Source organism: Pezoporus flaviventris, unplaced genomic scaffold, assembly GCF_033815535.1.
Source record: "Pezoporus flaviventris isolate CSIRO_AGI_PZ_B2104156 unplaced genomic scaffold, CSIRO_AGI_Pfla_v1 ptg000002l, whole genome shotgun sequence".
NCBI classification, from domain to species: domain Eukaryota; kingdom Metazoa; phylum Chordata; class Aves; order Psittaciformes; family Psittacidae; genus Pezoporus; species Pezoporus flaviventris.
Window position 1 is genome coordinate 84,654,452 of NW_026892550.1, and position 215,557 is coordinate 84,870,008.

Here is a 215,557-nt window from a genome sequence, read left to right on the forward strand (position 1 = left end):
ACAAAACCATGGAACCTGTCGTGGCTCTGAGAGAAATAATAGGTCTTAATGGTCCTGATCATATGTGAGACGTCCACCCACAACCCTGATCATAAGCTCAGGAACTCCATTTAATATTAGGCCGGGGCTTCAGTCCCTGTCTGAGTGATGTTCAAGCTTTACCTGTTTCTAGCTCTGTTGCATACCTGTGTGCAGGAAATTGCCCAGTGATCCAGACCCTGACGCATAGACAATCTTTTTGCCTGCACTCAGATTATGTTATTACTATGAAGCTGCTTGTCAATTGTGACTATGTCTAACCTTGGTTACCATCACTGGATCTGATCCTGGTGTGCAGATTGACTTCCTGGCTTCACATTGTCCCTCCTTCATCACTACAAGCTTGTCTGGTGATCTGGACTCTGTCTTGAAGCTGGTTGCCATCCCTTTTGTACTTGCCTTGCTTGCATGCTGTGGGGTTGAGGCTTTGGCTGGTGAGGTCCGTGCTTTGCCAGTTGTGGTGTCTACCTTAGCTTCTGGCCCCTAGCCCTTAGGGAGCCGTGACAGGTACAGAACTGTAGGATGTGGGTGTGCAACATCCTATCCTGTTAGTGTCTGTCTTCTTCCTCTTCCAGAAGTCTTTCTGTGTCAGCAGGAAGAGCTACCGCTTCTATCGCTTCTGCCTTTTTCCTCCAAGAAGGTTCCTGGTAAGTGTGAAAAGGTAAATGTTGTTTGCCACTCATTTTCAAAGACAAGGTGTTGTCCCATGGGACTACAAGAGACTGGTCAGGCAGCCGGACCCCTTTTTTTGGGAAGATTGTATAACAATCCTTGAAGCCATGACTAACCAAGCACAGTAAGAATAAGGTAATTTGGGACGCTCAGTGAGGTTTTATGAAGGGTGAATCACACCTGGCCAACCTGATGGCCTTTTATGATGAGATGACAGATTCTGTGGACAAGGGGACTGTAAAAACTGTTATTTACCTTTAACAAGGCTTTGGACATCTTTTCCTGTAGTATTGTTGTAGCCAGATTGGAGAGAGATGGTTTGCATAAGTGACTTACACTGTGAATGGATAATTAGCTGACCAGCTGGGCTTGGAGGGATGCCATCTGTGAGCAGTGGTACAAAGTCCAGCTGGCATCTGATTACTGTTGCCTTCTTCAGCGATTCATTCAGGGGCTGTCACTGTTCACCATCTTCGTTAATGAACTGGAGAATGGGATGTAGTGAACCTTTGCAGATTTGCATGGAGAAGTGGGGTCCTCAGAAAACCCAGAAGTAGCTTTCTGTGGAAGTTCAGGAAAGGCACACAGAGTGTCTCCCAAAAATGCTTTCTTTTGCTCACTTTCAACAGGTGAAAATAGAGATCGTCACAAGAGCTGGTTTCTAATGGTGTGATGAGGCCATGGCCCCAAAAGATAGCCTGTCCAGCAGATGTTTGTCTTTGGCTTCAGGCAGCAATGCCTGTGTGGAAACAGCTCACATCTCCAGGACCTGATAAGGAGCCCCTGCCATAAACATCTAGTGAAGTGATGTTCAAGATAGTCAGTAGAATGGAAGTCTGTAACAGCAAGATAACAAATTTGACATCGTTAACCACTTGTTGCTTCCTTTGACCAGATATGAACACACAAGCCATAAAGTCAGTGGCCATTTACTTAACATAATTGTCATGACATGTATATCATACCTACTCTCTTACCATGTGTCCAGTCATACAGGGATGGAGTCCTTGAAAACTGAGAATAGAGCCAGTAGTCAAGGAAAAAAGCATGCAGGAAAACATGTGTTATAAGGTGCTGGGAACTTCAAAAACATTACCGCCACATTTGGTGTTGCCACTACTTTCTTTTCCAGGTGTCACAAGTCATCTTTTTTCTTACTGCTGCCCCATTAGCTGAGCCCTAGACAGGTGTGTGGCCTGCTTCCAATCAGAAGTGATTTTCTTGGTGGCAGACAGGTGAGTTATAATCTAGACTAGAGCCTTTATTCTAGAAACTTGGTCTTCCAGGTTTCTAGAATAGAGTCTTCCTTTAAACTTTGATGTAGTGGCTACACTTAACTACTTCTCTGTCTCAGTCCTTGTCTCTCTGCCTTCCCAGATGTACTTTGCCCTTCCTGTTGGAAACCTTGCCTTCCTCCTCACTTTTTTATTCCTCCTGGGACTTTTTGTTGAATTTGCAAGGTTGCCACTGCAGCCTTGTCTTTTAAGATCTTTTTCTCTTCTCATCTTCCTGGGCTCCATCTTGTCTCCCTCTGCTTGCAGGCCCCCAGAATGTTTTCATCCAAGCAAAGCTCACTGTCTTGAAACTTTTCCTGGACTCTAGCTCCAGTGCTACCAGCTCAACCATGAGAAGCCTACCTCATGTTTACTTTTCTGCATGTAAGACAGGGAGCTTTTTATTTTTACTTCATTTACTGTCTGTTCATCATTAGTATTAAGACTACAGGGGGAAAATGTTCTGTGCTTCCAGCTCTTGTGCTCATAACTGTAACATCTTCTAGTTGCTAAGAAAAGCAACTGAGAATCTTTGCTTCCTCCCTGCAGGCTTGGGCTGAAGCATGCCCAAGTGGGAGCTTTGGAGTACTTAGCTCTGAATCTCAGCAAGTTTCTTTAAGCACATGCAAACAGATTATCTAGGCTAGGGTGCTCTGATTTTGTTTGCTTGCCCCCTTTTTTTCGGGGGGGGGGGGGGGGCATGGGGTGGTGGTAGTGGTTGTTCTAGGGGAGATCAAAAGGCACAGACCCACACTAGAAACCCATGGTCCAGGTTTTCAGCTCTTCACTGCCAATAGAAAGTTGCTGAAATTTCCCAGGGAATGAGCACAGTTTTTCTAGCATTTTCTTAAGTTTCCGAAGTAACTTTAAAAATAACCTAGAGCTAAGTTCTTTTCATATGGCATTTCAGGTAAGGCGGTTAAAGTTTGGTAATCTGTGGTGGGTTGTCCCAGCTAAAGTGCATCAGCCGCTTGTTTGCTCCACACCTCGCTCCTGGTGGGATGGGGGAGAGAATAGAAGGATCAAAAGCAAGAAAAGTCATGAACTGAGACAGAGACAGCTTAGTAAGTGAAGAAGAGGAGAAAAAAAAACTTGAACCAAGAAGTGATGCAAAGACACTCACTCACCTCCTTCCACCAGCAGACCAATGACTGGTCCAAAGGTATGACACTTGTCATGGGAAAATGAAGTTCCATGTGGTTCTCTGCAAGCACCTCAGTTCCAGTGCTAAGACTCTGTGAGGAGGGCACTTTCTTATCATTAAGGCTGTGATGATAGAAACTGGTGTCTGTTGAAGTTTCAAATGAATGCAAGCCTTGTAGTCTTCAATGTCAAAGGTAAAATTCACCTCAGTGTTTTCATTTAATGAGCAGTAGGAAGAGAAAGATTTCTACATTTACAGTTATATCATGACACAAAGTGAAAGACATTCATACAGGGTGATGATGGACATTGCCAAGGTATGTTTTCTGTAATGTTGCTACAGGCATACATGTTTTGCAGTACTGATTAGTTCAAATCACTCCTTGTGTTTCTCCAGTGGTGCTCACTGAGGAGCATTGTTTGTATGATCTTATAAAGCTGGCTTAGATGATTCATAAAATTATTTTAGTCTTAAAATGTAATATTTGACACCTTTGTGTAAAATGACCAAGGTTTCCTCATTCTGTTTCAGTTTACATTGCTATGGCACTAACAATTCAAGTGCATGCGAAACAAACCCATGTCTGAAAGTGTGTTAGGACTGTAAACTGAAGCCTGCACCGTCACTTATCTCAAGCCCTCTCATGTCCCTGGGGGACTATCCTCTTTTTTCCAGTCATGATTGCTATTACTAAAGTCATAAATAGCATTCTTCTTAAAAATAAAATTAAAAATAAAGTCATAAATAGCATTCTTCTTTAAAATTAAAAATAAAGTCCCTCTGCCATATCAACACTTGTTCAATAGACTACAAACTGAAAACCAGAAACTATAATCCTTGCAACAAAATAATCCCATAGGAAATCACCACTGGAGATGGTCTTTAGATCAAAATGTGGAGGTACAGTTAATAAGAAGTAAAAAAATACTCTGTATGTCAATTGGCCCATAGTGCCTTTCCTTTACGTCCCACTAGATATTCTTCAGAATGAAATTAGCCTGTCACTGTGCTCCTACCTGGTAACTTTGGACTCTGTTGACCAGTATCAGGCAAAACCCATAGGAGATAACATTGATGGCTGGTTTGAGATAAGAAAAATGATGAGTCCTTCCTTCCACCAACACTGTGGTAAAGGCAAGGAGAACTCAGATCTCAGGTTAGCCCACAAATCAGCATAGATGTGGTTCCCAGTTAGCCACAAGAGATGCTGACTTCTAAGCTACCAGGAAATTATGTGGTATGAGGTTAGGATGCTGCATTTGTGCCACGGAATATATGGGTCAGGGAACACTGTAGAGAGGTTGCTGATTGAAGCATTGGGGAAACATGTCTTTGGAGACGTTGGATGCACTTTGTTAATCTCACTGCTTACAGTACTTTTCTGCCTGTCTGATTCTTTAATGATTTTATTACACTGACTAAAAACTGTATGTCTCTTGTGCTTTAGGGACTGTCCTGAATCTTGGGCACTGCAGGAAAAAGATGAAGTGTTGCTGGAAAAAATATAAAAGGCTAGGCAAGGAAAATTTATTACAGGATTCACCTTTAAACTGAGCTAAAATTAAGTTTGGCATAGAGAGGTGCTTGTTCATACTCGAAGATGAGGAATTAGAAAGAGCAGTACCAATACAAACCTGAAAGTTCTTGTTTAGTCCATAGCGCTCTCTCAGGAGGACTTCAAGGAACAGATAGAACAATATAGATAGGAAATAACAGGCTATAAATACAATGGATATGGATGAAAACTACAATGAATACTCTCCCAGCAGGAGATAGATTGCGGCCCAAATACAGCAAATGAATCTTCTAGGATATTTAATTAGAACCAAAAAGATGTCAAAATATTTGATGTGCATAGCAGACACACTCTGTAGGTGGATGGAAGTTTTCCTAATACAAACTAGCAGGACCATGACAACAGCTCATCAGCTGCTGGAACAGGCATTTTACTTTGAAGAGTTGTCTTCAGAATCCTAACTGGATCTGGCATATCTTTGCAGGAAACTAATGCAAAACTCTCCATAAATACAATGTGTAAGAGATTCATGTTCCTTGCTGCACAAGTTCTTAGTGTAGGAGGAAAAGACAAATGGAACAATCATATCAGTAATAGGAATGCCTGTGTCAGCAAACCAGCAAAGATCATCTCTTTCCAAATATGAACAAATACCAACACACTAAGACAGCAGCAAGACAGCAAAAATCATACAGATAGAAAAAAATGCAGGTGTTTTCGTTATCACAACTGGCTTTCTGTGGCCTATTAACAAAAGGAAAATTGCCTGATTTTATCGACATGGAATAATTAGTTCAGTGGCAGTTATCCTTGAGATATGTCTATTATACATAAGTAGCTTGTCAAGCTCCATAAACAAATGTACTTTAATGTAATTTGCAGTTTGGGTTCAATGCTGCCATATTCAGCAGGTTGCTGTTATTTTAAACCACTCTATGCAGTTTCAGTGTATTAACTTCATAGTGATTTTGCCAACATTGGAATTTCTTTGATAAATTGCTGTGACTGATAAATTGGCCACTGTCCATTCAGACAGCTGCTCAGAGGAAAATACCTGCAAGGAACAGTATTGTGGCTACAAGGAGTACCTACCAGGAGCAGCAGAGAAATCCCGAAGACCATCTGCTCCATAGAATAAGCAGTCTGGATGAGTGTACAAATATTGCATGTTAACACCAAACCTCTTACCGTGGTCATGCTGGCTTGGCACAGATCTGCATAGTAAAGGACCAAACATAACCGCTACTGTCTGCTACACCTGTGGGCATCTCCAGCAACTACAATATGAATGGGCAGCTTGGCAGCCAAGCCAACAAGGAAAGCTTTCCATAGGGAAGGCTGGTGTTGCTCCTCGGCATTTCTGCTCTGCATCTCATACAGCTAACTATGGTTGAACCCGTTCTGATGTACAAGTATATCCAAAGCAAGTTTCTTCTCTCATCAGATCTTAAATATCTACAGGCACGACTTAAACACGCATGAGTCCCTAACCATAAATTTTAAGGTGTTATGACAAAAAGATACTCCTTATAGAAAGAGTATGGAAAGACAGCTCAATTAAAGCACAAAAATAGGATAAGCTTTAATACTTGGAGGTGACTATAAATATTGTCACCCAAAGTCAGGAGAATAAAACTCCTTAATGCCAATGTCGCATTAAGAAGCAGGCATTGTTTATTATGGCACTGGGTGCATGGGGGATAGCTTCTCCTCATGCTGATTCTCACAGGTTTCTTGCTTATAAGCATCCATCTCATACATATAATTCCCAGAAATTTTATGCATATTGTAATTTCTTCCCTTTCTTCCCAGAACTAATTAACACAGTTACTACCCACTAGAGCACGTGCAGTTTATTTGGGGTGAGGGTCCCAAGGGTCTTTGGGACCCTGGTGGTCATATCTTTGTTGACCTTTGGTTGAACTTCTCTTGTTATCTTTGTTTTATGGTCTTAGGTTGGCCTCTCTTCTGACTTTGTGAGGAATGTTTCCCAGTTCACTGAGCTGGAGAGGCACCTTGTGAACAATGGTTCCTAGTTCAATGAGCTAGATAGGTAAAGAATGTTGTTTACCCATTGTCTTGTTCCTTCTTGACATATGTATGGTATTGTTTAGTTAAAGTTCAACTTGGTGGTTTGCTTCAGCTAACGATGAGTAAAACGAGTCTTCTCTTATCGATATGGCTAAGGTTAGTTCTGAGGATTTAATGGCTCTATAATCTTTGTTGATTTTGTGTTACTAATGGTGAAAGACATCTTTATACTCTGCTATGTGTATTCTGGGTATATATATGATACATGAGTGTATCTATGATATATATATATATATATATACTGAGTCACTGCTGTGTCTCACATAGACATATTTTGAAAGAGCTTTACCCCAATATAATGAGAAACATGAAAGACCTTTTTAGTAATGACTGTATCCTCAGGATACTTGTACTAGGTTTATTTGTGAGCACTAGTCCCAGAATGCTTTTGACATGTATTAATTTGGCACTGAGATTATAGGTTTCCGCACACAATGTAAAGAAAGGCTCCCAGGGAGAAAAAACAGAGTAAGGTGAGAAGTCCCACCGCTGTCTGGTGGAGATGCACTCTGTGCTGGGTTAGTGCAAGTGGCCTTTAGCTCTTCTGTGCACCTGGGATGTTTTGTTGCAAGAGAGATAAGCAACTGCAGAGAGTTGTTCTGCAGTGGTTTGATGAGAGCTCTATTGGCCTGTGTATTAGGAACAGGAGAAGGGACAAATGTATAGTCAATGATGACTAGAAGTATGGATGCTATAGATGCAAGTGCTGTTTCCTATATGGAGCTCCCCAGAGGTCTGCCTGGGTTTTCAGCAGAAATCCCTGCTGTCTTTCTGTTAGCCCCGTCTCCTTTGTAACTCTTTCTTGGTTGTTATACACATTCATGATTAATTGTGATGTGGATACAACTCACGGACAGCACAAAGTGGATTGAAAATGTGCCAGTTTACTTCTTGCAGCTTCTCTTTTGAAAGATCAGTGACTGAGAAGTCAACTTCTTGATGAGTAAACTTGAAATTAGCAAGTAGGTATGTTTTTGGAGGGCTCCTTGATTTAGTCAGGCTGAGACGTCCCTTTGGTTCTGACTCTAGGCCATGTCAGTGAGAGAGAGAGTCTGGGAAGAAGGAGGGTAAACCACTGTAATAGCATACTAGTGGTTTCTTATTTGATTAATAAGATGCACATGTGATTTTTGTTTTTGCAAAGGGTCATTAAAATGGTTATTAAACTGGAGATTTTTATTAAAAATAATCTCAGAATGCACTCATACAAGAGGTTTTCAATAGAGCCTCTGATGTGAATGCAGAAGCACAGAGAAGAGCTGGTTTGGACTATTAGCATGTGGTTTGCGAACTGTTAGACTAAACAGTGTTTAAAATCTTCCTCCCCCTTCCTGTTGCATGTCAATGGCCTCAGGTTGTTCCTTTACGACTTCTGACAAGTCATTTTCCCTTCACTCTCAGTTTTTGTGAGAAAACCTGGAGAGAGTGCAGGGGTCACAGACCCTTGCTACAGAAAACAGACTCTTAAGCTGAGATGGGGCAGTGACATTTCAAAACGAGAGACTGGCCAAATCACTGACTTAGTGTAACTGTAAAGCTGCAATAGAATTGCTGACCGGGAATTAATATATTTAGCTAATTGCCGATTTAACATCTGGTAGACCATAGAGTTGATGTAAAATCACTGTGGTTAAAACAGCTACAGAGTGAGGATGATCAGTTATCTCTGGGTGAGCCTGGGGAGCTGACTCCTCAGGAATGCAGCTGCGGAATGCAGGCGGAATGATGGGTTACCTTTGCGATGGATTCAGAGCTGACTCTACAGGAATGAAGAACAATCCAGCTGTATAAATGAGGAATTACAGAGGTCACAGGTCACTGAAGCTGAGAAGATAAAAGGCAAGATCGAAGACCAAGAGAGAGGCTCAGCAGAACAGGATCAGCACTGAAGATTCCACTGTCTGGGAATCCACAGCTAGAAAAGCAAACATCTTCTCCAGGCCACTTTGGCACATAAAGTGGGACACCCCTTATGAGTGTGGACCCTAAGGACCAACAGCTGCCTCTTGCAGACCACCTTGAACTGGGAGAATTCAGGATTTTGGGAGTGCTTGTCATGTTAATAACGCCACTTCGCTAATATTTGTCATACTTGCATACTGAGTTTATCACAGTGACATACTTGTTAGGTTTAGGCAAACATAACTGGCATAGTTGTATGTCACAATCTCCCTACTTCTGTAGTACTTCAATTTATTTGGCAATTTCTCAGAGTAGGAGCCTGCAAACAGTAGGGGGGTGGAGGCTGGACAGGCAGAGACACCATGTGAAGAAACAGACAGACACACAGTGTGCTTGGCCTATGGAGCAGTCTGAAGCCTGGAGAGGTATCAGAAGGCACTTACACCACCTATAGTAAATCTGTGTTTCACAGACAATAAACTTATTTCTACCTTACTGTAAAGAAAAGAGATACTTTCCTAAAAGAAAGGAGAAGACATTCTGCGGTCACTGGCTGGCAGTGGGGAACTAGCCTGCCTGGGAATTACAGTAAACCAAAGGAAAAGGGATTAAAATTAAGAGAATACAGTTATTGTAAAAAGGGGATTCATAAAGGAGCAATCTTAAGAGAACTGGGTGAGAAAAGGCAGAAATTGCACGGGAAAAGAAAAAGAAGCGCTTAAGCTGCAGTATATCCAGTGAAATTACAGTGAAGTATTAAACCGAGCTCTCTCTGGATATCACTGCTAAATCCACTAGATGACAGTGTGGAGACTGCGATCAGTCCAACAGCAACTTCTGCCTGTTCTTTACAGGCTTGTTGGCATTGTCTCACTGCTCTCTGCTATAAAATTGAAGTCTGAGGTGTGCTCTGCTCTTACCCAGGGGCTTCGTGTGTGTCTGTGGAGAGAAGGTGGTCTTGGTTAGTACTAAAAAATAAACACCAGTATGAAAGAATTGACTGTTGCTTCTCCAGCGCTGGCTGTTTTTTTCTAAGTCTAGAGGTCTGAAGGCTTGGATTGAATTGGGGAGTGATTATGGAAAGTGAGCTGAAGGATGAAGGGACAGCCACCATCTCTGCCTTGTCTTGCAGCCAGTCATGCAGGGGGACAGACTTTTTAGTAGGGCCTGTTGAGATAGGACAAGGGGCAATAGGTTTAAATTTAAAGAGGGCAGATATAAGGAAGATTTTTTTCATGATGAAAGTGGTGAAACACTGGAACAGCTACCCCAGAGAAGTGGTAGATGTCCCATCCCTAGAAACATTCAGGGACAGGTTGGACAGGGCTCTGAACAGCCCGGTCTGTTTGAAGATGCTCCTCCCCATGGCAGGGAGGTTGGGCTACATGACCTTTAAAGATCCCTTCCAACCCAAACTATTCTATGATTCTGTTTGCACACCATGAGCTATACCTATCAGTGCCTTGGTGCATTTCCACAGCATGTGGTTCCTGGCCCATCTGTTGCCCAGGGACCACTGACAGAGCAAACGAAAAGTTGGAAGGAAGAAACCAGAAGACTGCAAGCTGACAAACATCAAATGCACAGAATGGTTTTGGCTTCTGTGCAAGGTAAGAGCACCTGGGGAATGCAGCCAGTGTCCCTTGATAGCTATGGTTTCTCCACACAGCTTCTTTCCACCTATGATATGGTGTGACCCAGTACACAGCTGTAGTATGAAAGACCGCATTCAGTCATAACTTTGATTATGACTGAATATTTAATGCCCAACTGGGTTTTACACTACAAGAAAAAGAAAATTGAAGCAAAGACTGTACCTTAATAAAAATCAGTGCAAACTAAGTTAATGTAAAAAAAGTGCTGTACATATGTAATGTAATGTAGTTTTTATGTCAACATTGTCTGTTTTGAAAACGTGCCATCAGTGCAGGGGCAAGATACAGGTTAATGAGTGTGCAAACCTTCATTGCTGTAATTAGCTTTGCTTCAAGGTGATAGATGTGATCTGTATTGCTTTGTCCTCTCAAACACCACATATTTTCATCCCAATATTGTCTACATTTCACATCAGTTCCATGGGTTGCTCTGTCACTTTCTTGCACTCCTGCAGTCCAGCCCAGAGGGGTTACAGTGGTGTCTTCTCATGTTGGCCTTGTGGTAGGCTATGGAGCTGAGGTGATCAGCCCCTTCCCTTCTGCTCCATCTCTCCCATATTAAAAAGTGCCTTAGTCTGGGAGACATGAAATATTAACCTGTTGTGCCATTTATTGTAGCGCAGCTTACTATACACTGGAATCCCAAAGCACCCTGGATTTTGTCTTAGCCTTGAAACTGGCACTTGGCAGTTGTCCTGGTGATTTTGTAACACCCAGGGTTTTAGGATTTTTGATCCATGTGCTGCAGAAGCTTGTCGTTATATGGGATAGCATAAAATTCCATGAGTGAGAACGGAGGGATTTTCTTTTGCTTGCTTTTTCTTTCCACCTAGGGTAGGATTTGTCAGTCTCGTTTTCCTTACTGCCCTTTCTGTAGGGCACTGTAAGTGACCTCACTTAATAACCACCGATCCATGAGTCTTTCATAGCCTTTGGATCAGGCAGCTGTGCAGAGGATTTAAAATCAGGATGTCTGTGGATTTTCCTTTTCGTCTATATTGATGGTATATAGCAATTTCGTAAACAATTATTTCAGTGTCATGACTTCTCAAACATGGTATTATTTATCATTAACGGCTTCTTTGAACATAAAACTATTGGGATGTCCTTTATTAGAGTAGTTTACTGCAGTTCTCTTTCTAAAGACTTTTTTACTTTATGACTTGCCGGCTGGGTTTGGACTCCTATTTTAAATCACACAACTGATTCAGTGTTCAGTCAGTCTATCAGACTGTAGCTTCGTGAAATTGCCTGCCAGCAATGAAAAATTAGTATTGTTACTTTTATAAATTGTCCAATGTTTGGGGTCTGCTTCTGCAGCCCTTAAACTGTGGAAGGGAAGCGAGCTTCTGAAAAGCATGCAATCCTCTGGAGTGAAACCACATCCCTCTGGAAGGGGCAAGGAACAGCCTGAGACTGCAGTAGCTTTCCCGATAGGTTCATCACATGGCAGGCTTCCTCTTCCTATTTTGTCAGTGAGATCTCTGCACATGTTTACACTGTAAATTCGTCTTGTCAGCGGAGTGTACAGGGAACGTGGTAGTCCCAAGGAAAGCCATCATTTGTGCTATGAACAATCACAGAATAGTTGGAGTTGGAAGGAACCTCGGAGAACGATGCATGGTGAGTTGCCATGCTTGTCTTATTAAACTGTAGCAGTAAAAGGCGGTTGTGAGAGACAGGAGCTGAAATCAGACTCCACCATCCATTGCCTCAAAGATTGGTGTGAGAAGCTGAGGTCCATTATCTCGAAGCTGAGATAAGACTCCTCCTTCCATTATCTCAGGGATTGGTGTGAGGAATTTCTGCCCATTATCTCAAGGATTGCAGTTGAAGACCTGTGCAATTGAAGATCTGGCTGCAAGACCAGTGAAACTGGATGCATGTGATCCACCAGGAATGTACAGTACATGACCTTAAGAACAGAGATACTTCCCCCTAATGTATTATAAAAGGGGAAAAAAGTAATTGTCACTGAGGGCCACCCACCACTGAGGAATACTACAGAACCTCGGGATGCTGCTAGATCCACAGTGGTGACTGCTTCTGCACACTGAATACTTGCTTAATTTCTGTCTTTTTTCTGATCTGTCCTAGCACTATCTTTTTAATAATAAATTTTTTTTATAATAACCATCTTTTCTTTAATAATTATCTTTTTAAAATAAACAAACTGACCGATTGCGGTACTTGACCTCATCTGGTCTTAATTTCACTCTGGGGATCACGAACCAATTATTTTTGACACTGAGTTTTATCCAGTTGGACCCTGACAACAGTTTACAAGATAGCAGTTGAAATGATGAGAGACTTACTATCGTCTGAGAGGATAAGGTTATGATAGACATTTAGGAGAAAACGTTTGTCTTCCCTTAACTAGCCTGGTCTTACCCATGGTAAGGTACACATCTAGGGACACTGGGAGGGGGACATTTAAAAGTGTGCTGAATGTAAAGAGGGGGGTGGCCTGTATGTGGAATATCTGCATCTTACAGCCAAGGGTAAAAGCTCACCTGCCTCTGGATTAGGCAATCTAGGGTCTCATCACCTAAATCAAGTTTATCTGTTTTTTTGTTTTTCAGTGTACCAGTTCCAGCAGCTCAGCTGGGCCAAGCCTGGTTTCATGCACACGTCAGCGGTTTGTATGCAGGAATTAGACCCTTTAGCAAAATAAAATGCTGTGATGTAAGATTTGTTGGTCTTCTGGATTAAGAAGTATCATGGTAAGTACCTCCTGTATGTGCACGTGCTTAATTTTGGGTACCTTGACATTGCGAGGAAAGCCTCATTGTACTGTGCTGCAGTATAAGCTTACAAATTGATCATATGATGTTGCCAGAAGAATTTTTAATCTGCCATCAGGAACAAGAGTTAAGTAAATATTCAGAAAATCCTGGTTTTTTTTAAGAAATATTTCATTTTATGTTGCCTTCTGAGAGAAAAATTACTCGTGTTAAATATGCGTCAGATCTTTATGCAATTTTTAGTCACTTCTTATTGATTTTCTTTTTGTTCTTTTAGAAATATATTGAGGTTTGTTTAAAAAAACTGTTTGTATTTCAGTTCCTTGGTGCTGAAATAAAAACCACTGGATTGCTATTTATGAAAATAGCTTTATTTGTAAGCCACAGTGGAAAGAATAATGACTCAAGTGCAGTAAGAAAAGCAGCACTGTAACACAGTTCTAGAAATGCTAAAAATTTGCATCAAAACAAAGCAGCTTGACATTCCTGAAAGTGAAATACATTTTGCTGTAACTTCTTCTGAAAGTACAGAGACCAAATTCTGGGTTTAGATAAGGTAGTGCAACCCTACAAGTCAATTTGATGTGATTGATAACAGAACTTGGCTTTACAACAAATGAGCATTGCTGTGCTGTATAATAACCATGGGAATAACTTCAGGACCAAGGCATATTACCTGAAAAATAGTTCTTGATTTTAAAAATGCTTTTCTTGGAGTAATTTGTCACATACAGCTTTTCCAATATTGTGCCTTGCATCTTGGATGTTGCTTTTGAGCAACCTGATGCTCATTATATTGCAGAATTTCCTGCTCAAATACATTTTCCAGAATCCTGTGGCTCCCACACTGCATCACCCATGTTGTATAAACAAAGAACACACTGAATTATGTCAGGGAAACAAAAACATTAAGAAAAAAATGGAGGTTGGCATTCTAGTTTGTCTCATACAATGCACTGCAATCAACAGTTGCAGGTTATTGTAGAAGTGCTTCAGAACAAAACATTTTGGATCACTTGGAAGACTATTGGACTTTAGTTCAACTTAAGCATATTCTGCCTTGGGACCAATGAAGATAATATTTCATTTCAGTGCTTCTAATTGTAAGCTGAATTTTTCCTGGTGGCAAATTTTAATTCTACAAAAGCTACTTTTATATCAGGAAATGAGCTATCTGTTTAATGCCCAAACCACTTTGCAATTGACTGTTCCTGTTAGCAGTAGAGCCCATACTGCAGAATATATGACCTGTTGATCTTATTTGGGTTTCATCAGAAAGAAGGAAACACGTGGTCAAAACCACTCTGAACTGTAATTAAACTTTGTCCTCCTGTTGACCCAGTTATCAAAAGCTACTTCCCCATGTGAACTGGAAAAATCAAAGTAAGGTTGATATGACCCAAGTGATGCAGCTGGGTTCAGAAACTAGCATGTAGTAACTATGCTATTCTAACAGGCCAAAAAAAATTAAATCAGAAATACAGTACTTGTCAATTCGATGGTGCTTGATGAAAAATGTGTACCAGCCAAGAGTTGTAATGAATTGCTTTCAACTAAAATTGTAGATCTTTGGGTGTTGCGTTAATATTTTCTTAAGAGTAAATAAATGAAAAGCTAGTTAAAGTAATTAGAATAATTTTGGTTCCTATCTGAGGAACTTACCCAATTATCTAAGCTTGTAACAAGCCTTGCATTACCTGGCAAGACATGCAAGTCCTTGAGGAAAGCCATCTGGTAGCATAAACCAGGGAATTTTTAAAAAGGAATTCTTTGATCATCCATGTCTAGAGAGAGTTAGAAGGCAGATATCTGGCCTGGAATCAGGTATAACAAAGCAGAAGGTGGTTGTCTGGAAGGGTGAGGACTGGAGGGATAGAATGCTGAAAAAAGCTGAGGAAAGGAATTGCATCCAGGTCTTGCTGTTTTTCGTTAGCTTTCTATAATTTCTTGATCAGTCTTTAGAGTAAAGCTTGTGTTTAGATGTTCTTCTGAAGGCTCTAAGAGTAACTTGCTCTGTCACATCACCCATGAACAGGGAAAGCAGGCCACAGCCTGGGTTCACAGCCTGGGGTGCTCTCGGGCTCTGCAGAAGATGCAGGTAAGGTATGAATGAGTCAGTACTTGTATTTTAGGTTAGGCAGCTGAACTGCATCAAGTTGTTGGCTATAGATTTCCTATTTGGCATAGCAACTAAGAGCCCTGCATGTGGCAGCCATGATGCTGAGGAACAGCCAGCCCTATTTGCACAAGATATAGGAAAATCAAAGTTTGGGTCAGCATTGTAGTTTCTGTGGGTGAAGCTTATGCAGGGCTTTACCAGCTGGATTAAAATTTATTCATTCTGGTAAGAAATTGGGAGTAGATGATAAACAGAAGAGATAGGAGATGGCAAAGAATTATTAACATCTGCAAATCATTATATGGGTACCTGTTCTGGTTTTAAATGTGTTAATGTAAATTAATTATGAACTTGCAATCAAAGTGAAAAGATGGAGTATTTATGGAAGGGGTACAAAGTGATATCTAAAAATAACGTAGTTTGGGCTGAATCAGAGGAAAAATGGGGCCAGAAACTTCCAGTGATCTATCTGCGGCTTCCCTATTTTGATGATAATTTGACTGTGTTTGTTTTCCAGTGCTGCAGAATATTACGAGATCAAAAAGGCTGACCCATATGGAAATTTCTGTTGGAAAACAAACCATGATCCTGCTGACACCAAGGAGGTTTGATAACAATTCAAATCACAGAAGCACAAAAAATGCAGCTGAAGAAAACTATTTGAGGAGAAAGTCTTCGTGTTCCAACATATCTTTCAAATATACATACACCTCTTCTGCCTGGGTAGTGACACCAGGGTTACACGTCTATGGGGGCAGGAAAATCCCATGAAAAGAGGCAAATGGAATCTATTAGGATTCCCTTTAAAAATCTATAAATGACCCTTCTCCTAACGAAACATGATGAAACTTCGCAGTTGAACTATGCTGACAGAAACCCAAATAAAAAAAATCTGCTACCTACTCTTAAGTTTAGACTCTGAAGAAATACAGACATTAAATGGAAGCAAAACTTTCCTTTGTATCTGGGCCAATTAAGTGGACATTGCATTGTATCAGAATATTACTTAGATCTTCATACATGGTAATGTGATCCAAGTTTCAGTAATACACATAACAAAAATGATAAATACTAACCTTCTTTAAAGAGCAACTTTGTAAAGTTGCCAGGCTTAGTGAGGATATAACGAAGTATGTACCTGAATAATTTGAAATAGTTTTTAGTTAAAATAATTAACCCTAGGTGTCCCGTGAATGGAAATAAATGTTAAAATCTTTCCCAGGCCTGTACTATTTGAAGAATATTTTTTCTAAATCTGTTACAAGGACACTGAGATAAGCCAGTTTATTATTTTGGCTGAGGAAACAGATTTATCTTCTTGTAATACTTATTTCTTACAGTACCTATCTGTCAAGACGGTCCTAGTAATTATGATTCCTTATCATAATGGAAATCAGATCTCTCATTGATCTATTTCCTAATACATCTTTGGCATTGGCTGGGATAAGAACTGGGAGGTAAGTTAAATACTGATGCATAAGGTAGTGCTTTGGTTTATGTCTGTCTTACATTTCTTGGCACCACCTTTACAAACAACGTGAAGAAAATCACTGGGTGTACATGTGAGCTCCAGTCTTTAATTCAGTTTATAATTTCTGAGCATTTCCTCAGTTTATTCTGAGTTCAGTCAGTTTTGAAAAGTTAAAAAAAAAAATTATATATATATATATTTTCTTCCTACTGTTAGTTAACAAGGGAAACAACATGCCTGATATTGTCATCGTTTTGCCACAGTGACTCCTCACAAAATATAATTCTCAACATAAAATCCTAGTCTTGCTGCAAAAATGGGTAAACTTATGATTTCATTGGAGTGCTGATTTCAACCTCACAGAAGAGATCTACTTCTTTGTGTCCTTCCCCCTCTCTCCCGTTTGTACAGACTTCTATTGTTTTCATGTCTCCACTTCTTCAACTTTAAGATTTTTAACTTTTTTTATTACTCAAAATATGTAGATTTTATTTCAGGGAGAAGTAGTGTTGCTTCCCGCATGTTCAGTGGTCAAATTGAAACAATCACCATAAATTATCCTAGTATGATTTCCCATTTCTGACTGTATAGCATTTGTAAATAGTCATTCTGACTACACTGCAGACGAATAGCTGTACTATATCAGAACAAAGACCATATACCTTATCTGATATATTGTATCTCTGCTATAGCCAGTGGTAGCTAATAAAGAAAAAGCCATAAAACCAGGCAATCTTGGATTCAGATTTTTTCCAAGATACTCCTCCAGTTACCAGCAATTTCTGATACAGAAACATTCTGCTCTAGAGATTGTATCTACATCACATTGTGCAGCTGCCCTTGACAGACCATTCTTGTATGAGCCTATCTATTAGCTTTTAGAATTTATTTATACTTGGGCATCCAAATGAAACAGGATGTTATGTCCTGCAATGCAATTAGGCACTGCATGCTAAAGTGCCTACTGCATGTGAAAGTGCTTGCTTTCATTTGTCTTTGACCTGCTGCTTGATAATTTCATTTAGTGCCCTGTAGCTGTTGTCTCATGAAAAATAATGACTAATCATTCCCTCACCACCTGCTCCCCATGATTTATGTTTTTCTAGACCTCTATCACCTCCTTAGTAATCTCTTCCAAGATGAGGAAAATCAAAACTCTTCACTTTTTCTTCCACAGTGAAAATTGTTCCTATTTCTGATCAATCTGACCTTTCTTACCTGTATATATCCTAGTTATGAAAATCTCATTTTTGAAACGACAAGAGCTTCACACAAGATTAGGTACACCATAGATTTCTTGAGTATCAAATGATAATTCTTATTCCCTTCCTGGTCTATTTGATGGTTGGCAAGTAGGAAGCTTCCTCCTCCAAAGTACTATCTGTAATGATGTAGGAGAATAGCTGATGATAAAAGCTGACAGGAAAACTTGGTACTGTGAACATAGAATTAGGGTCACTTCACGACGTGCACTGCTTTGCATTCATCAGTGCTGCATTTCTTCTGCCACTTTGTTAGCCACGCATTACTGGGGATATCTTTCTGTAACTCCTGGCTAGCAAGTTCAATTCTGTCACTCTGAAGCACTAACCCTTACGGAAAAAATACCCCAAAATGGCAAACCTCAAAACTGATAGAGGTTTTTATGCCACATCTCATAGAAGTTTTTTCTTTCTTGTGTTTCTTCCAGTTGTCAAGCAGCTTAGAGTAAAAGAAACAAAAAAATGAATACAGGAATTATTATTTTTTCAACTTACTTTGCCTCCCGAATTTTCAGGCAGGCGATTTCCTTCAGTTATAAACCAAAGGCAGAGGCTACAGATAGACTCCCCAGCTGTGGAGTCTCCATGAACAAATTTCCAGGAACAGGCCAGACAGACAGCTATAGGGAATGGCAGAATAACTGCTGTTGTGGGAGGAGATGTATGAGGGGTCTGTCTGAGATCTCCTCTGATGCTGTGACTAGAATAGCCTTCGACGTCGATCGATACATTCACAGTAACTCTTTGCAGTCTTTGGCAGATTTCATTATACTGAGTGAAAAATAATTGGTCTCCTTGGTATATATGTCTATTATATGTGTTTTTAAGGATGGAGATACATCACTTGTATATTTTAGCAATGATGTCCTGTCAGTACATAGCAGCTCAACCTAGCAGTGATGGCAGTATTATTTAAATTGGAGTTTATATATAGAAATGCTGTGAATTTTCACTTTATTAACAGCTTTGCAGGAGACAGGCTTCTTGTCTTTTATGCAATATGAATATGAAACTAAATAATCTAAAGTGTAGTTTTTGTAGACAATTTAGTATTGTCAATGGTACGGCAGCAGGAGAAGCCTGAGGAAAGCAGGGAGTTTAAAGGGGAACGGAAAGAGGATGAAAAGAAAAGGAATATGCAGAACAGAGTGCACATAGTGTCAAAAAGGGATCTAAGAAAAACAAAGCTGCTCAAAACCAAAACAAGCAGATTTTTTTTTCTCTCAGGGAACCAAATTAAATTGTTTAGGCACCACCAACATACAAACCCACAAGGAAGAACAGAGAGCAGAAATGTAAAGCATTGATGCCCATGGTAAATAATTCTTGCATTAGGCATGAACTGTTCCCATTTGCTGCTGCTACCTGTTGTTCAGAAATGTCTACAAATGATGCAGTGGGAAGTGCAAAACATATCTGGAATTTACCACAGAAACTTACCTTCATCATTTGAAATGTCAAACACTCACCCTGGGCATTGTGCAATTCTGCTGTCCCTGTGTGTCAGCATGGAGATGCTTTAGTGGTTAAGATGACAAGATGTCCTGTGGTCTGTGGAACACTTAAATGTGACCTTTCACATGTTTTGGCAGGTCTACAACATTCAGCATGAATTATTGTTTAGAGAAGTACTGATTTATTTCAGGCATAATTCCTAACTTGGGGAATAGACACCATTAATACAGAGCCACCCAGTGAAAACATCAGATCCGTGTGATGTGGAGAAAATGAAAAAAAAAAAAAAAAAAGTGGCAAAGACCTTTATCTTTAAAAGCTTTTTTAAAATTCACACCTCACGCTCCAAAGATGTAAGTATTTGGTTGCAGAGGTTAACTGCAGTCAGAGGAAGCAGTTTAGCCATGCTAGACTAATCCTGTATTGGAGCAGCCCATCAGGTTTGGGTGGGAGGGTGTTTGGGGAACGATGCCTCTGCCAGTGCCTGCTCCCACAGTCCCAGTATCCTGATCCTCCCTGATCCAGCCTGCCACCTTGTGATGCTGTCCACTGAACAGGGTCAGGGAAGAGATCCACTGGGATATTTTGGTCACCTCGAATATTTTTTGTTTTGTTTTTTCTTTAAGCAGATAATTGTTTAAAAAGAAAATTTGGCATCTCAGAGCAGCTAATGTAACCTCTACCTACATTTATTGCATCTAATAATTTCAACCACAGCTGATTAATAGCAATAGTTTAAAAGAGACTTTGCTTAATAGTGAGGAGGTTTCTTTCCCCCTTAGGCTGCCAGCAGCTTTCCCGTATATAATCTTATTCTTCAACATTAATTTTCATCTACCAGGCTAGCTATAGTAGGCCTTTCACTTTTTATTTTATAGTGCTTAGTCACTTAAATAAGTTTTCTCTAGATATTTTTATTTAAGCCTCTTTATCAAGATGGTAGAAGCACATGAAGCCCCAGACTGAAGGGAGAGCCATCCACTGGGGCAGACAGCTGGCTCATCTTCTCAAGCAGCTCCTTTCCTGACATCTATTTCCTATGAGCATGGGAGCAGCAGTGTACTACTGGTTGTATGTCCTGAAGGGCCAGGAAGGGAGGACCCATTTCACTTTCAGGTCATATCCCCAGACACTGCTGACAAGGATCAGATGGTAGGTTGCCATCCTAAAGGTTGCACTGGGTGGACACCCTCGGTTCCGTCTCTGATTCACCGACAATTCCCTTCTCAGCCAGTCACTAAAGTCTCACACGTTTCACATCCATTTTCTGATTTCATTTTCTTCCTATTGTGATATTGCCACAATAATCCTTCCATCCCTCTTTCTCATTTTTTCTTTATTTTCCTAGCTCCTGTGTGTCACAGGTGGAAAAGAAGCACCAATGTGATACTGCCATGCTCAGCTGACTCAGTCCACCAGGTGACAGACAGGTTGTATCAGGAAAAGCCACACATGTGGGCATGCACATATACAGAATTAAGAGACGTTCACTGTGCACACTGAGTTGGCACAGTCAAGCCCAGGGGAATGTGACACTTGCTCTGTCCAAACTCTGGGCAGCAGCTCAGTGCAAATATGTGAACTATCATTCCTCCTTCAACTATCTGCTTTCATGAGGTGTTGAATATCTTCAGAGCAATGCTTCCCCCCAGTCTCTAGTACCCTCTAGTGGTGGGGGACTTACAGCCAGATGTCAACACAAGCCACAAGCCAAATCTGTCTACAACAATACCATTCTCCCAGCAGTTTCAGATATTTTCTTCATTGCTAGTTGATCCATAGCCTGTCCCAAGGCTCATCACACTCGGTCATTTGCATTATCCTATCAACCATAGCTCATTATGCTCAGTAATTCAACCCCTGATCAAGGCAAAGTCATGATGCTTCTGTAATATCATTATTTACAAACAAATATATAAATAAACGTGTGCCTGTCGGTGTTTAAGTCTAGTTTTGTATTTGCTTAACACCAAATCTCAACTGCTTGTTGTTAAAGATAATGCAAAAATATACTCTGCTTGCCCTTTTCTTTAGATAACCTTGGAGTGTATACATGAGTGTGTGTCTGTTCGTCTGTTCCAGCTTTCCATGGATTGAAGTCAAAGGATGCCAGCGAACAGCCAGAGACTTGTCTCCCCTGACCATTCCTATGAGGATTCCCTTGTTCAAACAAAGCCCCTCATCCTGCTAATTCATTTTCAAAACATGTTTCTGCTCTGACAGATCCCTTGCAGACAGAATCTGTGACAAGTTTGTAAATCAACCTTCCCTTCTGCACCTTATATCAGTAAATTGCCAAATCTCTTAGAATATAGCAGCTGCCATTTTCTTACAATATTAAGGAGAGGGAAAGCTCTTAAAGAAAAGAAGAGAGCAGGGTTAGCATTCGGTTTTCTCTATTTAGCTGTGCACTTGTCTTCTCCATGGTGGTGAATTTTCTTAATGAAGGATGTTTCCTATTTATTCAGGTGCCTGTCAACAACAGCTTTGAGTGATTGGCAGCAGACATTAGAGCAGCTGGAAGTCAGGCAGAAGCAGGATAATCAGGTGCCCACATTTATTTTCCCATGGTTGTAATGAATGCTCCAAAGTGCCATCTTTTAGATAATAAATGACTCTGCGTTTGTAGAGATTGTTCCATTCGTACAATACAGGTAAATGTAGGGATAATAGCTGCCTGAGTTTTCAGACAGCCCAAAACTCAGAAAGATTCATGAACTTATTTACCTTAAAATGGATAATAAATAGTAATAATCATGCCTCAATGTTAAACAATATCAAGATGTATTACATCTTTGCTCATCAAAGCAGGCAGGAATGAGAGGTGTGGTCAGAGATGATGTCAGTATCAGAACTGTGATGTTCTGCAGAAGTGTAGAGACTGGTGCACAGCTATAGTATGATCTTTGCATGAACTTAGCTTGTAATTAGGTTTTAAGATGTTATCACTCACATGTATTAAACATGGGGCATCAGGGAGCAGTTACTTTGCATGTTGTCCTATATAGCTTGTTGCAGCTTTTCACAAGCCTATTTTGGAACTTACCGAGGGTCTGAGCAGAAGTACAGCTCCTCTTGTCATATCTCCTTCCACAAGCAGAATTACGCTCTCTTCCATCTTCTCCTGGACAACCCACATTCACATTTGCCATTCACAGGCTGTCTCTGAAGCTTTTCCACACAGTATCTCCAACAGCTCAGTAGCAGATGGGTTCCTTGTATCAAAGGAATTGCCATCTGTTATTTCTCTTCCCAATTTTGTACAGTACTGGCAAGAATTTGATTGTTCCTCTATTCTCCCTTGATCCTTTGCTGCCCTGTTGGGGCAAGCAAGATAGGAAATAGCAGCATCCCTCTTGCCTTTTCCCCTGGTTATACCAGGAACTCCTATAAGCGACAGTAACATTCAGCACACTAAGGTGGTTATACCCCCATTTCACAGACTGCCCATGACAGGCTCCATCTGCTGCACTTTTAGAAACTCCCAATCATCCAAGAAAGAATGAGAAAAGCCTCAGGAGACAACCTCACAGAAGCTCCCAATTAACTTTATCCTCTTCCTAAACAGTAGTACATAACAGGAAAGGCTCTGGCACTGTGGGATTGGTTTACTCTACTCTTACACCATATTATCGTGTCCCAGCTAGATACATTTGGACAGCTATTGTTAAAATACAACACAGTACCTTTCTACATATCCTCATTGGCAAGACTTTCTTTTGAAAGAAAGATGCTTCACCCTGAAATCTTGCCATGTTTCCCACTAGGGGAGTTCTAGGAATTCTGTCATATTCTCTGTAAGGTCAGGGTTGGCAGCTGCTGCATTCTCATTAAGTCTTGCTGATTTGCAGGCATAGTTACAGTCCACGTCTCCTGGACATCAAAAATTCATTCAATAATCAGTTAGGGCTTTTTTTTAATTATTATTACTATTTCCTAAAAAATAAAGCTCTTGCTTGTAAGGAAAAGCTGGAACCAGCTCCCAACCAGTTTGACCTGGCTCAGAAAGCACATAGCAAATGAAAATTGCCCCAAATATTGTGGCAAAACAAACCACATAGAAAATAACCTTAGAATTTTTTAATGGGTTTCATTTTTCTTTTTTAAGGGTCAGATTTGACAACACAAGATTTACAGGAAATAATTGTATGCAGCACTTATTTCAGCTATTCCCACCCTTGTCTATGTGTTGAATAATGTGATTATTATAAGAAGCATTGATAGTATTAATGCAATTACTGAAAAAAGTTCTACAGAGGTTTGTAAGTAGTTAAGCTTGTGATAGTCTGCTTTATGATAGACCAATCATTTCATCCAAGACATATAGAGCATGAGTGAGAATATTTGCACCAAAGTCAATCTCCTGTACAAGATCTTCATCTCCTAATTGTGATTTGACTCTTCTCATACCTGAGGAAAATAATTATAGCTTTGATCCGGGTGCCTTCTTTGTAAGCCTTAATTTCAGCTTTTTGAATGCATACTGCCTTTTCTGTATTAGGTATTTTGACAAGAATTTAATAAACCCCAAGTTTGTAGGATAACGTCATAAATCTGGCACCTTCCTCAAATGCCAACCACATTCAATAGAAACATAATGTAATTTTCTGTGTTGTTATGTATTTATTATAATGTATGTTTCGCTGCTGCATTTAAGAGAAGGCCACAACCAACCCATTCTTGAGTGCTGAAATATTAGGTTATAGTTATTAAAAAAACTAGCTAGATCATATACTTTTTTTAGTATCTGATTCAAATTTTCCTAATATTATCAACACAGCATTATAATTAGATTCCCCATAAAAGTCTCAGTTTCTCTCTCAGCCATCATTGTCTGTGAATGTTTTTACAGACAATGACGCATGGTAAGGAAAGTAAGGTAAATTCTAACTTTAGCAGAAATAAGTGCTTTTTGAAGCTATATTTAGTGGGTGCACTGCAGATCCTAGGCTTTCAATCTCAAGACAAGTCACAGAGTAAAAACCAAATTTGTCCTCCCATGCACTAATCTCTTCTGAGGAGAAAATCAGCCAAAACAGGACCACAGGATGCAGTTTCATTCTTATTTCATAGTTAGTTCCCATTTCAAACATGTGATCTACCTCTGAATCTGATCTTCCCAGCTGCTTTTGCCCATGCTGTGGTGGTAGGAGGTAGCCAAGATACCTGGCACCTCTGTACATTCGCTCACTCCAAAGACTTTGGCAGGGACTTGATGTAATAAAAGGAAGGACACCAGAAGAATAAGGTATAGCCTCATTTCACTTCCCAGAAAGACACTACAGATGATTGAGCAATTGATTTGCCAAAGTCTGGAAAATAATAGAGTTTAAAAAGTGCCAGGGTAGATATTGCCAAGACAAGAGGGCATCAGACCTGCCGCTTTCTGCTTTAAGGAGAGCAGCTGGCCAGGCATGTCTGAGGCAGTGGGAGGCTTGGGTCACTGCTGCTGGAGCAAAAAGCCACTGTTGGATTCTCTGGACAGCAAAGCCCCTTGTTCATCTCCACAGGTACTTACTTACCTGTCGGGGGGTTGTTACTGGTGGCTTGAAAGCAGTGCTGCGGAGCAGTATGCGAGCTGCCTGGCAGCCACTGGGAGGACCCCCATGGACCCAGGGCACTGGCAGAGCCCCCATCCTGGTGCTGGACTGGTGCAGACTGTGGGCAGCTGCAGCAGGAGGGAGGTGGCCATTCCCAAGCAGAGAGAGCTAGGGGCTGTGGCCACTGGGCAGGCTCTAAGGAGTTTGAATTACATGCAGGTCTGGAAGCATATCTGCTTAAAAATCCCTCAGCTATCATGATGACAAACAAATAACATGCTGTTATATCGGATTTGAGTGAAATGTGGCAAACTCAACTGTGTGTAGTGAAGAAATGCCCTGACCTGATCCTTCTCTGTGGGAAGGAAGAATTTTTTAAACAAAGAGCAGTTAATCACATATTTGTGTGACTTTGTTGATGCCTCTGGGCAAGAAAAAATCATAGGTCTTTTGGAGGAGGATATTAAAAATGATCTTGACATACTGTGTAAGTGATCCAGAATCAACAAGATGAACCTCAGCAGAGATAAATGCACAGATGTAAGTGGCTGGGAAAGCAGCAGGGCACAACGGATCCTGAAGCTATGGCAGACCACAAAGTACATACTAATTAACAGTGTGCTGTGGTTTCTTAAAACATAGGATGGAGTACTAGGAGAGGGACACTGGCAATGTGGGAGATATTTGGCCCATGTTATTCAGCAGTGGGGAAGCCTTCACTTGGAGGGACTATGATCAGCCTAGAAAAGCAAGAAATAAGACAATTCAAGAAAAAGCCATCCAGAGATGCTGATGGGATTAGAAGGGATGATTTACAAGAACAGACTGAGGGGTCTGAAGGAAAGCTGGAAATTTGCTTAATGAAGGAAATATAAAACTGGACAGTCTTCAGACATTAAAGAAACTGATGAAAAGGGCATGGTGTTTACTGGAGGATAGGAATAGATCATCTTGATATGTAATGGCAAAAGTTTAAACTCTACCTTAGAAAAGTTTCCATTTGTGATGGTGGTGAAATATTGGAAAAGACTTTGTAGGCATATTGTTGTGTCTGTCACTGAGGGTTTTAAGAACATATTAGATGACCTCACCATGAATGGTCTAGACGCATTTGATCCCACCAACATGTGGGGTTGGACTCGACAGCCCTCTAAGATGCCTTCTAGCCTTCCATGTCTCTAATGTAGAGACAGAGAGGTTTGGGACCTCTCAGGAGTAAGTGGCAGGCAAAGATGGTGGAGGAGACCATATGAATGGGGAGAAGGCACAAAGTGCGGCTCACAAGTAGTGGAGGCATTGTCCCACTGCTCTTCTGAAGCTCAGAGGGGAGAAGTGGAGCTGAATTTGTCACTGCTGGAAGGGTCTGGTCTCCCAGTTACAAGCTGCCTTGCCTCTCTCCATCACTTGCCTCTCAGTGGGTGCAGCAGTGGGTCCCTGCCTTTATGAGGCTCTGGCAAAAGTAAAAAGGTGTTTCAGGATATAGTTATTTTGCCCTCACATCTCATAAAATTTTGCTGCCCTAGGCAGCTGACTTCTCTGCAGTTTGCCCAAGTCCTGATTGGAGTGCTTCTCTAGGGAATGGATGCTTCTGATCATCTGAAATTAACTACGTTCTCCCTCTTTCTCCTGCTTTTAAATCTCTCTGGTAAAGTTTGCACTGTGACACTGATTTACCTAGGCTAAATTGATGAGAAGCTGCTTGGACAAAGCCTTGTAAGTGGACGAATCTTCCCTGTGTCACAGGAAAATGTCTAGTAGTTTAAATAGGCATAATAATCCTTTCTGTGTAGGCATACTAATCCATTTAGTGCTTCTTTCAACCATTTTTTATATTCTTTTTTCTTTTTTCTTCTTTTGACTGTAAGTCTCTGCAATAGAGTGGAAGAGCTGTGTCCTGGGTCTTGAGCCTGGGGGCAATGCTGTCAACTAAAAGACTCAGCTGACGCCTGGGGAGCCGAATCAAGACCCATGTGCCACACTCGCTCAAAGCAACACCCTTTCAGGCTGAGGTGGTATTATTCAGAATAATAATTCACATTCTTTGCTATAGTCTGTAGTTTTTCTATGCTGCAGATATCAGTTTGCTGCTTACATCTTGCTGACTGTGTTTTCTAAATGTCCTTACACTTCTATTTGTTTTCAGTAGTTTTCTTGTAAAGCTCATTTTTGGTTCTCTAGCCCCTGCTCATTACACGCAAAACTTCCTGCCAACCATTTTTGTACAGTCCTTTTTGTGTTTTCCTCATGGAGTGTTCTCTTTTAACTCATTCTTCCTTTCAAATTTTGTATGTTCTACATCAGTGCTTTTCAACCTTTTCAGGTTTTTAGGGCCCCAAATGATTCTGGTGGGGATATGGGATCCTGTGCAACACATTTAAGCCCACTTGATAATAGGCTTTTAAAAAAAAATATTTATTCCCCTTTGGAGATCCTTTAAAGGTAGTTCATAGAGGATTCACATAAGGACATGACTGTTTGAAAGCCTTTCTTCTCAATACTGACACTCATGTTAATCAGCATAACATCATTACTTTTCATTATATACATTATTGTTTATTAGCTCCTGTGTTTAGTTTCTCTTAACATTCTCTATAAACTGATTTTCTTCAAACCTATTACCATTTCTCTTGCACTAGGATCTTGAAATATCTTTTTAAATTCGATTTTCTTCTCAGGTCTTCCCTTTTATCTCTAGGCTGGTCATTCATTACAAATGTGGTGCTTATATTCAGTGCTTGAGAAAGATGATGCTTTGGCAGTATACCAGCCACTTGTTTATTTCCAAACCAGACCCTGCACAGTTACTGTAGTGCCTTCCCTCACTGCTTTCACCCTTCTTTTGCTTTCAGAAAACCAATCCCATGCTTAATAACAATGACAGATTGGTCCTCATACCTTTTTTGTTTTTTTTCCCTTTGGCCACTCAGGCAGGCCTGCCAAATGTGACTAATTAGCAGTTGTTAGATCTGGGCTCTGGTCCTCTGAGATGATCCATATAAATGCACTCTAAGCCATTTCTGTATTAGCTGTGGGCGCAGGGATTCAGCCATCTGCAATACAGCACAGGTGACTTTTATAGCTGTATTTCCACTAAGATGTAGAACCAGTTGTTCATTTCATGTGGGTCATTAAATGCTTCTTAAATTATTTGAAATTTGGATAATATTCTCTTGAGTGAGGTTTGAACTATATTATTTTGCCTGTCCTCAACTATTCAATTGCATTAAAACATGTAGCAAGTAGAATTGCAACCCTGGACTTTAGCAGGGCAAACTTTGGCCTTTCAAGCAATTGCTAGGGGAAATCCCATGGGCAAGGCTGTTTGAAGGTAAAGGGGCCCAAGATAGCTGGTTGGCATTTAAGGATTGCTTTTTCCGAGCTCAAGATCAGAGCATCCCGACACATCGGAAGCCAAGGAAGAGGGCCAGGAGACCTGCGTGGCTAAATAGGGAATTGCTGGGTATGCTCAAGTGGAAGAGGAGAGTTTACAGGTCATGGAAGGAGGGGCTGGCCACTTGGGAGGAATATAAGGCTGCTGCTAGAGGATGTAAGAAGGCAGCTAGGATGACTAAGGCCTCCTTAGAATTAAACCTGGCGAGAAGGGTCAAGGACAGCAAAAAGAGCTTTTTCAAATACATGGCAGATAAAACTAACACCAGAGGCAATGTAGGCCCACTGATGAACAGGATGGGTGCCCTGGTGACAGAAGATACAGAGATGGCAGAGTTACTGAATGCCTTCTTTGTCGCTGTCTACTCTGCTGCAGGCAGTCCTGAAGAGCCCTGTACCCCTGAGACCTCAGATGAAGTCAGGTCAACAGAGGGGTTTGCCTTAGTCAATGAGGAATGGGTTAGAGACTTAGAGACCAGTTGAGCAATCTGGACATCCATAAATCCATGGGTCCAGATGGGATGCACCCGCGGGTGCTGAGGGAACTGGCGGAAGTCATTGCTAGACCACTCTCCATCATCTTTACCAAGTCTTGGGAAACGGGAGAGGTGCCTGAGGACTGGAGGAAAGCAAATGTCACTCCAGTCTTCAAAAAGGGCAAGAAGGAGGACGCGGGTAACTATAGACCGGTCAGCCTCACCTCCATCCCTGGGAAAGTGATGGAACACCTTATCCTTGGTGCCATCTTAAGGCATATCAAGGATAAGAGGGTTATGAGGGGCAGTCAACATGGCTTCACCAAGGGGAAATCATGTTTGACCAATCTCTTAACCTTTTATGAGGAAATAACACGGTGGATGGATGATGGCAGAGCGGTGGATGTGGTCTACCTTGACTTCAGCAAAGCATTTGACACAGTCTCCCACAGCATCCTCACAGCTAAATTGAGGAAGTGTGGACTGGATGATCAGGTAGTGAGGTGGACTGCGAACTGGCTGAAGGAGAGAAGCCAGAGAGTTGTAGTCTATGGGGCTGAGTCTAGTTGGAGGCCTGTAACTAGTGAAGTGCTTCAAGGGTCAGTACTGGGACCAGTATTATTTAATATATTCATCAACGATTTAGATGAGGGAATTGAGTGTACTATCAGCAAGTTTGCTGATGACACTAAGCTGGGAGGAGTGGCTGACACGCCAGAAGGCTGTGCTGCCATCCAGCGAGACCTGGACAGGCTGGAGAGTTGGGCAGGGAATAACTTGATGAAATATAACAAGGGAAAGTGTAGAGTCCTGCATCTGGGCAGGAACAACCCCAGGTTCCAGTATAGGTTGGGGAACGACCTGTTAGAGAGCAGTGTAGGGGAGAGGGACCTGGGGGTCCTAGTGGACGACAGGATGACCATGAGCCAACACTGTGCCCTTGTGGCTAAGAAGGCCAATGGCATCCTGGGGTGTATTAGAAGGGGGGGTGGTTAGTAGGTCGAGAGAGGTCCTCCTTCCCCTCTACTCTGCCCTGGTGAGACCGCATCTGGAATATTGTGTCCAGTTCTGGGCCCCTCAGTTCAAGAAGGACAGGGACCTGCTGGAGAGAGTCCAGCGCAGGGCAACTAAGATGATTAAGGGAGTGGAGCATCTCCCTTATAAGGAAAGACTGAGGGAGCTGGGTCTCTGTAGTTTGGAGGAGACTGAGGGGTGACCTTATTAGTGTATATAAATATATAAAGGAGGAGTGTCACAAGGATGGAGCCAGGCTCTACTCAGTGGCAAACAATGATAGGACAAGGGGTAATGGCTACAAACTGGAACACAAGAGGTTCCACTTAAACTTGAGAAGAAACTTCTTCTCAGTGAGGGTGACGGAACACTGGAACAGGCTGCCCAGCGAGGTTGTGGAGTCTCCTTCCCTGGAGACATTCAAAACCCGCCTGGACACATTCCTGTGTAACCTTATCTAGGTGTTCCTGCTCCGGCAGGGGGATTGGACTAGATGATCTTTTGAGGTCTCTTCCAATCTCTAGCATACTGTGACACTGTGATGTGTAATCAGAACAGCATTTTTTCATACTGGAACCTACTATCCTTAGTCTAAGAGTCCACTAGTATCACTTGCCAGGAATTCAAAGGGCAATTTCTGCCCATGAAATGGATGCAATCAGAAAGAGGCTCATTTTATGAGGGCATGTTGTATGTCACTCAATGACTGTAAACTGGTTTGAAATATTCATGTAAAAGTGGTGCAGTAGAGCAAAGCAAAGCAGAAATAACAATGCAGGGTGACATGCCAGCCTTTATCAGAGGATGAGCTGTGGAGAGGCAGAAAATAAATGAGTGTTGTGGCGGGACTTAAACCAATGTGAGGTAATGCATACCTGGGCAGTGGAATTATTCGAAATACCCATTTCATTGTTTAGGGCTATCTGCATAGACAAGTTGGCTCCTAAAGGTACCAGACCCATGACTGACACCAGCACTTTGCTGACACCACCATACAGTCACTCGAATCCACAGATTATTACAGGCACGCCAGAAAGCAAGAAATCTCCATCAAAGGAGGGCCTGTTGCTTCAGTTATGAGATTCTCACTAGAGAATGATCACCTCTGGGTCATACTGCAACACCTCCTTCTTTAATGATGTCTATTCCTGTAACTGAGATGTTATTTATAGGATTATCCATCTTTTCTCATGTTCACAAGAGTCAGGAATGAAGTAAACCAGAGCTCCTAATACTGGGGAAAGGAGCTTGAACATTTTTCAGGTTCACCAGCAACCTTAATAGTGTATTATAAATATAGACTGAGGAGTCTTGTCAGTAGAACGTAGCTGTTAATTTTAAGGCCTAAGAAAAGATATAAATGAGAAAGGTGGGCTTAATTTAATTAAATGTATATGTTTGAATGTATACATTTGTCTGTGCTGGCCACACCAGGTCCTCTGTAGGCCATAGAGAGAACCCTGAGAGAACACTGGGGATTTTTTAAAAGAAGTCTTTTTAAAGAAGTAGAATTCTAAACCAAAGACAAATATCACCAAAGGAGCCAGATTTCATATTGCGTATGTTTAGGAGGCAAGTTGCAGGATAAATGGTTACTAACCATAGGAAATAATGGGCATGCTGGGTGTTTTCAGTTTAGGGTAGCTGCCGGACATACAGTTCACTGTGAACTTCTGCACAGTGCATGATGGCTGGACTTCACTCCTCACTTTCTCATGAGGTATTGCAGAAAACTTGACACATTTTAATACGGCATATCTTTGGGTGCAGATATTCAGACATGTGGTGAGGCTGCCCTTGGGTTTTGAGTGAAATTATCAACTAAATGATGCTAAGTGGATTTATACCTAGACTGGCTAAAGGCATCCAGTTGCTTCAGCTTTCATCCTTGTTTAAGAAAATGTTGTTGAGGTTTGGTGTACAGCTGGAGTTACAGTGGGAGTACTGGTGTTTTCCTCTCTGTTTTGGTGCTCAGCTATCGATGAGAGCCACTCACTCCCTTTACCTGTTAATATTCACACTTGCTTCTTTCTTGTTAATATTCACAGTTGCCTCCACAGTAGAACTGATTAAAAATGTGCATTTTTGGAAGCTGCTTTCAAGCCACAAAATTGGCAGAACATCTATTACTTTGTTTGCTTCCTCCATTTATGATCTCTAGGCAACGAGAAGTGTTTATGCAGGCTAGATTTCAATGTATTAGTTATGTACGCATGCAGATATATTTATAAAATACATATACGTTATATCCTGTATGAATATATTGTGTAACTAGTGTTTGTGCTTCCGTTTGCAGATCTCAAAGCACTCTACTGAGGCATCTATCCATATTTACCTCTTTCTTAGACATGGGGAAGCTGAGGTAGAAAGGGGATGTGGATTGTTTAAAACCACATTAACAGGTCAGCAAGAAAGGGAATCCAGGTCTTTGATTTCCAATACAGTGCTGCACTGGTGGGCAGCGATATTCATCTAGTGCATGTGACTTCTTTCTTTTTGTTTTTAAAACACCTTCCTTTCCCTGGAAATTCTAACTCAATTGTTAAAGACAGAATTTTGTTGGTATTTTAGGAAGAGAAGATGTTTGTAAAGTGTGAAAACCAGATCCTGCTAGAACTTACGAGCAAAACTTGGTCAAAATCAATAGGATCAGGTCTCTGTTTGCAGGCCATAGTTTGAAGAAAAAGTAAATTTTGGTTTAAGACTCCTAGTACCAAGCAAAAAAGGCTGTGAAACGGGACGTTATGTCACTGATCCAGGATGAACTCACTCTTCCACTTCAAATGTGCAAAATGCCCCTGATCCAGTGTGTTAACTTTTTAGTGGCAGGCTTTGTACAGGATCAGTTACTGTCTGTCTGCCTGCATCCCCCTAATTTTATGCGGGACGAGTAGCATCTGTCTTTCTGCAGCCAGCATAAAACTGACCTAATCTATGCATCAGGTCCTCGGGTGAATTTGACAGAAAAACAATGGTGTGGCCGCATCCGAGCTGGATCAGTTGTGTCCTGCTGTCTAATCAGTGGTGCAGAGAACTTGCACTCTTACGGAAGTGTGGCCTTAGCTCTATGACCCCATCCCACTGCTGTTTCACACCCAGGTTTCCTTGCTCATTCCCATGTGCATCCACGGGGAACGGGGAAGGGAGCAGGCACTCTTCCTTCCCAGTTTCCCGAAACGGCAGGGAAATACTTGAGGCTGTCCTCCTGCAGTTCACCGCCCTGCATCTCCCCTTCTATTTTTACCAGCGCCGCCGCTACCGTGGCCACCGCTGCAACAACACGCTGAGAAAAACCGAGAGGCGCTAAAACCGCAGCGGGACTACCAGCCCTGCTCCGCTACTCGGGGCTCAGGATAAGGGGATCCAGGCCATGACACCCCGGTGAGAGGCACGCCGCCTGCACCCACTGCTCCGGGTGCCTCTGCCCGCACCCCAGTACTGTTTTCCCTCTCCCCTGGTGGGGAATGCCAACCTAAGGACGCTGTCGTCTTAAAGAGCGCAGGGGAGGGAGGGACTGTGTGGAAGGGAGGCGGGCGCCAGCACCAGCATCTCCCCGCCACCCGCCGCACGAAGGCGCGCTCCCGGCCTCCCGCACTCGCCGCCCCGGCCTCCAGCGCGCCGCCGCCTCCCCGGGCAGCGGGGACTCTCCCGCCCGGCCGGCCCAGGCACCACCGGGGCTGCCGTAGGGCCGGGGGGAGGCGAGTGAGGCCTCGCCGCCTCCGGGGCGGTGGAGGGGGGGGCGCGGCTGCGGCGGGGCGGCCCTTCCCCGCTCTCGGCGGCGGCTGCCGCAGGCGGCCCGGCCCCCATCTCCATCCTCATCTCCTCCATCCCAGGCCGACCGGTGCCGGTGCCGCCCCTCAGCCGCGCCCGCCCCCCGGCTGGCTTCGGCAGCGCGGCAGTGCCGGCGGGGCTATGGCTGCGGAGGAGGTGCTGCAGGGCGCGGACCATTACAAGAGCGAGATCGAGCGGCTGACCCGGGAACTCTCCGAGACGACCCATGAGAAGATCCAGGCGGCGGAGTATGGGCTGGTGGTGCTGGAGGAGAAGCTCACCCTCAAGCAGCAGTACGACGAGCTGGAGGCGGAGTATGACGGCCTGAAGCAGGAGCTGGAACAGCTGAAGGAGGTGAGAGAACCCGGGCTTTTGTCTCTCCCGGCTGCCCGAGCCTTGCCACCGAGTGCGGGGAGGTGCGGGAGCGCCCCACGCGTGTCCGTGCCCGCAGCCCTGTGAAGGTGGGCGAGCAACGGCGCTCGGGCCCTGGAGAGGCTGCGGGATGCCTGGGGCTGGGGAGGAGGGTTTTCCCGGGCTGGGGATCAGCAGGGACCGTAAGGACGGGTTACACAAGACTGCAGCCCCTTGCCCTGGGAAATTTCCTGCGGAGCCGTCCCAACTTCTGATGACAGGGGGTTGCAGCAGAGGAGGGGGCCTTCAGTCATACCTGCATCGTCCAAGGCTTTTCTGTTTAGGAAGAGGAAATTAAACAGCCCGTAGGATGAGAGCTGAGCAAACCTAGAATGTAAGGACTCGGGCTGTATGTAAACAGTTGTCTGCAGTGTGTGGGGAGAGAGACAATTCATTCTGAAGTTATTTATAGACCTGCTTTATTCTGCCAGTGAGGGGAATTGCTGCCATTGAGAGGAGGGGAAGTAGCCGTACAATAGTCCCGAGGTCACCCCCCATCAATGGAAATTAAACTTCTGCGTCATGCTGAAAGGGTAAAATATTTATTGGAAACGCGTTTCTGGTTTATCTGTCAAATGTGTTTTTGTAACAGCCAGTGTACAGAGTAAGTGAGTACTACACCTTACCTTTCAGCTTCACTAAATGCTACTGAAAAATCATCACTGTTCCGATGTTCATCACTGAGGGAAGTAACTTGAGATCGCTACATTTTATGGTGTTTTAATACTCTCTTCGAATGTAACCAATTGCATACTTTGTACAGAGAAGATTAAGTATTGAACGTATATTATCCCAAATTTAAAAGGTATCTTTTTGTTCTACAAATACACATTCCTATCTGTAAAGTGCAGAAATTCTGTTCAGTTAGAAGTCATGAACATACTACATACTGAGGGAAGCCACTTAATAAACCTAGATTATACATGAACGTCTTCTTTAGAATACTAACCAATGCACTTTGAGAAATATTTTTAATAAAATTAAGGTTTCATTTTACTTGCAGGTAAATGAGTTATGCCACAGACTTAGCTCAGTGTCCAGAGGAGTTGAAAAAAAAAATAAACCTATATTCAATAAGAAAAATAAAGCTGTTTTTCAGAAAAAAATCTATTGATCTCCTTAAACTTGATCTCTGCCTCCCCATCCCCCCCAGACTATGCAGTAGGCTCGGGGCTTTGAGACCAGTAGTCACAGGTTGAGGGATAGAGATACATAACTTGCACTGACAGGAAGGCAGTGCTATTTGAAATGACCTGGCAGTAATAAAGGAACAGAATTAAGGGGAAATGTGCAATGGCTGTTTCCCCATCATATAATGTACAAAAGCTGACTTCTTCTGAAGATCAGAAACCAGGATGACACGTGAGTGCAAATGGCCCCAGGTAGAAGGGATATAGCAAGGGATTGAACTGACATTATGAAACTAGAGAGATCAGTCAACACGATTAACTGAAATCAAAGATGGACACAAATTCTCTTTCTGTTTACCTCCTGTGGAAGTCAATGGGATTGCATGGTCTGCAGCCCAGAATGTCTCCTGTGGGGCTGTGCCTTCATGCTGTGCCAACCACAGCATGGACACTGAGGATATCCACGGAGAGAGGAAGAAGAGAAATCCTGTAGCTTGCCTGATGCCAAGCAAGAGTGGAGCCTTTCCAGTTTCCAATCCAGGCCTGGGGCTCTCAATTCCAGTGCTTTCCTTAGCTGCAGGTAGAATGTTTCCATCCCCCGCCTAGCTGCAAGAGATTTTTTCCTTGCTTCTAACCTCTGTAGGAGAAACCACATTGATTCTTACTGCACATGCAACCCTGCAAAGGAGAATCTGCTCATATCCCTTCCAGTTGTAGTCTTCTATCTTCTCTTGTTACCTGTTTGCATTATGACTGTTCCCTGAGTACAGATCAGACTCACTGCGAGACATAAGCAAATGGTACCTCTGACAACACTAGCGACACAGAATTCAGGTGGTTTGGGCAGTGTTGGGGAGACTTGAGGGCGTAGCTTCTGGGGCTGTAGAGTTCTGTCTGAAAGCACACCAAGTGGCAGAAGTCCAAAGACAGCTTCTTTTTATGAAGGCTCTGTCCAGGATGCATGGAGGAGTGTCTTTGTGCACCTTTTCCAGCAGGCCCTGCAGAGGATGTGCTGGGCAATGGCCTGGGTGAGGTATGCATGGTGAGACATCAAAATGCCATGACTGATTAATGGGAGCCAGTAAGACTCCCAGTATGTCAGTGGGGATGCATGCTTCTGCTCTTACCTCACTTCATCTGCACCCTCTCTGAAGTCATAGATTGCAACACAGACCCTTGGCTATACAATAATTTCCATTGCTGGATAGTGCAATGGGAAAGTAAGGCCATCATAGGACGTTGAAGTAAAAGCCAATTGCAATACATTACATTAAATATTAATACTTGTATACAGGATATATGCTATCCACCTTGCAATATGAATTGTTTTAGTAATCTCCGATGTTTCTTGTGCTGTATTCAGAGGTCTGCTTTAGCCCAAGACTTTGATGTTTTGGGCCATGAGATTGATTTACATTACAAAAAGTTTGAAGTTCTGATCAGTGACCTAAGAAGGACTATTTCTTCCAAATTAGAGCAGTTATTACACATGTAAGCTGTCCAGGAAAGATGCAATACATCTATCAGCTACCAACCTTATGTTTTCAAAAATGAACTGAATGGTAGGAATGTGACAAGGTAAACTCTGTTGTGTTGACTTTAACAGCACTCAGTGTTATGAGATGGAGTGCTTGTGGTCCTCATGCTAGACAAGACTGTAGTGTTACAAAACGTTGTTATTTTAAAAGCCTTATTAATATTCTTTTAATATTTTTTTAATTATTTTCAGCCTGTAAATGATGTGTCTGTGTTTTGTTTAACTACATCTCAAAGTAGTGGAATTTTGGGCTGTTAGGAAAACCACTATAGTTTTGGGGCCCTTGTTCAGAAAGTTACTTTAGCAGATATGCCTTTTAACCTGCAGTTAATAATGATGCAGAAAATAAGACTCATTGCTGCTGGTCATGGGAGTAAAGGCTGGCTATTTTCACTGTCTTGCCAAGCTGGGAGTTTAGTTACCAGCATATTTTATGAAAAATGTTTTTCAGTGGTTTTAGTATCTGGCCTTACATGGTCACATTGCTGTATGGATAATGTTTGTTGTTTTCATTCTTTTAATGAATTGTGAAATGGCTTGATACTGATCTTGCCTGGGCTATCTGTTATAGCTGTCCCTGCTTTAGCAGGGGAATGGACAAGATGATCTCAAGAGTTCTCTTCCAGCCTCAGCCATTCTGTGACTAATTCCTGTGCACTGGTGGCCTGTAATATTTTTAAAGTGGAGTAATATCAGTCACCTCTAGTCATGATAAAATGGGGATGGAAGGCAGCTTAGGTAGTCAACTCCATCAGACATCTGAGAAATCCTAAGCAGGTAGTTCTCTTTAAGAATCAAACCTCGAACATTAGCAGCCAAGCAGATCCTCAAGTCCCTGTCTTTGACTCCCTCTCTAACTGACTAATGTCAGCAATATCCCACTTGGCTTCTTGGCTTTTATGTATTTCATTCTGTGGAGACAACCTGTTCTCCTGAAATGCACATTGAAATTGCTGTCTATCTGATACCTAGGTTGAAGATGCAATTTGGCGTTTCCTTTAGTTTGAACGAAGTTATCTTTGGTGAATTGTTGGCAGCCAGGCTACTGGTGAGCAGCTCAGTCGTTGGCAGGTCAAAATTTCCTGTGTTCTTTATCTCACAAAGATGTATCAATGATTATGAAGTACTTAGTTTATTAATAGGGCTTTCACAGACACGGAGCTGAAGGTCTCTCTGGCAGCTTCTTTTATGTTCTGCTCTTCTCTGCACTACTTTAGCACAGGTGACTCAAGCTCCATCTCCCCACTCTTCTGCCATGTTGCTACACCCCCAGGTTCCCCACTGTTCTCCAAAGCCTCTTGCACATCTGCTGCTGGAGGCACCTCTGCCTCTCCCACCTTTGACATGTACAGTTGGCGGGACTTCTCTGGATGCAAAAAGGACGGAAGAGGGGGAGACTCCCTATGCCATTACAGCCTTGTGAAATGGGAATTGCTCTACACACCTGTCTGCATCACAGGATGCTTAGAAAAGCTCATGAATCCCAATGAGATGTTCTGAATTTTCACCAAAGCTGAATGTGTCCCAAATACATAACTTGTGAACTGCAAACTGATGTCATCTCAGTATATCTTTACAACTCCCTTCGAGTGACAGTGTCTGTGGGCTTGTGCCAGATGAGGCTGAACATTTTCAGATTGGCCTGATCTCAACAGTTTGTCCATGGTGTCTGTTCATGTTGTGTCACTCAGAAAGGCCCTGCTGCCTAGCACCCAGCTCAAAGATGAGGAAAGGGCAAGGGTGAGTAAGTTGCAGACCTGGAAGGGACAGTACTCAGCTGCTCTTTGCAGCATTGTCTTCTCCAGAGCCCATCCAACACTACCTCTGTCTCTAAGTTGTACACTTCTCATGGAAGAGAAGTTTATTTTGGGGGGGCTCTTATAAGGAATGCCTTGACAAAAGCAAGCAGCATCTTGCAAAACTTTCGTTCAATTATTACAGGCTGGGGACTGGCTGACTGGGGATCAGGTCTATGGCAATAGACCTGGGGATCCTGGAGGGATAGCAAGCTGAGCATGGGCCAGCAGTATGCTCTGACACTGAGAAGGCTAACAGCATCCTGTTTTTAGCAGAAGCAAAGCTTGTAGGTTGATAGAAATTATTATAACTTTCAAATTGATACTTGTTGGATTCCATCTAGAAAACAGCATCCAGTTTTGGGCTCCCCTAATGCAAGAAATACATAAATAAACTGGGTTGAGTTCAGCAAACGGCCACCAAAATGGTCAAGAGCTGAAGCACCAGTGCTGTGACAAGAGGCTAAGGGGGCTGAGCCTGTTCAGCCTAGGAAAAAAAGCTGTGGGGGACCAAGCAGCAGCCTGCTCGTACATACAGGGAGGTTATTGAGAAGACAGGCTCTTTACAATGGTGAATGGTGGTAAGATGAGAGACAACTGACATAAATTGAAACTAGACTGGATTTCAGGTAGACCTGTTTCCCCCTGAGCACAAGCAGTGCCACAGGTTCCTACAGAGGCTGTGCAGTCTCCTTCCATGGGGGTTTTCAAGACCCAGCTGGATACAGCCCTAAGGAAGTGGTCTGAGCTGTAGGTAGGAGTTTGGACTCGAGAAGAAAGGAGGAAGACAGCAAGGGACCTTGAACAATGCAAGGTCTCCGAGGGTGCCCACTTGCCTAGTGAAATTTCAGTAGCAGCTTGCTGTGAGTTACCCAATGCATAACAGCATGCTGCCTGGAAACAATGACCATTAGCTGAGCCATAGCATCACTTCATGCTTGAATTTCATTTTTTCATCCTTGTCATTAAGCCTGCATTGACCTGAGGTTACTAAGGGTATAGTTTGATGTGCTCATCTCTCAGCAAGACAATTCTGCAACTCTCTTTGTCATTCTGCTCCTGTTCTGGCTCTCAGCTGTGCAACTGTTCCTACTGCCACACCAGGGTAGAAAAATTACCTCAGTTAAAAATAACTGAGGAGGGGGTGTATGCTATCTGTAACCCAGATTGAGCCAGATCAGGTAACCACGTGTACCTGTATTGCCAAAAAGTCAGCATGAGGGTAGGAATGGATGCTGAGGAAAGAGGGGGATGGGATGGGCTGCTTAAAGAATTACCTATGTTAGGAGATGCTCATCAAATTACAGCAGGATTGCTTCCTCTAAGAGGAAATGAATCCTGTGCATTAGCCTACAGAAAACATAAGCAGCTGAAATCATCTTAGGGGAAATTAGAGCTATTGCTGGAGCTTTGGCAGCATGCAAAGAAATATGTAGATGAACCTTCCAGTAATTGCATTGTATCCTTATGAGCCAGTACAAATAAATATGTGATTTTAGTCCTCCTACAGCAGCCAACCCTAAAACAATGATAGTCAGCTTTAAACACTGGGGGCTCATGTATTCCTAAAATAAATCTAAATAAAGTTCAATTTGTTTTCTCCCAATAGATAAATTATTTCCTTATTTCACTCTTTCATCGAAGAAATCCCTCTCTAATCTGAGGGATTCTGATTGAATCAGTCATCTGGGTTGAACTCCTCAGAGCTAACTGGAAGTTGCAACTGGATTTTATGTCATGAAAAAGTTATTTTTCCATAGGCTTTCTAGAAAATACTGGATTAGTACCAATCTAAAATAACTGATTGAGGTGTTAATGTGTGAGACAGGCATTATTACTGTGAACTACTTCCTATCTAAGAGTCGAGAATGTAAAATTAAGGTTCACTGAAGAAATTTTAATCTAAAGGTCCACATCTGTTTAGAACTAGGCCTTTTGGAATGGATTAAAAAATACTTTGCTATCATCTCTTCACCTTTCTTTAAGTGAAATATTTTTCCTTTCCTTCTGTATTGCATTGTGTATTTTAGGGGTGTGTGTGCAGTCTGTATGCACAACAGCAATCAGATTGAACACCTGGCTTTATTGAAACTGCAACTAGGGGCAAAACAATGGTGGAGAAAATAAAATTTGGCATAAAACAGTAATTTGTGAACATTCATCATGGTATAATGAGAAGCATTCTCAAAGTCAGATGCACAATGTAAATTTGCACCTGGGCAACTTTTGTATACCTTATGGGATTGGAGGAAAATACATGCAAGATCATACATTTTTCTGGCTGTATTGAGGGTTTCTAGAAAAAGAGCTTTCTTTTTGAACAACCTTTCAGTTTTTCAAATGAGCTCAAATATGTTTGTTCCTCAGCACCTCATTTGCTCCAATGTTTTTGCATTGGTGTTGCATTTAGCATATGGACAATGGGAATAAAATGTGATTCGTCACTTGGTCCTGCATCCCTCATGGCTCTGCTACATTGAAGGGCTTTGCTGCACAGTTGCCTTTGCTGTGGATTTCCCTTCCATATTTGTCTGGTACCTGAGGGGGTAATGTTTAATTTAATACAATTCTGTACTGTACATTTTTTGTCATTGGGATGATTTTAATTTATAATGGCAGAGACTGAAAAGCATGCATTCATTTCTGCTGAACTGTCTTACATTTGTGGCGTGACTTTCATAGCCCTCTTCTTTCCTCATTTCCTTGTGAACTCAACAACACTCTATTTATGGGGAAAGCTATTTTCCTAATTTGAAGGAATTGATATGGCATGTAGAGACATGAATGTGCACTTTGTCACTTTACCCACTTGCATCACTAACAGCAGATGACTGTGAGGAGAAACCACCAATTTTTCATACTATACTGTGAAAGCGTTCAGTGAGTACAGAGCAGCTACAGATGGAAGTAGTTAGGGCTAGTTAGAAGGTGAAAAATGCATCTCAGCAAGGGTAGGTGCCTAAAGATGAAGCAAGCAGGTAGAAAATAAGATAGATTGCAGATTAGTCTTTCAGAGGGGACTCTACTTCTCTGCAGAGGGTAACGTTAAAAATAATTTTGGGATTATAATATTTGTGTTTCTTAATTTCTTTCACTATCAAAATTTAATTAACTTAATAGCTGAAAGAAAAGCAGGCCACTGTCCTAAATCTATGGTTTTGGGACAGACCTGTGAAAACTATTAACACCCAAAGGCTTTCACCAAGACTGAAATTGGTCCACTCACGTTTTTTGCATCTCTCTTGTGGTTCCTTCTCTGTCTGCAGCCCATCGTTTTCTGCCTCTCATTCTTGCACAGCATTTGACTCCTGTCTGTGATTTGCGTACTTTTAAGTCTTTTTTTTTTTTTTTTCAGTCTTTGCCCTACATCTTAATTAGTGTTGATTTGCTGCTCTATAAGACATGGAGCTGAATTTTTTATATTAAAGACCCATTTTGTCATTGTGTGAATGCAAGAAATCTGGCCATTTGTAGCAGACTGTGCCTCCTTTCCATGCTCATATATTGCTCATATATTGCAATGACATGAGGAAATCCTAAAAATACTTAGAAATGTTGTTTTAGCATAGGCTGAAAATGAAAGAACAGAGGATTTGTCATCTCTGCTTTGTAGCAGCCTCACCATTAAAATAATCCTTGAAAAGATCATTTTTTCAGGCAGCTTTGACATTGGGTTGGCTGTGTGTGTGCACAGGAAGAAGATACCTTTTCATAAGGTTTTGTAAAAAAATCAACCTTTTAAAAATTATTTTTATTGTATAGTTTCTGGGGTTGTTTATTTATTTAACCCCAGACAGGAAAATTGATGCCCAGTGAGGTTAGATAATGCACTGAGCCATTATGATCAATGCCAGGAGTGTGGCCCATTGCCCATTACAGCCCTGCCATACTTTATCCATCGCTCTTGCTCCCCTGAATCACACCTAATTTGCCTCTACACTGTACAGATGTGTTAAAGCCATCTATACAGCAGCAAGTTTTCCAGTGCTAGTAGTAGCATATGCAGTACTATTCTTAACCAAGAAGCATAAATGATGTCCTCAGTCACCAGTTAGTTACCATTCACTTCAGTCAATCAATTCTGGGGACATTTCAACTAAATTATATATTTTTCCTTGCTGTTGTTTTTTCACTTGTGTTTGTTTAGTTTTGTGATCTCTTGGAGTGTGCAGCAGATGCATGGCTAGGAGGGGTTAGCAGGGACAACGTCATGAGTTAGGTTAGGTATGCACTCTGGGAAGTTTATCCACAGCAAACAGCCTTTCCTTGGTTCCCCTAGTTACTGTGAATGGATTTAAAAGTTGGTGTACTGCAAATAAACTGTGAAGTGCTGCTTTTCATTGCTGACTGATGGCTACATCCATGGAGGGAAGCTGGAAGTTGTTAACAGCTGCAATTTTGACTTCTGGTCTGGATACTTAGAGGAGGATAACCAGCTCCTTGTCCATCTTTGTAAAGCTCAGATAGGAAGAGGGAAGAGGATCAGTGAGCCTTTAAGGATAACAATAAGAATTTGGGACCAGCTCCTTGTCCATCTTTGTAAAGCTCAGATAGGAAGAGGGAAGAGGATCAGTGAGCCTTTAAGGATAACAATAAGAATTTGGGTCAGGCAAAGGGAACAGGTGGCTTGGTGAAATAATTCATTTATAAAAGCTTGGCTGTTGGCCAAACATGAACACAGCATGATTTGGATTTAATCTTGCTTAGGACTGGAGTCTTGTCTACTCAGATCCACATGGCAGGATGCAGGATGCCAAAGTGCACTGAATCCTGGCCCCATATTATCAGCAAGACAGAGCTCTCAACTTTTTTTGGATTTGAGTCTTAAGAGAACTAGAGCATTTGGTATGGGGGGGACATGGAGAGTTCACAACTGGGTTAAACCATCTGTGTAGGCATAACCTCTAGTTCTCAATTTGATGGCTAGTCCAGGATTTAACTGTTGCCCAACTTGAATCTGCTTCCTCTTATTAAACATGTGCTCTAATAGCTTGTAACTTGTACATTTCATAAGATTAATAAAGACAAATTGGTTTGTTCCTTTTTTTTTTTTTTACGTGGGTAGGAGTTTTTCTCATATCCTGAATTCCTCACAGAGTTTTTACAAAACATTAGAAAGTTGCATTGGTCTAAATAATTCCAGGTGTTTGCACAGCAATGGCAAACATGCAGAGTTCATCCAAGTTTACTTGAGGGGAACATTTGCATTCAGTCCTTTCTTTCTGTGATAACTGCATGTGATTCCCACCTACAAACAGTTAGGAAAGGTTTCATTTAAGTAACTCATGTGAAGAGTGCTATTTCTCAGGATCATTTACAGCAGGTATGACCTGAAGACCAGTGTTGAAGTCCTGGATACATGGGTAAGTAAAAGATAAAGCAGAGCAATGATTTAATCGCTGAGTCTGTGCCCAACACCTGTTGGCAAACAGCACTGTCATCAAGATGTAAGTGATAAAATCTGTTATAAATTGAAAATTCGGATTTCTTCCCACCAAAAAATGGAGAACTGGCATAACTGTAATTACTGGATCCCAAATATGAGCTTATTCTTGCAGGCTGATGAATTTTCATAACTCTGCTGAGCTTCAGTAACTGATCATATGCATGCATTTGGCTAGCCCCAAATATGGAAGGGCAAGGTAAAAAAAAACAACAAAACCAGAACAACAAACATAAAACCCAGCAGAAACCTGGAGGAATGAATTTTCAGCTGACATGTGTCTTCCATCTGCAGTGAGCTAAAAATGTGCACTAGATCAATTACTAATCCATAAAATCTCAGTCATAAGTCTGGGTCCTTGGTGACAAATTTTTAAGTAAAATGTAAGGATATGGTAACAAGGACTCCTCTGTAAAAGAAAGTGTATGATATATAGCTATATATAAGAGAAACAGTGGTTAGATGAAATATAATTGTCTATGTATACAAGTATGGGAGATGGAGGCACATGACATGTGTTAGGAGTGCATTACTTTGGGCATTAGGTAATTCTATTTCTTCGGTATTAGGTAAGTTGTTATTTTTTCTGCCAGCCAAGGGCTGATGGTTGCCATTTGATAATAACAAGACTTTCTCTTAAGATGCTGTAAGCTCAGCTGTATAAAAATTGTAGCAAATCAGAAACAACATAGTTGAGTGATAACATTTTTTCCATATATGCTGAATTTTAAGTTACAGTGACACTATGTTTGCTTAGATGTTTATTATTCCTAAAATGCAATCCATATTAAAATGATATTTGGACCCTAAAGTCTGTATTTTAGTTATTGTGGAAAATGTTGGGTTTGCTTTATTAAGGAGGCTGAGCAACCTTGTGTTGAAACCAGTATGACTTCTTTTTGTGCACAGACTTTGACATTACAAATCACACTTGTCTGGGTGACTATATGTAGATTTTGGGATACACATTTAGGCTTCTGACTTTAAAAAATTTTGCTGTAATCTATTTAATGCTGTTACATGATTTGTGATTTCAAATGTTTTCTGCCTTCTTGCTTGTGGAGAGGTATTTGTTCAAGGATAGAAAAGGCATGATGCCTTAAATACAGCTTTAGCACTTGGTGGTTGTAAAGTACTTTGCTCAGTGCTCCTTGGGCTGACATTAGGGACATTTGGAGTCATGCCTATGTCTTACGGCTGTTGAATTTGCTTTTGTAGCACATTAGACTGATGAGAAGACAAATCTAAAATGAGCATATAAGCCTTCTTTGGGTATAACTAACCCTTTCCCTGAGTATAACACAAAGAGTTGCAGTTAAAGACCATACTGTGCACATATTTTATTCTGTGAAGAGCTCTTATTTGTAAGATTCTTCTTGAAATGTGGCTTCTGGTTTCTTTACCTGTGAGAACTTGAGTTAGGCATCAACAGCTGACACTAAGCTGGGTACGGAGAGTTGCTGTTTACTTGCTGTTGCCTATGGATCTGCTTGTTGATTATTCCACCCTGAAGAAGTGGGTCTGGAAAAGGGGATGCTGAATTCTGCCCCAAAACCCTGTTGCAGAGACTCTTCTCCTGTCAGGTTCCTCAGCTCAGTTGTTTCTTTAGGGAAGCAATCTGGTTAAAAGTGAGAGGCCTCTATTTCAAGTCTTTTATCACTTATTTTTTTTAGCAGAAAGTAACCTACTGCTTGAAAAGGAGTCCAAAATCTGATAAGCAACATTTTTAGGAGCTTGAATTGCAATGCTTTTTGCTGTCTGTGGAGAAAGGAATTGTAGCTCTGCAAGTGACAGTGTTATGAATAGTCAAGCACTTATCAGAACGCTGGCACTGTATGGATGCGCGGGAAAAGCCAGAGGGAGTGAGTCAGCATGACCTTGGCTGCAGCCAGAGGGATGGGTACTGCATCCAGCCTCAACAGCCATTGACACTGGTTGGGGTCTTTAGCGGGAAGAGCCTCCGGTGAAATAAAATTCACTAGAGTAACCACTGCTGGCATGTGTCCGACAGGTGTCACCTGTATATAGCAGTAATGAGAGCAGCAGCATGAAACAATTTGTAGTTATTAAAAAGTAATTTCGTTAGTAAACAGGCCTAGTTCTTTGTTACACTGTGAAAGAACAGACCGCACTCAGTTAAAGCAAAAACAGTCTGAAAAATCGAAATGCTGCTTGTTTCATGAGCTGCTGTTTTGCCTACTAGAGATCAGCAGGGTGGGATAAATTGTCATTTATTGCATGACAGCAGCACCTGGGGACTCTGTGATGCCTGGCACAATGAGTTTCAGGCATGTAAGTAGAAGATTTCTAATAGTCTATTTTACAGTGGAAATAGACAAACTTGTCAGGGATTTGATGTTAAGGAATAACAAGGGAAATTTACAGATGAGTAATAGGGGCACAGAAGCTGTGGAGAGATTGGCTGTTCAGCCATAATTTCACAGGAAATTTGTAGTTAAATCACAAAGAAAACAGATTTTTCCCTAGTCCAATCATTTATCTTCCAAAGATCCTTCCATTTTAAAAAGCTGGTCAACCAGAAAGTCAATGCAATCAACTGCCCTGGAGTCAGTGACCAGTATGTGCACTGGCAGTATCTCCCACTAGTGCCAGTGTGAACAGGAAGGCCATTTAGGAATGGTGTTGCTGGTAGGTTTTCGATTGTAACACAGTCAAAACTTAAGGAAAAATGAGGATGAAAACTTACAGAAACCTCTTTTGTTTCTTAATTCATTATTTGGCAGCATGTCAGTGGCAATGCACTTGTCACTAGAGACCATCAATTTCTCTTCACCTGCATCCTGACTGCTGTGCAGCTGCACCCTTCAACCTACCATCTTTTTGTGATCCCTATCCCACATACTTTGGTGATCCCAGAACACATGGAAAGTACCTGGGATCCCAGAGCACACTGGCATCTCTCACCCTCAGCTGGCTCTTTCTGCTCTGCCCTCTCTCCCTTTGGAAGCTGCCATTCCAGTCTTCCTCCTCCTTCTCACTTATTCCTTTCCCAACCATGACTCTTCTCTGCCATGACTGAGATTTTCACATCAGCATTTACTAACCCCTGCAGCTGGTTGAAATGTTTCATTTCTCTTTGCTCTTTCTCTGTATCTGGTCGGTCATTGCGGGGGTAGACGGAATTCCAGACGCCTCTCCATGCAAAGAATGCATCTCACTTCTCCGTGCCTGCTGCCTCTGGGTAGCCTCACCCCACAAAGTACCCCTTGTTGCAGCATGGGGAAAAGTTAAATGATGCACTTTGCTGTACTGAGCTCCAGCGTGTGGGATGCCCTTTATAGTGAGAATATGTGGAAATCTTCATTTAAATTTGTGAGGTGTGAATTTTGCAGTTCTTTGGGAACTTGGGCTGTCTGAAATCTCAGAGGGGTGTTGAGCACTCAATCAGGCTTCTTGCAGAGGTGGCAATGGTTAATGTGGAGCTTGGACTGGGAGTTTGTAGAGGACAAGTTCTGCACGGCAAGGCCAGCCCTTGCCCTCCTGTTTGTATTGAATGAACACATTGAGTCTCTATTCTTGGCTGGGACAATTAGGTTCTATGGCAATATGAGTAATTAATAATAATAATGGGGCCTCTTCTGTGGATGGGCTGTTAGAAATAATTTCCTCCTGCCAGTTGCATCTCTAGAATGTGGTTTTGAACTTTGAGATCCTGAAAGAAATAATTGAAACACAAGCAGCTGTCACAAAACTTTAGCTTTGTTTATGTAGGCAGGGATGGAAATTCCCCAAACTAAATCACTGGATGGCTCACTGGTTTGTGCAACTTTTGTTGCGGCATCGAACTTTTTTGCAGTGGACCCTTGTTTGATTAAAGACCCTTCTCACTAAAAGTGGGTTTCAACTGTCACTATTTTTAATAAGGGGAAAAAAATCAAAATCATGCAAAGCAAACTGCTGATCCCCTGTTGCTCAGAACCTGATTCACTTGTGGAGCATACAGAATTAGCTCTGTTCTGCACTGCCAATGCATTGCTGTCATAGTGATCCAGCTGCTGCAGCTGCAACAGCTAGGCTTTTGTTTCCAGATGTTGGTTCTGAGATGATGATGACTCTGAATCCTGCCTTCACCTGTGTGCCAGCTGAGGTCTAAAGGCAGGATAGAGTGTTTGGTTGCTTTGGCATGTCACAGTGCTTCAGCAGCTGTTCTTCATCCCCTTTGCAGGAGAGCCACATAGTGAGTGATGGTAGTACAATGTAAGGAACAATGTCACATGAATCTTCCTGTCAGCATGGTTTGTCAGGGTCTGAAGGATTCTTCTGTCCATCTTCTTCCCCATATGTAAGGGAAGCTGAACTGCAGAGGCCTTCAGAGACCTCTTCTACAACGTTCTTTGTAGCCTTTGTCAGAACTCTGCCAAAAAAGGCATTAACAACACCAAAGATTAAAGTTAGGTATCCAATAGGTACTTCATACCTCCAAATTTTTTACTACTAATAAAAACCTATTCCTTCAATGAATGCAAGCAAGACTTTTTCAGGAAGCTCACAGATGGTGAGAGGATGGTGAAGATGAGTATGATTGAGAATGTCCCATTGTAATTCAAGGTTTTAGAGTACTGGGCTCTGAGTACCAGTAAGCAATGCAAGAATGCAAGTGTCCTTGGTAGATTTTTGCTAGTGAGGAGGACAGTAATTTCTAAAGTATATATTTTTTTTCAGTCCCTGTTATATTTCTAGTATGGTAACCGTAGTAATCACACTACAGTTTAGTGGTTTTAACCTATCTATGACCAAAATCTCTTCTGGTGACCTGTTTGTTATTATAAAGACCATTGAAGGCACTGTTACTAATACAGAATGTTGTTTTTATCTGTTCTCATGAGGTATGCAGAGCCAGTCACAGCAAGTATTTTTTCATCTTTTTTTTGAACTAAAAATATTGGGCTCCATGACCACACTGTGAATCATGTTCTGAATTCCCTGCTGCCGTACCTCTCATGAAATCAGCAGAATTATGCTAGCAAAGAATTTGGTCATTCCTAGTGTTAAGTCACATAACTCTAACAGAGAATGCCATGATGACGCTCCCAGAACTATAAGGTGTTTTGATGGGAGGACTTGGCAGCAGGCTGGGAGAGCTGGTGACTCAGTGGGCAGTGCTCTGTCTTCTGAGTCAGAAGCAGTGCCCCAGCAGTGCATTTTGTAGTTTGTTGCTTCTGCTGTTCTTATGAGATGTAAGCCCATCTGCTTACTACTTTTTCAAAAGGAAAATTTATATTCTTGCTGCCTTTTGGTAAATTTAATATCAAGAAGTCTACACCAGCTGCCTTTTTTTTTTTGTTTGTTTGTTTTGCAGAGCTGGTAGGAGAGATTAATCACACTTGCAGTCTTTATGGTCATAATATAGAATACCTTTATGGTCATAATTAGTCAACAGATTCCAAGTTATTAGAAAAGGTGAGCCATTAAGAGCCCATAGGAAAAAGGCTAAAACTTGCTGCTTGTTGTATGCCCTGGAGTTAGGTCTAAATTGGTGTTACTAAACTTTGGTTACTTTCCGTGCTAAAATGTATCTTACCGATGTCTAAAGCCCAATTTCTTTCTTATTTTCAGGTTTAGTATCTATTTGCAGAAAGGTGGTTTTCTTCTATGGTGGCTGTGAGAAGCCTTTTGCCCCAGTGCAGCGTAGCGTGAAAATGGCCACAGTGCAAGTTTCAGCTTTTACAAACCAGGCAGCATCTTACACAGGGACAGATGAGTGCAGAACCTGGTCTTCATGGCTTATCTAGAAGTTGTGCCTTTTTGCAAATGTTAGCTGAAACCATTAGCTAATATATTTTAAAACTCCCTCCAAGTGAACAAATGGTTTGTCAACCAAATTCCTAACTCTGACATAAGAAGGAAGTGTAGGCACATCAGTCCCCAAGTTAATCCCCTGTTAGTATGTCTCGGTACATCTTTCAGAATCTGTTCAACATAAATTGAACAAAGGGTACGCAAGAAACACTGTATAGCTACTCTTTTTCTCTAATACCTATGTAGAGAGTTATTATGAAACTACTTTTCATATTTTCAAGTCTAATTCTACAATTGTAATTTTCAGTTCTAATCCTACGATTTCTAATTTTCAGTTGTGCAAACTGGGGTTAAAAAACTAAGGACCTTCTATGTTATGTAGTTCATGAGAGATTATTTTACAGGGATAAAATGTGCGCTTCAGAGATCCGCTATACCCCAAAAAGTCTCAAGTAGATAAGGTTCCTTTAAGATGCTTATAGAAGCAGGGCCTTTTAAAGCAACATTAATTTAGCTAAGAAGTGTATGGTCTTGGGCAAAGAGCTCTAAGTGGCCGTACTTGAGCAGGGGGTTGGACCAGATCATAGAAGCCTAGAATAGTTTGGGTTGAAAGGGACCTTAAATATCATGTCGTTCTAACCCCCTGCCATGGGCAGGGACACCTTCCACTAGACCAGGTTGCTCAAAACCCTGTGCAGCCTGGCCTCAAACACTGCCAGGGATGGGGCACCTGCATCTTCTCTGGACAGACTGTTCCAGAGCCTCACCACCCTCACAGTAGAGAATTTCTTCCTAGTATCTAATCTAAATCTACCTTCTTTAGGTTTAAAGCTGTCCGCCTTGTCCTGTTGCTACCTGTCCTTGTAAAAGATCACCTCCAGAGGTCCCTTACCCCTCAACCATTCTGTGAGTCTAAATAAAGGAGTTCTTAAAACTGGCTTCAAAATTCTAGGTGTACATGTGAAATCCATGGAGGATCTTTGCTTCTCCATTTGAATTCCCTCCTCACTTTCATAAAGATGAAACAAAGGAAAATAAAGCAAGAGATCAGACATATAAAAGTAGCGTTTCACTAGAGAAGGCTGCACACTGCGTTGTCCCCAGCAGAATTAGCTATAAAAACTTGAGGAAGACCTCCTGAACTATATCCCAGCCGGAACTGGGTTATAGGCATTAGATGAGCACACATTCATTTGGACTTGTTTGTATGATCTCATTGCTAAAGATTTATTTAACCATATATTTGATGAAGTATGCTGGGCTTGTTATTTTTCCTCTTAACTTTATCCAGTAATACGTGTAATCTAGATATAAAACTTCTAGGTATGCAGGTCTCTGATCCCACAGGAACAAACATCATTAAGAGGGTAGATAGAAATTCACAGAATAGCAAGACCTGTAAAATCTGTATCCTCTCCACCAAGCTGCTCAGTGTTGTATATGCCATGTCTGAAAACTGAGATCTTCTGTGGGGTCTGTGAACCACAACTGCCAGGAGCAAAGGGAGCAAAAATGGAGAAAGTTGTTTCTCTTTCCCTCAAAAGCAAACAACAACAAATAAACAGCAACTCCCTGTCCTCTCTCGATGTACAGTGATCTATGTAAGTTTATAAATGTCGACAAGAACTGGAATCAAAGAGATGTAAAAATCTTACTGTTTGCCACAATTATTGCTATATTTGTGATGACAGTAATTTTGGCTGTAATGCAGAAGTTAAGCTGGCATATGTAATTGGCTGAAATGAAACAATGTCTAAATTAAGCTTAAAACAATTTAAAGTGAATTGCAGTATTTCCTTTCAATTCCAGAGGAAGCCTTTTCGATTTCCCAGGCTTTCTCAATTTTGTCCGCATATCTATGTCGTTCACAATACGTAGGTTTTTATCTTCTTTGTAACAGAGGTACAAGGTAGTTTGAGAAAGCATGGGGAGGAAACTTTGCAGTAATTGTTCATTTCAAATTGAAATATGATTTGTATCTTCTGCAGTAGATTGGTTTGACCATAATTTCCTGATTTTGGCCATAATAACATAATTACACCCACCCCCCTCCTTTTTCCTGTCTGTAAATATTTGTAGTGACTTGTGAATGAAAGTGAACTGCATTGCAAGGTTTTATTTGTTATGGTAGTCTTCATAAGATGTGGAGGTAGTCATGCACTATAATGTATGCAACCGAGGACAAGAAAGCAGCAGAAAAATAGTTACAATTTACAGTTGGTAAATTGGACTGCCTCTGTCAGCATCAAAAAAAGCTGTGTTGCTTCATATCTGCTAAAGTTCTCATCCAAAGCAACCTAATCAGTTACTGTAGGATTTATAATATTGACATTTTAGTAAGGCATTTCTATGTAAATATTACATTTCTGCATAGTGCTGTAAACCTGTGGCAATTACCCTGCCTGAAAGAAACCTCCTTCATAATTTATGAATGACACAGACGTTCCCACAAGTTCTGAATGTTGAAGTCTTATTATATGTATACACACACAGTCATGAAGAAGCTCATTTTAAATTCATATGGATTCAGTATTGCATACAGTGATAGTTTGTAGTGCCAAACATGCAATGAGATGATCAGGGGAATATGCCTACATCCATACATGAAATTGGGTGGACTGCTGCATCGCTGAATGTCTTACTGGGGGTAGTTTGTGTGCTGTTAGGGCTGGGTCCCCCATCTTCTGGTTGAAGCAGTATCTAAAGAGCCATTGAATTTTGACAGCATTTTTTCTAGAGAGAGCACCTCAGCATAAGAGGGTGGTTTGATGCATTTGAAGAAAACCAGGCTGACCCAGTTTTTCTGCACGATTGGGATTTACAGGAATGAATTTCCGGCAGTCTAAATAGACCAGGTGTACTCATTCTCCCTGAAATCCCACCATGACAGCACAGGGATAATTAAGCCTGCAGTCAAACGCATTATTCCGGCTGTTGTTTTACTGGAATAAGGAATTACTGCCTTTATCTATTAATTTTCCCTTCCTCATTCCTCACTGCCTGCTACTGGTTGCCTGATTGCTCCTTAATTCAGTTCTGGAGCAAGCCCGTGGAAGGGAAAGTCTAGAGCCCTTAACCACAGGGTTTTAGTAATATTATTTGGAAAAGATAAAAGTAGGGGATTTCTTATTTCATGCGCTTGGCATAGCAACAGGATCAGGTGAGAAACAGGCTACAAAGGATAAGGGAAAGGAAATAGTCTAGGGGGTGGAAATGTGGTAACAGAAGAGAAACCATGTAGATACTGATTAAAAACCTATAGGATTATCCTAATCAGTATTCAGGAAACTATTTCCCTGCCTTAGTTTCCACACCAGAGATGATAACTAATGCTTTGATCTGTATGTTTCCAGTGCTATGCAAAGTAAAGAGCAGCTGTTTTGAAAGCTTTAGGCAGCCTAACTGGCTCAGCTGTGTGTCCCTGAAGCTGGGCCAGCTCAATAGGGGCCAGCTGACAGCACAGGAGCTATGATTGTGAGTATGCATTGGCTCAGGGCCTGTTATGTTTATTCTGGAGGGTTTTGGTGCTTTAGGGAGGTTTAAACAAATAAATAAACAATCCTGCCATGTCTGCAGTACAGAAATGAGTTAAGACTAATTCACAGCTGTCTGCTCTGCTCCTCTGCTGGTCTTTAACCTCCTGTGCTGAAATGGTGCTGCAATGGCAGGTAGCAGTGCTACAGTGCATTGGCTCCTATTACAGGTGAAAATGGTTTACACTAATGCAGTGGGTTGTAGATTTTGCTCTCTCTTGCAGGGGAGGTTGGTTGTAGCTGCCTGCTTCTTAATGCTGGGGCTTTTAAGAAAGTTGTGTTGTTTTATTAGTACTGGAACTATAAAGACTCACTTTCCTGTAAGAGGAGAGTGGTGGGTTTAGATTTGGCTTGCAGCTGGGTATGTGGCAGAGCTGTAGGGATTAACTGGGTGGGATGCCTTGTGACTAGCCTGGGAAGTCTTTAGGGCCATGTCTCATGGTTATCTTGGGAGAATTTTTTTGCATTCTTATTTGTATATGTTTATCTGGTTTTGCATCACTTTCCATGTGGTTGGAAATACTCCTCTTGCAGGATGGTGGGATCTGGCTAGTCATGAACAGTACTTGTCTTTGTCTTGGCTGTATAAACTGTGCTGCTTTGGCTGATGCATCCTGGAAGACATCAGAATCTTTTCAGCTATGGTTGGGTAAATAAGATCTTCAGTAATGCTTTTTCTTTAGTTATAGAGTTTTAGTAGCTCAACTGTGGAAATATAACTGAGGTGGTAACTGAGCTTCTGGAATCATTTTTTCTGAGGGTGTAGGAAGTGGTGAATTCGGTGTGACTTTCATATCTATTGGCATGGAGTTGGGAGTGACATTTAGAAGTTTGTTTTTTTTCTTTTGAACTAGTAGCTCTACCATAAAATTTCAAACACAGAATCTAAAATGTCATGCGTTTTGTCCTCTTTTCTGAGGGGAGAGAATTGGCAGTGGAAGAGAAGACTTGGCATTCAGCCCAAAACTGCACCTTTATTTTGGCTGCAGTCTTGATCCCACGGGCTACCCAAGTGTCAGACATGCGGTACAGCCGAGAGACTGACTTGCCTCTTCGTTAGCTGATAATTTAGTGACATTTCTGTGTCAGACAGTGCGTTAATTTGAACATTCATAGCCCATTCCATGATTAATGTATGAAACAATTTGATGGATAAATATCTTGATGGATTGGTATTTCCTTTTTGTTTTCCCTTCTGTATTTTCCTGCCTTTATCTGGCAGAGGAGGCTTCTGTATTCTGATGCTGGGCAAACTTGAACACTTCCAGAAATGGGGCACCCATAACCTCTGGGCAGCCTCACCACCATCATAGTAAAGAATTTCTTCCTAATACCTAACCTAAATCTCCCCTCTGTCAATTTAAAGCCATCACCCCTTGTCCTATCACTATATGCCCTTGTAAAAAGTCCTTCAGAATTCTCATCCTGTTTTGATTTCTATTACAGCAGGTTTTGCTAAACACCATTTAGACAGCAGTTGTTCTAATTTCAGGCTTGTTAGTATGTCGTCATTGTTTACTGCATTGTCTGAATTTTTTGTGCCTCTTAAAAGTGAGAGTTTGCCTGCTCAATTTCCACTTGTCATTTTAACTTGAAACAACTCCAAGTAAAAGAATGTGGTGGGGTGCTTTTTTTTTGTCATTTTGGGCTCAGGAGATAGAATTAAAGGAGCTCTTCCTGAATAGATGCAGAAATGTGCCCTCCAGAAACGTTTTCCAGACATGCGATGACTGTTAACAGAACTGGGATTGAAGCAAAACAATAGTTTTGAGGTTTTTAGACCTTGCTTCACTTAATTTCCACTGACCAAAGAGAGACATCTAGCGTGTCCTTTTCCATACTCATTAGCCTTGTATCTGTCCTTTAAATTATCTCTGATGATCACATAAGGCATGCTTCTTGCCTGTGATTTAAACCCAAATAACTTGTTGATGCATGTGTGTTATTAACCCACCCCCCCCTCCCTTTTTTTTTCTGCTGTGTCACTTTAGCCTCTTAATTACGTATTCTTTAGTGTCTCTTTCCTCTTGTTCCCATTATTAGGCTTTTCTCTCTAAGCGTTTGGAGTAAATTTCTGGAAAACTGCATCATGCACAGCTGTTGGACTTTCCAAAATATTTTTTGGCTGGTGTTCAGACACTACTTCAGTGGCAAATAAATTTATGGGATTATTTTGGAAGAGAAAACATTCACTAGCTATTTTTACATATGTAAGTGGCGATTTTAAATTTTCTATTTAGCTTTCTGATTTCTTATAGAAATGAGTTCTTTAAGGCAAGAAACAGCAAGGGGGGAAATCGTATGGTTTCTCTTGTTGGATTTTTCTTTCATTTTTGGAGGGGGAGTAGTTAAAATGTCTTATCTAGCAGTTAAGCTGGAAATCTGTGCTGCAGTGATAGGCCATCAGAAAATGAGCTGTCATCTATAGGTTACTGCTGTGAATTTTCTTAGCAATGAAGCACTTCAGATCAGCTGTGCTCCGCTACCTGTTAAAAATTGAAATCTGTCATTGAAAAAGAAACTCAAATTACATGATGGTGAAATATTTCTGCTTTAACGGGTAATGCCTTGTAAGATCAATTCACCTCACACATTTGGGAGAGATGTTCTGTACACCTCTATGGGGAATCTCATGTCTTCCCTTCGGGTCTTTTCGTAGAGTGTTTCTTTGGGAACGCCCTCTGAAGAGCATTTATTTTGGGTAATGCTGGTACAGTTTAATGAATGCTCCATCTAACACATTAGCATTCAGTTCTGACAAATACTGTTTGGTTGTTTCCCTTTGCTCCCCAATGTCCCTACAGATCTCTCTGCTAGTTCCTGTTTTAAACTCCCAACCCCCTGGAGCAGAGGTCTGTCTGCCTTTCCACTCCAAGGAACACCCAGCCCTATTGAATCCCAGGCATTGACTAAAAAACTACTAGGTGCAACTGTCATATAAGTAATTCATAATAGGGACAAAAGTCCTAGGGTCACTGAAGTCAGAGGCAAAACTCTCCTTGACTTAAGCCAGGCTGAGATTTTATTCCCAGTGTTTGAGTAACCAGTTTGTGCTTTTGTCTTTAATAGCATAACATACTGTCAGGAAAATTTGGATTCATCTTGTTGACCTTTTGCCACCCAGATATTAAGTGTGTAGCCTTTGAGGATCCCTCCTTACCTGATGGAGGTAAAGGGATGGACAAGTATTTAGGCAACAAGAGGTCACTTCTGGAAGTGCTTCTGCTGTGAGGCTTGTTTAGCATGGGCAACAAAGTTTTAGATGACTTGATGATGGGGAAGATAAATCACATTCAAAGTACTTACAGTTATACGGCTCAGGTTTGCTCCTGGCTGGATGAATAAATCTATTGAATTTAAGGGTAAACAAGTGCTTCTGGTTTGGAATGAAATCTAACTCTCCTGCTAGCTGCTGTGCTGAACCATGTGGTTTGCATTTATCTTGTGGCCATCTTCTGAGAAGGCATCTGGTCTGGGTGTGAAGACATTAAAAGGCAGACTCTGATTCCTTAGCAATTAATTTTAGTAACTATTTCACTCTCTGATTAAAAAATAGAATAAAAATTAAAATTAATAAAAAATATATCTCATCTCAGATTTCAATGTGTTTGATTTTAAATTCTGTGTGGAAGCTCCTTTTTAAGCTGTTCTCTGCTTGAATAAAAAGCCCCAAGGACATTGCAGTTTCTGCCTGAGGTGATTCTTCTTTTTCAATTTTTAGGTGTCATAGGTTACTCAGCCATCGCCTTTCATCTGCTAAACAGAGTGGGCTCCTCTACCTTCAGTGCTGAGTTTTCTTATAGCCTTGAGACCGTATTGTAATTCTTGATATTATCTCAAAATTTTTTGTGTCCTTTAGAAGAAATAAGTTACTGGAACTCTCAGTTAATCCTGCATCCATGTAGCTAATACCTTACCTGGGGGGAAAGTTGCATTCTTGCTTCCTAATTCCATTATATACATCTGAGGATTAGGTTTGCTCTCTTCTGACACACAATTGTATTGAGATTTGCGCTGAATTGCTCATCCTCTGCTACGTCTCATTTCTCCTCAGAGCTGTTGTAGCTGCCAGCATTATTCATAAAAATATTGAGGAGCACCAGACCTGGACTTTGTTAATTAGAAATGGTCTCAGCAGTCTCTGCTCTTCAGTGGAAAATGGTGGTTGAAGTTTAATGGGAAAGCATATTTGACCCTGTATTTTATCTTTTGTATATCATATCTGCCTGCAGTTATGTAACATTGTCTGGATAATACTGCAAAATTAAGGAAATATGAAGATTTTGTCAGCGTATTTCAAGGATCTTTAAACTGTTCTTCAAAAGAATGAATTATGAAAAAATTAAGTGCATCGTATATTTGAGATATAAGGGGATGAGTCTGGTAGTAAAAATTTCAAACACCAGGATGAAACATACCGAGTCATATCTCCATTATTCCTTATTGCATAGCTGCAGATCATGATTTTTATTTTTTGAGGTTTTCAAAAATACTGTATGTTGTAGAGAATTCCAAGGCTGCAGAGTTTAATTTATAAAGGTATACAATGAATTTAAAGCAAATAAAGCCCCCAGAACAGCACATGTCTTACGAGAAATGGTTGAGGTGGTTTAGGCTGGAGAAAAGAAAGCTCAGGGGGAGCTTATCCCTCTCTACAACTGCCTGCAAGGATGATGGAGAAAGGAGGTGGCTCATCTCCTCTCCCAAGTAACAAGTGATAGGGTAAGAGATAAGGGTCTTAAGCTGTGCCGGGGAGAATTAGACTGAATAGCAGAAAAAAGTTCTTCACCAAAGGGGTTGTCAAGCATAGTACAGGCTGCCCATGGAAGTTGTGAAATCATTGTCCTTGGAAGTGTTCAAAAACAATGTAGATGAGGCGCTCAGTGACATGGTTTAGTGGTGGTCATGGTCTGGGGTAGGGGTTGGACTTGATGATCTTGAAGGTCTTTTCTAACCTAGTCAATTTATTATTCTATGATTTATCTTCACAATCACGTAACCGGAAGTACAGTACTTTAAGTTGCTTAACTAAGCTAAGAAGGAAACAGCTTTTTGTGTACTAATGTACTTAAGCAAATCTGGTCTAAGATGGGAGTGGTTGTGTGTGTATGTAAGTCTATGTGTCTATGAAACATAGTTGAATATCAGTCCAAAATATTGAGCAAGAGTTAACTAGGGTTGTTTGGAACGAATTTCTGTTTGTGAATGTTGTAGCTTAAATCAGAACAAATTCAAGTTTTCTGAGCAATTATGTTGGGGGGGGGGGGGGAGAGGAAGGGAAGAGGAGTGTCAAATATGCTAATAGTGCAATGGTTGCATCTCTTCTAGTGTGTAGTCAAGTACTTCAAAATGAAGCAAAGTGCCAGCCTGAACAAAGGTCTCCACAGACTATGTGAGTGGTTTGGCTGGGTAACTATGTCAGGGTGGGCCCTCTGCTACTTTCTTTTTCGGTTCAAAATAATTGAGGAGGAGAGGAGAGAGGGTGAAGGTCCAAGCCAGACTGACAGCTCATTAATGAGAAAGTTTGTTCACAGCAAAAGTTCATCAGTGCTTATAGGAGGCAAAATGTTTTCTTTTATTGGAACTGTATCTGCTTCAGGTCTGTCAGACTTGAAAATTGTGGTAATTGAATGTACAGTTTTTTATGCAGCCAGTTTCTGTTCTGAGGAGAAATGAATGGGAGCAAGACTTGTACATTTGCACTGAAATCCTTTAGCATGAAGCTACAGCATTTGGCTGTTAGTATCTTAGGGAGGTGCAGAACAGCCTTTGCTCTTCCTTAAAGACCTCAGTCTGACCAACCTGTGTGGGGTACTTCACATTAACAGTTTAGGGTAACTAAGGTGATCAACACATACCAGATATGAGTGGAGGGCACTTGTAGATGTTATTGCTAGGCAAGAGCCTGCACCTATACCTTTACCAAATCTGTACTGGAGTAAAACCTCAGAGCCTTTTCTACTGTTAGGTATTGCTTGATGAAACCAGAAAATGTGGTAGTAAACAGGTGGGGGAAATAAACCCTTTTTCTAGTGAAGACATGGCCTGGGAATGGCACCTCACACAGAAGCAGACACTTCTGAAGCTCTTCTTGCCAGCTGATGGGTGTCCAACATGGCGTTGGCTCCCAGTGATGTAATACCATTTGAGTGGTGTGAGTTGGCTGCTGAGTGATGTGATCAGCACTTGCTTCCCCACAGCTAAATGTATTTGTCAGACCACCGTGGAGAGGGTGATGAAGCTCTGCAGACCGCTGCATTAGCTGAGAGCTTGTGAGCCCCATGTGGTAACTCACGCTGCTTTTCTGAGGCTGAACGCATCACTGCTCTAGTGTTGGATCATCACCTCATGAAAGAGATGCCATTGCTGTTCTGGAGTTTGCCTGAGATGCACGAGCAGGGTGTCATCACCATGACAGGGGTATTTCGCTGTTCTCTTCATAGAGGTTATCTAGTGGAGTTAAGGGTTGTGTGAGTAAGAGGCTGCCAGCTTCCTCTGTAGGCTAGCATATCTCCTTATTTCACACCTACTGTTTTCTGCTTGGGAAGCCATAGCTACCACTACTGCATATTATATGTGTTGCTATGGCCCGGGTGATTCTTGACAGCACCTTGCTGATCTAAACAGTGTGCAAGGCACAGAACCAGGGGATGACTTATGTCCCTGAAATCTTGCAGCTCCTCAGGGTATGAACTAATGGTGAAATCTGTTGATGTAACTAGACTCAGGGGTTTTGTATGAAAACATTTCGCTTTTGTTGAAATACTTTTGCAATATTAGAAATACTCAGCTGAGAAAAACCTCATTTAAAAAATGCTTTTGATTTCAAAACATTCAGATATGCCTTTGGCTTTAACAAAATAAACATGGTTCTACAGGCAAGCATGCAGATTTTAAGATTTGTTGATAAAGCTTCCAAATATCACTGAAAAGATATTTTAGTTAAAAACTTACTAATTACCCTTCACCATCATCATTTAATTCTAATCACACCATTTGCTCCTGAGAAGTGAGTGGAGGGCTGTAGGAGAAACATTTCCTTACAAGCCATTAGAAAGAAGTTTTTTTTCTTGTTATCAAGCAACTTCATCAAATTGTCTGTCCTATTTGAAGAAGGTTTGTATGGAGAGGGGTATGATGAATTTGTTACCTACTTTGAAAGAGAGAGAAAAAACTCTTCAGGATAAAAAATGTCATGCAATCTGATGCAACATGAAGAAAGATGGGGGAAATCTCCCAGAAGTTCAGAAGACAGTTGCTGTAGGGTAAAAAGCTTGTCACCATCACTAGCCAAGGCATAAGTGTATTTGGAGAAGCGGACGACAAAGTGGCTCAGGCTTCAGGGAATTCTCATTGGGTATGCTGAAGGCATAACAATCCTTTGTGCTTTCTCTCAAGAGACTGCACAGTGTTAAGGAGGAAGAGTTAATAGTACAAAGTCTGCCATTTGGCTCAAGGGTCTTGGGATGGAACAATTAATAGGAAAATGCTAAGAGTCCTTTGTGCAAATTTTTCCTAAATGACTGTTTGCATGAGGGCAATTGCTTCCCTGATGGAGGTGCAGAATGGAGTGGAAGCAAAATAAATATGTATGGTTTATGAACCTATAATTGTTATTTGAGTACTAGTAATTAGATACTGGTATAGCTCAGGGTAGGAGCCTGGCTGGCAGCTGGGTAAGTGTTGCCACATTGAATCTTTTATTTGTAGGAGAATGTGCTAAATGTAATGGACTGTGGTGTCCTACCAGTCCAGTGGGAATTACAGTCTACTGAATGCAAGTGCTGTTGCTGTGCCTCTGGGTGTTGCTACCACTGTGCATCATTCAGCGAATGGTAAGATGCACATTGTCTCCAAAGCTCAGCCACTCTTTATCAAGCATGTTGGCCTGGGCTCTGTTCTAACCTTGCAGTTAGAACAACATATTCAATTCAAGTATCTCTTTTTCTTAATGTTTTCTTTTTGACACAAACTCATTACAGATGATGTTGCCCGTGGGATTTATATGAGGGTGCCATTTAGCCTCTGAGTCTAAAGATAACTGTGTGATTTGTTAACATACGGTGTGGAAACCCTACTATTTTTGAGCTCTTTAGCTAATAAGCTTTTCAGTCAGACCATAGTTTAAATTGCTTAAAAATGATGCCTTGTGGATATTGTGTTTGGTGGGGGATTTTTGTTTGTTTTTAAGATCTAGCATTCAAATCTGGCACTGAATTAAACATGAGACATTAATGACAGTGCTCTTTGCATAGCCTGTTAATGGTTGCTTCTGCTAAAACAAGATAAAATATTGCAATTGCTTTGCTTCAGAAAGGATGTAAACAGTTTAATTGAAAACTAATTATTATTAGTTTCTGGTGTCATGTGCTGTTGATCAGTTAAATCTAAGTGCAGCTGTTTCTCTGTATTTCGGTCCTCTATAGATGCCCTGAAGGTTAGGGGTAGATGATGCCTTTTTGCACCAGTAATTCTGTGTGCATCTGCTGTTTTGGAAATATCTGTTACAGATTACTGCTTTGTGCATTTAATGATATTTTTAAACAATGTTAATGTTGAATGGAAAAGCAGTTTTTCCTCTGTGCATTTTTGTGAAGCAGCTTTATGTGTAACAAAGCTTCAAACGGCTTTACTGGCAACACAAACAGGGAGACATTGATATGTAACTCCTCTGTTGTGACAAACAGAAGGTGCATGAATTTCATAAATCAGAGTTATTTGAAGTGGAAGTAGCACATTGCTGCTTCTGGTTTGGTTCAGCTGCAGCAAAAGGGGTTTTCACCTTCAATGAGTCAAAACTTCAGAATATTCTGATTTGGTTTTGATTTTGGGAGATGTAAATTTTTCTCCAATGCTACCAAGAAGCTGTCTATAGTGCTCTTAAAATACTATTTCAATGATTAATAGTGTTGCGTGGTGTATTAGAGCAGTAAGACTTCACTGCAGCTTTATGGTTTTTGTCTGGAATTTGTTTTTTGTTCAAGTGATACTTTTGTTGCTTACAACTTGATTTTGTTGGGTATAATTTTTTTTCTGGCAAAAATGTTTCATAAAAGTCACTGAGTGTAAATGCAGGATTAAGCTGGGTCTGATCTGTGTAAATGTTCACTATGTTTCACCTATATCACGTAGTGATTGACTGTGCAGGTGAGATGCACATCAACTTGGATTCATGCAGAACAGCTGTTTGTTTGATTTAAAAAAAAAACTAAGCACAAAAACAAAACCCAAAGTAACTGTTTTCAGTAGTTGAGTAAACTCAGGATGTTCAGTCTCTGTAGTCCAGAAGACCAGCAGAGAGGAGGGAATATATGTTACCCAGGAAAAAACTCAAGAGTGCATGTTTAGAGATGCTGAGGTGGAAGGAGCTTGTATGAGCTTTTTGTAATGGCTTTTCTCTGAGTGCAAACTGCTTCTCCAGTGACCAGGCAGGAGCAAATTGGACTACTATCTTGAAGGCATAATGCTGCTCAATGCCATGGCTGCTACTGGAAGACTCAGCTGTGCAAGGTGCAGTGCCTCTTCTGAATTTGGCTTGTTTTGACTACAGTGACAGCTCATCTGTGGTATGGTCCATGTGGTGCTCCTGGAAAGTGTCATTATCAGTTGTGTGGCCTGCATTTTTTCTTCTTGGAAGTGTTATCTGTAAAGATATATTCTTAATTTCAGTGGTATTGGCAGCTTCCTCTCTGGTGCAGTTTAAGCTTCCTATTCATGAGAAACAAAACCAGCAAAACACTTCTATTTTGAATAGGTGGGAGGCTCCTTGGGTAAGATCATAGCTGCCAGTCCATCCCCTCTACCTTGCTCTGTGGGTTGCGCCTTTTAGGCTGCACTATGTTAAGGTCTGACTAGAACTGGAGGATGAAGAAGCCAAAAAGAGTTGGCTTTAATATACCTTCTGTCTAGGATTTTGTTTCCAGTAAAAATTAGTAGGTAGAGAAGTCAGGGCCCAGCAGGACTTGAGGAATGAACATCAAACAGTCCATGCTGTGCTGCGATGTTTGGATGACCAACAGCAAAGGGGAAGTAGGCACCTGAAGATACGGATATAGGCATTTTTGTGACAGAAATATTCTTCTCCAGTTTTGTTCTTTTTGTTTTTTCCTATAGGATGTGCTTGGTTATGTTTTGCAAGCATAGTGTTAATAATGTCATTCATATTTTGGTTATTGCCTCAGAAACAACAGTCCTGCAGCCAGGATTGTAAGAGGTTGTTTATGACTTGGGAAGAGTGGTTGACTGAATCTTTATACCTGAGTTTCTAGATCATTAGTGCAGTTCAGGGAAAAGGATATCTGAAGTGTACCACTTTTACAAGCAGTAATTAATTCCTTTTCAGCAGTTCTTGGATACTTGTTTATTCCATACAATGTGCATTCATTGATTGTTCTGCATTTACTGTCCCATCAGTTTAAAGATTGAAGTCAGGGAGAGACAGGTGACAATGAAAAATATTACTTAAAAAATCAAGTCTAATTATTTTTTTTCTTGTATGGAAATGTATTTTGCCCACTAAATGAGCAGATAATCAAATTCTGTACTTAATAGAATATTTTGCCAGGTTTTCATCATCATAGCTGATGTTAGTAATACTTGTTAAGCAAAATTACTCTGAGCTTATTCGTGCTATCCTGCTGTGACAAAATGTATTCAGTAGCATTGCCAAAATGTCTGCATAGAAGTGCAAGTGGTAGGTTCTGTTGGGACTATTTATCTGCTTAAAGGTAGGCTTTTATTTAAATCAGTGATTAAAATACTTGAGGCAGAATATAAACAGCTATGGAAATGAAGTATTAAAGCAACTCCATGCAAAAGTGTATACTGTAAATTATTAAACAGAGACTGCAGAGCAAATGGAGAGTTTCCTACTGTGCAGTGATGAATTGCAGAAGGAATCATACATAGGTATAGTGGTGGTGGTATTTGTATTAGCAGGTTTGGACACGGCTCCAGACCTTCCTCCCTCATGCTTTGGTCAAAACCTTTTCAGTCCATGAGGGCTGTGAAATATGAGCTCACTCCTCTAATCGTGATAACAGGGTTTTATTGAGGGACAAAGTCAATAAAGCAAAAGCAACAGCGCTGGGTGAGCGACTGTAGCCAGGGGCGCATCGATTAGCATTTGTTACAGGTTTTTATACTTTCTCTATTGCATTAGTGACATACATATTCATAATTCCCACATATAGGTGGGGAATATTGTAACTAGCTCCAGGAACTTATTATCATAAGTCTCCTCCTCTTGGCATCTGCTCACTGCTCTGCGGTGATTGTGGGCAGGGGTCCTGAGGATGAAATAAGCAGTCTTCCTCATGTGGGCAGGGGTCTTCAAGATGCAGTAAGCAGTCTTCCTTATGGTATACTTTTCACTTTTGGCACAGTTGGATACCCCAGTAATCACAAAACTAGTTGAAACCAGCCATATCTGTAACTTTTCTGATAGCTGGCAAAGATTTATAACAGTGTGACCTTCCCGTAAAATTTATTGCAGGATGGGCAGACAAGGAATATCCAAAGCTAGCAGATGTTTGGGAGGCGCCGTCTCTAACTGATAAATAGAAGGAAGGTGTGAAATAATTCATCCCTGTTTAGTGGGGCCACTAAATCCTGTTATCTCACCATAGATTTACAACACAAAACATTGTTCTTTATCTTGGATCTGAGTTAAGCTAAAGGTACTTTAGAAGGATGGTGTGAAAATAATTCACTCATGTTTAGTGGGGCCACTAAATTCCACAGACCTACAACACAATAATAAGAATAAGAATAAGTTGCTCTTTATCTTCTATCTAAGTTAAGCTAGAAGTACTTTAACTCTATGTTTTCCAGGCACTAGCTTTTCTCATATCAAGTCCGCCCCCCCCCCCCTTCTTTTACCTTTACAAATTCGTTTGCTATGTGACTCCATTTTGCTCAAGAGTTCTGGCCATTTACAACTTGTTGTCTAATCTTGTGTCTTTAGAGCTTTGTTTCTGTTATTGTGAACTCATATCCACATCGCAACACCTGTGATCTGTGAAAGCCAATACATTTATGTGTTTATCACAAGGACTGTGTGCTGTTGTAATAGTCATTTAAATATGAGTCTTTGTCACTGCTGGAAGAATGCTCCGTGAGGTTGGACAGTGACTTTTTTGAATGGTTGTGTGAATCAAATCAAAATTGAAAGATAACAGGACTGGGTGATATTTTTGGTGATATTGTATCGTTTCCTCCAAGTCTTCATGCATCTGTGCAGAACAAATAGTTTATAAGGTAACCATCTCTAGTCAGACACTGGCTTAATGGGACATAGTCTGAAGCACTCAGATTCCCATTTGTTGTGGAAAAGGCAGAATCTCTAAAAGCTGTTCTTGAAAATAGAACTTCCTCTTCCACCAAGGTAAGAAAGAGATAAGGAAAACAGCATGTGGAACTACAAGCCCTGCCAGTTAAATCTGACCTCTTCATGTAGTTTGAGCACCTTTTGAAAGCTAAGGTGAACAGGACAATTTGTCTTTGATCAGACAGCGCGGTTTTAGTTAACTGATGAGGGGTTAATTACTCTGCCTGCAGAAATCCTCTCCTGAGTGGTGAAAGTGACACCCTCCACGGTCCTGGTCCTGGATGAGGGCAGAGGGATTTGATCTCTTCTTTCAGATGAATAGTTCTTCATTCCACTGTGCTTCCAGTGCAAGAGCGCAGGTTGTTTTAACTGTTTGCATGGCTGTACTTTAAGGTAGGGTCTACACAAAGATCTGTTTTCACAGGTGCTTCTTAGGAAGGTATTTTCTCTGAGTTGGGTTAAGAGACGGCTCTTTTAACAGGTGAAGCAATTCCTGTAATGGTACAGAGAAGGGTGAGAAGGACATAACTGCAGCCTACTCTCCACTTTACAATTGGCTTCTTGAGTCTGTTCCTCACTTCCACTTGAGCAGGAGGAGCCCTGCCTGCCTGGGTGGACTCCACACAGGCTCCATCTCGTCTGTGGAAATTTACCCATTTCTGTCTGTGGCTGCGCAAATGATACTGGAGGGATAAATTGGAAGCAAAGTCTGAATTCATGAGATGGAAACAAATCTGCTTACAGGTCTCTTAATGAAGCTGCAGATGTTTCTGCTGATGCCTTACGTAGTGGTTTTGCGTATCCACATGGGGCTACAGAAATGGAGGAAAGCAAAGCAATCATGGCAGCCTACCCTGTCTGTAGGTTTTCTATTTGTGTATTTCCTGGATCATTACCGAGCCCTGCCTGCATCTCTTTGCCCATCATCCAGATAGCTGATTTCCTGAAAATGGTGCCTATTTGATTCCAGCCACCTCCAGCTCTCTTGTTTAGATGTATCTGCAGAGGAGCCTTACCCTCAGCAAGCACTTAAGGATTAACGAAAGTGGTGGTGGCAGCTTCCTGCCTGTGCTGGAGTCCTGAGTGGTGCCTCCTTGCTTACCAAGGTTTGCTTATGTATCCCAGACAAAGGGCCAGCACCGTAACAGTGCAAATGAGATCCAGGTGTTTAGTCTGAGATAGTGCAGTTACTTAAGTCCTGGTATGCCAGTTTGAGTGGTCACAGATTGCATGCAGAAATAAGGCAGCTTCTGTTCCATAGCAACAGCTTGTTACATGGAGTGTGTGCTTCCCTTTTTTTTTTAAGACTGGCTTTATGGGAAGGAGGAGAATTCAGCAATAACCTCCTTGTTTCTAGTGTTAATGGAAATTATTCATATATCCAGTTATTTAAGCTATTTAGGAACATTCTGGTGAGTGAACTGTTTAAAGGAGGGTGATTAACATATGCAAACCACATTGTTCAGCTGAAATCTGTTTACCACACTAAAATGTCAATACTATTATCTGCTATTCTCTTGAAGTGTTAGTATTTCCATCTTCAGACAATGCAGCATTGCTGGAATACCAATTAGGCAGATGCAGTGAGGAGGCAGAGGACTTCTGAAGCTTGTAACAACTCTTTATGTAAATCTGTAAGATCTTCTTCATACCAGTTATTTTGGGAAATAACATGAATTTTTGGTGTATGTTTCTCAAAATATGGAATTTTTCTCTCCACTATTTCAAATGGTCTTTATCCATGTAAGTAGGAATTAAAAACCCTATGTGATACAGGGTTAACCAGTGTACAAGGGGGTTAGAGGAATTTGCTTGCTTAAACAAAAGTATTGTCTGTTGTAAATACCTATCATGCCTACTAAGCAGAACAAAGGCACTAACTATTGATAAGGAAAAGCAGACACCTGGTTCTGTTGATAAGGAAAAGCAGACACCTGATCTGTTGACAAGGAAAAGCAGACTGATTCTACTGATAAGCAGCTATTGATAAGGAAAAGCAGATGCCTGATTCTGCTGATAAGGGGGAGAAGCAGATGGTTTATGGCTGGGGCACCGACCAAACCCTAAGGCCATATGTGAAGACTAAAAGATGAAAAGTTTAAGAAGGGGAAGAGTCATTTACTTAATCTTAACCCACAGGAAGAAGACTCATTTACTTCATCTTGAGACCCTTGCCCATGACCAGAGGGGGGCACTGTGCAGGCACAAAGGACCTTCTAACTCATTATAATACGAAGCGGGGATAGGTATTAAATATGTATAGGCGTATCGAGTAATCTAATGCATATGTATACCTTAAGAGAATAACTATAGAGGGAAAAACGATCCTGGGTGTGCATACTTTGGAGGAGCTATCCCCATGCACCTCAGCACTGAATAAAAGCATACCTACTTTACAACTTTAATGAGTTGTGGAGTCAATCCGTGTATCAATGGAACTTTTAGCTGTGCATTTGACTATTCCAAATGAGCTACCTTATGAGTTACAAGTTTAACAAACCTTTCTACTGCAGAATTTTCCCTACATCTTCCCTGTTGTCTTGCAAATGCAGACTAGTATAGGGTAATTTTGTGCCAGTAGTGAAGGGCTTTGTTTAAACTACTTAAGGTCTAATGGTTTTCATTCAATGCAACTGTATGTCATAAACCCAGACACTTGTTTGGTGACTGTGTGTTAATTTGCAGCATATGATGTGGTCTGTTTGTGAATACCTTCAATTACTTAAGAATTTTAATAAGCTGAATAAAACTTTATAAAATTCCTCTAATTTTCAGGAAGCGTTGCCAAGAAATTGCTAGTATGAAACTAAAAATCATAAGCAGCCTTTAAAAACCAAACAAACCCCATAAAAAGTCATGCTCCTGGGTTTAGCCAGGTGTGCAGGTGCTATATCCTAACCACATCAGTATTATTGGATTTGGAAGCAGCAGAAAATTGCTTATAACTTCCAGTAGGTTTTCAAAGAAGGCCATCACAGTTACAGGATCATTAGTAAGGCTATAACAAGTGAGGCTGGGAAGGAAATGTGATTAGCTCTTATTAGAGCAAATGGAAAAGTGGTGAAAAACAAACAAGCTTTTCAAGACCCCAGCCTTTACTCAAGTCTGAAATTGATGCCTTAACTTCAAGCAAGCTACTGACTGTGAACAGTTCTCTGTGTTCGACTATCCTCTTAGCACTCAGTCATGCTGCAGTGGGAGTACTGGGGGATGTGCTATGGATGAACAAGGGAGATATTTGTAGTACCTTGCAATATTTCTTATTGGTCTGACAAAACAAGGAGCTGTGCTGTTTTCTGTATTGCCTTCATGTGTTATTGAATTTGTTGACAGTGTTGGCTGAACACCCATCTAACTTCTTTAAATAATATGTAAGTGCATTTGTAAGAAAATAGTGAAAATATACCTGGGATGTTTTCGCTAGAGTTCATTTTGACTTCTGTTACGTTTTTTATGATGTCTGTCAATGAAGTGGATAATCTGCGGTAGGCTTTGACACATCGTTAAGTGGAGAACCCCGAGATTTGTCTTAATAGAGACTTTTTAAATACGAGATTTTCGGATAGGACATAAAACCTCCTTGCTTACAAGTATGTGATAAATCATGGGCAAGCTGTAGGCCATTTTCTGGTGTGTTTTTTTGTTTGGTTGTGTTGGGTTGTTGTTTTTTTTTTTTTCTTTTGTAGAGATGACAGAAAGACAGATTTTTAAATTCCAGTGTTTCAGTTCTTTGCCACAAATTACGTAAGTTCTGAAATAGAAAATTTGCCAAGAAGAGCATTCCTAGGCTTTCCAAGCTGTATCACAGCAATCTGGGGTGGAGAGAGAAAGACTTCAGAAAAAATGGGTTTAGGTCAACAGTGGAACATCTTACCAAGACTCTCTTCATGTCCTGGTAATATGGTCTATTGGATTTATTAAAAAAACAGAAAAAATGTCTGGGTACTATGCCTGCAACTTCTTCATCTGCAGAGAAGCTTAGTTGCAACCATACTATGATTGTTTCACAGGTGCAGACCATGCTTGTGTTTTAGTAGGTTGAGCAGAAACCCCTTGGAAAACGTGGTTCTGTCCTTTTATAGCCTTTTTGTTTAACACATCATGTTAAACGTATTTGTCACTGTCCATATGGCAGTGATAAATGGCTTATTGCACCAAGGCTATGGGATAAATCAATAAAGAAACTTCTCCTTCAGGTATCTGCCTTTACCTGGAGGGATATTATTGAGTATCGGAGATGAAGGAAAGAACTGTCTAACAACTGGCAAACTGCTGTTTCTTTCAGATAGGCAGACAAGAGTTTTGCTGGAATTAAAAATCAGTTCTAAGCAATGTAGATGTGAAGTAGATCAGTAATCACTTCATGTAATATCTATCAAAAACTAAGACCTCTTGCACATCTCTAAAAGCAGAAGTTTGGGGTAGCTAGTGGAGACTGGAAAGCTTCTCATCCAAGCAATTACCCTGTGTCAGCACCTTTTCCTGCACTGAGTAATATGAATAATTTAGTTCTTAGGTAACATCAGTAAGAACTGAAGAACTGTTTTTAAAGCTTCCTTTATGTTTCTAGTCTTCATATAAGGGCTTCCCCTCTGCACCCCAAAATTACATATGCAGAGCTGAAATCCTTCCCTACTAACAGCACTACTGCAGTGCAGGAGTTAGAGATAAGAGTGCAGTGGTGGTGAAATGAAGTCCAGCTCCCATGCTTATTCCTCAATGTGCTGATGCTAGTGGCAGGCCTATGGTTTCTCTCATAGCAGCTTTGTTTTTTCTGTGCATTGCTACTCTGTGGAAGATGTGTTGCTGTATATTTTTAAGGCAGTTTTATGTTGCTCACAGTGATGGAATGCCATTATAATTTTTGTGAAACATGCAGTATAGGATGTCGTTAGGGATTTAAGGAGTATCAGCTGCCAGGCAAAAGCAGAGATACTTAATCTCTTTCATACTTCTGCTTTTCAGCTTCACTGAAACAGTGAGGTATCTTCCCTGGGTAGACTTATCTGGGTAAAATGCTGTCACTAAAATCGTGTCTTGGTGCAGGAAATGGAGAGGAGGAGAGGGATGATGGAAAAGCAGCTTTGTATTAAGGAACAGGAATCTTGCTCAAATTTGAGTTGGTGAATATTGCACTGCTGTGCTCTCTGTAAGTCCTCTTTTGTCCCTTTGCAGCAATTAGGTAGGAAATAGAAGGGGGGACGAGTAGAACCAAAATGGGTGCTATTTAAATACGCACAGAGAAAATTAAAACCAAAACATGGTATATGTATTTCTGCGCTAAACCAGAAACCTAAGTAATAAAATGCAGAACTAAGTGCTTGTCTTTAAAAGAGGCTATTGACAAAATATGCATCTTAAATGTGCTAGGAGGATGACAAGTGCTTGGATAATGCAGAATCGAAGTACAGAGAATGACAGAGTAGGCTGAGCTGATGGAAGAACTGCGGTATGCTAAAGCTTAAAGTCAAGTCAGATCAGCTGCCTGCCATAAGTAATATAAAATCCCAGCAAGTTTAGGCATAGAAAATAAAAATATGGCAGGAGGACTATACTATTGCCACCAGTGTGGTTACACCAGCAGTGCTACAGAGGAAAATGGGAGAGACCATAGAGGGATGAAGTGCAACCAGCTTTGTTGTACCTTATCCCGGGTACCTTTAATGTCTGTCTGATTGGGTACCTGCCATATTGGGATGGGATACTTTAAACTAAGCTTTAGACACTGTCAGTGGCAGCTTCCTGGGCCATCTAGTCAGGGAATTCCTGAGGGAGCATCTGTCTCCTGAGCATGCAAAGCAGTTTCAGAATGTCACAGTGGAAAAGCTGTCCTGTGGTAGTAGGTACAGCGTGCATAAATTCAGCATCTGTGCAGAGGAAGCAAACACCAGAAGCCTGCCTTCCAGAAGCTAAGGACAACACACTTGTGAGAGCAAAAAGGAGGGTGTTTGCTTGCTGCCGGTTTGTTTGGCTTTGTGGTGTTTGTCAAACCTTTAAACCACCACAAAGACATTGTATTGGAGACTTCAGGGAAAAGAGTATGTTCTGTTAGGAAATACAGAAGTGAAAACAGTGTGATCATATAGCAAGGGAAAAGAAGGTATTGTAAGAAAACACCCCAAACAAAACACCCAAACCAAAACAAAAATCCCAACAAAACAACACTAATCCCAAAGGCTCCCTTGAAAAGTGAAAGTTGGATCCAAATGGGAAATGGAAGGAATAGCAGAAATTTGGCAGGTCAGACTAGAAACTTGTAAAAAGTATAAATAAATACAAAGTATTTCCTTTGCAAATACATTAGAAGTAGGAATACTGTCACTGATTCTGCTGCCTTCTCTCTGCCACAGCCAACAGACCACTGTAGTAGGGGCTGTGTTCGTTCTTTTTTAAAAGCATTCAGAGAAGATGTTTACATTAGTAAAATCAAATTATTTTTCACTTTTCAAGTGGAGAATGCTGGAGATTTACATGCCACAATCCTCCCCTGTAAGGGAGTGGGCTACTAAAGGCTTTGTCTTGGTGTCTGTAGAAGTGACTGGAGGAACAAATAAGTAAAATAGGTAATAACAGGGTAATAACTATGATATGGTATGCACTGAAGAATGGAAAAGATACCTGTGATAAGTAACTGCTCACTTTAATATGATTTTGCACCAGAAGACTGAAAGGATGGTGGGGGCAGGGGGGAGACAGTTTCTGGGGAAGACCAAAAAGCCAGTTTGTTACATGGGGTGGTTAATTGAAGTTACTTGCAATAATAGAATTAACCTTTGACTAAACATGATGCATAGCAGAATAGTCAGAATGGGTTTTGCAACAACTTTTGCCCCATTATTTGTTGGAATTCTTTGAAGCACACGATGAATATGTGAACAAAGAAGAGACTCGGGTGATGTGGTGTACTCAGATTTTCCATAGGTATCTGGCAAAATCCCTCACTGCTCTTTAATTAAAAAAAAAAAAGACCCCCCCAAAATAAAAACCCCAACCAAAAAACACCAAAAAAGAACCAAACAACCCCCAAAACCAGTAAAAATACCACTCAAACAAGAAACCCAACTACAAACAAACAAAACCCCCAAAGAAACACACCCACCCCCCTCCACTGCAGTGGACCATAAAGGTGGGTCTTCATATGACCTAATAATGGATGAAAAATTACAAAGTGCAAGTTGTCAGTAAAATGAGCAAATCTCACAGTGAAGGAAAGCAGCAGTAAACTATTTCAGAGACATCTGCTGGAGGCTGTGCTGCTCGATATATTGATGAATAACGTGGAAAAGGCAGTAAACAGTGAAGTGACCAAGTTGCTGATGATACTTAGGTGTTCAGTGTAGTCAAACTGAGACCTAACTGAAGAATTGCAGACAGGCTTTATGAGTTTGAGCAACTGGGCAATAGAAGGGCAAATGAGAATCAGTATATTGATTTGAGCTGCCACTTTCCCTTCAGAAGTAATGTCTTAAGGTTATAAAAGACATTCTTACAAAACCAGCCTCTCAGTAGTGGTCAAAATCCACCCCCCCCCCCCACAAACCAAACCAATCAAATGGCAAGAGTTAGGGAAGTAATGGAGAACCAGCAGAAAACTTCACGGTGGCCCTATGTAGGGCAATGGTGCACCTGCGTCTTGAATACTACGGGCAGTTCTGCCTCCCTTGTGCTCTACCATTTCTAACTAAAGTAGATATGGACAAGAACAATGAGGGTGATTAAAGACCTAATTTCTGAAAGCGCAATGATGAACTACAATAGAATTCTTCAAGCTGGAAAGCGGCTACAGTTGCAGTGATATGAAGAACATCTATGTGTTTGTGACTGTCAGGGGAGATAACTAGGGAATGACTCTTCACTGTGTCCTCCAGCAGAAGAGCTAGCAGCATCAAGCAGAACTGGTAGGCTATGAGTTCAAAGTACATGAAAGAAATTTTTTCTGCATAGTATAGTTAGACTGTGGAGCTTGTCATGTGGCACCTTGCATTGTTTCACAAAATGATTGCACAGGTTTCAGAAATAACCTGTTGAAGGCTTTTAACTAGGAAGATAGTATTTCTGGCTTGGGAAGTCTCAGATGTGCAAGCTAGCATGTATTCTGAGGATGTCTTGGTTCATGCTTTACGTGTTTCTGAGCACTTTCCCTAGGGCTCTGCTATTGCTGGCTCTTGAAGAGCATAGGTGGGCTTTGTACGGCCTTTCATACCTTGCTGTAAATACAAAACAAGTTTATATATGGACAAATACCTATCAATTACACTAATATTTTTTAGGCTTCTCAGGTAGTCTCTCACATTCTTTCACTGAGAATGTGACCCAGCAATTCTTTGAAGAACTGGATGCTTTAAATGATTTCTGTTTTGGGTGTTTTCAGGGTGGAACAGAATAATAAGGCTGGTACCCGGAAATAAAGAAAAAGACAGGCCATGCACTTCATACAAAATAGGTCAATGTTCCCCACTGCCTGGGGTAAGCCCTTGGTTCTCCAGAATCTGCATGTGTTGCAGATGGGATGGGCAATGGAAACTGCACTGCCCTGTTGGCTGAAGGAGTGAAGTGACTGAGAAACGGAGAGGCTTGTCTGAGGATGAGTAGCAGATGATGGAAGTTCACTGGCTAGCTCCAACTTACGTGATTTGCTGAACCTTATACTGGTGAAAGAAAGTCTGTGCTGAGTTAATACACTTAGCAGTATGAAAAACAGCTTTAAATAATGCAAATATGGAGAGCGGCTAATTAGGAATGGCCATCTATGAAGCCGTAGTTCTTACAGTGTTTTCTATTACAGCCTTAAAAAGCATGTTATCTTTCCTTAAGCATGTGGTAAAAGTTTTTTCCTGTTAGTGTTCCTCTTTCTTTTCTGACTTCCACAGATGCCTTAGAAGTTTTCTACTCTCGTTGTGTGGCACATGGGAGTTGGTGTTTGTGGTTCCTAAGGATTTAGGGTACAGGAAACTGGCCTGCACAATGTATGTATGTGCAAAATGGATAACTTAAAATCCTGGTTTTTGAGGAAACCTAATCACTGCAATATATGTATCTTTTTTTAAAGGAGAAGAATTTAAAACAGTATGTGCTTCTTCAGAAAGCAAATTTTTTTAAGTATTGTAAAAAATGCTAGCAGCTTTTATTTAAAAGTGCTATAATGAAGACCTGCAGAACGAAATATTAATTGTCCATGTTTCAGATAGTTATTATGGTCATTCATAACATTGATAGTGGCTAATGCTTAATATATAATCAGCTTTTCAGCAGTTTTTCACTAAGTCTCCTAGTCTAATTTTGTGTATATTTAACTGAGCTAGCATGGCTAATTCAGTTTCTTTTATCAACTCTACCCATGGCAAAGGTCTGTGAAGCTATTTACATCATTAAGCTGCAATGTGAGGGAGACCCTTCTTTCTCCATAAACTGATCAGTTCCCTTAACACTGCAAGGTGCCCTGAAACCCATTACTTGTGCCGCAAAGTGCATCTTGATTGAATTGTGGTACTTACATTTCTGCCTATGCAAGCTCTTTTGTTCCTTTTCAGTTGTCCTACAAAACTACTAGAAATGTTTTCAGGTTTTGCTTGTTGTTTCCACTTCAATTTGTGATTTTTAGATTTATTTTTTTCCCCTTTTATGTGCAACCAGGATTTAAAAAAACGATAAAAAAGTAAGGATTGTGTGGCATGAAGCTGCCTGATTCCTGCTAAGCTCCTTCACATCCTGGATGGAACTCCTTCATCAATCAGTCCTGTGCATGACCACAGTATGGTGAAGCTCATAGCTTAAACTATTACCATAGTGTGATAATTTGAGGGAATACTCTTGTCAGGAGGAGGACCCTGCATGCCTGTTGGGAGCTGAAGCAGCTTGAGAAACTGGCCATATAGCGCATGGGTGTTAGCACTGAAATCCTTGCCCTTGGGACTCTGTTCTCTGGGCTTTAGAGAATATTTCCTGCTGCCTGCTTAGCTTCTGTAAGCATTGTTACTGCTCATGGAGCAGATGAGAGGAACTTATTTGTTTTCCTATGTATTGTAAGTTTGAAAGGTGCCAGGAAGGTTGGAAATTATGAAAGCTCTGAGGAATTAAAAAGCAAAAGTGAAGGCTGAACTGCACTACGTGGATTTTCTATTTTAATTATGTTTCAACTTCCTTCACCGTAGAAGTGCTATGACTCAGCTTCATAAATCGTGAAGGTTTGAAACTGTTTAGAGAATCTTTCTGCAAAAAGGTTCTTGGTTTATGAAGAATGAATTAATTTCCCTGTAGGTGTTCTGGCTCTGTGATGACCCAGACAAACATTTATACAAAATATTTCAGTTATTCTTCTTTTGCTGTGCTCTCTTCAGTGAAAAAGGAAAGGGCTGTTTGAGACATTTGAGTTGTGATACAAAATGGGGACAAATCTGACTCATCTAACTAAAATGAAGAGGCAGAGTGCACCTGAGGATTCCCTGCTAGCATCTCCTAGACAGGCATAAAAAAACCCAACCCAAACCAAAGCACTAAACCATCTTAAGATCACCTCAGATTTTTAAGTACTTGGAAGCAGAGATGGTACTTTGCAAATTTTAATGTGTGGTTTAAATGTGAGTTGTCATACATGAGATTGTAGATCGTATGCTTGGAGCATATACTTTTTCGTATGAATTTTCTCTATGATTTCTTCAATGATACCATAGGTATTTGGATAGTATTTAAACAGCAAAGTAGATTTTTTTTTTCAGTCCATTTTCTTGATTGTACTATCAATATTTCCTTGAGTGTATCAATATTATTATGTTTACAATGGAAATTCGTGGAATCAATGAAGATCTGATGTCCACAAAGCTTCCTTTGCTTGAGAACATTTACCACCTTAAAGAAAAAAAAAGCCAACAAACAAATACCCCCCCCAACCTTCCTTGTAATAAACAAAATTCATGTCCTAGATGTGAATATATATTAAAGCTTGACTGTACTTGACTATTAATCTTAAGAACTATTTTTCTGCATGAATACTTCTGAAGAAAATAGGCCATCTTATGAAGGGTGCAGGTTTTTATGTATATATAATTTCTAGTAGAACTACGCTTGCAGGGTTAACTTCCCTCAGAGGTGAAATGTGTTTAACCCACAGTATCCTTCATTCTGGCCATTTGGCAGAGGTCCCTTTACTGACAAATAATGATTACTTTTTGTTTTTCCGCCCAGACTTTTACCTGTTTGCAGATGGATAAAGTGTAAACAAGACAAAACAAAACAACCCTTATTTGTAGTGGGCCATCATCCCAAAATAGAGCATTCTAAGCCAGAGAACAGGGCAGGTTACTATTTTAGAGAAGATACAGATTCAGCAGGAGGGGTTTATCTAAAGGAAAGTTCTATGGTTTCTATATAAAGTTCCCGGCTTTGTGAATCTGACAGATGGGGGTGTCAATTTTCAGGATTATGACTCATCTTGTATATTCTTAGTTATTACTTTGAGGCATTTCATAATTTATTCACTGACAGGAGTTTTCACAGCTGTCTGCAGGATAAAGATTTTTCTCAGTGTTTCAGCAATGGGGTGAATACTTTAAGTGGGATTCTGCTCAGGGGCCAGATCTAGATTTCAAACAAAAGGCTAAATGGATCAAAGGTGCGTTGTTATAGCTTTTCTCATTGTGCTACCTTTCCAAACCTGCCAAGGTCCCTGATGTTTGCAGAGGAAGTCATTGAGAGAGGTAGCATGTATCAATATGGGAGAGGAAAAGGGGAATAGCCTCAAATACACGATGCTGAGGTGTATGAGATTATTCATCATGTCCTGCTTAATGAGCTCATCTGTCTGCAGTTATAGTATAAAAGACAAAGACGATGAGTAACCATAAATGATGCAGTTTTCAAAACCTGGACAAAAGATTGTTCTTTTTTTAGACACCTAGTAGGGTTGCACCCCCCAAAAATAAGGATTCTTGTTACTTGTCTTTATCAGAAACATGTTTCTATTAATCATGATGATACAAGAAGGTGTGAAATAGCAGGCGAGAGCTGGCTGTGTTTCAAGGGTGGGAAGGAATGGGACCGGAGTTTGCCATGTCCTACAGGGGTTGGAGAAGAAGAGAGCGAATTGCGAGGTTAGATGAAGGAGTCTAGTAGCAGAACGTTTTGCCACCAGAATTTTCCTGATCACCTCAATCATTTCTGATTTTCCTGTGTCTGCAGCTTGGCAACAGAAGTGATACAGCTCTCCTGAAAATCCGTGGGAAATGGTGAACGTTCAGCATATGATTTAAAGTAGGCAATCTTGACACTTGTATGCAGTGCGCATACTGTTAGGCATTTAGGGGGACAGGAATTGTATTTGATTTGCGTAGTGAGAAAAGATGGAAAAAAGAATGAAACCTCTGACCACATGAGTCTTTGAAATGAGCACTGAAATGCTGATTACAGCGCCATGTGCTCTAACTCCCATAGTTCTGCAAGCCTTGTCTGTTTGCTTAGGATACGTCTGCTACATTGAGGTGTCTTCTCCTTAGGTGATTTAAGATCGAATGACTAGAATTAGGCATGACTGATTTTCCTCTTAGTGCTAATAATGCTTTTAAACTAAAAGAGGGGAGATTCAGGCTGGACACGAGGAAGAAATTTTTCACAGTGAGGTTGGTAAAAGGCTGGCACAGGTTGCCCAGAGAGGTGGTGGATGCACCATCCCTGGAGACATTCAGTGCCAGGCTGGATGTGGTTCTGAGCAACCTGGTCTAGTTGGAGCTGGCCCTGCTTATTGCAGAGGGGCTGGACTAGATGACCTTTGAAGGTCTCTTCAACCCAAACTATTCTATGATTCTAATAATGGTAATGACTACTTTTAAATGCAGAACTTTATGCGCCTTATGTTGCTTGAAAAAAACACAACAAAACAAAACCCCCTTCATAATGATATTTATCTACTGTACTGCATGACCCTGAGTGTAGTTTACCATAAAACAAAGAAGTATTTTGCTTGCAGATGACAGCATGGAGGAGCATTAGCAGAATCAATAACATTAAAGATTCAGGCTCCATTAGGTTGATATGACAGATTATTTTCTCTGAGTGCTGACATCATGCTTGGTTACATCCATTCCTGGATCTTCGTGAGTAGGGCTGACTCAGCCCTACTGAGAACTTCAGTCTCTCAGGAGATCTTCCCTTGTGCCTCCTCCCACGGTACTGTGCCTACTGGTGTGGTTGCCCAGTTAGCTTTACGGAGGCTGCAGACAGTGCTGTAGCCGTCAGGATGTCCTAGCACTGTGGTCTGCCTTTGGCTTGGTGCTGCCTGGGATGCTCAAGGCAGTCCTTGCAGGCCTTGCCAGATGGTTGAGTTATCCAAAAGGGGAAGGTAGGTTGGAAGTGGTTTGTGGAAAAGCCACTAAAGGAAGGATAATACTGGGGAGGTCAACAGGAGAGTGGCTTTCTTCATTGTCGTTTCCTTAATGATTTGCATGATATAGTGTGCTGCAATACCAGGGTATTGGAGTGGGACTAAAGAGCCACAGCTTTGCTCCTTAGTTATGTCTCTGTCTCACTCTGTGGCCTTGAGTAAATTGTTTTCAACTTTCCCTATCAAATAAAATCAAGAAAATAATTCTTATGTATCTTTCTATAATACTTTGAAATACCCAATGGAAAGGTAGTGTTATTCATAGACTTGCTTTTTTTTTTCCTTTTTATATTTTTGTACATGAAATATTTTCATCTCTTACTCTTGGAATATTAGTTTCTTACTTAACAATATTATTTCATGCTTGCCAAATTATTGCTTTAATGACAATAATGCCAGTGTGGTGGTGGAGAAGCTACATCAAAGGAAAATGATAAAATGATTTGATTTTTTGGGCACAATGTTTACTGCATTGTGCACAGTGGCTGGTAAGAGGGAACTTTTATGATTAAGTATTCAGTTGTGTTTCTAAGAAACTGTTTGTCTCCATTAACACAGTTTCTTTAAAAGGCCCAGGAGTAAAATTTTGCAATGTCATTTATGCAATTACGGAGTTTTCATAATTGCATTAGCAGGTATTGTAAAGCTTTATCAAATAAGGTAGGTAAAGTGACAGTTTGTAAAAGCAGCTGCACAACTTCTTCATCCACAGGAAAGATAGATCAGAGATTTAAGTTCCTAACTATAGATTTAGATAGTTTATACTCTTGGTATTTAATTTTGGGTATGTCATTAGGAAACTTCACTTTATAATGTGATTTTTAAAATGTGTAATCAGCTATTCTTTCTTCAGTTCGATTCTCCATCAATGCAGAATTCCATCTTCCCCTTGCTAATGAAGTAAATAAATCGATACAAATGACTTGCAGTCATAAACTCTGCTGAGTTATAAGCTTATGCAACACCACAAAGTCCACAAATGCATCATTTTAGTGCCTCAGCTCTGGTTTACGAAGCAGCAAGTTGGTAGGGGAGGTAAGAAGGCTGGTGGTACAGTTAAGAAGACAAAATTGCCCTTCTGGAATGGTCCATTTTGGACTCTTTCATGCTGTTCTCCTTGGAACATGCTCTATGGGCATCCCAGCTGTTCCCATCCTTCTCCGCCAGGAAGTGTCTGCGCCAAGGCTCTGAGGTCTGGTGGGCAGTATTGATGTGGACTACCCAGTGCCCTGTGCTTCAGGCCTCTGCTTCTGCTGCCTATGCCTTGAGACACTGGCGCTGCTGGGAAGTGGGATCATCAGCATCATTTTTTCTCTCCTCTTCTTTTGAATTTTTCCATCACTTTCTACTTCTGGTACCCTCGGTGCTTTTCCTTTTGCAAAAAGGACTGCTGCTTTATAGAGAAATGGATTTAACTATCAGGAGGAAGCAGGTGACCAGCCACTATTATATGCTATATAAATATATGAAGTATATGTGTATGTATATTTCTATGAGTTAGAATATTATAAAATTATAGATTATAGATGTGTAAAACTTGTATGGGGCGTATATATACATTATGCATATATACATATGTATGTGTATATATGTATTTACCTGTCATATATATGTATGTAAATAAATAAAGGCTTAAATCCTGTACAAAAGAGGTTTAAAAGCTGCTTAAAGATATGTTCTGAATCTAATTTGTCATTTGATTGTTACTGATGCATTTATTTTCTGTTGGAGCCTGGAGGCTCTATGCAAGATTATGGCACTGTATAAGGTACGTAATAATTTTGTCAAGACAAAAGCTGAATAAACAATGTGAACTGAAGATATAGGACAAGCAGACATGGAAGAGACACCTGGACTCTGCTGGCCCCTGTTTTTACCTACACATTTCTGTAGGTAAAAGCATTAGCTTCCAAAAATCAGGATATAACATAATTATATGTCATTGTGAGATACAGGTGATGTTATGAGCTAATAATTGGTGATCTTTAGTGGACTGAGTTTTGTTTTGTTTTTTTTTTTAGGTTTATTGAAATTGTTTACTAAATTCTTTTGTCACAGTGAAAACAAATTTTTTAATTGCCTGTCATAAAAGGAAAAGCTAATGCCATGGAGAGCAATGTGCTACTTTATTGATATTTCTGGCTTTAAATTTAAATCAGTGGGAATTGTACAGTGCTCTAGGGACTTTATCGCTAGCGGATTTAAATCCTTCCCAAGCAGTTGCACACCTGTGTAAGGAGGTGGTGCAGTGCTGGATGGAGGTGGAGTGCAGCAGCATGGCTGGGGCAGTGCACTCTTGATCCGTTGATTGGTCATGGTCTGATGGATTTCAATTTATATCTAGATTGGATCAGTGGCAGAGCTGAGAAGGAAGCTGAATTTTCAGTCTCCTTCACTTCGGAAGCTTCAGCCTGATGAATACTAGACATAGCTTGTCTCAAGATGTGATTTGAAAATTCTAGACTTGTCTGTAGTTAATTTCTCATTGCTTTTAGTATCATGTGTGCCTAGCAGATCTTGTGCTGTGACTACTGAACTGCAGCAGCCTTACTCAGTCTGTCTGCTGATGTCTGTTGCCTCCTTTAACTTCAATTACAGATTTCATTTCCTAAAATGGATGTTCCCTGACTTCCTAGGGCATGGCTCTATTTTTGAAGGCATTGGTAAGATATGCTCGTGCTTGACTGCACTTTGAGTTTCTACTACAGTGCAACCCAGTTCATGATATAGGCAGTAATTTCCATGTCCTTTTATACCCTGACACAAGAACCAACCAACCAACCAAAGAGAATTCAGAAAGAAACTGGTTTACTGAGCCCTGGTCAGGAAGAGGAAAGCAAACGTGATGCCAAGGCAGTCATTTGCCACCTCCCACCAAAAGATCAATGTAGGACAGTGGCTACCTTGGACAGACTGTCCTTCAGTTTTATCTGCAGAACCTAACATTGTGGTAGCGAATATCCTTGTGGCTAGTTGGGGTCTTCTCTCAGCCTCCTGCCCACCCCATTCACTGGGGGGTGACAGAGGCCTTGACACTGTGCAAGCACTGCTCAGCAATTGCTAAAACATGGTGAGCTGTCAACGCTGGTTTAGCCACACATCTAAAGCCTAGCACTATATGGGCTGCTGTGAAGAAAGCTACCTCCTTCCAGCTGCACCCAGTATGCTGTAATATGATTAACTTGAAGATATAAATTGCATCAGCGTCTGTGAACTAACATTTAACTGGGGACAATTTTTAACATTATTGAACTTCCATTTAACTTATTCTTAATTGTGGGTACTAGGTAGAAAATAAATACTTGATTTCTTTTCTGTTGCTCTTCGAAACAGAGAACTGGGGCAAATGAAATGTAAGGAGTAGAAAGAAGAAATGGTTCCTTTTACTAACGGCAATCTTTATACTTTTCTTTTGCCATGCATGCATCTTTTATAGCTGGAATATTTTTCCGTTTATGTTATCTTAGGTACAGACAAACTGTTCATTGCCGCAACTGAAATGTCCATATGCTGCATATCTTAACAGACAAATTTGGGTTAGATGGCTCTGTAAATGAATTTTATGTGGAAAGGTACAGATGAAGGAGTCCCATAAAGATTATATTAATTCACTAGGATGTGAGTTTGCCCCATGTAGGCACATATAAAATAAAATTCTTGAGGTACCCTCCATTTATAATAACACCTAATATATTGTGATCTAGTGACAGCTTTAGCAGGATCCTGTTTCCACTCTTCAGTTCTCTTGTGATTGTGGATATTACAGCTCTCTGCATGCTTTATCTGAGAAGTTACATTGCTGTGGTCTTGGTCTGCTTCACTGGTTAGATATTGAATAAATGTTAAATTGGAGTTTATTGATGCAGAGGATATAGTGCTGTGTTCAGCAGCTGGATAACCATCTATTCGGAGAATTGATGCCTATATCTTTTTCTCCCTTTTGTTGCCCTCACTTCTGTCACAATAGAAAAGAGAATTTGTGTAAGATTTCAAAAACGTAATGGTGGTTGAGGATTTATAAGGTGAGATTGGATAGGAGAGTTACTGACTTGCAGATTTAACCTTGTTTTCAACCTGTCTTTCTGTAGATGGACATAAATGCAGCAAGGAAACATATGACATTATTTGGTCCTTCTGTTATTTATGCACTTTTTTTTTTGTTTCTGTTTAGCCATGTCCTTTTAGGTTGCACTAAGGTGAATGGATTATTTGAGGGGGAAAAAATGGTTTTATTTAGGCTCTTTAAAAGAAGACTGTTACCTGAAGAAGCAAGAAGAGGTAGTTGAAAGGGAGGAGAAGGTGTGTTTAACCTTCCTCCCCTGTCTAATCAGGGGTGTAGAGCAGGCTGATGCTCTGCAGATGTGAGAACCTGGTTTCCACATCTGTTCCTGCCTCATTCTTTCCTGTGTTATTCCCCTTCCATGGATTCCTATGCAGTCTTCTCAGGTCTCCATATCGTCTTGGAAAGACCAGGAGAGCATATAATGTATATCATGGGTACTGCACAGTCCTCAAGGACAGTTTGTGGGCATGTCAATATAAATTTTGACAGAACTGTACCTAACTGGCTAGCCCTACAAGTTGACCAACGCAGAGTATCTATAGTTTAGTAGTTTACCATTTAGCAGACTTCCTACCGCTTCTTCTGTTGAAATAGTACAGAATAGAAGTTATGTAGGAAATAGAATGTTGATCTAATGATTCTGTTGTTGATTTTTTTTATCAGCAAAAAAGGAATGATAATGTGGCACGATGTGGAGAAAAAGATGTGGGGCTGTTAGATATCTGCATACGATTCTAATGTCTTGGGAATGTGCCCTGCGAATGTTTGTGTTCTTCTAGATGGCACTGCAAATTACTTAAGAAAAAATGGTCAGGTTTTTTTAGTACTATGTTTGAACTGGTTCAGTATAATGATGCAAGAGATCCCTTGAAATAGGGGCTGGTTGTGCATCTACTAAAGCAAACGTAGAATGAATCTCATAAGCTAAATCTTCACTTACTTGCACCTTCTTGACTGTTATTGATAGCTGATTTTGACAAGCATATGAAAGAATCAAGTCACGATGAAATCAGTATCTTGGCATAGTGTCAGAAACTGTTCATGGTACATCATGGTTTCTTAAATTAGTATTTTGAGTCCTGTGGAAAGATGAGAAGGTATTGTCACACAATTAATGTGTGATGTGGAATGAGAAATTTAACCTGGATAAGTATCTATACTTACGTATAAGTCTCACTGGTGAGATGCAATTTCTTGTTTCTCTGTCATCTGCATATAATTACTATGCTTTAACATGTGGTTGGAGAAGGTCTGGTTTTTATTTTAAATTCATGAAGACATTCCATTGCTACTTCAAGTCTGGTATCCTCAGTTAAACATGAACTGTTCTTTCTGCAGTTCCAAGCATTACAATGCTAACCTTCATGTTTTTATCTTCTTTCCTCTGTGGTCAAGTTTATTGCCATCATTCATGGCAATTAACTGTTGTATTAGTAAGCTCAATGCATGCCCTTGATTCCCTTCTAAACAGAAACAATCCTGGATTTACAGCTGCTATGGCAAATAATAAAATCAATAGGAAGTCATTTTTTCTAAATGAAGATGTATGGTAGACTTGCTTGGATTTGCATCAAGTGTGGAATGACATCTTTTGAGGCAGCCAGTAGCAATGCTTTTTGATGCCTTCAAGTAAGGGAACACAAAGGAAAGTCCTGCTTGTCTTCCTTTCTTGACTGTAAAGCTATGGGAATGCCAGGCTGAAATTGAGTAACCCACCATCTTCCCATTGGCTGCGCCTCTGAAGAGAGATTCAGATGGCATGATTGAGATAAAGCCTGCTTTCTCTCTTTAGTGGTTTGACAGTTATTTTAGGCTTAAAATGCAAATTTGACTTTTAAATTTTCTTTTTCCTTATGTATATGTGACAATGTTCTCAGGCTGAAAAGACATAATCAAGCCAGTCTTTGATCTGAGATATTGTTAAAACAGATGGAAATTATTCTTTCAGAGGAAGCTGTAAATTACAGGAGACTGTAGCTGTAAGTGAATATACATTTTGCAGGTGGTAATTCTTTAAACATAATAAATTCCACCGGAGAGATCCATTTTCAGTGTGTTCTGAGTAGATTTTTTTAGGGTTTTTTCCCCCAAATCCGTCATCTGATATCCAGAACTCTGCATTGCATGCTCATCTGCGGACAGGGGCCAGCAAGCAAGGGTAACACTGAAGCCTGAATCAAGATCCTCTGAAGTCAATCAAGGAGCTCTTCCAGGCATCCACAATCTTTCTTAATCAGGGTACATGCGGGCAGTGATAATATATGATGGCTTCAGAAAGCACTGTGAAATCAGTTTTTTCAGTGACATTTTGGAGTTTACTTTATTCTGTATAGCTGAAGTTTGTTTTTCTGTGTGTACACATACAGTGTGTACACAGATATTATTGCATGTCTCAATACATCTAAACTGAACAATCTGTGACTGGTAAGAGATGTTTTTAAGTTGAATGGGCAAGTGCCATAGCTCAGCCTCTACTTCCAGTTTTAGTAGTGTTTTCCAAATGGTGAAAAGAAAATGGAAACGTTTTCATTACCATGTCCTTGAAGGAAAATAAAATAAAATTAAATCTCTTAATCTAAGAGAAGCAAACAGATTACCATCAAAATCCCAGTGTCGCGCTGAAGCTGATTTGAGTGAGCACGGAGAGCTGATTTTCATATCTTCTTTTTCTTTTAATCAAAAAAATCACAGATGCTTCTACAAAGGGAAGGTCAAAGTGTTATGGTTGAGGCTACCGGGGGGAGCAATAGCAGGAAACAGCAGAAGCATTTGAGGTGCCCATGGGATGAGAGAAGTCCTGAGGCTTGGTAAGCTTGCAGGGCACTGTTCAAACCGCGGCATGAGCTAAATGCAGACTTGAAAACAGTGCAAACAAGAAATATTTGCAGCTCTAGGAAAGGGTGGAGGCGAGGAAAGCCCTGAGTAGCATATGACCATAAAGACCCAAGGGATGTTTGTGTCATCCTATCCAGGGATGCTTGGAGCAGCAAAACTGTCGTTTCCTAGGGCTGCCAGCTCACATCTGACGTCTTGAAAGCATACCATACCTGTATTACTTTGTCAGAAGTCATCTCTGCAGAGCCTTAGGAACTCAAATTGGCGTTTTGTCTTTAGTGATATCACAGGATTGCATTTGTTATGAATGCGAGGATGTCTGGTATTTTAGTTATAGAGAATGGTGCAGAGGGCTATTGCTCAAAAAAATCAAAAGAAAACACTCTCTAAATAATGAAATAGCTGAATCTTAGACTGGGCTTCAAGATTGTTTTCCACGATAGTGTTAGTAACTAATTAACCTTGTTAGCTGAGGGTTCAGTGAAGAGCCAGGTGGAACCCTGCCCGTGTCATTGAACAGTCTTTGGAAAGTCATTTTGCCTTTCATAGTCTAACTTCTATATGCTGTTGAAGGAAGGATTGCCAGTACAGTAAGAATTTGGGAGAAGGAAAAAGTGACTTGGAAAAAAAAGAAAACTCCCTCTAAGTGCCAAGTCTGTCATCTGCTTTATTAGTATGTCATTTGCTGTGTTTACTGAAAACTCCAGTCATGCTGGGAGTTATCCATCCGATACGATGTGTGTGCTGTGACTGTTTCTCCTAAGTCTGATTTTTGCCAGTTCTGTTTACAGTATGGAAAATCAAGCAACTTATGTTAATGGCTTTACTTTGAGACAATGTCACAGTTAAGTATGCACTTGAAATACCAGTTCTGAGGAGATTTCAAGGATGTAAAGGAAATGTGAATTTTATCCTCTGAGAGGAAAACTAAGTTATCAGAGCTGCAGCTAGCATAAATTAGTGCATTTCTGTCAGCTAGATTAACAGTGAGAGATAAAACAGAAGAGGACAGCAGTAAGAGAAATGGCTCCATCTTCAACAGGCTGGAAACACATTAATACTGCAGTGAAAAGGATCAGTTTAAGAAAGCAACAGAATAGGCATAACTTCAGGTATAGTCCATTGCCATGAGACCCTGAAGCTTGTAGCAGAAGAGGTGAGAATGAAATACCCATCTCATAGTCCACGAATTTACTAAGATAAAAGAGCAACTGAAGAAGGATGTTTGTGGAAGAAAGTCTTAGCATTATGTTTTAGTTTTTTCATCTACATTATTCCAATCTTAAGTATTCAAGGGCTGTCTTTCAAGACAAATTAGGTTGCAACCTATTTAAGGCAGAAGTTTATTCAAGGTGATATATGTGAGATTAGTCCATCAGTGCTGTAATTAGAGAAGTGAATCCCCTATTGCTCAGCCATTCCACCAGCCACTGCACATCTGTCCCCTGGACAGAGACTGCAGGGCTTTTTCCTTGTGTGCTGTTTTCTGCTAGTTCAGGGTAACCCAAAGATCTTCAGATGTACCATATAACCCTTACTGTGCTGCTTCCCTCATTTGGTATGTGTGGGTTTGTTGGATGTGTTTGTTTGTTATATGATGAGGGAATAACCATAACAATCTAACAATCAAAACCTAGGTAACAGGAAAACTTGATATTCAGTATCTTACCCTTTTCTTCCAGACAGAAGCATTGCCTATGAGTTCCTTATTTCATGTTTGTGTACTTTTCCTGATGGCTTCTTAAATCTTCAATTTACAGCAATTAAATGAAGGTTTATTCGTACATCTGGTAACAGGGCTTTGGATCTGGTAATAACATTTTTCTTTGTGAGAGTGAATTGTATTTTTGTCTAGTGCTCAGATTTGTCACAGCAAAAAGCTGATAGGCAGAGGGCACTTTGCTGTTGTTTATGGCTGTAATTAAATTCTGCCATTATGAAGTAATTGTGATGAAAAGGATTTTCTGTTCCTTGTGATCAATTGGGGCTATACTGAGTATATCTCATGCACAATATTTTCATGAATAAAATGTTATTGCTGGTTTTTGGTTTTGTTTGTTTTTTTTTAATAATCTCGTCTTATTTGAAAGTTTAACTTTTGTATAAGTTTCTTTTGCTTCTTAAACTGACTGTCAATACAGACAGTGTAGAAGATTTGTAGAAGATGTATAAATAGTACAGAAGATTTTTTAGTTACATAAAAATGTTTAACGCATCTGAATTAATAAAATTAGCCTTCTTAACTTTGAAGTTTAATTTGTATCCCACCTCTGTTTACTGGCTAAAGGTAAGATCCCAGTTGCTTGTGTGTTATCTCAAGACTGATCAAAACTAAAAGCTGTAGAATGACAGTCAGCCTTGGGGCCAACCTGATGCCTTTGGTGGAGCTGACTGACTGTGACCTTAGGTCAGAATTCAAAAAATGGGTTAAAAGTAATCTTAGAATAGATTTTTTTCTTTTTTTATTCCTTTCCACAGCAATAGCAACAATACTACATGAATAATTATGTTAATAATAGTTGAATAAAACATTTGTAACAAATTAATCTGATTTCTGTGAATTGGTGAAGCATACAGGAATGTTTGAAATCTCATAGGATGCTCTTGGAGAGTATGTTGCTTCTAATTGGTGGAATACTGAATAGTTAACAACTGCAACTCTCCTGTTACTTGCTTTAGATTCCTGAATTAAAGATGCAAAGTAATCTGCACATGCCTCCTTGGAAATGTTAAGGGACAGTGATTCAGTAAGTGGTTTCTGAGGATGAGGCTTTTCAGATTAGGCCACTGTCAAATGCATTAGTTCTTCCCTGAAGGAATTTGTCAGAATTGGCTTTCAATTGTATATTTTGTTGCTTTTTTTTTTTTCTCTTATGAAAGTGGGAGATGGGGAAATGCAGACATGTGCCAAAAGTATGCAAATTGGTTGAGACATTCTGCCGACTGAACAAAGGCTTGCTCTGATCCTGCTGAATGTGTATTAGTAAAATCAATGCAAATATTTCCCATGCAATTCTATCTTTTAGCCTCAAGTTTTGTAATTTAGCTAGCTCTAACACCAGAGAAACTGCAGTGAATAAATCAACTTGGAAAAAGTCTCTCATCACAGTTAGGTGTTAGATAACTGAGGGGTGCAGTTCCTTGGATGGTGATCTCCAGGCAGTGGCTGTCTTTTATCATCTTCTCTGCACTGTTAATACCCTTACTAATTCATTGGGCTATTACATTTTCCACATTGCTCACCTTGAATCTACTTTAGTTAGGCCTGTATAAGGAACTCTACCAAAACAAGGAGCTTGATACTCTTCTGTATCTTATTACAGAAAAATTTAAATTGTCATTTAGGATGTGTACAGAAAATGGGAAGTTTCACTGAGGTAAACAAGCTTGTATTCCATTAGGAAAATAAAATATTCTTCAGCCACGCTGAGATGTTTTTTATTCTAGAGGTTTATTCTGGATCCACTCAGTAAAGACATAATACACATATTAAGAATTTTTTGAAGCCAATACAGTTGCAGTTGTTTCTGTCAAATATAATGCTTCAAAACACTTTTGCTTTATTAATCTTCCTTATGATAATATTTTTTTTGCTTGTTGTTATCACTGGAAGAAGCCAAAGAGGAACTCTCATGCTGTTCTTTCAACTACTGACAAAAAAATATAGAGGTTAAAATAACCTTTTGTGCATTTGAAGAGGCAAGCTCTTCTAGACTGGTTAAAACCCAGCTCCCTTCAGGGAGAAGTTGCTCCTTGAGTTTATTTTCCTGGACCAGCAGTTAAAGATGGAAAGGGGATGACAGCTTGGAATTGGGTATCTTGGACCCAAGCAATGCACAGTCATGACTTACACTGAGTTACTTCCTCACAGTTACACTGTGAGGAAAGTGTGGGGACCACCACAGTCTGCCAGTTCCTGACTTGGGCTGCTTTTGCTGGCAGGGCTGTAACCAGCCTGCCCAAAAGTGTCTGAATGCAGCATGTTGGGTAAAAGGGATGCTCTGTTGTGGGTATCAGTCTGTTCCACTCTTACTTCCATCTTACTTACCTACTCTTGGGTAGTCTGTGGAAGAGAACTGCATGAGGACAGTTATTCACAAGACTGAGGAACCCCGGAAATAGTACGTGGCTTTAGCTGTTGATGGCACCATAGGATGAAGTAGAAACTTAAGTGCATGTTTTGCTTAGGATTATATGTCTCCTAAATTTGTTGCTGTTGCTGAAGCAAAATGAGTTGATCTGTTTTGAATTTTTATGTTTATATGACTTCAGCTTTTTCTTTCAATTGAGCTGGACTAAATTACGCTTTTGATACTATTACAGATGGCAAATAAAGTTCAGTTTGCCAAAAAAAGATACTGTAATCTTATGATATCATCTAGCACTTCAGTGATGTTGTTAATCTTGATTCTAATGAGCACTACAGTGGCAGAACCTCAAAAACATCTAAGGTTATCTGGCAAGTGTGTACTGCTGAATATGTTGCTGTGTGATGCCAGAGATTCAGTGCATCTCTAGAGCGGGGTGTGCTGCTGGTAGGAAAGGAGTGTGAAAAAATCATCAGCCTTTGCAATGGTTATGTGGCTGGGATAGCTTCTAGTGTTCATGAGAAATAACTTTGCGGAGCAGGGGTAGATTGTGATTTAGATGCTCACCTTAACTGGCAGGGCTGTCCACTCAGAAGGGCGTGTACTTTCCTTGGTTTACTAATAGCATAGTTCTGTTAAAAAGCAGGTGTGCATTAATCTCTCTGTATGAAACTGAACACTAAGCCTCACTGGGGAAAACAGACCAAGAGCCCATTTCTTCTGTGGAATATTCCTTATGGTATATTACTGTCTCTAAAAGATAGTCGGAAGATTGGCCATTTTAAAAGAAGTTAAACAAATCTCTGATCCTTCCTAAATACAATCAAGGGGAGACTAAATATAATACCCAGATTGTGTTAATCACCTTTTATTTAATGACTTAAAAAAAGGTCATTTATACATGATACTGTATTGCTTACATTGCATATTCAGAGTTTATGAAAATTTCTCTGGAAATTGAATAGCAGAGAAATTTTCAGGTTTAGGATTGTGAAATGCACCCATGATAGTATGTTGGTCAGTATATCTCATGGGTCGATTTTTCAGGTAATTGTAAATCCGTCTGTGAATATCCTAGAACTTATTCAGCCTGAAATAATTACCTGAGTAGCTGCAAGGAGAGAATCGGGAGTTCTGTCCTAATCCAATGAAACATCTTCTTTGTTATCAGTGCCATGGAAACCTGGAGGCCTATTTACATGCTAAGGTTATCATGTGCTTAAGAGTAATACCTCGTTTGCATCTTTATTGAAAATCCACTTAAAAAACAACTAGATCAATCTTGCTGCCATTTTGGCTCCTAAAACAGTGTTTTCAGGGCTGCTGTTTTTCCTCTACTGAGTCTTTTTTGCACTGCTATTATTCTTCGTGACATAAAGTGATCCCACCTTCTTGTTTTGCACCCTTTTTAGGGTGAAATGCTGTCCTTACATTTAAAGGACAATGATACTGATGACAGCATCAACTTGGGGACTTCGGTAACTCTTCTCTTTTATTTTTATCTTTATATTTACCTTGCATGCTGAATAAAAATTAAATCACAATCAATTCATATGATCGTTAAACTTTTATATTTTGTAAGTTAGGAGAACAAATTCACATCTTAGAACATCTGCAGAGATATCTCAAGCTTCCATTTGAGTTTGGTAAAGCTTAAACTGCTAAAATCCATTTTAATCCCAAGTACGAGGTGCTTCAGTGTAGTTGACATTCTTCAGGTCCAGATTAAGATAAAAATGTTTGACAGAAGCATTATCTATATTTGGGGGTGACGGGAAAGGGTAAGCAGATGAAAAGGAAGAATGAGCAAGTTTTGTAACATGCAAAACAGTATCCTGAAGAAGCAAGATTAATGTGTACATACTGATTCTTACATCTTGAGACACAAAGGACTTGAGCAGCTGTTTCACTATGGAAACTCAAAGTGTAAGAAGAGTTACTAGTCAAGAATTCTGAAAGCGTGTATGACTTTGCCTGTGATTAATGCTAGGCTTAAGCCAGTGGGATCAATCCAGCTCCTCCTAAAGACTTCGATCAATGTGTTTGTTTAAGTGAGTGTAGTAATTTCTACACCTGGTTTGTTTTTTGAAATGAGATATCTCTGTCCACAAAAGTTGTTTTCTACATGTCATGTCTACATAGTGGGGAGGAGTAGCTGTTTCTGTAATTGAAAAGGAACACCTTTAATGGAAAGTTAATCTGATGGGAGGGAGTCTTTTGTGGTTGGGATTTTTTTGGGGGGCAGGGTGGTGTTCCCCCCACTGGTAGACCACATCTCTGGAAAAGAATTAATCATAACTTAAATTGTGTCATCTGATCTTATCAATTATTTATAGTTGAACTTTATTTCATGACCTAAAAGAAAACATAGAAAATTAAAATCTGTGGAACCCAGTACCTTTTCAAAGTTTGCACGATGTTTCATGTTATCTAGTTGCCTAAATAAGTGTTTGAGTGGTTTTCAGTCCATGATCTAGTGATGCCTAGCAGCTCTGAAATGACTTCTCATAAGGGGTGAATGGGTAACTTTTTAAGTAGACTTAATGTCAGTAGACTTCTGATTCACTCTACAGCAAAGTTCTTACAGGGATCTGGAAGAACATAAGGGCAGGAAGTCACTTACCAAATTGATTCTCAGGCATCTCCAAACCCTATGGGTAAATCTCCTATTCCAAGACAACAGTATATAGGGGATAGTAAAAATAATTTTGAATAAGCAATCAAGATATTTAAAACATACTTTCTTGTGTTTTTATAATCCATTTTTTTGGCAGGGATATCTTCCTTGCCAGAAAATTATTATATTGCCTGGCTTAATTCTCACCCGTCTTGCCTTTCTGCAGCTAGTTGGGAAAGGTTTGTTTGAAACACCATTAGAAATTCTCTTTCCTTGCCACTACATTCAGCTGCTCTGTAGTATCCATTATTACCAATGGACAAATGCATTTACTTTTCTCAAGTTAGACATCTCACAGTCTGTATATCCCTTACCCTGAGCACTGTAGAGGTGTTTGGGCTGTAGGTGGCAAAACTTGCACAATTCATCAGTCACTTAAGCTATTTTACCCAAGAACCTGGAATCATTTGTGAGTATGACGGGAACAATATACCAACCAAAGCTGAAAGTAGGTTATACTCCTGATTTTTTTTCTTTTTTAGTAGGATAAATGAAGAAGGCTTCTGGGGTTACTGATCTTCAGTGACTGATGGCTGTCCCTTGCCAAAACTGGTGTGTTCACTGGCTTTTTCAGGGCAACCTGCTTTGCTTAAAAAGGTCCAAATAACTGGATTTAGCAAAGGTCTGGATTTTTTTCTAACTGCTTTCCTTGAGGTTGTCCACTGGTAGAACCTGGATCACTTGTACATCAGCCTTTCTGAATCCACATCAGCTCTCTGGGAGACTATTCTGTGACAAATGCTCATGTAAGGATTTAAGATGGTGACTGCAACAGCATAAGGGAAATGGCTGCCTGCATAAGCAGACTGTCTTTATGGCATATGTTATATCCTAGACTTTTAAGTACACAGATGATGGATATGCTTTTGAACATCCTTGCAGGTAACTTCTTTTCCCACATTACTTGGAAGGCATTGTTCCTGAGGAACTGTAGGTACATCTGCACAACAAAGTGGCATGTAGAGATAACTACACTGACTGAAAGAACATTGTGGATCCTAGAAGTAGTGTAACACACTAATATGGCACTCCACCAGGCAGCTAATTCATAGTGAGCTCTGAGCTGTGACTGGCTCAAGCTGTGCACCATCCCAGTGTGCTCACACTCATTCTAATGCCTGATCTAGTTCATGCTTATTCATGGCTAACTGGGTGCATCTCTATGGCACCAGACAGTGTTTTATTCTTGCTTTGCTGTGTGCTATCAGAGTAATGTTTCTGTGGACCCCATCCTGCTGGTGGGGCTGATATAAGTACATTCCGTTGCTCTGAACTATAAAAAAACCTTTCGTGACAGTCAAGCGTGCCTGTTGAGGATCTTTTATCTTTTGGGCAATCAAAAAAAATACATCCCCCAAACCTCCCAGACAAAAAACTCAAACCAAAACAGAAAAACAAGCCTTCTTTGCCCAGACTTCGTAATGGAGAGCTATACGTTGAGCTGAGCCAGTACTCTTGTTATCTGTGTGCTACTTAGTTTATATATGGTTAATGCACCAGCTGGGAACCGATAGATAGAACAAGCTGACTTTCCCTGGCAGAGGTAAGGCTGTGCCCTATCTTCTTTTACCAGGGCTAACTGCACGAAGACAAGTAAAGTAGTTACTTGTAGCCTGTTTGATTTCTGAAGTCATGGGAATAAATTTATTGAGCTACTTCATTCACTGAAGGATCAGGTTGTCTTTGTCATTTTATTCCCATAGCTTTTATCAGTAAATAAAATACTTTTTTAATCTTTTCCTGTAATTTGGCAGGAAGGGCATTCAGTTAGGTTTGGTGTCGATGGCAGCCACAATTCACAGTTTCTTCCTGCTCTCCCCTTTCCCTCCGAGCCTCCCCTTTTGTTTTCCTTTAGCTGGTCTGTGTTACTGAACAGAAGACTGGTAATTCCCTGGTGAGTTTCCATGACTGCTGAATGAATAAATTGTGTAGGGGAGTGAGTGGGAGGGGAAATACTTCTTCTGTGTTAGCTTTTTTTAATTATTATTATTAATGAAAGATGTATTCTCTAAAATACTGAAGCAAATCAACTATAGAAGTGGCTAGCGCTGACTAAAAAATTAGCCTGAAATGTGCAGGGTGTAATTTCTGAGTGTGGTTGTTCTGTAGATAAGCCATAGTGTTTTTTTCTGTTTTTCAAAAGAAGTTAAAAGCAATCCATCCTTAACATATACATAAAAAATAATCTTTGGTGTTTTGTTAGGCTACTTTGTATCACAGGCTGTCAACTTGGACAAAATCCAAGCATGGAGGGGGGTTTTTATAAGATAAGCAGGCCTTCCCCCCCTTACCCTTCCCCTAGCTCAACAGTTACAAGATCTAGCTATCTAAATGTATTTCCATGATCTCAGTGCAGTAAATATCCCTGTTCTTTATAATTACTACATATATATATCTATTCACATATATTAGTATCTAGAAATATTGGAAAGTATTCCTAACCACTGTAATAAAGCAACTACTTATGCTGCTACAGCTTGGTTTTTCTAGGATGATGCTGATCATCCTAGATAAAAAAAAAAGCAAACCCTAAACTGTAGAACTTGATGTTGTCAGTTTGATGTTATGAAAATACAGGCTCTTCAGGCATGAAATTTCCATGGAACAAGAGGACAGACCTTCTGAAGTAATACATAGAAAAGAATAGGTGATGAAAACCAGCTTGTTCAGTCAGGAATGAATTTCGTCTTAGAAAGATGAATTTAGTCCTAGACCTTTATATTGTGAGTAAAACCAGAGGGTACCTGCAAAAAGTTTTCTGGCTGATAAAGCAAGTGGAGTTAATTTGGTGTGAAAGAATAATTGAAGCACTTCTAACTGTCTCCTAGAAAGGAAAGAAAAAGGGACAGGAAATGGAAAACAAAATAACTGGAAGATCTTTTTTTAGTATTATTATTGTTTTTTTAGTGTTACAAGACAGATTGCAGGCTCACTTGCCCACCGTGCTGATGCTGTGGGCATATGTTCTATGTGCTGATTTCTCACCTGACCCAGATATCAGATGAAATTTGATGTACGGGAATGATCATTTTGTAGGAGCTTTTCACTTACCTAGTGTGCCGTGAGATTCCAGTTAGGCTCCACCTAAAGTGCATGACATGCAGGGAGTTAGTAGCATTTCATAGCCGAAAGCAGAAAATTAATCTGCAATTGTTAGAAATGCATTTAGAATTACTGAGTGTTTTTCTGCTTATTTTTCCTCTCATATGTCTTCAGAACTGTGGTTTTTCAGTTCCTTTCAATAGGCTGAAAGGGAATTCAAAACCTAACAAGCCTTGAAAATGGATTTCCTTTTACTTATCTGTGTCAGTCTCTCAGATGCTTTATGAGAAGCTGTCTAGTTCACCAAAGTTCTGAATAGGTGAGGATGCTTTTGTGGATGAGGAAATGTGACTTTAAATGTTTGAGCTTCATTCCATATTCTGCTTCAAAAATGATGAAGTGTATGCAAGAGAGGGTTCTGACATACTCAGTGTTGGTTGAACTTCTTTAAAAGAAGCAATTCAGGATGTTTCTTATCATGTTGGAGTGGGTGGCAGCTTTGTTCAATAAAATTGATCAAGGTGTTAAGATGTATAAATACGCTTTTGTCTCTGTCATGACAGTAGATGAATTGCTGTTGCAGTGTAACAGTGGGTTCTGGGTAAGCAGTTCTCACAAAATGGATGTTAGATACACAGTGAGAAAACGAGGAAGGCAAATACATAGCCTTTGTAAACTCAATGAACCTTTTCTTCTGAAGTCAAAGCTTCTTTGGGGTTCTTACAGCATCATGTAGAAACATAGAATCATAATGAACTAGGTTGGAAGAAACCTTTATGATCATGAAGTCCAACCTTTACTCCAGGACTGCCAAGTCCACCACTAAAACATGTCACATGGCCAATTAAGACTAGTCGTTCTGAGAGCAGCTGTCACAGCAGTGGGGATGATAAGGATCTGGAAGGATCTCTGTCTTGCAGTACTGAAGTTCTTTGTTTTTTCTCTTCCTTCCTGTTTCCCATATAATTTCCTGCTTGTTTCTCTTCATTCCTGCTGTCTGATACTACAGTTGATGCAGCTAGAGCATTTCCATGGGATCACGAGAACCGGGTTCTCTTGTCGTGGACAGACAACTTGGGAAGAAATACGGGCCAATGTTACTAATCCTTGGCTACAAAAAGAGAGAAACCAACAGTCAAAATACTTAGACAAGTTGCCTATTTTTAAAAGAAATCATTTATCTAAAATAAATGACTTCTCTTCAGTCCTAGTGAAAAAAAGTGGGGGAAGTCTATAGCTGGCACCCCTGGAACTTCTTCCTGCTAATGGGTTTAAGGGTTTGGTGCTAACCTCCTTTTGGCCTTAGTTTCTGCATCTATAAATGTACTTATATACATGTGTGTATATAATAGTAGAATCATCTAGTTTTTAAACCAGTGAGATATTTTTTTTTCGGCTCTAATTTGTGACTAATGAACGTATGGCAAAGGCTTGTGATATAATATTCAAGTATAAAATGTATCTTGTTTTTCCCCATTCCATTTTCCTCATGGCTACTGCCTGTCTCCTTCTGAGTGAACCACTTGAAATGAAAATATAGGAAGCCTAATCCTAAAAAAACTTAGTGGAAGAAAAGTCTGTATGTTACTTTACAGAATAATGCCCAAAGGCCAGTGATGAAAGCTCCACTAACTGGTAAGTGAAGAACTGCCCTAAAAAGAATCAATAATAAAAAAAAAGCCCTACATGGAGCATGAAGGTGACTTGGTCTTCCTTGTGTAATTTCTCTGTTAAAGACCTACCTGCGAATAATAGTTGTTTAAAAGCAGGTGGAACCACACTGAAAAAGCAGAAATACCATCATTTTTTTTCTGGCTCATTGCAAGATCACGCTTGTTTTGGATTTCTATTTTTTGCACAGTTACGGATCATGCTTGAACATATTTTTATGTAAGTTATGTAAGAAGCTTTGGGAAGCCTTTTAACTTCAACATTGTCCTTCACAATAAACCCCAGCTTGAATGTCACCTATGCCGGCTTTTAGTGCGCCATCATTTGCTGATCTTTCATTGGCCATTGTAAAGTACTTTCAGATTGCACTAATGCGTGCTCCTTATTACAGGTAGTGTCTTATCTTAAAACGCTTCTAGTAATGTACTGTTATTAACATAAGTGTTTCTTTCTGGTTCAGCAGAAATAATAGGGCAAGCAGCCAGGCCATCACTCACTGTCAGTGTTTTGATAGCTCAAAATCTAATTAGTTTATCTCAAAACTGCTCCCCATAATAGGGATTTGCCAATTGAAATTCTGGGTACAGAAATACACTAACCCGCATGGTTTGAGGAATAGTCACAGTTGACATCCGCAGTACTCTGAGCAAGAAAATGTGGATATTTACTGCAAATTGGGAGGCTATTTCAGCAGCATTAAAATTGACTGTGCAATTTTACTTTTATGACATTGACTACTTGGACCGCAATTTTTTCTATAGAGAATTGTGGTGGCATTTCTGTTCTCCTTGTTTTGTGATTTATTTTAAAATACTTCTGTGGATTTTCTAAAGCATTCTGACAAGTCAGTAAAAATACACAATTGCAACATCAACTGAGAATTTGTATACACACAAACTACTTATGAAGTAGAATTTATTATGTTTTTTTTTCCTGTAATGGAGAGAAGGAATGTAAAGTTCGTCTTATTTTAAGCTAAATGTTTTCTGTCATCTCGCTTATAAAGAGCATGTAAGTGTTCTTTTAAAGTGTAAGCGTTTGTAATTTCCTGCCATTGCCATTAATGGTGTTTATAATATGTATCTCCTTAAAAACAGACTAAAACCTTTTGTTTCAAGATTGCCCTAAAAAGAAGTTCCATAGAAAATTAAAGCAACCAGGTTGAAAACAGTAACACTGTCAAATCTAATTTGATTATTTAAACGACAAAAGCAAAGTATGATTAAATAGTATCCCCTATTTTAAGAAGTAAGAAAATGTTTACACAGCTGTGGATTGTCAAGATGAGCATAGGGAAGGGATTTTGATTTTTTTTGCTGTATCGGGTCCCAGACTCCTTGCTCTTCAAACTGAAAAGTTAGTATGGTTTTCACATTTAAAACTGTGAAGTGTCCTAGATCTAGTGAAGGCTTTCTGCTCCATTTTTGAGGGGAAATACTAACTAGAATGGACCTTTCCAGGGAGCTTCCAAAATAATAACAGTAATAAATTACTTATGAGTGCCAATATAGGTTACAAGGGAGTTGCTATTTAGAAAACACTGACCTCCTGCTTTTTAAGATTCAAGGGCCTTTGAGGTATATTTTATATAGATTCTTGATACTCTCTGGAAAACATAATGTCGCCGTTTTGGTATTGAAAAACATTATCAAAATGATGTAATCATGTTTAAAGCCATAATCATTGTGGTAGCTACTTAGTGTATAAAATGAATATTAGTCTGTCTCCACCATCCTCTTGACCAAATACTGTATTTCTGTCACTATACTATTATTTATTCATATTGAATATTGAAGTGGTATTGACAAGTTCCAGCTATCTAGGAGGAAAAATAATATATTTTTAGTTATCAGACAATTGATGTAGTCAAGTAGTGGAGAGGTGGGCTGATGCACATAGAGGTAATGTGGAATGAGTGTGGTTATATAGGAAGTTTTACTGAGTTTACAATATAGTCTCTTGGTTTGGGGTTCTTTTTCGCAACCTGTAACTCCTGTTTAACTCTTTTCTGTGAAACCCATTGATGATATCCGATTTCTATTCAGGAAGTATTCTTTGCTTATGAGTTATGTTAATATCTCAGCTAACAGATACGTTTTTGAGGACAGTGACAGTGTCAGTATAATTCTGTTATTAAGCTGCTGCTTTCAGTTAACTGGAATCAACTCAGTAGTTACAAGTGTAGGGTCTTCAGTGTAAAATTTATGAGAAGAGAAAGGATAATGAACTTCTTTCAGATGTGTTTTTAAAAGGCCAAGACTATTCAGAGAAGAATAAATCAGAAGGCCAGAAGAGACTATTATATTAACTATCTTAATTTGCTATTAAATACAGTCTATAAAAGTTCATGGTAATTTTTCTGTTGGGCCCAAGAGCTTATGTTTGACTAGCGCAGTTATTGCATCCAGGCTTTACCAGCAGTCTTCAAAGGCCAGGTGGACAGACTGACCGGGCAAAAATAGCCCAATACTAGAGATACATATCCCTTCAATGCTGCCTACTGCAGCACTAGCCAGCCTGGAGAGCTCTTGTGTACTGTGAAGCTACTTGGTGATCTAAACTATTCCTAATAAGCTGCAGTCCTTCTTCAGCTTCTGTTAGATATCTGGACTGGCTCTATGGGGATAGGGCTGTACCAGTAATAAATGTTTTGACTTGTACATTCCTATGTTTGTTTTTCATTTGGTGTGCTATTTTCATTTGGGTGCTATTACTACCTCATATGGGTGAACCATGAAAATACAGTTCTTGTTAACCTCATGCATAAGCATCTGTTAGCTAAATTGGCACTGAATTATTGTCCCTTAAAAACAAGCTGCTGAGTATGGCTTGTGCTCCTTTGAGTCTGTCTTCATTTGAATACACAATGGTCCTTTACCTTGGAAATTATCTTCTCCACCTCCCCACCACCCTTCCCCCCCCCCCCCCCCCCCCCCCATTAGCAGCTGTAACACCAGGTCCTTCATGTGTGCTCATAATTTGCTTGTGAACTACATCTCCTGTCTGTGTAGTCCCTCTGATTCACTTTGGTACTCAAGACTGTTAAATACTATTTATTCAGTTAACATACAGGGGTAGTTCTGGTTGGGATTTATCTATAGTTTTCCTGCCCTCCTGAAATAACAATTGCTGCTATCCTGATCTGACTGTAAAGGGGGTTTTGCTGTGGCTTTGATCTTGGGCACTTCATATCCCTCAAAGTTTTCAGTAAGCCTCCTCACTAAAGCACTGGTTTTGTATCTCTGCTGTATCTTCTCCCTATCCCTGTAATTACTGTCAGATGATATGAGGAAGAAGTTCTTTACTGAAAGAGTGATGAGGCGCTGGAGTGAGTTACCCAAGGAAGTTGTGAATGCTCCATCCCTGGTGGTGTTCCAAGTCCAGGTTGGACAGAGCCTTGGGTGACATGGTTTAGTGTGAGGTGTCCCAGCCCATGGCAAGGAGGTTGAAACTAGATGATCTTAAGGTCCTTCCCAACCCTAACTGTTCTGTGATTCTATGTTACCCAGTGTATCTGATGTCTGTTAACGATATGGTCAGTCTTTTAATGGAGGTTGTAAGATGCCTACATCCTTTTATTTTTTGGGTTCCTCTTCATCCATAAGTTCTGGTTGACTTTCTATTCTAAAGAAAGCTTAGATTACAATTTAAATACTCTCTTCATCATCCCTACTAGTAAAGTATGCAAAAGTTAATTTCTCAGTCTTCCTGTAAAATGTTTCAATCTTTCGGAAATTATCTACAAGTTCACCCGAGCTGGCTGCTGCTGTCTGGTGGAGCAGTAATCACCTTTAAGAGGTGGCTTCATCCTTTAGATACTGTTAGTTTGATTATAATTATGTTCCCTCTTGTTCTTGAGCACAGATGCAGCTGCGCCTCCCAGTAGTTGTTTCTTTGCAAAGAGCAAGAAGAAAATGTTGTAAAGGGTTGTAAAACATTAAGGCAATCTTAATAAAGCCTTGGAAGCACTGCAAGACTCATCAGGTCCATCTTATTAGCTAATTTTTAGTTATTGGATTAGCTTGCGATTCTAAATTGAGCACAGCCATGTTATCTACTATTCCAGTTGCTTGAACAATTTGATTTTTGATCTATATTTTGCCGTTCTATTGCAAATCGCTCATGTCTCCCTGTTTAAATGCCTGATGTAATTTGGTACAGTTCTAACTTGATTGGCATCTTATTTAATTTCAGTAATAATTTGCTCGTTTCTGCATTGCTCACGCTCCCTGGCTCTCTGTGTTTTTGCGTTTGGTTTATTACTTTTCTAATGGAGTGCAGGGAGAGCAAGCATTACATTCTCTAGGACACTCTTAAGTCCTCCAAAATGTCAGTCACAGTACATGTTTCCATCCCAGCTGTTTGAATTTTCCCCAGCTTTTGTGTGTTACTGTACCTGTTTGTCCTGATAACTTTCTGAAGCCAATGTTTTCTCATGACCCAGTATGCGGTCAGCAGCCTCTCTCTGATTTTTCTTCACCTGCAGCATGACTTCAACGGCAGCCTGCACTTCACCTGATGTGATATTTTCCATGTCATTTCTTGTGTCCTGTCTTTAAAAATAAAGGTGGCTACTCCTTTTGCTTCCATTTCCTGGACAACTCTTAATATAGTTTCTCTTCACAATCTTTCTTCTATTGCTTAACATTCCTTAGCTTTGTATTCCTCTATCTGCTGATGCCACTTCCGCAACTCCTGCTCTAGGGCTTAGGGTGTGATACGTTTTTGTTTTGTTCTGTTTTGTTTAGGTTTTTTGTTTGTTTGTTTAGTGTGGGTTTTTTTTCCTTTTTTTTTTTTTAATACTATTTTAAGCCTTTTTAAAGTCTTTGTTTTTCAGCTCATATTTTTGGTTCTTTTTCTCATAGCTGCAGTGTCCAAAGACTCTAATGATGTTCAGATGCTCCTAACTGAATTTCCCACTGCATCTTTAATTTAATGCTTTCAAAAAATCATTCTCTATTTCCTAACAGCCACCAAAATATGCATGCTGTCCATGGATTGGGACTCTCAGATCTCTGTGCTTCTAACTGAACATTTATTTTGCCCTGCTTTTGAGATGACAAAACAAAGGGTGGTGATCCTTTCAATCCATCTTTCCTGAGTATTTGCTGAGTATTACCGTTCAGGTCACCTCTGGTTGGGTAATTCCGCAGATCTCAATCATGTAGATTATTTGGGCACTTAAAACTACCTTACAGCAAAGCAGTGAAAACAAAACACATCTTCCTTTCCATTAATTGGTTAGGCTGTTGACACTGCTGCAGACTGACTATGAGATGGTGTTTTTCTCCTCCCTACGGACTTTCAGCAGTTTTTAATTGTTTTGATTGTCCACATTCTCTATCAGTTGTTTCATCCACACTTTGCAACTAGTCTTCAGATGTAGGTAACCAGACCGACCAAGCACAAACAGCAAACTTAAGATCAATACTTGGAAATGCACGTTCCTTTTAATGATAGTAAGACAATACTTCATAGATTCATAGAATACCAGGTTGGAAGGGACTTCAGGTATCTTGTGGTCCAACCTTTCTAGGCAAAGCATGACCTAGGCTAGATGTCCCAGCACTCTGCCCAGCTGAATCTTAAAATTGTCCAGTGGTGGGGAATCCACCCTTTCCCTGGAGAGATTATTCCAATGACTGATTGTTCTCACTGTGGAAAATTTTCCTCGTGTCCCGTCAGTCTCCCCCAGAGTAACTTCTACCTATCAATACATATCTTTTCCATATGACTCCTTGTAAAAAGGGAGTCTATCTCTTCTTTGTAGCCACCCTTTAAATACTGGAATATGGTGATAAGGTCTCCCCTGATCCTTCTTTTCTCAAGGCTGAACAAACCCAGTCTGTATACTTCCAAGTATACTGATACAGACCAGGAACAGTTCTGTGGACCTAGCACTGACGGAAAAGAGGTGAGCCCTCTACAAGGTGGCCAATAAATTACTTCTTCATGAAAGAAAAGTTTTCATTAGAAATGCCTCCATTTGAAATCTTTTATGTAGGAAATGTTTCCAGCAATGCAGTTTACAAGAAAGAATCATTCAGTTTTTAATAATTGTTACAACAATTTGGTTTAATCTCTTGGATAGTGCAGGACATATAAAACATCATTCTATCTTGAGCACATAATCCCAGTCTGAATAGTAGCAAATTTTATGATGCTATCACAAGATGAAATCTGGCCCCCTTTTCTATGTTTATTGTCAGTGCTCTTTGTCCTGAGAAACCTAGCCCATCAGGGCTTGCAACAAATGGCATTATTATTTTCTACAGAAAATATGTTGTTATCCTACTCTGACCTTGCCAAAACCCCAGACCTTTCTCTGTTATATTTCACCAAAGTTAGAAGCCAAACTCCCTGGTTTTGTTTTCAAATATACCTATCCTTTGTCACCAAGGGTTGCTGTGTGCTGTCATTCTAATATTATTTGTATTCTGTGCTGTGTTGCCAGGGTCAGCAATGAAACATGATTATCTTGGGATCTAATGAAATAGTTTCCTGCCTCCTGTAATTCTCCCAGTGGCTCAGACATTTAACCTTTTGACCCACTAGGACTAGCCTCCTAATAAATACACTGCTATGACGGCAGAGCTGTCTCAATTGTTTGCTGTATTTCCAAGTCAAGTATTTTAAAACATTTTAACATTTTGCACTTTTGCTTCCACATTGTTTTATTTTTGAGCACATCTTTGATAAACGTAGTATGTATTGAATTTGAGTCTTGCATAGTACCTATATGAATTTTAGAGTAATAAATTGCAGCATGCCAGAGCTGGAAGAACTTTTAAAGGCAATAATTCAAACAGTTTTATTTCTTTTCCTTTACCTTTGTCATCTCTCTGTCATCTCTATGTATTTAACCAGGACAGCATAAGTGGAGGACTTTACTGTACACATAGCTATGGCAAGGTTAAAGATACTCGATTCCTTAGTTGCAAGATGGCATGCCACATGTGACTGGCCCAGCTGAAATACAGCACTGCTCCTGTGGAGTAGACCTTCATAAAATTGCTTGGAGCGTGTTAGCAAAAATGGATTGAATAGCCCTGAAAAAAAACCTGTGAGTTGCTATTTTCAAAGTAGCCTAAGGGGTTTGGACAGTCTTTGAAATCAAAAATCCATCTCAATTTCCTGGAGTGTTCTGAAATCAGCACTGGTGTGCAATTAGGCGTTATATGCATGAAAATACATAACATGATGTCTTGGTGCTGTTTGTGTAGTAAACAGCAGCATCATGATGAGTTAAGTTGATCTTCTATTTCTTTGAAGTCTGTCCTAACCGATTTCCCTGAAGAGATAGATACAATATTATAAATCTCTGGGTTCTCTGTGTTGTCAGCCTTTTCTTTTAAGTACTGCGGCAGAGATATATGGTAGCATAGTACTAGAAATTTACTAAACCAGTTTCATTCTGTTCTCCTTCCCTGATTCTTTTTCTTTCAAGCCCAGCTTTATGAAATCTTATCACAGCTCCTAGTGATATGTTAACGGTTTTTTGGAGGTTTGCAATTCATCCTGTAAAGGGAAACCGATGCTTGAGAAACTTGGAGGTGGCTTGGATCCACTGCAGAGTCTTTTGATTGTACTCTGCCAATTGAAGACATTCATCAGTTTAAACACAGCATTGTGCTTCTGGGACCTTGTAAGCCGTTTTTATTCAGTATCAAGCCCATGGAAAACCTGAAGCACTGGGAAATGTGGTGCAGAACAGGCTTTCTGGAGCTGCAGTGGTTAGGCCAGATCTGGCAGGACTCGTTCATTCTGGTTCACTGCTGCCCATATCCTGTCTTGGCTGTTGCTGCCAAGCCCCATGACAGTCTCTTTGCCTTCCTAAGGATCCTGATTAACAGGGCACTGCATAGCTGTGTGGAGTGTGTCAGTGTTGCTATACACACAACTCTACTTGCAGGATTTTCAAAACTGTCTTGAGCACACATGCATCCAGTTTCCTAGGGTCATTTGTGGGGAGGGGAGGCTTTTGTTTGTTCTGGGATGACCCCCTCTATGTACACAGAGACTTGAAAGTGAAGTTTGACTTAAATGTCTTCTGCAGAGATGTTATATGGAGTCACCAGTGTCTTTAAAAGGCTGGCTTATGAATTTCCAACAGTAATGGTTCTTATAGCTGTATTTTGGCACAAAGGAGTATGTATGAATTGTTTGCAAAAGAAATGTTGTCTTTGACACAATGTCCTTTTCACTTTGTGTATCTTTTTCTATTGGTGTTTCCTACAAATGCATTTGTACATGTGTTGCAGTTCAGAGGTTCAAGTTCAAGATGTTTGTGGATATGTAGGCTTAAAAAAACATTAATAAAAGAAATCATCGACCCTCTCAAGAGTTGCCTCAAAGTGGGATTCAGTAGGAAGCTCTCTGTCTTCTTATGTTAAAATACTTCAATTAACTGACATATCTTCCCAATGCAGATTTGTCTGATGCTCTCTAAAGCCTGTTTGTAAATCAGTGAATGGAAAACAAGCATCCCTATAAGCAGCTTCATGATGTCATGGTGTGATAGTATTTTTCATCTAATGGGTCATCAGATATGATTCAGTCTAAGCTGCAAATGTAAATTAGAAATGTTCTTTGGGTAATGAAAATGTTTCATAATGGAGTAGGAGAGGCTAGCAATAAATGGAAACTGCTTATGATCACTTGTTTTGCACTGGGAGCTCCTGGTTCTTTGGGTATCTCACTAAGAAAGGGACCCAATGCTTAAAGCTGATTAACTAAGTTATTCAATAAAGGATGGAAGCTATATATAGAGAGATGGCAATCTTGCATCCCTCCTTGTGAGTAGTTGTGGCTACTCTGCCATGGCTGGCTGGTGACACAGGCTATCCAGAGTACACCTGCATAGGTGAGAAGGAAGCAAGGTTGTGTATGATTCACCAACTCCTTGTACCACAGACTTCCAGATGTACCACTACAACATTGAAGGATGAATAAAAGCTTGTGAATTGTGATGTATGCCTTTGGGCAAAATACCTGCTGTGTTTGACTCACACAGTGAAGCCAGCATAGTTCAGGTAACTACGCTGAAGAGGTCTTGTAATGAGTCATTGATGGAGAGATAGGTACACTTTTTTGTTTCTAAAAGCTATCTACAAAGTGAGGCAAACTCAGTGCTTTTGCAGACCTTATGGAGAGGGTGGGTGGTGCTCATTTTACAAAATCACTAAGATGCCTGACTTTGTCCTACCCACACCTATTCTGTTACAGGTTTCATTCACTCTCATATACACCTACTTTCAAGAACAAAGACATGTATGTGTGCACCAGTAGTCATATCAGGGTCTTTTGTGTCACACAGGAGAGGGGATATTGGATACTCATCATATGTCTTGAGTTCTTATTCACTGACAGTGACAAAATGGTTTTTGACTGAATGTGTTAGGAGTGGGTGGTGGTTTTGATATCATACCTCATATTTTGTTTCATTCCTCCACAAAAATCCTGATTTTTCTCAGTGCTCTTTTTCTTAAAGGGGTATTTTATGGCTCCAGTCCTGTTCTTCATTATCTTGACGCTTTATCTTTAGGCCAGTTTGTTATTCCTTTTTATTTTACATGAAATCACATATATGGCACTCTGTAGCAGATAACTGCTGACTTCCTTTCAACCCATGTTCTGTTGCTTCTTATGGTGTGCATGTGAGCATATGTGCACACAAACACAGATACTTTCTTTTGTACTGGTCTTAATACTTTTGTTTTAAATCTCTTGAGAAGAGTAGGAAGTAATTCACCTGAATAATTTGTGGGAAGTATTGGTATTTGCATTCCAATATTGCAACTGTGCAAATGGCCATCTGAGTCAGACTGGAATACATTCCTTTACAGTGTGCTAAGTATCAAGTTCACAGATGTGTGAAAGCTTCCTTTCTGGAAAAGAAAAGGAAAGCTCCAGCATCCGGTGCTGTGACAGATTTAGCTTGCTAGCTAAGCACTCCATCTCTAGCTGCTGACTGGGGTATTCTCCTGTCTGTGTTGCTGATCCTCTGCTCTGCCTGAGCATGGGCATTGTTCCCACAGACAGGTGTCAAGGGTGGACAGAAGACTTTCAGTTCCACAAAAATTGCTGTTGTGAGAAGGAAGACTCTAAAGGGAAAATTCTGATGATGCTGGTGAAGTAGTTTAAAAACCTCTGTGAAAACAGGACTGACTCTGAAAGAGCTGAGATTGACAGCTTTTGCTGATTTTCAACAGTTGTTTAAACTGTTTCCAATTTGCTTGAGATTTCCACATGAGCAAGTATAGTGAATCAGGAGCCAGAATACAGTATATCATTCAGGAATAAATAGCCAGGATGAAAATCTAGGCTCTACTAAAGCCAGTGAAAGCTTGGTTTCTTTTTCAGTAGACCTAGGTAAGGCATGGATGCTTGATTTACATAGGCTTATGCTATTATTTTACAGTCTGGAAGATGAGTCACTCAGACAAAGCTGCTGGCAAAACAAAAGCATATTATCCTCTTAAAATTTGCCGATTGCTCACTGTGAGACAACATTTCACAAATAGTTTTCGTCATCAAGCCATATTATGCGTTTAAAGCTATGTTACAGAATAAAGCTGAGAGCTACTTAAGATTTTTGTCTGAGGTAAGACAGGCCTATTCTATAAATGTGCCTGGATATTGTCTGCTGATTCCTGATCTCACTGGCTTGCATGTGGTTTTCAAACCCCACTGTTGCTGCAGCTACCTTCCTCTGTGTTCATGTGGCAAAAAGGAAGTAGTACTAGGTACAGCCAAGTCCTTAGTCAAAAACACTGGGAGAGCTATGCCTGGACAAATAGCTTAGATTGCAGATTTCTTGCCTATCAAGCTAAATCTTCATTGGACTACTGCTTTTTTCTTATGTTGGGGTGACAAATGGGATCCTCATCAGTCTGGAGCGCTGCTGCACTAAGTCAACTAGGTATACAAATGCACATCATGGGGCCTTCTTCAATTTATCATTAGGTTGGCTTTAGACAGATATGTTTGGTGTGAATGCAGTAGTACTTGGAAGAGTGCCAGGCCATCAACCTTCTCACACAGCCTCACAGGCAAGATGAATCCCTCTCCTCATTAGTAGATCCACTGGTCAGCAGTGTACAGCAAACTCCTTTTGTCAGTGTCTTTATTTTGGTTGAATAAATGAGCAGGGTTTTTTGTTAGATATTTTGGGTTTGTTTGGGTTTTTCTTTCCTTACTGTATACAAAATGAGTTAAAGCTCCCTAAGGATTAGAGTGAAGACAATTTATGGCAATCCCGTTCTTTAAGTCTCACTTTTTTTTTTTATTAAGTAGCCAAGCTGTTGTAGCTGTAACATGATTATCAGTACCACCATATGCCTTAAAAAGTCTCACTTGTTCTGGAGGCATGAGATTATCCAGCACTTGCAGTAAGCACCCAGCTGCAATAGCATTGTGTGAAACAGTTGTGTGTGCTGCATTGGTCAATGCTAATGGAAGCATAAAGTTCCTTATGGTAAATCTGTGGCTGGCAGCACTCTAATTAAACCTTCCTTTGAAAATAAAGGAGAGGTCTGTAATTTTGACTTCTTGTTCTGAAGGGCTTGCTTTTATTTAGAGATTTTTCCAACTTGAATTTTTAGAAGGTTTTAGGAATGCTTGAAGCAGCATAAATCTCTGAATTGTTTTTCTTTCTTCTTTTAAGACCCCACATTAGAGATTATTTTTCTGAAAGCTGATGTGTGCCCTCCTGCAAACCTCCCCTCAGGTACTCCAGCTCTAGGAACTGAAACATGCAGTTCTTTCCTTGCACTCCATTGTTGAAGCTAATTGTACTAAGCACAACTCTGTTTGCCACACGCTGATGTGGCAAGTTTGTCTTCTGTGGTCACAAGGAGAGAGCCTATTCTCATTAATTACCTATGGAGCAGTCAAAACTGCTGTGATAATTCTCATAAAGAACTGCAGAGAGTAGGAATACAAGTGATGGCAGACGAATTAGGACTTTAGTAAGTACTAATAAATATGAATGGGGTATACAAGACACATGAATTTTGTAAGTGGCGTTTTTCATGAGATTTTGGTAGTTTGGAAGATCTTCTACTGCCCTGACTGCTATAAATCTGAGCTATGTCTTCTCTAGTTGCTATGACTTTTGCTTAGACTGAGGCCTATTCTCAGGCACTGATTTTTATGACGGTTATCATAAAACTGGTTAAGAGTACTCATGTTGCAAATAAGTAAAAATCAAGGCCCATTTGTGCTTGAAATCAGCTCTCCTGGTGTTGACATTTCCTGTCTGATTGCTCCGTTTAAATAATCAGATTTGTTTGTTACAGTAAAACCACAATGGTCTTGCTTTTGGTCGTGTTCATTTTCAGACTGGTGTTGAAGACAGCCAAGAAAATGGCCAACTGTGAGTCAGCTCTTTCAACTGTATGGCCTGTGCAAAGTGTGATCTGTACCAGACCTTCCATCACATGGAGTTGCTCCCTTTATCATAACATTATTTAGCTTGGAAGAGGTTCCTGAAGATGATCTTGTCTATCACTTGCTTGAAGCTCAAAGTTAGGTGTTGCTCAGCGTCTTGTCCCAGGCAAGTTTTGAAAGTCTCCAAGGATGGAAATTGCCCAGCCAATCTGGGCACTTAATTTGATGCTGTGCCTAAAGTGAATTTCCCTTTGTCTTGTGAGAATTTCCTTGGTTTTAGGTTGAGGTATTGCCTCCTGCTCTTTTCCTGTGCACTTCTGACTTGTGTCTTCTCTACCTTCAGGCAGCAGCAGAATGAATGCAAGTATGTCTCTCCATTAACCTTTCCTATTTGTGCCAAACGAACTCAGTTCCTTCATTCTCTGCTTGTACGCAGTGTGCTCCAGATCCCGAAACATCTCGGCCTTTGGCCTACCTTAATCCAGGCAGAAAAGCATGTACTTCAGCATGAAAAGTCTCAGACCCCAAGCATCAGTGAACCTTGAGATAATCCAGAAGTCAGTTCTCCCTCAAGCAGAGGTCAATTGTATGCATATAGAGGTTTCTTCTCTAGAAAACCTTTCAGGCACCCCCAGCAACGAAACTCGTCTTTCTGACCGCTGCTCTTCCTGGGCTGCTTGTTTCACAGGGCTATTGACAGTGAGCGTTAAATATAGCACATTGCTGTGTCTGTAGAGTTAGGTCTCCTCCTTTTACTCCCACATGTTGCTTTGCATTTAATAACATGCTTCTAATTTGTTGTTTGATTGCTTGGGGCTGACAGAGCCTTCTGCAACTCTTCACACAGCTTTGGCTCTTACTTCTCTGAATAGTATGCTACTGGATGGCTCCATAGTGTGAACCATTGTGCATGCTGGGAGTGGATCTCCTAAGAAACCCATCTGAATGCTGTTAGCTCAGCAGGTCTGCACTTTGGTCATATTACAAGCAGGATAATAAAGAACTAGTCACAGCCAGTTTGGTGTTTTCTAGGTGCAGCCCACTGGCGAGAGGGGAGAGACATCTAAAGAGATGCTTCTTTTTGAGAGACAAGTAATCCCCCTCTCTTTTTTTGTTTAAAAAACCCTATAGAAACCAGTATCTTGAGAAGTTCATGGAAAGGTTCAAAGAGGGCATTGCAAATTGTTGGAAAAAAAGAGCATTTATGAGGACTGGGGTGTTATAGTTTACCTCTGCTTTTGTTTGTATGACAAAGAGAAGTATTCTGAGCCTGGCAACATCTACCCAAGAGTGATATTTTACAGTCCTTTGAAGACAAATTTGTATCTGTATTACTTGTTTTCTTATTCAAGAAGGTGAGTTTCCTATTCTTAGGAAAGAAAATCCTTCATTTTGCTGCTTGGCAAGAATACTACCACTTACCATAAACTCAGAATACATAGGTTTAAATCCCTGTTTTCTTTAATCAAAAGAAAATAGTAAAGACACTGTAAAAAGAGAATCTAAATAAAATCGATGTTCTGTTGCTTCCAGGATATATGTAAGCACAGCAAAGTGTTTTGCAGCAGAAGAATACCAAACCTCAGAATCCATTCCAAAGTGTGGGGCCCACCTAGTTTAAAGCTTTCAGGTGATTCAGGAAACAGGTAGCCTACAGGTATGTAAATAGTTCTGTTATTCAGGGATGGTGTGGGAAAATAGCAATGAGTTCTTTTTTTAAATTGTATATATGTGCTTGAAAGTTAGCACAAACCTACTATTATGACAATATAATTACACTTTTTCCACTCATCATATTTTGTACCTGTGTTGAGGCATACTCCTTACATCTGCAGCAGACACTGGTATAGAATTTTGCCATTATTTTTTTCTCTAATGTGCAAGAAGTGGTTTCCTCTTTCGTTGCTCCATCTAACTTCACTGGTTGATGTGCATCTGTATCTAGGACATGGTTATGTCCCTGTTCCTTATTTCCTCCCCTGTCTTCTAGGAGAGGCAAATTTTTTTCAAGCAAATGCAAGAGAAGGAATTGCAATTATTTCAGTCATTTCCTAGTTAAAAATACAGGAAAAAAAAAAAGAAAAGCAGTCAGAAAAGAGGAAAAAAACAAAACAGTTTTAGTTAAATGTAGGATTTTGTTTACTGCAAAGGTAATAGAACCTCTGAGGAAAGCATGTTCCATTTCAGAATTCAGACACATTTTGTTAAAAATAAACAAATAGATAAATAAATAAAACTAGTCTTCTGTGTTTGTTCTGGTAATGCTTCTATTGGTTTTAATTGGAATTTTGTAATAGCTACAGGTTGGCCTCATAGTAGTGCAAACTCATATAAGCACCAATATAGACATTGGTGCAGATTTTTAAGTCACCTTATGTTTCATTAATAATGCGTGAATTATTTTGTTTATGGGCATAATTTAATTATTGGTCATACTCATTTTGTAAGGAGTTGATTTAAAATCAACAGCATGAAACTAATTAGTTGTAGATAAGTGGTGCTCTTTGTTGCAAGCTTCCCCTTTCTTGTACTTTCTGTGCCTAGAGAGAAGGCTTAGGACAGGGAATTTAAATCCTAGAGTACTGTTAAAGGCAATTAAACAGACATTCTTATTCATTCCCTCTTCTACTGGATTGCTGATGAACAATGAAGGTTAGTATTGAACGTTCATTTTTATGGTAGTGCTTTCTTCTTGTCTATAAATGTTTCCCAACCATTACATTTAGGGATATTTATAAAAAAGCAGGATGGTTGCCTAAGGCCTCACACCGTGGCATACTGATTGAGGTCAGCACAATATGCACTAGGATTGCAGAAGCATGGCCATGTCTGTAGCTGGGTTGAATGTAAATGCTTAGTTCTTTCTGAAGGCTTTGTTGACTAGCATCTGATATATGAATGTCAACAAGCCTTTAGACACTGTAGGGATCTACCGAGAACAAACACAAGACATCCACATTGTGCATACTTTTATCCAAAGTTTCCTTGGGGAAAAGACTATGAATTGTTGACTTTTGTCCTGCTGCTCTGCTTCTGTAAACTGTCTCAGTATTACTTATGTTTTCCATATGTCTGATCTCAGTATTTCTGGCATAGATCAAACCTCCAGCAGATTGGTTTGCAAGTCTTTTTTGCACGTTAAATCTCTTGTGCAGTTATTAACTTACATGACTTTACCATCGCACCAGCATTTGCATTATTATTGAATTGAGTTGATTAATTAAGCTGGTATTTGGAAATGAAGTTAAATGCTTTCTGCCTTTAGGAGGAAATAAAATAGCTTCTTTAAGTAGCGTTTACAAATTTATCATAGTTACCCTATGCTGTGCTCATCACTGTAGTATATTGTATCTCAGGTGGTGAGTCAGTTTATCATAACGGTCCTTTCCACTGTGTAGCAGATTTTTCCAACATTTTCCAAACAGGAAGTTGAGGAACAATTTCCTGAAGGTCATATCAAGTGTTCGTAGCAAAGCATGAGTTGAAAACAACTGTTCTTTAATTTTCACTTTTTTCAGAAGGCAGACTGATCACATAAGAACAAATAAGGAAATGGGAGTTTGTCAGCTTGCTTCAAACACAGAAAAAAACATTTAGTTTTTTTTCTCTAAGATGGGGCATATGAAGTAAAACAAAATCCTATTCATGTTGTATGGCTGAGTGCATAAACCTGATCATCCTGACTCTGGTAATTATGAAATTATCACTGGTTAGACAGTTCTCAGGTACAACAAAATTTTGATCAGTTATCTCCTGGTTTTTTTTGACTGGGGAAGGTGTGAAGCTGTGGGAATGTGTCTAGTTAAGTCTAGGACCTAGAACCTTGTTTGCTGTTCTAAGCTGAAGTAGGAATTAGCGATGGGATCAAGCATCTTTCTATCTTCTGCCTCTCCATAGGAGAGTTCAGCATCCTGCTTTCCTGAAAACAGGAGGAACCAGACAAATGGGACACTTCTGTAGCTGTAAGACAACAAGACTTTTTCAACTTGAAAATGTCAACCCAAAAGTCTAGTATTCTTGCCTATACGCCCATGCTGATTCAGTCTGTGTTCTGAGTCTGGTTTTGAGTTTTCAGTCTGCTTCCCCGCATGGTCTGTCCATCCACACAATACTTATTAAATTTTTTCTTCTGTTATCGTTGAGCATGGATCTGTTTTGACTGCAATATGCCTACTGTTTGCATTTGAAGACTTCAGTCGCTTCAGGATTAAGTTCCAAAAGGAAACCTGTTGTCCTCCATCAGCCATCTTAAATGAACATCAGGAGATCATGTCAACTACGTAAAGTCACTTCTGCAAGGGCACTGTTGTTTGCCATCTTAAATGAACATCAGGAGATCATGTCAACTACGTAAAGTCACTTCTGCAAGGGCACTGTTGTTTGCTGTTGCACTACAATGCTGCCAAGAAACTACAGTTGGGTTTAGACTCCTGTGTGCTTGAAGAATAAAACACAGCCCTTGTCCAAGACCCTGGATCATCTGAGTACCCAAAGTGTGAGGGGGCAGGGAATGGCAAACAGCAAAGTGATCAGAATGGGGCACTGGGCATTTGTCTGTAAGAAAGCCTATGGAGAGAGAGATTTCCAGTTAGGATGAATGCTGGCTTTGATTTACTAGGAAAGCAGATGCTATGTGCAGGTTGAATTCAGGAGCATTCAGGTGAGCAGGGTGTAAAATACTGGAGGTAAGTTAAGGAAATTTGTACAAATGGAGCCATATCATACTTGGGGAAGGGGAGGCAGTTTTGTACCAGCTGATTTTGAGGGAAGGGCTAGGCTAGAGTCAGCTCAGCTTTGCCTAGAGGGGACCTATGTCTGCCACTGATTGACCCTTAGCAGAAAAATGTCAGAGAGCCCTGAGCTTTGGTTAATGAATTGTGAAGAAAGGAAAAAAAAAAATAAAAATATAGTAAGCTTGAAAAAAACCCAGAAATCTCTTATCTGAAAGAGATGTGGAATTGCAAGTGACTAAGGGAATATTCATGAGCATTCAAGTTGGGCCATGAAGTAAAGCCTGTCCTTGACACTAACCCCAGTTAGGCATCTGTAGCATTTGTGGGGCCATACTGACATTTGGAAGGAAATATGCTGCCCTCTTGGGTAATCCCAAGCTGTTTCTTCCCTGCTTTTGTGTTAGGAGTGTGGAGGTAACTAATACATAATGCATTCTGCTTTACAGCAAGTTGAAATAGGTAATCATTTGAAAAAAGCTCAATGTTGCATTATGCATCAGATAAACTACATTACATGTCAAAGCCATAAAGGTCTGCTCATTCTGGTAGCAGTCAGGTCATGTTTTATTGCTTATTAATCATCACAGACTAGAAAAGTGAATTTCTGTGCAAGCATTTCAGAATTCCTGCCCCAGGAGGTGGGTAGTGAAAATAAAACTGAAACTCAGAAATAGCATCCTTCATTATCTGTATATGTTTTCAGTTGGTCTTTTGCATATGTACTGCTTTCTACACCTAAATTAGACTTTTAGCTTCTTTTTTTCCTTTTTGTTTTTTTTTTTTCCAAGTGCTAAACGTAATTTTTGTTTTACAGACGTAATTTCATGTCACTCACTGCACAGTGGCTTTCTATTGCTGTTTATATTTGTCACATAAGTATCCTTAGATACGTTGTTTGCAACGCCCACATTTTTCTATTGCTGTTTTACAAATCTGTACCCATTTGTTTCACTATGTTAGCTCTTTCATGCTAGTTTGAGTCTGACACTGGAATTTCCATATGGGGTTATTTAGAGTTCAATGGCAAATAGCCTTTTCCTCTGAAGTTTCACCTTCCTCCATGATCAGACTGACTTCTTACCTGTGTGTGCCCACTTTTGCTCCTTTATCATGCACTCAAATACTGATCATTATTTTATTGTTCTCAAAATTCAAATTTTAAGACAACCCTAAAAAGTCATGAAACTGTAATACAGTTCTTAAGTCTCAGAATATATATACAGTGCTTAATGGTGTCTTGTTACTCAGCTCTTATGACCAGTTTACAAAAAATGTAGCTCCTAATTCAGTCAAGAGCATCCTTTCAAGAAAAGTCTTGAGAGAGGTGATGGGATGAGTATATGGTGAAATTCAGCCCGGTCTCTGTTAGGACAGTCTTTGTCAAAACAGTAAATGTAGCTCAGTCTTTGTCGGTGACTTCAACTAATGTGCCTAAAGCAGGGATCAGGTTTCTAAAGGAAATAGTAAGAAGTGAAGTTTATGTACTTTGTCAAAAAAGCTCTGCAATGTGATTGCCACCAAGGGACCAGTAGTGAATTCTAGGTGGTTTTAATGAGTAGTCATACCAAGAAGGCAGCACCATACTGAAAAGAAATACATCTGCAAGATACAATACAGCAACTATTCAAAATGCTATCATAGAAACCACACAAGGTGGGTACCATTCCTACAGTTACAACTGCAGTTCTTTGCTTCTTTAATTACTTCTTTGTGGCTGGGTCAGAGAACTCTGTAGCATATGTTGACATACTTGTCCTAACAAAGTTGAAAATATGGAATGGCACTGAAGAGCTTGCCCCTGCTTTTACCATCCTGGCATCACCTGAAATTTGGTTTAAGAAGAAGCTGATGCTGTACTAATATGGGTGAAAATGTACTTTTAGGTAGAAACAGCATCTCTCCAGGAGAAGGATTATACACTTTCAGTATAAATATCTGACCAAAATATCAGTATCTTCTTCAGTAGTGAAGAGACGGAACATCTGCTCTGTGTTTGCAAGATGATTCTTCCTCTCACTTGGTGTCATGTGGTGTCAAAAGAAAGCTATTTCCACAGTCCTTTTGACTTCATGTCCAACATGCTCAGAAGGTAACCGTGAAGGCTAAAGTGGGCTGTTCCAGCTCTCCCAGGCTGCAGCCTGTTCATTCTGTTGGCATGGTGTTCATGTGAAGCAGTGATGCGAGGCGTATCATCACATTCTAGGCCTGGAAACAGGTGGTCATTGGAAGGCAACTCTTATGCCTCTTATGAAGTTAGTTGACCTGGAAATTTTTTCAGGTGACTCATTTTTCCAATTATAGGGATGGCTTCAGTGAAATAAATGAGCCCAGTTAACTGAAATATTTATATCATAGCAAGGTTTTAAGGTTTTTATAAATAAGTAAAAATATTAAGCAAATTATTAAACATAAAATAGAACAAATATATATCTACCAGCTTAAAAATATTAATGTATGGCTTCATTTAAAAGTGACCAATCTCATGGAAGGCTTTAAATGGTTATATCTGGAAAGTTTAAACTATACAGACCATGAAATACAGAAGCAGGAATTTTTGCTTGCTTTTTAATTATAGAAGTCATCTGGTGTTCCTCTCCTTGTTACTTGGATCTGTGTAATTTACATTGATATGGAAAGAGAAATATGCTTCCTGTCTCTCTTTCCCCTGATTTTTGACATACTGTAGACATAGCAGTTTAAGAAAAAAATTGCATAGTATAATATACAGTAGTGTTCAAATTTGTGCTCATATGAAAAAATGCTTGAATTATTTCCTTGACATTTTCTACAGACATAGGTACAAGGAAATGTTAACTACACAGGGATTTTCTGTTATGTTATGCATCCTCCCCAGAATCTGTATTCTTGGTCATTCTCAAGCATCACACATGCTAAAATACACATTCAACGTACATTTGAGATAAAAATACTATGCGCTTGGAAGGCCATCGTCACTCTGTACTAGTATGTGCCCATAGTGCTTTCATTATTGTTCTCTGGTAGAGTGGGCTCCAGTTCCCATTGCTTCATGAGCTTCTCCAGACCTGTCAGTCCTACCTGCTGTCCTTCTGTGTTTTGATTTTTCCCCTAGCCTTTACGTTTGTCTTGCAGAGTCTTTATTAAACTGATGCTTTTTGCTCTGTCTCAAGTTAGGAACAGTCAGCCATTGAACATAAGTATGTAGGGTAAGATATAATTTATTAGCAGTGTTCCTGAAACAGTCTTCTTAGATTTACAGATACAGTGACTGAATCAGTCCTTAACAGTTTCATTAAACTGGATTTCTTGTTATTTGAAAAATCCTATTTGGCAAGTTGCTGATGCTTGCTATTTCAGTACCTTACAGTCTTTTGAGGAGACAGCTGGGTTAGGACATTAGTGAATATTTTTAGAATCCTTTAATGCTGAGTTCACAGGATTCTCTAAGTGAAGTACACTTATAAGCTAAGAAGTTTTTGAACAGGGTTTTTTGCTTTGAAGTTTCTAAGGGACTGCTTCAGTTCTAGTGCCACTAAAACTTAGAACATGTTCTGAGAGGCTATAAATAGTGGCAGTAAAACAATGGATTTCATTTGGCAAGTAGATCTTATCAACAGGAAGGTAAAGGAGGCCACTGCTTGCAGTGGGTACAAATGTGTACTGTGCTTTGTGGTTTCATAGAACTGGGTAGAAATTAGGCTTTTGTGGAGAATTTCCCACTGAAAGAACATATATTACAGTGACACAGGTTTCTATACTGGGGAAAAAAAAATAATTCAAAAATACTCTTTTTGAATTAAAATGTATGAGAGAGCTTTTGCCTATGTTAGGCTAAATATTCTTAACATTAGAGGCCTTCTTTTGTCTTTTTCCAGAATTAGGCCCTGTCATTTTCAACCAAATGTCTGTTTTTAAAGGCAATACAAATTAAACAGGGTTTGATGTTATTTTGCCGTATGTATTATTTTATTACTATTTTTATTCTATTTTGTGTTATTACATTATATTTTAATGTTGTTAGGTTATTGCATCTTTTTTCCCCTCTGCGTTTCATAGCTAGATGAAAGCATCGTTTCTACTATTGTGGCTTGTACTTTGCTTTTAAATTCTTTATTAGGGTGGTGAGGCACTGGAATAGGTTGCCCAGAGAAGTTGTGGATGCCCCATCCATCCCTGGAAGTCTTCAAGCCCAAGCTGGATGAGGCTTTTAGCAACCTGGTCTAGTGCTTGGCCTAGACCATGGCAGTGGGTTGGAACTAGATTATTGTTTCTTTTCAGCAGAAGTGGAAACACTGAGTACAAATGAAATAAAGGAGCTGTCGAACTCTTGTGTTTAGCTTAAGAGCAGTGTGGATGGTCACTGCTTGTACTCAGCTCATTTATCTTTCTCTCAAGTTATGGGAGCTTTTTTCTATAGCAGGGGGTCAGCTCCTGTAATAACCGATTGTTAAAAATGGAAAGCAATTTAGAAGGATTTTTCAGCCTTTCAAGCTCTTTAGAAACAAACACAGTTTGCAGAACTAGAGAAGAAAGGAACTGGTGAATTATCAGCTGGCCTCATGCAAGAGAGTTAAACATTGATGCTAATTAATGGCTAGTTAGCAGAGCACCATCCTGATCTCAGTGGAGGTTGCCTGGATATGGGCCATAAATCCACACTGCAAATGAGCTTGGAGAGGCTTCATTTCAGCTAAATGAGATGGTGGCCCTCAGCTGCAAGGAAGGTGCTAAGGCATTACTTATTAGATCAGAGTTTGGGACTCACAGAGCTGTTTAATTCCCTCTGGCTATGCAGCCACTGATTATTGTTGATAATTTTTCTAGGGCTTCAGTAGTTTTACACTGTGCACTGTTTTCCTCTTGCAGGCATTTGGACAGTCCTTCTCGATTCACCGCAAAGTGGCTGAAGATGGTGAAACACGTGAAGAAACTCTCCTCCAGGAATCTGCATCAAAAGAAGCTTATTACCTCGGGAAGATTTTGGAGATGCAGAACGAGCTGAAGCAGAGCAGGGCAGTGGTCACCAATGTTCAGGCAGAGAATGAGAGACTCACTGCTATTGTCCAAGACTTGAAAGAGGTAACTGGGGTGTGCAGGGAGCAAGGGGCTGAATTTTATTGGGGTATCATGGATGGCATTGCTGTGAGTCATGAAAATGCTACAAGAAGTAAAAACACTCACCTACCAGTCTTTGATCATCCCAGAAATACCTGAGAGGGCTGTAATTTAGAAAGGAAAAAATGTAAATTCTTATTTTTAAACAACAGTAACACCCCCTACGCCCTCAGTATAATAAAACCTGATTCAGGAAGATATCATTTCCAAAGCTCTCTTAGAATTTTGCATTCTATTTAATACTCCCTACATGTAAGTGAATTTTACATAAGCACATATTCTGCACACCTCGTATATTCATGCAACTCCTCTCTTTCTCAACATTTACATCATTTCTCAGGCTTTCTAGATTGGCTAGAAGTAGATAAAACTTTCACCAGTTTTCTTCTACTGCAAAGCAAAATTAAAATGCATGCTCATCTTTGGAAAATGGGTAACAGTAAGGAAGCCAAATGTTATTGGCCATTTGGGACATATTGGACATTGATTAATTTCAATGGAGAATTTAGTAATATTTAATAATTTGTCTTTTTTTTTTCCTTGAAATCTGGAACTTTAGACAGCAGGTCTTTTTATTTGCTATTGTTTCTATATCCCAGTTAGCAGAGGACTGATATAATTTTACTAGCTTAGTCTTTCTGTTTTGACAGTTAATTTGCATAAGTCATGTAGCAAAGCTCAGCACAAAGACCATGCATGAGAGGAAGGTGGCTCTGTTTCCTTCAGCTTTGCTAGCAAATTGGCTCTTGCTCACTTTCTTGGACTGTTAAATGCACACATCTTAGACTCACTAAGTGGTGTGTCCCACCACTCTGATCAGCATTAATTACAGTGAAATGGAGGGTAAGGAATACTAACTATCAAGTCCTCATCACCTGTCCTGGGTTTCTCCTAGATTTGTGACGATGTGTTCACTTTGCATGTGTCTTTTGTGCCCTGAAGAAGATGATGTTTACTGATATTTGGCTCCTGCCACTCCTGTGAGTCCCTGTGCAACACTGCTGATCTATTTGGCGCTCTCCAGTCTGCTCCTCTGGGTGTAAGCTGTTTTTGCAACCTGAGTGTCTGAGAAGTTACGCATGAGTGTGCTGTGATCTTGATGGCCTGTTCATTAAGGTGCCATCAATTCACCACACTCTTCTTTTATCCTTCTGCCATTTCTTCTGGTGCTTTCATGCACACATTCGTACCTCGTTCATGCCAGTCTTGCTGTTTCCCTTATATACTTCAGTTTTCTAAAGACAGCAACTACATACATGGGAAGACAGCACTTGGAAATCACCCCATATCTTCCTCGCGTTCTTCAGGAATGCTTAGACACACGGGCTTTCCCCACTGTCCAGCTGCTGGAAAAGATCTTTCCTAAGTGGTTCTGGGAAGTGATTCTTTCATATGTGTTTAACAAATTAACAAAGTTTATAATGTTTTCTGTAGCTGAGTGGAATGGCATTCTTTACACCTACAGAAATGTTTGGGACAGGGTTTCTCTGGATCTTAGTCCTTTACTCCCATTGAACGTTCTTATTTAATGGTTGCACTGGACTTCCCCATAATACAGAGCAGGTTTCAGTAAGAAATATATGCTATTTATGTACAAGTTGTAATTAAAATATGTGATTGTAATTGCTATTGCTCTGGTTGACAGCAGTAATAAAAAAAACCAAACCTCAATCAAACCCCCAAATCAAGTTAATATCTACTCACCCTGAAATCATATCCTAAAATCTTTATGGTAGCAGGCAACCAGCTGCTGACACACCTACCTAACCATCTGGTTAAAGCTTGCAGGTCCTTATGACCTGGGGTTTAGTCACAAATGGACAACCACGTTAGAGAAAATACATGTTTGGCTTTGTACTCTGTTCTTTTCTCTAGGGTCTCCTTGGGACTCCTTCAGTTGCAAATCTCCCTTCCATTTTCTGTCATGATTATTGATCTGCAAGTTATTCAGGAGACAGTTTCAGTACTTGTCCTCCTGAGAATATTGATTGTCCTCATTTCTTTAGAGTTAATAGTAACCCTATAATAATAAGTAGTGTGAGACCAGCTGCAATTATTTCCTGTTCTAATGTTAAATACGAACAACCCCTAGTAGTTCATTAAAGTGCAAGAATTGGATTTACTGGAATAAAAATAAGGCTGATAAACTGGTTGTTATTATTAAGATGATGTGGGACCCTGAGTACAAAGTCCTTGACTGTGTTGAACTTTTATTTTATGGAACTATAATCAATGAATTTAAACATAAATGGGATTAGTCCAGCCACTTCGTTACCAAGCTGACACCACACACTATTATGATGAATTACTTGAATATAATAAGAGAGAGAGAGTGATTGACACATGCCTCAGGGTTCTTAGGGGTCTTGTCACACTGAATTACACTGGTATTTTGCCTTGTGCTTAAGGGATTCTTACCCTTGTACCCAGTGCGGTATGCCTTGGTCCAAAAACATAAATTCTATGTCTTCAATGTCCAAATGCCTTCAGAAATGAGATCCCCTTCTACTGTAAGTGTTTATGAACTTTGCCTGGTTCAGGGTACTGCTTTTCCTAAAGGCAGGCTTAGCTTACTCCTAATCTTGACAACCACTAAGTTGGGAAAAAAATATATTACATGTCTGGTACATTTTGGGGTAAAGACAGTCATTAGAGCCTCCCACAGGTAGATTGCTACAGTGAGGAAGTAATTTTTCTCTTTAACCAGTATATTTGAAAATCTAGTTAGAGAAATACATGGGAAAAAAAAACAGCCCACGATGATCTTTATGTGAGAGATTGTGCTGAGTGAACAGCTGAGTGATGTAAAGATGGATTCTGGATTCAAGTTACCTGGCTGTATGCTGTCTCTTCCCATCCCTCCCCACCTGCCAATTCCCCCCCCCCCCCCCCCCCCCCAAGAATATGCTTTCTAGTTGTAAACTAACTCCCCCAGGTAATCACTGCTTTCACCTTTAGACTTAAAAGATTTGAAAAACTGTTGTGTGCAGCATTTTTGCACAGATGACAGAAATTTATGGTACTTATTCATGCACTCAGTCCCTTATGATACTGAAGACTGATAGCTAGGTTTTCAGAAAATGACCCCTGTTATTGCTGCCACATCCCTAAAAAACACAGTCAGTGCTTCTTCGTTGTTTCTCCGTTCTCTAGTCTGTCGTGGGAATTCTCTGCTGAATACATTCTGCTTCCTGAATTTTCACAGAAATCCATAGTCATATGAACGTGTATGAGCATTTTGTGAACCCTCAGAATACACTCGCATGAATGCTGATGGCTTTTAGGAATCTTGGGAATTCCACAGATCCGGAGTTTAAAAATTCATGCCTCTTTGCAAGTATCTGCCATATATTCACAGCTGATGTCTGCAGGGGAGCTTGACCTGGATCCCTTTTGCCATAAAAAGGAATGTATCACACAGGTCTCTGGAGATTATGCATCTCAGTCTGGGAAAGCAAAGAAACTGATTTTAATGCTCAGTGCTAAAGAAAGACTTTTTTTTTTTTAAGAACTTGAGCATTTGTTTCACCTTGATGGTGAAGGATGCACCAGGAATCTCTGTACACAGACGGCTTTCTAGATTCATGTTAAAATGATCAAAAGAGTAAAACACCAGCAGCATTACTTTGTATGCAAGAAAAATCCCTTGAGGTTTGTATAGGAATATTATTATCACATAACTAAACAAAATACACATTTTGGAAAGTAGGTAACCCTTTTTATTCTTTTTTTCCCACCAAGACTTGAGACAGGGGATGTAGGAGTTTGTCTGGAGATTCTTAAAACTGTTGTAATCAAAAAATAAACTGATTTTAAAACTGAGGCCAGAGATATAATTTTTTAGCGGTCAGAGACCAGATTTACAAAATCTGTATGTTATGATTGCCTTTCTGTGTGGAGATATCAGTATGGTTATTAGCTCATTTAACATTTTATAACCGCATATGAATAGTCTGCCTTTATTACAAATGTTAAAAAAATACTCTTTTAAAAATATATTTTTAAAATACAATATTTTTTCAATTTCTAATTCTCTGGGTTTTGTTTTACTATTTAAAAATTCTGTGTTTACTTATAGTCAGGATGTGAACGACTGATTCTTTCATTTGTGCCAGTGAAAAATCTTTATAGATGGATAAAGATAATGAAATCACTACCCTGAGAAGTTGATAACTGACAAAGGTGGTTATGCAAGCACAGATGACCCCACTTAGAAGTTGGAGCAGGAAGTTATTGTGATGAGATCATACTTCTCCTCCAGGGGTAGGCTGAATGCCTTGGAGCAGGGCATGTGATTCAAAACAGGTGGCAACTGGAGGGGAAAGAGCATGAAGCAAAGAAGGAAAACAGGTGAAACTGTAGAAAATGGAGGTGAAAGATGATGGTGCAGATTTGAGTTTGTAGGTGTCATGAGAATAGGATTAGGGACTTGTGGGAGGGCGGGTAGATGCATGCTTTTGGCTGAAGAGGCTGGCAGATATGGATCAGCTCTTTCTCCCCAGCAAAACTAGTGAAAAGGAGGAGGAATAACATAAAGTCAGGAATCAAAGGGTTAAAACTGATAGCGTGTGCTCCTAAATGTCACTGCAGCACCTGCTGGGATTGCGGAAAGAAATCGGCACCTGGATACCTGCAGTGCAGGAGTTAACAGATGAGCATGAAGGTTTATGTGATGGCAGTTTTTAACGCATGGCAACAGCATGGACCTGGGCAAAAGCAGGGAAAAAACAACAGTGAAAAAATGGGTAGGGAGAAAAATACAAATTAGTGAGGCATTATGTGCAGAAACTAGGAGAAAAAAAGTCTAGGATGATGTTGTGCAGCCCTTGAAATCAATAGCTTAACTTTTATTCACTTCAGCAGTACAAAGATCTTGTACCTCACACTAGTGAGGAAATATATGAGTGTGATAGCCTGGACAGTTTTTTTCAGAGGAACCTATGTATGATGCAAAGCGTGAGTGCTTGTGCTGGGTGAATAAGTCTAAGAAGTGTTACTGCTAGCTGTGGCCATTTCAGAAACGTAACCACCTGCTAAGTAGCCACATCTGCATTCTGAAAATAGATGAGAAAGGGAGAAAATTTACAGGCATTGTGTTCGTTGACTTTTGTCTAAGAAAATAAATAATTAAGAACTGCTATTTCTATACTAAATATGCATTCAAAAATTCCTAGTTGCCTATTTCATATTTGGAAATTATAATTTTTCAGTCTGAAGATTTAGAAGGGGTTTTTTCCTCATTTTTTCTTGGCAATTCAGTATAAAGCCTAAAAACTTTCAATGTGAACACATTATCTAGTTAATACTCTTTCATGGTTTAAACAGGACATACCCACACCAATTTCAGGTTCTTGTTTTGTTGCTCTAGGGAGATATTGTAACAAGATTTAGGTACATAGTGCTTCCTATTTAATGTAGGATGTAGTTAGGTCCAAAACAGATATGTAACACATTCAATTGTCATCTATTCCTGGAGGCTCCTACAGTCTTTAGATGTCTAATTTTCTACCTGTAAAATTTTCTGCCCATGTAAAGGTCTGTGTCCAGATGTATTCAGGAGTGCCTTAGGATTGGACTGAGGACTGCTACTACTCACTCTATTGCTGGATATTGAACATTGTTGTAGGTGCTACTGGGGAAGCCTCCAAGGAGCTGTTTCCCTATCTGACTTCATCAGCTAGTGATGTCCTTCGACTCTCTGGTTCTGTGATTGTGGCAATGTTTGGGGCTCCAATTTCTTCTCTGCTTCAGGGATTATAAATCCACTTCTCTCTCTGAAGAAAGTACCCTGGCAGTCAGTTGGCAGGCTTTGCATTCTTTCAGATGAAGCTGTTCCACTTTTTTTGTGTTATAGTTAGTATTTTGTGAGTCAGCGAGAGTGAGCAAACTCATAAGAATGACTGTAGCCTAAAGGCTAAGGCACTCAGCTGGAAATAGGGAACCTAGTTCAGGTCCCTGTTTCGATCAATATTTTATGAGAAATACTTAAATATTAATTGGGGCAGAGACCAGAACCCCAGTCTCCCCTCTCTGAGGTTACAGCCCTTGGCAAAGGCTGTTTCCAACCCTCAGAGAGAGTGTGGTCTTCAGCCTGGATCTCCTGTTTGACTGCTGAGCTTTTGGATGGAGGTAGTTCCAGGTTACCAAGTGGGGTAACTTTCTCCAGCTATGTGTTGAAGAAAGACAGAAAGATAAGCCCAGGAGAGCAGTCACTGCTAAGAACCATGTACTGTGGGAAACACCTTTTAGTGGCCTGGCTGTAGTGACAAAGATTGTTTAGAGAGTAGTGAACTTTCTTCAGTGATATTAGCTTGCTTTCCCTTGCAGTTTTTAAATGTTCTTCATGCATGGAATAGGGAATCTGTGATTGTGCTTTGACAATTATCCTGGATAGTGATTTAAATGACTGCAGAGTTGACTGTGACAATGTATGCAGCATCCCACCATGATCTTGCCTACTCCCTCATGGTGTTGTCCTGTGCTTCCTAGTGGCCACATCAACAGACTTATCTCTGTCACTCTACTGAAGAATGGGTTTCTTTTGGCATTTACACTGATTAAATAAAGCCTGCATTATAAATATATTTATCTTCTTATTAATATTATGCTGGTACTTGCAGCAGTGGCTTAATTTCTAGAGGAAGAATGAGTAAGAAAATACAGCAAAGTATTCAGTGTGGCCATTGGTAATGGTGTCTCCACCATAATGTACTTTCATGCAAGCTCTGCTTTCTGAAAAGAAGCTGTAGGACTGTGATGCCAGAGCAGCTCATGGAGATGACTGATGGGGTCAGAGTTGCTGGGAAACAAAATGCAGCCAAAGCGTGACAGAGACATGGCAGAACTATGATTTTATGATTCTATGAAACTGTTTTGCCTCTGAGGAGAGCACTCTCATCACAGTTCAGGGTAGTATTAGCATAGACAGTCTGAGTCTATTTATTTGTTTGGGAGCTTCCTTCAACTGGGTAGAACCAGCTCTAAATTAGGCTTAGAAAACAAATTTGTTACTTTGCCAGCTGGGAGGTGTTTTTCTTTTCTCTCTCCTGTTTTTAGAAGAGCTTGCTGAAAGGAGATTTTCCAGCTTGCTGGTGCTTAGCCACCCTCATAAATTTTTCTCCCTGCTTTGCTGACGGTGCTAACGGGTGGGATTTTTTTTTTGTCTTGAGAGGCTGAAAAGTTTGCTAAAATTGTATTGTTTCCTTCTGCTTTCCAGAAAAAAAAAATCAGATTGATGTTATTCCTGGGTATCGTATAATAGCATAATGTTCAGATTTCTTCACTGAAAGGGTTGTCAAGCACTGAAACAGGCTGCTCAGGGAAGTGGTTGGGTCACCATCCCTGGAGGTATTTGAAAAATGTGTAGATGTGGTAGTTAGGGACATGGTTTAGTGGTGGACGTTGCAGTGCTAGATTTGCAGCTGGACTGAATGACCTTAAAGGTCCTCTCCAATCTTAATGGTTATATGATTCTATGGGAAATTTTATTAGATGGTGCTGATGTGGCTTCAAATCAAACTGCAGTATATACTTGTGTCTTATCTGGACCTCTTTAAAAATATGATAACAGTTTCTGTAAGCAGTCAGATGTTAACACTTTCCCTGTGAAGGCACTTACTTATCTGTGCTTTATCTAGACTGGAGAGAGCTGCAGAACCTCCAGGGGCTTTAGGATGAACAGGGCGCAGAGTGGTCCTGTCTTTGCTCTGAATTCCTGTCCTTTTGACACAGTATCTGGAAAATCAGCAGTGCAGGCTTGTAAGTAAAGGTTTCCAGTGGTCATCATTGGATTAACTGCAAGTGGTGCCCTTTGCTATCACTGCAGGATGTGCTTTAACCCTTGTTCTATTTATTTTCTGACACACACACACTTTGATTCATACTGAGTTCATATAAATCTTGCTATTTCTTTTTACAAGAGCCTACGTCTTCTCACTTCAAACAGATGTGAACCAAGCTGTAATGCCTGGAAAAGAGTTCCATTGCAGAATGTCTCCTAACAGGCAATGAAGGTAGTGTGCAGGTGAGTTTGTGACTGTTGTCACCACTGACTGTGATGGGGGAAAACACAGCAGCAGAACACACTGAAGTGTAAAGCCTGACTTTGCAGCACAAGGCAGCCTGGAAGGTACAAAAGTGTGGAGGTTGTCATCAATGGGCTTTTGCTGACAAAACCTTATTTTTTTACTGATTTTGATGTAGTTTTTACAGTGATTTTGTGAGGGCGTTATTTTGTAGTTAGATTCTTAAGTTTGTAAAGTGTTTTTCTCTGCCCTATGCATTTTACTTTCCCTGTTCAGAGAGCTTCTGAAAAGAAACAGAATTACTTTCTTTATGTCTTGGAGACAGAAAAGTAAAGCAAGATGTGACTTGTAATCCTACCGAATCTCTCCTCATGCTGTGAACGGGGTGAGTATACTAGCAGCCTGACGCTGTCTGTCTGTCATAGAATAGTTAGGTCTGGAAAGGAAGAACTTTGAGTATAAGTAGCAAGATCTGTCCAGTGTAGACTGCTTCTGAGTACTGTTATTAGCAGATAAAGGTTTAACTATAAATCTGCCGTTCAATCTCATCTACTCTTCCAGTTACCACCAAACAATTTCTTGTGGTTCTTGTTTCCTGCATTGGCCAACAAGCCACTGGCTTGTGCAGGTGAAACAGAAGGGTGGCCGTGGTATGATTCACCCTTTTACTTCCTGTAATATGGTTTATAATCCTAAATTCTATAATCCTATAATTGCTCATAAAATGATTGTGTTTCCAAGATCAACTGTAATAGAACAGGAAGGTCAACAGTGAAGCATAAATGTTTTGTAGTGGCACTGTTTTCCTAAGGTAATCTTCAGCACCTTGTTCTGCTGTTCTGTCTCCCAAATATACCTGCAAGCTACAAAAAGCAGCTTTGATTGGCTGTGTTTCCTGTTAATGAGACTGGAACAGTGACTTAGGATGTGAACTTGTGATCTGACACATTCATGACACCATTTTCTTTGGCAAAGTTCATGCATTTATCTCTGCTGTGAATGAGAGAGTAAAACAGTGGACAGTAGGGAGGTCAAAAAAAGGCCAGGTGGGATAATGGAGGTTAACTAGGGGACTGTTGCATAAACACTGAGTGCCTTATTATAAGCACGTCCTTAGTGACATGGTTTAGTGGTGGACTTGGCAGTCCTAGGGTAAAGGTTGGACTTGATCTTAAAGGTCTTTTCCAACCTAGTCCATTCTGTGATTTTATGAAAGGGTCTTTTGCAGGGCGTCAAGTAGAAAATAAAACAGGGTGTACTTTCAGCTGCACTTCATAATCTCTGGGCAGTAATTAATCAAATCAGGATCTGGCAGTGCTTGTTGTTACATAAGATCTGTGAAATAATAACCCCTTATTTGTACTGAGGTAGTGTTTCAAAGGCCTTTATGTACTCCCCTGTGCAAAGTATTGAGTGGGAGCATGCCAAGAGGATAGCTGTAGAGGCCAGAAATATGCCTGGGTTTAAAGAAGAGTGAGGCAAATTTCATGGAGGATGGGGCCATCAGTACTGCTTATACCTGAAGATCCAGACCCAGCACCCAGCTCAGAAAGTTCCTCAACCCCTGATGCAGGGGCTGGGAGGGGATGCCAGGGAAAGCGTCATTGTATAACATCCCTGTTTCTCAGGTATCATGCACCTGTGAGTGGCCACTTGGATGATGGGTTAAGTGCTCTCTGAACTTGAGAAAATACCAGTTTTGTGCAGCCTCTACTTTCAAAAAATGCATAACTTTGCTGACTAGTTTATGTTTCTAGATGAGGATGTCCTCATAAGAACTGTTTGTGCTGGCTCACTCTTTTCAGTATTAATTTGCTGGTTAAGAATAACTTGGGCTTTTGTCTATTCAAGTGGTGTGGAGTAAGATGGGTTTTGGCAGTGCTGGGATTATCTGTGTTGCCAATTTTTAAAGAATCCTTGCAATGTGATCTGGACTCTCGGGATCAAGAGCCTAGAAGCTGTGTTGACTTGTACCTTGTGACTTAATTCATTTGCCTGGGATTAAGTGGGAAAGGAAGTATGTATGCCCTTGCTGCCAGACTTTCTGAAGTGTGAGTCCAAAAGCTTAAGCTCTCTTCCAGATAAAGTCATAATAAGGAGAAGAAATTTTTGCTGAAACTTCTCACTGCCTGAGTGCATAAGCAAATAGAGCGTAAGTTTCATGCGCCACTGATAAAGAATATTAAACAAAGAATTTAAGTAAGTTTGTTGTTCTCATTCCAATTAATTCCCTTAAAAATAATAAAAAAGTATATCTTGAGCAGTTTCCAATTTAAAGAAGAAAAAGAAAAAGAGCTAGAACCTTCTCTGAGAGACTGATGCTGTTCCTCCCAGTCTTCTGGTGTTAAGAGTGTGCCTGGCAGTTGTTGAATGTTTTATGCCTTCAGGTCTGTTGGGGTTACAGAACAGTAATCTTGATCTATTCCCAGTCATCAGTACACAAGTAGTACAGTTATGTTTCTCTTCTTCTGGGGGTCCCTGTGTGCACTGTAGCTCTGCCTGACTTTACCTTGTTGTTGACTTTCCTGTTCTTGTTCATCCATACACATATGGATGCATCTCTGCCCGATTTCCTAACCTGTTTCCTTCTGAACTTTTGACATTGTTCATGATTAAGCAGTGCAGAACTGATGGCACTGAGGAATCATTGATTCAGAGATGAAATTCACCAAACAAAACTGAAAAACCTAATGATTTCTTCTGGTGCTGTGATTAGTGCTTGCATCCTGAGAGAAGCTCATGCATGCTGATCACATGTGAAAAGCAATTATCAGCCAAGTTATTTGAGCTTCCACATCTGCTTTATTTGTTAAAACCCCACATTTATTTTCAGTGTATTTTTTTCTTGCCCTGTAATCAATACTGATTTATTTGTAAAGGTTTCCCCTAGGATTTACTAGGTAATTTAGGGAAATGGGATTTACCTTTTCCTAGGTATATGTCTTGAACACCAGGACACAGAGCAATGCTGGTTACCTGACCCCAAAAGTGCAATTTGTGAAGTGCAATCAGAGTGAGACTGAGCACAATGCTTCTAATACGTGCCTTTGGATAGTTAAGAGCTAGTAAAAATTTCCTTTGGAAGAAACCCCACCAAGCAAATAAAAGAAACTACATAGAAGCAAAACCTACGAAACCCTGAAAAATAAGAGAAAAGCAAGCATCTTTATCGTTTTTGTTTTTGTGGTGTGTAAGTTGGCGTGGTCTCATTTGAATTCATTCAGCCTATATCTCGCAAAACTGAGGTCTGCTCTTTGTGGCAGTGGGTGGCATTCTTAAGTATGGTCTTATGTAGAGTAGGTTCTCCTGTTCAACTCTCCCTTCTGCCTCAAAGCCTCAAACTCATTACCAGTTTGGCACTGGTATGAAATCATTAGTAAGTTCTTGGCTCCCATCATCTGTGCTAATTGTGCTTTCTGCAACAAACTCTGTTCTCAAGGGGAAGTTGACAGGAGGGTGAACAGCAAGAAACTCAAATATGCTGCTACTTTCTCTCCCTTTGCCCTTATTATAGTATATGAAAGAAGCTGGTTATTTTTAGTTATTCTCAACAGTCAGTGCAAGTCAGCATCCAAGAGGAGGGCAGCAAGTCAGGCAGAGGTCAGACAGTGTTCTCACCCTTTCATTGTGATGGTCAAATCCACTTTTAAGCTTCAGGATTGAGAGAAATGCACTTTTGCTGGCAAATGTTTTAGATGTGTACGTGCAGATGCTCATACATAATCAGAACTTGTCTGCTTCTGTGATGCTATTGTTCAAAAAATCCATCAAAAAGGTAGGACTAAATATGAATGCAATTTTTGTCTTTACTGCTCATTGCTTCTGCCTGTGTAGCCTTTCCTCTCCTTCTGAAGCACAGTATTTTGGGTCTTTCAACCAAATATACGTTGAAGGCATCATCATAGATAGATACATAATTTTTCACTTCAGAGAAATGATTAAGATGTCTGTTTTGATACTGGCTGTGAACGATGTGAAGAATGGCTGTAGCATTATAGTGTCAGCTTCAGAGTGGTGTAGGTCAAAGATGGGCCATTTCCCAATAGTCCTGCATACCTAGTCATAAAAATGGGATGCAAAGGTAATACTGTTTGCAAATGCAATGCTGTAGATTTTGGCAAATGATACAGGATAGTTTGCGTTTGTTGCTCATATTCCCTCCTGCCTCATTTTCTCAAAGGAAGTGGAAAATGCAATGGCAGCAAGAAGATACAAGATTCTCATTCTGTGCTTAGTAGCTATGTGAATAAAATGTCAAGGGCGAAATTCTGGTCAATGTGGAGAAAGTGATTCTTTCCTAAACAGCTTTTCTCAAGTGGTGTTCATAAGCAGTGACTATCTGCCCCTCTCAAATGAGACATGCAGAGATGCCAAATCAGATGAGAAAAGCATGGAAGAAAAAGTAAAAAAAAATCTAAATAGGTATAAACAGGCATTGGTTGTGAAGTAATTAGGAATATATTAAGGAGAGAAAATGAGTATTCTGGCCTATATCAAGTCAGCAACAAGACTTCATAAATTCACTCTGCCTTGGCTTGCTCAAAAAAATCTGAGAGGAAGAGGATGGCTTTGGGTTTTTTTGGTCAAAAACTTCAGACACAATGAGGAAGAAGGACTAAATCTGCAGACCCCTTTACGAGATGTCAGAAAAGAAGTTCCAATTCACAAAGACCTCTAAGTATGTGCTAAGGCACATGGAAAATAAGGAGGTGATTGGTGACAGCCAACATGGCTTCACTAAGCACAAATCATGCCTGACCAATTTGGTGGCCTTCTGTAGTGGGGCTAGAGCGCTGGGAATAAGGGAAGACCAACTGATGTAATTTACCTGAACTTGTGCAAGGCATTTAACACTGTCCCGCATGACATCTTTATCTCTAAATTGGAGAGACGTGGATTTGATGGACGGACCACCCGGTGGATAAAGAACTGGCTGGATGGTTACACTTTAAGAGCTGGGGTCAGCAGCTCAATGTCCGAGTGGAAACTGGTAATGAGTGGTGTCTTCATCAGAATGTTTTTGTTTTGGAGTCTAGGAGGTACAGCTGTTTTTTATATAACTTGATTTGCTCATGCTCTGTAAATGGCAGTGGTGATTTGAAGTCAGTCCTTTGGCAGCTTTGATTTCATATGTTAGATTTTTGCATTGTTTTATGTTTTTATCCATTGCAAGTACTTTTTAAAAGCTAGTTATGAGTTTTTCATTACCACTTGTCTTGTCCTCTTGTCCTGGGTTCAGCAGTAGCAGTCATGTTTCTCCTCCTTGGTAGCTGGTGCAGTGCTGTGTTTTGACTTTCGGCCTGGGAACAGAACTGATAGAGATGTTTTGGTTTGGCCAAGGACTTTGTGAGCCCCATGCTCTGCCAGGGAGGAGGGGAAGCCGGGAGGAAGCAGAGACAGGACACCTGACCCAAATTGACCAAAGAGGTATTCCATACCACAGCACGTCATGCCCAGGATGTAACTGGGAGTTAGCCGGAAGGGCTGGGAGACTGCAGGGTTGGAGGAGGTATTGGTCAGAGCTTGGTCGGGCTTGGGGGGCGAGTTATCGGTCAGCGGGTGGTGAGGTGTTGTATTCTGTTCCCTTGTTATTTCCTTTATCATTATTATCATTGGTGGTAGCAGTAGTGATTTGTGTTATACCTTAGTTACTAAACTGTTCTTATCTCAACCCGTGGGAGTTGCATTCTTTTGATTCTCCTCTCTGTCCCTCCGAGAGCAGGGGGAGGGCAAGAAAGGGGGGGAAGTGAGCGAACGAATTACCTGACTGGGTTTAAAGCACGACAGTTCTTTTTGGCGCCCAACGTGGGGCACGAAGGGTTGAGATAACGACAGATCTGACCAGATTAATAGTCACTCATCACAATGACGATTTATTGGCTCTCAGAGTTGTTTCTCTTGATCTCACAGCTTCAGAATGTTGTAACTTACGTAGAGCCTGTATTTGCTGTGATAGTGTTTATCAAGTGTGGGGCCTGGGCTAAGGTTCTTGTCTCACTGTGCTTTATGGCAATGGCTTGTAATAACGGGCGGGCTCCAGCAGCAGGGCGGGACGGACGTGGCCGTGGACTTGTACCTGGCCGTCCGGCTGCTCTTCACCGTCCTGGCCCTCACCCTACTCTCCATCTTCGTGAGGCTGCGGGGAGCCGAGGGGGAGCGGCCCCGGGAGCCGGCGGCAGCCGAAGCGGCTCGGGAGAGCGGCCCCGGGGACCAAGCGGCGGCGGGAGCGGGGCCGGAGGCCGCCAGGGGACGGCTGCCGGTGGAGGAGGTCGGGGCGGCCGAGGAGCAGAAGGAAGCGGCTGCCGAGCAGAGGGAGAAGGCGGCGGAGGAGCCGAGCCCCGCGGAGGAGCCGAGCTCCGCGACGGCCGAGAGCATTCCCCGGAAGCCGCCTGCCGAGCCCCAGGAGGATGCAGGAGACCACGCAGCATTTCCCAGCAAGGCAGAGGAGGAAGAGCTGGACTCAGGAAAAGAGAAGCTGGCGGTGGGAGAGCCGGCAAGCACAGCGGCTACACCAGCCCCAGTGACAAGCACAGCAGCATCGTTTGAGAGTTCTGAAGGTTTTGAATGGCCTTTGGGTATCCTTGGGACCTGCCTGCTGATTGTGATGGGGATCAGCATGTTGGCACACACACAGGCTGTGTTCTACCCACAACCATTTTGTCTGATCTCAAAGGTTAAGCAGAGTCAGGTTTGGGTCTTGTCTGGGGTTAGACGACAATATAGGGGGACCAAGAGATTTTCCCCAAGGCTGGACAGTCATGAGTGGCAGGGCGTGTGGGACAGTATGGGCAAGTATCTAGTCCACTGGGCCCCTCCAGTGCTTTGGAAGCATTGGAGATGGAAGGCAGCTGTGTGGAATCCCCAGCAACAAGCTGCAGAAACTGCTTAAGGGGACAGTGAATTATTTTAAGCCTGGTGGGCCCATGGCACTTCAGGCCATCAGAGCAGAGATGCAACACAGAGATGGACTCATGATCGAGGGGTGGACCTAGCAATGGACACTATTGCCCAGGTTATTCACGAGTGTGAACACTGCACACAGTCTCTCCTGCTCTGGAAGACTGTTACAAGAGATGGAGCCTGACATGGACCAGATGGACGCAGCAGCTTTATAGGGACTGGTCCATGCACTAAGATAAGAGTGCACCGAGATAAGAGTGATGGTATATTGAAAATGTGGGATCTGAGCATGACGTGAATGGTATGGAATAAGGGGTGGATAATGTCCTGGGTTCAGCAGTAGCAGTCATGTTTCTCCTCCTTGGTAGCTGGTGCAGTGCTGTGTTTTGACTTTCGGCCTGGGAACAGAACTGATAGAGATTGGTTTGGCCAAGGACTTTGTGAGGCTCATGCTCTGCCAGGGAGGAGGGGAAGCCGGGAGGAAGCAGAGACAGGACACCTGACCCAAATTGACCAAAGAGGTATTCCATACCACAGCACGTCATGCCCAGGATGTAACTGGGAGTTAGCCGGAAGGGCTGGGAGACTGCAGGGTTGGAGGAGGTATCGGTCGGAGCTTGGTCGGGCTTGGGGGGCGAGTTATCGGTCAGCGGGTGGTGAGGTGTTGTATTCTGTTCCCTTGTTATTTCCTTTATCATTATTATCATTGGTGGTAGCAGTAGTGATTTGTGTTATACCTTAGTTACTAAACTGTTCTTATCTCAACCCGTGGGAGTTGCATTCTTTTGATTCTCCTCTCTGTCCCTCCGAGAGCAGGGGGAGGGCAAGAAAGGGGGGGAAGTGAGCGAACGAATTACCTGACTGGGTTTAAACCACGACACCTCTAAAAGTTAAGAATGACGTTTCCTCCTAACCTGACTACAGAATTTCTTCTCACTGAATTTGTTATGAGATGGAATTATATACCAGAACCATAACTCTGTTTTAAAATAAATCACTTTATGGGCTATAAATGAAATTGAAATTTAAATTGCTGATAGAGTTTAAAAATACTTCTACATTATTAGTCCACTTGAAATATTAATGTCTTCAAGGGAAGAAATGACAGTACAAACAAAAAGAAAAAAAGACCAACCCTATGTGGGTCTGGAAACTTAAAATAAGAAATGTACAACCTTACTGGTGTTTCTGTTTAAAAAAATCCTCCTTCTTTTAGCATGTTATCAATAATAATAAACCTGTACGGTTGGCTCTAACACAGGGCAGCTCCACCACCTGCCTCGTGCTTAATTCAGGCAGTGAATTGCCTCCATGAGCTAAGGACCAGGTTGCAGGAGTTTAATGAGTATTCTTACCCACCTTCTCACTGCAACAATCTGAAAGGCAAGGTGAACCAACTGCCAGCTCAGCTTTTGCAATGTTTATGTAGATTAATCATTCTTTAATACCCGTTTACTTTGGGGAACCATGTTTCCTTTTCAGACCCAATGAATACATGTTACAAACTGAAAAACTGTGAAGTTCCCCTAACACAGTCTACAGTTTTTGCTCTTAGCTGAAATCAGAAAAATCAGAGGTTTATTCTTTGCATAGGCAGAATAAGCAGTGCTAAAACCTCTGTAACTTTGTATCTTCAGGCAGACAGAACCATGATCATCTATTTTAAAGGCAGGATAGTTAGCAAAAATTATGTTCTTCCACTAAAACTGGAAAACTCCTTGCTTCCAAAGGCAGCAGATTTATTGGAGTTTATTTTCAGCCCTGTTGTCATTACAGTAAAAATCATGGCAATAACAAAGTGAGCTGGAGAGAGAAAGTCTTTCTTTCCATCAAGAAGCACATGCAAAGGCTGGTTCATCACTGTGTTTTTCATATCATATTGCACTGATCCCTCCCCAGGGATTGCAACCAATCACAGGACATTAGAAAAATAGGCTGTTTTTTCCTTTAGTACAAGCTGCTACTTAAGGAAATTTAGCCATGACTATTTCTTTCCTGTCCACTAGTGCAACAAAATTCTGATATGACCTATACCATCTTGCAGTGTTTGAAATATCAAAGCTTGTCTTATTACTCAGATCTAGAACCACAGTCAGTTTTTGTTACATGTGTTTAAGCATTTTTGTTTAACAGGGTTTTTTTTTTTATGCTGGACTTCATAAGGAAGCTCCCACTCTTAGTAGTGGTGGCAGCTCTAAGCATCATTCCCATCCAAGGTCTGGAAGGTCAAGTTATTTTTAAAGCTAGTGCTGCAGCTGAAAAACAGTTCAAGCCCTATAATGGTGTCGTTCAGTAATGTGGTAAAATGGATTGTGAAAACAATAGTAAAGTAAAATAAACACGTCACTTCTTCCACTGAAGCACATAACTCAGGGGCTGTTGGGGTGCAGAGCCATATGCCTTCTGCTTTGGCTTTCTCTTTCCATCTCCTGTCTGTAATCCATTAGAAACTTTCATTATTTCAGCCTGGTTAGGGTTAACTTCTAAACATGATTTATTGCTGCCTCTTCTCTTGAATACATGAACAGAACCTGTACTTTCTGCTATGCTGTTCTCCAGTTAGGTTCAGACTTTTTCTCTTGTATGGTAATTTTCACTTCATAATGTAGGGTTTCATTGCACAACCTTGATAAACTATTATTGTTCAATCAAGAGTGGGGAAAAGTAATTTGGTCAGAGAGAGATCATATGTGAGTTAGATGTTTTGCTTTCAGTTGTTTTGGAAACAACTTTGATGTTCTGAAGAAAATAGATATTTTTAAAGGTAATTAGTATTTTCCTAGAATTTTCACTACTTTCATTGTAGAAAACAGCAACAAGCACTGAAGCACTAATTTGGCCCATCAGTGAAGTGCACCTGTAATATGAAGTGTCTCTCTCTCTCCCACCTTTCCCCCCCATGATGCATCTTCTGCTGGTGCATGTAGTGGTACCCTGTCCTTGCAGGTGATTGGCAGAACAGCAAGTCCATGCAGCGCGTTTTAATACACCTCGGATTGAAAAGTTTCGCTGCAAAATCAAAACATCATTTATTTAAAGAACTTGTTATGAAGATTAGATAAAGAGCAGAAAAATTCTTTTAATAGCAGAGATAGCATATCCAAAGTGAAATTTTTTCTGATTTATGTACTTCAGTTTTTACAAGAGGCCTCATAATTCCTTTAAAACAAATTATTTTTCCCATATTTTTCTCACACATTTCAAACCAAATCCTGCTACTTCTCTTAAGTCCAGATTTAAGATGTAGCTGTACTGGGAGGTTTAAAGTGATGATGGAAATGTGTCCAGGCGCATGCTGACCTCTGTTGTGCATGGCTGAGCTTTCAGAGGACACTGACTGCAATAAATATGGTCCTAGTGGAGGTTTCCTGTGCTGCCAGGTGGCTGGCTGGCAGCAAGCGATAGCACTTCAGCTTATTTGAAGAGGATTTTTCTCCCAGAGGAGACGGATGGATTTCCTGTGGCTCCAGCATGGCTTTTCAGGGAGCGGATAATCAGGACAGCAGTGGAGTTATGAGAGGACATGGATATGAGAGAACAACCGAAGCACTAATAGAGCATCTTCCTTGGTTAAGATAATGAACATTAAGGGGTTGTATCTGGGCCTTGCACAAGTGCGCTTGTCTCTGGATTCATTGTTGATAGGCTTTTGTTTGTTTGCTAAAATCACTGCTCTGTAAGGTAAGTTGGATTGGTGTTTACGTTTTAAGAGCCTTTCCTTTTAATAAGGAACAAAACCATTGAGACCAACCACCAGGTTGTGGTTTGTGGGTTTTCTTTTAGCAAGCAAAACTCTCTTGCAGATTTTGCTTGCTGTTGTTTCTGCAGGGAGATCTGCTGATATGCCTTCCTTTGTGTACTCAAACTTCATTATGTGTTATCACGTGCAAGAACTGTATTCATTTCTTACCTGTGCATTATCGACTTTCAGTATATTTTGTAGCCTTACACTTTTAATAATTTCATTCCTTACTCAGGCAAGACACATGCATTTTGACTATCCTCATTGTAAAAATAGCCTGAAGGCAAACCCAGGCATGTATTGCATCTTCAACTAAGTTAAGGTATCCCTTATGAGATTCAAAGAATGCAGTGGTTATACCTTCCAGCACTGTGCCATCATAGAGAAGTCACCATCCCTTAGCTTTGTGCACTTGCCCTGATTTGAGGACATTAAATCTCATAGTTACTGTGAAGAAATTAATGCAAAATTTGCGTTGGCATAAAGTTGTGCAATGCAGAGAACATTTCCAACCTTCTTATATTGCAAGAGTTAAGCCCTGGGAGGCTTTTTTTTCCTGTGAGGTACAGACAGCTGGCTACAGGAAGCATCTCACTTAGTGCCAAATCAGACTTTAGAAGCTCTGTTCCAGTCTGTGGCCTAATTTGACTTGCTCTTTTCAATTGCTTATGTGAGGGACAAGTTTCTGAGACCTTAAGTCTGGTTCGGGTTTTTTTCCCCCCTTTTTTTTCTCCCATCTCTTTATTTTTGTCTACAACTGGTCTCATATAGATATCAAGAGGCATCAAAGACCTGTTTGTCTGCATAGTATGTTTATAGACCTTGGCTAAAGCTAGTCCCTAATGCCTCCATGTTGACATCATCTTGTGTCTAGTATATATTTGTCTCATTGTTTGCAAATCGCTATTAAAAAATGATCAGTGTTGCTGTTTAACCATTTGCATACTGGCATGCTAAGTCAAAAAAAAAAACAACCCATCAAATGAACCCTAAACACAGACTCCACACTGCTCTCTTCATTCAGTACAACTGAACTAATTTTCTTGGCCTCAGTGTGCAACACTGCACTTGAAAACCCATTTGTGAGCTGTAGCTCTTAAGGAAAATAGTGATAAAAACAATTCTTTTTTCTGAAAAGGCTCAGTTGTGTTCTGTAACCTGGAAAGTACTCCAGTTACTGCTGTTATAAAGACCTTTCTCCTTTGCTTTGGAACACACAGAATCATTGAATAATTAGGGTTGGAAAGGACGTTAAGATCATCTAGTTCCAACCCATTTGCAATGGAAGGATGGGATAAATAAGCAGGAAGTAGGAAGCTTTGTTTCTCTCTATGACCAAGGTATTTTTTTCCCCTGTGTGTTTCATACAATTGTGTAAACTCAAAAGTGCCCCAAACCAACCATGAATTGCCTTCTGTGGGCAAGGTATTGACTCCTTGTAAATGCTGCCATGCGTATTTTGGCTGGGCACACTAATCATGCTCTAAACCATCCTCCTTTGTGGGCGGGATAAAGGTGTATGTGCAGTTCAAGATAATCTTATCCAAAAAAAACCCTGCCTACAAAGAAACAAAATGAACTAAAGTAGGTGCCGGAAGAATGCCCATAACTTATGTACATTCTGAATGAATGTTCTCTATTAAGTAAGTGGTCTTTAAAAAAAGAGAGCCCACAAATTAGCAGAAATGGTTATCTCTGTGATTTCCTGTTAGGACTACTAACATTATAATGCTGATGTCTAGACGGTCCATAATCTTCCATTCCAGGGGAAACAAAGGAAAGTTTCTGCCTGATCCTCAGAACACTGTATTTCATAGCTCAGTCATTTTCTAATGTTATGGAAATTATAAAGATCATCTGGATAAGCGAGGACTAGTGATTTTTGTTGCTATCTCAGTGCTGCTACCATCTGTTCAGCTCCCTGCCTACTTGCTGAGATAATTTAACCAGTCTGTTCTTATAGTGCACATTAATCTTATTCATATGAGACATAAAATACTAAGGAAATACATTCTGTTTGCAGTAAGACCTTTTTTTTTCCTCTTAACCAAAGCATGTTTTACAATTTTTTTTTCTTCTTTATATGAATGCATGCATTGTTTTACCTAGTAATCCGATTTTTGCACTGTGCTTTAACTGTGCTCTAATTTTTAAGGTGTATAATTTGTAAAAATTTTCCATTATTAGATTCATTTTCTCCTCCTAGTGGGGAAGTTAAGGCACAGAGGTCAAGATCCCAGTTTTTAATAACTGGATGCCCTCTTCCATTTGTTGGTTCCTCTGACACTTGGTGATCATCTTGTAAGATGATGGAGGAAGTTTGTTGCATCCTGCAGCTCAGAAATTCCCTGGATTCTCATATCCACAATGCTAACTGACATGTACTGTTTTCCCTACCCATGGTTCAAATACTGTAATCTTTTTCTCAGCACTCTTGATATTCAAGATGTTTTAACAGTGTTATCATGGATCTATTGGGTTCTTTTTTTATATCCTGCAAAAAGAAGACCCAGACTGTCAAGTAGCAGAAGTCTTTCACATCTGTTTGTTGTGCTTAAAGACAGAGAATACCAGCAACATTCTGCATTTTCCTTGGTGGAGTATTTAAAGAACCTCCTGTCCTCTTTGGCTTGCTATTAAATTATAGGGTTTATAACTGATTTTCTCTTTAAAGAAAGTTTTTTCACTTTTGGAAATCCCTTCTGCATCAACTCTTCTCTCCATTTCCCAGTTACTCTCAAAGTTGTGTACTGGTGCTAAGTCCAAGTTTCTAATTGAGATTCTAAGCAGGAAAAATTGCATCATTTGCTTTTGTTCTCCCGTGAAAGCCCATGTTAATGGAGACTGCCTTATATAAAGCAGTCCCCTTTCACCTTTGAAAACAAAGAAGAGTTCCTGTCTGAAACAAGTACTGTGGCATTTCAGTGTTTTACAAAGAGCCGTACTGAGCTTTATCCAGAGCCTTGGCTGTCTTTATCAGCGCAGTACACAATCAACACCAGCTTTAGTGTGATGAAATACATAGTGCAGTCAGAAGGAGCCCATCTCTGAGCCCTCTCGCTGGGCTGGGAGAAGAGGAGCCTTTGGTTTTAACTCAGAGCCCAGCAGAGGGATAGTGCTTGACCTCAAGGCCACTGCAAGGAAATAGCTGTGCTGTAGGCTGGTGTGTGTTTTGCAGTCTCCTGCTGTCTTACCTATCCCTTCCACTCCTACGCTTGCCAGAAATGTGGTATCCTATTCAAATCTCAACAGACTGACAGTATTTTAAAGTTTCCTGTCTGTATTCTTCCCCTGGTTACCCTGGATTTGGATCAGATTAAGGATTTCTGTAGAAGAGAAAGGAGCTGATGCTACAGCTTGTGGCACAGGACATCTCTTACTGCAGTCTGTTATAGCTAAGTAAAACGTGTGAAGGTAGTTTTGTAGTAAGAAAAAAATAAGATTCAGGTGTGATTATTCAAGCTCTGAGTAACCTTGACTTACTACCTTTCATTTCAAGCTTACATTCAGGGTCTTGTCAAACATAAAAGAAAGGACACATTTTTTTTTTCCAGGTATTAGCTGGTAAGTGTTAAAATTGTCATGCTAACATATTATACTGGTAACACCTGATGAGGCTGAGCTCGCTCGTGTAACAGGCAAGGATATTATGATTGACTTTCTCCATTGTATGTTTTTAATATAGGCTAATTAACACACAGTAGCTAACATGTTAGAATATGCAGTTTCACCTAGGGGAGTCTGCACTGTGGAGACAAAAGTTTGTGTCCATGGGGGTTGCCCAGCCTCTCCTGACAAGCTGAGAGCCAAGAATATCACAACTATTTTACTGACAACTGGGTTTTCTTTTGATGATATGATGAGTTGGTTTTTGTTTGTTTGGTTTTTTTTTTTATTAGGTTTTTCTAATTAATATGTGAATGTGGTCTTAAAATGAAAGGGAAATTTGGGAGAAAATTTTCATTACAAAGAAAAAAAAAATACTTTGTTTGTCAGAAGGTATCCTCAGGTTCATAAAGCTGCAGGGGAAAATAGTATTAGAGACCTGTCTGTCCCTCTGTCCGCAAGACAGCTAGCACAGTAGCATAGACTGCTGCTGTTAGTTTCTGTTTCTGATTTTTGTCATTCAGGTATATTTTCTTTCTTTTTTTTGGCAAATAACAGCTTAGAATGTTTGTCATCACTGGGGTACTAATCCACTTTGTTGATAAAGTTTGGCAAATGAGCAGCTTGCAAGATTAGCAGTCTTGTTCTGTGTTCTTGCCACTTTGAATTTAACTATTATACCTTGCATTTGAATGTCTTGTTTAATGAAATGACAGACATTTGAGAGAAATTCGTATTTGCTGCAAGTTCAGGGCATTCATGCCTCTTGTTGATGGAATCGGGCGTAAGAAGTAAGGGTTGGCAGGGCAGAAGAAACATTTTGTCCATCTTCGCTGGGAAGAAAAAGGACCACAAATGGTAGAGGAGAGAAAAAAATTAGTTGGTAGTGTTAGCCAGGTCAGGATGTTTTTATTACTGAGTTTAGAACAAGTCAGGGCAGGAAAAACTTCCAGTACAATGTTTGCATTTAAGGAAAATGGTTGGAAAAGATTCACTGGGCTTTGTTTCACCCAAACGCTTCCCCAAGGAAATGAGAAAAAAGAAAATGAAAGTTTGTTTGGAACAAGTGTGTTTCATTTAGCTTGAAATCTGTGTCCTGTGTTAGGAAACTAGCATGACTACTGTTAAGTATGTAGTTTACTGGGAAAAGCAGTTTCTAATTAAAACACCAGCTTTCTCAGGGTTGAATAGCAGCCTGTCGGAATAGTGCTAAAGCAGCTTCAGTCCCTTAATGAGACTGACTAGAAAACTTTTAGATTTCATCCTACATTTATTTATGAAAGCAAGCAAAAAAAGGCTGTATTAGGAGAAGCAGTTGTGATACCCTAGAGCACTAGGCAAATAACCAGAAGTACGTCTGAATTCTGCCTAGATGCTCATGAAACTCAACTAACATGGTCACTGAGGGGCTCAGGAGTGTGTGGGAAAAACATTTAGGATTCAGAGGATGATGTTTTATCCTTTTGTTGCTATGTAGGAGCTGTCTCCAAAAGCTTCCTATTTAGTGATGATAGGTAGAAAGTTTCCACAGGGAAAGCGATGTTTCATACTTTCTCAGGACCAAGGCCAGAAACAGGTTTTTAACTTAAACTTGAGGCTTTGAATTACACATAGAAAGAAATACATACTTTATGGAAATCCAGGAATTTTTACTTATTACCTCGCACACAATTAGTGTCTGATTCATAATGGAGTTGTTCTTTTACTAAAGCAGCTCAGCTCTCTTCCCTGTGCTTGCTATAGCCATGCCACTCCTGCAACAGACACCAAACTGCTGCACAGTAATGCCTGGTGTACTCTGGAACACCAAAATGGGTAACACTTAAATTTCATACATTGATCTCACACACTGGGGCAGTTTGGCCACTTGATCACATGGAGCCTCCGTTGATCAAGATGAGGGCAAAGGACAGGCAGATGTGGCTGCAGGATTAATTTTTTTCGGCTCATGGTTTCAGTCTTTGACAAGAGGTAATTGTACTCTGTGCACGCTGAAGAAAAATTACCCGTGCACAGAAACTACCATGTGATCAAAGTCAGAGGCTATTAAACAAGTGTGGAGTGTCTGACAGGAGTCATGCACTGCCAGAAGTAGTAATCCCATCAGAAGTTCTGTTTGGAGGATTTTTCCCATTCTCCCATTGTATTTGGCAATGTCCTGCATTACATTGCACAAAGTGTGGTGCAAGTGAGTAGGTGTGATGCATATCCCTTGTTCCATACATATATTTTTATGTAGGCACACAAGATCAGGAAGATGTAAAGTTGTTTAAGGTTTAGGTGCTGGGTAAACTCAACCTTAGTATAATAAGTAAGATCCTAAGGAATTGTTAGCAGCCTGGGTCATCTTCCCTATAAACACTGGTAGCAATATTTCAAAGATAAAAAACCTGAGAATGGTCTACAACTGTGTACGTATGACATGGAATATATTGATCAGTTAATGAAGGGAAGTTCATAAATCTCATCTTACTTCTGTTGCTTGTCTGAATTCTGACCTAGCTCAAGTGTGATGCTTTTCTTCCCTGAGGATGGCAATCGTTTTACTTGGTCGATTATTTTGCTCCACTTTTTTGCAGTTTATAACTGAATTCAGTTGTGCTGTATGAAGCGATTGGGCATGTGACAGAGTAAGAACTGAAAAACTTGCATTTAAGTACTTATTTGCTGAAACTGATACTGGATTTCATTAGCAATGATGTTACATCAAGGTTCTGGTTGAGTACTTTGGAAACTCAGAGGAAATTTGAGAACACTGTAATAAGCTTGGAGCCATTCCCTAATGTTTTGTTATATTTTACATTAAAAATCAGGCAAAAAACAGTGGAAGCATGAACTATTAGTCAGCAGTGGCTGGCTGGGATTTTGGAAAGCAGAAGGAGCAATTAAGACTTTGGACTACAGTCCTTTCCTGCCACAGAAGCTGCTTGTCAGTATCTGTAAATTTACAGTTTAGCACTCGCATGTTACACATGGGTGCCCTTGCACCTTAGGGGGCATTGCTGCCAAAGGCTACGTGGGGAAGCTGTAACTGCATCATCCCCGGGTGGCTGAGCCTGCCAGGGCTGGGCAGGGGGGACAGTCTGGCACCTCTGTTTCACCCAGCTGTCACCTGGATGCTCAAAGGCTTGAGTGAACGTTGAGTTCAGAATTTGGAAACACTGATACTGAGATAGATAAGGCTATGGGGAACATGTACTTGAAATCAAGTATTTTCCTCTCTGCTTCTCACATTGGTATTTTTTTCCGGTTCTCCATAAATCTGGAAAAAGAGTAGTTCTTCATTCGTCAAAGCCCTTGAGCACAGCTTCAGCAAGGACAAGGAAACTGATTCCCTCTCTTGCTGAACTTGGGACTTTGCAGCCCAGCTCTGAGAGCTACCAGGTCCCTTTGCTCATGTATGCTTTAACAATGACTGAGATCGTTATTTGCCATGAGATACTGTCCTCCTCGTGCCATGAAGTGTTTATAGAAAATTATCTGTGCTTTAGTGAATATCATCTTTAGGTAACTAAAGGGCTGGTTTAAGTTTTTTGTGAGTGTTCCCCATTCAGTTATTTTTGCCCTATTTTACTAATAATTCAATCATCTGTTACAGCAGAAGGCTCGTGCTCTCAGACCAATGCCCATCATGAGCTAGATGGAAGTCCAGTAAAAACAAATGATGAAAGGAAAACAGCAGTGGTTTTAAATAGGAATACAAGAAAATAGAAAAAAAAAATAAATATTTAAGCATTATTTTAATATGCAAAGTCAAACGAGCCCATAGATTCACTGGTATTTTACTCCCTGAGAAAATATGGCATTTGATGGCATTTTTATTTTCTGTTTTGATGCATTGCAGGCAGTGAGTAATATTCAGTGTTTATTCAATTTCCAAAACAATAATTTAATTCTAAGGTTGTGCTGCCATGAGCAGAATGCTTGAATAATCTCTGTGAGAGTTACAGCATTAACAGTCAGCCCATGCACTGTGTTCTTATGGCATGTATTACATTTGTATTTCTGTTCTGCATGCCAGGCAGCAAGAATCTTATTTGCTCAGTGTTTTAAAGACAAAATAGAAAACTGCCAATGTAATAATTACTACCCTTGACTGCAATACCTATATAAAGTTAATATATGAAATTTGTAGTCTGTATTAAAATAAACAAAGGAAAAGGTGGATTATAAAAGCCAAGATCAGGTTTGAAACCAATCTATATTGAACAGTCAAGAGTATTAGGGTTACAGAGATACCTTATGAGTACAGGTATTTTCACTGTCCATCTCAATAAATTCAAGTGCCCTTTAGTGCAGTTTACTTTATCAAATCTTCTATGTAGACATTTGTATCATGAATCAGGATGTGCGCTGTAATAAATAAAAATTATATGTAAACTTCAGTCCTAAAGTATGTAGTTTACAGACAGATGAGGTACTTCGGCTGTATTTGCCACCGAAGTCACCCAAACATATTACCTAAAACAAAAATGTGTGGTCTTTGAGGAAAAAAAGGCATTAGTCATCAAGCCATTTTCATCTTTTTAATATGAATCAACTCCTGTTTCTAAACTGGTGTTTCTGTTCATGCCACAGAAGAATAAGCAGGGGTGGGTGGGTGTTCTGCCCACAAGGTCAAATAAGCTGCCGAATGCTGTGCTTATTTCTGCGGCTGATGGCTAATGTTACATGGATTTTAATTGCTGAAATTACTCCTGGCTGAAGAGCTGTTCTCTTAATAATGACAGCATTGGCTACATGATAACATTTGAATTTTGTGGCACTGACGTGCTTATTTAAAGATGCCATGTCTATGTCCTTGTGGAAGAGAAGGCGAACAACTTTCTTGTTGCTTCTCCTTTTGTGGCAACCTCTTATAGTGTATTGATATTTTTCAAGGGGAACTTGAAACAGTCTATTGTCATTGGGAGGATGGTGGGTGTAGAATCACAAAGGGCTTTTAAAATATCAGCTGACCATCTTCAAGAACAATTTTGATGAGGGAAGCTCTGTTATGACCATGGGTTTACAGAGCTCCTTTGATGCTCAGCTCTCACAGCTCCTCTGCAGCACAACAGAGAATGTCCCAGCAGATGACTACTTGAAATAGATTTGTGCCTGTGAATAGTTTCTTTGTATCCTTTAGCTATTTATTCACACTACTTTTTAGAAAGTATTGATGGTTTCTTCTTTGTTTCTTTCAATATACTTCTCTCTCAATCCAGTGTGAGAAATCAGGTACAAGAAGGAATAGAGAATGTGAATTTGGGGTATCCTTTTTCCCCAGACATCTACTTACTGTTGCCATCATCCCCATCTCCCTACACTTCTGCTGTATGTCATTCAAGGACATCTAATGAGCTTGCTGTGTGGCAGGAGTTATTTGGAATAGCTCACTTCTCACATGCTCTTCTCTTTGCAGAGGAGAGAGGGAGGTAGATGAAGATGGGTACAGTAGTAAAAAAGACTCCTGCAGAGACGAACAGATGAATTTATTTGTTCTGCTTTCGCTGGGTAGAAGAAATGCTTTTTTCCTCTTGCAGTGTGAAAGACTGAGGTTCAGATTAGACATTCAAAAGAGATTTCTGACAAAGGCAAAAGTCAAGTGAGGAAACAAGTTTCTGAGAAAGGTGATGTTTAATGTTTATATTGTTGGAGGTGTTTAAGAAGAGGTTAGACAGATACCATGAATGACATAGATGTAGTTGCTTCTATCCTGCAAAAGATGAATTGACTAAATGCTGCCCAGGGGAGCCCTTTAAGATCCATTTTTGTATGTTTTTTACGAATTTTTGTGAGCTGCCGATCAGTATTAATTACATGCCTGATTAATTTGAACTCAGCCCCCTACTAATTTAGCTTCGTTGTCCCAGCAATCAGATTTGTTAGTACTGCTGCCCAGTCCTGGGTCTCTGTGTCAGTATGCTCTCAGCTTCCTGAGCAATAACACGCCATGGCAGCACAGTCCTCCCACAGCAGGAGAAGGCAGAGGCACTTGCTCACAGACATCAATATTGCAATGTCTAGCTGGTGTTTACAAGATGAAGGATTGGCTTGGCATGCTAATAGAATAAAGCAGAGCTTGGATAGTATTGTAATGCAGTGCAGAATAGAGGGGCTGAGCTGACAGCCCTGGCCCGGCATGTGCATCCCTCAACAGCGTGGCTTGATTACCGGTGAAAGGAATATAATGAAGGTAGTATTGAGCTAGCAGCGAGCTGTAATTAAAATAGCTCTAAGTTCTAAGGAGGAGAGGCAGTTGCTATGGGAAATGGGAAGCTTACAAGGGGCTTAGTTCTGTGCCTGAAACATGGGAGAATGGAGTTGCTGCCTGGCACGCTAGGAGACAGGTTACCACAGGGAGCTCTGAAACCATCCTGACATCAAAAGTTTGGCTAAGACAGCAGAAAGCAATGTAAAAGCAAGTAGTCAATAAACAGGAGCATGTTTTTCCATACCAACCAAGCATAATGGGCTCTAAAATAGTCAAGCTTACCTCCCTTATTTAGATGCTTTGTTGTTTTTTCTCTTTCCTCCTTTCCATTCTCAGGAATTCACTTTACTGCTCCCTGCTCTGCAACATTTCAGTGCATAAGTGAAATCTTAGTCCTGCTGAAGGCTATATAAATTTTACAGTTTACATTGATGGGGCTGGGTTTCCACCTCTGGAACTTGGAATAGATCATATTGTTATTGCTGAACAGCAAACATAGCCGAAATAGAAATGGCATGTTTTCCTGTTCTCTGCCACCTGCTAGCACCAGTGTCTGTGTGTCCACCCTGTCAGCAGTGTCAGGGAGTATCAATGCCATTAAAACTGACTTTTCATTTGCTTGTTTTCTGGAGTGGCTTGCTGCCCCTGATCTGGCTGATGATGTGAAAGCTACTCTTGGCCCATGGGAGGGTCGGGGCTTGGAAGCAGCAGCTGTGGGACTGCAGAGCTTGAACTGATCACAGACCCACACCCTGTTAGCACAACTTCTCATTTGTTGGGTTGCCTGTGCCCCTTTGGGTCTAGAAGAAAATTTGGCATTTTACACATGACAGATGGCTTCTCAAAGAGATATGTATAACTGGCAGATGCATCTCCCAAGTGATCAGTTAGGCTTTAAAACCAGCTCTTGGTTTCTTGAGCTTGAAAAGGCCTGTGTGGCTTCCCTATCAAAAAGCCTGCCTTGAGGCATTGTCATGTAGAATCACTGCTGCTGTCTTCTTAAAGTGTGGATAGAAGGCATAAATCTTCATAGGAAAGGTTGTAACTGGGGGGAAAAAAAGAAAATTGGCATTCAGTCCAAAATGACTGAGACCACACTCCTGGTTTTGGTGGTTTTTTTTTTGTTTTTGTTTTGCTTTGGTTTGGTTTAGTTTGGTTTGTGTCTTTTTAATTTTTTTGTTTGGTTTTATTTTGGTTTTTTTTTAGTGGTTTGTTGTTGCTTTTTGTTTGTTGTGTGTTTTTGTTTTGTTTTTTTTTTCCTGAGCTGATTTGGCAAGGGCAATTTGGGTTTGATATCCTTATATGAGTACCCAGTCAGCCATGGGATAATCAGCGATGTATAGCGGGCAACAGCCCACTTCGGAGAGTGCAATCTTGTTACTCAGGCACTATTCAGTGAAGTTGGAATAATAAGGATGTGGCAAAATAATTCAGCTAAAGTGTGATGTTAAGCAGTAGTGCCCTCTCCACCACTGGCAGCATTCTCCTGCCCCATGCTCTTCACCCTTACCAGAGCATGGGAGTCATGGGGGGAGCCCATCTTGCTCCTGCAGCAATGGGATCTGGCAGATGGCAGCAACAACACAGCACAGAGGAAGTTGGTGAAGGGTCTAGAGAGCAAGTCATTTGAGGAACAGCTGAGGGAACTGGGGTTGTTGGAGAAGAGGAGGCTCAGGGATACCTTACTGCTCTCTACAACTACCTGAAAGGAGGTTGTAGTGAGATGGGTGTCAGTCTGTTTTCCCAAGCAATAAGTGATAGGACAAGAGGAAATGGCCTCGAGTTGCACCAGGAGTTATTTAGAAGACATATAGATGTGGTGCTTAGGGACATGATTTAGTGATGGTCTTGGCAGTGTTAGGTTTATAGTTGGACTTAATGATCTGAAAGATTCCTTCTAACCTAAATGATTCTATAAGTGGCAGCTGGACTGTCCATTGGGCTGTGGCTGGTTCCTGGGTGAACATGTTTTTTTTCCCATGGGTATGTGCAGAAATTTGAAAGCCCTGAATGGGCTGTGGAGAGTGCTGCTTTTGCAAGGTGTTTTCAACCTGCTCCAAGGCATCGATGTGTCAGAATTTTTCTTTTACCCTGTGTCACGGACAGAGTGGGAGAGATGCGCTTTGGACAAAGGTGTCAGGGAGGCCCCCCCTATTGAGTCACAGGGTTCAGAAAGGACCCCCTTGATTCTTAAACTCCTTCTCAGGGAGGAGTTTAGATGTGGCTGGATCTAATCGTAGTCTCAGACTTGGACAATCGTTTATACCTAAAGGATTATAGGTGTAATCAATCCTTTATACCACTTTGTCCTGCAGGATTGAGGATGTCAATCTATGTATATGTGTGTGTGTGTGTTTATAAAATAATGGTTTTATTGAAATTGATAATGATAATGTTATTAGGCTAGATTACTTTTAATCAGAATTCTTTAATCAGAATATGCAATAGAAATACTTATAACTAAAATTCACTATAACTTACTGTAGTTATCATTTACTATGGTTAGCAAATAAACCCTATTTATTAAATCAATAGTTAAAAAGATAGCTTAATAATTATTAAATAGATTGATGTTACCCATACCAATGACCGTGAGCAACGCTCTTTTGCTCAACTTTGAGGAGTAGCCTCGAGGGGCTTCCCCACTCAAAGGAGGAGTTTCTACACACTCCTAGGAGGGGTGTGCTGGAATCGCTGCTGTTGAAAGGTGGGACTCAGCTTTTGTAGTACAAAGTACTGATTGACTGTCAGTCATTTACCAGGATGGATTTGCTAACTGAATGAAACACAATTTATCTTTATATGAGATATTGTTACCATTCACTTCCATGTCACCACAGGAAACATCTGGTTTAGCATCCTTGTTTTTTCCTGTCAGGAAAAATCTGGTTTCACATCATCGTGATGTTTAGTTTTATGAGGTTGTTGAGTCAGGGTGGTCTCAGCATTCTTCAACACCAAAACCAGCATGATCCCCCTCCATCGCTAGTCATTTTGGAGCTGTTTCACCCCCACTCAGACAGAGCATCCTGCTAAACCCCGTCAGTGTGGTATTTAGAAATAAATTCTCTCACTTCTTAGAAATGTTTAATGCCTCTAGGGCTGCAGGAGAGTACCAGATGAGAATTTTAAGTTTAAACAAAATGACCTACACAGTGTCCTTCTCGTGGCAAAACTTTTTACAGTCAGTTGATATTTTGCTATTTGCAATGATCGTATGTCAATGTGTGATGTCATTCTGCAGATATGCAGAAGGATCATATAACCCTAGAGCCTCAATTTCCTCTGATGCTGTTTTAATACAGTTTAATTCAATAAAGTTTCTCTTCCATTGAATGGATTAGTTAGGAATATTACAGCAGTCTTTGCTACAGGGTGCTAATATTAATTACATCTAGTTATCATTAATATTATAGAATGGGTTTGGTTGGAGAGACTTCAAAGATCATCCACTTCCAGCCCTCTTGCCATGGCCAGGGACACTTGCCACTAGACCAGGTTGCTCAAAGCCCCATCCAGCCTGATCTTGAACACTCCCAGGGATGGGGCAGCCACAGCTTCTCTGGGCAACCTGTTCCAGTGCCTCACCACTCTCACAGTAAAGAATTTCTTTCTAATATCTAATCTAAATCTACCCTCTTTTAGTTTTTAAAGCCATTGCCTCTTGTTCTGTCACTACATGCCTTTGTAAAAAGTCCCTCTTGAGTTTTCTTGTAGGTCCCCTTTAGGTATTGGAAGACTGTTATAAAGTCTCCCTGGGACCATCTCCTTCTTCTCTAGGCTGAACAAACCCAGCTCTCAGCCTGACTTCATAGAAGAGGTGCTCCAGCCCTCTGATCATCTCATGGTCCTCCTCTGCACTCGCTCAGGCAGATCCACGTACCTCTTATATTGGGGGCCCCAGAGCTGAACGGAGTGGGGTGTCATGAAAGCAGAGGAGGAGAATCACCTCCCTCTACCTGCTGGCCACGTTCCTTTTGATGTAGCTCAGCACAGAGCTGGCTTTCTGGACTGCAGGTGCACACTGCTGGGTCATGTTGAGCTTCTCGTCAGTCAGCACCCCAAAGTCTTTTTCCTCAGGGCTGCTCACAATTCATTCTCCACCCAGCCTGTAGTTTTGCTTGGGCTTGCCCTGACCCAGGTGCAGCACCTTACACATTATTATTAATTAGACAGCAATTTTATATTTTAATTAACAGAAATAATTAATGCATAATTTATATAAAGTTAATGAATTAATACTAATGCACTACTTGCTATAAATACAGTCAAATCAAACCATTTTTCAGATAAATATGTATGATTAGAGATTTGTATATCAATTTATAAATAAGTCATTATAATATTATATGACTGTTAGCAGGAAAATTAAATACCAAAACAATCAGAACATTCCTTAATTCTGTCTTTTTGTATATACTTGTATTCCAATGTCAATAAAATAGATATTTTATAGAGATTTATATGTAGCAGGTTTTATAAGATTCCATATTATGGATTTCAAACGCTGTGATAACTACATAAATGGGCTATGTAATTGCCCTTTTTAGAAATTCACCTTCTTTAGATTTAGCGATTCCAACTAAATGCATTGAGCATTCAGATGATTGTATTATTAGATGCACTGTAAATGCTTTATTTAAGAGCCGTTTCTGGTGAAGGAACTTGAAACATACATTATCTTGATCTGGCTTTTATTCAGTATACTGTAGCTAACAAATCCATGGCTTTTTTAATCCTTGGTTTTGATAGCGCTGTCATTTTCTAAGCAAATCCATGTAAGGGAAAGATTATAGGTACTTATGTTATTCTACAGATATATTTTAAAAAATAACTTGTGCACAATAGCACATCTGCTTTTTTCCTCTTTTGGAGACACTTAATGGTAGATCAAAAGCTAAGGAATGTCAGAATCATACGTAATTTCAAAAGCTGGTGGTTTCTGGGCTTGGAGAATGGAAGTGGTGTTCGTGCTTTAAAGTAGTTTGCCTGTATAGCTGATCTCCTTAGATCAGATATAATATCATGAACTTTAATAATGTCACCTTGAATGAAACTTTTTGAAGGATGAGATCAGATAAATTCAGATTAAAAAGGAGGATGCAGGTGCCTAACATTGAGGAAAAAAAAAATCTTTGAAATAATTTATTTTAGGATTGTATTGAAAGGGGAGCAAAAATGGTCTTGCAAGAGATGCTCTGTCCCTGCTTAGCTAGGCATTTACATGCATGAATCAGCAAGACTAGGCTGTAAATTCTGCACGAGGGTCAGACCAGGTCATGTTAGGTGATCCACAAAAATCTCATTATGGTTTTAAATATCTCTGAAAACATGGAAAATGCCATTCTTTCAGTTCAAGATGAGTATTCCTGTATATGACAGGGAAACTTTAAGAGTAGTCTAGCTAGAGGACCTTCTTTGGGACTTAAAACAGTTGACGGTAAATAAAAGAAAATGGTCCTCACTCTTCTATTCCCTTTTTCACCCTCTCTTCTCTCAATTTCCCTTTTTCCTTCAGACTAAAAAGTCAGGACCTGCTGGGGCAAGCTAAGTATTTTTCCATACCAGCTGATTCCCCCTGGCTGCCTCTTCCCTGGCATGGCAAGTGTCTTTCTGGGTCTTTACCTTGTACTATATTCCTCTTTGAATTCTTCCATCAGTAGAAAGGAGGAAGGGTGCCTTTCCAGTGGTGTCCTAATGTCCTGCTGCATCATGCTGGTGAGAGAATGCTCTGTATGATGCAGAATTAGGTTTTCCATTGCTTATGGAAAACAATAATGTACCCACAATTCACATTAGAGGCTTCTAAAGTGAAGATATAATTGGGCTTTAAAGTTTCTAAGAGTGCATCTGTATATTCTCAAAGTAATGAATCAGGGTTTGATTATTTTCTTCTCGTTAATTTCTCATTGATTTATTTATAATTGCATGTTGCCAAGTGGATACATACAATATATTTAAAAAGAAACCAAAATCATTTAAAAGTTGGTTTAATTTCATGGCTGACTGACTTATCCCAAAGGAAGTCCCAAACCTGGTTTTGGCCAGAGTTTGCTGGTAGTGCTTCCCCATGCCAAGTTAGGGTGTTTGTAATTAAATTTGAACCCCAGTTAAATTATATTTTCTTTATATGCCTATTACTTTTTTTAATAAAAAAAATTTTCCTCTGCAGAATAAAGCAAACACGACATACACATTTACAGTGAGACTTGTCAATGAACACATGAGATTATGGATATTGGTCTGAGCCTAAACTTTATGTTACATTCAGTTTACTGCTAGTGCAATAAAACTGTCATCAGATTGAATGGGACTTTATACTGCTCAGTATAATACAATAAAATTAAATGGAAAGTATATAAATTTTCCACTGTTCTTTCACTTGTGAGTTATGAAAGTTAGAAAGTTGCGCACAGCATCATGCTATGGCTTGCATATTCCAGGAGGTAAGTAGTGATTTAGTCAGGGTAGCTTGGGGCATATAATTAACTTTTGATTATAAGGTTGTTTTACAGTGTGAAAATTAGTATGTTTCACTGATGTAAAGACCTGAAATCTTTTAAGGAAAATTTGTATAAAAAAAATATGGGGGAAAAGCGCAAATACTAGTTCCCCAGTTTTGTTTGGGATAAAAACCACTAGACAGAAACCAGAAATGGGTCCACACTTCAGGAAATCAAAAACCACCAGAGCTTGCTTTTCACCTTGGAGAGGAGAACACTCAGCTTCAGGTTACCGTCCCTTTTCTTTCCTTAAATGACTTGATATGACACAAGAGTGTTAGAAGTGGCTTCCTTGGGCAACACTGGAGGTGTTAGGACAAAAAGTGACCCTGGGGGGAATCATATGTTTTTTCATAGTTCTTTCACATAGTTTTCAACATTAGATATTTCCATTCTTTCATTTTAAAGTACCTTCTTACTTGCAATTACTTGATATTCCAGTCAATTAAGTGTATTCCAATGTATCTGCACACACACTTTATGCAATGTGCTCTCTATATAGCATATGGAATACAACATTTTCAAAGTCTATACTGAATCAAAAATAATATATTCATCTATATTGCATTTAATTTTGGTAAGAAGTACAGAAGTGTATTATTTAATATTTATATTCCACTGATGCTCAGACTTATTGTGGTTGTACTCTACAGATATGGTCCTTGCTCCTGTAAAACCTGGCGATGTCTTTCGCTTTTCATATATAATAAGTCTGAAAATATATCTAAGTACTAGTGGATACGTGACCTGAACAGACTTTACATCAACTGAGCCTCCTGTTTTTCATTTCTTATGGTCTATTCTGTTATGCGTAGGTTCATTAGATGTGCTATGTAACTGACATCTTCCATAATTAGTGCTCGCATATAATGAGATGCAATGCTGACAAGGACTCTGTTGTTTTCTATAGTTTCACAGAAAGGCCTTTTCCTTCTTCTTTGGCGCTGATCCATTAAAACCATTACACCATGTTTCAGCTGGTGACTGGGATTGGAAATAATTTACAGCCATTAAGACATCGCTTATGTATCATTAGCTCCACCTCTTGGATTAATTTGGTTTTTACAGATCCAGTAGCTCATAGGGGAATCCTATCTGGAAATAGAAAATGTCCTGAGGCAGTGCCCTTGTAAAAGCATCTGACTCAGCTGCTCTCTCCTGCAAGTTTAATGTTCAGTGCTTGATTACCAGTTAATTACGAATTATTTTACTAATAATTTAGGTTACATTGTCCTCTAGTGGCTCATATAGATAACTGCCCTGCTGACAGACTCCTTTTGCCTTGTGTTTAATAGGTTGAAGACTAGCTCACTTCTACAAAATGCTTAGGGATCTTACATGAAGGAAAACAGAGTAGTCCTCCAGCATGTCCTGTGGCTACTCTCGTGAGCCTCATTAACATCAGGCTTTTGCCCCGTAACATGGAAGCACCACTTTTCATAGGAAGCAGTGATAGCCGTAGGACACTTAGCAGCTGGATATTTGCCAGCATTATGCAGATGCTCACAAATAGGAGGAGGGTTCAGGGGGCATGGAGAATAATGCCAGGGTGTTTTCAGTGACAAGACACACATTTTAGATTACTCTGAAAAGGTGATACCGTATTCTGTAATGCGCTGAGTTTGTTTTGCCCCTGTGGCAGAGCAGCGGGACTGCTTCTGGCAGAGGCCTCAGCCCAAAGCAGAGCAGGCAGTGCTGCAGTAGGCATGGCAGACAGGATGTATCTGGCTTCTGCTTCCCTTTTCGTTCTGTTTCCCTCTTGACCAAATGCCATGAGTAATGACAAATAAAGTTTGCTCTGCAGAAATAGTTTCTCTGTGTGTAAGAAGAGGAGGAGCACTAGAAGTGTTTCTGTTTATACCTCCAAGATTATGTATAGAAGCAGCAGTTACAAGGGGTGAAGGAATGCTGTTTCTCTCTTCATAAAGAAATGGTGATAGCTCATGTTTTCCATTGCTGCTTGCAATAATAAGTACGACAAAGGAGTACTCTGACCTTACAGAGTTAATTGTCAAGGCTTTTTCAAAGTAGCATGCCTTGTACTCTATCAGGAAAATTATATATCAGGATTCTATAAAAACTATTTGCTGAGGTCCTCCGTCTCTGGCCATCTTTCTTATTTCTCCCTTTCAGAGAGGCCTTCCTTTCAATAAGCAGTGTTGATGTCAGGTCCAGTTCCAACCATGAATTGACCCTCAGCTGCCTGTTTTGCATGATGGTGGTGAGCTCACCCCAGTAAGGTGCTTGGAACACTTCCTGCTGCCATACTGAGAGCTAAGTGGGCAGAACTCCTCCACACGGTCTCATGCTCCCTGGGCTGCTATCAGTGTTGGATGGATGTCATATGGTTGCTATGCATTCCTTGGGCGATCGTCCTCCAAACACAGTGAGAATTGCGGATCAGCTTAATTATACTTGACATAGAAGAGTCATGCATTTGGTGTTGTCCAGTTACTGACACAGACTTGCATGTGTACCCACACTTAGCAGGTGTAAATAACCACCACAGCTGAGAGTATGCTGACAGAAACAAAGCATGTAAGGGCAGACTGAGGTATAAAATGCCTTTGTGCAATCATCTGCAGTGCCATTCTTACAGTACACTCAGAGATTTATTAGGCGGTGATGGATGCAGGAATATTTGCAGTTACTTTCATCTAGTGCTTTGTGACTCTTCTGCCACTAGGGATCTTTTCAGTTGCCTTCACTTAGAAATGAAGTAGTTTATTTCTTCTTAATTAGGTGCCAGGAGGAGGGTGATGGTGGTTATTTTTTTTTTTCAGAAAAAGCTTCGTTTTAAAAAGTGTTTTTGTAACTCTTGCATCAACCTGTTTTTTTTCATGCTTTGCAACGTTATTTTGCAAGGGTTTATTTAACCTAGGTGCTAAGCAAAGTTCTGTTTATCCTGAATTCAAAATGTTGGTTTTATCCATTACGTACCAGAGAGTGAGTTGTACATCTAGGTAGGGCTCCCTGATTACAGTTTCTGCTGTAATGATTTTTTAAACACTTGACTTTTTTCAGGTAGCTATCAGGCCAGTGGTTGCCCTTCCTCCAGACTGGAATCTTTTACAGAAACTCATTACTGCTTCCCAGGCATGCTCTTTCTGACACCCCAGCAGCGAGGAGGCTCTGCCCCATCATTAAGGTTGCAGTAATGCTTCCTTCCACCAGCTGCTGTGGCGATGCTCAGGCTCCTCCTGCAGGCAAGAAGAGGATGACCAATCATGCCTATTTCTGCTAAACAGGCAAATACAGATTCTCTTCAAAATAAAGAGGGAACCATCTTGGTCACCATTCTTGTCCAGCTGTGTTAACTCCGTCTTCCTGTAGCGCAGTTTACATCAGGGTTATGCCAGCAGAGTCTTACCAGTATAGCTTGACCCTTGATGTCAAACTCAGAACTGGAATCTGGTGGAAGTAGTTTTTGGTGAAACTGATCCCTCATGAACTCTCTCAGAAGGCTGTCTGGGACTTGTATGTGCTAATGGGAAAAATAAAGTGGGACCTTATGTGTTCTTGGACTTGAGGGTGTAATCCTGCTCAGCACAGTAATGAATTTGTCAGGTATTTGATGAGTGCTTTACAGCCAGCTGTCTGGCTTGCAGATCCCCCTCACCTGCTTTTGTGCTCCTCTAATGCCTGGAGATACAAGTGCACATTTCTCAGTAACAGATGTCATTACAGAATAGTTGCCATTACTCACTGGTTTTCTTTATGAATGTAGAAAGCACCCTTAAGAGGAAAACAGGCGGTAATGTTATTTAAATCTAACTATATTGTAAGATAGTAAGAGAGATGATAAAGCCTTGCCTTAAAGGTTTTACGTTTCAATAAGCATCTAATATTGAAATTGATTTAAGCAAGCATCCTTATCAGATTTTCTCATTTTTGCATTGCCAGCACACACCTTAAATTACTGCTTGGACTTGGCTTAAAAGGTGATGCTGTATTGACTTGCACCATTAAATCATTTCTATTTGAATTAATTATTTGGCCTTTTCTAAAGGCAGTGTTCATCATTAAAGTGACCGTGCATGGATGGTAATGTACTTACATTTTCTCTCCCTAGAATAATGAAATGGTAGAACTACAGAGGATACGAATGAAAGATGAAATTCGAGAGTACAAGTTTCGAGAGGCAAGACTCCTACAGGACTACACTGAGCTTGAAGAAGAAAACATCACTTTACAGAAACTGGTGTCCACACTGAAACAGAATCAAGTAAGCATCAAAAGAGTCAAGGCAGCATGCTGTAAAATGACACCATTTTCTCCAGTTTCCATAATGTCATCCCGTAGAGCACTTAGATACTTTTTCAGTTGGGTTTTTGCTGAACACTTATTCTGAAACAGTGTTGTTGGCCATTTTTGGTATATAGGGAGGCCCTTGCCTCAGTTTTTAGGAAAATCCTGGGGGAATATTTTGTTGCAAAACTTTGTAGCAACAGAGGAATTATTAAAATCTATAGAATTGCATCTTTTTGCTTCCTGCTTTTCCTGTCCTTCCTCCCTGCACGCTGAACTTGGTCCCCAGTGGCAGAGTTCAATTCTCCATTTCCTCTTGGTTTCCTGCACATCCTTTCCTCTTCTGAAATGGAGGAAATAATCTTCTCCTTGTTCTCCTTTTTTTTTTTTCTCTCCTTGCTTCTCAGGTTTTCTTGTACCAGTGCTGCTCTCTTCTCAGCCCTGCTAATCCATAAACTTCAAACACAGGAGAAGGGATGTCAGATATTGCTAGTTTGTCTTTTGTTTTCTTCATTACAACAATTTGCAGCTGATGGCAAACCAACAAGCTGTAATTCTCACTGCAGTGCAGAGTGCATCAAGAGGAAGCACCATAAAAACCAGCCCCAGCTCTAAGCAGTCATAGGGTCTGTTCTCTCCCCCATGCGAAATCCCAGTTTCCTTTGCTGCTGGACATACATATGTACATATATACACTGCAAAGGAAGCAATCAAGAGCACAGTTATCCTTTAAATTGAGCAAAGAGATTTGTTCTCATGTCAGAAAAGTTAACTTGCCATGCTCAATATTTAAGTGTCCAACCTGGATGATGTAACAACACTTTCTGCTTTTAGACATTGCCCAGACCAGCATAACATTGCATTTCATAACACCATTTCCTTAACTGCAAGCAGAGGGTGACAGCATCGTAACCCCTAGTTTACATCCTAACCTACTGCCTTGGTTCAGGGCTTTTATCAAATAACCAAGACTGTCACAGTTTCTAATGGCAGCCTGGTAATAAAGCTGCCTTATTTCTGCAGGAATATGCAATACTGTTTCAGCCTTCTTTTATTGCTATTTCACCACTCTAGCACAACTGCAATTGAAATATTTAAAACAGAGCTGTGCCCCAGAGAATAAGCAGGCAGTAGAATTCAGTACATCATTTCCTTATTTATGAAGATATCTAGACTTTCACACTCCTGAAACTGGATTTATAGCAGATCATCTTTTTGTCAGAGTTACTTACCAAGCCAGCAAATAACCTCCTTTGAGGCATGGATTTTTTCCTCACCAACCTCATAGGAAGCATTTTCACACTATCAGGAAATTAAAGACCCTTTTATGGACTATCCTAGTTTCCCCCAGAAGAAAATCTGTTTGGAAGTGTTTACATTTCATCATAATATTTTTTTCTTAATGAAACCAAATGCCACCAGTCTGGAGAGAAAAAGCACGTTGTTTTGAATGGCTTTAAAAATTAGTCACTTTGCATCACTTATTCGTGCACCTGTGATTCCTAAAATAACTTTGATCTAAAAGATAAAATTTCAAGAGCATTTTATACCTTAGTACTTTAATTTACAAACCGTATGTTACAAATCTTAGTGTGAAACTGTCATTATTGGGGTTGGGGATTTTTTGTAGCTTTTGTAAGCAAGAACCTGAGATGCTAACCATAGAGATAATGTAGAACTTGGGTTTTCATATGGATTTAAAATTGAAAAAGGGTTGGTTTTTTTGGTTGTTTTGGGTTTGTTTGTTCATTTTCTCTTTTTCTCATGTCCTTAAGTTATAAACATAGCTACTTGATTGGCTTTTATAACTGTTCAGATGGACCTGTCCCTCCAGTCAGAAAAGATATCAAGTTTCTAAATGCAGATTTTAAAATCTCATGGATTTCCTTTTTTACTCAAGACCTCCCAGTACCTTTCCAAAGGTTTATGAGAACAAGACTTCTGACAGGTTGATAAATATTCTATTCCAGTAGGAATGGTGGGTATTTCTGTTTTCAGCAGAACCTTATTATAGTTTGTTTGAATATCTGCATATGTCAAAAAATATTCTAGACAGTGCCTTAAAATTGCAGATAGTAATGCATAATAATGCATTTGAGTTATAAAAGACTCAACTGCAAAAAGGTGGGGTTTTTTTGTGGAAGCATGAAAATTCAGTATTTATCTCTTTCACTGAGCTATTAAATTCTTTTTGCTGATACTAGGATTTTTATTTTTTTTTTCGTTTAGAAATGAAAAATAGACAAGTAACATGATTAAATTAAAAAATCAAGGTGTGATCATTTTTACCTGGAGATTTGGTCAAGTATGGACATGGACCTTCACAAACAAAGCTCTTGCTTTTTACTGATGTGAGATTTCTCAACAGTGAAAAGGAAGATGAGGAGGGCCAGCAAGAAAAGGTGTTCTGCCGTGGGGATCCGCGACATCATCTAGATGTTGCTGAACTGGTTTCAGGCTAGACTGTGTTTTCCCTGGCTTTGCTTCTTGTTATGTGTAATAGAGAAATCCGCATAAATGCAGGAGCTGCCTTTGAAGAGAGAAGTTGTTCTCCTCGGCTCACAATGCCCATAAATACCTTGATAAAATACTGCACCTGTGTGTAGGGTAGGGAGCCTGCCCTCTGAGGAGAAAGAGCGGGGAATCCCTCCAAGCCTGGTGAGACTGCGCCAAATTACTGGGACACACTTTAGGCAGTGCTGTTGGTGCAACAGGTTGCCAAGTGCTCCAGAATGGCATCGCTACATGCAATTCAAGCATTGTGTGGCTGAATGAGCTGTTTATTGCATTTTTCTGGTAGTTTAAAAATCTCTAACAATTTGGGGCATCTTAAAGTTTAAAGTGATTGTATGAATAGTTTTCTGTTTAATTTTAAAATGAAATGCTTCTTGAATAATAGAGATTCTTGTCTGACACAGAGAAGAGAGGTGGGGCTCTTCTAACATTTCTGTTCATTCCATCCACATTTTTGAAAACTACTCAGATATCAAGATACTTGAGAGTATCTGTGCCTGAGTAACTTTACAACTGGTAAGAATTTAGATATAAAGTCGTCTTAAGAATGCTTGCAATTAATTAGTCAGACTATACTAACCTGAGATCTATACAGACCATGATATACCAACATTGCTTATGGCAATTAATAATAAAGCTATGGTTACCAGGACATCTGCAACTAAACAACCTTCTTTCCATTAAATATATTTTTTATTCTCCTAACGTACTCATTAAAAGGTGCAATATTTCTTGATTCTCACATGCTGAAAAAGTGAGCAGTGGAGTATTTAACAGAGTGAGCTCCACTTGCATTTTCTGTGCAGCCAGTTCTTTGCAGTTGTGGGCAATGTCTGGTATTTCAACCTGTAGCTTCTCTAACACCTATTTCAGTCAGGCTAATAAATGGCAGGTTTTCATGACTTAAGTTTTAGTATTATGAATGTTCTTTGTCTTGTCTAATTCAGGTTGAATATGAAGGCTTAAAGCATGAGATTAAACGGTTTGAGGAGGAGACAGTGTTGCTTAACAGTCAGCTAGAAGATGCCATCAGACTGAAGGAGATTGCTGAGCATCAGCTGGAGGAAGCTCTGGAAACTTTAAAAAATGAAAGAGAGCAAAAGAACAATCTGAGAAAGGAACTAGCCCAGTATATCAACCTCAATGATAGTATGTATAATAACCATATTAATATATCAGTAGATGGATTGAAGTTTTCAGAGGATGGGGGCGAGCCCAACAATGATGACAAAATGAACGGACATATCCACGGGCCTCTTGTGAAACTCAATGGTGACTACCGAACCCCCACGAGTAGGAAAGGAGAGTCTCTTCACCCCGTTTCTGACCTCTTCAGTGAGCTCAACATATCAGAAATACAGAAACTGAAGCAGCAACTCATGCAGGTAAGAGCTGCATTCAATGTTCTGAAGTGTTTAGACATACATCCTATGAGCCCTAGTACCAGCTTTTGCAGTAGTTTCTCCCAGTGATGTTCTTGACAACCTATGTCCTGTTCTCAGACCTCTGCTTTGGTGTTTCTTCATATCCAGATTTTGCCAGTAATATTCCCCAGGAAACAGAGTGTCTGTCTGCAAAAAGTCAGTGTGAATTGTGCAGATGTTTAGTGCAAAGAGGATAAAGGAACCTAGCTGCTGTGGTTGCAGATGGTTAACTTCCTTGTTTCCTGCTATGATAATGGGAAATATTCCTGAAATTGCAAGTAAAGAAAGTACTCTTCAGTATGACCAAAGCTATCTGGAAAAAAAACACCAAAATACAGACAGACTTGATTATGCTCCATTGTGAGTCAGAAGGAGTTTTTGCCATTAAATTCAGTTTGAATGAGATTTGGCTTACCATCAAAAGAGAAAAAAAGGAGTAGAGTGCTCCTCTTAATAACCATGTACTCAGAGAGCATGTGGTGTGTGAGATACCACAGAGTGCCCTTGTCCATACTGACAGTCCCAGCAGATGCACAGGCTGCAGGGGGTGGCTTGGGGACCATTCAGTGAGCGTTTTTCTCTATTCATCCAAGCCCAGCCCAGGCATAACCAGAATGGGAGCCTGGGATGCAAGCCAGACAAAATCTCAAGCTGCTGGCCCCAGTGCTGATGTCATCTTAGAAGGGGTACAGTGCCACACAGAGAAGGGGTCCCACTGCCCAAGCTGTTTAGCATCTTCTCTGCCACAAGAGCTTGAAAGGTTTTGGCACCATCAAGTAAACATCCAGCATGTTTTTGCTTCCAAAAAGTATCTCTTCCAAAGACAGTAAATGTAAATCCTTTACTGCTTCAAATGTAAAGGGTAATATGGAAGTAAAGTAGAGCAAACCCAATTTCAGTGCTTGCTAGAGAACAATAAATCCCTATGTGGTCTGTCCTATTTTTGCTGAAGAGTTAATTGTTTATTTACTTCGTTGCTAACCTCACCATGGGAAGTTTTGATCGGAACAGTGACATTGTAAACTCTGATGACATCTAGTGCTTTGCATGAATAACTTTGTTGCAAGACAGATGTAATTTAAGTGGGAAAGCTTTAAATTTATAATTTTATTTATGTGAAAAGTTCTGTCAAAGTTTTTCAGTATTAAAATGTAAATAGTATGTAGTTTATGTATATAGGGATATATGAAAAAGATGCACATGTATATATGTATACATTTGTGTATATAACATTGCACATATGCATTATATGCAGCTTTTTATTTCATTTGGAAATATAACGTTAAAAATTAAAGAAAAAGCATGGCTTCAGAAGAAATGTTTTGACATGTTCACCTTTTAATATATAGTGTGAGCATTTTCAACCATAATTTACAATGAAGCTTATGTAGTAGAAATTTGAAGTGAAAGCTGCTTAGAAATGAACAAAGAAGACTCTTTGGGGTATGTTTTGTCTAGATTTTATGACTTAAATATTGAGCTTGATGAATCAGAAACTTCTACTTGAAAGATATTACAACTCCTTTCATCATCTCTAACTTAAAAGCTTACTTATTTTACACCTCTAAAACAAAGAGGCAGAGACTTCTGACAGTCACAAGACATGAACTTAGGACCCTAGAAGGACTGTAGGAAATAAGTATAACCATTTTTTGGTCACAGCATTTTTTGGTGCTGGGCTTCAGCACCCTCACACCGATAGTCATCCCCATTGATTGGTGGTTTAAAGGTTAAAAGGTTTAGGGTTTAAAAAGAAAGACTAGACCTAGCTGGAAACTTGATTTCTTTAGATACTGAAAAGGCTTACTGCAAAATGCTGATGTGTGCTTTTTATAAAGTGAACAACTTCTCTGTTGAGTTGCATCAGCTCACCTTGGTCACACAAATGAAATGTGAAAAATTCCTTCAGAAATTTTCCTCATAATAGGCGGGAGATTTAATCACGTCCAAGCTGACAAAAGGTAATTCTTCAGCAAAATTGGATTTTTTTCTCCTCTACAGTGTCTTTGCCATGTAGTGTTCATTCAGGCATATCCCAGTATTTGCTGTGTGTTCCTCTTCGTTTCTCCAGAGAGGCTGTACTATGACAGAGTTGCTGTAGGAACAGACCCTTTCTTGGGAACTATTTTGATGCCTATAGGACAGCAGGATCCTTTTTTTTTTTTTTTGAGAGAAGAAAACATTAGATTTGCCATTTTGGAACTGTAAGGCAAATTTTTTCACTCCTCAATCTCAAAAAGAAGCCTTCAATAGAACAGTTAGTAGGACGGGTATAATTCCTTCTGCAGCTTTGGGATGCTGCTGGTCATGATCTGTGTTGGTCCCTAGGAAAGATTTAATTGTAGCTGTTCCCTTTCTCTTTTAAATCCACTGGAAAAAATGTCCTCTGAAAATTCCTGTATTCTAAAATTTCATGGAAAAGCTCAAGGCTTTCTGCTCTTCCTTCATGGTTGTTATCCAGTGGAAAGAATTCTCTCTCTCATCTTCAAGGCCTAGGATTCCTCTCTTCCTTCCATGGTGATTCTTTACCTATTCCTGAGGCCAACATCATATTTGGATATAAAATGCTCTTAAAAAGAAGGAAAAAAAAAAAAATAAATCATGCAGCCCAGTTTCTGACACTTCTCCAGCTCCCTGGTGCTCGCTGACAAATATGATACATCTGCGATTCATGGTTCTTGAGCTGAGTTTTCCTGTTAATTTATTCTAATGCCCACTAGGAATTGCTCACTTGTATTCTGATGGTATTAAAAAAAAAGAGCAATTTTAAAATCGGTTCCCAAAGTTGAAAACTGTAGAGCAAATTGGGAAGGAAATATATTCACGCTGAAATACTTGAAGGGAAGGATGCATCAGAAAATAGGTACAGCTGCTTTTGAATTGATTTTATTTAAATTTTAAGATGCTAAAGATCCTTGCTGCAGCTATTAATTTTGGTATCAAAAATACCCCACCACCTGGACTGAAAAGTAACTGAATTTCCCAGAAGTTTTCTGTGTGTGGAAATGAGTGTAGTATTGTGTAGAATGACAAATACAATTAAGATACTTGGAAACAGCAGATTCATTAGCATGCAGAAGGTGTTCTTAGGACTGCACTGGAGCTCTGGTTTTGGTCTTCTTCCCTTTGGAAGTAGGAACATATGTTTATAACTTTAAGCGGAAGCAGATTAGCTTAATCCATAATTACTGGGCCAGAATGAGTAAAATTTAGTAGATCTATGTATTTTATTTTATTTACCATCAGGGTGATCTAGGGGTTTTAAAAGTTGCACGTTTTCTCTGGAAAGTATCCTTTCTATTTGAAAGAAGTCTTTATTTCCAGAACATATTTATGTTCAGTAGAGAAATTGTCATAAAGATCCCAATTAACTCTGTTATAGTTTTTCTTCATGATAGAGTATGACAGCTGTGATCAGTAATCCAGTAGGATCAGTTCTGTCTGATTCATTTAAGTGGACACTGAAACACTGAGTTTTTTTCTCAGCTTTCTGGCTGTAAGCTCTGCATTTGCTTTTATACCAGAGCAGTCTACTGCAGGTACAGTGAGACAGTCCTTTAAATTAATCAAAACTCAGGTTGGTTTTTTTTTCAGGCACAGGTGTAGCTCACCAGCCTGAGGGAATAAACACCTTCATTAGCTGATGAGGTTAATGTAATTAACATCTAAGCCTGCTATACCAGGTGGTAACAACTACAGGTGCAAGTTTCTGGGGAGAGCACAGCTGGGGCAGACTGCTTAATGGAAAAAAAAGAGGTAAGCTAGTGAAGAGGCTCTGCAGGACAGGTCTGTGGAAAGAGGTCAACTCTTAAGAAAATGCTCTTGTCAAAGAGGAATATTACCCAATTCTGGATTTTCTTAGTGAGAATGGGCTGACATGGGGCATGAGTAGCAAGGAGCGTTGTAGGCAGACTGAAGCAGCAGCAAGCGAACGGTGCCAAATGGAGAAAAGTACCGATAAACTTATAGTACCTGGCTGTCCTCTTTGGCTCAGACTATGTAGTGCCTAAATGGAGCATCCTGCATCTGAGGAGACACACTTTTCCTGGATCATAAAATAATGATGAGGTTTGGCCCTGTTTTGTTTGTTGTGGTTTTTGTTTTGTTTTTTTGATTTTTAAGCCATCGGTACTCTGTGTGCAAGAAAACTAGGCTGATTTTTTAGATGTTTTTAACATGGCTTCTATTTTTATTCTTACAGTATCTGCCTGCAATTGATTGCAGGTTCTAAAAGCCTGTCTGTAAAACCAGAGGATTATCATATGCTAATACTTCAAAGGAGCAGCCGCTGCTCAAAAGCGTTGTTGCAAGGAAACGAGTCTGAAGCACTGCTTGGAACACTTTGTGAGATGGGAGTAGTACCCTCTCCATCTCTAAAAGGCTTTTCCTTCAGTAGATTCATGGTGGCTGATTTGACTGTTTTCCAAATATTACGTGAGGGGATACTGCTACGGAAGGAAAGTTTTTTGTTTGGTTTTTGGTGGGGTTTTTTCAGAACTGAAAGCTTTGCATTCTCAGAATTATTAATTCAGCCACATAAAGGGTACGTGGAGCATGTAATTTTTGCTGTGTGTGTAAGCACAGTGCTGAGATACTGCAACTGTCAGAGAGAAAGGATAGTAAACCTGGTAGGCTTAGGATCCTATTGCAAAAGTAAGAAGGATCCCATCTCCATGTGCCTTCCTCTGCGTCCCAGTTCACAACTCAGAACTGGACAAAAGCACAGAAGAAAAGTTGGAGCACTACACTTAAACCTTGAAATGGATGTCTTTCAGGGGTGTTGAGTGGCAAATACCCAAGCAGATCAAACTTCGTCTTGTTCATTTGCTTTAAAATGTTGCATACTTAAATTTCTAGAGGAGTCCTCTATGACCTCTTCTCCTGTTCAACATCTACGTTTCCCTGCGGATATTCAGAAAGGAGTTTACTAGGTCAGAACTAGTGGTTTGTTAGTTGTACCAGAATTCCTGCTTTTTCTGCCATGTCCTTAGAGGATGGATTTTGCTTACAGCAAAGTGAGAGACTTGGGGAGCCCTGAGATTTGCATGTGCTTAGTCTCCTGATCTGTGTTACGTTCTCACACAGTAGGTTATTTAATCTAACCTATGGAAATTTACACAGCCACTTGCTTACTATATTTGCATTCACTAATCAAGCCTTAATGCAAGTTGGCAACAGTCCAAAGATATAGTAATTATCGTGAATGATCAGTAGAGCTGTTAATGGGAAATATACATTCAAATTCCATTGAGAAACATGTATATACTAGTAGTTGACAGTGATGAAGTTCATATGTTCAGGGAACATATGTCATAATAAATCCTGTATCATCTCTCTAGCTGAAATTGTAGCAGAGGCTGGGACTTCACAACTCTGACAATCACATGCATCTCTTTCTGACTTAGTTTTATGATTTAGGTGTATATGGCTGAAACCTTTTGGAGGTCCTCAAGTTGCATATGCAGAGTAGGGAGTGGAGAGATGAACATGACTGCAGAGTCCGGTGTTTTGCACAGGTAGGACGAGATTCTGAGTTTCTTACTTTGGCTCTGTTGCAGGTGGAGAGAGAGAAGGCTATTCTCCTGGCCAACCTGCAGGAGTCTCAGACGCAGCTGGAGCACACCAAGGGAGCCCTGACTGAGCAACATGAAAGAGTACACAGGCTCACGGAGCACGTCAATGCCATGAGGGGGCTGCAGAGCAACAAGGAGCTGAAAGCTGAGCTTGACTCTGAGAAGGGCAGAGAACCCAGTGAGGAAGCACACGATTATGAAGTGGACATAAACGGCTTGGAGATCCTAGAATGTAAATACAAAGTAGCTGTGACTGAGGTGATAGACCTCAAAGCAGAAATCAAAGCCTTAAAGGAGAAATATAATAAGCATGTTGAAAACTACACTGAAGAGAAGGCCAAGTATGAAAGCAGAATCCAGACATATGATGAGCAGGTGACAAGCCTGGAGAAGTCAACCAAGGACAGCCAGGAAAAAATGGTCCACATGGAAAAGGAGCTGCAAAGGATGACAAGCATAGCAAATGAAAACCATAATACCCTCAACACCGCCCAGGATGAGCTGGTGACATTTAGTGAGGAGTTGGCTCAGCTCTACCATCACGTCTGCCTGTGCAACAATGAGACACCAAACAGGGTCATGTTGGACTATTACAGGCAAAGCAGAGTCACCCGCAGCGGGAGCCTGAAAGGACCAGATGACCCTCGAGGTCTCCTTTCCCCACGGCTTGCCAGAAGGGGGGTGTCATCACCTGTAGAAGCCAGGACCCCGACTGAGCAGGTGACAAAAGAGGCCACTGAGCCTGGCAAGGAACAGAGCCCGACAAAAACACCTACCATTTCTCCTGTCATCACAGCCCCTCCTTCTTCCCCTGTCTCTGATACCAGTGACATCCGCAAAGAGCCGATGAACATCTACAACCTCAATGCCATAATAAGGGACCAAATCAAGCACTTGCAGAAGGCTGTCGATCGGTCGCTGCAGCTGTCGCGCCAGCGTGCTGCAGCTCGGGAGCTGGCACCCATGATCGATAAAGACAAGGAGGCTTTAATGGAAGAGATACTGAAACTAAAATCACTCCTGAGTACGAAGCGGGAACAGATTGCAACCCTGAGAGCAGTGCTGAAAGCCAACAAGCAGGTAAGGTGCTAATAAAGCAGTCAGGAAAGTCTTTTATTTGTACAGGTCACTTAGAAGCTTTCCTAGGAGTATTTCAGAGAAGAGATTTTACTCACAGGTTATTTAGCTTCTCACTCAATCACAGTGAGGGCAGACCTTCCCTCCTTCTCTATCTCCTTTTCAAGCTTATAAGCTCTGCTTTTCACTGCACCCACCATTTCCAAGAGAACAAGCAGAAGAGCCTTTCCTGTGGTGTGAGAGAAAAACAAGGGGCAGGGAGCTATCCACTACCACCCAGCCTGATTCACAGTCATGTTGCTACTATTACTGAAGTTATAGGATTGCCAGCATTGGAAAACAAACTGGAGTTGGATGGAAAGACTCTCATAGGTGTGCTGACCCATGAGAGATGCAGTGCAGGTACTGCTGGAGCAGTGGGGAGGGCAAGTGCAGGGGAGACCGCCTGGGTCAGCGCCAGTGAGATTTAGTGGAGCTGACGGTGTGAACAACCCATTGTATTGTTCTTGGCTCTTGGTAGTATTCCACAGGCTGCAAAATCTGTATGTACCACAGAAAATTTAAGGGGATTAAAAATAAGTATCACAAGAGCTAAAGTGTGCTTCAGGAAGATGTAAGAGTGCGACCAGTGGCTTTGGACTATACGGAAGGTGGGCATTTGTTTGGTAAGATATCAGGTCAAATGCTGTTTTCATTACAGGTGGTTGGAGGTTTTTTAAATTGTTTTTCTCTTTAGATGTAAACAATTTCTCCTGCCATTGCCATGTTTTTAATCCCTTAAGAAATAAAATCAGTCTGGGGTTTTTTTCAAGACAAAGGAAAACATCACTACACAACAAAGCTGACTGAAACAATAGCAGCATTTTTTTATTTTGAGAAGGGTTCATTATAAGGTTATTTTTAAGAGAATAAAATATTTCAAATTATTATTTGGAAATTTTCACATTAAAAACAATTGTCATTAAACTACTTTATTTTTTATCTTTCGCCAATGCAAATTAGCTGAGAATTGCCACATTTTATATCAAATGCCAAAAGAGAACCATGTAATGGTGTGTTTTTTCAAGAGTACTGTCACTTTTTCTTTGCATAGAATATGCTCTTAAGCCCTTTGTATCCATCAGATTACAGGTCTCCAAACACTTAAATTTAAGCATGCAAATAGTTTTATTTATTTTGGTGGATTTCCTTATGCCCAGAATTAAATCTGAATGCAAGAGGCTGCAGCAGCAGAATTACTCCAGATTGCCTGGGACTTCTCTCATCTGAAGCCAGTACAGTGATGACCACGTGGGGGCATGAATCCTGGTTAACAGCTTGGGATACTATTAGCTGATGACAGTGATGGGATTTCAGTGTTAAAATTCCCAATCGTCAAGTAGTCTGAAGCTACAGTTTCAGGTTTAATTGATTGTTGAATCTCTAACTGCATTCCTAGAGTACTGGGGATTTTTAAATTGCAGCCATATTTCAATATATGTTGAGTCTTTTATAGCATTTCCCCTCTTTGATACGACACATGTTAAATATTAATTCAAGTAATTAAATACCATCTCCAGCTAAGCAGTAACAGCTCTGAGCAATTATATGTAGATTTTCCATGTAATTAAAATGTAATTAAGATGTAATTGAAGTATATGGGTTTAGATACCAGATTAAAGTTTTTTTCCATTAGCATAGAGCCATCATTTATTTTCTGATGCTACCAGAGGATCTAGCTCAGTCTTGCTCTTTTATTGCTGTCAGGTATAAAGCATCATCCTAAAGTCTGCTCACTGAAATGGAAAAGATAGATTTGCTGAGTAAGGAGGTGCTATTAACTAAAATTTTATTTATTGGATAAGCAGCATAGATACTGGTAGCTGTATAACTGGGTATAGAATCTTGCGATACTGCTTATGCAAACCAAGTATCAACATCTTCAACCTTTCAAGTTAAAAGACATAATAGTATAAAAGGGACAGAGACATTTAAAGTTCTAGGGTGAGGTGGGTGATTTTTATAATGCCCTGGCAGTACTGCCAGCCTCAAGTGATGATTGTATCCCAGGACCCAAAGTACATCTCATTTTCAAAAAATAGGAGTGAAGATACACCCCTTTGAGTTCTTCCCCTCCAGAATAATGTTTATGCAGCTATAGGCTGGGGATGTTTTTCCCTATGGGTTTCACTTTAGATGAGCCTACAGAGGACATCTGGTTCAGTTTTTCACATTTGTTCAAGAACCACAATTGCTGGAACTTTGTTTTTTTTTATTATTTTTGAAAAACCCCAAATGATTAAGCAACCTTTTCCAAGCCTTAATGAAGCTGACGTTAGTATGAAACTATGTATTTTCATCCCTTGCGTAGCATGGTAAGACACTGCTGGTGCTCAAGGTAGCAGGGGAGATCTGTGGGAGGCCCCTTGGAGAGGGAAGCCTGCAGCTGGTGAGGGGCTGGATGCTCTGGCCTGTCCTCAGCCTCCAGAGAGGCCACATCACATCTCTGTTTTTTAGCAATACTATTTCAAAACACCTGTTAGCACTCCAGAGATGCTTTAGGTGGTGCTGTTTTGGTTGGAGTAATATGGTGAAAGCAAGATGAGCACAACCAAATGCACTGTAGAAATGGCAAGACTTGGCCTTCCTTCAGATTTAGTGGGAAGACCAGCAGCAGGTCCCCAGGTCTGGTATTTTGTGCTGTACTTAAGTCGTGAAATCATACCCTTAACCACAGAAGCTATGTGGTGCTATCTGGTGACCGCCAGTAATATTTTCAAATAAGCATTTTAGTGTTAGGCTGGGCTGCAAATTGGCTATGCACAACGCTAACACTAAAAAGAGAGCAAGATATACTCTAAGACACTGCTCAGGAAAATGAATTATTAAATCAATTGCTCAAGATAGCAAGGCACATAGATCTTGCTAGCTTGTTTGCTTACCTTGTCTTGATTTATGCATTTATTTATTCATAGCAGTAATTACTGTGTCAGCACAAGCTTTGTAGAGCAAACCCAAGTAGCATTAGCATTAACAAGTAGCATAAATTGTAAAGTAATATCAAAATAATTATATTAGGACCAGATCAATAATAGTTGTGATTTTGATTTCTAAAAAACATACAGAAATAAAAGCTGCCTATGAAGGTAATTTAATATCCTGAAGTTCTGATTGAAAAATGATTGGTTGTTCTCATAGTGCATTAGTTTGATGGAAGGAGTTGAGTCAGCAAGACCTTCACATCTGGATTGACCATAACTATGATGTCTCCAGCTTCCGTAACTGAGATATACATAAAAGTCCTTGAGAAAAAATAATTTCATAATGCCAGACATACGGTATATCATATATAAATAAATGCCCTGGTATTATATAGACAGAACACAGTAGAATGTCTCCTGGGAAAGTGAGGCTGAGTGGAAAGGTCCAGTATGATGATGAAAAAATAAAGCACTTGCCACTTGTAGGACTTCATATTTTTTGAGCAACAATTTTTTTTACTTGGTCTACTTCTCACACTGCTAATGTAAATTAAGTGGGACACAGTCATCTTAGAATATAAATATATAGAGAAATTGAGATTTGTTCATGGATTTCAGGATTAAGGTGGCAACCTTTATAGACAGAGTAATCAAACATCTCTTCTGTAAGGACCAGAAGGGGGATGAAAAGGGTGTCATTATTTTTGGCAATGGCTGGGGTCCTGGGACTTGAGTGTATGTGCACCCTTCAACCTGTTCAGCTCTGTGGCTGAGTTTTGGGGAAGGAGGGGCTGAGCTCTGCATACCCCAGCTCTTTTTTCCTGTTCATGTTTCAGTCCCACAGGAGTCCAGGTGTGGAGCTCTTTGCTCTCTCCCAGCCTTGCTGTCAGCTCCAGCTGACTACTTCTGCACAGCAAATGCTGTGTGCTCTGTGAGCTGTTAATTCTTTGTCTGCAAGGTGGCTGGTGGTTCATTTGCCCAGCTCTAGAGCATTACTGGTCTGATAGGAGTGTCATTGGCCCCTCTCCTGTCTTACTGCATTATTTACTTCACTGAAGAATATTCACACATTTTTCTGTGTCTTTATCTTTTTTCTTGTGCTCCCCATTTCCATGTGTGTTGATCGTAGGTTGCATTTTTATGTGGAGAAAATGTCTCTGATGTCTCTGCCACAATTTTGTAGTTAACCGCAGCTTAAAAACAAGTGCTGCAGAGATGTTAAAAACAAAAACAGGTCCTGGGCATCTTTTTTTCTGGCACCCACTACTTACAGATGAAGACTGTTATTTGTCCCATCCTTCCTTTCAGAGCACTCTCTCAAAGCACCGTTCACCCCACGTCTTCAAAATCTAGCTTATCCCACAGAACTGGTTTCAGACACAACCACACATATATGGCCCTCGATGGTTACAGTTTGGAGATGTCTCTGAGCGGGGAACAAACAGAAATTGTTCAGTGTAGAGGAAAAGTAACATGAAGCTGTGGCTTCAGTTCATTTTGTCCCTGTTACTATTGACACAGTCTAACAGTAGAGCTGAGGTGACCAGATACATAGATACCTCTCAAAATTGGAATCCAAGTTCCCCTTCTCCCCCCAGCCCTGCTCCCCATTACACATTCTGGTTTCTGGGTGCGTCAGGCAAATTTTCTGCATCTTCAGGCTCCCCAGACTGGCTCACAGTAAACATAAAAGAAAACCACCTGGTGTACGAAGGGTAGGGATGGGGATAGGCTGGGTAATTATACATTTGGTGGCAGCTAGCCAGTATAGATCAATTTAGCTGCATTGTGAAATGGCAGCCGCTGAGCCAAGGAGTCCAACAGCAATCAGCTTCAGTCAGCATCCAGGTCCTAAACTGATGAGCTATGGATAATCTGAGCACCTACACTGTCGGTGCTCACTGTCTCATACAAGGACCCTTTGAGTGTGCTTTGCCACACACCAGAGTGATGCACTGCTGCTCTGCTGGCCCTGGTTGCAAGTTTCCAACAGAAGCTTCCCCAACTTGCTTCTCCCTTCTTTCTCTTGCCTATTAAAAATATGTTTTTGTTAGTTTTATTTGCTTCTCTAGTAGAGCACTTGTGCCCATTCATTCTTCACTTGGGAGACTTTCAGAAAGGAGGCTCTCAACAGCCTTCAAATGGGGTATGTTCAAAAGCTTGTCTGGTGTGTGCAGAGCCACCAGGCACTTCTAATACATTTTGGAATTTATGCTTAGTTTTCCATACAGAAAACTCAGAAAGAAAAAAAGGTATGACAGTTTGACACAGTCCTTCCTCTGTTATCTTTATTCAACAAGTAAATTATATTTCTAAGTTATTTTTCATCCTGTAGTGTGTCCATTTAATTTACCCTGACGTCTAGACTAAAAAGCAGGGATCACAGTGACCTGTCTGGTCATTGTGCAGTTCCAGTGATGTATAAATTACTGCGTTTACATGGAATATGTAATCCCACTGCTGAAACATTTGAATTATTTGGTTTGGGTTTTTGTTTTTTTTTTATGTCTAGCATTAAATGGCATATATCTTGAACTCAGTTTCATTCCTAAACAAAAGAAAATCTTTACGTGAATTCTGCATTCAAAGGTGAGGTATGATAGGTTAAAGGAGATGGGGTTGTACTTCCCTTACAAACCAAAGACATCTGAATTCCTGCCTTGGAGGCAAAGCAGAACTCAATTTGAGGAGTCCACCTGTGCTCTCAAAAATTACTTCAACCTCATTAGTGACCTGAAAATTCTTACATACATCTGGCTTAATTGTATCTGTTAAATAGAAATTTGTCTTCTGTTTCACCATTTCCTAAATTTCCCTTCAAAAAGAGCAGTTTCATTAAATAAAGTCAATCCTTCTTCTCCATGTTAATTTATGAGTGTTCATTTTTGCTCATGGATGAAAACAGATAGAAAGCTGACAATTTCTGCTTTACCCTGCCAAGGCATAAGATGGTGTCTGCCATCCTACGTTATACCAAAGTGTATGTCAGCAAGGTTGAGAAAAGCTGCATTTATTTGAATATATCCCTAAGTAGATGATTTTTTTAACGTGTATTGCTGATGATTTAGAATTTGTCGTGGAAGAAACCATCTGTTTAAAATGGCAGGTAGTTACCAGTGACTTTAAAAAATCTGTTGTCTCAATGTCGACAAGTGTGAAAGAAGAGAAAATGTTATTGGTGAGTGTACAATTTGAAAAAAAAAATGATTAAAATATTTGAATGCTGCCTTTTCTAACTGCGCTAATTTCCCCAGACACAAATGAGTGGAGGTGTATTTTAGGAGATGCTAATATGTTAAGAGAAATTGGTAGTGGAAAATATATTGAGTTTCAGAAAACTGAGCTTAAAATAGGTTTCCAGCTGCTTGGTCATTACCACGTTTTGTCACATCCCCTTGCTGATTGCTTTAAACTAATATTCTTCTACACTTCTCTCCCCTGGTGATAGCTCAAGAACTTACAAGATCAACAGGGGAAATTGATTGCTGGTATGAAATGCTGCAGCTTATTATGCACTAAATGAAGTAAAAAACAACCATGAAAGAAACAACCATAATTCCCTCTGAACACTTTTTTCTTCATCTCATTCAATAGCAATAATTTTAAATGTCTCATAGAAACAGTAGGTATAAAGCCTCTGTAAAACTGTGTATTTTGAATAATTTCAAAATCATGCTGAACTTCTTAAGTAAAACAGAAGGTTCAAAGACAAATGTAACTATTAAAAGCAGTAGGGCAGTAATCTGAAGAAATTTGAGAGATGAAATCAAGAAAAGGAAAGAGAAAGAAAAAATGAAGGAAAACGTTGCTTTCCTGTTAAGTGAAAATTGCGTTTTGCACTTATTTCCATTCTTTTCTTGTAGTGCCAAAATAATGTTGGTTTGCGCAACAGTAGGCATTGCCTGTGCTCAGACATCAAAGCAAGCTGCCAGGTCCTGGCAGTCACCTTGCCTGGGGAAAGCCACAGCTGACAGGATGCATGAGGTGAAACACCCTTAGTTCAAACCTTAGCTACAGAGGCCCAATCTCATGTGCCATGCATCCTGTTTGCAACATGGTCAAGGGATACACCTAGTTGTTTACTGCAGCTCAAACGACACTGTAGCAGCTCCTTAAGCTGTAGTAACTTACTTGCCTGAGCCCTTAACATACATCTGCACAGTTTTGCAGAGACATTTAAGGTGTGGAGTTGTTGCCAGCGCATAGAAATTGTCTTTGTCCTTCCAAGTGCTTTCTCCTTTCCTACTGTCATGGAGTGCAACTTAAAAGAAGACATTAAAGGGCGCAGTGCAGTGAAGCTCAGATCTAACTTCTTTTGCTGTGTGAATGCAGGCAATCAAAAGCAAAATCAAGCATGGCATCTTAGCTATAGGTATCTTACCTTAAATAGCTACCTGTCTCGTAAGTGTATATCCTTGTTTGTGTTTTCAGACAGCTGAAGTGGCACTAGCCAATTTGAAGAATAAATATGAAAATGAAAAAGCGATGGTGACTGAAACCATGACCAAACTACGGAATGAATTAAAGGCTTTGAAGGAAGATGCAGCAACCTTCTCATCCTTGAGAGCGATGTTTGCAACTAGGTAAGGGAAATGGTGTCACTGCCTGGTTTGGCTCTGTAAAAGAAAATACATGTGTGCTAAGTGAGAATAGATTTAGATGTTGGATGTTTAAGAGGAGAGACAGAAATTGTTTTCTGCAAGGTCAGAGGTTTGCCGGATGAAGGTGAATGAGTCTTAGAGTACACACTGTGCAAAACCTGCAAGCTTTCAAGTGCTACCGAGATGGGTGTCTTGGAAGATAAAAGCTGGAGAATAGCAATGTCAGTATAACTTTGAGTGAAGTGTTATAAATGCCAATATATGCCTGCAGTATATTTGCATTTATAGAGCTTTTTGAAGTGGAAATCAAACAGTAGATTTGTGTGGCTGATTTTCACGCTCAGAAGTACGCAATGACTCTGCCCGTGTAAAGCTATTGTATGGTAAATGATGATTTTCAGAATCCCATGTTTTCATTATCATGAGATTTAGTACTTACTACTAGTAAAATCTATTCCATCAACCACACTGTGCTGTAATCCAGCACTAAATATTGTGAGGCCACTGCATTTTCCCACTCCAGCATGAATTCTTACTTTTTCCTGCTGTGATATCCAATTTTTATCTTCTCCTTCACAGGATAAAATTTTCACTTACTTTCTGTAACATAGTTCCTTCTGGCAGGACAGTCATTAATCGTGTCTCATCTTTCCTTCTCCTGCAACTTCTTAAAGAGGAGCTTTTGGTTTTAGCTGTTTTATAAAAGGTTACCTAAAACTAATTTTTTTTTTTTAATCCAACAGTTTCATCAAAATTTTCTTAATTCCCAAATATGCATGGAAGTTAGTATCCTCAGGTTATCAAGGCTTTCTCTCCACCTTGTGGTCAAACACAATGCAGATTTCTTGCTAATACTTTAGCCCATAAGTGATAAGACGTCTTCATGCCTCTTGCCAGCTTCTCCCCAGTATATGGTCTATAGGTGCCATCTCACCTCTTCCAGCCTTCTGAGGTCCTCTGTTGCTTAGTGACAGTAGCTGCAGCAGCTGGGAGAGGTGGAAAAGAAGGAGAAGGGACATGGCATTTACATGCCATGACATTGGTGCTGTGTACAAGTTCATCACAGGTTCATCGTCAGAAGAGTATGAGTAGTGCCATAATTGAATTGAAGAACCTCAGCATGTGGTGTGAACCAAGGTAGTTCTATTGATTTCGTTGGCATCTGAAGATTTCCTTCTAGAATGGAAAGTTGGGTGTGTATATTCGAAATGCATGTGTTGATCTTTATTTGCAAGCTCATTTCTCTGAGAGATACGTGAATGTGCCAACTCTATAAGAATTCCTAACTATATAACTCTGTAAGACTAACTCCAGAGGAAAAGAGTGGCTTCATGAGCATAAAGCAAACAAGGGTCTTGCATGGAGTATAAACCATCTACCTACAAGTTAAAAAAAACTACAAAATTTTAGAAGTTGTTACTTAAGAGGATGGTAGGTTTCTCTTCTATGAATAGTAAAGAGAATTTAGTGACTTGCTGAGTTACAGATTTCTACTTTGTAAATGTCTAATGTTAGTAGCGATAAAGCCCATCCAAAGCATATGCTGTTGTTGGTAAACTCCGTGCAGTAATAGTTAAACACTCAGTGCATGGCCTGTGAAATATATCCCTGCCCTTGAGGTCATTAAGTTTTGCTCAGTATTTTCTGAGCACAGGTATAAAAAGTAATTCACTGCAAGGTCTTGAACATAAGTGTACTCCTATAGATTTTTCTGTTGTAAAATATTCCTTTTTCTTCATTAGACTTTAATATTATGGCCTTTATAATTAAATCAATTTTCCTAAATGTTCAAATAATTGACTTATACTGAATAGTCAATTTGGAATAGCATTTGTTTAAATGACAGAGAGCTAATACACTCTAGATGTCTGTTGAAGAAGAGAAATCCATTTGAAAAAGACTGTTAAGATTCTCCATGCAGTAACATTAGATGCAATAGCAACCTTCAGCATAAAAAAGCAATTGTTTAGTCTTCTGTTGAATAAAACAGTGGTTTCCATGGTTATCCTGCATCACATGGTACTTCTGAATTTGTATTGTAGGGAGAATATCTGATAGTAGAATTGTGTTATAGATTTTAAAATAATTTCATATACTGTTTGATAGAACAATAGCCTTTCTCTTTCATAAGGCATTCTTTTCTGTTCATTTGGTCCACAAATGGATGTTCATTCTGGTGCTGAACTGTACGGTTTCTTTTTCAAATGCACTGGATAAAGATCGTACCATGTTATAAGCACAGCCCAGTTGTTTCTGGTCTGAACTCAAAGATGACGATTTTCTTCGGAGCTCCCCTATGCAGAAAGCAGGAGGCATCCTTTTCCTGTGTTTTTCTGTGACACTTGTGCATCCTTCCATGCCTTAAGTTCTTTCTTCAGTTTTTTATTCCTCCACCTCAGAAGTCCTTCTGTCTTGCTTGTACTTCTCCTTCTGCAATTTTTCCTTCTGGGACTGTTTTTTTCCCAATCCAAAATCTGTTTCTGATCCTTACAACTTCACCCTTCCCTCTTCATTACCCTTGTGATTGCTTTCTGAATTCACTTCGGGTCTGTCAAGACATCCTCAATACAGTTCAAACTCCCTTTTCCCCAAACACCTCCCTCAAAAAAGAAAAAGCAATAGTGTGTAAAACCTCTTTTCTGTGGGATATATGGGGTTGGCAGAGCAGATTTGAGGTTCCTGCTCAATTCCAGGGTCATGTGCTGTCCACCAGACTTGCAGCTCCTGCCTTTACCCTGGTTATTTTGTCCTGGCCTGCTTCTGGTAGTTCCAGGCCAGAAAAAGGGGTGAGAGCTTTTCCTGCCCCTCCTCTTATTTCCCCTCACTCCAGTCCTGAGTTGCTGACCCAGGGTGGGAGCTGTGGGATTGTGAGAAGACAGGTGGCCAGCTCTCATCCAGGGGGCAAATGAAAACCATTAGATTCCCAGCCTAGAGTAGGGGTTGCCCTGGGAGAGGAAGGGAAGTCTCATGCTGAAGAAGAGAAGGAACTACTTTTAAAGCAGGAACTTAAGGGGATTCGGAAAGCTATTTTTACTGAGTCCCGACACATACTTGCTTTCCCAGCCTAAATAGAGTTACTCAAAAGGAGAGAGCAAGACCTATTAACTGTTACGTTGCTGCCGTCCTGACACCGCATGCATTGACTCTATTCTCCATCCATCAAGACATTGTCTTATGATTAATGTTTAAAGAACTGTGCTAAAGAGATGAAATAGAAAGTTTGGACAGGTCCTAGATGAGAAAGCATTTATTAACAGAAGCTTATTATATGGCTAAAGCAGGGATCTGTCAGTGTCACTGGTTTTTTAGCTCAAGCTTGGCTATGATTTATGTTACCTAAATTACACATAAGCCTGTCTCAGTATTTGGTTTGCATTCCTAGACGAGAGATAGATGGAACTAGAAATCCCTTAAACTGCTATATAAGCTTCTTGGATCAGTTCATACAAAGTAAGCAGGCTTATGTGTCTGTCTGCTTCCTTTCTGAGACAAGAGGAATAGGTGAAATCTTGACTTTTGTGCTGGTGATAAGTAGTTCAGCAGACAGCAAGATAATAGCAGTGTTTGTTTAATAGTCACTTACAGATTAAACCTGTCCTGAGGCAAGGGAGAAACTAGCAAAGATCTCTGACTCAAGAGGAAATAACCTAACTTCTTTTGTTCATTAGTATTTTGAGTGCCTCAGAAAACCCAGTCAGAGCCCTGGTGCATCCTGGAGCCCTGCTTGGTCCACAATGGCCAGTGCCATGCCAGAATTCATCTCTCTTAGGACCTCTTGACCTTTTCTTCCTCAATATGCTGTCGAGACTTCATGAGTGTTTATAAAATGTGTGGGCAAAAAGGCAGTATGGATGCGTGTAATGCTTTTTTTTGCTTTTTTAATTAGAAACATTTTTCATTTTATGCCACACTCTCACATAGCAGGGAATATTTCAGTGAAATGAGTCTGTTAATTCAGCAGTTTCTAAAGTTAATTATGGACTGATCTAGGTTTAACCTTTATGAATGCTGTTTCTCAAAACACCCCACAAGCTTGAGCAACAAAACATAGAGACAATGGACCATGTGTTTGTGAAAAATAATAGGAAACTTCGAGTCATAATGGAGGTCAGATGACTGGAACCACCCAGACACTGTGGTGGACTGCCAAAAATGTGGGGTCACTGTTTTGGAGAGACTTCTAGGAGGGGAATATAATTAATCAGAACAGTTGGAAAATGTTGTATTAACAAGATTTGTTTTGTCTAGAGTATGAGGTCAGCTGTCAGCATCTAGTATATCCAGGTTTCTAGGGCCACTTTGCTATATAGTTCATAGCAGGTAATGAAAAGTGGGTTTGTCTAAGTCTGCTTAAGTATTCCGCCTTCATGGAGCTTGTTTCTTAACTGCTCAGTTATCCTGTTTTACAAAGCAGATGCCTAAATACCAAGAACACATCCTAAGGCCTGAGAAAACCAATCTTTTTCCAAAATAAAAATTGGCTTATTGTGATAGTAAAGCAAAGCAGTTCCTTCCTCTAGTGGCACTGTGCTACAGGTGTTGCTGCAATTGTTACTTTTTAACATTTTCAACAGAAAACGTATTTGGAAAAAAAATGGTGTCTCCTGGACAAAAAGGAAGTCAGGAGAGAATAAGAGACACGGATACAGGATCCACCTGGTTACAAGAATGAGCCTTTAAAACGCTGATAACACAGACATTATAGTAATTCCTATTTCAGATTAATTTAATTTAATCTCCAGAATGCTGATTTCATTCTAATGCCTCTGTCAAAAAGCTGGGTGAAGCATCAATAGACATCTCATGGCCTGGAGCAGAAATAGGTGTGCAAGTTGGTTTTAAGCCAGATGTTTCAGAAGTATCTCCTCAAGGCTTGACTAGAGACAGTTAAGCTTATTAAGGTCCTGTAGAAGAAAAGATAATACTGAAACTGTAGATCTAACTATGCCTGACTTAGTAATTTTGCTTCCAGTGCTGGAATTATTCAAAAGGAGAGTGCTATATATATATGTGAGTGTGTGTGAAGAATGACAATGAATTTTTGAGTATACTTTATTTCTGTTTCCCAAGGAGAAGGTCACAGTTTCATAGAAATCATTTTCATCCCTCATTCAAAAGTTTCTTGCATCACACATTTTGAGAAGTATTTTCTATGCTTGTTTTCTGAGTGATACTGGTAAAGTTAAATCCTCATCCATTACACTACTGTAATTGCATAGCAAAACTAGATTTATACAGGTCATGTGGGGAGGAGATGTGGTGAAAGTGGCAACATTTCATGTTAAAAAATCTTGATGTTGCCACAAATGTCCAAAGGTCAGACAGTACTGCTGTGGTTCATTTGTATACGTTTATCGGTCTTGGTTCTTACTAATTAGCTGGTCTGTTGTTCACAAACTGAAGCTATTTCACTTCAAAAAGTGAGTAAGACTATCCTGATAAGCCTTGCTCTTCCTGTTAACTTTAGGAATCATTATTTAGGGTGGAACTAAATTGAATTCAGCCTTCAATGCTAACAAAATCATAAGAAGGATGGTTTTATTTCAAAATCTGTCTCAGATCTAAATCAAATAAAAAAAAAAATACAGTATTTCATGCAGATAAAAGAGGCTGAGGGTTAAAAAGGAGTAGGTGACCATAGTAATGGGTGCCTAAGCACACCTCCAAGAAATTTAACAGTAAATGTGAAATAACTTCCAGGTGTGGGATTTCCTGAATAGTACCTCTCTAATCAGGTAGCAGTGCTAAACAACTGAGGGCTTTTGATTTCACAAAATCTCATGTCAAGCATTCAAAGTACTTGCAGGTTTTTTTTCACTTTTTTTTATAATGTTTTGTTGAAGTGGATATTACTGTCTATGGAAAATAATACTATCTAATTAGTAGACATGGATTAGCAGAAACAGCACCCAGTACTGTTCTTTGTGTAATAATCTGGAGATTATTCCACAATAATAAGCCTGTGCTCCAATTGCTCTTCATCTGCATTGGAAACATACTACATTGTCATAGGCTCCTCTGATATTATAGATAGAGGTTCTTTTGCTGAACAGGAAGTGATGCATTCAGATCCAAGTCTACATTCATTCAAAGTGGGAATGGAAGAATTCAGGGTGTCTGCTTCCAGGATTAGGTTTGGCAAAAGCTTGGGTCAGGATCTTCCCCTGTAAGTGCAGTCCAGGAATGCAGTCCCTGGTAGGGTTGGTGCTTGGACCGGTTCCCCAGATTTCTGCCTTGTTTGTTTTCTCAGGTGTGATGAGTACGTCACGCAGCTGGATGAGATGCAGAGGCAGCTAGCAGCTGCGGAGGACGAGAAGAAGACCCTAAATTCTCTGTTGCGCATGGCTATCCAGCAAAAACTTGCCCTTACTCAGCGACTGGAGGATTTAGAGTTCGACCATGAGCAGTCCCGACGCAGCAAAGGCAAGCTTGGAAAGAGCAAGATCGGCAGCCCTAAAGTAAGTGAGGAGGCATCAGCCACCGTGCCAAGCATAGACACTTTCCTCCTGCATAGTCAGGGCCCACAGCAACCAAACTTACTGGTCAGCAGTGGCACTCAGAGGAAAAGGTATGCATGCAGTGATCTTTACAGTACAGTGCAGTGGCCAGACTTTCATTAAGTTGTTCACTGAATTGTAAACATTATAATTATTTTTTATTATTATTTTGTTCTTTTTCTTTCCGTTCTTTTACTGGGGAAAAGGAGGTGGGGGGATATGAATATGAAATTCAAAGCCTGGCAACATGTGGTTCCAATCCACCCACTCACTATGTCATTTCCTCCTCTTTAATGCAGTGTTTTGAACTATATTCTATCAGTGTCTCAGTGCATCTTGTATGTCTTTAATATCAGTGTGAATGTATTTTCTTTAACAAGTTTTCCTTAACTGTTCCTTGAGGTTTTCTGTAACGAGCATCTGAAATAAAAAAGGATTGTGCTCCATGAGCATTTCAGCGCTTAACACAAAAGAAACTGCATCTCTTTGTTAAGCTCTGGTGCTCACTTGTTCTTTCTCAGTACAAAAAGAAGATGGATATGTTCACTCAGATCAATTTTTCTACATGGGAGCAAGCAGCCTTTTGAAGGGGTTGGCTGCCATTCATAACCTAATGCAAATATTTTGCTGTTCAAGCAGCGAGTTCTTTTCTTGTGACTGCCCTGGCAAAGCTCTACAGGTGTGGGGATCTCCACAGTTCTGAAGATGAAGAGGATTCTCTTCTAGAGAAGTCCTGTGTAATCATTACCTTTTCTTGTGTGCTCTAGTCGCAGTTTAAAAAACAAGAGAACATTCAGGGAGCCTTGTATATGTCGACTCCAGGATGCTGAGATATAGCTCAACCTCATCTCCTCCCCTAATATGAACCAGTATTTCCAATGCAGGCAAGGTGCCCTGCTGTGGAAATGACATGGGGTGGCAACACTAGTTGTTTTTTACCTGTTAAGCAAATTAACATGATGTTGTCATTTGTGAGGCTTTGAAAGGTAATTAAAGTAAAACTCTTTTGTTTCCATATGTATTTTTCTTGGATCTCCTGCAAGACTATTCTCACCTTCCCTTTGTGATCAGAGCCATCCCAGGACTTCAGGGACCTACCTCCAGAAATTATTAAGAGCCCCCCCTCATCCCACCTCCACAGAATCATATCTTCTGAGGGGCCCCCCTTCCATGAGTGAATTCATCCATGGGCACCGTCTCAGCAAGGAAAAAAGGTTAACCGTGGCCACACCAGGTAAACATTTTTTCCTTGGGTGCATGTGGTGCTGAGTGGTTAGCAGAGCAGGGGATTCTCCCAGCACTGCAGATGCAATCTAATTTGGGCATCTTCTTGAAACCTGAAAAGCAAAATGTCTCCTCCTGTAGCAGGAGATGACGTTCTGCTGGCAGCAGCCCAAACTGGTTCCAGATGCAGTGGGGAAAGTCCTGCTGTGGCATTGGTGGGTTATGTCCCACTGGCATCCACAGAGGTTGCACCCCTGCACCTGGGCAGTGCTTAGGCTGGTGGTTGTGTTGGTAGCCCCCATGGAAGTCATAAACCAAATGGGACAGTGGAGTCAGATGTGTAAGGACCAGCAAGGGAGCGACTGGCAGTATGCAGGAGCCTACACAACATCCATCTTCTGCTTGCCCTGGAGGATTCAATCAGTTTTTTCTAAACGGTAAAGTTACAATCACAGAAGGTTTAGTTTATATAAATTGAGTCATGAAGTTTATCTTTGCAGGAAGCTTTTGCTCTTCGTTTCCTGCCAAAATATAGTATCCACTGTGAACAGGGCGTAGAAAGGAAATACAAACTGGCATGCCATTTCAAAGGTTGTGACATCTTTCTTCTGACAAGCTGATAATTATTTTACTTCTATGCCTGAGCAGAACCTTTAAATGTGCACACTCTTGCCTGGTGGTAAATGTTTTCATTTTTTGTTTTGAAATTTGTCATACAAAAAACCCCATATGTAGAAAATAAAAAAGCTAAAACCCATAAAGTGGTTTCTGCTCAGGTAAATGTTTATTCTGGAAAGCTGAGCGATACCCTACAGAACGTTATCTCTCTGATTCAGTGCCAGCAATATCACAGCTGCCTTTGAGTACTGCCATGCAAGTAACACCCACTCAGAGAACAAGTGTGAAACTGCAGAGTCTGAACAAGACATATTCGTAAGGAGCATTACAATAAATCAGAGAGCTGGCTCCTGGGGAGAAAAAGGCTGCGATGGGGAAAGAAGCGAAGACTTTTAAAATATGTAAAATGGTGCTGATCTTTCAGCAATTCCTTCGTATTCCATTGGCAATGGAAGGCCACATGCTAATTTTCTACCCCATCAAAAGGAATCTGTTTCCTAAATACTGGCAGTTTCTCTTGAATTCTTTCCTCTTTATCCTACAACAGAGTAAGGATGATTTGCTTTCTGGTTGACACTTGAATCTTTTTAAAGGACTGGATTTTGTATTTTCTATATAGTCAAACTCCCCAGTTTGCCCAAAAATGGCAATCTTCTAACATAAAATTTAGATGACTCTTCTGACTGTATTTGTACTTTCCATGAGAGTGTCAGGCAAAGGAGAACCAGATTTTAATCCAAGGACTGGATGACCTTTGTGTGTAGAGCCCTGACTATATATTGTAAATGCAGTTTAGTGGTTGGAGGAAGTAATGAGTTAAAAAATAACTATGCTAAAACACAATTTACTTTTTTTCAAAATTGTTAGTAAAATGATAAAATATGTAATCTTTGAATTTACTGATTTACGTTGCAATTGTCCTTATGAATCTACAGCATTCTCAGTTCAGTCTTTCTGAACACATTTGTCAGAATTTTAGGTCATTACCTGGCCTTCATTTCAGCCTGAGACACTGAGAGGTTCAAACCAGAGATTTTTCTGAGGACTCAAGTTCCACAGGGCCCATGTTAGAATCAGGTTGAGGATTAGGTAGGAAATTTTTCAGCATTGTTCTTAACATTTTCTGGAAGATTTCTCACTGTTATTAAAAGATCAAAAGAATGATGCACTAAGTAGGAGTTTTTTGCCATCTGTCTAATTATCTGTTTCCTGAAAGTAAGGAAGAGTGAAGGATGTTATTTTGCTGCTTTTATAGGGAATGTTTAAAAGCCTTGTATCAGAAAGAGTTTCTGTTCTCAGATGATTTGTGCAGTCAAATAAGCCAGCAAGAAATGTAGCAACCCACACCTGCTTCTTCATCAGAGAGGTTGCAAAAAAACAGCATCCAAATTCAAGCACTATGGAGCAGAATATAGCTTGGCTTGAGGATTAGGAAAAGCTTCTTGACAGACAAAGTAATCAGGTATTGGAGCAGACTGCCCAGGAAAAGTGGTAGAATCATCGTCTCAAAGTGTTAGAAAAGCGTGTAGATGCCCTCAGTGACATGGTTTAGTGGTGGACTTGGCAGTCCTGGGGTAGTGGTTGGACTTGATGATCTTAAAGGTCTTTTCCAACCTAGCTGATTCTATGTGTCCTCAAGAGTGCAGTAAGACTGATTGAAGCCTAAATTAAATTGGAACAACTTTTGTTTGATTGGTTGTTTTTTTTCTTTTAAATTTGGGAACAATTTCCTTCAAGTGAATATTTCACCCACATGATATCTGGGCTTCCCTTGTCATCAAGGGATGAGGGATATGCTGTACTGCTGTTTTAATATTTTCTTTCTGGATTTTGAGTTTTTTCAAAGTGCAGCATCTAGGATATGATTATCAGAAATGTTCTGCAAAAATGTAAACAGAAGCTCATGTTCCTTCTTATATATTTTTCTTAAAATAAAGTGGAATTTATTATGTAGGCAAGATTCTTGTCTTCAGTTCCTCTTTCTTGCTTTTTCAAGTTGTTTAGGCAGCATGAAGGTATGGGAAAGCATCTTCAAAAGGGTACTATGGGTAGAAGCCCTTAGTAGGAAATAAAGCTGGTTTTGCCCCTCCCTTCTTCTGGATGAAGGGGTTGGGAAAATGATTGAGGGAGGCTTAGATTGACACCACTCTCTGCTGCAGCGGCTGTCAGCAGAGGTGAGCCTGTGTACCTTACAGCGTTGGAAAGGTAGGGAGAATAAACTCTAGATAGCAGGTTTCTGTGTCCTTTCATTGTGTGGGGAAAGGGGTTTAAATTCAAGGTCTTTAGCTGTGTACATATTTTGTTTATTTAGGAATATTTTGCCAGAAATAGTTCCAGCTTTGCTTTTGAGCTTAAGTGCCACTGTCACAAATTTCCTCACCTATTTCTAAGCCTTGCGTCTATAGCATATTCAGTACCTCAACTTTGCCTTTTTATGCACTTCTCAATTTTGAAACAACAGGACTCGTAGAAATGTCAATATAGATGAAAGCACAGCTTCTTTTTAAAATGATTGCGGAAAAAGTCTCTTGAGGAACACTCAGCTCAGCTCTGAATTTTTCTAGGAGGATGCTTTGTAGATCTTTATGATTGCTCAGGTCACACAGGGAACAGTTTTAAATATTTCTTGCTTCTCCTTTGTGAAGCAGTGTTATAGATTAATGAAGAGGAAAATCACCATAACTAGGATCTAGGTACCTCTTTCTGTGATGATTTTGTGTTACAGAATTTTATTCTGAATTCTAGTTCATGAACAATATGTATATATCTGTACACTAAGTGAAACATTTTGTTCTTGAGAAGTAGGGAAAGCAGTTAACTGAGCCACCACTACTAAATAAGATATGCATCCATATGATATTTAACTAGTCAGGTTAGTCTGCTCTGAATTACTCAGTCAGATAAGTCTGATTTGCTTCATCCAAGCATGCAAAGCAGCTGGAACATGAAAGCTTGTCAGAACCATTATTTTTTAAAAACCCACCACTTCATTCTGACAACTCATATTTACAGTCTGAGTGCAAATTGACCTTTGCCCCATTAGAGATCCATGGGTGGTTCTTCTGAGTCCTTGGCCATAAATGTGTTGCATTTTTATCTACGGAGAATGTACTTGTGTTGATGGTGACCCTGTTCCTGTCCAATGTCTCTGAGCTTGTGTAATCGGGCAGGCTACTGGCTATTGCAAGGCTCATGCAGTAGTGATCTAATCTGTCACTCCTCTCTATGAAAAATGGATCTTAAGTGTTTTTAACAGAATTTTTAAAAATCAGGTGTAGGGTTTTTTGGGGGTTTTTTGTTTGTGTTTTTTCTTTTTACATGAACATGATGCTCTTCACAAAAAGGATAATTCAATCATTATTAACTATTCTCTGTGTTCACTTTTTGTTCTGCATTGTTCTGTTTTCTGTGGGTTTTGTAAACGTGTGCCATATTTGTGTATATATGTGTTCATTGTTTAATGAGCAGTTATTAGTGCATATATACAGATATATGTATATATTTTTCTGCTCTCGGGGCCATGTCCTGCATCTGATATGCTCATTTAACTAAACTTAATGAGCATTGTATATTTATGCCATTTCAAGCATGGTACGTTGTCCTTGTGGAGGCCGTTTTGAATTTGGAACAGTATCCTTGCCAAGGACATTAGTTAGCTGTAACTGATGAAGAAGTCAGCTGGCTAAATGTACTTTTACCTCTTGGTGCCACTGTGAACAGGACCTTTTTGCTCTATGCTTTTCCTCTTTTGCATTTAACTTTCCAGTTACCACTGATGAGACCAAAACCATACATTTCATGCTGATCAATATAATTTAGCTATTACAGCATGAATTCACTGCAGTTCTACAAGTTTCACTTAATTTCTATTGGTATTTTTCACTATATAAACAAAGCAGTTCCAATATAAACCCTATTTTTTAATAGAAACCCCAATCTCCTTCTCAAAACAATTAAAAAAAAAAAAAAAGATTGCAGTGAAATCCATGCTTTACTGTTGTATATTTTCATTAAAAGGTTATGGACATTTTTCTCTCTGTATCTAAGTTATGATGTCATTGCTGGATGGAATGGTTAATATTAGCATCATTTGTTGAAGTTCTCCAGTAAAATCTTTATTAGACTTCTAGTCTTTTCTAACTAATCAGGTATGCAGGTGACACATCATATCTTTAAGGTGTGTCACCAGGTATTTATTGCTTTCTATGAAAGTTTAGGGCTTTGGAATCCAGTCTCATTGAAATATCTTTATGTTGGTAACAAACCCATCTGTCTTTATCTTCTTTTATGACAAGGTTTAATATGGTTTCATGACTTACTGATTTTTACGTTCAGATATACAGGAATGTTCAATATTGTGCTTCTCATATCATAAAATAGACAAAGCTGAAGTGAGTCTACGTTTAAATTAGACATGCTGATATTTTAGCTCTCTAATAGAGCAGTTCTTTGGGCTGTTGTGATGTATGGAGTAAGCTCACCAGCAATTCTTTAATCAAGACTAGTACCCCTGTTTGTAAGTATGTCCCTGTCTGCATTTTTAGGGCTATGAAACCTCATAATTGTATCTTAATGTCTTTCTTCCAAAGCCTACTAAAGTCACTGTTCCCAATGACTTCAGTTTCTGGATCAGGCCCTTCTTTAGCTGTAAAATAGTGCAAATATTTTTGGTGTGGATGTATTTGTGGCCATCTAAAATGCATCCTGGACACTTACATTTCCATGAAAGATGGGTAAACGCAAAGACAGAAGTGTGATGATTTCTGTATTTTTAAGGCCTTTCTCTTCCTCTTTTGAAATGTTTAAAATGTGTGTCTTTTAGTATTTCATGAATCATCAGATCTTTCTAAATGTGCTTTTTATGAACTGTATATAAAAGAAAGGAACTGAATACATATTTTCATCCTTTACCATTTCCATTTCTGCTATTTACTAACCCATTATATAGCATCTCAGTAGATTTAATGAGGAATTATCTAAAACATTCACAAAAAAACTTTTGGGAAATAACGTAAACACATCATGATATAGAAAGTGTGAAAAAGCCTACAGAGCTGATAAGGAAACTCTTAATGTTTTTAATCTGTGACTGGAGAAAAATGCCTTTCGCTACTTTAATTATGCTTAATATGAGCTACAGCAGAGGTCAGGACTGGGATATAGCTTTATCACTGTACTTTGAGCTAGCAGTCACATTGCTGCTGAAGCACATGGACTGATTGGTGGAACAGCTCTCTAGGTTGAGCATAATTCATGTCAGAAAAGAAAATAGAAATCCAATCGTGCAGAATAAGAAAATAAGGGGGAAACACTCTGTGAAGTGTAGCTTTTGTGTAGAAGAAATAACTCACTAGAACATAGCCAAGAAACCTGACATGTTCTGGAAACCCACTGAATCAGTGACCTACTAAACCATGTCTGTCTGTGTAATGCGTCAGGTAGTGCACAGAGCTGTTAGTAATGCTCCATGAATTGGTTTGTAAAAATTACAAAGACAGATAGCATTTCTCTAAATCCTATAAGAAAGTAGCAATTAAATCCCCTATCTGTTCCAAAAAACTCAATCGCCTGCTCTGTTTCCTGAGAACCATTTAACAGGAGGCTCTCTGTTACATCTTCTCTGTCTGACCTTGTCCTGAAGGTAAAGAGCTGAGAGGAGGAGGAGCAGAAGGAAGCTTCTGTCAGCTTGGAAGTGTAGAAACAGTGGGACCTTTGCAAGGAAGAGAATGAGCATGTGGAGATGATAGGAGACGAGAATTTTTAGATGCATCCTACTGCTGGCCTATTGTATCTTAATGCAATATGTAGATATTGCTGATTCCTCCAGCTCTGTGTGCAAATGGGAGTTCAGCAACATGCTTACATCTCTTAAACTTCATTCTTCAATTTTGGGGAAGACTAAGAAATAAGTAGTGGAAGAATTCATAGTTGTTGAAACTTCTCCAACCAACAATAACCTAAGACACCAAGTTTATCTGAATAACAAACTTAAGATATAAGTTACCTGGCTATTTTCAAGACTTGACATAGAAATTTCATAGTAAATCAGCTTTATCATGAAGTAAACCAAACTGATGATTGGTTGATAAATTTTTCTATCTCCAATCAACGATCTATTATTTAGTTTAATGGGAACAGAGGAAAAACTCAGTGAGAAAACTGAGAGAATGTGGGTACTGAAAAATATCTGTGCAGGAGCTAATTTGTACTTGGTGAAGTTTATTAGGCTGCCTGCATGGTAGCTGTGCCAGAGAACATGACTGGCCCTCACAGAGCTGCACAATGGCTCTGTAACGCGGCTCAGTCCCCCCACTCTGACCATTTTGTTCTCAGGCCAGGATAGCCCAAGTCAATCCTGCTGTGAGAGAACTGGGGTTGTTAAGGCCAGCCAGACTTCATGTGAAACCTATGTGGCTGTTCCACCGTAATCCTCTCCTTCTCAGGACAGTCTGCAGAAACACAGAGCTGCACCCAGACTGACCAGCTGGGGCTGTGCATAGGGCACATTGTGAAGATCTCAAATTGATCATGGAAGTAGGAGAAGGGAGAGAGACTCTTCTAATCTTTGACCCGTACCATTGTTTGTGTTTTTTTCCAAAGGTAAGCCACAGCTGTCCTCTCACCAGCTGTTCTTTGCGATAACCATTACCATTTGAAGTTCCTCTTGACCTTAAAGAAGGTCAAAGTTTTCTTGGCATCCACTATACAGAGATAAATTATAAGTGAAATCAGCTAGTAAACTAATTGTATGAACTTATGTCCTCAGCACTCCTGGATATAAATTGTTTTAGGACTTTTCTCATCCTGCCAGATTACAGTTTGAAAGCATCTCTACAAATCTCAACTCAGCCAGCTGGCCAAGTGTTCTAGTACCCTCTGCCCCATTCTTCTTGATATCTTACTTTTTTTTCCATGGGTTTGGAAATTTTACTTGTTCCCCACTTTTGAGTAGAGAGGTTTGATTATTGTCTTTGCAGGATTTGCTGTGTGATGCAACATGTTTCTGCCTGTGCACAACTAGAGGACTACTGATTTGTTCTTTGCCCAATACTTTTGACTCACGCTATTAACCGTTCATACTTTCCCATTAAATAGACATCCTGAGGAAGAAAACAGTTCATTACCATATAAATGGAGACAGCTTCTCTTTACAAATAATTGTCAATAACATCTTCATAGACATGTTATCGAATTCCTCAAACTTTATGGAGCAAGTTGACATTGGGTAATATGATGCAAAGTGAGATAACTCAAAACCTTTTAGCTAGGAAAGAAGGACTTCCTGGTCGCCTGGGTTGGTCGATGGGATGCTAAGGAGAGTTTCCTTTAAAAGACTGGAAAAGCCTCAATCTTACATTTTGCCGTAAGTGTTTTGACAGCTTTGCTTTTATCAAGAAAATTTTTCCCAATGTTTTTCAAATCAGAAATACAAAATATGGAACACTACCTGTAAAAAATGTTTGATTGATTTGTTCTTTGACTCTTAATCTTACTTTTTCAGATTAAGGAGAAAAAAGTTCTCCACTGAGTAACTGAACTAGATGCAGTTAAAAGTGTCTTATGTATCCGGTACTCATTTTGAGCACCCCCAGTGCTTATCTTGGGATTCTTACTAGTCTTGGTTTTTGACAGCACTGTGTAGAGATTAGTAGTTTACCGAGCATCAAAATGTGCTGAAATGTTTCACTGAAGTATGCTGGGTCCTGAGCAGATGGGGCTGAAAATGCTTGCATGTAGTTTTTTCACTGAGGACATTGCTGATGTCAACAGAAGGCTTTCCTATCTCTCAGGCAGTCATAACCCAGTTAAGCAGGCCTGTGTTGATAAGAGTCACGCAGTTCACAGACTGGAGGGCAGAGTACACCTTGTGACATGAGGGAAACACATTGGTTTTGCGGCTGAGTCAAAAGGAAGCGTAGGAAAATACTTTTTTTTTTGGTGAGATTTGCTCTCAGCAGATAATTTATAGCAGCGCATTCAGTCCTCATATAAGCAGATGTAGATTCTCTGGGATAGGTATTTTTAATGCTCTTACATCAGGAGCTGATTAGGACTAGGCATTAGATTCCAAAGGAAAATTAGCACTGGCTACTCTGTGAGAGGAAATCTCCGAGCCCTTTACACCACCATTGCCAGCTAATAGCTAAAATGTTAAGAACTGGAAAATATGAACAGGCCTAAAATATAGCATGAGTCAAGTCTCAAAGCTCCAATAGATGCAGTGGTGAGCATTGTCTGATACCGACACAGGATCCCTATAGACTCAAGACCTGAATAATTCAGTGAAGACTGGCATATGAATTTTTATGTACAATAGCTCCTCTTTGCCTTTTGTGGTTGAAATGGTCACTGAACTTCATTTCTTGGTTATAGGTTCATAGAATGTAAAAGGACTTAAGTGATCAGCCAGCCCACTCCCTGCCCCCAGTAGCTTATTTCCTTACAGCAACTGGAGATGATGGAGAAATAAGATAGTCTGTATTTAATAATTTTATTAATCATTTTGGTGGTGGTCTCAGAAGAAACACTGAAAGTATAATCTCTGTCTATTCTCTAAGTGTCTGCTACACAAATGACAACCAGTCCTTTCACTCTGCAGCTCAACTGGAACTTCTTGAGATGTAAAAAACACTGAGAACAGGCTTCTTTCAATGCAATTTTTAAATTTGTATGTGTTTATTTATCTAAGTAAAAGAGAGCATGTCTTTCTTGCCTTGTTTTTGTAGTAGGTGACATTAACCACAAAATCAGTAACGGCATCTTTGAAACTTTTAACCTTCAGCAGGGCATTTCAGAAGAAACAAACATTTACTTAATAGAAGGAAGGATTGAATGCTGTCTGCTAGTTTTCATCTTTTAACGCAGTGTAAAAAGAAGTCATTTTATGATTGTCATGACATTAGGGAATAGCATTATAAACCCTCCAAAATACTTCAAAAGATTAAATATAGAAGGAATAAATCTAGCTCTGGCACAGTTTCTTGGACTTAAGTAGATAAGAGCTCCTTTGAATTTTAAATGTGTGTATGTAAGCCATATGTATTCTGCTTAGCTCTTTCCTGGCATAATCCTCAAAAACTTCACTCCTGGAGGATGCAGGAGGACGATTCAGCCATTTTAAATCACACGGATCACTAGATTCTGTACTGATGTTAGTGCAAGACAGATTGTGTGAGCATTGCTGGTGCCAGAAAGAACTGTTGTCTCACTTGAAGTTGAGGGAGTTCGCTCACATCGAATAGTCGTTATCCAGCTTGCAGAATGCTTGCAGGATCTGGCGCTCTATTCACACATTCTGCCAAATGAAGAGGTATCATAAAACTCTTCACAGGATGTTGGAAATATTAGAATAGGATCATAAATCAGATATTTGTGTTGTTCTGGAAAAGCCTGTCCGAACAATTTCTTCTGTATTTAGGAAACCTGTCCTCACATTTTCATCACGCAGCATTCTGTTCTATATTCCTCTTCTCACTGCCTAGCTTATATAAATTGCCAGGAAGATTTTGCTTTGGACTTCTACAAAATAGTTTGTTTAGAGTAAGACCGTAATTTTTGTTATTTTTTTTTTTTAGATCGTTTCCCATCTGCAGTTAGCCTGCTCTGGCTGTCCCCCTCTCCCCCCAGCCATCTCTTCTTTTAATTGAGCTTTCTACTGAAATGACAGACCCTTCTATTCATGGCTCAAACACATTGCAAGATCTTGCACTCCTCTGCTGAAAGATGTACTAAGGACTATAGTGACCATCCTAGTAAATGAGAAAATGGCACAGTATCCTTTCATTCCGTTTCTGCTTTCTGACACGGTGAGGCCAGCACTAACTGTGCCTGTCAAAGTGCCTTTGGGTACGCTTGCTTCCACCCACTGGAGGTCAGCACAGATCTTCATAGTAAGTAGGGAGAAGCACTCTGGGCTTGTATGAAAGGGAAATGTTGTTCAGTGTTGCCAGGGAAGGCGTGTTTGCTCTGTTTTGTACCTGATGTCATCTCAAGACTCGAGAAAATAGCAAATCGCACATTCTTCCACTTGATTGAGACAAAGAATAGTAGTGGGTTTTCAAAAACATCTGTGTTGTAAAGAGAAATTATTACTGGTGTTGAGCTTTAAGTAGCAACCAACTGAAAAACACAAAATCAAATGCTTTCCAAGTACATTTCCAAGTACACAGTTGTCTCATTTTTAAAGTTCAGGGGAAAGTAACTCCTTTCCACTGAAGAGTCAGGTTGAGAATCGGGTAGAAGCAATCAGAGAGGATGATAGATTAGCAAACCCTGCTGGAGACAAAACGTAGTATCCAGTAGTTTTCCAGATGGTCAGAATTTCACGCATAGATTTAATGTTCAAAAGGACCCTGATGACTCTGTTGCCTCACAATCTGAATCACACAGGCAGTGAAATGAAAGGCCAGACCCCCACAGGGAAAATGAGCAAATCTTGAGATCTGGAAATGTTGGTAGAAACTAGTGAGCTACAAAGCGGGGTCGTCTTGTTCAACTACTTTCATGAAGTCCCACAAATATTATTGAGTTTTAAGCTGTCTTCATATTATAAATGTCACAGTAAAAACGTAGCAACAAAGGATTATTTGGCTTTACTGTTATTTAATCAATTAAGAACTGGAATGCAGCTTTGGAAATGATTTATTCTCTGCTTTGGCAGAGAATTGATAAAAGTAATCTGCACAGAACACTGAAAAAAAAACCTGTATCAATTTCTTCCTTTTCCCTACAAAAAACAATCTCACAAGCACAATTTAGAATTCACAAAAATTTTCTTGCAAGTTTTTTGTCAAAGGCCATAATGGGATGGCATCTATAATTGTTGTTATATGGATGTAAGTTCTCTGGAGGAAAATTTGAGTAGCTTCTTTGGCGCTTTTTATATTAGATGTAAACTAAACAAGTTCACCATCAGCAGAAGAATGAGAAGGACAAGGTTTAAACCCAGATTTTGAATACAGCCATTACTGCTGTCTGTTTAAACAAAAATTTGCCAATGCTAAGGGAAGACAAAAAAAAAATGTCTCCACTGCTGCTTCTGAAAAGAAGAAGAAGGCAACAACTGATATTATTACAATCAGAAAAAAGGTGTTTCTGTCAAATAAGGAATCAAGAACACATTCCTCACTAAATCTCTCCATCAAATGGTTAGCCTGTGTACTACTGTTACTAACCCCTTGCTCTGTAATCTCTCTGTATATATGTCTAATTTATCAGTTTCTTATAGATTGTCAGCAGCCTGCTGCCTCCATACCGCCACACGGCTCACAACTAGCCAGGGGGCCAGATTGCCAGACTGTCAGGTAAACTTAACTAACTCTCTTCTCTTTGCACATAGCTGCATGCAGGTCTGCAACCCCCTCCTCTTCCTTATACAAAAGCTCTTTGCTACACTTTGTCACTAACAGGAAACTTCTAACAGCTTGAGGAATGGTGATAATTTCTGCAGTGACAGTACAAATGTGAATCACAACATTCATGCACTTAGATCCATATGAAAATATAGAAAAGAATTTTAAGTTGCATAGTATAGTCCTTATTTGGTCTTTTAATGTGCTTTTTGATGATGTCAAATAGTAATGATTTTATTTTGTTGCTTGATAGATCTAATTAAATGGGGGACTTTTCATTTTAGGGGTAGGTGTAGGCTTCCATTTTGTAAGGTGGCATTTTAAAGGCATTTGTGAGCCCTTCCTTGTCCTCTGACAATCTCTCCTGGTATGACACGTATGCTTTCAGTCACATGGTGATGCTAAATGAGGCAGATTAAAGCTCTGCCAAGCCCTGAAGTCACCCATTTTAAGAGAGGTATGCTTGGTTTTGAAGTCTCTAACATTACTCTTGCAGTAATGTGACCTCCCAGTGGCATTTCACCCAGAATTAAACAATAGCTTGTTAAGACTAGTAATTCACACAGATGTTTTGTGCATCCTGTAGTATGTCTAATTGTGTTCAAGCTAGTTAATATGCCTGACCACAATACAGATTCCCACTGAACTTCAACATCAAATACTGAGAGATTTCTCTCATCCATTATCTATACTGAATTTTAAGTGGGGCTTGTGTAGCTCTGGATTTTCTAGTAGTTGTGATTCCAGCACGTAAGCTTTGGTGAACCTCATGGGATAAGCTATGAACAGATTCAAGCCAAATGAAACTCCAGGACACATCTAGTCAATTTATTTTGCTATACATCTGTCTTTTTGCCTAAATCTGCATATTTCAACTTGAACCTGATCTGGAGAGTCTGTGACAACTTTTGTTAAGAGACTTTCTAAGTAAACTGATGCAACAACACATGCAAGTCTCACTTTGCCTTCTATGCATCACCTCAATAACTAGTTCCAGGAGTATGGGGCAAGCAACCAAATCTAGGTGTAACCTGAAAATTACTGTATGCTGTTCACCCTTCCTAGCATCTCTAGCTACCTGCCTGATGGACTGTATTGGACAAGACTAAAATATTTCCATCATCCAGTACTAAAAAAAGCATGTCTGTCTTTGGATTGCATTCAGGTTTATGTCGAATTCAGTGACAACCTCATTTTCTTATCAGAGGCCAAACTCTAAACCCAAGTTACCTATTAATAAAAGCAAAAACAAACTCCCCAAAACAGATATTGCGGATGAAATTAATATGATTTTTTTCAGAAGAAGTAATCCTTTCATTTCATATAAAATAGGTTATAAATTAAAAGTAACATAAAATATTATTGCATGCAAAATGGTTGCATTCTGAAAATATCACTGGTCTGATTATATTTGCCATTGCTGTATTTTTACAGTTACAGTCAATGCCAGATAATATTGCATGCGAATGGCATCTTTAAGACAGGCAACAGCATACTTCCTAACACCAAAGGGCTTTGCATGCTACTTTCCAAATGATTTTAGAAATACATGATTAGCATTTTGAGTGCCGAGGATAAAAAATAGCTGCTTAAAACCAGACATTAATACTAACACAAAAAAAGACACAGACTGTATTCAGCAACTGAATTAATAGATCCCCAAATGGTACCAGCCTCTAAAGAGAGGTTTGCAAAAGTGTCTGTTTAAACCAAATGTTTTAAAAGCTGCGCATATTCCATGGGGGGAATATAACAGTGTTCTTCCTTGTCCTTAGTTAACAGTCAACAGCTTCAGGTTCTTCCATTTCTTTCTCTCTTGCTTTGTGTTATTCATCTCACCTGCCATCCCTCTACTGCCCGTGACTGTCAATATGCCTGATAGCTCAGCTTCAGGACCTGCTGCCACAATTACTTATACTGCCATAAAAAGCACACTGAATGCCATGTGTCACTTGCTGATTCTGATACAATTTTTGTTTATATACTGCTGTGGTAATCTGCATTAATGAACTGAATATATTGTGTTTCTGAAGAGAGGATGGTATAACAGAGTTCTAGGAAAAGACTCAAGATTTACAGGGGCTGCAAGTGATGGGTGTATATATGTTGCTACAAAAGTGCCTGTTGACCTTGTAATTTTTTTTTTTCCTCCTTCTGACAACCCTAATATTTGTTACTGGTTGAAAGGGGAATGGTGAGACGAAGTTTTATATTTTTTCTATGCATAGAAATGTGCTTGTATTTCAAAGAGAGAAGCAACACAGAATTATCATGAAAACCAATGTAGTTCTAAACACAGTGCTTCCTAATCTGAATATAGTCTGGGATAGTTTGTATTGCAGTATTTGCAGTCAGGGCTGAATTTGTACTGAAGTCATGACACCAGTGTTATGGTTGTGCATATTTGCATAGAGGAGAATCTTACATGTCTCAAAGAGGTCCTCTTTCAGGCCATTGCTGTATGTAACTAGTCTTAATTATGGCCATTTCCTCACCAGTCCTCTCCCTCAGAGCATGAACATCTTGTATTGCTTATTTTTGAAGGTGGGAAGGAAACACCAAAAGACAAACACATCTCTGCTAATGAGCAAGGAAAATGTCTGTTGAGTTTCTGTTCCTTTCTGACAATTACAGATGTCTTTCAAAAAAATAAATGGGGCAGCAGGGGAGCAGAGCAAGGCAGTTTTTGTAGGGTAACATGATCACCTCCTTCTTTGTCTTCCCCAAAAGTAATGTTAAAGTTCTAATTAGCTTTCACTACTCTAGAGGACTTAAAACTAGTGCTTCTCCTAAGCCTATCTTGAAAACTTAAGAGGTGTTGAAGCCAGGAGCTGGCTCTTGATGAGTGGATAAGTTTGAGGGTAAATGCAGACTTTTTGGGTGTAGCTGCAGTCACTCCTGACACAGACTCACTTGAGTGGAGCAGGCAAAGATCTCACTCAGATCTTTCTTTAGATGCTGTATCTCCATCTGTATGTCGGAGGATATGGCAGAAGAAAAGGATAGTTACAGCCTTGGAAAAATTACTTGGAGAAGACCGGGTTGGTGTTTTTAAAGAAGTCCAACTACTAAGCTTCAAGAAAATATTTTAGATTAAATATTTATGCCTAGGTGCTTCGGGCTAGACTAAATCTATATGTAAATTGAGGATTCAGTCCATAACACTATACACTTTGAAGCTGACCTACTCAGCTAAGCACAAAACAAAGCCTGTGAGGTCCTGAGCTTCTATAACCCGCTCTCATCATCCATTTTGCAATCAAAAAACTCATCTTCAGGAGCATTAATGTGAAACAGAATCTAACTTAAGTCTGTTTTCTTCAAATAAGACCAGAGGACTGTGGCTCCCGCTGAATTATAATGCCTGTGGTTACAGTCTCCTAGGCTTCTCTAACTTGAAAATGTGGACATTGCCGCTTACTTTTCTAATGGTGATGGTGCATTCTTATTTCTGTCTTCAAGCAAGCGCAGTGTCACTTCTTTGTTTCCCTAAGTAAATGCTATATGTGGAACTACGGGCATTTTCTGCACCGCTGGCATTTCCAGAGTCAGATTTTCAAATACCTCTGGCATTTCAAATTGATTCATTTCCAGCAATAGACTAATTGCATTCCTTCAGCCAACACTCCAATAGTCTGTGCTGGAGGGATAATGTGTAATAGCCCAGTTTCTAAAGAAGGGAAATGGAAAAGGCAAATTTTCTTGAAGACAGGGTTATAAATGATTGCCCATCATATATCACATTGTTGAGCTTGGAGTAACTTCAAGACTTTAGAACATTTGAAGCATTAGGAAAAAAAGTATCTTCCTAGACACAGAAGAAGAAAAGAACCTTTTTTATCTTTTAATAAATTGCATTTACTTGCATTCTGTTTTCGTATCTTGTTTTGCCACATGCTTTACTGGGAAGTTTAATGGCTGTCATTTAGCTTGATGTGGCAAGTTGAGCTGAAGTTCACTCTCTAAAACAGGACAGGCTAAGGCTGAGGGAATCATACAGGTCTCACTTAAGCTGTGTCCATATTGCCCACTGCAGTGTAGCATACACTACTGAACTATCTTTAAATAAGCAAACCTGATTGTCTGAAGCTTTACTAGCAAGAGCACCCTGGAATCAAGAAGCGGGGTATGTTTGTATTAGCTGTCCGTTATCTTTGTGCTGCTACTGCTAGGCTGCTACACCGGCCCCACATGATTTGCTGAGAGAGGCTTAATGGGTGGATGCTGTTATCAGACAAATTGTATGTGAAAAATAAATGACAAAAGTATATGACAGAATTGAAGAGGATTCAGACAGCATAAAAGGAAAGAAAGCGAAACACACACCCCCCACCTTTTGGAAGTGTTAATTACAAAATATGTAATGGCTGTGTTGCCTGATGAAGGTTACACCATATTTGTAGGATTGTACGAGTAATTAGGTCACATTCAGTAAGAGATCACACTTTCACAAAGCTATGAGACCTGATTTCCAGACTGGCACTGTCTTTTATTTCAATCAGTTACATATAGAAAATCTTGAATGCTCTCATAAAGATGGCACCTGTATTTTGTCCTTCAAATTCACTCTCCCGTTTTGCCCATGCATTTGTTTCTCCACACAGCATTTTTCATGTAAACAGCAATTGTGTACATGAACTGGCAAGCAGGATATCTGTGTCACTCCGTGTATGCATCCAGGTGTCACTGAATGTGTGCGCTGAAGATTTTCTTAATGTATACTGTGTAGCTGAGGATACAGATTTAGAGATGAGGTTTCAACCCCCTTTTGTTTCCAGCCCTGTACCTTTTACATGCACATAACAAGTTTGCCATGTATTTTAAGCACATTTTCTCTTTTCTTTTTGATTTTCAGTCCTAATGCTCTTCCAGAAGAGCAGCCACATTCCAGCTCTCAGTGTGCCCCTCTCAACTGTCTCTCTAAGCCTCCTCCTTACCCCTAATCTTCATACACAACGTAAGAGAAAATGCAGAGTGGAGTTCGTGCAACAAAGGTTGGGGTTGTTCCCAGCAAGCGGGTATACGATCCTGCTTTGTTGCTGTATTGACAAACCTGGATTCATACCTCCTGCTCCAGCGACTGAGGGAAGGTTGAGAAGAAGAACACAAAGCACAGAGCCCAACCTACCAAGAAGACTTTTTATGGTTCCTCTGATTGTATTCAAACTTTGCTATCACAACTAAAGTGTAGTGAAATTTAACATCTTGACAAAAATGTTCCTCCCAGCTGCTTGGCTTTAGCTCTGAAGTAATGAGAGACTTAAGCCAATGTTAAAAAAAGTGTGTTACAAAAATCCTGCCCTCACATCCTCTAAGTTCAGCCATAGGAACCAGTTTAAATTTCCTTCTGTCATTAAGGGTGTGATGTTTATTTCTTACTTTATTTGCACCAGATTTTTGTGTTTATAAAATGCAGTCTCTTTTTTTTTTCTTTTTCTGAGAATTGTATTTAACTGATATTATTTTTAAAAATAAGAGGAATAGCTTAAGTGAGGAATGACTGTGTTAATATTAAAAAGAGGCTTGTTGCATTGGCCAGCATATGGCCAATTTTTATTGCACAAAAGTGTTGGAAATGGGTTGAATTGAAATGTTAGCAATGACTGTATATTTTGCTGTTGCACTGATATTGTTTATGCTCTTGTTTTTTTTAATTCCTATTACAGTAGCTTCTGGTTTTGTTCTAGTTCTTCACTGAAAGATAATTTTTAAGCCTAAGAAGGAGATGAAAGGATGATGTATTCAGTCGTTTTCAGTTGTTTGCTTGCATTGTAATTATTTTGTTACATTTCAGACAAGTAGATGAATTGGTGCTGTTTTGGGGGGTTACTTTCTATTTGGTATCTGAGAAAGAAAATCTAAAGTAAGTAAGATGCTGTGTGCTAATTAAAAACATTCTTTCCTCCTGCTCCCATATTCAGGGTACTAGCTTGAGGCCTTACCTTGAAAGGCTAGTATGAATGGCGAAGTCATATGCATTTCGTGTGAGGTATTCTGTGGTGAAAGGATTTGTGCAAGAAGGGTTAACTGTGTGGATCAAAGTTAGTAGGACTTTGTTGAATATTGTAGTGCATTTTTTCCTTGCCAAAAATCAACAGACACAGAACCTTAGCTCATGTCAGTTTATGACAAATACTCAGGTGATCTACACTACGCAGACTCTATTGCAACAGTGCACAGTGTTCCTAGTTAAAGATTCTTTCCTGTAAAAGCTGAGTATGTCTGGGTTTCTTCTTAAAAAGTAGTGAGTTTCAGAACAAAATCAAGGATAGATATATTTATTTTGCACAGTACCTGACAGCAAGGCCAGCGGCTAAGTAGGGCTAAGTGTCGATGGGCTTCCCGTTTGGTCATCAGCTAGAAAATTAAGTCTGCAGTACTGCCTACCTGCCTACTTATTAGTAACTAGCAGACTCCTTGCTTTGTCAGGTGGCCTTAATTAATTTACAGAAGAGAAGCTTAGGTATTTCCACTTCTTTATTCCTTCTCTGCAGCACACGTTTGACTTGCAGGTGGGAAACACAGTACAGCCTAAGGTACAGAGTATCTGGGGAAAAAAACACACTGCTGCAGGTGTGGTTGGAATAATTCTCTCACATTCTGCCTGAATCTGAGAAAATGAAGTCCGTCTTCTGTTAGTAACAGTGCTTACCAAATGTTACGATATACAAAACATCAGCAAAGGAAAGAATTGGTGACCACTCAGTGTGCCTAACAAATCATTAGTACCATAGTACCAGTAACGAAGGTGCTGTAAATACAAATACTCTATGTCGTCACCAACGTATGTCGTGTAACCTTGGCAAAGCAGCTATTGTAACCGAACATTCAGAGGTGGACAAAATAGGAACAAACTGACATCCAATTCTGGTCAGATCAAACAGACAACACCTGGCAGTGTTTTGACTTCGGTTTCCATGCAGTTTGCATGACTCTTCTCATATACATTTACATTGCTATTCAGTATCATACTTAACCTATGTGTTGTCTTGTCATAAAAAAGTCAAGTGAAACCTTGTTCAGCTTTATCATGTCTGACACTGAGATTAGCTGCTATTTTGATTTTTATTTTTTAAAAAATAATAGTCTGAGGCAAATGCTGCCTCCAAAAAGCATCTCAAAATTCCTGACCTTGTCAGACTAGTGTATGAATATTGTACAGTGGCCACATCTGTGTCCAACAAAGACAGCTACTGTAGATCGTTAAAAAGAAAAAGAAATTGCATTGCACTTTGAATATAGTTACTGCAGGCTGCACTTGAAATATTTTTTCCTATTTTCATACCCAACTCAAATGCATTTTCTCTGAATTTAAGTTAAATTAAAAAGAAATTCAGTGAAATACATTTCCTTTCTATATGGATACAAATTTATTTGGAAAAATGCTGTATTGGAGCAGTTGTTTAGAAACGTATTTGTTTCCAGTTGTGATTTGCAGAGCGATTTTAGGAATTGAAGCATTGTACTAGTATGTTCATGTGGATCAAGAGTTAATGGAACAGCATCCAGTGATACAGAAATTGTGGCCCCATTTTATAGAAATAAGTGGGTTTATTAGATTTTTTTATTCTCTTAAGCTTTAAGTTTTTCATGTCTAAGTTTTCAATTTACATTTTTTTATACGTAATAATACTTAAGTGTTGGAAATGTAAGAGAACTGGAAACAAACCAACTTTAACGTACAAATGGCTGTAGTTATTGTATTGTCAGGTATAAAACTGTAGGTCCCTGGGACAACTTTTGTCAGTTAACCAGTACAAAATAAAATACATATCTTGAATGTGAGATGATACACTCTTCTTTATTATATAATGATTGATAGCATACAACTTTGTGAGAGATTTTGTAGGAAATATTTACGTGCAGATGAACAGAAACAAAAGCCAGGTTTTTGAAGGGTTGCAAAATATTATATTTTGCCCATTTACAATTAATTTATGATGTATTGAAATCTATTCTGATTTTTAAAGATAAAAAAAATTATACATATATTTGTAATGGTTGAGTATACTCAGAAACGCTGAAATGTGTCCTACGCAATAGGGAAGCAATTTAAATCCTCCTCTGACTTTTGTATCTGAAATGCAGCTTTTGTTCTCTATGATGGCCTTGAATTTTCTTTGTGTTTGGAATAGACTGTTCAGTTCTGAGGCATTTTGGTTTGGGTTTTATTTTTGGATGTAGTAAAAAAGTATACCTTGCTCAGTGAAATGTTCCACTTCTGGAAATCCTGTTTATAGGAAACGTGTGGGGAAAAAGGAAAAGAAAAAAAAATTAAATAGGAGAAAGAGATGGATGAGTAAGTACTTTGTAAAATGTAATAGTATGGAAAATATATTTTCTATCAGTCAGAAGATAAACAGAAGAAAATATTGCCGTTTTTCATGCTTATTGTATAAAAGTTTCTGCCTTTTAAAGGAAGGCAATAGTGATATACTTTCTGATTGATCTGATTGACAGACTGGCATCTCTGTGCTTTCTCCATCCACATTTTTCACAGTAAATTAATGTAGTCATAGTTATACATTATAGAATGAAACTGTAATTAACGCTGCAGGTTTTAATGCCAAGATGACTTTCAGTTTCTCTTTAAAAAAAATTGTGAAGTTTTTTTAAACCATTTGACATATCTAAGTGTGAACAGAAAGGAGCTTATGTTATGAAATATAACCTCACTTACAAAATATGACCTCACCTATAAAGGTGCTCACGATAGTTATGTTGGAAATACTTAAATAAGCTGCTAGTAAAATATGGCCCAGTCCTTATCACACTGGGAAGAACACCCCTGAGTCTGGGCCCTATTTTGATACCAACCTTATCATTCAGCGTGCAATGCCAAAGTCAGTAGTTGTGCTACCAATTCCACTATAGCTGGATTAATCATCATCATAAGGTATGATATCAGCCCTTCTGAGGTCTGTTCCTTTCTTGGTGGAAGATGCCTATTCACTGAGGTTACAGTAAATTTCTTTCTTTTGTACTTCAGAAATCTTCAAGTGAAAATGGCAGGCATTGATGTTTTACATTTGAAGTATGATAATTGCTATAGTTACCTCTTTAAAAACTCCAGTCATCACTTTTCTTCAGTTTTCCTTTGCTGTGTATGCAGTGAGTCTGAAAGGGATATACAACATTCAGGCTTTTTTAGCCATTAAGATTTTTATTTTTTTTTTAAGTATAATTAAGCATCCTGCGGAAAAGAAACTAAAAAGCAATTGCCTTTCGCCTTCAGGCACAAATGCATCTTAATATGCAATGTAAAATGCATGCATGAGATTTCTAACATCGTGTAGCTTTTCCATATCTACAACTAAGCTAGAAAATTCTTATTTCTTGATAGATTTGCATATTCTTCCTGCTAGAAAGGCAAGAAAATAATTACAGAGAGTCTGTATCTTTCATTTGGAGGTGTGTGGTTTAAATTGTCATTAGTTTTTAATCTGTTTGCTGTGGAGTTCTTGAAAATCCCCTATGTGAAATCTAATGGCAACCAAGAGAAAACTGTCAAAAGGTAAAGGAAAAATCCTGTATTCTATGACTGGAGTTAATGTGCAGACAGACCCTGGGTGACAGGGCTTTGTGTTTCAAAAATGTCTTTCTACTAAGCTCTGTATTTGTTTTGATTATCATCATGATTTGCTGTAGAAGACATTGGAGAAAAGTGTATGTTTTTTCTCAGTATTAGTAATCCGAGTTGAACAGTTTTTATTGAGTGTATGGTTATTTCAAAAATATTTTGGAAATCAGTTGATTTCCAAGTGGTTGATAAAAGTTTCAAGTAGACTGACTTGCTAGCCGAGTTGTTATTTTATCAGCTGTGAAGAAGAAATAAGAGTAATCTAGCTTTTTCCTCCCCTCCTGTTCACAGATATGGCTATGTGTGCTATGCCAGTGGATAAATTAAGTCCATTTTATTAGTTATTGCCCTATTGATTTTCTGCCCTGTGGTTTGACTGTTAAAGGATTAATTAACTTGATCCTTTGTAAACAATTAAAAAAACCCCAACTGATGTTTTGTGACTTTTGTAACCTATTGAATGTTTCCATTTGCATGATGTTCTGTATCTAACAAATCATACAGATTGCTGTGTTCCTTTGAAAAGAATTTTAACTTTGGTGGAGTTTGTGACAAACACAAATTTGTATACTGTATGTTTACTGCTGTAATAACTCAGCTACTCCTATGTTGAATTGATATTATGTTGTCCTGCCTTCTTGGGGTTAAATGATAGAGTGTTTCTAGGTGGTGAAGAATATAAAAGTATATCTGTTTATTTGCTAAAGACTGAATATTGGAAACTCTTCTTGTTGCTACTTTATGCTAAAAGCAAAAAAAAAAAAAAAAAAGTTAATTAATTCTTGTTTCCAAAAATGCATCATTTGTTTTTCAAATTGAAGTAATTCCCATGTTAACTCTTCGTTGTCCTTGTAGACAATCCTAGATTAATGCCTTGTGAGGGATTCATAAAGTCTGTGCTTGTACATGTGTAATATGATCATGCAGTCAAATGGTTGGGAAAAACACTCTAGTGCTGAAGAAAATAATTAAAAGAAGACAATATACTGATTCGTACATCTTTATGTTCCAATTAAAATTACAGTGTAATGCATAACTGTTCCAGTGAATAAACTGGCCATTTTTGTTCATTTAATGCCATGCTGTCTTGTCTACTTCTATTTACATCAGTTTGCAGTGTGTTGCCTTAGCTAATACTTTTTCATTTATTTAGTTCTTAAAGATCCATAATGGTAAGTTTAAAAGGTATCAGACAAGAAATTAATGGAAATCAACATTAAATCAAAAGGGAATCAGAGCAAAAGTGCTTCCTCTGTGTTCCAAGATTGAAGCAGAAACTAAAATTCTGGCTCTCCACATAGTGTTTCCAACAGATTTGAGTAACATCTGAAATGCTGTGACATCTGCATACAGTCTTCTCAGTACAGAAATGCATTGTAAGATGCAAATCTCAAGCCTCAGGGGATGTGAAAGCAAAGGAAGAACTGAAGTCAGCATAAAATTGGTTTGGGAGGGCTGTGTACAGGACAGTGTACCATACTATCCTACCTGCTTTTTAAAGTGAGAAATATTTTTTTCCCTTGTAGAAGAGCCTTGTTCTCAGCTCACGGGAGTCCAAATCCTGCCCCAGCAGCCAGTCCTGCCCTGCTCTGAGAGCTTGGCCCCAGCAGGCAGGTAGCTGCTGCAGTTCGTCTGGTGAACCTCTCTGCTATGCAGGGTCTTTGAGGGGTAGCAAATGTCCTGCTTTTAGGAACAGGCCAGGAAAAGGGAAGAGCCTGGAGAAAGGACTGCACCTCCAAGCCCACTGGGGTGTTTGACTCAGTGGGAACTATTGGAGGGCTGGATTTGGTTTTGGGTGGCTGGAGAGGTGCTTTGGACAGTAACAGGTGACAGAAATGCAGTTCAAGAGCTGTTACTTGTCTAGAAGTGCCTCCTACTTCTCTCTTTTCTTCCTTTTTCTCTTCTACGAGAGGGAGGTCACCCACCTTATCTCTGTTTATTGCAGAAGTGCCTTTGGCAACAGCATTCCATGATCATTTTAGCAGAAGTATGACTGCTCCTGATAGAATTTTCTTACATTAGGTGTTCCTCCCCTTTGATTTTAGATTAAAAGAGTTTCTAAGAGTTAAAAAAAAAGGGGGGGGGGGGGAGAGGAGGGACCAGACTTCCCCTCCTCAGTGTATTTGTTTTGATATCAGTTTCGCAGAGGATTGCTCCTTGTGTGAACATTCTCATAGCAGAGTTGATTTGAGAAATTTCTAATCCATGTTGTTCCTTTCCCTTCCTCTGTATCACCCCTTCAGCTGGTCCTGTGCAGCTCTCTGAGAGGCAGTGGTATGAGTAAGGTCACTGAAATAGTCTGGGCAAAATAAAAAACCTCCAAAACTGCATGTTTTGTTTCCAAATGAAATGTCTGTGTAATAACTCCCCGGAGGAGCACCATTACCCCTTGTTCTGGAGCAGGAGGTAATTTCTGACAAATGAACTATTGTTTTTCCTAGAAAATATACCAGATGAAAATAGGAAAGATTCCAAAACTAAAGTTTACAGTGACTGCCACTACAAGTCTTTTTTTTTTTCAGGATATCACCCTTGATAAATGCTGCAATGACACTTAGAGAAATACAGAGCACTCCAAGTTATATCTAAAGGCAGCAGGCACCATGGTTTGACTCTCTTAACACCACAAAGCATTGACAGGCCACTGGCAAATCAGGTTGAGCACAAGAAATCACTACATAATTTTCAGCAATGTTGAAACCTAGATTTCATGAGACCAATAGCAAGAACAGAAGTACTAATTATGAAGTGTGCCATGTCAAAGGACCTGACATCCACATCTAGCAGCCTGTGAATGACAAATGTAGAAAAGATTTTATATATAGAACAAAATGAAGGAAAATTGAGCTAAAATAGATAATAATAATTATGTGCATCCTGGGAAAAATACTTGGAATAAAGCCAACTTTCATCTATCTGTGTATGCTAAAGGCATAGGCACAACTGCTTTCCTCTCAGTGGAAGGTCTGACCGATTGCCTGCATGAAAGAAGAAAGCCCTAACTTTGCACAAAAGTAAGGCTCAATACTACAGCTGACGACTCAGCAGAAGCTTAATAACCCAGTAAAAAATACCGACCTTTACAAAAATGATTCCTTCTTGACTAGACCAGTATATTAGAAAACACACATTTCACACATTATTTATAAATTCTCTTATATCATATTGGAGATAGCCTAACTTCAGGAATAAGATGTGGTAGGTGGTTTTAGAGAAAAACAAATGTTTAAATTATTGTTATAATAATACATGATTGAGAAAATGTTATTTATGGAAAAGCTCCAAATGGGGGGGGGGGAAGAAGTCCTTTCATCTCTCTTAAGTGAGTTACCAGGAAACTCTGGAAATAATTAGCAATACAGTTTATAGTATCATAGAATACCAGGTTGGAAGGGACCTCAAGGTTCATCTGGTCCAACCTTTCTTGGCAAAGCGTGACACAGACTAGATGTCCAAGCACCCTGTCCAGCTGAATCTTAAAAGTGTCCAGTACTGGGGAGTCCACCACTTCCCTAGGGAGATTATCCCAATGTCTGAGTGTTCTCATTGTGAAAGAATTTCCTTTTGTGTCAAGTCAGAATCTCCCCAGGAGTCTTCTCCATGTGACTCCTTTAAAATTAATTCGTATGATTCCCTACCTGGGGAGGGCTGCCAACTTTTTATTAGTGTTGATTAAACTTTCTCAATTAAATTGATTTTTGCTATTTGATGCTGGCATATTGGTTAAGGCATTAAAACAAGCCATCTACTCAAATTAGGAATATAATATGGAAAGCTATGTGACTACAGAACTGCTTTGAAGATCAAAATCTGAATGCAGAGGATGTGGGCCCAATATTTTGTTACCCTTCACAGAGATGGGAAAGGGCTATAATCACAGGTGAAAAAGAGCTACTGTTTTCTCAGCACACAGGTGTGTGTCTATCCCCCTATACATGACTAAATGTCAGAAACCTCTCCTAGAGATAGAAAATGTCTGTAAACTTAGATGGCTCAATGCTGATCCACCCAAGGTAGCTCTTTCTACAGTGATAGTTTGTTAAAGCTGTAAGATGAAGCAGCAGCTGTCCTTTGTAGGTATATGGATGCTACCATCGGGCCCTACACCAGAATCAGGTAGGGTTTCACTCATATCATCCACAGGTGGCTGTAAAACTTGTTTTGACCTGAATGAATGGACCTGCCATTCAGTTCATTCCTTTGAAACTGGATTTAAAGAGATCCCTGGGTTGGAGCAAAGCACCAAGGACTTCAGTGGGCTCCATCTGGATGTTGGGCATTTATCTGTGTGGAGCGGATGATGGGACTCTGGGCATAGCAGAGAGTATCTCATGCAATGTGAAGATGTGAATGATGAGTGCTTTCGTGATCAGCTTCAGCCATCCAAAATGTTAAATTAGAACTTATATAAATGCACTGTATACAAATACCAGCAATCTCAAAGTCCTACCTTACTCAAAACCAGAATGCCTCTGTGAAGCCGTTACTGCTTTCAAAGGTTTTTGTTACCTAAGCCAAATGCAGAGTAGCTCTTTTTATCTTCAAAGCACTCTATGCATATTAATTCCTTCCCAAAACATCTTTGCAAAATGGGTACTGTTATCTCTCACCTACAGATAGACAAATTGAGACTGTGTGATGGGAAAACATCAACACTCAACAAAGTGAACCAAGTTTCTTTACATGTAACCCTTCACCTCTCCACATACATCCGCCCTGCACTCACTGAGCAAGGTGAGGTTTTTTGTGGTACCTGTGGTACATACCCCACTCCAGAACCTGCATTGCTCAAGTGCTAGAGTTCGTGCAGAGCTCGTTCCCTGTTTCTGCAGTGTTTGGTATTAATAGATCCTTGCTATAAATAGCTGTAGTTTAACATCCACTTTCCGGTTTTAATTTCCTTAGACCTGTGCCCTCCTTCTGACTGTAAACCAAAAAGGCACTTTGACTCACTAGACCCAAGAAGAAAACATTGCCTAAACATGGGAAAACTTTTCTTCCCCCAGCAGTGTTAGCCCAGTAAAATATAGATATTCTTTTTCTGGTAGAGAACTTGGGATTTCCTTTAAAATGACTGCATCCTTTTAAAGCTTGTGTTAAGAATCATGAATATAAATCTGTGACAGAGGCCAAATTAAGATTCTGGAATTTCTGAAGTTTCAGACTCCTCATCTATGCGGTTATGCTTAGTACTATTTATGCTTGAATAAAAAAGCACAGCACACTTCGTAATGGTAAACTTACAGCCATTTGCAGTGCATAAAGCTTCAGATGTGTACTGTAAAGCTTACTGGAAGTATTGAGTTCCATTAGTGTTAGATCTCTGGAGGTAAAAATACATTTTTAGAAATATGAATGGAATGCTATTTTTGAGATTCGGGACACAAGAACAAGTGGAATAGGGGTAGCATTTATATCCTTTTCACAGCCTTTGCTCCAAATAATCACATTTCATCCCAGAAAGATCCAAGGGAGTCTGTGGAATGTGGAACAGAATGAAAGAAAACAAGTGTGGATGAAGCTAGTCTGCAAATACAGCAACAGCTTTGAAGTTGCTCTGTTTTAAGTCACTATAAATTATTGAGAAGCACACTGAAACTCCCGTGCATGTACCATATGCCTCATTAGAAGCAATATTAAGTACCTGACAGCTTGGTTTTTATAATAAGGAAAAGAAACAAAGTTAAGAGAATACTGCAATATTAAGATTGGTATTCCAGAGCTGGAAGTAATAGTTACACTTTACCTTTCACATGTTTTGCCAGCCAATTGCTCTCCAGGTTTTGATTTGTTAAGGAGAGAACCAAACTGTTTGGGTAAGCATTCACAGAGAGACAGTGGTTAATATTTAATGTATATAGCACCTTAGCAGTACAGGGCTCTTTAAACAAAGTACAATTCCATGTTATAGCTTAGGCTAGGCATTGGGGATAAGTGTAAAACAATGGCAAAGAGCACTTCATTTCATGGTCACACGTTTCCATGAGGACAGAGCTACTCTCAGCTGCAGCCTTTCCTGGATCTTACGAATCCCACGTAAGGAGCACACCAGAGAAAGAGCTTATAGCAGTCACGAGATCCTTCTGCACAACTACCATCTTTTCCTCAGGAGTCACTAACGACTGTCCCACCACTTAACCAGGCATGAGCCCCTCTGAGAAAAGGGAGAAGCTGCAGGGCCCATAAGAGTCGGTGACTAGGAGCTGGCTGCTGCCACCCACCATCAGCAGCTTAGCACAGCCCACTACCAGCTCCCTAGCAGCCCCACAGAAAAGCACTCCCAGGATCTCACTGGCACATATTTTCCTGTCAAGTTTCCAGAGGAACTTGTGGGCCATATCAGAAGCAGCTTTGCCTAATTTATTAATTCATAATTTTCAACAATGAATTTAACTTGATCTGGCAAAAAGCTAGAAAGACTATTGATTCTGGATGTGGGGTACATCTAGAAGAGTTGTCATGCTCACCCTGGGAGACAGACCTCACTAAAATGTCTCCAATGAGGAACTTAGACCATGTTTTCATAGGGCTGCTGGTTATCACCACAGAAGGAAAGAAGAAACAGGAGAAGAGAACATTTTCTTGAGCATAGCTTGCTTGCTTTCTCCTTTTTACTAACATCACGGTATGGAAGTTTGTCTTCAGCTGTAGTTAATGCAAATCAAAGCTAAAGCACTGTTGCTAATGGTATCTAAATGTCTGACCTTAATTGGATAGCAGGAAACATTTCATTAACCTGTGGTGGTGATAATGAAGAATATTCTGACTTCTAAAGGCAATCAGTCTTTGTTAAATGAATGCAGTTCTGCAAGACTCATCTAACAAAACTGATTAAATAGTAATTACTCCTTCTAAGCAGCAATCCTTCAGTAAAACTAGGGATATGTGTGATAGCTTTATCTCAACATGTTTGCTGTAAATTTCAAGAATTTTCTTGCAGTAGAAAAAATGCTTCTGTGCAGCAAAAAAGGGGTAAGATGAAATTAAAAATTGAAGCAGTACATAGCAGAAATGTTTCTTCCAGCTACATGTCAACATTCTGTGTGGTAGAGAAAGAAGCTCTGTCTGCAGGGGTTATGAATAGGATTCGTTCTTACAGCGGCTGAAAGTGGACAAAACCTGCTGCTGTGTAGCCCCCATAACTACCTTTGATAGGGCCCAAAATGAAAACGGGGAAGTAGATCAAACACAACAATGTTCCCTCTTAAACAGTCAGGCAAGACAGAACAGAGATTCGTATCAGAAGCATTTCCTGGGTGAAAAGAAGCTGCCATGGATTTTCTTTTGAGGGCTATCTACCCATTGGGTTTTGTTCCAGTAGTTAATACCTAAGATTTGTCTCACCCCGCCTTGGACTGCCTGTCATGGGGTTACTTCTGAAGTTTGAAGCCTAATTCACGATGCTGATTAACAGCTCCTTCTCACAAGGAAGTAAAGCCACCTCTAAGATATGGCAGTAAGTTACAAAAGAGGTGGGTGCATTTTTTTGGTGTAAGCCAGCATAATGCTATACATTCATGGGCCCACCCTGTTCTGACACATGTGCTGGGTGCTGCACAAGGAACAAGCATCAGGCTTGAGTCCCTCTCATTTTTGTAAGCCACTCCCCAGGCTAAGAAGCCAGAGCCTGAAGCCTCAGGCTAAAAGTGATGTTATATCTTTGAATGCTGGATTCTGTGTTTGCCTGCTGATTTAACTGAGGTTAAGTATCTGCCTCACATTTTCTTGCTTAGTCTTTCTATCTCTGTGGCCCACACTGCAATTGCTTTGTGCATTGTAACTGCTGCTGCCATCGGAAGAGACTTTTTATCTGAAACGTGCATGAGAGCCTGAGATGAGATTCTTCTCTAATTACTATCCTACTCTATCCTTTGCTATATCGGTTCTTGCTCCTCATTATACTTCCCTGCTGGCAGAACTGGTTTGTGGGATATACCATATGTAGTTCACAGAAGATTCAAAACGTGTCATGAGCTGTACCCTAACTTAGGCAGGACTTGGCTTGGGTAGCTACGTATTTAGGTGTGGATTTTCTGTATCATAAGCTGCATTTTCATTTTACTTTCTATTTGGAATTTCATATCTAACAGAGAATGGTATTTTTCTGTGAGATCTGGGAGGAGGTACTGTCCAAGTCAGCTTTAAATAAGCTAATGTTGGTAACGTTTAGAAACATTATATCTGTATTTCTGTTAGTTCATTCATCTTCTTTTTCAGGGTTCTGTATATTAATGCTCTAAACGTTACTACACAGGCTACTGCACAAGGTAGTACTCAGAGAAATCAAAGCTAGAGGCATAAACTGAATTCCCGAACAAATTTATTGTGTAACTGAGAAGAAGATAAACTCCAGCAGAAGAAATTTGACCAGAAGCAACAACAGAAACCATTTCACTTGAGGAATCAGTAAAAAGCAAGACTTCTGAAGGCTGTTTCCACTAGAAGAAAAGGTTAATACAAAGAGGTTTACTGGGGGATGAATGGTTTACATACAAAGTAAAGCATTTGTTTTCTCACAAACTAAGCAAAGATTGCCTATAAAGTCCTGTTTCCCTGAATGCCTTAGGGCTCCAGCAGCATGATGAGAATTCTTTCAACTTTTTCTTGAGGCTAAACCTTGACAGCTGTCCTTGCCTTCCTTCTACACCTCTGTGTGCTTGTATAGGCTTCCTGTTCTTCCCACATGCAAATAGGTACAATTAAATCAAGTCTCCACCACTGCATTTCTCACCACCACCAAAGAAAGCTTCAGAGCCAGATGGCCCAGATATTGCCCATACCTGAACAGGTTAGCTGTAGCTTAGCTCAGTTACCATAAACAAGAGGATATGTAACTCTTCCCACACTTTGCCTAGTGTGGGATGTATGCTGCAAGGCTTTTATTCAACCTAATTTATTTTTATTATTTATTTTTTTATATATTCAAGCAAATTTATTTTCTGACCTTCATACATTTTAAGCAGTATCAGCACTGTCTACATTTAAGCTTATTTTTCTGCTGTGGGTCCCTTCTCCGGTTATTACACTGAATTTTTAATCATTTAGGGTGATGTTTTCCAAGATAATATCTCAGATTGACTTCTTATACTTGGAGAATTTTTTTTCCCTCTTGCTGACATTGCCAAAAGACTCTTTGTCCCTCCCTGGAGATGGAGAACAAGAGAGGTTGAGAGCAGTGTACAAAAAAGGAGGAAGGGCATGCCAGAAACGACAGCTGTTTGTTGCACTCTAAAAGAAGGCAGAACAGCCCACTTGCTGGTGTATGGCAGTTCAGAGCCAGCTTGAACCAGCAGTGTCAGGTCTGTGCTGTAACTAACTGAAAAAAAAGGGACATAAGCTACTCTAAGAAGCCTGTATTGCACTGCAGTACATAAATGCTCTACAGTTACCACGAATATACTGACTGTGTGAATTTCTTCTATCATAGGCAGTTAGCTCACAGCTTTAAATATATCAGGGTGCTCCAGGAGGATTTTCTCAA

At 40.0% G+C, this 215,557-nt stretch overlaps 1 protein-coding gene across 12 annotated transcripts; it reads left to right on the forward strand.

Moving 5' to 3' along the window:
* The first annotated feature begins 33,361 nt into the window (after window positions 1–33,361).
* On the forward strand, window positions 33,362–207,151 carry BICD1 (BICD cargo adaptor 1). Of its 12 annotated transcripts, XM_061444859.1 has the most exons (11): window positions 33,363–33,889; window positions 119,190–119,402; window positions 158,482–158,634; window positions 162,119–162,556; window positions 168,154–169,248; window positions 176,637–176,788; window positions 183,057–183,374; window positions 184,347–184,537; window positions 184,696–184,704; window positions 196,373–196,448; window positions 201,352–201,580. In XM_061444859.1, the coding sequence occupies exons 1-11, from the start codon at window positions 33,677–33,679 to the stop codon at window positions 201,437–201,439; spliced, it is 2,946 nt and encodes a 981-aa protein (XP_061300843.1). In that variant the 5' UTR covers window positions 33,363–33,676; the 3' UTR covers window positions 201,440–201,580. The 12 variants fall into 12 exon arrangements, with proteins under 12 accessions (XP_061300832.1, XP_061300843.1, XP_061300833.1 ...); XM_061444860.1 differs by lacking the exon at window positions 184,696–184,704 and having other exon boundaries at window positions 33,364–33,889; window positions 183,057–183,264; window positions 184,375–184,537; XM_061444848.1 differs by lacking the exons at window positions 184,696–184,704; window positions 196,373–196,448 and having other exon boundaries at window positions 33,362–33,889; window positions 162,086–162,556; window positions 201,352–207,151.
* The last annotated feature ends 8,406 nt before the right edge of the window (window positions 207,152–215,557 follow it).

Bases quoted from the DNA above. Each gene is read 5' to 3' on its own strand.
- BICD1 (XM_061444848.1), top strand. From the start codon at position 33,677: ATGGCTGCGGAGGAGGTGCTGCAGGGCGCGGACCATTACAAGAGCGAG. The intron at 162,557-168,153 runs GTAAGAGCTGCA...GCTCTGTTGCAG, and splicing joins TGAAGCAGCAACTCATGCAG to GTGGAGAGAGAGAAGGCTAT. The intron at 184,538-201,351 runs GTAAACATTTTT...TTTGATTTTCAG, and splicing joins GTTAACCGTGGCCACACCAG to TCCTAATGCTCTTCCAGAAG.